The sequence below is a fragment of the Hyperolius riggenbachi genome, chromosome 10 (assembly GCF_040937935.1).
Source record: "Hyperolius riggenbachi isolate aHypRig1 chromosome 10, aHypRig1.pri, whole genome shotgun sequence".
NCBI classification, from domain to species: Eukaryota; Metazoa; Chordata; class Amphibia; order Anura; family Hyperoliidae; genus Hyperolius; species Hyperolius riggenbachi.
Genome location: NC_090655.1, coordinates 153,890,171 through 154,178,528, shown reverse-complemented (window position 1 = coordinate 154,178,528; position 288,358 = coordinate 153,890,171). Strand labels below are relative to the sequence as shown.

The 288,358-nt window shown below is 46.0% G+C and overlaps 2 long non-coding RNA genes across 2 annotated transcripts; one reads left to right on the top strand and one right to left on the bottom strand.

Annotated features, from left to right (window-relative positions):
- Positions 1-59,037: 59,037 nt before the first annotated feature.
- Positions 59,038-194,402, bottom strand: LOC137535845 (uncharacterized). Its single transcript, XR_011024476.1, has 4 exons — positions 194,250-194,402; positions 186,339-186,421; positions 157,484-157,566; positions 59,038-59,265 (listed from the first exon to the last, which is right to left on the bottom strand). It is a non-coding gene; the product is annotated as an uncharacterized lncRNA (long non-coding RNA).
- Positions 194,403-203,280: 8,878 nt separating this feature from the next.
- LOC137534231 (uncharacterized) lies at positions 203,281-287,347 on the top strand. Its single transcript, XR_011024331.1, has 2 exons — positions 203,281-203,412; positions 287,266-287,347. It is a non-coding gene; the product is annotated as an uncharacterized lncRNA (long non-coding RNA).
- Positions 287,348-288,358: the final 1,011 nt, after the last annotated feature.

Here is a 288,358-nt window from a genome sequence, read left to right as displayed (position 1 = left end):
CAGATGGTCTGCATTTTCTGTGGAGAGGCGGATACGCCGATCTGTGACGATGCCTCCGGCAGCACTGAAACAGCGTTCCGACATAACGCTGGCTGCCGGGCAAGCCAGCACCTCTATTGCGTACATTGCCAGTTCGTGCCAGGTGTCTAGCTTCGATACCCAATAGTTGAAGGGTGCAGATGGATTGTTCGACACAGCTACATCATCTGACATGTAGTCCTTGACCATCTTCTCCAGGCGATCGGTGTTGGAGGTGGATCTGCACGCTTGCTGTTCAGTGGGCTGCTGCTGCATGGGTGTCAGAAAATTTTCCCACTCCAAGGACACTGCCGATACCATTCCCTTTTGGGCACTAGTTGCGGCTTGCGTTGTTTGCTGCCCTCCTGGTCGTCCTGGGTTTGCGGAAGTCAGTCTGTCGGCGTACAACTGGCTAGAGGAGGGGGAGGATGTCAATCTCCTCTCTAAAGTCTCCACAAGGGCCTGCTGGTATTCTTCCATTTTGACCTGTCTGACTCTTTCTTCAAGCAGTTTTGGAACATTGTGTTTGTACCGTGGATCCAGAAGGGTATAAACCCAGTAATTGGTGTTGTCCAAAATGCGCACAATGCGTGGGTCACGTTCAATGCATTCTAGCATGAATTGAGCCATGTGTGCCAGAGTCCTACCAGAATCCTCATCATCCTCTTGTGAGCGTTGTGATAGTTGTTGTGATGCATCATAGTCGTCACCTTCCTCCTGGTCTGCTTCTGCTGACCATTCGCGCTGAATTGTGGAAGTCCAACGTGCACCGCTCTGGCCCTCGTCAGTGGTGGCATGAAATTCCTGCTCCAACTCCAGCTGTTCCTCCTCCTCTTCTTCGTCATAGCTGCTGGGGCCAGCGTTCCCTGAGGCGGATGGCCTGATGTTGGTACCATCACGCTGATCGTTTTCTCCTTCAGATTCCCCCAGTTGCATCATGACAGCTGTTTCCTTGATTTTCAACATTGACCTCTTCAGTAAACACAGCAGTGGTATGGTAATGCTGACTGAAGAGTTGTCACTGCTCACAAGCAACGTGGATTGCTCAAAATTTTGGAGGACTTGGCAGAGGTCCAACATGTTGGCCCAATCGGATCCACAGAAGCTTGGCAGCTGTCCGGATGCGCCTCGGTACTGCGCCGTCATGTACTGGACCACTGCACTCTTCTGCTCACAAAAGCGGGCTAGCATGTGCAGCGTAGAATTCCAGCGCGTAGGGACATCACACAGCAAGCGATGGTGGGGGAGATTGAAGCGCTCCTGCATCTTGGCGAGTGCCCCCGAAGCAGTACTGGAATTTCTACAATGTTTGGCCACTCGACGCACCTTCAACAGAAGATCGGCCACGCCTGGGTATGTCCTCAGGAACCGCTGAACTACTAGGTTCATCACGTGCGCCAGGCAAGGGATGTGTGTCAGCTTAGCCAACCTTAAAGCGCGAATGAGATTACTCCCATTATCACACACAACCATGCCCGGTTTCAGGTCCAGCGGTGCCAGCCACAAATCCGTCTGTTCCTTTATTCCCTTCCAAATTTCCTCCCCTGTGTGCTGCTTATCCCCAAGGCAGATCAGCTTCAGCAACGCTTGCTGACGCATGCCAACAGCTGTGCTGCACTGCTTCCACGATCCTACTGCTGCTGGGTTAGCGTTTTCGGATAAGGTACAGCTTTGAGATGCGTTGGAGGAGAAGGAGTCAGAGAGGTAGGTGCTGCTGTTGTTATCCAGTGGGAGGGACGGCGGTGCAGCTGTTTGCGGCGTGGGCAACACCCGCGCCGTAGCAGGTGAGGAATCGCTGCCAGGCTCCACAAGGTTCACCCAGTGCGCGGTAAGGGAGATGTATCGACCCTGGCCGAACGCACTCGTCCAGGTGTCAGTGGTGAGGTGAACCTTGCAGGCAACGGCATTCTTCAAGCTTCGGGTTATTTTGCTGACCACGTGCTCATGCAACTCAGGCACTGCAGAGCGCGCAAAGTGGTAGCGGCTGGGAACCACGTAACGTGGGATGGCCACTGACATCATGCCCTTGAAGCTGTTTGTCTCCACCACTCGATATGGCAGCATTTCGCAGGCCAGAAGCTTGGCTATGCTGGCTGTTACTGCCACGGCCCGGGGGTCATTTGCTGGCAATTTCCTCTTGCGCTCAAACATCTCCGACACAGACAACTGAACCGTAGCGCTGCACACGGAAGGGCTGTTGGTTGTTGTGTTTGATGAAGACTGGGAGACCTCAAGAGCACTACTCCGGAAAGTGACAGTGTCAGCGTCGTCTGATGTTTGTGAATGTTGTGAACCACGCAATGGCTGGGCTACCGCTGCTGCTGAGGCGGGTCTGGTGGTGAGTCTGGTGAACCCAAGGGAGGCAGTGTTGCTGGTACCCAGTCCTGCCGAGTTTGCCCACAGAGTGGGATGTTTGGATAGCATGTGGCGGCTCATGCTGGTGGTGGAGAGGTTGTTAATACTTTTCCCCCTGCTCAGGCGGGTCTTGCACACCTTGCAAATCGCCATGGTAACATCCTCAGTGCAGTCTTCAAAGAAAGCCCAGACTTTGGAGCACCTGCCTTGCTGGCGATTTCTGTTTGCTCCTCTTTTGCCTCTCACTTGAACTTCCACGCTTGTGGTGCCTGAAATTGCGCGCCGCCTACCTTGTGGCACAAGGCGAACTCGTGCAGCAGTGGGTTCTTCAACAGACTCATCTGTGCTGCTGCTACGACGGCGATGTTCTCGTTCACAAACAAAATCTGGGTCTCTGTCCACATTGTCCATACCCTCCTCTTCCATCTCCTCAAACTCGTCATATGTCATTGTGGGGGGCCGCCGCCGTGGAGTAGAGCTCCCCAGAACAACCTCTGCGCAGCTCACTCCAACGTCGTCTTCCAGATCTTGTCGGCCGACCTCCTGCAATTGCAACCCCTCCTGCCCAACTTGCTCTGGGATTTGGGTTTCCGAGTCCTCCTCGGACTCGCCTTGTATTTCAGTGCGCGGTGCATTTCCCACAGTTAATGGTTGTGAATCCGGGCACAACATTTCTGGCTGTTCCTCCATTGACCTTTGAAAGGTGGAAGTTTGTTGGGCTGGGAATAGCTCCTGCGAATACCCCATTGTGTCCTGAGGTAATTCATCGGACTGGTTATCTGGCAGTTGTGTGCGTGGTGTCGCTGCCGGTTGTGTCAGCTTTGTGCCCACTGGCTCCTTGTAACTGGCTGAGGACTCGGACCTCGTGCGTGATGTGCTGGTGCTGCTTAACCCACTGCTGGACGCTTGAGAGGTCATCCAAGTAATTATCTGGTCCTGTTCTTTTGGATTTGTGAGGGTTGTTGTCCTGGACAACATGGGCGGTATTGAGTGGGTTTTCTTGGGTGCTCCCCTGTGGCCTGTACGTGAACCGTCAGGGGAAACACCTCTTCCCTTGTCCCTCCCTCTTTCACCGGATTTCTTCCTCATTTCACTTATCCTTACAGTACACGCTGACTGGCAGCAGTACAGTGGCAGTACAGAAATGCTATACAGTACCACTATTCCCAGCAGCGACACAGAGCACAATGCTATACAGTGGCGGGTATGCGGTGTACCACTATTCCCAGCAGCGACACAGAGCACAATGCTATACAGTGGCGGGTGAGCGGTGTACTACTATTCCCAGAAGACACAGAGTGGCAGTAAACAGAATGCTATATAGTGTGGCTGAGCGAGGTACACAGAGTAGAGCAGTAGGAGAACAGAGGCGCCAGCAGGATAAAAGTGGATAAAAACTTTAAAATTTGCTGGGAGGAAGTGGTGGACTTACCTCCATAAAGCAGACACGAAAGACTGTCTGAATAGTAGTCACATTTATTAATTAGTACCCCAAAACAGTGCAACGCGTTTCGCAGGCCCAGCCCGCTTCATCAGGCAATAAAAATGGGGACAAGACAGAATTTCAGCAATAGCAGGTGTAGCGCCTCAGTGAGGCGCTACACCTGCTATTGCTGAAATTCTGAAATTCTGTCTTGTCCCCATTTTTATTGCCCGATGAAGCGGGCTGGGCCTGCGAAACGCGTTGCACTGTTTTGGGGTACTAATTAATAAATGTGACTACTATTCAGACAGTCTTTCGTGTCTGCTTTATGGAGGTAAGTCCACCACTTCCTCCCAGCAAATTTTAAAGTTTTTATCCACTTTTATCCTGCTGGCGCCTCTGTTCTCCTACTGCTATACCGTGTCCACCCCTGGTGGAGGGGTGATCTACCCCCTTTCGCATCTACAGAGAGCGACTTCTTATCCCTGAGTGAGGACAGGTCTAATCTCCTCACCTGCCTATACAGTGGTTGCCTGTGTGGTAACCCATGTTTGTGAGTATAATTTTCTCACGATAACCTTTACTTCATTTATGCTTAACATACTACACTATATTGGGCTCTCGGTTTCTCTACTCTTTATTGAGGTACACAGAGTGGCAGTAAACAGAATGCTATATAGTGTGGCTGAGCGAGCGGTGTACTACTATTCCCAGCAGACACAGAACAGTAAACAGAATGCTATATAGTGTGGCTGAGCGGTGTACCACTATTCCCAGCAGCGACACACAGCACAATGCTATACAGTGGCAGGTGAGCGGTGTACCACTATTCCCAGCAGCGACACAGAGCACAATGCTATACAATGGCGGGTGAGCGGTGTACCACTATTCCCAGCAGCGACACAGAGCACAATGCTATACAGTGGCGGGTGAGCGGTGTACCACTATTCCCAGCAGCGACACAGAGCACAATGCTATACAGTGGCGGGTGAGCGGTGTACTACTATTCCCAGAAGACACAGAGTGGCAGTAAACAGAATGCTATATAGTGTGGCTGAGCGAGGTACACAGAGTGGCAGTAAACAGAATGCTATATAGTGTGGCTGAGCGAGCGGTGTACTACTATTCCCAGCAGACACAGAACAGTAAACAGAATGCTATATAGTGTGGCTGAGCGGTGTACCACTATTCCCAGCAGCGACACAGAGCACAATGCTATACAGTGGCGGGTGAGCGGTGTACCACTATTCCCAGCAGCGACACAGAGCACAATGCTATACAGTGGCGGGTGAGCGGTGTACCACTATTCCCAGCAGCGACACAGAGCACAATGCTATACAGTGGCGGGTGAGCGGTGTACTACTATTCCCAGCAGACACAGAGTGGCAGTAAACAGAATGCTATATAGTGTGGCTGAGCGAGCGGTGTACTACTATTCCCAGCAGACACAGAACAGTAAACAGAATGCTATATAGTGTGGCTGAGCGAGCGGTGTACTACTATTCCCAGCAGACACAGAACAGTAAACAGAATGCTATATAGTGTGGCTGAGCGAGGTACACAGAGTGGCAGTAAACAGAATGCTATATAGTGTGGCTGAGCGAGCGGCGTACTACTATTCCCAGCAGACACAGAACAGTAAACAGAATGCTATATAGTGTGGCTGAGCGAGGTACACAGAGTGGCAGTAAACAGAATGCTGAGCGAGCGGTGGCCTACTATTCCCAGCAGCGACACAATGACTGGGGGGACCCTGGCTAGCGTGGCTGGAGCGCGAACTACCCTGCCAGCCTACCCAAAGCTAAACCCACAGACAAATGGCGGAAATATGACGTGGTTCGGGTATTTATTTACCCGAACCACGTGACAGTTCGGCCAATCAGAGCGCGTTCGGGTCCGAACCACGTGACCCGTTCGGCCAATCACAGCGCTAGCCGAACGTTCGGGGAACGTTCGGCCATGCGCTCTTAGTTCGGCCATGTGGCCGAACGTTTTGGCCGAACACCATCAGGTGTTCGGCCGAACTCGAACATCACCCGAACAGGGTGATGTTCTGCAGAACCCGAACAGTGGCGAACACTGTTCGCCCAACACTAATGACAACCAATACCCCCTAGCCAGAAACGAGGAGGGGGGCCGTGCGTCCACCAGCGACAGGTCTGACTGACTCCACACTATTGACAATATTGTTTTTATATATAAAAAAACAGGGTTTTTTTTAGGCACAGTTAAAACCAACAGATACCTGGGGTGAAACCTGCAGCAGGGCAAACCACAGAGCTGTTCTTAGCACAATGAGCTTTATTGAATAATTATACCAACTACTGATTCCAGCGGGATGGATGGATGGTAATTCTAACACCTAAGTAGGCATTGCTAATTGACATAATAAAGGAGGCCTAAACAGCATAACCACTATATTGCAGGTGCTAATAATGTCCTTATTACTCTTGTAACCTGTAAAGACCCATACAGGATGTTTATTTTCTAAATTGGATACACACCCCTCATAACACTAGAAAATGTTATTTGTGTTGTTTGTGGGTTCAGTGAGTATGGAGAGTAAGGTATATCTGGCATGGTAATAATTTGTAGTTGCTATTTTAAGAAACCAAATAATTTCCGTACATAACCTAACATTTTGTTAATGGTGCCCTCAGATATAATGTGTAGGCTATGATCTTTCCATTCTCATGATTAGGGGATGGGGATAAAGACTTGAGGTTCCTTGCCTGGGGGTACCAAAATGGCCAGAAACAGCCCTGAACAATAATAGAAGAATGTTCATTCAGAATTGAACTTTTATCTTAGATTTAATCTGACAGGTGAAATTCCTAGCCAAGAGGGACACTGATTATTTTAATTTTAGGAAAGAAAACCATTTACACACACAGAACCAGATTTATGCCCCATCCTAATTCTCCTGGCCAATTGTCTTGTGCTTCCCCCTCATGCACAGCTGCTTGCTGTCACATGCAGCAGTCCCTCTGCACTTTCTTTTAAACTCTTAAAAAATAAAAATGGTACTAGGCTAAGTTAACCACTTCCCGACCGCCGTATAGACAATTGGCGGCCGGGAAGTGGACCTCGCAAGGACCGCCGTATTAACAAATGGCGCCGGTCCTTTTACAGGCATGGGCGGCGCGATCGCGTCACTCGTGACGCGATCGGCCGCCGGGGACTGGCTCCGCCCACCTCGCGCTGTAACTAGAGATGTGAAGTTCGGATCTTTTCAATGATCCGGATGATTCGAATCGGATCATTGAAAAGATCCGGATCTTTGATCCGAATCTCGGATCATTTTACTACGGAAGCATTTCGGGGGTGAAATGACTAGCAGGACAGGAGAAGGGGAGGGGGTGGACACGCAGAGAAGGGGAGAAGATGAACAGAGGGCAGGGAGTGGACAGAGAAGGGAGGAGGGACGAGCAGAGAGCAGAAATGTTTGCACACAATACCCACATGCTGCAATCATATGCTTTACATATATTTCACTTATATGTTCATCTGTATACTCTGAATGCAAACGTCGCACAGTGAAAGAAAGCATTCCCCAAAGCATTCCCAGAAGATAAGTGCAGCTGTTTAGAGTGAGTGCAGGAGGATCATATTGCCCTGCAATCACAGTGCCTGCAAAGTTACTGAGCTGTGCTGAGCTGAGCCAAAAGCTTCCAATGTGTTCACTGCACAACTGCGGAACAGACAGCCTATAATGAGCAGCACAATTATAGCCAGTATGTGTGCTCTACACATATCTGGCAGTGGCACCCATGTCCCCTCTCTCTCAACTACCTGTCCCTGGCTCCCCTCCAACAGAGCGATCCATCTCTGCTCTGCTTCCAGGACCCCGCTGCCCGCTGAGAGGGGGGCGTGTCGCTCCTGGCCCCGCCCCTTTTGCGATCCGAATCACTCATTTTGATGATTCGGATGATTCGACTCACAAAATAGATTCGGATCAAAGATCCGAATCGTTCATGATCCGGACAACACTAGCTGTAACCCGCTGGCCGTTCGGAAGCGCCGGCGGGTTACTAGCACCCGGATCGCCACATACAAAGTGTATAATACACTTTGTAATGTTTACAAAGTGTATTTTACAGGCTGCCTCCTGCCATGGTGGTCCCAATGTCCGAGGGACCACCAGGGCAGGCTGCAGCCACCCTATGTCGCACCCAAGCACACTGATTTCCCCCCCCGTCCCAGATCGCCCACAGCACCCCTCAGACCCCCCCTGCCCACCCCCCAGACCCCTGTTTGCACCCAATCAGCCCCCTAATCACCCATCAATCACTCCCTGTCACTATCTGTCAACGCTATTTTTTTTTATCCCCCCCCCCTGCCCCCTGCTCCCTCCTGATCACCCCCCCACCCCTCAGATTCTCCCCAGACCCCCCTTCCCCCATGTACTGTATGCATCTATCCCCCTGATCACCTGTCAATCACCTGTTAATCACGGGCAATCTGATCACCCACCCACACCAATAGATCGCCCGCAGATCCGACGTCAGATCACCTCCCAAGTGCAGTGTTTACATCTGTTCTCTACCCTAAACACCCACTAATTACCCATCAATCACCCATCAATCACCCCCTATCACCAACTGTCACTGTTACCTATCAGATCAGACCCTAATCTGCCCCTTGCGGGCACCCAATCACCCGCCTACACGCTCAGATTGCCCTCAGACCCCCCCCCCTTATCAATTCGCCAGTGCAATATTTACATCTGTTCTTCCCTGTAATAACCCACTGATCACCTGTCAATCACCCATCAATCACCCCCTGTCACTGCCACGCATCAATCACCCCCTGTCACTGCCACCCATCAATCAGCCCCTAACCTGCCCCTTGAGGGCAATCTGATCACCCACCCACACCAATAGATCGCCCGCAGATCCGACGTCAGATCACCTCCCAAGTGCAGTGTTTACATCTGTTCTCTACCCTAAACACCCACTAATTACCCATCAATCACCCCCTGTCACTGCTACCTATCAGATTAGACCCCTATCTGCCCCTAGGGCACTTAATCACCCGCCCACACCCTCAGAACTCCCTCAGACCCCAGCCCTGATCACCTCGCCAGTGCATTGCTTGCATCTATTCCCCCCTCTAATCACACCTTGAGACACCCATCAATCACCTCCTGTCACCCCCTAGCACACCTACCCATCAGATCAGGCCCTAATTTGCCCCGCGTGGGCTCCTGATCATTCGGCCAAACCCTCAGATCCCCCTCAGATCCCCTTCCGATCACCTCCCCAGTGCATTGATTGCATCTATTTTCCCCTCTAACCACCCCCTGAGATACCCATCAATCACCTCCTGTCACCCCCCTAGCACTCCTATCCATCAGATCAGGCCCAATACAACCTGTCATCTAAAAGGCCACCCTGCTTATGACTGGTTCCACAAAATTCGTCCCCTCATAGACCACCTGTCATCAAAATTTGCAGATGCTTATACCCCTGAACAGTCATTTTGAGACATTTGGTTTCCAGACTACTCACGGTTTTGGGCCCGTAAAATGCCAGGGCGGTATAGGAACCCCACAAAGTGACCCCATTTTAGAAAAAAGACACCCCAATGTATTCTGTGAGGTGTATGACGAGTTCATAGAAGATTTTATTTTTTGTCAAAAGTTAGCGGAAATTGATTTGTATTGTTTTTTTTTTCACAAAGTGTCATTTTTCACTAACTTGTGACAAAAAATAAAATCTTCTATGAACTCGCCATACACCTAACGGAATACCTTGGGGTGTCTTCTTTCTAAAATGGGGTCACTTGTGGGGTTCCTATACTGCCCTGGCATTTTAGGGGCCCTAAAGTGTGAGGAGTAGTCTAGAAAACAAATGCCTTAAAATGACCTGTGAATAGGACGTTGGGCCTCTTAGCGCACCTAGGCTGCAAAAAAGTGTCACACATGTGGTATCGCCGTACTCAGAAGAAGTAGTATAATGTGTTTTGGGGTGTATTTTTACACATACCCGTGCTGAGTGGGAGAAATATCTCTGTAAATGGACAATTGTGTGTAAAAAAAAAAAGCACACAATTGTCATTTACAGAGATATTTCTCCCACCCAGCATGGGTATGTGTAAAAATACACCCCAAAACACATTATACTACTTCTCCTGAGTACGGCAATACCACATGTGTGGCACTTTTTTGCAGCCTAACTGCGCTAAGGGGCCCAAAGTCCAATGAGCACCTTTAGGCTTTACAGGGGTGCTTACAATTTAGCACCCCCCAAAATGTCAGGACAGTAAACACACCCCACAAATGACCCCATTTTGGAAAGAAGACACTTCAAAGTATTCAGAGAGGGGCATGGTGAGTCCGTGGCAGATTTCATTTTTTTTTGTCGCAAGTTAGAAGAAATGGAAACTTTTTTTTTTTTTGTCACAAAGTGTCATTTTCCGCTTACTTGTGACAAAAAATAATATCTTCTATGAACTCACTATGCCTCTCAGTGAATACTTTGGGATGTCTTCTTTCCAAAATGGGGTCATTTGGGGGGTATTTATACTATCCTGGAATTCTAGCCCCTCATGAAACATGTCAGGTGCTCAGAAAAGTCAGAGATGCTGGAAAATGGGAAAATTCACTTTTTGCACCATAGTTTGTAAACGCTATAACTTTTACCCAAACCAATAAATATAGGCTGAATGGGTTTTTTTTATCAAAAACATGTTTGTCCACATTTTTCGTGCTGCATGTATACAGAAATTTTACTTTATTTGAAAAATGTCAGCACAGAAATTTAAAAAAATCATTTTTTTTTGCCAAAATTCATGTCTTTTTTGATGAATATAATAAAAAGTAAAAATCGCAGCAGCAATCAAATAGCACCAAAAGAAAGATTTATTAGTGACAAGAAAAGGAGCCAAAATTCATTTAGGTGGTAGGTTGTATGAGCGAGCAATAAACCGTGAAAGCTGCAGTGGTCTGAATGGAAAAAAAGTGCCTGGTCCTTAAAGAGTAACTGTCAGGCTGCAGAAGCTAATTTAAACCTCTATTCTCCTGTGTTAAACAGTTTAGAAGGAAGCCCAAAAGCCATTAGTGAAGATAAAAATCTCAGTTACCTTTGATGTGTCTTTATCAGTAAGGCTGTTAAAACCCAAGAGGACGCAAGCCGCATACTATACTGCAAAGCATTCTGGGGCCCTCCCCTCGGCTGCTAATGAGACGTTACAGCAGCTTGTAATCAGTCCAGCGCGTAGCACTGATAAATCTCCGGGCAGAGTACACTGCAGGAGTCAGCTATTGTTCCTAGCCACATGGCGCATTAATATTCACTGCACACTGTGTTGTTCAAGTACGAGCTTATCTGTGATCAGGAAGCAGGCAGGACATGACGACACATTTGACAGAAAAACATGGAGCCTGCCATGAGCTGTCAGGAGCATCTATCTCTGCATATACTATATACAAATTCTGTGAAATCCAAACGTGGACAGTGAAATGCATATGTAATGTAAGTACAGCCAATCTTTAGCTACTGATATATGTGTTTATTTTCTCTGAGACCTTATACCTAACAGCTCCTCTTTAAGGGGGGTAAAGCCCACGGTCCTCAAGTGGTTAAAAAAAAATGTATCATTAACATTTTTTATTGAGAATTTTTGAAAATATAACAATCATTATAGAGTAGAGATGGGCCAAACCTCCAATTTTTGGTTCGCGAACTTCCGCGGAAGGTACGGTTCGCGCGAAGTTTCGCGAACTGCAATAGACTTCAATGGAGAGGCGAACTTTCAAAACTAGAAACACTTATGCTGGCCAGAAAAGTGATGAAAAAGATGTTTCAAGGGGTCTAACACCTGGAGGGGGGCATGGCGGAGTGGGATACATGCCAAAAGTCCCGGGGAAATATCTGGATTTGACGCAAAGCAGCATTTTAAGGGCAGAAATCACATTGAATGCTAAATTGCAGGCCTAAAGTGCTTTAAAACATCTTGCATGTGTATACATCAATCAGGTAGTGTAATTAGTGTACTGCTTCACACTGACAGACCAAACTCACTGTGTAACGCACCGCAAACAGCTGATTGTGTAGTGACGGCCGTGCTGGACTGGAGCGCAACATGTCGAGATTGCTCTTCCTCAGTGATATCAGGTAATGTCTGACTGCCTTATCAACTTTCAATGGTTCTTTTTCTACCATTTTTAAAGTTTAGCTTACATCTATTTTTTTTTAAATTACATTTTCTATTTGCTGTTCAGTACCTGCAACGAGAATCTGTTATGGAGGGCAAGTCTGCCATTGTCACCACGGGTAATGGCCGGGGAGACTCATGCTGCACCTGCCCTGACCATGCTTTGCAGACCAGGCATCTGTGGTCAGATGGACCCTTGACCCAGCGGAAGACAAACCAACTCGAAAGCATTTGCCAAGAATGTTTTATGGAAGGCAAGTCTTCCATTCATTCAACTGTGTGAACTTTTCGATGGTACTAGTTTCTCAGTACTATGGTGACTGACCACGGGTACTGGCTGGGGAATCCGGTTTCTATTCCGTTCCGGAGTTGGAGCCTAAGAAACGGCTACCACCACACATCCAGGCAAGGAAGGCAGCAGGCATTGCATGCCCGCCCCGAGGTAGTGACCAAAAATAACAATTAGGGAGGACTTTCGAGGCCCTGCTGTGTATGTGAAATGAATCAACTTTAAATCCTTTAATGAGAATCTGTTATGGAGGGCAAGTCTGATGGTGCCTTCACTGCGATTCACCAGGTTGGTCTCCTCCTCAAGGAGGCGAGAATCTTTTATGGAGGGCAAGTCTGCCATTGTGAGTGACCACAGGTATTGGCCGGGGAATCCTGGTTGTATTCCGGTCCGGAGTTGGAGCCTAAGAAACGGCTACCACCACACATCCAGGCAAGGAAGGCAGCAGGCATGGCATGTCCGCCCCGAGGTAGTGACCAAAAATAACAATACAGGAGGACTTTCGAGGCCCTGATGTAATGAATCAACTTTAAATCCTTTAACAAAAATCTGTTATGGAGGTCAATGATTCCATCATCACCCTCCTTTATGAGAATCTGTTCTGGAGGGCAAGTCTGCCATCCATTCAAGTGAAAGGTATGCACTGACTGCCAGGTATAATACAATGTGCAGTCACAGATGCAGTGAAAGGTATGCAGTGACTGCAAACAGCCATTTGTGTAGTGACGGCCGTGCTGGACTGGTGTGCACCATGACGAGAGTGCAGGTGATGGTGGCTTTACAGCCCAAATATATGATGTAGCTGAATGACAGAACAGTGACTGTCCAGCTGATCAAATTTGGTCTGACCACAATGAAGCAACGACCTTATTATCTTTGGTGTGCCAACTCCCGAGACTCATATAGCCGACGGTCATTGCTTCATTGTGCTATGCAAGCCCCTTCACCGCGGCAAGGTAATGATCACGAAGGGGGATGGGCACATGTACATGCTAGCAGCGGCCTAAAAAATTCAGGAATCCGCCTGGAGTCCTGGACCCTGTTGGTGGTGGCGGAGAAGGGAGTCAAGCGGCCGGTGGGCAGAGGTGCTGTGTGGGGAGCGACTTAGTCTTGGGGCAGGCAGCCAGTCACATGGCGTGCAGGCAGAGATGCTGTGTGTGGGGACTGACTTAGTCTTTGGGCAGGCAGTAGCCCTCCAGGATCCATGCCTCATTCATTTTGATAAAGGTGAGGTACTGAACACTTTTGTGACTTAGGCGACTTCTCTTCTCAGTGAGAATGCCTCCAGCTGCACCGAAGGTCCTTTCTGACAGGACACTTGAGGCAGGGCAAGACAGAAGTTGGATGGCAAATTGGGACAACTCTGGCCACAGGTCAAGCCTGCTCACCCAGTAGTTCAAGGGTTCATCATCGCTGCTCACAGTGTCTACATCCACACTTAAGGCCAGGTTGTCGGCTACCTGCCGGTCCAGGCGTTGGTGGAGGGTGGATCCCGAAGGGCTACAGCAAGGCGTTGGACTAATGAATGTCTGCATGTCCAACATCACCATGAGATCGCTGGAACGTCCTGTCCTTGTCCTTGCCTGCGTGGACATGGGAGGAGGATTACTGGCAGTGGTACCTTTATTGCGTTGTGCTGTGACATCACCCCTATATGCATTGTAAAGCATACTTGCCAGCTTGTTCTGCATGTGCTGCATCCTTTCTGCCTTCAGGTGACTTGGCAACATGTCCGCCACTTTGTGCTTGTACTGAGGGTCTAGTAGCGTGGCCGCCCAGTACAGCTCATTCCCCTTGAGTTTTTTTAATGGGGGTCCCTCAACAGGCTTGACAGCATGAAAGACACCATCTGCACAAAGTCGGATCCAGACGTACTATCCATCTCCTCTTGCTCTTCCTGAGTGACATTACGTAAGCCCTCTTCCTCCCCCCAGCCAAGAACAATACCACGGGAACGTGGAGCAGCACAAGCCCCTTGTGACGGCTGCTGCAGTTGTTCTTCTGCCGCCTCCTCTTCGTCCTCCACAGAAACACCTTCCTCATCATCCGAGTCTGACTCCTCTTCTTTCCCACATGACTCCTCTTCTTCCTCCTCCTCCCCCCTCTGTGCTGCCGCAGCTGTTGAGGAAACATCTGGTTCAGATGAAAATTGCTCCCATGACTCTTCCTGCCATAACTGTTCCTGTTCACGCTCCTCCACAGCTTGATCCACCACTCTATGCACAGCACGCCCCAGGAAGTAAGCGTAGGGTACCAAGTCACTGATGGTGCCTTCAGTGTGACTCACCAGGTTGGTCACCTCCTCAAACGGCCGCATGAGCCTGCTTGCATTTTGCATCAGTGTCCAGTTCGGTGGCCAGAACATCCCCATCTCCCCAGATTGTGTCCTCCTACTGTAATTGTACAGGTACTGGGTGACGGCTTTCTCCTGGTCTAGCAGGTTAGAGAACATGAGCAGGGTCGAATTCCAGCTAGTCGGGCTATCGCATATCAAGCGTCACTCCGCTGAATGTCCGCAAAGCGTGCCATGGACGTGTAAGACCGCCTGAAATGCCCACACAACTTCCTGGCCTGCTTCAGGACGCCCTCTAAGCCTGGGTACTTTGACACAAATCTTTGAATGACCAGATTCAACACATGTACCATGCAGGGTACATGTGTCAGCTTTCCCAAATTCAAAGCGGAAAGGAGATTGCTGCCGTTGTCACACTGCCGATCTCCGGCTGGTGCAGGGTCAGCCAGTGCTCCACGTGTTTGTTAAGAGCAGCCAGGAGAGCTGGTCCATTGTGACTTTCCGCTTTAAGGCAAGACATGTCTAAGATGGCGTGACACTGTCGTACCTGGCATGCAGCATAGGCTCTGGGGAGGTGGGGCTGTGTAGCGGGAGAGGAGATAGCAGCACCACTAGAGTTGAACTGCCACTCAGCCAAGGAGGAGGAGGATGACGACAGCGAAGAGGATGTAGCAGGAGGAGTAGGAGAGGAGGTGGCAAGAGGCCTGCCTGCAAGCCGTGGAGGTGTCACTAGTTGGTCCGCTGTGCAGCCACGTACTCCCTGCTTGCCATCATTCACCAGGTTGACCCAATGGGCTGTGTAAGTAATGTAGCTGCCCTGACCGTGCTTGGCAGACCAGGCATCCGTGGTCAGGTGGACCCTTGACCCAACGCTGTTTGCCAGAGATGACACTACTTGCCTCTGAACTTCACGGTACAGTTTGGGTATCGCCTTTCTAGAAAAATAAGTGCGGCCTGGTATCTTCCACTGCGGTGTCCCAATAGCCACAAGTTTACGGAAGGCCTCAGAGTCTACCAGCTTGTATGGTAATAGCTGGCGAGCTAATAGTTCCGCCACGCCAGCTGTCAGATGGCAGGCAAGGGGGTGTTTGGCAGAAATTGGCTTCTTCCGCTCAAAGATTTCCTTCACGGACACCTGGCTGCTGTGGGCAGAGCAGCAGGAACCGCTCAAGGGCAGATGCGGAGTGGAGGAGGGTGGCTGTGAAGGTGCAAGGGAGAAAGTGGCTGAAGATGCTGCACCTGAAGGAGGAAGAGGAGAAGGAGGGTGGATTTTCTTTTGTATGGTTTTGCTCAGGTGTTCTTCCTATTGCTGTTTGTGCCTCATCTCCAGGTGCCTTCGTAAGGCACTTCTCCCTATGTGAGTGTTGGCCTTTCCACGGCTCAATTTTTGGAGACAGAGAGAACAGATGGCTTTACTCCGATCTGAGGCAGACCCATGAAAAAATGTCCACACCGCTGAGCCACCCTGGGGTGATAGCACTATGAAGGCCTCAGAGTCAGCAGCTGACATTAAAGGGCATGTTGGCTGGCTGTCCATAGCTGGAGATACATGGTGCTGGACACTGCCACCAGCTGTTTCTGAGGACGAGCTCCCCCTGCCTCTTTAAGGAACTCATCTCCTCCTACTCCTCTCTGACTCCCCCTCCGAACTGTCTCCCTGTTCCTCTCTTCTGTTGGGAACATCCGTGGCATCCGTATAATCGTCATCATAATCATCCTGCCCAGCTTCGCTTTCCTCAGACACCTCCAAAACTGCACCAACAGCAGGTACTTCATCATCATCATCCTCCTCCATTACGTCCATATTGTCACCTTACTCACACATATGAGGTGGTGTAACTTGCTTAGCACCTTCATAATATTGTAGCAGTAGTGGCTGTGAATCAGTGATTTCACCACCAAATAACTCCTGGGAAGTGTCAAATGCAGCAAATGTGGTGCTTGTAGTAGCACTGGTGGCTGCTGGAGATGAGGTGTTCTGTGTTAAATAGTCAACCACGTCCTGACAATTTTGGGAGGTGATGGGACGTGCCTTCTTCTGAGCACTGTACTTTGGGCCAGGGCCGCACGAAATCACATCAACATGACCACGCACACACCTGCCAGGTGGCCTTCCTCTGGGTCTGCCGCTACCTCTTCCGCGACCTGGTTTGTTTTCCGTTTTGTCCATATCGGGGGGGAAGGGGGGATGAAGTGAAAAGTATGCACTGATTTCACTAATACAATGTGCAGTCACACAGGTGCAGCAGTTAACAGGTATGCATGGAGTGGTATATCACACTGTGTGCACTCACGTAGGTAGGTGGGTTCACTGAACCCAACAGCTAGGTAGGTATATGCAGTAATGGTTATTACAATGTGCAGCTGCCTATCACACACACAGGTACAGTAGTCACTGAATGTGCCGGGCCTGGGCTGGCAGTGGCACTGCACACAGTATGAATTACAAAAGCTGTCGACTCAACACAAGTGCAGTAATGGGTATTACACAATGTGCAGCCCACTGACACAGGTAGTCACTGACTGTCTGAATTTGCTGGGCCTGGCTGGCAGTGACACTGCACACAGTATGAATCACAAAAGCTGTCGCCGCAACACAAGTGCAGTAATAATGGGTATTACACAATGTGCATCTGATACAGTTAGTCACTGAATGTGCTGGGCCTGGCTGGCAGTGACACTGCACACAGTATGAATTACAAAAGCTGTCGCTGCAACACAAGTGCAGTAACAATGGATATTACACAATGTGCAGCTGACTGACACAGGTAGTCAGTGTCACTAGTCACTGACTCACTGACTGATTGTGCTGGGCCTGGGCTGGCACAAACACAGTATGAATTATCAAGGCTGTCTATAATGCAACACAAGTGTCAGTGACACACAGAGAAAAAAAATCACAAGAACAGGATTAGCTCTCAAAAGCGTTGTTGTCGGGTACTATTATAGCAATAAGAATCAGCCAGGAGCAAGCTAACAAGCCAAGAGCCTAACTAATCTTTCCCTAGGAGAAACAGTCTGCAGCACCTCGCTCTACCCTCACTATGGCAGGCACACGAGTGAGTGTAATGGCCGGCGGAACCTGCCTTATATGCAGGGGGGAGTGGCTCCAGGACTGAGTGTAGCCTGATTGACTACAATGTGCCTGCTGACTGTGATGTAGAGAATCAAAGTTGACCCTAATGGAGCATTATGGGGGCGAATCGAACTTCCGGGAAACCACCCAAAGTTCGCCTGGAACTGTTCGCCGGTGAACCGTTCGGCCCATCTCTATTATAGAGCTGGCAAATACCTAGTATTCATGGCATTCTATTTGGGAAAGCATACACAATAATATCATATGAAACAAGCTTTAAGTCCCAAATTATTTGTCTGGATATACCACTTGAGACATGAAGCAAGTTTAGTGTTGAGCCGCAATTTGCTTAATTTCGGGTTTCCATAATTACCGACGCAAATTTTGCCACTACGTTGCAAATTCATAATTTCGTAGTTGCCATAAAAACAGTAATTCGGAATTCCGTAACCGAAATTTCCGTCACGCAATTTTGCGCTTCGGTGCAAATTCGTGTTAAACGCAAAATTTCGTAATATCGTATTTTTGTCCATTTTAATTTACGAAAATGGACGTAATTTTGTTTTAAATAGTAATTATGTAAATTTAAGTAATTACCAAATTCAGGAAAGTTAATCATTGATTGCAATTACTGATTAGAGATGGCCAGAACAGTTCGCCGGCGAACGGTTCCCGGCGAACTTCCGGGGTTCATGAGAACCGCAAACTTTTCCGAAAGTTCGGTTCGCCCCCATAGTGCATCATGAGGGTCAACTTTGACCCTCTACATCACAGTCAGCAGGCACATTGTAGCCAATCAGGCTACACTGCCTCCTGGAGACACTCCCCTCTTATAAAAGGCAGGCAGCGTCAGGCTTTTCACTCACTCGTGTGCCTGCATTAGTTAGAGAAGGGAAAGCTGCTGTACATACTCACATAGGGAAAGCTTACTTAGGCTGTTGTATGCTTCTTAGTTTGCTCCTTGCTGATTCTTATTGTAATGATCTGCTCAGCTGCCTGTGCAGGCAGGCAGCTTTTTGACCATTGTTTGGGTTTGCATGCTGCAGGACTCTGGAAAGAAGAGCTTCTGTCAGCTTTGCAGCTTGTGCTTGCTGAGGAATTTGCATACGTTGTCATGCAAATTGCCTGGCTACATTCATTGGAGGCGTGTACTATAAGTACTATGTGTTTCCCACAATGCTTGGCTGGTCATAAGGATTCCTTCCTGTGAAACACTCCTGGAGGAGTGTCAGCCTTACTCTTTGTTTGAAGATCAGCTTAGAGTAATTTCTGAAACTGCGCTAGGCAGTTTTCTCTAGTGCAGTTAGGATTGCTTATCTGTTTTGTTTGTTCTGTTGCGATTGTCCTGTCCCAGCGGTGGTCGACAGGAAATCGTTCTGATCTCTGTTCTTGGAGTATAGCTGGTGCAGCGGTTGCTACCAGCTATCTCTTCTGATCTGTCTCACTTGGATCGCACTAGCATCTTGCGCTAGTGCTGTGGATCCTTCTGTTCTGTCTCCTTGGATCGCGCTAGCCACTTTCCGCTAGTGCTGTGGATCCTTCTGTTCTGCCTTTCTGGATCGCACTAGCATCCTGCGCTAGTGCTGTGGATCCTTCTGTTCTGCTACTCTGTCTGCCTGGATCGCACTCGCCTAGCGCTAGTGCTGTGGATCCTTCTGTTCTGCTACTCTGTACCTGGATTGCACTAGCATACTGCGCTAGTACTGTGGATCCTTCTGTTCTGTCTTCCTGGATCGCGCTAGCCACTTTCGCTAATGCTGTGGATCCTATCTCTTGCTTGTCCCTGTTTTCGTGTGTCTGTCTTGTCTGCTACGAACGCTTGCTGGAGGCTCGCTGAGGTAACCGTTAAGCAAGCGCTCGCGTCCTCTGTTACATGTTTGTCTGTCGATAGTTAGTTAGGCGTGCTTGTCTCTATTGTGCTTATCACATGGAGACTGCGCATGAACGCGTGCACTGTTGCGAATGAGTGCGGTGTTCGCGTTCAGTTAGCGTTTGTTATTTTCCGTATCTTCTCATTGTATGATTTGCTGTGCCTTTGCTATCCTCATATTCTGTTCTGATCTGCCTTGTGTCACTTTTGGCAATCGCCTTTCTTGCGGTTGCGTTTCTGTTTCGTATTTGCTGTTGTGTGTGCGCTGTCGCGGGGTGGCGACTAGATTGGCGCACACACATACTACCTATCCCTTTGCTCATTCTCATTCGCAATTGCTTCTCTTGCGATTGCGTTCTGCGCTTCGTACAATTCCTGTCTGGCATCTGTGGAGGTACAGAGGATTAGTTCCTCTGCACTCCTCAGCGCCATCTGTCGACAGGAATTTCCCTCTACGAGTGCGTAGCACCTTTTGCTGGGTTCCTGCAATTATACGCTTGTGGAGGATTTCCGCCGTATCAGCGCACGCGTTGTGCGCTGATCACGGAGGAAGTTTCACAACCGTTACACTTATTGCTAAAAAATAGCACCCCTCAACAGCTCTTTTGAGAGCTAATCTTGTTCGTGTGTGTGTGTGTGTGTGTGTGTGCGTGCGTGCGTGCGTGCGTGCCTGCGTGTCCCACTTACATTATACACAGCCCTGTCAGTCAGTCGCAGCTGGCCTTTGGCCCCTTGGTGATATAATTACTGCTGTGCCAGGTGCACATTACAATACAATACAATACCCATCACTGCATATACCTACTACCTTTTGTTTACTTCAGTGCACCAACCTACCTATGTGAGCGCACGCAGTGTCACTGTGCCCGTCCGGTACCTGTCTGTGAGTGTGACAGGTGCACATTGTAATACCCATCACTGCATATACCTACCTGTTGTGTTCAGTACACCCACCTACCTACGTGAGTGCACGCAGTGCGATATACCACTCCGTGCAAACCTGTTAACTGCACCTGTGTGACTGCACATTGTATTAGTCAAGTCAGTGCATACCTTTCACTTCATCCCCCCGATATGGACAAAACGGAGAAAACAGGTAGAGGCAGACCCAGAGGAAGGCCACCTGGCAGGTCTGTGTGAGGTTGTGCTGATGTGATTTCGTGCAGCCCTGGACCAAAGTACAGTGCTCAGAAGAAGGCATGTCCCATCAACTTCCAAGATTGTCACGACGTGGTTGACTATTTAACACAGAACACCTCATCTTCCACAGCCACCAGTGCTACTCCAAGTACCACATTCACTACATTTGACAGTTCGCAGGAGTTATTTGGTGGTGAAATCACTGATGCACAGCAATTATTGTTACAACCAGATGAAGGCGCAAAGCAAGTTACACCACCTCATATGTCTGAGTTAGGCGTCACTATGGACGTAACGTGTGAGGAGGAGGAGGATGAAGTACCTGCTGTTGGTGCAGTTTTGGAGGTGTCTGAGGCAAGCGAAGCTGGGCAGGATGATGATGATGATGATGATGATGATACGGATGCCACGTATGTTCCCAATAGAGTAGATGAACAGGGGGACAGTTCAGTGGGGGAGTCAGAGAGGAGTAGGAGGAGACAAGTTCCTGAAAGAAGCAGGGGGAGCTCGTCATCAGAAACAGCTGATGGCAGTGTCTAGCGCCATGTATCGCCAGCTATTGACAGCCAGCCAACATGCCCTTCAACGTCAGCTGCTGATGCCACCATAGTACCATCACCCCAGGGGGGCTCAGCGGTTTGGAAATTTTTTAATGTGTCTGCCTCAGATCAGAGCAGTTCCATCTGTTCTCTCTGCCTCCAAAAATTGAGCGGTGGAAAGGCCAACACCCACGTAGGGACAACTGCCTTACGAAGGCACATGGAGAAAAGGCACAAACTGAAATGGGAAGAGCACCAGAGGAAAAGCAGCACACAAAAGAAAAGCCACCCTCCTTCTCCTCTTCCTCCTTCAGGTGCAGCATCTTCAGCCGCTTTCTCCCTTGCACCTTCACAGCCACCCTCCTCCACTCCGCCTCTGACCTTGAGCGGTCCTCTGCCCACAGCAGCCAGGTGTCTGTGAAGGAAATCTTTGAGCAGAAGAAGCCAATTTCTGCCAGTCACCCCCTTGCCCGGCATCTGAAAGCTGGCTTGGCAGAATTGTTAGCTCGCCAGCTGTTACCATACCAGCTGGAAGACTCTGAGGCCTTCCGTAAATTTTTGGCCATTGGGACACCGTAGTGGAAGATGCCAGGCTGCAATTATTTCTCTAAAAAGGCGATACCCAAACTGTACCGTGAGGTTGAGAGGCAAGTGGTGTCATCTTTGGCACACAGCGTTTGGTCAAAGGTCCACCTGACCTCGGATGCCTGGTCTCCCAAGCATGGTCAGGGCAGCTACATTACTTACACAGCCTATTGGGTCAACCTGGTGAATGATGGCAAGCAGGGAGTACGTGGCTGTGCAGCTGACTAACTTATGACACCTCCACGGCTTGCAGGCAGGCCTCCTGTCACCTCCTCTCCTCCTGCTACATCCTCTTCGCTGTCGTCATCCTCCTCCTTTTTGGCTAAATGGCAGTTTAACTCTACTGATGCTGCAATCTCCTCTCCAGCTACACAGCCCCAGCTCCCCAGGGCCTATGCTGCATGCCAGGTACGACAGTGTCACGCCATCTTAGACATGTCTTGCCTTAAAGCGGAGAGTCACATTGGACCAGCTCTCCTGGCTGCTCTTAACAAACAGGTGGAGCACTGGCTGACCCCGCACCAGCTGGAGATTAGCAACGTGGTGTGTGACAATGGCAGCAATCTCATTTCCGCTTTCAATTTGGGAAAGTTGACACATGTACCCTGCATGGCACATGTGCTGAATCTAGTCATTCAAAGATTTGTGTCAAAGTACCCAGGCTTAGAGGACATCCTGAAGCAGGCCAGGAAGGTGTGTGGGCATTTCAGGCGGTCTTACATGGCCATGGCACGCTTTGCAGACATTCAGCGGAGAAACAAGTTGCCGGTGAGACGCCCGAGTTGCGATAGCCCGACTCGCTGGAATTTGACCCTCCTTAATGTTCTCTCACCTGCTAGAACAGGAGAAAGCTGTCACCCAGTACCTCTACAACTACAATAGAAGGACACAATCTGGGGAGATGGGGATGTTCTGGCCCAACAACTGGACACTGATGCGAAATGCATGCAGGCTCATGCGGCCATTTGAGGAGGTGACCAACCTGGTGAGTCGCAGTGAAGGCACCATCAGCTACTTGATCCCATACGCTTACTTCCTGGAGCGTGCCATGCGTAGAGTGGTGGATCAAGCTGTGGAGGAGCGTGAACAGGAACAGTTACGGGAGGAAGCGTTGTGGGATAAATGCTCATCAGAACCAGATGTTTCCTCAACACCTGTAGCAGCACAGAGGGGGGAGGAGGAAGAGTCGTATGGGGAAGAGGAGTCAGACTCGGATGATGAGGAAGGTGTTTCTTTGGAGGAGGAGGAGGAGGCGGCGGCAGAAGAACAACCGCAGCAGGCATCGCAGTGGGCTTGTGCTGCTCAATGTTCCCGTTGTTCGTGGCTGGGGGAGGAGGAGGACTTACCTGACGTCACTGAGGAAGAGCAAGAGGAGATGGATAATATGTCTGGATCCAACTTTGTGCAGATGGCGTCTTTCATGGTTTCCAGCCTGTTGAGGGACCCCCGTATAAAAAACTCAAGGGGAATGAGCTGTACTGGGTGGCCACGCTACTAGACCCACGGTATAGGCACAAAGTGCCAGACATGTTACCAACTCACCTGACGGCAGAAAGGATGCAGCACATGCAGAACAAGCTGGCAACTATGCTTTACAATGCATTTAAGGGTGATGTCACAGCACAACGCAATAAAGGTACCATTGCCAGTAATTCATCTCCCATGTCCACGCAGGCAAGGACAAGACGCTCCAGTGATCTCATGGTGATGTGGGACATGCGGACCTTCTTTAGTCCAATGTCTCACCTTAGCACTTCCGGATCCACCCTCCACCAATGCCTGGACCGGCAGGTAGCTGACCACCTGGCCTTAAGTGTGGATGTAGACACTGTGAGCAGCGATGATGAACCCTTGAACTACTGGGAGCGCAGACTTGACCTGTGGCCAAAGCTGTCCCAATTTGCCATCCAAGTTCTGTCTTGCCCTGCCTCAAGCGTCCTGTCAGAAACCACCTTCAGCGCAGCTGGAGGCATTGTCACTGAGAAGAGAAGTCGCCTAAGTTACAAAAGTGTTAAGTACCTCACCTTTATCAAAATGAATGAGGCATGGATCCCGGAGGGCTACTGCCTGCCCGAAGACTAAGTCAGTCCCCACACACAGCATCTCTGCCTGCACGCCGTGTGACTGCCTGCCCCAAGAATAAGTCACTCCCCACACAGCATCTCTGCCCGCAGGTCGCTTTACTGCCTTCTCCATCACCACCAACAGGGTCCAGAACTCCAGGCGGATTCTTGAATTTTTAAGGCCGCTGCTAGCAGCAGCCGCTATATTAATTTTTCTGGTGCGTGTACATGCCTGCCTAATTTTTCTGCCTGCAGTGCAGCTGCAACAACAAAACGAAAGGCATGCACATGTGCCAAATCATCTTCGTGATTCTTACCTTGCAGCGGTGAAGGGGCTTGCGTATTACAATGAAGCAATGACCGCCAGCTATATGAATGTCTCGGGGGGTGGCACACCAAAGATAATAAGGTCGTTGCTTCATTGTCGACAGACCAAATTTGATCAGCTGGACAGTCACTGTTGTTCTATCATTGAGCTACCACAGCCCGGCGACCATATGGGCTTAAAAAACGCCATGGCCTGCACTCTGGCCATGGTGCGCACCAGTCCAGCCGTCACTACACAAACAGCTGTTTGCGGAGCATTACACAGTGAGTTTGGTGTGTCAGTGTGAAGCAGCAGTGCTGTTCGGCTACCACTTTTCTCTATCTGGATCCGATTCGGATCCGGACACCCAGATATCCGATCCGGGTCGGATATCCGAGTTCAATATTTTCCAATCCGGACCTGAATCAGATATCTGACCTCAGTATCCGGGATATCTGGCCGAATTTGAATATCTGGATAGACAAACCTGGAAGTGCCCTTTAAAATGCTTTAAAAAGGGTTTTTAGGGTAAATGAGGCATGTATCATCATTATTTTGCAAAGGGGAACACTAATTGATGATGTGGGGACTTCAAATCCATAATAAAAAAAAAATGGCTGTCAATTAACCACTTGAGGATCGCAGTAGTAACCCTCCCTAACGACCAGGCCGTTTTATGCAGTGCTGGGCTGTGCAGGCTTTTCAGCCTCCTGCACAGCCCAGATTGGGAGCCCAGCGATCAGACTCACCTCCTTTTTTTGTCCCTAAGGGGACATGCCGCCGGAGGGGTCCGGTCGCTGCGGCAGTGTTTTTTTTTTTCTTTAGCCTCTACGAGGCTCTATCTCCCTTCCTCCCATTACCTCCTCCCCTTCGGTGTATGAATAGGAACAGGACAGCGATCTGTCCTGTTTCGCCTCTCATAGGCATCAGCCTATGAGAGGACGGCGCTCCCCGGCCAATTAGAGGCCGGGAAGCGCAGATCTCGTACAGCACTGCGGCCCCCGGCAGCGCTGTACGCATGTACACAAAGGGAATTTCTTTCCCCTTTCATTTACAAGCAGCCTGCTAGCCGCGATTGGTGGCTAGCAGGCCATTCACGGAACTCTGCTCCGTGAACGGGCAGGGAACGATCGCGCATGCGCACGGCCGTTCCCTGGGAAACTGCAGCCCCAGGACTTGACGCCAGTTGGCGTTAGGCAGTCCTGGGGCTGCCGCCGCGGTCACGCTCATTGGTGTGACGCCGTCGTAAAGTAGTTAACATTAGGCCTAGGTTCCAGACAGCGGTCGTGCAGCCCACATTGTGTCTAAAGTCCAACTGGGACATGACAGTTTTCAGCAAAGACACCTCCAAAAAATTACGCAGCAATTGTGTTTTGGGTTAAATATAGGTGGTATCAGTGGCCCGTGGCACCCTGGCCTGGCGGTGGGAGCTGCACAGACAGCAGGAGCAGGGCAATGCAGCAGCAGCAGGTGTAACGTGTGCCAGGAGCATGCCGGATGTGGCACTTGCCAAGTGTCACGTGTCACTTGCCAATTGTCACGTGGCATTTGGCACGTGTCATGTGGCACTTGCCAAATGTCACGTGGCACTTGCCAAGTGTCACGTGGCACTTTCCATGTGTCACATGGCACTTGGCACGTGGCACTTGCCAAGTGTCACTTGGCACGTGTCACGTGGCACTTGGCACGTGTCACGTGGCACTTGGCAAGTGCCATGAGGCAAGTGCCAAGTTACACATGACATGTGCCAAGTGCCGAGTGACAGTCAGACTGCAGAGGAGAAGACACTAGTGCACACTAACTGTCACATTGCCACTGCTCACAGCACAGCAGTTCTGTAGAAAGCTAACACAGTGGTACTACTACTCTAACAACTAGTAGCACTGACTGCTGTACTACAGTACTAACTACACAATAACACAGTAATCCTATTCCCTAACCTATACCTAAGTCTAATAGCTAGCCAGCAGGCAGCAGCTGGCCTGGTCTGTGCACAGCACACACACAGACACATAGCAGCTGCATGCAGCACACACTGTCACACAAATGACATCAAGCTAATTAATGATTTAACAATAGTGTAGTGATAGTGAAGGGGTTAATTACTAAACGGCTTTCGGTTTATCACTGTGTACAGCCCTTACTAGGCTAGCATAACTGGAGCACACACTCTAGCTGTCACACTATTACATCAATCAAGCGAATTAACATTTTAACAATTGTGTAGTGATAGTGAAGGGGTTAATCACTGAACAGCTTATCACTGTGCACAGCCCTTACTAGGCTAGCAGCACTGTAGCACACACTCTTAAGGTGGCCATACACTGGTCGATTTGCCATCAGATTCGACCAACAGACAGATCCCTATCTGATCGAATCTGATCAGAGAGGGATCGTATGGCTACCTTTACTGCAAACAGATTGTGAACCGATTTCAGCCTGAAACCGATCACAATCTGTTGTGGTGGTGGTGCTGCTGCCGCCCCTCCCCCCCGTCGCATACATTACCTGCTCCGCTGGCGCGACTCCCGGGTCTCTCTCCGCTCTTCTTCTCCGCTCTGGTCTCCGGCTCCAGCATGCTTCACTTCTTCCTGCCCGGCAGGAAGTTTAAACAGTAGAGCGCTCTCTACTGTTTAAACTTCCTGCCGGGCAGGAATAAGTGAAGGCATGCCGGAGACCAGAGCGGAGAAGAGCGGAGACGAGCGGGGGCAGTCGCGCCGGCGGAGCAGGTAATGTATGCGGGCTCTATTGCTTCGGTCGTCGGGCACTCGAACGCCGCTAGCGATGCGCTCTTTACCCGCGGGCAATCGACGGTAATTTTCCGCACGGCGCGATCGACGGGATCGGACGAAATGAATCGAAATTCGGCGTGTAGCGCGAACGATTGGCAGCAGATTCGATCCCAGTGATCGAATCTGCTGTCGAAACGGCGGTAAATCGGGCCAGTGTATGGCCAGCTTTACTGTCACACTGTGACATCAATCAAGCTAATTAACATTTTAACAATAGTGTAGTGATAGTGAAGGTGTTAATCACTGAACAGCGTATCACTGTGTACAGCCCTTACTAGGCTAGCAGCACTGGAGCACACACTCTAACTGTCACATTATGACATCAATCAAGCTTAAAAAAGTTCGGATATCCGGGTTACCTCTGGATGAGCAGCCCTGTGAAACAGTACTCTAATTACACTCCCTGATTCATGTATACACATGCAAGATGTTTTAAAGCACTTTAAGCCTGCAATTTAGCATTCAATGTGATTTCTGCCCTTAAAGGGAAGGTTCAGGGAGGGTGGGTAAAAAATAAAAATCAAATTCCACTTACCTGGGGCTTCCTCCAGCCCGTGGCAGGCAGGAGGTGCCCTCGCCGCCGCTCCGCAGGCTCCCGGTGGTCTCCGGTGGCCGACCCGACCTGGCCAGGCCGGCTGCCAGGTCGGGCTCTTCTGCGCTCCAAGGCCCGGAACTTCTGCGTCCCACGCCGGCGCTCTGACGTCATCAGACGTCCTCCGGGCTCTACTGCGCAAGCGCAGAAGTACTGCGCATGCGCAGTAGAGCCCGGAGGACGTCCGATGACGTCAGCGCGCCGGCGTGGGACGCAGAAGTTCCGGGCCTTGGAGCGCAGAAGAGCCCGACCTGGCAGCCGGCCTGTCCAGGTCGGGTCGGCCACCGGAGACCACCGGGAGCCTGCGGAGCGGTGGCGAGGGCACCTCCTGCCTGCCACGGGCTGGAGGAAGCCCCAGGTAAGTGGAATTTGATTTTTATCCCACCCTCCCTGAACCTTTCCTTTAAAATGCTGCTCTGCATCAAATCCAGATTTTTTTCCCGGGATTTGGCATCTATCCCACTCCGCCATGCCCCCCTCCAGGTGTTAGAACCCTTGAAACTTCTTTTCCATCACTTTTCTGGCCAGCATAAATTTTTCTAGTTTTTAAAGTTTGCCTCCCCATTGAAGTATTGCGGTTTGCGCGAACCGAACTTTCGCGGAAGTTCGCAATTCCGGTTCGCGAACTGAAAATCGGAAGTTCGGGCCATCTCTAGCAAGCACAAGTCCATGCCACGAGGGAGATTAAAAACTGCTCTGCTCCACCGGCTCTACTTTCTTTTGCTTCTGTGGGCTTCCCTAAGACTGATAGATGCCTGCCAGCACATTGTGGGTAGCGATCTGTGCCACCCACAGTGTGCCAACATGCATCCATCAGTCCCTGGAAAGCCCGCATGGAGGCGTCAGAGCAGTGTGGCGAAATTTCCCTCCTCCCTCGCTTCCAATCCTCCCTCCTTTCCAATCCTCCCTTTCTTCCCAACCCCTTTTCCTCCCTCCCTTACCAACCCCTTTTCCTCCCTTCCTCCCTCCTGATCACCCCTCCTGATTCCTCTGTGGTGCTGTGAAATGAGTATGGGGGTATTACTCATCAAGGCTCTTTCCAGTGGTTATGTCACATTCTCCTCTGCTGTACAGCTCTGGTCTACTCTTTACAGTATGGGGTTGCGGCTTAATGATGTCATCAAGCTGTATCCTCGTATTGTGAACAGCCCAGAGCTGTACGGTGGAGGAGGATGCACGATCATCACTGGAGAGAGTCTTGGTGAGTAATACCCCCCATATTCATCATACAGCACCACTGGAGGATTGGGAGGAAGGGTGGGAGCACTTCCAGTTTGCTAACTACGGTATACTGTAGCACCTATACCTGGTTTGCTTATACTGGGGACACTCATACCTGGCTAACCTATCATGGGATACCTAAAGCTGATTTACCTATACTGTGCCACCTATACCTGCCTAACCTATACTGGGGCAACTATAGCTGACTAACCTATACTGTGGCACCTATAGCTGGCTAACCTATACTTGAGCACCTATAGCTGGCTAACCAATACTATGGCACCTATAGCGGGCATATCTATACTATGGCACCTATAGCTGGCTTACCTGTACTGGGACAACTATAGATGGTTAACCTATACTGTGGTTTATATTCACCATTGGCATGCTGATCCCTTGTCGTTTACCTCCAATAGCTTCCCCAGTGTCTTCTTAGGTTTCCCTCTGTGGATTTGCTTCTCCCTCGGCGATTACATGTTCCCAGGCGATCAAGTGCTGATGACGCCAGGATCAAGCAACATCATTCACATCTGGCGGCAAACTTTTTCTTTTTTTTGTATTGAATTCAATACAATAAACTGTATTGAATTTAATATTTAAAAAAAAAGTAAGTACAGAAATAAATGCTTGACAGTTACTTGAAATTGATTGAACCACTGTTGCACAGGAATCCCAGAGAAATTGAATGCCAGGGAGGTTAAGCAGTATTGTTTCCATGGGGCTCTGGAAGAGAAGGGCAGAAAAGTCAGACTACCCATCTGGTTATACTCCACTTACCCCTCCTTATTTTTCTTGCTAATATAATAGGCGTTCATTCAGAATTTGCAGATTTCAAATGTGAATGGGCCCTTAGCCTTTGTTCACATCTAAAATCGAAATTGCTGACGCTAGAATTTTTTTTGATGTTTTTTGCACTGACCCCAGTGCCAGTATAGTGTCATTCCAGTCAGCATATTGGACACTGTTTATTATCATGTGTCATATTTCCATGAAGATGGCTGGGGAAGGGACCAGCTGCAAGCAGACATGTGGGTGTGGTCATCTAGATGGATAGCCAAGGGATAGGGCCAGCTGCATGGAGATTGGGGGGAGCTGTCTACATGGCTGTCCATAGATGGGGTGTGCAGTTAGCAGCCAATTCCACCCTTGCAGCCAGTTCCTGATCTCCTTGCAGCCAGCTTGTCCATTGGCATCTGGCATACATCCAGATGACCCCGCCTACATGTCTCCCTACATCTGGTCCCAGACTTTTTAGTGTTTGTGTCCCACTAAGCAATAATAGGTACATCATAATGCTCCTGAAGGAGAGAGAGAGTGTGTGTGTGTGTGTGTGTGTGTGTGCGTGCGTGCGTGCGCGCGTGCGTGCGTGTGTGTGTGTGTGTGTGTGTGTGTCTGTTATAAATGTTTTGGCCAAACTGTTTTTTCTCTCAACAAGATCCTTTTGTATTGTCAAAGCTGTTCAAAAAGGATCTTTGTTCCCTGAAGCTTTCCTAATCTCCAATGATGTTGCATTCCACTAACTTGTGTGATGTGTGTACTGTGATTATGTACTGTGCAAAATTACATAATTGTGCTTACCTGTGTCTTAAGCAAAAGGCAGAGGTAGCTATGCAAAGGTCCCTGCAGAAAAAAGGCTCAGAGATCAGTGCTTAAAGAGAATCTGTACTCTAAAATTCTTACAATAAAAAGCATACCATTCTATTCATTATGTTCTTCTGGGCCCCTCTGTGCTGTTCCTGCCACCCCCTGCTGCAATCCTGGCTTGTAATTGCCAGTTTTAGGCAGTGTTTACAAACAATAGACATGTCTGCTAACCAGCATGTGATAGGCTGAGAGAAGCTCAGTCTGTGACTCATACAGAGTCTGCAGGGGGCATGGAGAGGGTGTGTATAGTTTCTGCCTATCACAAGCAGAGCAGCACATTCCTGCCTGAGTGCCTGAGCCCGACAAAGCCGGAAAAGGAAAGAAGATTACATTATATAACAGAGATAATACAGCCACTGTGCAACTAGGAAAGCCCAAATTTCCTGCTTCCCTCTTTAATAACCACTTATTTGTCAGTGTGTGTTCTGGGGTCTAAATACTGAAAAGTCCCTCTGGATGGTACTTTTTCTGATTACCTTACCATCACTATAGTTTCTTCCCTCACTCCTCTTCCTATAATCCATGTTATTTGTGCTGATCAGTGCCTGTCTCCTAGATCTATATCCTTAGTTATAAGGTCTCTAACTAGATCCTGATGCCCTTCTATTTTCTTTCATCTATTGAACTGCAAGTCTCATTTTATTGTAAGCCACATGATTGATTATCACCTGTCACATAGCCCTACTGCATGATTCAGTGGCGTACCTACTGTAGATGCAACCCCATCGGCTGCAGGGGGGCCCTCTGGAAGCGCTGCCACCCCCAGATTGTGGGACCCCCCAGCCAGGTGTGGAACTGGCCGCAGCGTCTAATAGACGCCGGGCCAGTTCATTGCCCGCAGCCCGCAGTCTCCCGGGAGGCAGAGCAGGGCTACGGCAAGATGGCTGCCGAAGCCCTGCTCTGGAGACTATTTGTGTCTCCAGTACAGGGCTTCGGGCGCCATCTTGTCATAGCCCTGCACTCTGCCTGTCAGCGCGGGAGATGTGCTGCTGGAGGATCGTCGGGGAGCTGTGTGCCAGATGCCAGGGGAGGAGACTTCTGCCAGGTGAGTGAATTGTTTGTGAAATTTTTTCACAGGTGCAATTGTTTTTTCTGGTGCCTGCTGCCCACATTACGATTTTCTGGTAACTACTGCCCACATTGCGATTTTCTGGTGTCTGCTGCCCACATTGCGATTTTCTGGTGTCTGCTGCCTACATTGCGATTTTCTGGTTACTGCTGCCCACATTGCGATTTTCTGGTGCCTGCTGCCCACATTACTATTTTCTGGTAACTGCTGCCCACATTGCGATTTTCTGGTAACTGCTGCTCATATTGCGATTTTCTGGTAACTGCTGCCCACATTGCAATTTTCTGGTGCCTGCTGCCTACATTGCGATTTTCTGGTAACTGCTGCCCACATTGCGATTATTTTCTGATGACTGCTGCCCACATTACGATTAATTTCTGATGACTGCTGCCCACATTACGATTATATTATGGTGACTGCTGCCCACATTACGATTATTTTATGGTGACTGCTGCCCACTTTAAGATTATTTTATGGGGAAATGTTGCCCAATTTGCAATTCATTTCTGGTTAAATGCTGCCCAATTTACGATAAATTTCTGGTGAAATGCTGCCCAATTTATGATTAATTTCTGGTGAAATGCTGCCCACTTTACGATTATTTTATGGTGAAATGCTGCCTACTTTACGATAATTTTATGGTGAAATGCTGCCCATTTTACGATTCATTTCTGGTGAAATGCTGCCCAATTTACGATTCATTTCTGGTAAAACATTGCTGCATTAGGATTATTGTATAGTGAAATGCTGCCCCATTACGATTATTTGGATCCTATGAAAGGCCCCATCCTCATTTTCGTAGGAGGCCCCACTGATTTATAGTTACGCCCCTGGCATGAGTCCTCATTTTTGAGGTTATTACTCTTATGCATGCTATGGCTCCTTATCCTTGTATGGATATGTATTTTGTTATATTTATTTACATTGAATATTATTCAACAGTTAAAATATTAGCATTAGCATTTTCGCTCATCAATGGACAAGGTCTTGCAGTCTGGTATAGCTCAGGCTGCAGGGCCCCACATGGTCTAGGCTTTGGATTCTGGCTATACCAGCTTACATGGGTGACAACGGGTCTTGGGAGGGGGGTACCCACACTGTCTGTTCTTCAATAGTGTACTGCAGTAAAATGTCATTTTTTGGCATGTGAAACACATTTTTTTGTTTGAATTTCTGGAATCAATTTTCACAAAAATTTTATTGCCCTTTGGGTGATTTTAGCATGTATGCAGTAGGGATGGTCGAAAATGGCGATTTCCGATTCCACAGAAATTCCAATTTCCACCAATGCTGATTACCAATTCCACAGTTTTCTGATCGATTTCCTATTTCTGAGTTTGGATTTCCGAGTCGTGGCTTATTTTGGTAATTTTTTGTATTCTCTGATTGGCCAAATAGTTCAGAGTTGACTTTGCATTCTCTGATTGGTCCCATGCTTCCAAGTTCTGTGATTGAGCTAAAGTTACCAAATTGTGGTAATGCAGTATTTCCACAGAAATTCGATTTCTGAGTTTGGATTTCCGAGTAGTGTTTTTGGGTCATTTTTTGCATTCTCTGATTGGTCAAATTCTTCTGAGTTGTTTCTGGATTTTCTGATTGGTCCAATGCTTCCAAGTTCTGTGACTGGGCTAAAATTACAGAATTGTGATAATGCAGTATTTCCGCAGAAATCCGATTTCTGATCGGAAATTCGGAAAATGTAAATACCTCGAAATCCGAATGAGCATCCTTAGTATGCAGGCTTTGCTATTAACCACAAATGTTAGCTCCATTAACTTCAATGCAACTAGAATTCTGTTGTTTGGCAACCCAAAAATCTCAGCCTGTTTGATCCATTTGCCGGTGAACTGAGCACAGAACTATTCGACCAGCATTACTACTAATAAATGAGAAATGGCACAAATCCCTCTAGCACTAAATAATTTTTAAGCTGTTTAAATATAGGAATGTACCGTAAGGCTAGGTTCACAGTGGTCTGTTGCATAACACATGTGTGTGTGTACTGCAATGGAGATTGGACATAGACTTTAATTCAAAGCCTGCATGCAGCAAGTTCCTATAACGTAATCAGTGTATCAACTGTGAATGATTTGCATTACACTGACCATTCCTACAGAACAGCATCATTGCCAGCTACCTAGGCATTACATAGTGATTTCATCATTTGTTTTTACGTGTTATTATGAGACACAGAGAGAGCCTCTTTTCCATGGACGGCTGAACTGCTTGTTTGTAGAGAAGTTCAGCCACTTGGCTACCAGTAGAGATGGCCCGAACCTCCGATATTCGGTTCGCGAACCGCAAATGTGAACTTCCGCAAAAGTTCGATTCGCGTGAACTTCCGCAAAAGTTCGGTTCGCGCGAACTTCCGCGAACCGCAATAGACTTCAATGGGGAGGAGAATTTTGAAAACTAGAAACACTTATGCTGGCCAGAAAAGTGATGGAAAAGATGTTTCAAGGGGTCTAACATCTGAGTTTTTGCATGGATGAGTGGGATACACGCCAAAAGTCTCGGGGAAAAATCTGGATTTGAAGCAAAGTGGCGTTTTAAGGACAGAAATCACATTGAATGCTAAATTGCAGGCCTAAAGTGCTTTAAAACATCTTGCATGTGTATACATCATTCAGGGAGTGTAATTAGAGTACTGCTTCACACTGACACACCAGAGTGCAGGCCGTGGCGGTTTTCAAGCCCATATGGTCGCCAGGCTGTGGTAACTTAATGATAGAACAACAGTGACTGTCCAGCTGATCATATTTGGTCTGTCCACAATGAAGCAACGACCTTATTATCGTGGGTGTGGCCCCTCCCCCCGCCCCCCGAGACACTCATATATCCGTCGGTCATTGCTTCATTGTGATACGCAAGCCCCTTCACCGCAGCAAGGTAATGATCGAGAAGGGGAATTGGCACATGTACATTTCTTTTGTTTTGTTGTTGCAGCTGCAGAGCAGCCAGAAAAATTAGGCAGGCATGTACACGCACCAGAAAAAATTATTATAGCGGCCACTACCAGCAGCGGCCTTGAAAATTCAGGAATCCGCCTGGAGTCCTGGACCCTGTTGGTGGTGGGGGAGAAGGCAGTCAAGCGACCTGCAGGCAGAGATGCTGTATGGGAACTGGGAGGGACTTATTCTTGAGGCAGGCAGTCACATGGTGTGCAGGCAGAGATGTGTGTGAGGACTGACTTAGTCTTCGGGCAGGCCTGACCGTGCTTTGCAGACCACGTGGTCAGATGGACCCTTGACCCAACGCTGTGTGCCAGAGATGACACCACTTGCCTTTCACGGTACAGTTTGGGTATCGCCTTTTTAGAGAAATAATTGCATATCTTCCACTGCGGTGTGTGGCTTTGCTTTTGTGTGCTGCTTTCCCTCAGGTGGTCATCCCATTGCAGTTTGTGCTTTGTCATCATGTGCCTTTGCAAGGAAGTTGTCCCTACTCGGGTCTAGGTCTTTCCACGGCTCAATTTTTGGTGGCAGAGAGTACAGAGAGCATTGCTCTCATCTGAGGCAGACACACAAAAAAATTTCCACACCGCTGAGCCCTGGGATGATGGCACTTTGGTGGTGGCGGACGACTGAGTGTTAAGTGGGGTGCCAGAATCAGAGCAGGAAGAGGAAGATATATCACGCTTCCGTGCGGAAGCTGAGGAAGATGAGGTGTTCTGTGTTAAATAGTCAACTACATCCTGACAATCTTGGGAGTTGATGGCACGCACCTTCTGAACACTGTACTTTGGTCCAGGGCCGCACAAAATCACGACTGCATGCCCTCGAACAGACCTGCCGGGTGGCCTGCCTCTGGCTCTGCCTGTTTTGTCCATATTGGGGGGGATGAAGTGAAAGGTATGCACTGACTTAACTGATACAATGTGCAGTCACACAGGTGCAGTGAACAGGTATGCAGTGACTGGTATCAATACAATGTGCAGCTGTCACACACACACACAGACACACACACGTACCGTGTACAGGTACAGTGACTGGTGGTATTACATATCACACTGTGTGCGCTCACGTAGGTAGGTAGGTGCACTGAACACAACAGGTAAGTATATGCAGTGATGAGTATTACAAATTTGCACCTGTCTCACACACACGTACCGTGAACAGGTACAGTGACTGGTGATATTAAATATAACACTGCGTGCGCTTACGTAGGTAGGTGGGTGCACTGAACACAACAGGTAGGTATATGAAGTGATGGGTATTACAAATGTGCAGCTGTCACACACACACACACAGGTACCGCCATGAACAGGTACAGTGACTGGTGGTATTGAATATCCCACTGCGTGTACTCACGTAGGTAGGTGGGTGCACTGAACACAACAGGTAGGTATATGCAGTGATGGGTATTACAAATGTGCACCTGTCTCACACACACACACGTACCGGGAACAGGAACAGTGACTGGTGGTATTGAATATCACACTGCGTGCGCTCACATAGGTAGGTGGGTGCACTGAACACAACAGGTAGGTATATGCAGTGATGGGTATTACAAATGTGCACCTGTCTCTAGAGATGTCGCGAACCTCCGATTTTCAGTCGCGGAAGGTTCGGTTCGCGCAAAGTTTCGCGAACCGCAATAGACTTCAATGGGGCGGCAAACTTACATTACAAATGTGCACCTGTCTCACACATACGTACCGTGAACAGGTACAGTGACTGGTGGTATTAAATATAACACTGCGTGCGCTCACGTAGGTAGGTGGGTGCACTGAACACAACAGGTAGGTATATGAAGTGATGGGTATTACAAATGTGCAGCTGTCACACACACACACAGGTACCGCCATGAACAGGTACAGTGACTGGTGGTATTGAATATCCCACTGCGTGTACTCACGTAGGTAGGTGGGTGCACTGAACACAACAGGTAGGTATATGCAGTGATGGGTATTACAAATCTGAAGCTGCCTGTCACACACACAGGTAGTCATTGAATGTGCTGGGCCTGGCAGTGGCACAGTAGGAATTAAGGTGCCAAAGGCCAGCTGCGACTGACTGACAGGGCTGTATATAATGCAAATGGGCCACACAAAAAAAAAACTAGATCACAAGAACAACATTAGCTCTCAAGAGAGCATTTCGTAGACTATGCGTTAAAATACGCAATTATGCGTAGTGAGAAGCACAGTTTATGCGAATGCTTATGCCCTTATGCAGAAAATTTTACACATTAATTCCTCTTTAATTGCTTATACCGAGAAGCCTTCTATACGTACATTCCCCTTTCCAGTGCGTAAATTTGTAAGCATACAATCACACGCGGAAAATTAGATGCGAGTAACGCATTCGTAGTTCACTACGCAATACACTTGCTAACTACACATAGTGGGCGTAAGCTACGCGTATCGGTACTTTGCTACGCATAGATTCGTAAGCGTAGCATTGAAACATCACCTACGAACTATGATGCGTAGATGCGAACTACGATGCGTATTTGCACTGGCGTAGTTTCTGCTCATCCCTGGGCAGCAGGCATACTAATTACCCACTCCCGACTCGGGGAGGTAGTGACGAAAAATAACAATACAGGACTCTTTTGAGGCACTGTAATTGGAGTACACTTGAAATCCTTTAACGAGGATCTATTGGAATGGAGGGCAAGTCTACTCACTACATATGTGTAATGAACCTAGCAAAGCTCACCTGTCACCTCAGCACTGCCACTGACCATCTACAAATGTTGACTGTTAAATTGTTCCAATTTTTAATTATAACAAAGTAAAAAAGGAATACAAAATGTATAGAAAAAAAATGTTAAAGCTTACATTTATTTTTTTTAAATTATTTTTCTGCTCTGTCAGGGAACTTTCTTCATCATGAGCCGTGTTCTTCCCAGGCTCTTTTAGCTGGGTGCTCCACCCTGCTCGTGTTGGTGAGCAGTGAGCACCTGGCTGTTCCCCTACCATCTCATCTCAGGCAAGAATGTGGCACTGGTAAGTGGCATTCCCACTCACTGTATATATATGTATCATCTACAAAGGTGGAGTGTTAAATTGCTACATTTTTTTTTACTTATACTGTACTAATACAACATTTATAAAAAAAAATAAAAATTAAAGCTTAATTTTTCTGCTCTGCCTGTCTGGGCAGTTCCTTCACCATGAGAAGTGTTCTCCCCAGGCTCTTTTAGCCGGGTGCTCCACCCGACTCATTTTGGTGAGCAGTGAGCACCCGGTTGTTTTCTCACCGTCTCGGGCAAGGATGTGGCAAGTGGCATTTCCCACTCACTACATACAGTGGTGTGAAAAACTATTTGCCCCCTTCCTGATTTCTTATTCTTTTGCATGTTTGTCACACTTAAATGTTTCTGCTCATCAAAAAACGTTAACTATTAGTCAAACATAACAGAATTGAAATTAAAAATGCAGTTTTAAATGATGGTTTTTATTATTTAGTGAGACAAAAAACTCCCAATCTACATGGCCCTGTGTGAAAAAGTGATTGCTCCCCTTGTTAAAAAAATTACTTAACTGTAGTTTATCACACCTGAGTTCAATTTCTGTAGTCACCCCCAGGCCTGATTACTGCCACACCTGTTTCAATCAAGAAATCACTTAAATAGGAGATATCTGACACAGAGAAGTAGACCAAAAGCACCTCAAAAGCTAGACATCATGCCAAGATCCAAAGAAATTCAGGAACAAATGAGAACAAAAGTAATTGAGATCTATCAGTCTGGTAAAGGTTATAAAGCCATTTCTAAAGCTTTGGGACTCCAGCGAACCACAGTGAGAGCCATTATCCACAAACGGCAAAAACATGGAACAGTGATGAACCTTCCCAGGAGTGGCCGGCCGACCAAAATTACCCCAAGAGCGCAGAGAAAACTCATCCGAGAGGCCACAAAAGACCCCAGGACAACATCTAAAGAGCTGCAGGCCTCACTTGCCTCAATGAAGGTCAGTGTTCACGACTCCACCATAAGAAAGAGACTGGGCAAAAATGGCCTGCGTAGCTGATATCCAAGGCGCAAACCACTTTTAAGCAAAAAGAACATTAAGGCTCGTCTCAATTTTGCTAAAAAACATCTCAATGATTGCCAAGACTTTTGGGAAAATACCTTGTGGACCGACGAGACAAAAGTTGAACTTTTTGGAAGGTGCGTGTCCCGTTACATCTGGCGTAGAAGTAACACAGCATTTCAGCAAAAGAACATCATACCAACAGTAAAATATGGTGGTGGTAGTGTGATGGTCTGGGGTTGTTTTGCTGCTTCAGGACCTGGAAGGCTTGCTGTGATAGATGGAACCATGAATTCTACTGTCTACCAAAAAATCTTGAAGGAGAATGTCCGGCCATCTGTTTGTTAACTCAAGCTGAAGCGATCTTGGGTGCTGCAGCAGGACAATGACCCAAAACACACCAGCAAATCCACCTCTGAATGGCTGAAGAAAAACAAAATGAAGACTTTGGAGTGGCCTAGTCAAAGTCCTCACCTGAATCCTATTGAGATGTTGTGGCATGACCTTAAAAGGCAGTTTATGCTAGAAAACCCTGAAATAAAGCTGAATTACAACAATTCTGCAAAGATGAGTGGGCCAAAATTCCTCCAGAGCGCTGTAAAAGACTCGTTGCAAGTTATCGCAAACACTTGATTGCAGTTATTGCTGCTAAGGGTGGCCCAACCAGTTATTAGGTTCAGTGGGCAATTTCTTTTTCACACAGGGCCATGTAGGTTTTGAGTATTTTTTCTCACTAAATAATAAAAATCATCATTTAAAACTGCATTTTGTGTTCAATTATGTTATCTTTGACTAATAGTTAACGGTTTTTGATGAGCAGAAACATTTAAGTGTGACAAACATGCAAAAGAATAAGAAATCAGGAAGGGGGCAAATAGTTTTTCACACTACTGTATGTGTAATGAGCATAGCAAAGCTCACCTCAGCCCTGGCCATCTACAAAAGTTGACTGTTAAATTGCTACAATTTTTATATTTATATAAGTACTGTACTAAGAAATACAAAATGTATAAAAAAAAAAAAAAGTTAAAGCTTAAGTCTATTTTTTTATGGTAATTTTTCTGCTCTGTCTGGGCAGTTCCTTCACCATGAGCCTTCCATTCAGCTCATCTTTCTTTAAGTGTTGGCAACAATGGGCATCGTTTTTTGCCCATTGCCCACAAGATAATCTTGCTATGAACAGTTTATTTTATATTTGTGTTCTGCTTTTATTAATGTGTGCATACCATTGGTGTTTGTGTTTTGCGATCAGGTGCCTTCACAAAGCAGTTGCCCCTAGTTGGGTGTTGGGCTTCCCATGACTCAGTTTCTTTTGGCAGAGGTTGCAGATGGCATTGCTGGTATCAGAGGCACACAAACAAAAAAAAATGCCACACTGGTGATCTTTGGAATGTCAACATTAGGGTGGTGGCAACAGCAGGCCTTGAAGGACGTGTTTGCTGGATGACCCCAAGTGTATCACTAAATGCATTATGTGTGAATAAGTCCTCTGACACACCAAGTGGAGCAGCTGTGTTGCTAGTGGTACTGTTAAAGGGGAACTGAAGTAAGAGGTATACGGAGGCTGCCATATTTATTTCCTTTTAATCAATACCAGTTGCCTGGCAGCCCTGGTGGTCTATTTCTCTGCAGTAGTATCTGAATAACATCAGAAACAAGCATGCAGCTAGTCTTGTCAGATCTGACTTTAAAGTCAGAAACTCCTGATCTGCTGCATGCTTGTTCAGGGGCTATGGCTAATAGTATTAGAGGCAGAGGATCAGCAGGGCTGCCAGGCAACTGGTATTGCTTAAAAGGAAATAAACATGGCAGCCTCCATATACCTCTCTTCAGTTGTCCTTCAAAGCGGAACTGTATATAGAAAATAAACACATTGTTTCACTTACCTGGGGCTTCCCCAAGCCCCCAGCAGCTGTCCTGTCCCGCGCCGCTTCTTGACGAGCCTCCGTTCTCCTGCCGCCAGCTACTTTTGGTTTCGCCGCCGGGCCACTGTGCCTGCGCGGCTCTGGCCATGCATATCCTTTCTTTGCGTTCCCCGCTATTGCAGAGGGGAACGCGAAGAAAGGATACGCTTGGCAGGGCTGCGCTGGCCTCGACTTACAAGTCGAGGTACGTGACGGAGCGGTGGCGGGAGAACGGAGGCTCGGGCAGGACCGACGCGGGACAGGACAGCTGCTGGGGGCTTGGGGAAGCCCCAGGTAAGTGAAACAATGTGTTTATTTTCTATCTACAGTTCCACTTTAAGTTTTTGTGGGAAACCAGAAGCAGAGCAGGAGGAGGACGGTGCGTCAAGGAGGTTCTGTGCGGAAGCTGTAGAAGAAGTGGTGCGCTGTTTAAAGGGAACCAGAGATGTTGGGGGAAAGCTGTTATACATACCTGGGGCTTCCTCCAGCCCCATACGCACAGATCGCTCCCACGCTGCTGTCCTCTGCTGCCTGGATCCGCCGCTAACGGGTCCCGTCATTACCGCCAGTCGGACGGCAGACGCGGCCAATTGTCCGCATCACAGGGGACTCCCTCCATATAAGTACGCGTGAGGCTGCATACTGCGCAGCCTCATGTGTACAGGTATGGAGGGAGTCCCTGTGATGCGGACAATTGGCCGCATCCACCGGAAGTGACGGGACCCGGTACCGGCGATAGAGGAAGCGGAAGATGGTGGCGTGGGAGCAATCCAGGCTTATGGGGCTGGAAGAAGCCCCAGGTATGTATAAAAGCTTTTTGTATTTTTAATGAAGGTTCCTCTCTGGTTCCCTTTAAGACAGTCAACCACGTCCTCAAAATTTTGGGGGTTGAGGGTACGTGCCTTCTGAACACTTTACTTTGGTCGGGGGCCACATGAAATCACGCCAGCACGACCTTTAAAATACTTGCGGGCAGTGGTGCTCGGATACCACTTTTTAAAATCCGGGTAGGATCCGGATACCCAGATATCCGATCCAGGTCGGATATCCGAGTTTAAAATTTTCCAATCCAAATCAGATATCTGACCCAAGTATTTGGGATATCCGGATGGATTTGGATATCTGGATAGAAAAAACGGAAGTGCCCTTTAAATTGCTTTGAAAATGATTTTTAGGGTCAATGAGGCATGTATCATCATTATTTTGCAAAGAGGAACACTAATTGATGATGTGGGGACTTAAAATCCCCCCCTCCAAAAAAATGGCTGTCAATTAACATCAGGCCTAGGTTCCAGATAGCGGTCATGCAGCCCACATTGTGTCCAAAGTGCCATGTGCAAACACGTGCAAAGTGCCACGTGCAAAGTGCCACGTGCAAACACGTGCAAAGTGCCACATGCAAACATGTGCAAAGTTCAAACTGCCACGTGCAAATTGCCAAGTGCAAAGTGAAAAGTGCCACGTGCAAACACGTGAAAACAAGTGCCACGTGCAAAGTGCCACATGCAAAGTGCCACGTGCAAACACGTGCAAAGTGCCAACTTTGCATGTGTTTGCACGTGGCACTTTGCATTTTGCATGTGGCATTTTGCACGTGGCACTTTGCACGTGTTTGCACGTGGCACGTTGCACGTGGCACTTTGCACGTGTTTGCACATGTCACTTTGCACGTGTTTGCACATGGCACTTTGCACTTGGCACTTTTCACATGGCACTTTGCACGTCTTTGCACGTGGCACTTTGCACGTGTTTACACTTTGCATGTGTTTGCACTTTGCACGTGTTTGCACATGGCACTTTGCACGTGTGTGAACGTGGCACTTTGCACTTGGCACTTCGCACTTTGCACGTGTTTGCACATGGCACTTTGCACGTGGCACGTGTTTGCACGTGGCACTTTGCACGTGGCACTTTGCACGTGGCACTTTGCACTTTGCACATGTTTGCACATGGCACTTTGAACGTGTTTGCACATGACACTTTGAACTTGGCACTATGCACGTGGCACTTTGCATGTGGCATGTTGCATGTGGCACTTTGCACGTGTTTGCATGTGGCACTTTGCACGTGTTTACACGTGGCAGGCAGCAGCTGGCCTGGTGTGTGCACAGCACACACACAGACACATAGCAGCTGCAGCAGCACTGCAGCACACACTCTAAAAGTGCATACACACATTAGACTATAGTCTTTGGAAGATGAAAGATCACAGACCAATCTTACCACCCTTCATGTAGTATGAGAGCCATGCCTACACAGTCTTTTCTATGGAGCTGAACTCCACATCAGAAAAAAATCTTTGCAAGATGCTGCACACACAGATGCTGTACAGACACAAAAGATCAGTATCTGCAAAAGATCTGTTCCTGCCAAAAATCCATCCCTGCAAATTGCAATGATAGTCTATGAGATCTGCAGATCATCATACACACATGATTTAACTGACATTCATCTGCAGATCAAGCAATCATCCGCAGATCTGAAAATCCATCCTGGTGGATCTGATCTGCAGATGAATGTCAGTTAAATCATGTGTGTATGATGATCTGCAGATCTCATAGACTATCATTGCAATTTGCAGGAATGGATTTTGGCAGGAACAAATCTTTTGCAGCTACAGATCTTTTGAGTGTGTGCAGCATGTTTGTGTGCAGCATCTTGCAAAGATTTTTTTCTGATGGAGAGTTCAGCTCCATAGAATAGACTGTGTAGGCATGGCTCTCATACTACATGAAGGGTGGTAAGATTGGTCTGTGATCTTTCATTTTCCAACGACTTTAGTCTGAAGTGTGTATGAGCCTTAACTGTCACACTATGACATCAATCAAGCTAATTAACGATTTAACTATAGTGTAGTGATAGTGAAGGGGATAATCAGGGCCGCCATCAGGGGGGGACAATCAACACTACAAGCTCACAGGGGCCCCGGGCCCCCCTTCAACCTGCAGCACCTGTTGTATGTGTCCCCGGGTCCTGCTCTGGTCTCTCTCCCCGCTTCCCTGCTGTACTTAGAGCAGGCTACAAGAAAATGACTGCCGATGTCCACAAATGCAGACATCGGTAGCCATTTCCCTGTAGCTTTACTCTAACTACACTGGAGCACCGGCCGCCCATAGGCTTAGCTATAACATTTATTTATGCTCCAGCCTCGTGTCAGCAGCGGCAGCATGCTGCAGGGTGATGCTTCACATGAGTGCTACAATAAAATTAAAAACAATGGTGCATGAGCCAGCCTGGGGCCCCGGGAACTCTCACTGCCCGGGGCCCCAGAACCAGCATCTAACACCATATGTGAGCGCAGCCAAACCCTTGGAGCTGCCACCCCCAAGGCCTGTCTCCAACTGCTCTAAAACTTACCAAACACACAAATGGAGAAACTCACTCCCAAACAGTTCTCTGCTGCTTTATAAAGCCTGCAGGCTGCTTATAAGCCAATGAGAAGTGCACACATATGTTACACCTAGCTTGCAGTGATTAATCAAACAGAAGCTGAGCAAGTCAGCCGGTCGTTGGAGAGGGCTTCAGTTGCATATAGACAATGGCTATATGACCAGCAGGGGGCACCAGCGACGTGCAGGATATTCCCTCTCATCTGCCCCCCTCCTAACTAAACTGCATGGGATACTACAATAAAATTAAAAACAATGGTGCATGAGCCAGCCTGGGGCCCCGGGAACTCTCACTGCCCGGGGCCCCAGAACCAGCATCTAACACCATATGTGAGCGCAGCCAAACCCTTGGAGCTGCCACCCCCAAGGCCTGTCTCCAACTGCTCTAAAACTTACCAAACACACAAATGGAGAAACTCACTCCCAAACAGTTCTCTGCTGCTTTATAAAGCCTGCAGGCTGCTTATAAGCCAATGAGAAGTGCACACATATGTTACACCTAGCTTGCAGTGATTAATCAAACAGAAGCTGAGCAAGTCAGCCGGTCGTTGGAGAGGGCTTCAGTTGCATATTATTGTAGTATCCCATGCAGTTTAGTTAGGAGGGGGGCAGATGAGAGGGAATATCCAGCACGCTGGTGCCCCCTGCTGGTCATATAGCCATTGTCTATATGCAACTGAAGCCCTCTCCAACGACCGGCTGACTTGCTCAGCTTCTGTTTGATTAATCACTGCAAGCTAGGTGTAACATATGTGTGCACTTCTCATTGGCTTATAAGCAGCCTGCAGGCTTTATAAAGCAGCAGAGAACTGTTTGGGAGTGAGTTTCTCCATTTGTGTGTTTGGTAAGTTTTAGAGCAGTTGGAGACAGGCCTTGGGGGTGGCAGCTCCAAGGGTTTGGCTGCGCTCACATATGGTGTTAGACGCTGGTTCTGGGGCCCCGGGCAGTGAGCGTTCCCGGGCCCCAGGCTGGCTCATGCACCATTGTTTTTAATTTTATTGTAGTATCCCATGCAGTTTAGTTAGGAGGGGGGCAGATGAGAGGGAATACCCTGCACGCTGGTGTCCCCTGCTGGTCATATAGCCATTGTCTATATGCAACTGAAGCCCTCTCTAACGACCGACTGACTTGCTCAGCTTCTGTTTGATTAATCACTGCAAGCTAGGTGTAACATATGTGTGCACTTCTCATTGGCTTATAAGCAGCCTGCAGGCTTTATAAAGCAGCAGAGAACTGTTTGGGAGTGAGTTTCTCCATTTGTGTGTTTGGTAAGTTTTAGAGCAGTTGGAGACAGGCCTTGGGGGTGGCAGCTCCAAGGGTTTGGCTGCGCTCACATATGGTGTTAGATGCTGGTTCTGGGGCCCCGGGCAGTGAGAGTTCCCGGGGCCCCAGGCTGGCTCATGCACCATTGTTTTTAATTTTATTGTAGTATCCCATGCAGTTTAGTTAGGAGGGGGGCAGATGAGAGGGAATATCCTGCACGTCGCTGGTGCCCCCTGCTGGTCATATAGCCATTGTCTATATGCAACTGAAGCCCTCTCCAACGACCGGCTGACTTGCTCAGCTTCTGTTTGATTAATCACTGCAAGCTAGGTGTAACATATGTGTGCACTTCTCATTGGCTTATAGGCAGCCTGCAGGCTTTATAAAGCAGCAGAGAACTGTTTGGGAGTGAGTTTCTCCATTTGTGTGTTTGGTAAGTTTTAGAGCAGTTGGAGACAGGCCTTGGGGGTGGCAGCTCCAAGGGTTTGGCTGCGCTCACATATGGTGTTAGATGCTGGTTCTGGGGCCCCGGGCAGTGAGAGTTCCCGGGGCCCCAGGCTGGCTCATGCACCATTGTTTTTAATTTTATTGTAGTATCCCATGCAGTTTAGTTAGGAGGGGGGCAGATGAGAGGGAATATCCTGCACGCTGGTGCCCCCTGCTGGTCATATAGCCATTGTCTATATGCAACTGAAGCCCTCTCCAACGACCGGCTGACTTGCTCAGCTTCTGTTTGATTAATCACTGCAAGCTAGGTGTAACATATGTGTGCACTTCTCATTGGCTTATAAGCAGCCTGCAGGCTTTATAAAGCAGCAGAGAACTGTTTGGGAGTGAGTTTCTCCATTTGTGTGTTTGGTAAGTTTTAGAGCAGTTGGAGACAGGCCTTGGGGGTGGCAGCTCCAAGGGTTTGGCTGCGCTCACATATGGTGTTAGATGCTGGTTCTGGGGCCCCGGGCAGTGAGAGTTACCGGGGCCCCAGGCTGGCTCATGCACCATTGTTTTTAATTTTATTGTAGTATCCCATGCAGTTTAGTTAGGAGGGGGGCAGATAAGAGGGAATATCCTGCACGTCGCTGGTGCCCCCTGCTGGTCATATAGCCATTGTCTATATGCAACTGAAGCCCTCTCCAACGACCGGCTGACTTGCTCAGCTTCTGTTTGATTAATCACTGCAAGCTAGGTGTAACATATGTGTGCACTTCTCATTGGCTTATAAGCAGCCTGCAGGCTTTATAAAGCAGCAGAGAACTGTTTGGGAGTGAGTTTCTCCATTTGTGTGTTTGGTAAGTTTTAGAGCAGTTGGAGACAGGCCTTGGGGGTGGCAGCTCCAAGGGTTTGGCTGCGCTCACATATGGTGTTAGATGCTGGTTCTGGGGCCCCGGGCAGTGAGAGTTCCCGGGGCCCCAGGCTGGCTCATGCACCATTGTTTTTAATTTTATTGTAGTATCCCATGCAGTTTAGTTAGGAGGGGGGCAGATGAGAGGGAATATCCTGCACGTCGCTGGTGCCCCCTGCTGGTCATATAGCCATTGTCTATATGCAACTGAAGCCCTCTCCAACGACCGGCTGACTTGCTCAGCTTCTGTTTTATTAATCACTGCAAGCTAGGTGTAACATATGTGTGCACTTCTCATTGGCTTATAAGCAGCCTGCAGGCTTTATAAAGCAGCAGAGAACTGTTTGGGAGTGAGTTTCTCCATTTGTGTGTTTGGTAAGTTTTAGAGCAGTTGGAGACAGGCCTTGGGGGTGGCAGCTCCAAGGGTTTGGCTGCGCTCACATATGGTGTTAGATGCTGGTTCTGGGGCCCCGGGCAGTGAGAGTTACCGGGGCCCCAGGCTGGCTCATGCACCATTGTTTTTAATTTTATTGTAGTATCCCATGCAGTTTAGTTAGGAGGGGGGCAGATGAGAGGGAATATCCTGCACGTCGCTGGTGCCCCCTGCTGGTCATATAGCCATTGTCTATATGCAACTGAAGCCCTCTCCAACGACCGGCTGACTTGCTCAGCTTCTGTTTGATTAATCACTGCAAGCTAGGTGTAACATATGTGTGCACTTCTCATTGGCTTATAAGCAGCCTGCAGGCTTTATAAAGCAGCAGAGAACTGTTTGGGAGTGAGTTTCTCCATTTGTGTGTTTGGTAAGTTTTAGAGCAGTTGGAGACAGGCCTTGGGGGTGGCAGCTCCAAGGGTTTGGCTGCGCTCACATATGGTGTTAGATGCTGGTTCTGGGGCCCCGGGCAGTGAGAGTTCCCGGGGCCCCAGGCTGGCTCATGCACCATTGTTTTTAATTTTATTGTAGTATCCCATGCAGTTTAGTTAGGAGGGGGGCAGATGAGAGGGAATATCCTGCACGTCGCTGGTGCCCCCTGCTGGTCATATAGCCATTGTCTATATGCAACTGAAGCCCTCTCCAACGACCGGCTGACTTGCTCAGCTTCTGTTTGATTAATCACTGCAAGCTAGGTGTAACATATGTGTGCACTTCTCATTGGCTTATAAGCAGCCTGCAGGCTTTATAAAGCAGCAGAGAACTGTTTGGGAGTGAGTTTCTCCATTTGTGTGTTTGGTAAGTTTTAGAGCAGTTGGAGACAGGCCTTGGGGGTGGCAGCTCCAAGGGTTTGGCTGCGCTCACATATGGTGTTAGATGCTGGTTCTGGGGCCCGGGCAGTGAGAGTTCCTGGGGCCCCAGGCTGGCTCATGCACCTGCATTTAAAGGGGGCTTAGATGCTTTCCTTGCGTTGAAAGACATCCATGGCTACAATTACTAGGTTATGCCTAATGATGTTGATCCAGGGATTTTATCTGATTGCCATCTGGAGTCAGGAAGGAATTTTTCCCTTTTGGGGCTAATTGGACCATGCCTTGTGGGGTTTTTTTCGCCTTCCTCTGGATCAACAGGGGTATGTGGGGGACGGGCTGGAGTTGTACTTTGTACTGGTTGAACTCGATGGACGTATGTCTTTTTTCAACCAAAATAACGATGTAACTATGTAACCATTGTTTTTAATTTTATTGTAGTATCTCATGCAGTTTAGTTAGGAGGGGGGCAGATGAGAGGGAATATCCTGCACGCTGGTGCCCCCTGCTGTCCATATAGCCATTGTCTATATGCAACTGAAGCCCTCTCCAACGACCGGCTGACTTGCTCAGCTTCTGTTTGATTAATCACTGCAAGCTAGGTGTAACATATGTGTGCACTTCTCATTGGCTTATAAGCAGCCTGCAGGCTTTATAAAGCAGCAGAGAACTGTTTGGGAGTGAGTTTCTCCATTTGTGTGTTTGGTAAGCTTCACATGAGTGCAGCGTGCTAAAGCACTCACATCTCTCCCCTCGGCCCCTGGAGCTGGCCGGCCAATAGGCAGGAGGGAAAGCTCTACTCCACGCCTCTCCTTCTTTCTTCAGCCACAGAGGCAGTGTTTACTGCGTGTAGCCATGCCCCTAACCCCGCCCACTGCCAGTCATGCCTCAAGCCTGAAGTTACCACGTCTGGACAATGCTGCTGACCTCTGGCCCCTGACTTTAGAAGCTGGCCAGTCTGTGCCCCCCTGCGTCCCCCATAATGGACAGCAGACCAGGAGAAGATAAAGCCAGCTCCAGCCAGAGGGACAGGATGGAATGCAGGAGCACAGCAGACAGGTGACGTGAGCAGAGAGCTGTGTGAGGAGCCCCCTCTCCCCTCTGATGACAGGAGCAGAGACACAGTCACACTGAAGAAGGTAGCACTGTAAATACCTTTGTCTGACTGCCCTGTGTGATTGTCCTGCTAGTCTCTGCTCCCATATGCCCCATCTCCCTGTCTCCCTCCCTCCTCTTGTATTCCACCTCCCAGTGCTTTAGCATGCCCCTCTGCCTGTCTCTCCCACATGCACTCTGACTCTCCTCCATTTCCCAACATCTCTTCTTCCTATCTATCTGTTTTCTTCCCCACTCTCCTTCTGTACCTCCTCTCTTTTGTTACATTCTCCCACTTTCCTGGTCTGTCATCTTCTACTGTTCCTCTAATCTACCTGCCTTCTCTCTGCTATGTTTTTCCACTTTTCTCTGTCTTATTATTATGTATTTATATAGCGCTGAGTGCTTCTGCAGCGCTGTACAGAGTATATTGGCTTGTTACTTAACTGTCTCTCAGATTAACTCACAATCTAATCCCTACCATAGTCATATGGCTATGTATGGATTGTGTACTGTATTGTAGTCAAGGGACAATTTAGGAGGAAACCTGTTAACTTATCTGTATGTTTTTGGAATGTGGGAGGAAACCAGAGGGCTTGAAGGAAACCCACACAGACACAAGGAGAACACTCCATGCAGATAGTGCCCTGGCTGGGATTTGAACCAGGGACCCAGCGCTGTAAGGCAAGAATGCTATTGCCCTATAGTAAGATTATTATGTGTTTTTAACCTACTCCTAGGTATGTATCCTGTGGGCACCTGCACCTTGCTACCTATACTGAGGGCACCCACCTACACCTAGCTACCTTTCCTGAGTGCACCTATACCTGACTACCTACTTACAAGTACCTATACTGAATCTGAGGGTGTTTTATTTGGGGGGCGTGTATGATGTGTCACGGAGATCTGAGCATTTGGCGCGACATGGCACGACTTCAAAATTTGGGAACCACTGTTGTAAATGGTGGCGGCCACGGGAATGGGGTAGCTAGTAGGCGGGCACAGCAGCGAGTGGGTGGGCCTGGGGAGGGGGCCCATACCTGATGATGTGTGAGGGGCCCCAAAATTTCTGATGGTGGACCTGGGGTTAATCACTGAACAGCTTATCACTGTGTACAGCCCTTGGCCCAGCAGCACTGCAGCACACACTCTAACTGTCACACTATGAGACATCAATCAAGCTAATTAACGATTTAACAATAGAGTAGTGATAGTAGTAAAGGGGTTAATCACTGAACAGATAGTTTATAACTGTGTACAGCCCCCTTGCTAGGCCCCCACCAGCACTGGAGCATGTCTCTCTGTGAGCATTCAGCAAGCTAGGATGATCTGTCTCATCATGGCAGCCCTCATTATACAGGGGGGCTGGCCAGTGTTCCTTTCTGTGATTGGGTGCCAGGGCTTAGGCTGGGAGGCCTCTGATTGGCTCAATGAGGTCAGGTGGTGCTGGCCAGGGTTCCCCTCTGTGATTGGTTGCTAGGGCTTCTGCTGGGAGCCCTCTGATTGGCTCCAGGACGTCATCACCTTAGTTACAGTATTTCGGATCCGGATACCCGCAGATATCTGCAGATATCCAGATTATGCGCCGAACTATCCGCAGATAGCTATCCGGATTTGGGTCCAGCTATCTGGAATTCAAATCCGGTCGGATAGCCCCAAAAAGTTCAGATATCCGGGTTACCCGGAATCCGGATGAGCACCCCTGCTTGCGGGGTGGCCTGCCTCCGCCTGATATTTTTCCCACATTGGTGGTATGCAGTACTACTAACAATATTCAATAGTGGTAGACAGTGTGTATAATCACAAAGAGGCACACAGTGTCAAATACACAGCAGTTGTGTGTGTGTGTGTATCACTAGGCTGTGTACTTTAACACACACACAGAGGCGCCCAAGCTGGGCTTCAGCTCTCTCAAGCTGCTCCATATCTTGTCTCAGAAATTTGACTATTCAAATACTATTGTGCACGGACAGGATCCAAAATACAGAGGAATCCTGTTCATCACCTCTCTGGCAATAACTACAGCTCATCAGAAATTATGGATCACTTTGAATGGCTGAGATTTAAACTGGATTAAAATTGGACTTGGACTGAAAATGCCTAGCCTGCTAGGAGCTGACCTCAAACTTTGAAATTCTTCAACTTTCTTCAACCCTCAGCTCCTGATCCTTTCTGTAAGTAACGGACATGGCAAAAAACACCTTGTGAGCTTTATATGTTACATGACTATCTCTCTTTCTGCATTTATTCCAAACTTTTAAATTGAAACAAGGAACTGTTTTAAACTTTTTTAAACTGGAGCATCTCCCTTTTTTTCTGAGAAGTACAGCTTGCAAAGACCCCTTCCCTTTGATCTCAGCAGGATGTTTATCAGCTGTCCAAATGCCACCATTAAAATACTCAGCTTAGATGCTTTTCTATATTGCAACCTCTGTTCCCAAGATAGATTCTGCTTTGATTACCCCTCTAAAATCCCTTGGGATTCTCAAGAAAATAAGAAGAGGAAAGAGGGGAAGCCATGCAGGCACCCATAACTCAAAGCCAAAGCAATCCTCACATATCTGCAAATCAGCTGTGTCAGTAAAGGACCCAGATAACAGAGATAGCTGCCACACTACTGATTACAGCCCCCAGCCAGGAGCTAGGAACACAGGCCTCAAAGTTAAGGCAAACAACATTAAAGCAATACTCTGCAATGCCAGGTCCATAAACAACAAAACAGCAGTTATTCACAATCTAATAGAGGCTTCATATCTAGCTTTAAGCTGGCCATACACTGGCCTGATTTGCTGCCGTTTCGACAGCAGATTCGATCATTGGGATCAAATCTGCTGCCAATCATTCGCGCTACACGCCGAATTTTGATCCATTTCGTCCGTCGATCGCTCCGTGCGGAAAATTACCGTCGATCGCCCGCGGGTAGGGAGCGCGTCACTAGCGGCGTTCGATTGCCCGACGACCGACACAATAGAGCCGCATACATTACCTGCTCCGCCGGCGCGACTGCCCCCGGTCACCGCTGCTCCGTGTCCACGCTGGTCTCCGGCATGCTTCAGTTTCTCCTGCCCAGCAGGAAGTTTAAACAGTAGAGGGCGCTCTACTGTTTAAACTTCCTGCCGGCAGGAAGAACAAAGCATGTCGGACCTGGAGACCAGAGCGCAGACAGAGCAGCGGTGACCGGGAGGACTCACGCCGGCGGAGCAGGTAATGTATGCGGGGGGAGCGGCGGCAGCAGCACCACCACCACCACCACAACAGATTGTGAACGGTTTCAGGCTGAAATCGGTTCACAATCTGTTTGCAGTAAAGGTAGCCATCCGGTCCCTCTCTGATCATATTCGATCAGAGAGGGATCTATCTGTTGGTCGAATCTGATGGCAAATCGACCAGTGTATGGCTACCTTTAATCACAGAGACCTGGTTGGCTCAGAACTCAGGACCCACTCTCGTGGCTGCGGTACCAGACAATTACTCAAAACCGCAAGGGAGGAGGATTAGCTCTGTGCTTCAAATCCAGTTTGAATATTAAACCCCTCGCTGTAGCCCCCACCCACTCTTTTGAATGTCTGGCAGTCCAATTCTCAGCTGAGAAAAAAAATAAACATGCTGCTTGTCTACCGACCCCTGATGCTGGCTCAGCTTTTTTCAAGGAAATAGCAGAACTTGTATCTTGCATAACACTGAAACACCCTAGGTGGATAATTCTGGGAGACTTTAACGCATGGGTCGATACTCTTCCCAAATAGGAACTGTGCTACTTCTCTCAATGAATGAACTGGGCTTCTCTCAAGCCATCAACCTCCCTACCCACATAAAAAGACACACTTTGGACCTCATTTTCCATTCAGAACTTCTAATATCCAATGTGGAAATTGATCCAGTAGTTTGGTCAGACCACCACACTGTCTACTTCTCCTTTACAGCACCAGCTACAAAACACCAAGTGAAAGAGAACTAATAAAATATCGTTCCTTGAAAGGTTTGTCACCCCAACACCTTCAGAACAGCTTCAATCTAGGCGGACTAACAGATCACAACTTGGGCCTTGAATCCATGGTCCTTAAATATAACCATGATGTCTCAGCCACTTTTGACGCCATAGCTCCCTTAAAGATTAAAAGTTCCACAACATTAAATCACGATCGCTGGTTTAACAACTCTACAAAGGAACTAAAGAAGCAGGGACGCAGACTGGAACGACATTGGCGCAAACAACAGTCCCCTGATGACAAACTTTCCCTAATTGCTCATCTGAAAAAATATAAAATGATGATTAACAAAAAGAAGTCCTCATTCTTGTCTCACGAGATTGCAAATGCAGCCAACAGACCTGCCCAACTTTTCTGCATGGTTGACAATCTCTGCAATCCATCCTGCATGAAATCCAGCATCAGACCTTCACAGTCCCTGTGCAAGAAATTTACCCACTTCTTCTCAGACAAAGTCTCCTCCATATGATCTGCCATTCAATTCACAGCCCCGGAAACCCATGCAGAGTCATATATAACGGATGCAAAAATAGCCTACCACCATGGTCTTATTTTAAGATAATCACTAAAAAAGACATCTTGGATATCCTCTCAAACCTTTGCCAGACTACCTGCGATCTGGCCCCTGGCCCCACTAAGTTCATGTTGAAATGCCCTGAACTATTTACACCGGCATTCCACAAAATAGTCAACGGTTCCGTACAAGAAGGGTGGTTTCCTTCTTGTCTGAAAGAAGCAATCGTTGGGCCACTACTCAAGAAACCATCCTTAGACTCAGATGCTCTAAACAGCTACAGACATGTCTCAAACCTCCCCTTTCGGGGAAAAGTTATTGAAAAGGCTGTCTACCTCCAACTTGAAGCCAGGCTCTCCAGAAACAGCATCCTTGACCCTCTTCAATCTAGCTTCAGGAAATATGTGAAACAGGCAGCCCTCGCCCAGATTTACAATGATCTGCTCATGGCAAGAGACAAGGGTCAATGTTCCATCCTTATTTTGCTCGACCTCTCAGCGGCTTTTGACACAGTCGATCATGAAATATTGCTCAACAGGCTACAAGAGTACTGTGGCATAGATGGCATTGTTCTCCAGTGGTTCAACTCCTTCCTGGCTGGCAGAACGCAAAGGGTAGCCTTAGGGCCCTTGCTCTAAAACCCTGTACCACTAAAATATGGTGTACCTCAGGGCGCAATATTATCCCCTTTACTTTTCACCATATACATGCTGCCAATTGGAGAAATCATACAAAAACATGGCCTGACATATCATTGCTATGTTGATGACACCCAGCTATATTTGTTGTCATTCAAACCTGACGTCATAGACCCTACTCCACAAATAAACGCGTGTTTAGCTGAGCTTCAGGAGTGGATGAATAATAATTGGCTAAAACTTATTGCTGACAAAACTGAGGTTCTTGTTATCGAGGGTCAGGGCCCAACAGCAAAGCAGCCCCAGTCTCAACCAGCACCGCTAAGGATAGGGAGCTCAGACCTGAATAACTCAGACTTTGTGTGCAGCCTGGGAGTACTGATTGATAGGAAATTAAGCTTCAGGAATCAAATCTCAGCTGCTGTGAAACATTCCTTCTTTCACCTAAGGAATATTGCAAGGATTAAACACCTCATTCCTTCAGAGGATCTTCCAACCCTAGTTCATGCCCTCATCACATCAAGGTTGGACTACTGCAATGTCCTCTACACAGGCCTTCATAAGAAAGACCTATGCCGCCTGCAATTAGTACAGAATGCCGCCACAAGGCTGTTAACGAGCCAACCCCACCATTGCCACATAACACCAACCCTGTGCTCACTCCACTGGCTACCGATAAAATTGAGAATTTTGTTTAAGATTTGCTTACTGACATTCAAATCCTTGCAAAATCTGGGCCCTGGGTACCTGAAGGACTTGTTGCAACTGCATCACACCCCCCACAATCTTAGATCAAAAGGACGTAACAACTTGGTCACCCCCAGAGTCCACCTCAAATCCTTTGTAGACAGAGCCTTTTGTCATGCTGCCCCTACACTTTGGAACTCCCTGCCATACTCAATCAGGACAGCTCCATCCCTGGAAGCATTTAAGTCTAAACTGAAAACCCACCTCTTCAGTCTGGCATTCATGAACTCCTGACTATCTCCTCTGTAGCACAGCCCAGCCTGCAATCCTGTATTGATCTGAGACACAACTATGCGCTTTAAGTTCTAGGGAGAAAAGCGCTTTACAAATGTTATTGCATTGTATTGCATTGTATTGTATATCCTATCTAGTACTTTCAATCACAAATACAGTTGCAAGCTAAGCACTGCTTATGATGATAGACAGTGTGCTGGCTTGTAATAGATAGAAGACGATAGTAGTACTGCAAGACCCAGCAATGACTGTGGCCTGGCCTGTATGCAATGTCTGTCTTTCTCTCACACAGCAAGCTCATGGTGAACCAGAACTCATTGGAGTGTGTGAGGGGCTACAATGGTCCTAAAAGCCCCCTTACTAAAATACTAAGGAAACACCTCTTGGTGTTACAAGCCCTACTCCATAGAGCCAAATTAATCCATGCCATGCACTGATGAGGATCAAACAATCCGAAACAATCTGCATGCATGTTGGATTATTATGGCTCTGTACAAATTAACAAGCTGACACATCATTGCATTCCAGCCTTTCTGGAGGTGTGTTTAGCTTCTAAGGGCAACAATGGTTAATTTGCATATATTCAGCAGTGATGCACTGGGAGACATATCAAGCTCACTCCAACCTGAATTATCGCAAAATTCTTTCTATTTTAAAAGGGTTTTTCTAACTGTCCCTGTCTCTCTGTGGGCTGTATGTAGTGTCACCCACAAAGGGAGCTACTGTATGGTATAGTACGTTATATCACAGATACAGTGGAAAGGTATGCACTGGTATAATAGAGTGTGCTGTCACGAAGGTACAGTAGAAAGGTATGCACTGGTATAATAGAGTGTGCTGTCACACAGGTATAGAGGAAAGGTATGCAGTGGTATAATAGAGTGTTCTGCCAGTGGTGGGACTACAAATCCCAGCTAGTCTGGCTGGCAACTGTTTGTGAGCTCTAATAATTTCAAGTACTTGACCAGCGCTGCAGATATTCATGTCACTCCCACCACCAGCACCACGTGGAGAGCGACTCACCCTTTAAGATGGACCACAATTCACAATGGTCAGGAAACGCATCTGGGGCATTTAAGGCTCCCCTCACCTGCAGACGCTATCCCTCCCTTCTGTTGCAGTCACCAGAGTACAAAGGGTTCCAATAGATTCAGCTTTAAACGTTTCCTCGGATAAAATACATATCACTCATAGCGCAACATTGCATAAAAACAACAAGCCATTATTACAAATATGCACTCACAGGTTCCAGGAGTTTTTGTAGCGCTCAGAGTTTATCCCGCGGGCTCTCCCCCGCTCGGCCTCCCGGTATGGCCGAAGGTGTCCTCAATCCCTGTGTGTGCGGGGCCGCTCCTTCCTTCCTCCTATCTCCCGTGCATAGAGTACGCCGTTCGGGCGGAGCTACGAACGGCGTACTCTATGCACGGGAGATAGGAGGAAGGAAGGAGCGGACCCGCACACACAGGGATTGAGGACACCTTCGGCCATACCGGGAGGCCGAGCGGGGGAGAGCCCGCGGGATAAACTCTGAGCGCTACAAAAACTCCTGGAACCTGTGAGTGCATATTTGTAATAAAGGCTTGTTGTTTTTATGCAATGTTGCGCTATGAGTGATATGTATTTTATCCGAGGAAACGTTTAAAGCTGAATCTATTGGAACCCTTTGTACTCTGGTGACTGCAACAGAAGGGAGGGATAGCGTCTGCAGGTGAGGGGAGCCTTAAATGCCCCAGATGCGTTTCCTGACCATTGTGAATTGTGGTCCATCTTAAAGGGTGAGTCGCTCTCCACGTGGTGCTGGTGGTGGGAGTGACATGAATATCTGCAGCGCTGGTCAAGTACTTGAAATTATTACAGTTGAATAAGAAGGACATACTCGCCTATTGTTGATTTCAGCGAAGCTAAAGCTACTTGTCAAGGGACATTATAGCTATTTAAGTGAATTAGGACAGTACTGAGGACGTTTAACTGAACCTTTTTCTATGCATACAGAGTGGCTCTTAACCCAGGGGGAATCTTTTTGAGCCATAGGCACTTTTATGTGTAGTCGATTTTATTGTTTCTATTATTTTTTAAGCTTTTTTACCCTTTATATCCTATCACAATTGTCTGTTTACACCTTCCAGCCTTTGTAGTGAGCGCAGGGCTTTACCAGCCTTTGCTGGAATTGATAGATATGTTTGTGAGCTCTATCTATGCAGTGTCACCCAAAAAGACAGCTATGGTTTAGTAAGTTAAATCACAAATGCAGTGAAAAGATATGCAATTATTATTATTATTTATTGTATTTATAAAGCGCCAACATATTATGCAGCGCTGATGGTAATGGTAATACAGTGTGTGGCTACAAATCCCAGCTAGCCTGGCTGGCAACTGTCTGTGAGCTCTAGGTATATGCAGTGTCACCCACAAAGACCGCTATGCTTTAGTAAGTTAAATGGCAAATGGTAATGAAAAGATATGTAATGGTAATACAGAGTGTGGGCCTGGCACACTACAGCAATGCCCAGCTGTGACAGGGCTGTATATATGCCTGTCTGTGTGTCACAAACACACACATACAAAAAAAAAAAAAAAAAAAAAAACAGATCAGAAGAATATTAGCTCTCTAAAGAGCTTTTTGTGGGGTGCTTTCAGCAACAAGATTAAGCAAGGAGCAAGCTAACAACAGCTTAACTAATGTTTTCCCAATCTCCAAATGTCTCTCCCTTCCTCTCACTATAGCAAGATCAGCAGAGTGAGAACATGGCCACGCTGCAGCGTTTTTATAGGGGGGGGGGGCAGGGGTCCTGAAGGGAGTGCAGCCTTATTGGCTGCCATGTGTTTGCTGACTGTGATGTAGAGGGTAAAAGTTTATCCCAATGACGAGGTATAGGAGGCGGGTTGAACATGCCATGCGAGTGTGGGTAGCTGATATCCGAGCGGACTACCCGCTGGGTGAACCGTTCAGGCCTTCTCATAAGTTCATGAAAAAGGACCTGATTCATATGCTCGCGCGGGAATGTTCGAGGGCTACATTGAAACCAACCCCCATGCAATGATTAAAAAAAAAAGTATTTTCTTGACAACCAGTCTGCATATTACAGATTTATTTAGCATTTCGCATGTCCAATGGTCAGCTGCTGCGGGAACGGGTCACTTTAACCACTTCAGCCTTCGGTGTTGTTTCACCTTATGCATCCAAGCAACTTTTGCGTCTTATTTATTCGCCAATGACTTTATCACTACATTACCACATAGAAATGATCTATATCTTTTTTTTTTTCCCGCCACTATTTAGGCTTTCTTTGGATGGTACATTTTGCTAAGAATTATTTTATTGTAAATCCATCTTAACAGGAAGATTAAGAAAAAATGGAAAAGTCATTATTTCTCAGTTTTCGGCCATTATAGTTTTAAAATAATACATGCTATCGTAATTAAAACTCATGTATTTTATTTGCCCATTTGTCACGGTTATTACACTATTTAAATTATGTCCCTATCACAATGTATGGCGCTGATATTTTATTTGGAAATAAATGTGCAATTTTTCAGTTTTGTGTCCATCATTTATTACAAGCCCATAATTTTAAAAATGACAGTGATATACCTTACTACATACATATTAAAAAAGTTCAGTCCCTAAGGTAACTATTCATGTATTTTTTATTGTGAGTGTATATATATATATATATATATATATATATATATATATTTATTTTTTTACAAAAAAAATGTTGTGTAGCTGTTGGGGAGTGTGGGAGGTGAGGGACTAATTTTAAAATTAAAAACAATTTCATTATCTGGAAATTTTTATTTCCAGATGTAATTTTACTATTTGGCCACAAGATGCCCTCGCAGCTCACTTTTTCATTCGTAGTATTACTACACAAAGCTGAATAATGAGTGGATGGGATAGAAGGGGATTTGTGAAAGACGGAGCTGTCTCGTTGACAGCGTCGGTCTTTCATACGGGGACTTAGATCAATGAATGGGAATTGATTGATCTTCGAGCTAACGGAAGGTGGCAGGAGCACGCCCAATTGCTTGCCCGGCTCAGTGGCAGCACTGCAGGCTATCTGGGTGGAAATATCCATTTAGATAGAATGAAGTGGTTAAAAACTTTAATAGATTAGTGAAGATTAACATGCTAGAAGATATTTTGCTTTTCATCACTAACTGCCAGTTGTTCTGCTCTTTTTCACAAAAGCTTTTTCTTGTTGCCTTGAACATAAAAAGATATTCAGTCAGTCAAAATTAACAGCTTATTTATTCTATATGATCAGTTTAATTGTAAGTCGAAAAAATGACATCAATAACTTCTTGAGTTAGAAAGACGTGTGTTATGTTTTACCAATAACATCACGGAAAGAAGAACCTCATACCAACTGTGAAGCATGGAGGTATAAGTGTCATGGGGGTGCTTTGCTGCAGCTGGAGTTGGCAAGCTCACCATCACAGAATCCACAACAGGTTCTACCTTTTTAGGGTGTTTGAGGAGCATGTGAAACCATCTGTAAGAAGATTAAAGCTGAAGTGAAACTGGAGCTCACAACATGAAAATAAAAATAACTTCTCCTAACACTGGCTGAAAAGTGGCCTAGTCAAAGCTCGGATCTTATTCCCATTGAGATGCTGTGGGGTGCAAGTAAACCCTAAAACATCTCATGGCTGAAAGAATTCTTCATTGTGGAGCCTTGAAGACTTCACTAAAACCGATGTCTGAGACAGTTATATGGCTTCAAGAAGTGTCTTCCTGCCGTTAATTCAATCGAATGGGGTAACAGTCGCTGCAGTAGTAGGGTGCCCTCCTGCCAAAACTTTTTTCTCAGAACACACGTTTTATTTATATCTTTTGAGTAATACTAAATTCACAGTGGGCATTGTGTTGCGTTCCCTTTAATAGCAGTAACGCAACACAACAGGTAAACGGCGCCCCATGCTATCCGCTCATTTTTTTTATACAGTGAAGCATAAAGTCAATGGAAAGTGTGCTTCACTGTTACAAATTTTGCAGCAATGCACTGCATGCAGTGCATAAAATGCGGAATCATTTTTCATTACCACAAAATGATGCCAAGCACCGTCACTCCGCAACGCACCCACTACACTGTACAGTGCAGCAAGCCACATTACAAATCGGCCATTATGCTGCACCACAGTGTACCACTTTAAACATAGCCTCCGTTTTTGCTGTTTACCATCAAATTTATTTTAAAGATCTAAATCAATGATATATGAACATTTCTTAATTAAGTTCTGAATAATGGGGTGTAATATTTTTTCACATGACTGTATATTTTTAAATGTATATAGATATCAAAGTTCTTGGAAAAAATGCATAGTGCAAGGATCACATTTTGAATAATGGTTTTGGAAGAAATGATAAACCAGCATTGCTTTCACTACAACCCGTGTATATAAAATTGAAAAATTGACAACAAGAATTTTATAGGTCTCCAGTGCATCATTTCTATTGCAACACATATGTAGATTGCTTTAAACTCAATTTATGAGCCAAGTAAATTTGGTGGCATTTCTGTAATAATTTAATTTTAAAACAATATAAATTAGTTACAGTTTCTTATTGCACCAACATGAAAGTCCTGCCCATCTTGCACATCTAATTAGACTGGTAATAAAATCAGCTCTGTCAGCTAGTGCTTAAAAGACAAAGTTCCTACTGATATAGCATATATTGCTGGGATATTGTGTAACACTTTTCCAGAGAATGTTTTTATTCTATTTTCTTCATGATAATTTAAAATATCTTGTTCAATAATGCATGGACACTATGTACTTTTCATGTCTGCTAGCCCAGCAACGATATATTTTACAATCCTGCCTGTACAGTTTACGGAAATACATACTATGGTATGTCAAGACAGCAGCAGATTGTTTATGAGCTCTACTGCAGCATGTATCAAACCTGCTTTGTTTATGAACCCTCCTGCAATGCATGGCAAGCAAAGCAATATATCATTAACTTCACTGTACTGGGAATGATACGGTAAACAAATTCTGACATCTATATGCACTACATAAACATAATACAACATTTCAGCATTTGGAGCAGTAGCTACACCTGACATTTAGCATATAGTAAAATTATTTAAAATTAATTTCAGTTAGAATTTCTATTTTTTTTTCCTAAAGGGTGCAGTTAAATACTTGATTGTACAGGATTTTAAAGGATATACCAGAGTAGACCATTAAATTAAAAACAGACAATATATGTGTGTGTGTGTGTGTGGAGAGGTGTGCAAATTTTAACCCCACCTCCCGTGTGCCAGGGTCTCCCTCTGTTAAGTTGTAAACCCCCCGTTTGGTCAGTTGAGTTGTCGAGGTCGGCGTCCTTTGAACGGCAGAAACTTCTCTGCGCAGTATGTCAGTTCGGCAGCCTTTTGACCGCGCTTCCTGCTAGTCTATTTCGTGCGCACTCACAGGTGGAACCTGGTCACACAAGACACACTGTATCAATGTGTGTGAGAGTGGGGGGTTGGGGGCAATTGCCACCTCCTAGTCACTGTGGAACATGCTGCTCTCCATCCCTCAACACATCTGCTTCATAGCCAGAACAATTTAATGATGACTGTAATCTGCCAAATTATGCGTGAATCTTCACAATTACGCCTATATGTAATTACAAATTCATAATTCAAATGACTTTATATAATCATTCGTAATTACGCATGTATTTACACATAATTTATGCTTAATTTTTTGCTGACTTTGGTGGTGAATTGCAAAGCCGCCATACATGCTATTGCTACCAAAATTGCTATATATGTTAAGGAGAATTGCGAGTCCAAGTAAAAAAATTAAAAAAAAAAAATCACAAAGACCTTGTAGTGTTTGAAAAAATCGATTTTGAAAATGCAAAGAAAAATGTTTTTTTAAACCCAGAAAAATAGTTTTAAAACCTTTTTTTGTATTGATGGTAAAATTGATTTTCTCAAAAACTACAAGGTCTTTTTGAACAATTATTTTTGTAACTTGTACCCACTATTCCTCTTCTTAACAAATGTAGCAATTTTGATAGCAATAGCTCGTACAGTGCTGCCCATCAGCGGCGTCGCTAGGGCCTTTGATCCGGGGCACCACCCGTAAACTTGTTGCCATGGTGCCCCGGATCACACTGAGTGGCAGTAGGGGGCACTGGGCGGAGCAGAAGGAGAGCGGGCATAGCGTAGTTAAAAACTCACCTTCCAATCTCCGCAGACACAGCTTCCATCTTCTTCCAATTGCCTCCCCTGGCGTCCGTCGCCTTGGTTACAGCGCCCCCTGTGATGACATCTTCCTATCTAACCTACAGACCATCCTATCTAACCTACGCTAGGGGCATCTATCTATCGAACCTACACTAGAGGAATCTACCTATCTAACCTATATGCGAGACATCTATCTATCTAACCCATACGGGGGCCATCTATCTATCTAACGTATAGGGGGGCACCTACCTATCTAACTTCTACTGGGGACATCTATCTATCTTACCTATACTAATCAGTACCTACTTATCTAACCTATACTGGGGCATCTATCTATCTAACCTACACTGGGGGAACCTACCTATCTAACCTACACTTGGGGAACCTACCTATCTAACCTACACTGGAGTCCCCTACCTATCTAACCTATATTGGGGGAACCTACCTATCTAACGTATACGGGGGAAATCTACCTATCTAACCTATAATAGGGGCACCTACCTATCTAACCTATACTGGGGGCACCTACTGTACCTATATAACCTACACTGGGGGTACCTACCTGTCTAACCTATACCGGGGAAACCTACCTATCTAACCTATACTGGGGGAACCTACCTATCTAACCTATACTGGGGCACCTACCTATCTAACCTACACTGGAGTCACCTATAGAGATGGCCCGAACGGTTCGCTGGCGAACGGTTCCAGGCGAACTTCTGTGGTTCGCAATCACGTAGAACCGCAAACTTTTCCGGAAGTTTGGTTCGCCCCTATAGTGCATCATGAGGGTCAACTTTGACCCTCTACATCACAGTCAGCAGGCACATTGTAGCTAATTAGGCTACACTCCCTCCTGGAGCCCCACCCCCCGTATAAAAGGCAGGCAGTGTCAGGCAGTGGACTCACTCGTGTGCCTGCAGTAATTAATGCAGTAATAAAGTGATAGCTGCTGCAGACACTCATAGGGAAAGCTTAGTTAGGCTCTTGTAGGCTTGTTAGCTTGCTCCTGGCTGATTGTTATTGCTAAAAAAGCACCCCTCAACAGCCCTTTTGAGAGCTAATCTTGTTCTTGTGATCTATTGTGTGGCCCACTTGCATTATATGAAGCCCTGTCAGTCAGTCGCAGCTGGCCTTTGGGCCCTTGGTGGTATAATTACTACTGTGCCAGATGCACATTGTAATACCTATCACTGCATATACCTACTACCTGTTGTTCACTTCAGTGCACCCACCTACATGAGCGCACGCAGTGTCACTGTGCCTGTCCGGTACCTGTCTGGGTGTGACAGGTGCACAGTACCTGTGTGATCGCACGCTGTGTAATATACCACTCCGAGCATACCTGTGTGACAGCTGCACATTGCAAGCTGTCACAATTTGCCATCCAACTCCTGTCTTGCCTTTCCTCAAGCGTCCTGTCAGAAAGGACCTTCAGCGCAGCTGGAGGCATTGTCACTGAGAAGAGAAGTCACCTAGGTCACAAAAGTGTTCAGTACCTCACCTTTATCACAATGAATGAGGCATGGATCCCGGAAGGGCTACTGCCCGTCCAAAGACTAAGTCAGTCCCCGCACACAGCATCTCTGCCTGCACGCCGTGTGACTGCCTGCCCCATGACTAAGTCGCTCCCCACACAGCATCTCTGCCTGCGGGCCACTTGACTGCCTTCTCCACCACCACCAACAGGGTCCAGGACTCCAGCCGGATTCCTGAATTTTTAAGGCCGCTGTAATAATTTATCTGGTGCATGTATATGCCTGCCTAATTTTTCTGCCTGCACTGCAGCTGCAACAACAAAACAAAAGGCATGTACATGTGCCAATTCCCCTTTGTGATCATTACCTTGCCGCGATGAAGGGGCTTGCGTATCACAATGAAGCAATGACCGATGGCTATATGAGTGTCTCGGGGGGAACACACCCAAGATAATAAGGTCACTGCTTCATTGTGGACAGACCAAATTTGATCAGCTGGGCAGTCACTGTTGTTCTATCATTGAGCTACCACAGCCCGGCGACCATATGGGCTTAAAAAAACGACACGACCTGCACTCTCGCCATGGGTGCGCACCAGTCCAGCACGGCCGTCACTACACAAACAGCTGTTCGCGGTGCGTTACACAGTGAGTTTGGTGTGTCAGTGTGAAGCAGTACTCTAATTACACTCCCTGATTGATGTATACGCATGCAAGATGTTTTAAAGCACTTTAGGCCTGCAATTTAGCAATCAATGTGATTTCTGCCCTTAATATGCTGCTTTTCGTCAAATCCAGATTTTCCCCGGGACTTTTGGCGTCTATCCCACTCTGCCATGCCCCCCTCCAGGTGTTAGACCCCTTGAAACATCTTTTCCATCGCTTTTGTGGCCAGCATAAATGTTTCTATTTTTCAATGGTCGCCTCACCATTGAAGTCTATTGCAGTTCGCGAAAGATCGCGCAAACCAAACTTTTGCGGACGGTGTTCGCGAACCGAAAATCGGAGGTTCTGGCCATCTCTAGTCACCTACCTATCTGACCTATACTGGGGAACCTACCTATCTAACCTATACAGGGGTAACCTACTTATCTAACCTACACTGGAGGCACCTACCTATCTAACCTGTACTGGGGGCACCCACCTATCTAACCTATACTGGGGGCACCCACCTATCTAACCTATACAGGGGAGCACCTACCTATTTAACCTATACTGGGGAAACCTACCTATTTAACCTATACTGGGGAAACCTACCTATCTAACCTATACTGGAGGCACCTACCTATCTAACCTATACTGGGGGCACCTACCTATCTAACCTATACAGGGGGGCACCTACCTATTTAACCTATACTGGGGAAACCTACCTATCTAACCTATACTGGAGGCACCTACCTATCTAACCTATACTGGGGGCACCTATCTATTTACAGCCAAGCAAAAGCCCCAGGGCCCTAGTCCAGCAAAGCACAGCCCCCAGCAAAGCAAACCCCCCAGCCTAGCAAAGGCTCCTGGTCTCAGCCCAGCAAAGCGTACAGCCAAGCAAAGTCTAGTAAAGCCCTCAGCCCAGCCAAGCCCCCCAAAATGCCTCCAGCAAATTAGCCCAGCAAAGTCCCTAGCAAGTCACCTAGCAAAGCCAGGCCAGCTCAATATCACTGCCAGCCAAGCTGGCACAGCATCACCGTCAGCCAGGCCGGCACAGCATCACTGCCAGCAATGCCAACACAGCATCACCACCAGCCAGGCCAGCACAGCATAACATAACCACCAGCCAGGCAGCCCATCAGCATAAACGCCAGCTGAGAACCGCACACAGGCCAGCCAGCAAAATACAAGACAGAAGCCAGGTAGGTGGCTTATTTGTGTAAAATACAGCCTATTGAATATCTTTAACCACTTCCCTACCACAGGTTTTCCCCTTTAAAACCAGAGCATTTGTCACCTGTCAGCACTCCTCCCATTCATTCCCCAATAATTTTATCACTACTAATCACAAGTAACTGATCTATATCTTGTTTTTTTCGCCAACTAGGCTTTTGGTGGTAGTATTTGTTTTTAGTAATTACTTCATTTTCTATGCATTTTAAAGGAAAAAAGAGAAAAAAAAAAGAAAAAATACACTATTTCTCCATTTCCATCCAATATAGTTTTAAACTAAACAATGCTATCATGGGTAAAACCCACACATTTTATTTGCTAATTAGTCCTGGTTATCCCAACATTTAAATTTTGTTCCTAGTACAATGTATGGCGACAGTATATTATTTGGAAATAAAGGTGTATTTTTTATGAATGATTACTGCCATTGGCTTAGGCAGCAATCATTCACTATTTTGGGCACTCTGATTTGCTGGAGGGAACATAGTTCCCTCTCACCAATCAGAGCCTGGCGGGTGCCCATACGTGCGCGTGCATGCATGATCGCGCTCGTGCACGATCGCGTGCAATAAATGTACTTATTTATTATTTTTGATTGATCACAGCCATTGTCTTTGGCTGTGATCATCCTTTCCTGAAGGGGCCCTTCACTGGCTTTAGGGAACACAGTTCCCGTCCACCAGCGGCTTGCCGGAGTTGTGGCCACGCTTGAGCGCACATGTGCGCTCCCGATCGCGCCCGCGATCGCTACTAAACCTTTTTGTATTTATTTTTATGGATGATCGCTGCCGTTGTCATCGTTTACTGGGGGCACAAATAGACTTTTGGGAACAGAGTCCCCGTTTCCCAACAGATGACCGATGAGACGGCCCCTTGTGCACGCGCGCGATCGCCCGCACTGAAGCAAAACAGAGCGGTACGTATATACACGCCCCTGATCTGCATGTGAACTTTACAGGGGCGTGTATATACGTACCAGAAATCCGGAAGTGGTTAAGTTACGCCACTGCTATGTTCATGTACATTTGGCCCCACCTATGACCACACCCACTTTCTGTGGCATGGTCACGCCCATTTTTGCCGCACAGTCATTCCCTCTTGGTGCCCAGGGGTGCCCCTGATTTCCCAGGAACCTAGAAACGCCCCTGCTGCCCATAATTATTCATACCCCTGGCAAATTTTGACTTAAAGTTACTTTTATTCAACCAGCAAGTCATTTTTTGATGGGAAAGGGCATAGGTGTCTCCCAAAAGATAATAAGACGATGTACAAGAGGCATTATTGTGGAAAAGAAAATTCTCAGCTTTTATTTAAATCTGGGCAAAATGGGACAAATCCAAAATAATTCATATCCTTCTTAATAATCAATAAAGCCTGTAATGTTTATTACAGCAATCAAACGCTTCCTATAATTGCAGACCAGCATGTCTCTATAGGTATATTTGCTAGAGATGGCCTGAACGGTTCGCCAGCGAACTTCCGGTGGTTCGCGTTCCCCATCTAAGGCGAATTTTTCCGGAAGTTCGGTTCGCCCCCATAGTGCACCATTAGGGTCAACTTTGACCCTCTACATCACAGTCAGCAGGCACATTGTAGCCAATCAGGCTACACTGCCTCATGGAGCCACTCCCCAACTTATAAAAGGCAGGCACCGCCGCCCATTACACTCACTTGTGTGCCTGCACTAATTAGAGAAGGGACAGCTGCTGTATACTCTCTCATAGGGAAGATTAGTTAGGCTCTTGTAGGCTTGTTAGCTTGCTCCTGGCTGATTTCTTATTGCTAAAATAGCACCCCACAACAGCTCTTTTGAGAGCTAATCTTGTTCTTGTGATCTATTTTTTTTCTGTGTCCCCCACTGACACTTGTGTTGCAAAGACAGCCTTGCTAATTCATACTGTGTGTGTGCCACTGCCAGACAGGCCCAGCACATTCAGTGACTACCTGTGTGTGTGTGACAGGTGCACATTGTAATACCCAGTACTGCATATACCTACCTGTTGTTCAGTGCACCCACCTTATCATTGCATATACCTACCTGTTGTGTTGAGTGCACCCACCTACCTACGTGAGTGCACGCAGTGTGATATACACCTACCTACGTGAGTGCATGCAGTGTGATATACCACTCTGTGCATACCTGTTAACTGCACCTGTGTGACTGCACATTGTATTAGTCAAGTCAGTGCATACCTTTCACTTCATCCCCCCCGTTATGGACAAAAAAGGTAGAGGCAGAGCCAGAGGAAGGCCACCCGGCAGGTCTGTGCGAGGTCGTGTCGATGTGATTTTGTGCGGCCCTGGCCCAAAGTACAGTGCTCAGAAGAAGGCACGTGCAAACAACTCCCAAGATTGTCAGGACGTGGTTGACTGTTTAACACCTCATCTTCCGCAGCCACCAGCGCTACTTAAAGCACCACATCCGTTGCATTTGACACTTCGCAGGAGTTATTTGGTGGTGAAATCACTGATTCACAGCCACTACGGCAACAACAAGATGAAGGCGCTAAGCAAGTTACACCACCTCATGTGTAAGTAAGGCAATACTATGGACTATCGCAATGTGTGAGGAGGAGGATGATGAAGTACCTGCTGTTGGTGCAGTTTTGGAGGTGTCTGAGGCAAGCGAAGCTGGGCAGAATGATTATGATGATACGGATCCCACATGGGTTCCTAAGAGACAAGATGACCAAGGGGACAGTTCAGGGGGGGGAGTCAGAGAGGAGTAGGAGGAGACAAGTTCTTGAAAGAAGCAGGGGGAGCTTGTCCTCAGAAACAGCTGGTGGCAGTGTCCGGCGCCATGTATCACCAGTAGAGTTGAGCCGAAATTTTCGTAATTTCGCATTACTATAATTACGCATGTGAAATTTGCGATTACGATGCGAAATTACGGTAGCGTAATTGCCATTAAAATCGTAATTGAAAATACCGTAAGCGTAATTTTCAACGCGTAATTTCGCGTTTCGTTCATGCCGTAATTTCGCATTAAACGCTACCGTAATTTCGCGTTAAACCGTAGCGCTCCGTATAATGTAAAAAAGCCGCCGACTTTAAGGGTTAATAGCAAAGCCCCCTTAAATGCCAAGAGCCTCAAATTTGGAGAATATATTAAGGAGATCAGGAGGAATAAGAGGAAAATTTTTTTTTTCAAAAAGACCTTATAGTTTTTGAGAAAATCGATGTTAAAGTTTCAAAGTAAAAATGTATACATTTAAAAACCCGCCGACTTTAACGGTTAATAGCAAAGCCTGCTTAAAGTTTAGGAACACCAAATTCCCAGGGTATATTAAGGGGATCAGTGGGAATAAGAGGAAAACATTTTTTTTCAAAAAGACCTTATAGTTTTTGAGAAAATCAATTTTTAAGTTTCAAGGGCAAAAATGTCTTTTAAATGTGGAAAATGTCCGTTTTTTTTTGCACAGGTAACAATAGTGTATTATTTTCATAGATTCCCCCAAGTGGGAAGAGTTTTACCTACTTCGTTCTGAGTGTGGGAAATATAAAAAAAACGACGTGGGGTCCCCCCTCCCAGACCTCTTTAACCCCTTGTCCCCCATGCAGGCTGGGATAGCCAGAATGCGGAGCACCGGCCGCGTGGGGCTCCGCACCCTGACTATACCAGCCCGCATGGTCCATGGATTGGGGGGTCTCGGAAGGGGAGGGCCAGCCAAGCTTTCCCCTCCCCCTACGAGCCCTTGTCCAATCCAAGGACAAGGGGCTCTTCTCCACCTCCGATGGGCGGTGGAGGTGGAGGCCGCGATTTCCTGGGGGGGGGTTCATGGTGGAATCTGGGAGTCCCCTTTAAAAAGGGGTCACCCAGATGCCCACCCCCCCTCCCAGGAGAAATGAGTATAGAGGTACTTGTACCCCTTACCCATTTCCTTTAAGAGTTAAAGTAAATAAACACACAAACACTTAGAAAAAGTATTTTAATTGAACAAAAAACATAACCATGAAAAAAGTCCTTTAATATTCTTAATTAACCATTAATACTTACCTGTCCCTTTAAATAAATGATCCCTCGAAATAGCCTCGGAAATGTTCTATCAGTTACAATGTAACAAAGTTATTACAATGTAACAACTTTGTTACATTGTAACTACGACGCACCCGACGTCACTCGCCGCTCAGCCGCCGCATACGCGTCTGCGCTGCACAGACCCGACAGAGCTCTGAGCTATATAGCTCAGAGCTCTCTAAGCATCTTTGAATTTGGGCTCCAAGGAGCCCCATTGGTCCTTAGCAGACCAATGGGGTTCCTTCAAATCAGACATTTTCCGCATTTAAAAGACATTTTTGCCCTTGAAACTTAAAAATCGATTTTCTCAAAAACTATAAGGTCTTTTTGAAAAAAAATGTTTTCCTCTTATTCCCACTGATCCCCTTAATATACCCTAGGAATTTGGTGTTCCTAAACTTTAAGCAGGCTTTGCTATTAACCATTTAAGTCGGCGGGTTTTTAAATGTATACATTTTTACTTTGAAACTTTAACATCGATTTTTTTAAAAACTATAAGGTCTTTTTGAAAAAAAAAATTTCCTCTTATTTCTTCTGATCTCCTTGATATATTCTCCAACTTTGAGGCTCTTAGCATTTAAGGGGGCTTTGCTATTAACCCTTAAAGTCGGCGGCTTTTTTATATTATACGGAGCGTTACGGTTTAACGCGAAATTACGGTAGCGTTTAATGCGAAATTACGGCATGAACAAATACCCATTGTAATGCGAAAATTACGCGAAAATTACGCTTACGCGAAATTTCGCGAAATCCTTCTTCTTTACGATTATGTACTTACGGCCATAATCGTAATTACACTAATTATGCGAAATTTCACGAAATCGTAATTACGTCATTACGCTTATCTCTAATCACCACCTATGTACAGCCAGCTAACATGCCCTTCAATGTCAGCTGCTGATGCCACCATAGTGCCATCACCCCAGGGGAGCTCAGGGTTTGGAAATGCTTTAATGTGTCTGCTTCAGATCGGAGCAATGCCATCTGTTGTCTCTGCCTCCAAAAATTGAGCTTTGGAAAGGCCAACACTCATGTAGGGACAAGTGCCTTACGAAGGGCACATGGAGAAAAGGCACAAACTGCAATGGGAAGAGCACCTGAGCAAAAGCAGCACACAAAAGAAAAGCCACCCTCCTTCTCCTCTTCCTCCTTCAGGTGCAGCATCTTCAGCCGCTTTCTCCCATGCACCTTCACAGCCACCCTCCTCTACTCCGCCTCTGCCCTTGAGCGGTTCCTGCTCCTCTGCCCACAGCGGCCAGGTGTCCGTGAAGGAAATCTTTGAGTGGAAGAAGCTAATTTCTGCCAATCACCCCCTTGCCCGGCGTCTGACAGCTGGTGTGGCGGAACTGTTAGCTCGCCAGCCGTTACCATACAAGCTGGTGGACTCTGAGGCCTTCCGTAAATTTGTGGCCATTGGGACACCGCGGTGGAAGATGCCAGGCCGCAATTATTTCTCTAAAAAGGTGATACCCAAACTGCACCATGAAGTGGAGAGGCAAGTGGTGTCATCTCTGGCACACAAGGTTGGATCAAGGGTCCACCTGACCACGGATGCCTGGTCTGCCGAGCACGGTCAGGGCCGCTACATTACTTACACAGCCCATTGGGTCAACCTGGTGACTGCTGACAAGCAGGGAGTGCGTGCCTGTGCAGAGGACCAACTTATGACACCTCCACGGCTTGCAGGCAGGCCTCCTGCCACCTCCTCTCCGCCTGCTACATCCTCTTCTCTGTCATCATCTTCCTTCTCCTTGGCTGGTGCCGCGATCTCCTCTCCAGCTACACAGCACCATCTCCCCAGGGCATTGCTGCATGCCAGGTACGACGGTGTCACGCCATCTTAGACATGTCTTGCCTCAAAGTGGAGAGTCACACTGGAGCAGCTCTCTTGGCTGCTCTTAACAAACAGGTGGATCAGTGGCTGACCCTGCACCAGCTGGAGATCGGCAACATGGTGTGTGACAACGGCTGAAATCTCCTTTCCGCTTTGAATTTGGGAAAGCTGACACATTTACCCTACATGGCACATGTGCTCAATCTAGTCATTCAAAGATTAGTGTCAAAGTACCCAGGCTTAGAGGACGTCCTGAAACAGGCCAGGAAGTTGTGTGGGCATCTCAGGGGATCTTACACGGCCATGGCACACTTTGCGGACATTCAGCGGAGAAACAACTTGCCGGTGAAACGCTTGATATGTGATAGCCCGACTTGCTGGAATTCGACCCTGGTCATGTTCTCTTGCCTGCTAGAACAGGAGAACGCCATCACCCAGTACCTGTACAATTACAGTAAAAGGACACAATCTGGGGAGATGGGGATGTTGTGGCCCAACAACTGGACACTGATGCGAAATGCATGCAGGCTCATGTGGCCGTTTGAGGAGGTGACCAACCTGGTGAGTCGCAGTGAAGGCACCATCAGCGACTCAATCCCGTACGCTTACTTCCTGTAGAGTTCCGTGCGTAGAGTGGTGAATCAAGCTGTGGAGGAGCGTGAAGAGGAACAGTTATGGCAGGAACAGTTGTGGGAGCAATTTTCATCAGAACCAGATGTTTCCTCAACACCTGCGGCAACAAAGAGGGGGGAGGAGGAGGAGGAGGAAGAGTCGTGTGGGGAAGAGGAGACAGACTCGGATGATGAGGAAGGTGTTTCTGTGGAGCAGGAGGAGGCGGCGGCAGTAGAACAACCACAGCAGGCATCACAGGGGGGCTTGTGCTGCTCAACGTTCCCGTAGTATTGTTCGTGGCTGGAGGAAGGAGGAGGAGGACTTACCTGACGTCACTGAGGAAGAGCAAGAAGAGATGGATAGTATGTCTGGATCCAACTTTGTGCAGATGGCTTCTTTCATGCTGTCCAGCCTGTTGAGGGACCCCCGTATAAAAAAATTCAAGGGGAATGACCTGTACTGGGTGGCCACGCTACTAGACCCTCGGTATAGGCACAAAGTGGCGGACATGTTACCAACTCACCTGAAGGCAGTAAGGATGCAGCACATGCAGAACAAGCTGGCAATTATGATTTACAATGCATATAAGGGTGATGTCACAGCACAACGCAATAAAAGTACCACTGCCAGTAATCCTTCTCCCATGTCCACGCAGGCAAGGACAGGACGCTCCAGCGATCTCATGGTGATGTCGGACATGCGGACATTCTTTAGTCCAACGCCTCGCCTTAGCCCAACGCCTCGCCCCTTCCGGATCCACCCTCCACCAACGACTGGACCGGCAGGTAGCCGATTACCTGGCCTTAAGTGTGGATGTAGACATTGTGAGCAGCAATGAACCCTTGGACTACTGAGTGCGCAGGCTTGACCTGTGGCCAAAGCTGTCCCAATTTGCCACCCTTTCTCAAGCGTCCAGTCATAAAGGACCTTCAGCGCAGCTGGAGGCATTGTCACTGATAAGAGAAGTCGCCTGAGTCGCAAAAGTGTTCAGTACCTCACCTTTATCAAAATCAATGAGGCATGGATCCCGGAGGGCTACTGCCCGCTCGAAGACTAAGTCAGTCCCCACACACAGCATCTCTGCCTGCACGCCGTGTGACTGCCTGCCTGCCCAAAGACTAAGTCGCTCCCCACACAGCATCTCTGCCTGCAGGCTGCTTGCCTTCTCAGCCACCACCAACAGGGTCCAGGACTCCAGGTGGATTCCTGAATTGTTAAGGCGCAGCGGGCGCTATACTAATTTTTATGGTGCGTGTACATGCCTGCCTAATTTTTCTGGCTGCAGTGGAGCTGCAACAACAAAACAAAAGGCATGTACATGTGCCCATTCCCCTTTGTGATCATTACCTTGCCGCGGTGAAGGGGCTTGCGTACCACAATGAAGCAATGACCGCCAGCTATATGAGTGTCTCGGGGGGGGGGGGGGGGGGTGGCACACCAAAGATAAAAGGTTTTTTGCTTCATTGTGGACAGACTAAATTTGATCAGCTGGACAGTCACTGTTCTTCTATCATTGAGCTACCACAGCCCGGCGACCATATGGCCTCGAAAACCGCCACGGCCTGCACTCTCGCCATGGTGCACACCAGTCCAGCACGGCCGTCACTACGCAAACAGCTGTTTGTGGTGTGTTCCACTGTGAGTTCGGTGTGTCAGTGTGAAGCAGTACTCTAATTACACTCCCTGATTGAAGTCAGGAGTCTGGCTGGGCCACTCCAAAACGTTAATGTTGTTGTCTGTTAACCATTTCTTCACCACTTTTGCTGTGTGTTTTGGGTATTTTGTCATGCTGAAATGTCCACTTGTGCCAAGGCCAAGTTTCTCTGCAGACTGCCTGATGTTGTCATTGAGAATCCTCTGCCTGATGTTGTCATTGGCTAGAACAAACAATTCAATTTTTGTTCCCTCTAGGCATAACCATAAAATGTTGTCCATCAGGACCTGACTTATTGTACAAAAAAATTAGCAATATGGGAGGGCGTGGCCAGCCGGCAATGTGAGAGCAGTGAACTCACACAGCTCCTGCTCTGATCCTGATTAACTTGATCCTGTGGGTGAAGCGGACCCTTTTACCTGCATTTTCTGAGGCGTTCTGGCAGTGTGAAGACCCTGGGCTCGTCTTGATCTGGTTTCCTGCCTTCTCCTGTGTTAATAATGGGTCCCAGGAAAAATCGAGAGGAGAAAGGCCCGGGTGAGACTCCAAGGCAGCAAGATGGTGCCGATACCTTGAACACGCGCTCCCGGAAAACAGATGCACAGTTCTCTGATGTGGCGACCAGACTAGAGAAATTCGCTCACAAAGACAAAAGGTATGAAAGGGACGCATACAAGACAAACTCGGAGGGCCAGGCTGATGATTGGGGAGTGGAGGTGGAAGTTACAGCAGCGCTGGTGATTGATGACGCAGAACCAGCCTGGAAGGCCACGGTGGGCCAGGCTGAGCCTGCAGCTGAAATACCTACGCATACACAGGCCCCTGAATCTTCTGTACCAGATAAGAGTGGTGAGCCTTCCCTTAGTGAGATTCCCTCAGCAGTGCAATCCTGCAACCAAGCTATCAACTCGCTCTCACAGCAAACAGGGAGAATTAAGGAAGAATTGAGCCTTCTGAGACAGGACATTTCTAATATCAGAGGTAGAACTACCATTGTTGAGGGTAGAGTAAGTGATCTGGAGGACAAAATTAATTCTGTTATTAGAGAATTAAAAAGAGTAGTACATCATGCCACTTCAAACGCAGACAAAGCTGATGACATGGAAAATAGATAGACTCAGGCGAAATAATGTTCGCATTGTCGGCCTCCCTGAGAAAATCATAAAAGCTGATCCTACTGGCTTTGTGGAAAACCTGTTTCTTGAGGTGTGTGGCAAGGACTCCTTTTCTAATGTATACGCCATAGAGCGAGCTCATCGGGTGCCCTCTCGTCCCCTAAGCCTGGAACATCCCTTAGGCCCATGCTGGCCAGAGTACTGCACTACAGGGACAAAGAAACCATTTTGAGACCGGCAAGGCAAAAGAAAAGCATCCTCTTTGGGGATCACAAGCTATCTTTTTATCCTGATTTTTCAGCGGAGGTTCTAAAGCAAAGAGCTAAGTTTTATGATGTCAAGAAACGCCTGCAAAATTTGCAACTCCAATAAGCAATGAACAATGAAGCTCATTTTTTATGTCTCCAAAAGATGCAATGCTTTGGCTTGATCATAATGAACAACACCTTAAGGCCATACTTACTGTGGATGCTGAATGACGATTGCAAATCCCTCTATGACTGTTGTAATAGGCCAATACTACAACCTGGCTGCATATTACCACTTTGGGGTCTGAAGCTCTCTTCTGGACTTTAATTGATTTGCAGATATACTGTCTTCCATCCCTATCTATGGTCCCGATTCGCCTCACCCCTGGATCTCATATATATTCCTTGTGCTCATTTTTGGATCTAGTTCGGCAGGGGCGTATCTGGGTCATATAGAGCCTATGGCAAACACTTAAATTGCGCCCCCTCCCCCCCGGTCAGAGTACCCTTCCCCCCCCTAAAAACAACGTCCGTTCTCGCATACATGTGTTATGGTTGCCCTATGTTTTTTGGCTTGGGATTTTGATGAAATTACTTTTTTGAAAATATCTCTCTTCTTATTACAACTCTGTCCTGTTTTCTAACACTAAGCCAAGTGCGCCCTACATACATAAATTAAGTAGCCATGTTCCCCAAAGGTCTGAGTGATGTGGAGGCATGGAGCCGCCATGTGGGTGCAGCACAGGGGCAGGTATAGGGGTGCAGCACAGGGGCAGGCATGGGGGTGGAGCACAGGGGCAGGCATGGCGCCCATGGTATTGCATGTACTGCACCCCTCTAGATACGCCTCTGTAGTTAGGGGGCTGAGTGGATATACTCAGCTACTCAGAAGTTGATTTACCCTTCCACTAAAGTACTTCACTGTGCTAGGGGTGCTTTTTAGACTGCACTACACCGCTTAGTGCTTTGTGCTGTTCTGGTAGCACCTAACGTCTTCTAATAATTTTGATATTTCCTATCATACATATGCTTCTATTTCACTATTTTGTATGTTTACTTCTGATGGGGAATGTTCTGGTTTTGGTTTATTTTTGGGTTTCCTGATGTGCAATATCCTATTGGCATGTCTGCAGCAGTGTATTTTCCTCTTTTTTTTAAGAATACTTGTGACCAATCTTCTCTGTATCTTGCTCTTAGAAATTTACCATGGAGGATATGCGTGTTGTAAGCTGGAATGTGAGAGGTTTATCTGATCTCACTAAACGTATTTCAGTTTTAACTTTCCTACAAAAAAAAGGGCCCAGCAATTCTATGCCTGCAAGAAACTCATTTGACATCACAGACAACTCACTTGATTCGTAGGTGGATCTCACATGCGTTTCACTCTACCTATTCCTCTTACTCAAGGGGAGTGTCTATTTTAATTCACACTAAGATTCATTTTAGTCTTATAAAATCTTATGTCGACCCTGAAGGGTGATTTATTATTCTTCACGGTCTCTCTCCCTAGAGGGTATTATTGCAGCAATATATGCTCCTCCTCGTTTTTCACCCTCCAGCCTACAACCAGTAATAGGATGTATCAGTGATAAAATGCATATTCCAATGATTTGGATTGTTGATTATAATATGTATCTTAATCACAAACTGGACACATTTCACTCAAGAGCCCAAACAAATCAGTCATCTTCATTAGCTAAACTAATTACTGAACTTGGTTTGGTTGAGGCCTGGTAAAGTTTACACTGTGAAGAACTAGCTTACTCCTGTTTTAGTAAAACGTACTTGTCGCTTTCTAGAATTGATCTTGCTGTTTGCAATATTCCAATGTTGTCCTTAGTGTCACATGCTTGCTATTTAGCTAGATCATTGTCATACCATGCTCCATTAGCCGTAATTATCAGCAACCCCGGTATAAAAGTTAAGCAACGGTTACCTTGGAAACTTAACCCCCATTGGCTCTCTCTTAGGGCCCATTTCCATCAGCCCACTAGTGGCACTTCCTGCTCTGTGGGAAAGCTGACAAATCCCATGAGCCGTGCCATGCATGGCTATGGGATTCGCAGCATCCCGCGCGAAAACTGTGGGCAGTGTTCCTATGGGAGAGTTTCTCTGCACGATTTGCCTGCGGGGAAACTCTCCGAATTTTCCGCTCTAGTGGAAACGGGCCCTTATTGTTTCCCATGCGGAAATAATAAAAGATATTAGATAATTTTTTTTATTTGCAACGTGAAATCTGCTTCACAGCTGGTGGTGTGGGATGCATTTAAGGCATGTCTTAGGGGAATTTTTATCAGGGAAATAAATTAAAATCAGGTCTGCAACCAGGAGTCATGAGGAAATGTTACAAAAACAAGTTATTGATACTGAAGTGAGATTTATTGCTGATCAGATTCTAATAGATCCTCTTGGACTCAGGCTCAAGACCTGTTCAATCAATTCTTAATATCCAAAGCCAACCATAAAATATTTTTTCTCAAACAAGCATTCTTTGAACAAGGTGACCAAACTGGACATCTTCTTTCAGTAATAACTAAGGCCCAAGAACCTCATTGTTATATTAGTGCTCTTGCAACTCCCTCTGGGGACCTTGTGACTGATACTTCTGGTGTCCTGAGGGAGATGCAATGCTGCTATTCGGACCTCTATTCCTCTAAACCTCTAAAATACTACTCAGGCTTTGAAGCAGTATTTAAACTCTCTTCCTTTATTGCAACTGGGTGATTCAGATAGAGCCATATTGGATGCCCCAATCATGTTAGAGGAGTTAGAAATAGTAGTTTCTTCTTTCCCCAATGGCAAGGCCCCTGGTAGCGATGGCCTCCCTATGGAAATGTATAAAATATATTCAGATCTCCTTCTCCCTCAGTTACTTGAGGTCTTTAATGAAACTTTTGAATTGGGTTATTTACCTTCATCCATGTCAGAGGCCAATATTATCCTTATTCCCTAGCCAGGTAAAGATAAGCTTAAGGCCAGGGGCAGACACTACCCACCCACCAGGCTACCTACCTACCCACCCACCAGGCTACCTACCTACCCCCCCCCCACCAGGCGACCTACCTACCTACCCACCCACCCGACTACCTACCTACCTACCTACCCACCCACCAGGCTACCTACCTATCCACCAGGCTACCTACCTACCCATCCACCAGGCTACCTACCTACCCACCCACCAGGCTACCTACCTACCCAACCAACCATCAGGCTACCTACCCACCCACCCATGGGAGCTGCACGCCGGACGGAGGCTGGGACAGGAGGTCTGCTGCTGCTGGTGAGTAATTTTTTTTAATTTTATTTATATTAGCAGGTGTATGTTCTGGGCAGGTCTGCCACATGGTTGCATGTATTTTCTAGTCAAATCTGCCGACATGATTGAACGCATTTTCTGGTCAAATCTGCCACATGATTGAACGTATTTTTTGCTCAAATCTGCCGACATGATTAAATGTATTTTCTGGGCAAATCTGCTCACATTATGTGTATTTTCTTGAGAAAACCTGCACAATTATGTGAATTTTCTGGGGAAAGGGTCACCAAAACTTGGGCCCACTGTCTTTGTGTTGCACTTTTAAAGGGAACCTGAGGTGAGAATAATATTGAGGCTGCCATATTTATCTCCTTTTAAGCAATACCAGTTGCCTGGCTGCCGTGCTGGTCCTCTGCCTCATATTCTTTCAACCATAGACCCTGAACAAGCGTGCAGCAGGTCAGGGGTTTCTGACAATATTGTCAGAACTGAGAAGATTAGTTGCATGCTTGTGTCTAGTGTAATTCAGTTCATTACTGCAGCCAAATAGATCAGCAGGGCTGCCAGGCAACTAGTAGTGTTTAAAAGGAAATAAATATGGCAGCCTCCATATCACTCTCACCCCAGGTTCACTTTAAATTACAGTTAGCTCCACCCTCATCCAGTCATTGCCACGCCCATTTTTACCACGGCGTGCGAATGGGGGCCAGCAATTGGAATTTTACACAGGGGCCCGCTGCTGGCTGTGTCCGCCACTGCTTATGGCAGAATCCTACAGACCGTTATCACTATTAACATCTGATATTAAAATTCTTGCAAAGGTCTTGGCAAACTATCTGGCTAAGGTCATTACTGCTATTGTGAAACCTGACCAATCGGGATTTATCTTAAACAAGACCACCTAAAAGATAACTTTTATTTATTCGATTAAAACTTGGTTTTACTAATATTCATGACCAGATAACATACATTAACCTAGTTGGATAGTTTCCATGAGGAAATGTAGTTTAAGGAGGACCAAACAATTATTTTATTATATAGTCAATCCTTATCTATCCCAATGCTAGGCACTAAAGTTATATATGCTGAGTAACTTTCTAAATGGAGTTACTGACCTTGCTAGGGAGCACAGCTCCCGTTTTTTTGTTTTTCATGATTATGTATCTGTAAATAGCTGTGTATACTCTCTATTATGCACTTTGCACCCTGAGCACTTTATTCTTATAGCCCTGACGACGGCTCTCTTTTAAGGAGCCGAAACATGTCGGTTTTAGGTGGAGGGTTTTTTTCCATTTAGAAAGTTACTCAGCATATATAACTTTAGTGCCTAGCATTGGGATAGATAAGGATTGACTATATAATAAAATAATTGTTTGGTCCTCCTTAAACTACATTTCCTCATGGAAACTATCCAACTAGGTTAATGTATGTTATCTGGTCATGAATAATAGTAAAACCAAGTTTTAATCGAATAAATAAAAGTTATCTTTTAGGTGGTCTTGTTTAAGGTCGTACAAAGTGTGTGAATTTCAATAAATCAGATTTGTGTAATGGGCAATCAGGATTTATACCATCAAAATCCACTGAGATAAACATTTGTCGAGCTTTTCTTAACTTGCAACTGCCAGCTGATAATATCGGGGATAGAGTGATCCTTTCACTAGACATTGCCAAGGCCTTTGACAGTGTAGAATGGCAGTATTTGTATGCTGTCTTGGAAGCTATGCATTTTGGCCCCATTGGCTGAGGTGGTGAGATGTAACAAGCAAATAACCAGATTTAAGTATGGTACCCTGGAGGAAAAAATTACATTATATGCTGATGATACCCTGCTTTTCCTCCAGGATTCTCAGGAATCTTTAATTAAGGTTATGTCAGTTTTGGAAACATTTGGTTCATACTCTGGGCTAAATGTCAACTGGGACAAATCCTGCATTCTCCCTCTAGACGAACTGGACAATACTCTTTCACAGTCATGCATGGAAATCCAAAAGGTATCTTCTTTTAAATACCTGGGTTTTACTATTTCTCCAGATCTAAATTCCTTTGAATCCCTTAATATTACGCCCCTACTGTCTAAAATACAGCATAAGCACACAATCTGGTCTAAACTCCCCCTTTCTCCAGTTGCAATGATACATTTGCTCAAAATGGTTACAATGCATCAGCTTTTGTATATCCTACATAATGCTCCAATATGGCTTCATCTGAAAATATTCAAAATTATAGATTTTTAGGGATTTTATTTGGGATCAGGGTAGAGTTAAAATCAAACTTCAATATCTACAATATGCAAAAGATGAGAGTGGACCCTATGCATGGGCGTATTTCCTAGCTTCTCAATCTCAACATTTGGTGGGGTGGCAAGTAAGTGACTTGTTCGATTCAACTAGAGCTCTACTTAAAGAGACACTGGAGCGAAAAAAAAAAAATATGATATAATGAATTGGTTGTGTACTAGAAGATTAGCTGCAAAGAAAATATTCTCATACTTTTATTTTCAGGTATATAGTGTTTTTTCTAACATTGCATTATTCTATAATATGTGCAGATTACACAACACTCACCATTCAAAATGATTCTTTCAGAGCAGTCTGTGAAGTAATGACATCTACTCTGGCAGAGGAAAAGTAAATAGTCCAGGAACAGTTGAGATAATAAAAGTCAGATAACAGCCCTCTCCATCAGGGCCGGGCCGAGGCATAGGCTGAGAGGCTCCAGCCTCAGGGCGCAGTGTAGGAGGGGGCGCAGAATTCATTCAGCGGTCATTCCTAATTGTGTTTGAAGCAGAAAGAAATAAGAAAAGGGAATACATAGCAGTGACTGCAAGCCAGATAACTAGATATTAAGGTGTTGGGGAGGTTGTGGGCCCTGTGGCCCTCTTAGTCTAATAGCAATCAGTGTGTGACAGCTGGGGTGGGAGGGATGGAAGGGCGCACTTTGGTGTCTCAGCCTTGGGTGCTGGAGGACCTTGTCCCTGCTCTGCTCTCCATGACTAACTTAGTCGGAGAGCTTAATGGCTTGTTTGCATAGAGATAACAACTGGAGTTTCTCAACTCTTCCTGTACTGGAAACAATTAGACTGATGTATCTGATCTTAATGTTTTATTTCTTAGCTGTACTACACATACAAATCATAATATCATAATTTTTTTTTCGCTTTAGTGTCTCTTTAACCATGTCTTGAACATCTCCTCTATTTATGCGGCATTGGAGGCGTACACCCCTAAGGATCTCCAAAGAAGGGCTCCTATCATTTTACTGATGCAGAAAGTTTGGGATAGGATTAGAACGATGCAAAATGTGGTCTGTGGAAGGCATTACTGCTTATTCTCCTCTATATGGCAATCACCGACTCCCAAATTAATCGAGTTAGATTTTCTTAAATCCTGGTCCATGTGTTGGAACCTCCGTTCTTTGGAGTCTATTGCTGTCCAACTGGATATTGTCCCTACTCCTTTACTACATTATCAGTATACTCAATTTATGCATGCTGTTAAAAGAAAGCATAGTTCATTATCACTCCAAATAAACCCAGTCCCAGTCTTTACCTTAAAACGGAATATAACCCTGCATTTCAACTTTGCTCTAAAACATTATTTACAGTATATTATATGCAACCAGCATTTTTTTTTTGTACTAGACCAGCATTGGAAGGGTTACACAGGGCTTTAAAGTTCCTTTAGATTTCTGCAGACGCATCCGAAGCTGAAAAGAGATACATTTTGTTTACAGAAATGTATCTAAGTGTTGAATGACTCATCTCTCTGACTGAGAAGGAGCTTGGAGGACTGCCAAAGAGTGTGTAACTGTTTATCAATAGATACATAGAATGTAACAATCTGAACTTCTGCATATCTCTCCACGGAACTTGAAACGTCTGTGTTTAACCCTTCCAATGCTGGTCTAGTAAAAAAAAATGCTTTTTGCATATAATATGCTGTAAATAATATTTTAGAGCAAAGTTGAAATGCAGGGTTATATTCCGCTTTAATTAGCCAATCTAACAGCAAAAGTGGCTTCATTTCAGCTTGCTACTCTCTGCTTCTTAGTTTGTTTCTTAAAAAATCTCCTCTTAAAGAGAAACTCCGACCAAGAATTTAACTTTATCCCAATCAGTAGCTGATACCCCCTTTTACATAAGAAATATAATGATTTTCACAAACAGACCATCAGGGGGTGCTGTATGACTGATTTTGTGCTGAAACCCCTCCCACAAGAGGCTCTGGTACCGTACGGTACTCTGGGCAAACTGCCACAATGTAACAATGTTCACAGACAGGAAATGGCTGTTTACAACTGTCTGCAAGGCCAGAACAGCTAGAAACAGGTACATAACCTGCCCACAGTAAAAATGTCACCATGTAATACATGTCAGAATGTGAATCTGGGAGAGGAAAGATTTTACAATGAGCAAACACTGCCTAAATCATTTATACATAATTATGGTAAAAATGAAGCACTTTTTTATTACATTATTTTCATTGGAGTTCCTCTTTAAATCTTATGACAACTGAGTGTCAGATTTACAGTAGGTGAACTATCCCTAGAAGAATGGTCTGATATTCTTCAAACAGTTTCTTTAGTCTCCACAAATTCTTCCCAAAAAATGTCCCAGTTAAATATTTTGCATCGGACCCTTTTAACTCTGGTGCGTCTACATAGAATGTGTTGTAAAGATGATACTTTGTGTTTTCGTTGCTGTAGAGATCATGGTGATCTCTTGCACATGCTCTGGCGCTGTCCCAAGCTGCATCGATATTGGAGTGGTGTACTAGATATAATAGATAAAGTTCTTGTTCAAACAGTTCGGAGAACATTTCAATGTTGTGTCCTTAGCCTACTCTAAGGTACCACGATTACGGAGCATGCTCAATTATCCCTCCACAGGTTACCATTTCAAGCTAGAAATCTTATTCTAATGCATTGGAACAGGCCAGATCAACCCACATCTGAAATGTGGATTAGTCAGGTTAACTCTTATTTAAAAATTGAAAAGTTGATTTATGCAGATAGAGGGGCTGCACTTAAATCTGAAAAGAAATGGGCTGGTTTACCAGACCTGGAATTGATAAGAGATAGGTTACTTGGAGGTATTGTGTAAATAAAGTGGGATCTCTACTTTTCTTAAACTTGACAATTTTGTCTTAAGAATACCTGGAGTAAGATTAGGTCACTTTTGCCCAACGCTATCCATTATTATTTCTATCTTGTTTGCTGCACACTGCTGCTGCTTAATGTTTAATGTATAATGATCAATGTTTAAGGCTATTAAGCCAATTTCTGGTTCTATTGTACAATCCTGCTGTTTTTTCTTATTGTTAATAAAGGCTGTTTAAAAAATGAGCAATATAATACTAAGTCTGCTACCCGCGTCAGTACTGTTTCATGGCTCATAGGTTACCCGTGTGACATAAAACACACCACAATGCAAGTGGGAGGCCTTTGCTTATCCCCCCCACACATATGTCAGTTTCTTACTACCAGTGGTAAGGATGTGTGGGGTGTAGCTATTCCCAATGCAAAAACAGGTGTAAAATTGTGTGCTGAGGGCTGGTTCCACTCAGGCACAATTTGGACCAGAGCAACCAGCAACTAGTAGAGTGAGTGTGTATATAAAGTCAGTCGCAACGTTAGCCTAAATTGGCTGTTCAGCTGCTATACATCTCCTCTATGCTGGTCTAATAACAGTAATCAACCCTTCATAGTAGGGACGAGCATGCTGAGGTGTCTAAGGGTGAAAGCATTATAAGGAAGTCACCTGTGTTTGTTGATAATCCCGCCGAGCCCCACTAGGAATCCGCCACTTACGGGTATTGGCGCTTGTTCCCCGCTGATGACGCTCTCAATGGCTCACAGGCTGCACATTCTCATAGGCGGAGGGCGCGTTCCCAGTATGCCCTCCGCAAAGGTAAATAATAGTCAGCAGACTCCGATCAGCTGACTGAGCGGTGCCAGCTAACTTTACAGCTAACACCTAGGCAGGGCTTTGCTGTGTGATTGGATGTGCGGAGCGTGGCCGGCCACTGATTGGATGATGAATTGTATTTCAATCTGCAGAGTGCTCCCAGTCATCGTCCGTGATAAGCATAGCTTTGGCTAGTTGCTGGGTGCTCACTTAGTTGTTTAGATTGCTGGATATTGACCTTGGCTTGTATCTGACTATCCTTTGTCTGTTGTGATTAACCTCTGCTTGATTCCTGGATATCCTTGTCTACTGCCTGGACTGACTTACTGGACACCCTTGCTTGCCACCTGGACCGACCTCTACTAGTTACTGTATACCCCTTGTCTGCCACCTTGACTGACCTCTGCTAGTTACTTGGATACCCCTTGCTTGCCGCCTGGACCGACCTTTGCCTGTTACTGGATACTTCTTGCTCCTTGCTCCCACCCTCTCAGCAATCTCATATACATCACTGCATCCTTCCTTACTCAGCGTGTCTCGTCTCTGCTGAGGGTCGTGGCTTTACAGTGATGTGAGCATGCACGCATGATGTGTGCAAGATGGCTGAGGGGCTGGGAGTGAGGACATGGGTTGGACAGGGCTCTAGACTTGCACAGGCGCACTAGCGGTTATGGGAGCTTAATTTAAAGCGGTGATCCTTGTCTACATCAGATAAGGTGATCCTGGGGAGGTTTGCGGTCTGCTCTGGATACTGCAGAGAGATAATAAAGCTACTGAAAGTGAAAGGGAGGGTGCAGATCGTCTCACAGGAGGAGTGCAATTGAAAAGAGGTACTGAACTTTTTTTTTTTTGTTTCGCATCGTAAGTCATTTCAGTTGTTGATGTCGAAAACGGTATTTTTGGTAACAGTCACCACAGCCAGAAGGGTGAGTGATATTCAGGCCTTGTCTATGAAAAGCCCTTATTTTCAGTATTTTCAGGACAGATTGATGTTACAGACCGATCCAAAACTTTGTCCTAAGATTATGTTTACATTTCATAGATCACAAGACCTTATTCGATTGGATGTTAGGTGAGTTCTGGAATACTTAACCAGAACGTCAGATGTCAGGAAGACAGATAATTTGCTTTGTTCTCAGGGAAAAATGTAGGGCAAAGGGCCTCTAAATTTTCTATTGCTAATTGGATTAAGTTGTAGAAGCTTACAAAGTCATGGAGTTAGCTCCAGCATCATTTAAAGCAGTAGGATCAGCCATACTATTCCAGGGAAAAAAAACACATATATAAGTAGATAAATACTTGATCTACTTACATAACACATGTATTGTACTGTCCACGTTTTGATTTCAGTGAATGTTATATAGTAAATGATGAGAATTCTGTTCCTGGTGGGGGCCATGTCTTTTGCCCACAGTAAAGGCTAACTCGTGATGTCATTTCTGCCCTTTATTTTTTTTTCTTGTCTCCTCCAATCGCTGAGTCACCTCAGCCTTGCTTGTAAACACAAGTGATCAGGGGATTAGGTTTCAGATAAGCAGCAGACAGGGAAATAAAGGGAAGAGGAGGAATATATTATAGATAAAAAGAACCCCCAGCATGCAATTCTTTGGCACCGACTACTAAAGAGCCAGTGCTCCTAAGGTATATGATAACTCCAAATCATAACAGCAGAAAACGTTTTGAAAGTTTTGAATGCAGGATTAGCATCTTTATCACTAAATACACTCAGACCAGTTGCTGTTGAAATTAGATTTTTATGGTGACGATACCGCTAGCTCATTCTACTAGGGCTGTGACAGCTTCATGAGCTAATCATGTGGGGGCTTCACCAGAGCAAATTTGTAAAGCAGCAACATGATCAAGATTCTCTATATTTATTCCCCATTATCAAATTGATGCGATGTTTGCTCATGACCAGGCATTTGGAAGAAAGGTTCTCAAAGTGGTGGTCCCACCCTGAGGTTGTATTACTTGTTAATCGTCTCACCTCGCCCTGAAGGATTGTGGGGAAAAAACAGAGTTAGAACATGCTAACGATGTTTTGAACAATCCTTCAGGGCAACAATCCCATCCAGGTGTTTTTGTCTATGTCTGATAGTGGCACAGATGTGGGTTAGTTGGTAGTTCACCTGTGGGGTACTTGGTTCAACGCAGGGTGGACTAATCCTGGGGAAGTGCTGTATGTCCCTGCGTCTGGGAGGAGTGATGTCTCACCTTGCCCTGAAGGATTGTTAAAAACATTGTTAGCAGGTACTAACTCTGATTTTCAGATTTACATCATGGTTGTCCTCCCTGAGTCTAGTGGAGGTAGGAATGGAATGTTGTCTTGTAAGTAGATCTGTAAGATCTGTATAAATGACCTTCTCTATCATTGGAATCTGGTGGAAGGAGTGGATTCTGATTGTGGGGACATGGGCTGCAGGCTCCTGAAATATATCCAAGGGAACCTTCTAGTCAAAACAATTCAATAGCATGGGATGATGATGTAGTTCTTTAACCTTCTGGAGACCATGCAGCGTAAATCCTACGCCGCACTTGTGGCTGCCGAAATCTGATGCGGCATAGGATTTAAGCCACCTGCCATTTCTGCTCCCGCCACGATTTTGCACACCCGAGAGGGGAGATTAAGCTGTCATATGACAGCAGACATCTCCCCTCATTGATCAGGAGCCATCACGATTGTCTCCTGATAATGTGATCACTATGATCGCTGGCCGATCATAGTGATCACTATTGGCAGTGGCGGTCTGAGGGGAAGAAGAGGATGGGGACTCACCTTCCTGACGTTCCCCCAGCGATTTTCACTCCCCTCCACTCTGGCTGGCATCCCTGCTCGCTATGCCTTAAGTGTCAGGTCCAGACTTGATGAAATCATCAAGCTACCACATGGAACTTACCGGCAGTGCGAGAGGTGATGACGGCCTGGCCAGGGCGGAGTGGGCGAGAGTTGCTCATTGCTGGAGGTGTGGAAGGTGAGTAAAGGCTGCTGGCAATATGGGGGACACCTGGCTACACTGGGGACACCATGCCTATCAAGCAAAGTATACTGGAGATCTGGCTCCCTGACCCCCCCCCCCCCCGCATTTAAAATGGCCTGGTCCTTAAGGGGGGGTGGGTTAGGCAGCCGGTCCCCAGAAGGGTTAAGTTAGGACATCTACAAATCTTAAAACATTTATTTGTATGCTAAATGATGTCTGGTGAGGGGGGGCCTTAATAATTTGTAACTTTTCAGAAGGGCTTTAACCACTTTATCCACCACTACAGTATATCTATGTCCTCTGTGACTTCATCTAAGCCATGAGTCAGTAGATATACATCTTGTAGCAGAAGCAGTGCTGTGCAGGATTGGGCTTGCTCCTGTGCGCATTTTTAGCACTATCTAATGCTGCACTAATTGGTGAATGGGAATATATGTTTCCTGAGCTAATGAGATTGATTTTTACTATAAAAAATACTTTTATTTTCTCAGTTCATAGTGAAAAATACACTCTGTAGGATTATTTCAGAATCTAATATCTTCACCATATATTGTGACAGGAACATAATCTAAGTTTTGTGATAAGCGGTAAAAATAGCCGAATAAAATGTGTGTTTTTTTTTATCTACAGTAGCACATTTTTTATTTTTAAACTGGAATTGGTAAAACTGAGAAATAATGTGTTTTTTCTATTTTTTCCTTGTTTTCTCATTAAAATTCATAGAAAACAAAATTGAAAAAATGGCATACAATGAAAGCCTAGTTTGTCTTGGAAAAAAACAATATATATTTCATTTCTGTGTCATAAGTAGGGATAAATGTATTTCTTATTAAATAAGGACATAACTAAACTGTCAAAACTGCTGTGGTCCATAAGAGGAGAACAAGGTCTGGATGCAAAGTGGTTAATAATGTTACTATTTTAAAAGATCTACAGTTGATTTCGTCCTTAGTGCATAACTTATTTATAGTTATGTCTAAGGTAAGGTCAGGTAGATTTGAGGAGGAAAAATATAATTGTATCTGAAAGAACTACTGCCAGGTAACTTTAATATGTCTTTGTAAACATGACTAAAATGCATTTGAACTGATGGGAACTGTCTCTCCCAGGACTACCTTTTCCTTTGCCATGGCAACAGTTTTGAATATGATCTTTGTTGTAGAGCTCACAATAATATGCTTAATGTGACCTATTTGTGAGATTAAGAAACACTGTCGTATTGCAGTAACATTAAAATAAAATTGTAGATGAATGTGTATGCTATTATTTACATTTTTTTAAAAAACACATCACTAAAGTAACATTTTGCATTCCTTGTGCTGAGAAAATAAACATGTTGGTACAAAACCTTTATACTCGGTGCTTTCCTCCCCCCTTCCCCATGTGGCACTGGTATACACTGTAGTAATAGGTAAACATGGGTCAGTGAAAAATGGCGCCCAGCGCCGATAGATAAAAATGGCGCCCCATTCACTTACATTATAAAACGATATTTATCGTTTTAAAGGATTAAAAATGGCGCCGACCTTTTGAACGAAATGTATCATTTTAAAACTTGTTTTTTTTTTGTCCTGCCTGAACGATATTTATCGTTTTAAGCCCTGCTTTGCTGCCGTTTGGAAAATGTCTGCCCGCCGACTTTAATGTTTAATAGCAAAGCCCCCTTAAAGGCTAAAAACACCAAATTTGCAGGGAATGTTAAGAAGAGCAGTGGGAACAAGAAGAATTTTTTTTTTCAAAAAGACCTTATAGTTTTTGAGAAAATCGATTTTTAATTGTTCAAAGAGAAAAAGTATCTATTTAAATCGCGTAATGACATTTCTGCGGGAAACAATTCCCGCCGACTTTAACAGTTAATAGCAAAGTCCCCTTAAATCCTAGCAACACCAAATTTAACACATATAAACCCTGCGAGGAGAGGACTAAATTAAAACTTAACTTTTATTAGGGTAGTTCTAAAAGGGATCTAATTTGCTAAAAAGACATTGATGTGATAGATGGGTGGGAGATATCAGTCACGGTCCACTGAAGACCACCCTCCACTACCCCACTAGTAATCTATAAACCCCCCACACAACTCGACATGTTTCATTTCCTCTATGGGAAATTTCGTCAGGAGTGATAAGTGCTCAGTGCTAGAGTGCCATAGTGCTAAAAATAAATTACATTATATACATCACATAGCTAGTACAAGTTTAGCAAAGTAACAGAAAAACTGGCCGCAACCCTGCAGCCTGCTTTTTTTTTTTTTTTTTTTTTAGCAGGCTGCAGGGTTGCGGCCGGTTTTTCTGTTACTTTGCTAAACTTGTACTAGCTATGTGATGTATATAATGTAATTTATTTTTAGCACTATGGCACTCTAGCACTGAGCACTTATCACTCCTGACGAAATTTCCCATAGAGGAAATGAAACATGTCGAGTTGTGTGGGGGGTTTATAGATTACTAGTGGGGTAGTGGAGGGTGGTCTTCAGTGGACCGTGACTGATATCTCCCACCCATCTATCACATCAATGTCTTTTTAGCAAATTAGATCCCTTTTAGAACTACCCTAATAAAAGTTAAGTTTTAATTTAGTCCTCTCCTCGCAGGGTTTATATGTGTTATATTGATTGAATCAGGTGTGTTTGTTCAACACCAAATTTGCAGGATAAGTTAAAAAGATACTGGGAAACAATATTTAAAAAAAAATTAATAAAAAATTTAATTTAATGTTCTTAGTGTGGGAAATTTTTTGAAAAAAATGACGTGGGGTCCCCCCTCCCGAGCCTCTGTAACCCCTCATCTCCCATGCAGGCTGGGATAGCCAGAATGCGGAGCCCCAGCGGACTGGGGCTTCTCACCCTGAGCTATACCAGCCCGCATGGTCCATGGTATGGGGGGCTCCGGGGGGGAGGGGCGGCCAAGCCTTCCAACCCCCCCCCCCCGGGAGCCCTTGTCCAATCCATGCGACGACTCCCGGGGGGGGGGGGGGGGTCATGGTGAAATCTGAAGCAGGGGAACCCAGATGCCTGCCCCCCTCCCAGGAAAAATGAGTATAGGAGTGCAAAGTACCCCTTACCCATTTCCATAAAGGGTTAAATGATATAAAAACACAACAACGAGAAAAGTCCTTTAATGTTCTAAATTAACCAGAAATACTTACCTGTACCTTTAAGAAAAAATTCTCACGCCTTATAGGTCCCACAACAGTATTTCTGCAGATCGCAAGACAGAGGATACTGTCGTCGTGGGACATAACAGATTATAGCGCGGGACCTTTTCCAAGGATAATGGCGTGGGAATTTTTTCTTAAAGGTACAGGTAAGTATTTCTGAATATCGCAAGATAGAGGATACTGTTGTGGGACCTATAAGGCGTGGGAATTTTTTCTTAAAGGTACAGGTAAGTATTTCTGGTTAATTTAGAACATTAAAGGACTTTTCTCGTTGTTGCGTTTTTATTTCATTTAACCCTTTATGGAAATGGGTACTTTGCACCCCTATACTCATTTCTCCTGGGAGGGGGGCAGGCATCTGGGTTCCCCTTCTTATAGGGGACTCCCAGATGCCACCATGAACCCCCCCCCCAGGGAGTCATTGATTGGACAAGGGCTCCGGGGGAGGGGAAGGAGCCCCCCCATACCATGTACCATGCGGGCTGGTATAGCTCAGGGTGCGAAGCCCCAGTCGGCCGGGGCTCCGCATTCTGGCTATCCCAGCCTGCATGGGAGACGAGGGGTTACAGGGGCTTGGGAGGGGGGACCCCACATCATTTTTTTCAAACATAACATAAACATTTAAATAAACATTTGAATAAAAACATTTAATTTTTTTTTAAATATTGTTTCCCAGTATCTATGTAAAGAGAATCGGTATTTAAAAAATGCAGCATAAAAAAACATACCTATGTGTTCGGGGAAATCTCCTATTCCCCTCTGTCATAATTTCGTCCCTCCACGCCGCATTAAACATCATAAAAAACTGTTTTATAAAGTTTGTTTACAAACAAAAAAAATGGCCTTTGAAACCGGAAGTACGTCAGTCCGCTGGACATCTCAGCACTGCACGAGAGGAGCGCAGGTTAGAGCATGTGCTTTATGCCCTCTCGTGCTGCTGGACCATAATCAGCTGCCTTCTCTGAGCCGGCTGTTTATATTACACATCCTATGTTCTCTTAGCGTTCTGTGAGGTGGAGAAGGGAGGGTTGCTGCAGAGACAGAGGGTGAGTGTGACAGGCAGAGGCTGTGAAAGCCTGTGTAACGATCTGCAGGCTCCGATGAACTAGCCTGTCACGCTTCATTGGATCACAGCTGCAGGGGGACAGATACAAAGGTTATTCATTGTAACCTCACAAGTATTGCAGCAGGACGTATGGTGTGAAGTCAGTATTTACCTTCTGTCCCCCTGCCACTGTGATCTAATGAAGCGTGACAGGCTAGTTCATCGGAGCCTGCAGCTCATTACACAGGCTTTCCCAGCCTCTGCCTGTCACAGTCTGTCTCCGCAGCTCCCTCACTCATCTACCTCACAGAAACAAAAAGCTAAGAGAAAGGAGGATGTGCAATGTAAACACACCACACAGGGTGGCATGGAAGGGGCGTGCATAACATGTCCTCATTACTGAGGAGACAGCCCCTTCCAGAGAGAAGGCGACAAATCCGACAGCATGAAGATACATTGCGTTATTTCACAGAGGGGGCATGTAAAAAATGTTGCAGTAAGCCAGATCACATTAGAATATGTATAGGAACTTGTAGGATAGAAGAAAAAGAGATGAACATTTTGTTACAGAGTCTCTTTAACATATCCTGCAAATTTAGTGTTGCTAGGATTTAAGGGGATTTTGCTATTAACTGCTAAAGTCGGCGGGAATTGTTTCCCGCAGGAATGTCATTACGCGATTTTCTCAAAAACTAGAAGGTATTTTTGAAAAAATGTTTTTCCTCTTGTTCACAATTTTTTTCAGCCAAATAGATCAGCAGGGCTGCCAGGCAACTGGTATAGCTTAAAAGAAAATCAATATGGCAGCCTCCATATACCTCTCACTACAGTTCTCCTTTAAGCAACCTAATGGTTCTATTGCATTGAGCATAAATGTTAAATTTTAGGCTAGCTTCACTTACTTCTGTAGTGGTACAGTGCTTAGGGTGATGTGCCCACCACACAGTGAGATCTGGGTTCGATTCCCAGCTATGGTATGATCTGGTGTTTGACATTTTTGTAAGATCTGACAAGATTAGCTGCATGCTTGTTTCTGGTGTGATTCACACTACTGCAGCCAAATAGATCAGCAGGGCTGCCAGGCAACTGGTATAGCTTAAAAGAAAATCAATATGGCAGCCTCCATATACCTCTCACTACAGTTCTCCTTTAATCAACCTAATGGTTCTATTGCATTGAGCATAAATGTTAAATTTTAGGCTAGCTTCACTTACTTCTGTAGTGGTACAGTGCTTAGGGTGACGTGCCCACCACACAGTGAGATCTGGGTTCGATTCCCAGCTATGGTATGATCTGGTGTTTGACATTTTTGTAAGATCTGACAAGATTAGCTGCATGCTTGTTTCTGGTGTGATTCACACTACTGCAGCCAAATAGATCAGCAGGGCTGCCAGGCAACTGGTATAGCTTAAAAGGAAATCAATATGGCAGCCTCCATATACCTCTCACTACAGATCTCCTTTAAGCAACCTAATGGTTCTATTGCATTGAGCATAAATGTTAAATTTTAGGCTAGCTTCACTTACTTCTGTAGTGGTACAGTGCTTAGGGTGACGTGCCCACCACACAGTGAGATCTGGGTTCGATTCCCAGCTATGGTATGATGTATACTCATGTATGTATCCCCAGCTATGGTATGATGTATACTCATGTATGTATTCCCAGCTATGGTATGATGTATACTGGTTTTCAAAATAGTATAATTCCCTGGCAGAAGAGGGAGGAGGGCATGGGTAGAAGGGTAGAAGGGAGGAGGGAGGAGGCCAATTAAAATCTCCCTAGCAGTGTGTGTAGCAGCTGTCCCATAACTAATTAGTGTAGGCAGGCAAATGGTATAAAGGACCTTGCTTGGAGGAGGGAGGGTGGGCAGGTCCTCCAGCAGTGATGTGTATTTCACTCAATTAGGTGTGGCTCCAGGTATTAGAGCTTTTGAAACATGTTTTCTATCATTTTTCCAGTTGATAGAATTTTTTTAAACTTTCAAAGTTCGCCTCCCCATTGAAGTCTATTGCGGTTCGCAAACTTTTTCGCGAACCGAACCTTTCGCGGAAGTTCGCGAACAGGGTTCGCGAACCTAAAATCGGAGGTTCGGCCCAACTCTAATAGCAAGCCTATAACGTTTTACTGAGCCACATCAAGCCAAAATGCATACAGCCTGTTTTGGGCTTCTGGTCCTCATCGGTGCATGGCAGAGATTGATATGGCTCTCATGCTCGGATGTGCCTCATCCACGAATTCGGAAATCCGCGTGGTTGCAAAAAAAAATCCGCATTCGGCCCCGCCGCATGCGGATTTTCGTTCGTGTCCATGCAACCACGCGGATTTTCTGCCGTGAATGGCGTAATCACGCGTGGATTCCCGCCCGGAGGCGGATTTTCTTTTAACGTTAATAATAAAGCCCCCATACATGCTACAATCCCCCAAATTGCATGGATTATCGAGGTGATAAGGGGCACCATAACTTCAACATAAAAAATTCCCCCCAAATTTTTTTTTCTAGAGAAAATGGATTTTAAAGTGAAATCAACACTTTAAATGGGGCTATTAATTGGTAATAAGTGGTTTTAAAAAGGGATATACGCGTTAAGCAGTCAAAGAGGTGAAGGCGAGTTCCAATGGCACTTGGCGGCGAAGGTACCGCTGGAGGAGGATGAGTGGCTGACGCCAAAAAGGCCCCAGAGAGGTTTTTGTATTTTTTTTTGTTTTTTTTTTTGCAGCAATTAGCAATGACATCGCAGCAGAGTTGTCAGTGGACACGGGCAGTGTGAACGCAGAGTGCAGTGGTGGTAGCGACTTAGTCAGGAGAAGGACTATGCGGGCGGTCAGTTCAGCAGCACAGAAGGACCACGGCAACATACTGGTAGTAGTAGTAGCAGCACAGCGTCATAGTGCTGGCCAAAAAATTAAATGCACCCGGTGACCCAGGCAGTGTGAACGCAGACAGAGTACATTGGTGGAAGCGAGTGAGTCAGGAGGAGGAGGACAATGCCGGCGGTCAATTCAGCAGCACAGAAGGACCATGGCAACATACTGGTGCTAGTAGTAGCAGCACAGCGTCATAGTGCTGGCCAAAAAATTAAATGCACCCGGTGACCCGGGCAGTGTGAACGCAGACAGAGTACATTGGTGGAAGCGACTGAGTCAGGAGGAGGAGGAAAATGCGGGCGGTCAGATCAGCAGCAGCAGCACAGAAGGACCATGGCAACATACTGGTGGTAGTAGTAGTAGTAGCACAGTGTCATAGTGCTGGCCAAAAAATTAAATGCACCCGGGTGACTCGGGCCGTGATAACGCAGACAGAGTGCATTGGTGGTACCGTGGTAGCGACTGAGTCAGGAGGAGGAGGAGGACAAAGCGGGCATTCAGTTCAGCAGCAGCAGCAGCACAGAAGGACCATGGCAACATACTGGTGCTAGTAGTAGCAGCACAGCGTCATAGTGCTGGCCAAAAAATTAAATGCACCCGGTGACCCAGGCAGTGATAACGCAGACAGAGTACATTGGTGGTACCGTGGTAGCGACTGAGTCAGGAGGAGGAGGAGGACAAAGCGGGCGTTCAGTTCAGCAGCAGCAGCAGCAGCAGCAGCAGCACAGAAGGACCATGGCTACATACTGGTGGTAGTAGTAGCAGCACAGCGTCATAGTGCTGGCCAAAAAATTAAATGCACCCGGTGACCCGGGCAGTGTAAACGCAGACAGAGTACATTGGTGGTACCGTGGTAGCGACTGAGTCAGGAGGAGGAGGAGGACAAAGCGGGCGTTCAGTTCAGCAGCAGCAGCACAGGAGGACCATGGCAACATACTGGTGCTAGTAGTAGCAGCACAGCGTCATAGTGCTGGCCAAAAAATTAAATGCACCCTGTGACCCGGGCAGTGATAACGCAGACAGAGTACATTGGTGGTACCGTGGTAGCGACTGAGTCAGGAGGAGGAGGAGGACAAAGCGGGCGTTCAGTTCAGCAGCAGCACAGAAGGACCATGGCAACATACTGGTGGTAGTAGTAGCAGTAGCAGCACAGCGTCATAGTGCTGGCCAAAAAATTAAATGCACCCGGTGACCCAGGCAGTGATAACGCAGACAGAGTACATTGGTGGTACCGTGGTAGCGACTGAGTCAGGAGGAGGAGGAGGACAAAGCGGGCGTTCAGTTCAGCAGCAGCAGCAGCAGCAGCAGCAGCAGCACAGAAGGACCATGGCAACATACTGGTGCTAGTAGTAGCAGCACAGCGTCATAGTGCTGGCCAAAAAATTAAATGCACCCGGTGACCCGGGCAGTGATAACGCAGACAGAGTACATTGGTGGTACCGTGGTAGCGACTGAGTCAGGAGGAGGAGGAGGAGGAGGACAAAGCGGGCGTTCAGTTCAGCAGCAGCAGCAGCAGCACAGAAGGACCATGGCAACATACTGGTGCTAGTAGTAGCAGCACAGCGTCATAGTGCTGGCCAAAAAATTAAATGCACCCGGTGACCCGGGCAGTGTGAACGCAGAGTGCAGCAGCGGGAAGCGACTGAGTCAGGAGGAGGAGGACAATGCGGGTGGTCAGTTCAGCAGCAGCAGCACAGAAGGACCATGCCAACATACTGGTGGTAGTAGTAGCAGTAGCAGCACAGCGTCATAGTGCTGGCCAAAAAATTAAATGCAACCGGTGACCCAGGCAGTGATAACGCAGACAGAGTACATTGGTGGTACCGTGGTAGCGACTGAGTCAGGAGGAGGAGGAGGACAAAGCGGGCGTTCAGTTCAGAAGCAGCAGCACAGAAGGACCATGGCAACATACTGGTGCTAGTAGTAGCAGCACAGCGTCATAGTGCTGGCCAAAAAATTAAATGCACCCAGTGACCCGGGCAGTGTGAACGCAGAGTGTAGTAGCGACTGAGTCAGGAGGACAAAGCGGGCGGTCAGTTCAGCAGCTCAGAAGGAGGACCATGGCAACTTACTGGTAGTAGTACCATAACACCAAAAAATTAACCAAGGTAGGCACTAGGCAGGTAGTAACTGTCTTTATAAAGGCAGGCATAGTTAACAACAGCACATGCAGCAGCCACTTCATGTCCCCCTGTGTCCAACAATAGGGGCCAGGAACTCACCTTCCACCCAAGCCTGGTTGATTTTCAGGAAGGTGAGTTTGTCCACAGAGGCGTGGGAGAGCCGAGAGCGCTTCTCTGTGACCACGCCACCGGCCGCACTAAAGCATCTCTCTGAGAGGACACTGGAAGGAGGGCAGGATAGGAGTTCCAGGGCGTACTGGGAAAGCTCGCTCCAGATGTCCAGTCTCTTGACCCAGTACTCCAAGGGGTCCACGGGGCTGTCGGTGTCATTGAGCCCGCTGGATGACCCCATATAGTCAGACACCATGGTGGTCAGTCGTTGCTTGTGCTGGTTGGTGGTGAATGCTGTGGCGGGCACCTCTGTTCTGGGCTGCTGCACTGCATACAGGCTCTTGCTTAGGCTCTTCAGGTCTCCGTGGCGCCAGTTGCTGCTGCTGCTGCTGGTGGTTGTTTTTGTGCTGCTAGTGGCAATGGCAGGCACCTCTTGCTGGCTTGGGAAAGCAGTTACAGTGGGGGTGGAAGGCTGGGGGAATGCTTCCAGTAGTCTGCGCACAAGGGCCTCCTTCAACTCCCTTGTGCGTTGCTCGGTGGTGGATGGCGTCATTAAGTCTCCCAGCTTCCCTTTCAGACGGGGATCAAGCATCAAGGTGATCCAGATGTCCTCCCTTGAACGCATCTGGATCACCCGGGGGTCCCTGCGAAGGCAGCGCAACATGTGCACAGCCATGGGAAACAAGTGGGCCCTGCCAGCAAGATCTTCCTCGTCCTCGCCATTGTCCCATAACGCATGCCTGTCCTCTTCCTGTGCCATGTCGTTGTCCTCCTCAAACCACCATCCACGTACAACGCCTGCTGCACTCTGCTCCTCCTCCTCCTCCTCATTCAGGTTAGGGACCTCCAACTCTTCCACTACCTGCTGTGAGCCCTCCTCTGAGCTGGACTGTGCTGCCATCTGCTCCTGTTCTTCCAACTGCCTCAGGGCTTCATCCCCACGCTCAATTAAATTGTCCATTGTCTGCTCCAGTAGACAAACCAAGGGCACCCACTGGCACACAGAGGCCCGCTCCTCACTGACCATCTTGGTTGCCTCCAGGAAGGGACTCAGCACCAGGCATACTTGCTGCATCAGTGTCCACTGAGTGGCAGTAATCATGGGGACTTGCTGGTTGCTGGGGACACTTGGGTCTAGCATGTAGGCCCTAAGAGCCAGCCTGTGCTGACACAGCCGCTCCAACATGGCCAGAGTCGAATTCCAGCGAACTGGCATGTCGATGATCAGCCGGTGTTGTGGCCTTCCATACTGCTGCTGTAAGGTGGACAAGAGTGCAGAGGCAGTGGCTGACAGGCGAAAAAAGCGTACCACCGCCCGGGCATCCTGCAGCAGCTCGCTCATCCCCTGGTAGGTGCGCAAGAAGCGCTGCACCACAAGATTGAGCACGTGGGCCAAGCAGGGGATGTGCTGGAGGTTTCCCTGCTGCACTGCTGCCACCAGGTTTGCCCTGTTATCGGCTGCCACATACCCCACTTCCAGGCCTCTGGGGGTCAGCCACCTCCGCTCCTGCTTCCTGAGGGCGGCCAGGACGTTGGTGGCCATAAGCCTCTCCTTCCCCAGGGTCACCAATTTTAAAAGGGCTTGGCAGTGCCGAGGCTTGGCGCTGCTGCTGCCGAGGCGGGCTTGCTTTCTGGGTGCAGAGGGAGTGTCGTGACAGGACCCTTCTGCATCCCCCCTGATCCCGCGTGGTGGCACCACTAGCTGGGCTGATGCGCTCTTGTCCTCCCTCCCTTCCATCAGTGTCACCCAGTGGGCCGTAAAGGACAGGTAGCGACCTGTCCCAAATCTGCTACTCCACGAGTCCATGGTCACGTGGACCCGCTTGCCCACAGAGTAGTCCAGGGAACGGGCCACGTTTTCCACCGCAAACTTGTGTAGTGCTGGGATCGCGCTCCTGCTGAAATAGTGGCGACTGGGGACTTGCCACTCGGGGATGCCAAATTGGAGCAGCGTCCGCATGGCGCTCCCCTCCTGCACCAGGGAGTAGGGAAGCAGCTGTGATGCCATGGCCCGGGCCAGCAAGCCATTTAGTTTGCGGATCCGCCTGTGGCTTGGAGGCAGAGGCTTGGTCAGACCCTGAAAGGTGTCGCTCAGCAAGGTCTGACGACGCTGGGATGCAGGGGAGACAGAGGAGAGAGACGAACACTGGCTGCCAGCCTCAATGTCTGTGTCCTGAGTAGCCGAGGTGGAAGAGCGCTTGCGTGCTACTACTGCTGCTGCTGTGGGGGATTCACGACCCTGAGGGAGGGATGATGCTGCTGCGCTGGTGGGCCTTCTGCTCTCAGGAACCCCTGCCAGCAGTGCCTGCTTCCTCTTAAACTCCGCATACTCGCGGCAGTGGCGGCTTCTCAGGTGGCCCTGGAGGGATGAGGTACCCATCTTGCTCAGACTTTTCCCACGGCTCAATCTTTTGCTGCATAACCTGCACACCGCATACCTTTTGTCATCAGTACATTCCTCAAAGCAATCCCACACTGGTGACTTTAATTTACTGCGGCCCCCACTAGCAGAGGGTGCAGCGGAACAATGTGTGGTAGTAGTTGCCGGGGGTTGCATGGTGGTGGTGCCGGCTGAAGCAGTGTCCTGTCTACTTCCTCCACGCCCACTGCTGCCGATGCCCCTGCCCCTGCCTGACATATGGCGATATCCTTGCCTAGGCCGAGGTGACTCGTCATCCTGCTCGGCCTCTGACCATTCTTCCACGGACTCAGCAGGCTGCACATAGTTAGGGTCCACAACGTCGTCATCATCAGCAGCATCTTCATAATCCAGCTCTTCGTCTGACTCCACCGCCTCCTCTTCTGTCCCTACATCCCCAGACACAGACCCCTCTTCTTCATCACCAGAACTCAACAACGCTTGTGATTGTGGCCCGATCTCAATCTCTGCCACATCAGTCCCCAGTAAGTCCTGAGCTTCTTGCATCAGCAGGTTCCCAGAAGCCGGACTAAGGGACAGAACGCTGTCATCCTGGGAGGGCTGCTGACCTGTGGGTGCTGGGGTGGATGTCACAACAAGCGTGGGACGTTGGCTGCTGCTGCTGCTTGGAGTGGTGCTCACAGTAGAGGTCTGGGAGGAAGTCATGATGTCCATGAGTACGTCAGGTTCCATTTGCTCAACCACCACACGGGGACCAGAAACTTTAAAATATTTGGACAATGGCGTCCGCTGACTGGGCCCAGGCTTTGCTGCCCCCCTTTCTGCTGCATCACGACCACGTACAGCTGGGCGTCCTCTCCCTGGACGTGGAGCAGTCCCAGAAGTGGCTGAAGCAATTGAACTCCCTTTCCTCTCACCCCGCGAAACCCTGCCAGACATGTTGCTAGTAATGAATCACTGGATGCAGTGGGCACAGTACAAGGTCACTGAAGGATGCAGTGGGCACAGTACAAGGTCACTGAAGGATGCAGTGGGCACAGTACAAGGTCACTGAAGGATGCAGTGGGCACAGCAGTGGGCACTGGATATACAACTAGGTCACTGAAGGATGCAGTGGGCACAGTACAAGGTCACTGAAGGATGCAGTGGGCACAGCAGTGGGCACTGGATATACAACTAGGTCACTGAAGGATGCAGTGGGCACAGTACAAGGTCACTGAAGGATGCAGTGGGCACAGCAGTGGGCACTGGATATACAACTAGGTCACTAAGGGATGCAGTGGGCAAAGCACAAGGTCACTGAAGGATGCAGTGGGCAAAGCACAAGGTCACTGAAGGATGCAGTGGGCACAGCAGTGGGCACTGGATATACAACTAGGTCACTGAAGGATGCAGTGGGCACAGTACAAGGTCACTGAAGGATGCAGTGGGCACTGGATATACAACTAGGTCACTGAAGGATGCAGTGGGCACAGTACAAGGTCAGTGGAGGATGCAGTGGGCACAGCAGTGGGCACTGGATATACAACTAGGTCACTGAAGGATGCAGTGGGCACAGCACAAGGTCACTGAAGGATGCAGTGGGCACAGCAGTGGGCACTGGATATACAACTAGGTCACTGAAGGATGCAGTGGGCACAGTACAAGGTCACTGAAGGATGCAGTGGGCACAGCAGTGGGCACTGGATATACAACTAGGTCACTGAAGAATGCAGTGGGCACAGTACAAGGTCACTGAAGGATGCAGTGGGCACAGTACAAGGTCACTGAAGGATGCAGTGGGCACATCAGTGGGCACTGGATATACAACTAGGTCACTGAAGGATGCAGTGGGCACAGTACAAGGTCACTGAAGGATGCAGTGGGCACTGGATATACAACTAGGTCACTGAAGGATGCAGTGGGCACAGCACAAGGTCACTGAAGGATGCAGTGGGCACAGCAGTGGGCACTGGGTATACAACTAGGTCACTGAAGGATGCAGTGGGCACAGTACAAGGTCACTGAAGGATGCAGTGGGCACAGTACAAGGTCACTGAAGGATGCAGTGGGCACAGTACAAGGTCACTGAAGGATGCAGTGGGCACAGCAGTGGGCACTGTATATACAACTAGGTCACTGAAGGATGCAGTGGGCACACAAGGATGTCACACTGTGTAATGAGATGCTCATATGCCAGCGAGCGAGCAGTGGGCACTGGGCACGGCACAAGGTCACTGACAGAATGAATGAACAGCGCTGGCAGAGAGTGGCGGCGCCGGCGGTGTGACTGGCTGCCTGCAAATAGTACAAGTGTATAACTGTCACTGGAATATACAAGTGAACACTGCAGTTGCACTAACCTGCCTGCCTGCACTACACACAGATAATCCCCACTCCCACTACACTGACTACACTGCAGCACTGAACCTGCCTACACTACACACAGTTAAATAATCACTAGACTCCCACACTCCCACTACACTACACTGACTACAACTAACTACAGCAATCACTCACTGACTAGCTAACTGTGTACAGTATAAGAGCAGTGTTAGCAAAAAAAACGCTTTGTTTTTAACACAATAAATGCACTTGCTCAAACAACAATGGCCTGGAGATAATCCTCTCAGCACCACAGTCTAGCAAGGACAGAGCTTTTCCATCATGGCCGCCGCTTTATATTCAGGAGGGGAGGGCATAGCTCCCCTCCTGTGATTGGTTGCTAGGGCCTGGCTGGGGCACTCTGATTGGCCTGCAATGTGTCACTTCCGCATAGTTTGACGCATTTCCGCAAACCACGACTTCAGCGCCGGGTTTCACGAGCGTGAATGCGGATTTCTGTTCGCATTCACGCGAAGCCGAAGTAGATTTTCGTGGTTGAAAATCTATTCACGGATTTTCGTGTCCGAGGCGGAATGCGTCAAAATGGTCGTGAATCCACGCGTAAGCGTGATCACGACCTGGCGGTGAGCACCACTGATGGCTCTACAGGATAGGGCTTGGGCTAGAATTAGAGAATGCCCAGATAGCTCATAATGACCAAGATCCACTGAGAGCGCTGGTGAAATAGTACTGCCTTGCATGTGATGCACAGTAATCTCATGATTACTGTGGATTTAACCACTTGAGGACCACAGTGGTAAACCCCCCTAAAGACCAGGCTCTTTTTTTTGCTCCGCTCCGCCTTGTCTCCCAGTGGCGAGAGCCGCTTGGAGACTGTTAGACGGCAAAACCGCCGTCTAATAACTAAGTACATCTCTGCGATCTAAGGTAGCGCTGTACAGGGGACAGTTGTGTGACACAGCTGTCCCCTTGGGGGACACATGAGCGATTCGCTGTGATCGGCTGAATCCTATCACAGCCCATCGTTGTGATAGGCTGACTGGGGAGGGAAGGAGGGAAAATTATTTAAAAAATAAGAAAATTTATTAAAAAAAGAATAAAAATATTTACAAAAAAATATAAACACTGGGTGAGCAATCAGATCCCACCAACAGAAATCTCTGTTGGTGGGGAGAAAAGGGGGGGGGTCACTTGTGTGCTGACATGTGCAGCCCTGCAGTGAGGCCTTAAACCTGCAGTGGCCTATGTAGTAAAAAATGGCCTGGTCACTGGGGGGGTTTAACATCGCGGTCCTAAGTGGTTAAATACGCTTCCATGCATGCGTGCCGGGATGTCACGTCGGGAATTTTTTTCAAACTCCACGTCTCGCCATAGACTAACATGACTTCCAGGGTGATGCAGATCACCGTAAGTAGATGCAGCGCTCCTGCCCTGTAGTTCCTGTAGTTTCGGATCTGCATCGGGGATGCAGCAAAAATGTCACTTCCGTTGTGCCATATCATGAAAGTATAAAAGTCTCCATAGACTTTCATAGCATGGCGGTGGGGTGCTGTAAAAACCACCACCTTGGTGTGAAAGGGCCCGTAAGCGGAATACATACATGGGAAAATTGTCACCCTTCTGGGAATCAAGAAATAATCCTTCTGGTGACAATTTGGGGAATGATGCTGTACAGTCACATCCCTGGCCTTGGAGCTAGCTATATGTTCAGTTGCTATGGAAGGAGGCGGAGGGATGACGGAGCTGCTTCAATCAGTTGGCAGGGTTGAAAATAGCATGGTTACTGGTCATGCTCGGGCATTGGGGTCATTAAAAATGCAACAGGACAGATCCTTAATGATGCTCAAGCAATACTGATTGGCGGCCGCTGTACACGCATAATGATGTCTGCTGAAATGGGTGTCAGGGGCGTAGCACTAATCATAGCAGCCATAGCAGCTGCTACGGGGCCCTGCAGCTTAGGGGGCCCAGGTGTTCCTCCACCCAGCGGCGTGGTTAGCGCTGAAGATCCGAAGCACTCCGGATCCCTGCCCACTGTGCCCCGAACCTCAGGGCACGTAGTGACCATCGTGGTCCCCTAACCGAAGCAGCGGCGGCCGCTCTCTGCTTTCCCTGTATGCAGCTTGCGGCCAGGGTTGTCATAGTAACCTGCCGCTCTGCTCCTTCGCTCTGTCGCCTGCTACTGATGTGGCGCTGTAGCTCCGCCCCCAGAAGTGTTTGAATTGCCCGCGATGCAGCTAGTGTTGGGCGAACAGTGTTCGCCACTGTTCGGGTTCTGCAGAACATCACCCTGTTCGGGTGATGTTCGAGTTCGGCCGAACACCTGATGGTGTTCGGCCAAACCGTTCGGCCACATGGCCGAACTAAGAGCGCATGGCCGAACGTTCCCCGAACGTTCGGCTAGCGCTGTGATTGGCCGAACGGGTCACGTGGTTCGGACCCGAACGCACTCTGATTGGCCGAACTGTCACGTGGTTCGGGTAAATAAATACCCGAACCACGTCATATCTCCGCCATTTGTCTGTGGGTTTAGCTTTGGGTAGGCAGGCAGGGTAGTTCGCGCTCCAGCCATGCTAGCCAGGGTCCCCCCAGTCATTGTGTCGCTGCTGGGAATAGTAGTACACCGCTCGCTCAGCCACACTATATAGCATTGTGTTTACTGCCACTCTGTGTACCTCGCTCAGCCACACTATATAGCATTCTGTTTACTGCCACTCTGTGTCTGCTGGGAATAGTAGTACACCGCTCGCTCAGCCACACTATATAGCATTGTGTTTACTGCCACTCTGTGTACCTCGCTCAGCCACACTATATAGCATTGTGTTTACTGCCACTCTGTGTACCTCGCTCAGCCACACTATATAGCATTGTGTTTACTGCCACTCTGTGTCTGCAGGGAACAGTACTACACCGCTCACTCAGCCACACTATATAGCATTCTGTTTACTGCCACTCTGTGTCTGCTGGGAATAGTAGTACACCGCTCACTCAGCCACACTATATAGCATTGTGTTTACTGCCACTCTGTGTACCTCGCTCAGCCACACTATATAGCATTGTGTTTACTGCCACTCTGTGTCTGCTGGGAATAGTAGTACACCGCTCGCTCAGCCACACTATATAGCATTGTGTTTACTGCCACTCTGTGTCTGCTGGGAATAGTAGTACACCGCTCACTCAGCCACACTATATAGCATTGTGTTTACTGCCACTCTGTGTACCTCGCTCAGCCACACTATATAGCATTGTGTTTACTGCCACTCTGTGTCTGCTGGGAATAGTAGTACACCGCTCGCTCAGCCACACTATATAGCATTGTGTTTACTGCCACGTTGTGTCTGCTGGGAATAGTAGTACACCGCTCGCTCAGCCACACTATATAGCATTGTGTTTACTGCCCCTCTGTGTACCTCGCTCAGCCACACTATATAGCATTGAGTTTACTGCCACTCTGTGTACCTCGCTCAGCCACACTATATAGCATTGTGTTTACTGCCACTCTGTGTCTGCTGGGAACAGTAGTACACCGCTCGCTCAGCCACACTATATAGCATTGTGTTTACTGCCACTCTGTGTACCTCGCTCAGCCACACTATATAGCATTGTGTTTACTGCCACTCTGTGTCTGCTGGGAACAGTACTACACCGCTCGCTCAGCCACACTATATAGCATTGTGTTTACTGCCACTCTGTGTCTGCTGGGAACAGTAGTACACCGCTCACCCGCCACTGTATAGCATTGTGCTCTGTGTCGCTGCTGGGAATAGTAGTACACCGCTCACCCACCACTGTATAGCATTGTGCTCTGTGTCGCTGCTGGGAATAGTGGTACACCGCTCACCCACCACTGTATAGCATTTCTGTACTGCCACTGTACTGCTGCCAGTCAGCGTGTACTTTAAGGATAAGTGAAATGAGGAAGAAATCCAGTGAAAGAGGGAGGGGCAAGGGAAGAGGTGTTTCCCCTCACGGTTCACGTACAGGCCACAGGGGAGCACCCAAGAAAACCCACTCAATACCGCCCATGTTGTCCAGGACAACAACCCTCACAAATCCAAAAGAACAGGACCAGATAATTACTTGGATGACCTCTCAAGCGTCCAGCAGTGGGTTAAGCAGCACCAGCACATCACGCACGAGGTCCGAGTCCTCAGCCAGTTACAAGGAGCCAGTGGGCACAAAGCTGACACAACCGACAGCGACACCACGCATACAACTGCCAGATAACCAGTCCGATGAATTACCTCAGGACACAATGGGGTATTCGCAGGAGCTATTCCCAGCCCAACAAACTTCCACCTTTTAAAGGTCAATGGAGGAACAGCCAGAAATGTTGTGACCGGATTCACAACCATTAACTGTGGGAAATGCACCGCGCACTGAAATGCAAGGCGAGTCCGAGGACTTTGAAACCCAAATCCCAGAGCAAGTTGGGCAGGAGGGGTTGCAATTGCAGGAGGTCGGCCGACAAGATCTGGAAGAAGACGTTGGAGTGAGCTGCGCAGAGGTTGTTCTGGGGAGCTCTACTCCACGGCGGCGGCCCCCCACAATGACATATGACGAGTTTGAGGAGATGGAAGAGGAGGGTATGGACAATGTGGACATAGACCCAGATTTTGTTTGTGAACGAGAACATCGCCGTCGTAGCAGCAGCACAGATGAGTCTGTTGAAGAACCCACTGCTGCACGAGTTCGCCTTGTGCCACAAGGTAGGCGGCGCACAATTTCAGGCACCACAAGCGTGGAAGTTCAAGTAAGAGGCAAAAGAGGCGCAAACAGAAATCACCAGCAAGGCAGGTGCTCCAAAGTCTGGGCTTTCTTTGAAGACTGCACTGAGGATGGTACTATGGCGATTTGCAAGGTGTGCAAGACCCGCCTGAGCAGGGGGAAAAGTATTAACAACCTCTCCACCACCAGCATGAGCCGCCACATGCTATCCAAACATCCCACTCTGTGGGCAAACGCGGCAGGACAGGGTACCAGCAACACTGCCTCCCTTGGGGTCACCAGACTCACCACCAGACCCGCCTCAGCAGCAGCAGTAGCCCAGCCATTGCGTGGCTCACAACATTCACAAACATCAGACGCTGACACTGTCACTTTCCGGAGTAGTGCTCTTGAGGTCTCCCAGTGTTCATCAAACACAACAACCAACAGCCCTTCAGTGTGCAGCCCTACAATTCAGTTGTCTGTCTCGGAGATGTTTGATCGCAAGAGGAAATTGCCAGCAAATGACCCCCGGGCCATGGCAATAACAGCCAGCATAGCCAAGCTTCTGGCCTGCGAAATGCTGCCATATCGAGTGGTGGAGACAAACAGCTTCAAGGGCATGATGTCAGTGGCCATCCCACGTTACGTGGTTCCCAGCCGCTACCACTTTGCGCGCTCTGCAGTGCCTGAGTTGCATGAGCACGTGGTCAGCAAAATAACCCGAAGCTTGAAGAATGCCGTTGCCTGCAAGGTTCACCTCACCACTGACACCTGGACGAGTGCGTTCGGCCAGGGTCGATACATCTCCCTTACCGCGCACTGCGTGAACCTTGTGGAGCCTGGCAGCGATTCCTCACCTGCTACGGCGCGGGTGTTGTCCACGCTGCAAACAGCTGCACCGCCGTCCCTCCCACTGGATAACAACAGCAGCACCTACCTCTCTGACTCCTTCTCCTCCAACGCATCTCAAAGCTGTACCTCATCCGGAAACGCTAACCCAGCACCAGCAGCAGTAGGATCGTGGAAGCAGTGCAGCACAGCTGTTGGCATGCGTCAGCAAGCGTTGCTGAAGCTGATCTGCCTTGAGGATAAGCAGCAAATTTGGAGGGGAATAAAGGAACAGACGGATTTGTGGCTGGCACCGCTGGACCTGAAACCGGGCATGGTTGTGTGTGATAATGGGAGTAATCTCATTCGCGCTTTAAGGTTGGCAAAGCTGACACACATCCCTTGCCTGGCGCACGTGATGAACCTAGTAGTTCAGCGGTTCCTGAGGACATACCCAGGCGTGGCCGATCTTCTGTTGAAGGTGCGACGAGTGGCCAAACATTGTAGAAATTCCAGTACTGTTTCGGGGGCACTCGCCAAGATGCAGGAGCGCTTCAATCTCCCCCACCATCGCTTGCTGTGTGATGTCCCTACGTCCTGGAATTCTACCCTGCACATGCTAGCCCGTTTTTGCGAGCAGAAGAGTGCAGTGGTCCAGTACATGACGGCGCAGTACCGAGGCGCATCCGGACAGCTGCCAAGCTTCTGTGGATCCGATTGGTCCAACATGTCTGCCAAGTCCTCCAAACTTTTGAGCAGTCCACATTGCTTGTGAGCAGTGACAACTCTTCAGTCAGCATTACCATACCACTGCTGTGTTTACTTTAGAGGTCAATGTTGAAAATCAAGGAAACAGCTGTCATGATGCAACTGGGGGAATCTGAAGGGGAAAACGATCAGTGTGATGGTATCAACATCAGGCCATCCGCCTCAGGAAACGCTGGCCCCAGCAGCTATGACGGAGAAGAGGAGGAGGAACAGCTGGAGTTGGAGCAGGAATTTCCTGCCACCACTGACGAGGGCCAGAGCGGTGCACGTTGGACTTCCACAATTCAGCGCAAATGGTCAGCAGAAGCAGACCAGGAAGAAGGTGACGACTATGATGCATCACAACAACTATCACAACGCTCACAAGAGGATGATGAGGATTCTGGCAGGACTCTGGCACACATGGCTCAATTCATGCTAGACTGCATTGAACGGGACCCACACATTGTGCGCATTCTGGACAACACCAATTACTGGGTTTATACACTTCTGGATCCACGGTACAAACACAATGTTCCAAAACTGCTTGAAGAAAGAGTCAGACAGGTCAAAATGGAAGAATACCAGCAGGCCCTTGTGGAGACTTTAGAGAGGAGATTGACATCCTCCCCCTCCTCTAGCCAGTTGTACGCCGACAGACTGACTTCCGCAAACCCAGGACGACCAGGAGGGCAGCAAACAACACAAGCTGCAGCTAGTGCCCAAAAGGGAATGGTATCGGCAGTGTGTGGGAACATTTTCTGACACCCATGCAGCAGCAGCCCACAGAACAGCAAGCGTGCAGATCCACCTCCAACACCGATCGCCTGGAGAAGATGGTCAAGGACTACATGTCAGATGGCGTAGCTGTGTTAAACAATCCATCTGCACCCTTCAACTATTGTGTATCGAAGCTAGACACCTGGCACGAACTGGCAATGTACGTAATAGAGGTGCTGGCTTGCCCGGCAGCCAGCGTTATGTCGGAACGCTGTTTCAGTGCTGCCGGAGGCATCGTCACAGATCGGCGTATCCGCCTCTCCACAGAAAATGCAGACCGTCTGACTCAAATTAAAATGAATCAATCCTGGATTGGAAACGACTATGCAACACTCCCGGACCCAAACCAAGTAACATGAACAATGACCATCTGTGATGGGTTAGCGTTGCCGGTCCCTGTTTATGGAACCTCTCATCTTTATTACATTTATGACTGCATGGCGGTAAAAAGCATGCTATCCGCACGCTTCTTGTCCTCCTGCAAGGCCTGGGTTGTTGTGTCTCAAATCGTGGCCTTCTCCTCCTGCGCCTCCTCCTGTTCCATCACGTGTGCTGCTGCTGGGTTAGTGTTTCCGGTCCCTGTTTATGGAACCTCTTATCTTTATTACATTTATGACTGCATGGCGGTACAAAGCATGCTATCCGCACGCTTCTTGTCCTCATGCAAGGCCTGGGTTGTTGTGTCTCAAAGCGTGGCCTTCTCCTCCTGCGCCTCCTCCTGTTCCATCACGTGTGCTGCTGCTGCTGCTGCTGGGTTAGCGTTGCCGGTCCCTGTTTATGGAACCTCTCATCTGTATTACATTTATGACTGCATGGCGGTAAAAAGCATGCTATCCGCACGCTTCTTGTCCTCATGCAAGGCCTGGGTTGTTGTGTCTCAAAGTGTGGCCTTCTCCTCCTGCGCCTCCTCCTGTTCCATCACGTCTGCTGCTGCTGGGTTAGCGTTGCTGGTCCCTGTTTATGGAACCTCTTATCTTTATTACATTTATGACTGCATGGCGGTACAAAGCATGCTATCCGCACGCTTCTTGTCCTCATGCAAGGCCTGGGTTGTTGTGTCTCAAAAAGCGTGGCCTTCTCCTCCTGCGCCTCCTCCTCCTGTTCCATCACGTGTGCTGCTGCTGGTGCTGGGTTAGCGTTACCGGTCCCTTTTCCTGGAACCTCTTCTCTGTATTACATTTATGACTGCATGGCGACAAAAAGCATGTTACCTGTGCAAAGAAACATGACATTTTCCACATTTAAAAGACAGTTTTTCCTTTGAAACTTTACAATCAATTTTCTCAAAAACTATAAGCTCTTTTTCAAATATTTTTTTTCCTCTTGTACCCACTCCCAAGGTGCACATACCCTGCAAATTTGGGGTATGTAGTATGTAAGGAAGCTTTACAAAGCACGAAAGTTCGGGTCCCCATTGACTTCCATTATGTTCGGAGTTCGGCGCGAACACCCGAACATCGCGGCGATGTTCGGCGAAAGTTCGCGAACCCGAACATCTAGGTGTTCGCCCAACACTAGTATGCAGCTGGGGAGAGAAATGGGGCTGATGGGGAGAGAAATCAAGTGTGCTGCTGTGCAGAGCTGTATCGAGCAAGGAGGGAGGAGAACAGACTGACAGCGAGAGAGACAGCCAGGAAGCCATCACGGAGGATGCAGCTAATTAACCCAGAGGAATGCAGAGTCCAGACAAATGCCGGGGAGAAGGTAGTATTGTGTAGGTGTGTGTCTCCCTGCATTGCTCTTTCTCTGTGCCACTGCCTTAGTGTGTTTGTCTCCTGTTGCTGTTCTTTCTGCGTATCTCCCTCCCTTAGCTGTTCTTTCTGTGTGTGTGCCCCCCCCCCCTTTTTAGATATGCGTGTCTTTCCCTTAGTTGTTCTTTCTCTGTGCATGCGTACGTGTCTGTGTAGTGTGTAGTGTGGTGTGACTACATATACTGGGCACATATACCCCTGCCTACATATACTGGGGACATATACCCCCGACTACATATACCCCTGGCTACATATACTGGGGACATATACTCCTGACTACATATACTGGGCACATATCCCCCTGCCTACATATACTGAGCACATATCCCCCTGCCTACATATACCCCTGGCTACATATACTGGGCACATGTACCCCCGATTACATATACTGGGCACATATACCCCTGACTACATACACTGGGCACATATACCCCTGACTACATACACTGGGCACATATACCCCTGACTACATACACTGGGCACATATACCCCTGACTACATACACTGGGCACATATATCACTGACTACATATACTGGGCACATATACCTCTGACTACATACAATGGGGACATATACCCCTGGCTACATATACTGGGGACATATACCTCTGGTTACATATACTGGGCACATATACCCCTGACTACATATACTAGGCACATATACCCCTGACTACATATACTGGGCACATATACCTCTGGCTACATATACTGGGCACATGCCCCTGCCTACATATACTGGGCACATATACCCCTGCCTACATATACTGTGCACATATACCTCTGGCTACATGTACTGGGCACATATATCCCTGGCTACATATACTGGGCACATATACTGGGTACATATACCCCTGGCTACATATACCCCCGACTACATATGTTGGGCACATATACCCCTGACTACATATACTGGGCACATATACCCCTGACTACATACACTGGACACATATACCCCTGACTACATACACTGGGCACATACAGTGGAGGAAATAATTATTTGACCCCTCACTGATTTTGTAAGTTTGTCCAATGACAAAGAAATGAAAAGTCTCAGAACAGTATCATTTCAATGGTAGGTTTATTTTAACAGTGGCAGATAGCACTTTAAAAGGAAAATCGAAAAAATAACCTTAAATAAAAGATAGCAACTGATTTGCATTTCATTGAGTGAAATAAGTTTTTGAACCCCTACCAACCATTAAGAGTTCTGGCTCCCACAGAGTGGTTAGACACTTCTACTCAATTAGTCACCCTCATTAAGGACACCTGTCTTAACTAGTCACCTGTATAAAAGACACCTGTCCACAGAATCAATCAATCAAGCAGACTCCAAACTCTCCAACATGGGAAAGACCAAAGAGCTGTCCAAGGATGTCAGAGACAAAATTGTAGACCTGCACAAGGCTGGAATGGGCTACAAAACCATTAGCAAGAAGCTGGGAGAGAAGGTGACAACTGTTGGTGCGATTGTTCGAAAATGGAAGGAGCACAAAATGACCATCAATCGACCTCGCTCTGGGGCTCCACGCAAGATCTCACCTCGTGGGGTGTCAATGGTTCTGAGAAAGGTGAAAAAGCATCCTAGAACTACACGGGAGGAGTTAGTGAATGACCTCAAATTAGCAGGGACCACAGTCACCAAGAAAACCATTGGAAACACATTACACCGCAATGGATTAAAATCCTGCAGGGCTCGCAAGGTCCCCCTGCTCAAGAAGCACATGTGCAGGCCCGTCTGAAGTTTGCCAATGAACACCTGAATGATTCTGTGAGTGACTGGGAGAAGGTGCTGTGGTCTGATGAGACCAAAATAGAGCTCTTTGGCATTAACTCAACTCGCTGTGTTTGGAGGAAGAAAAATACTGCCTATGACCCCCAAAACACCGTCCCCACCGTCAAGCATGGGGTGTGGAAACATTTTGCTTTGGGGGTGTTTTTCTGCTAAGGGCACAGGACAACTTAATCGCATTAACAGGAAAATGGACGGAGCCATGTATCATGAAATCCTGAACGACAACCTCCTTCCCTCTGCCAGGAAACTGAAAATGGGTCGTGGATGGGTGTTCCAGCACGGCAATGACCCAAAACATACAGCAAAGGCAACAAAGGAGTGGCTCAAGAAGAAGCACATTAAGGTCATGGAGTGGCCTAGTCAGTCTCCGGACCTTAATCCAATAGAAAACCTATGGAGGGAGTTCAAGCTCAGAGTTGCACAGAGACAGCCTCGAAACCTTAGGGATTTAGAGATGATCTGCAAAGAGGAGTGGACCAACATTCCTCCTAAAATGTGTGCAAACTTGGTCATCAATTACAAGAAACGTTTGACCTCTGTGCTTGCAAACAAGGGTTTTTCCACTAAGTATTAAGTCTTTTATTGTTAGAGGGTTCAAAAACTTATTTCACTCAATGAAATGCAAATCAGTTGCTATCTTTTATTTAAGGTTATTTTTTTCGATTTTCCTTTTGATGTGTTATCTGCCACTGTTAAAATAAACCTACCATTGAAATGATACTGTTCTGAGACTTTTCATTTCTTTGTCATTGGACAAACTTACAAAATCAGTGAGGGGTCAAATAATTATTTCCTCCACTGTATACCCCTGACTATATACACTGGGCACATATACCCCTGACTACATACACTGGGCACATATACCCCTGACTACATACACTGGGCACATATACCCCTGACTACATACACTGGGCACATAAACCCCTGACTACATACACTGGGCACATATACCCCTGACTACATACACTGGGCACATATACCCCTGACTACATACACTGGGCACATATACCCCTGACTACATATACTGGGCACATATACCCCTGACTACATACACTGGGCACATATATCCCTGACTACATATACTGGGCACATATACCCCTGGCTACATATACTGGGCACATATACCTCTGGCTACATACACTGGGCAAATATATCCTTGACTATATATACTGGGCACATATACCCCTGGCTACATATACTGGGGACATATACCTCTGTCTACATATACTGGGGACATATACCTCTGGTTACATATACTGGGCACATATACCCCTGACTACATATACTGGGCACATATACCCCTGACTACATATACTGGGCACATATAACTCTGGCTATATATACTGGGCACATATACCCCTGCCTACATATACTGGGTACATATACCTCTGGCTACATATACTGGGCACATATACTGGGCACATATACCTCTGGCTACATATACTGGGCACATATATCCCTGGCTACATATACTGGGGATACTGGCTGTTTGTCATTATGTGCATTTACTGGTGAAAAACTGTCTCTTATGTGCATTTACTGGTGAAAAGCTGTCTCTTATTATATGCATTTACTGGTGAAAAGCTGTCTCTTATTATGTGCATTTACTGGTGAAAGGCTGTCTGTCATTATGTGCATTTACTGGGGAAACACTGTCTCTCATTGCATGCATTTACTGGGGAAACGCTGTCTGTCATTATGTGCATTTACTTCATATTTTTTTTATGTAACTACATTAGCTAGTATAACTACATTACAGTTAGCCCCACCCACATGACATCATGGCCACGCCCATTAAAAAAATCCTCGAACATGTTGCCCCCTACCCATTTTTGACTGCCCCCTCATATGTGCCAGTCTAGAACCGGCCCTGTACACATGCCTACATATACTGGGCACATATACCCCTGGCTACCTGTTTTGGGGACACCTATAGACCTGGCTACTTATACTGTACTTAGAGGGGTGTGGGAATGTTGGAGTGGAGGGTCCTGGAGGAATGTTTGGGTGGGAGGTCCGTGGGGGTGGAAGGTTGTGGGGGGGGGGGGGCATAACATTTTTTTGCTATGGGGCCCAGTCATTTCTAGCTATGCCCCTGATGGGTGTTATCGTCTATTTTGGCCAATGGTTATTGCATGTGTATGCATCTTTTAGAATGTTTGTTCTATATGTAGAAATATAAAATGCGTTTTGAAGTATTTGCTTATGTCTGTTACCAGGATGTTTATTTCTTCCACATAGGCATGAAGCTGGTTTAATTTAGCCATACTCAGTGGCCACAAATATACATTTGCTTATTTGTTACTTAATAGAAAAACATGTTCATGCTGCCACATATTTATGAATTTATATGACAAAGCAATTGTCCACTCCATGACTCAGATGACATTTATTATACTTGATATTTTGTTACCTCGGAAAGTCATTACTTAGTCCCTGATTTTAATAGGTGCTACTGAAATATTCATCTAGGATCAAGGCTAAGGGTAACTAGTGTGTATCAGGCAGACTAGAAAATCCAGTGAGTAATTTATCTGAGAGCCTAACTGTGTAGTAGCAAAGCCCAGCAGTTAGCATGATTAATGTTGACTGATATAAAAAAGCCAGTTAAATGTCTGGGTTTTTTTTGTAGCAAATAAAGAGTCTTGATGTGATGGATAGTTCACATTAACATAAGCACTTTTAGAGATAATGTATTTAGGTTACTAATTCTTCATCTCTAGCTTTGATTTTAGCCTTTTGTAAATAAATCTGAAGCAAGGTAACTCACTTAAATCTCATTTTAACTCTAACTTTTTTCATTATCAAGCTTTTTTTACTGCAACTAAAAAATGTATCATTGCATTTTGTAATATTGCATAATACATAAAACTCATAACCCATCATATACAATTAAAAGGTATATCATTATCAGATGACATGATTTAACCACTTAACAACCTCTGCCACGCTTATCTACGCCCCTTTAAAATTCACCTGAGTCACAGGGGCGTAGATAGGCAACTCCTGTTTATTTTCCTGCTGTGCGCGATCGCGTTCGCGTGCGTGCATACGCGTCGGGCACATGCTGGTCTGTGATTGGCTGATGTGAACATGTGTTCACAAAGCCAATGACAGTGCTTATTCATGCAGAATGTGTGTAAACATTGTATCAGTCACTATGCTGTTACAGTTACTGAGATCACTCGTGAGAGGATCTCAGATAACTAACACAGCATTAGTGACTGATCAGCATCAGTGAGGTTTTTTTTAAATAAATTATACCCCCATTAAGCCCATTAACCCTTGCCTCCCTTTAATGTGAAAATTGCTGTGGTTTTTAGGTGAAAAACCCCGTGGTAGAGAAGTGGTTAAGTTACCATTTCTTTATTATGTTTTGGCTTATTTCAGTTTATTGATGTTTGGTATGTTAATACACACATTTTATAGTCAATCTAGCTTTTAATTAAAACTAAATTTGCACTAGGGTTGAGCATTAGCATTTCTCCATTGTTTCCATCACTGGGTAAGGAAGGGAGTAGCCTCCCCGAAAAATATATTTAAAGAAAATAGTGTACATCAGACAGATACTGAAAAATTCAATTTAGTAATAGAGATAAACTAAAAGACAAAACATTTCATAGGCTGAAACCACTTCTATAAGTCAAATACAGTATCTGAAGAGTATGCTTCAGTGGCCAGAAACTGCTCTATAGAAAACTACTATGTAAAATGGATGCTGCACTAATGCTGAACTTAAAGAGGAACTCCAGTGAAAATGATGTAATAAAAAAAGTGCTTCATTTTTACAATAATTATGTATAAATGATTTAGTCATTGTTTGCCCATTGTAAAATCTTTTAAATCCCTGATTTACATTCTGACATGTATTACATGGTGACATGTTTACTGTTGGCAGATGATATAGCTGCTGAATGTGTTTTTGGCAGTTGGAAACAGCTGTAAACAGCTATTTCCCACAATGCAGCAACGTTTACAGACAGGAAACTGCCAAAGTACGTACTTTTCTTGTTTCTAGTGAGAGGGGTTTCACCACAATATCAGCCATACAGCGCCCCCTGATGGTCTGTGTGTGAAAAGGAATAGATTTCTCATGTAAAAGGGGGTATCAGCTACTGATTGGGATAAAGTTCAATTCTTGGTCGGAGTTTCTCTTTAAGTCAGAGTGGAATTCACAGCAGTGACTATTAGAGCTGAGACAAGGTCCTCAAGCACCAAGGCTGAGACACCAAAGTGCATTCCTCCATCCCTTCAACCTCTGATTGCTATTAGACTGAGGCGCCCCAGGGCCCCCAACCCCTTGATCTCTATGTGTGTGATGCACCCTGCCCTAAGAGAATACAACTCTTTCTTTGTAGGGCTGGATTTGTGGGCAGGCCACATAGGTCCATGCCTAGGGTTCTGGGAAGCCTTTGGGTGGTTGCTATCACCCTCCCGGTTGTTATCCTATCACCCTGTGGTTGCTATCATCCTTGCAGCCTCCCAGCGACCCACCCGCTGATCTGTGCTGGCCGCTCACTCGCACAAAGCAGACCAGGTGTCCCTCTGTATCACTGTCCCTCTATTTCCCTTGGATTATCTGGCTAAGTCTGGACATCAGTGGTGGTTTATCCGGTGAGGAGAGAGATGTGAGGTGACACGCCTTATACCGCAAATACAGGAAGCGAACAGTGATGCCACTTCTTGTATTTGAAGTGTATGGCATGTCACCTCACATCGCTTTCATCCATGCAGGCCGCCGCTAATCTGGAGGTCTGGCTTTCGTATGCTTGTGACCAGAGTAGCCATGGGAACTAGAGGGACAGTGATACAGAGGAAGACCCAGTCTTATTTGCACAAGTGAGCGGCCAGCACAGATCAGCAGATGGCCAACACAATGTATGGCAGTTAATTAAGGTATGTTGTGTGCAGCTTGTCATAATCATTAACTGCCCTGATGCTGTTAGTTAGGGGGCGGCTGGTGATAGTGGACCTTGGGAGGTAAAAGGTACAAATCCGGCCCTGTTTCTATGTCTAAGGATCAATTAAATTTAATGCATAGGCTTGTATTCAAAATCAGACAGGTATATCTATATTAAAATTCAACTATAACACATTTGCAGATAAAACTAAAGAGACTCTGTAACAAATTTTTCAGCCTTAGTTCTTCTATCCTATAAGTTCCTATAAGTTCCTATGCCTGTTCTAATCTGCTCTGGCTTACTGAAGTCTTTCCTAACTGCACTGTCTCTGTAATAAATCAATGTATCTTTCCTCTGTCCTGTTTGTCGGGCTAAGGATTGATTGTGTGGAATGTGCAGGGCTGCTTGTGATTGGTAGAAGCGATACACACCCTCTGCAGGCCCCCTGCATACTGTAAATGACTCACACACTATGCTTAGCTGAGCCTATTAGAAGCTGGTTAGTTTGTTTGTAAACACTGCCTAAAACTGTTAATTACAAGCCAGGATTGCAGCAGAGAGTGGCAGAAACAGCACAGAGGGGCACAGGAGAAAATAATGAATAGAATGGTATGCTTTTTATTGTAAGAATATTAGAGTACAGATTCTCTTTAAAATCAATTTGATTTATTGCATAGGTTGGCATTCAAAATAAAACCAATATATTATGTATTAACCCACTTAGGACATGCGTGTTGATTCATATGCCCTTAAACATCTTAGTCATGTGACAATGTTGACATGTTAGTTAACCAAAAAGAAAAAAAAACAGTGTGTATTCCTGAGAGAAACCAACGCAAGATGTCTGTGTGCAGTTTATCCTCTGTCAAAGATCTGCTGTAAATCAGAAGATGTGAATATGAGCTCTATACAAAAAAAAATAAAGAGGCATGTGCTCAAACCAGGTATCACCTGACTTATATACTGGCTGCCAGTTGTCTATTGACTAATTAAAATGGCACAAGAAATGCATATTACATAGGTTTGCCAGGATGGCCTGTGCCCTTAATTGAGCTGATTAGGCTAAGTTTGCAGGCAGATGAGTCAGGTTTAACTTGGTGATGCACATGTCCTCTTTTTGTTGCAGTGCTACATTTCTTTCCCTTTGGAGGGAGGTGGTGGATGGCTCTCCTTGGTGAGCCATCTGTGCCTGCCCCCCCCCCCCTCCCCCCAGGGTCTGATGCATGGGCTCTGTTCATTCTGCTCCACATTTCTTGGGGGCATGGGGAGTCTACTTGCAGTGCCCCTGTTAATGTGCATAATGTTTTGCATGGACTAACCACCCATAGGGCAACATTTTGTGGAATAGTTAGCTTTAGGGATGATCGGAACCAGCAAATTCCGTTCCGCTGGAAATCACGGATTCCGTCAGTGTTGAATTCCGTCGCTATGAAAATTCCGCCGGATTTGTACTGAATTCCGCGGAATTCCGGATTCCGTCGGAAATTTTAAAAAAAATCTTCCTCCTCCATCCATCATCTTGTAAGGAATTGCAGTTTTTCAAAAGCCAACTTACATACCATGGCTGGGAATTGAACCCAGGTCTCAGTGTGTGGTAGGTAGCTGACTTATCCGCTATACCACCAACAATACTATATACCGAAGGCAGCCTAGCATGTACCATTATGATCAATCCAAGAGAAAAAGTAGCATGCTTAAAGGGAAGGTTCGGGGAGGGTGGCTAAAAAATAAAAATCAATTTCCACTTACCTGGGGCTTCCTCCAGCCCGTGGCAGGCAGGAGGTGCCCTCGCCGCCGCTCCGCTGGCTCCCGGTGGTCTCCGGTGGCCGACCCGACCTGGCCAGGCTGGCTGCCAGGTCGGGCTCTTCTGCGCTCCAAGGCCCGGCACTTCTGCGCCCCACGCCGGCGCGCTGACGTCATCGGACGTCCTCCGGGCTGTACTGCGCAGGCCCGGGCTGTACTGCTACGGGCTGGAGGAAGCCCCAGGTAAGTGGAAAATTGATTTTTATTTTTTAGCCACCCTCCCTGAACCTTCCCTTTAAGGATTTGTGCATGTCAAAACCCAACTCACCATGGCTGGGAATTGAACCCAGGTCTCAGTGCATGGTAGGTAACTGACTTATCCGCTATACCACCAACAACACTACATACTGAAGGCAGCCTAGCATGTACCATTATGATCAATCCAAGAGAAAAGGTAGCGTGCTTAAGGATTTGTAGCCAGGCATGGCCTTGCCTTTTGTGTTCAACAGTTGTCCGAAGAGAACCCCAGAAAGCCAGGTAGATTCATCTCTCTCTCTCTCTCTCTCTCTCCCCCCTCCTCCAGTTCAATTCAGTTCAATGGCATCAAGTCCTAGAGAGAGAGAGAGCGCTCATTTTTCTCTTGGGTATATCACAATGGTACATGCTAGGCTGGCTTTAGCATGTAGTGTTGTTGGTGGTATAGCGGATAAGTCAGTTACCTACCACATACTGAGACCTGGGTTCAATACCCAGCCTGGGTTCAATTCCCAGCCATGGTGAGTTGGGTTTTGACATGCTACAAATCCTTAAGCATGCTACTTTTTCTGTTGGATTGATCATAATGGTACATGCTAGGCTGCCTTCGGTATGCAGTGTTGTTGGTGGTATAACGGATAAGTCAGCTACCTACCACGCACTGAGACCTGGGTTCAATTACCAACCATGGTATGTAAGCTGGCTTTTGAAATACTGCAATTCCCTACAAGAAGATGGATGATGCAAGAGGATGGAGGGAGGGAGTAGGAATTTTCGCTGAAAATTTAGCAGAAATAAAAAACTTTCCACGGAATTCCATTTGAGAGGTTAAGCAATTCCATTCCGACAACTGGAATCGGAATTGCCCTAATTCCGTCCGGAATTGCGGAATTAAGAATTCCGTGCAATCCAGCGAGCATCCCTAGTTAGCTTAAAGAGAAACTCCAACCAAGAATTGAACTTTTTCCCAATCAGTAGCTGATACCCCATTTTACATGAGAAAGACAATGATTTTCACAAACAGACCATCAGGGGGCGCTGTGTGACTGATTTTGTGCTGAAACCCCTCCCACAAGAGGCTCTGAATACCGCTTTACTGCTGGCAAACTGCCACAATGTAACAATGTTCAGAGACAGGAAATAGCTGTTATTAGCTGTCTGTAACAGACAGAGCAGCTAGAAACCGCTAAATAACCTGCCCACAGTAACAATGTCACCATGTAATAAATGTCAGAATGTGAATCTGGGAGAGGAAAGATTTTACAATGAGCAAACACTGACTAAATCATTTATACATAATTATGGTAAAAAATGAAGCACTTTTTTTACTACATTATTTTCACTGGAGTTCCTCTTTAAGACCCTGCGTATTCTGGCAAGTGAAAGCAAATGTGCACAAGCTGTGCCCTTAATGTGGCTGGATAGTGTACAGGTTAAGGGCTCTGCCTCTGGCACAGGAGATTTGAGTTCGAATCACATCTCTTCCTGTTCAGTAAGCCAGCACCTATTCAGTAGGAGACCTTGGGAAAGACTCCCTAACACTGCTACTGCCCATAGAGCGCATCCTAGTGGCTGCAGCTCTGGCACTTTGAGTACGTCAGGAGAAAAGCGCAATATGAATGTTATTTGTCTTGTCTAATTGAGCCGATCAGGCTATGTTTGCAGCCAGATAAGTTATGTTTAACGTGGTGATGCACACTAGCACTAGCCCATCTCTTAAATGAAAATGGCAACAGGTTATGGACCTAGGAAAGATGGAACAAAAGGCTGCTTTTCGACAGAGATGAGAAGAATAATAAGCTGTGGGAGACTAAATTCCTTGGCCAAGGCCATCTGCGCTTGATGAAGCTTAAATAGACCATCCTACATGAGCATTCAGATTAAACAGATCCAGTTGAAGACAGAAATAAGGAGGAGGCTCATGCTGAGTTAATTCAATTCCTGAATGACTAAACTCTCTCTCTTATAGAGAGGGGCAGCTGATGATTGAAGGAAAGCATTGAAAATCTTAACAGTTTATTATTATTATTACTAGAGATGGCACGAACGGTTCACCTGGCGAACGTCGGTGGTTCGAATGCAAACTTTATGGCAGTTCGATTTGCCTCCTATACTGCATCATTAGGGTCAACTTTGACCCTCTACATCACAGTCAGCAGGCACATTGTAACCAATCAGGCTATACTCCCTCCTGGAGGCCCTCCCCCCTTATAAAAGGCAGGCAGCGTCAGGCTTTTCACTCACTCGTGTGCCTGCAGTAATTAGAGAAGGGATAGCTGCTGTGCAGAGACCTAAAGGGAAAGCTTAGTTAGGCAGTTGTAGACTTGTTAGCTTGCTCCTTGCTGATTCTTATCCCTAAAAAAGCACCCCTCAACAGCACTTTTGAGAGCTAATCTTGTTCTTGTGATCTATTTTTTTTGTGTGTGTGTGTGGCCCACTTTCATTATATACAGGCTGTATATAATGCAAGTGGGCCACACAAAAAAAAAAAAAAGACAGTCGCAGCTGGCCTTTGGCCCCTTGGTGCTATAACTACTACTGTGCCAGGTGCACATTATAATACCCATCACTGCATATACCTACCTGTTGTTCACAGTGAACCCACCTACCCATGTGAGCGCACGCAGTGTCACTGTGCCTGTCCGGTACCTGTCTGTGTGTGACAGGTGCACATTGTAATACCCATCACTGCATATACCTACCTGTTGTTCACAGTGCACCCACCTACCTACGTGAGCACACACAGTGTGATATACCACTCCGTGCATACCTGTTAACTGCACCTGTGTGACTGACTGCACATTGTATTAGTCAAGTCAGTGCATACCTTTCACTTCACCCTCCTCCCCCCCCCCCAATATGGACAAAACAAAAGGCAGAGGCAGGGCACCTGGCAGGTCTGTTCGAGCTCGTGCTGCCGTGATTTTGTGCCGCCCTCGACCAAAGTACTGTGTTCAGAAGAAGGCACGTGCCATCAACCCCCAACATTGTCAGGACGTAGTTGACTATTTAACACAGAACACCTCATCTTTCTCAGCTTCCGCACGGAACTGTGACATATCTTCCTCCTCCTGCTCTGATTCTGGCACCCCACTTAACACTCAGTTGGCCGCCACCACCAAAGTGCCATCACCCCAGGGCTCAGCGGCGTGGAAATGTTTGTGTATGTCTGCTTCAGATGAGAGCAATGCCATCTGTACTCTCTGCCAATGAAAAATGAGCCATGGAAAGACCATGCGTAGGGACAACTACTTTACGAAGGCACATGATTACGAAGCACAAACTGCAATGGGATGACCACCTGAGGAAAAGCAGCACACAAAAGCAAAGCCATACACCGCAGTGGAAGATACCAGGCTGCAATTTTTTCTCACAAAAGGTGATACCTAAACTGTACCGTGATGTTGAAAGGCAAGTGGTGACATCTCTGGCACACAGCGTTGGGTCAAGGGTCCATCTGACCAGGGATGCCTGGTCTGCAAAGCACGCTCAGGCCTGCCCAAAGACTAAGTCAGTCCCCACACACAGCATCTCTGCCCGCAGGTGTAACACCTCCAGAATGCTTGAACTGTAAAGAAATCCTCCTGACACCAATCAAGTTCTTTTTAAGAAATATTTGTATTAAATCATAGTATAAAAAGTTCAGAGACAAAACACATTCATAAGCTTCTCTTTCAGCAGAATGAGTATAGGTAGGCCTATTATATCTCTTCAGCCTGCTAGGATCAGGCCTAGTTCAAGAAACAAATATGTGATACAGTTTATTAGCATTAACTTGCAAGAATTTTCCTCACACAACACTCTGCATTCTGCCACCTCTTCACCGCTGTCTTTTTAACGTTTCTTCACTACTGTCTCCTCTGTATCTTGTCTGCCAGCTGCTGTCACACAATCTCTCCAGACACTTCACTGCCGTCTTTACTCTTTCTCTGTAATCCTGTTTCTCTGTCTCACTCTTGTATACATTGCTGTCCCGCTGTCTGTGTCACTGTCGTGTCTCTGCTGTTTTCTATTACCTCACTTGGTTACAGGTAATTTTTACTTTCCTTGTCTTTTCCTTTTTATTCCTCACGCTTCTGGCTTATCTCTCCAGTATCGCTGCTCTTTACTGGCCTGTAGTTGTGAGTGGTCGCTCTCCTCTCCTGTAATGTCTGCAGCTCTTTTTCTCTTCCTTGCTTTAGTTTAAGTTGAGCTCTCTTATCTGTGGCTGTGCTCCCTTGTCTGTGGCTGTGCCTTGCTCAGTCTGTCTCACAGATTGCTGCCGTCTTTTTGTGCCTCTCCTCCATATCATCACACATCAAGCTCATTTCTTGCTGCATCATCAACTCAGTCCCAACAGCTTCCTAGGCTCCTCCACCTCGCTAGCCTTCAACTGCCAAAACAAAACTGCCATTTCCCCCTGCACATGTCCAGCTTCTCTCGCTTGTTTCCTGCTCATGGGCTCCCCCTGGCGGCACCTGCAGGCTCCCTTTTACAGCAGCACTTCACACAAAAAGTAATTGCATATTTAACCCTTGGTGTGAGTGTCCATTGCAGTGACACACATGCACAAGGTTACACAGGCCGGTTGACTGCCTTCTCCGCCACCACCAACAGGGTCCAGGACTCCAGGTGGATTCCTGAATTTTTAAGGCCGCTGCTAGCAGTGGCCGCTATACTACTTTTTCTGGTGCATGTACATGCCTGCCTAATTTTTCTGGCTGCACTGCAGCTGCAACAACAAAACAAAAGGCATGTACATGTGCACATTCCCCTTCGTGATCATTACCTTTTCACGGTGAAGGGGCTTGCGTATCACAATGAAGCAATGACCGATGGCTATATGGGTGTCTCGGGGGGGGGGAACCGCCACGGCTTGCACTCTCGCCATGGTGCGCACCAGTCCAGCACAGCCATCACAACACAAACAGCTGTTTGTGGTGCGTTACACAGGGAGTTTGGTGTATCAGTGTGAAGCAGTACTCTAATTACACTCCCTGATTGATGTATACACATGCAAGATGTTTTAAGCACTTTAGGCCTGCAATTTAGCATTCAATGTGATTTCTGCCCCTAAAACGCCGTTTTGCGTCAAATCCAGATTTTTCCCCGGGACTTTTGCCATCTATCACACTCATCCATGCAAAAACTCAGATGTTAGACCCCTTGAAACATCTTTTCCATCACTTTTGTGGCCAGCCCAGCATAAGTGTTTCTAGTTTTCAAAGTTCGCCTCCCCATTGTAGTCTTGCGGTTCGCGAAAATCGGAGGTTCAGGCCATCTCTAATTATTACTAGTTAACCTAAGCTCGTTTAAAACGGGCTCTAGGTCTTTTCATGCCGCCACCTGTCAGCTGTCTGTTTCTTAACTGTGAAAACAGACAGCCGAAATCTCTGAGACAGCTTTCTGTATTCTTCCCCTAAACCATGATGGTGAACAATCCTTATCTTCAGGTCATTTGAGAGTTGTTTTCAGACCCCCATGTTGCTACTCTGCAGATAAAATAAGAGGAGGGAAACTTACAATTGACCCCCTTAAATAATCTTTCTCATAATTGGATTCACCTGTGTATGTAGGTCAAGGGTCACTGAGCTTACCAAGCCAATTTGAGTTCCGATTATTAGTTCTAAAGGTTTTGGAACCAATAAATTGACAACAGTACCCACATTTATGCACCTGGTTAATTTTATTTAACCACTTAATGACAAGCAGACTATAAAAACGTCCTGCTAGAGCCTCTTAATGGCTCCAGGACATTTTTATAAGTTAAACAGAGCTGCTGCTGCTGTGCGCATGCACGCTCCCACGCGTGCAAGTGCGTTCCCGCGAGTTTGCACATGAGATTAGTGAAAAAAAAAACCTTTATTGAAAAAATACACCTTTATTTCCAAATAATATATTGTCACCATACTTTGTACTAGGGACATAATTAAAATCTTGTGACAACCAGGACAAATAGGCATATAAAATGTGTGGGTTTTAAGTACAGTAATAGTGTTTATATTAAAACTATAGTGGATGAAATTGGAGAAATTGTGTATTTTTTCATTTTTTCCTTGTTTTTCCCTTTAAAACACATAGAAAATAAAGTAATTACTGAAAACAAATATCAACCCCAAAAAGCCTAATTGGTGGTGAAAAAAACAAGATAGAGATCATTTCATTGTGATTAGTAGTGATTAAGCTATTGGCAAATGAAAGGTATGAGCACTGAAAGGGGAAAATCGCTCTTGTCCGATAGGGTAAAAACCGCTTTGGGGTGAAGTGGTTAAACAATTATTGCGCACTTTCTGTTAATCCAATAAACTTAATTTCACTTGTCAAATATCACTGTGTGTGTCTCATATATGATATATTTAACTGACATGTTTTATCTTAACAACCAACAATTTATACAGGAAAATCATGACGATTAACAAGGTTGCCCCAACTTTCGCATCCTACTGTATGTATGTATGTATTGTGTAGTGTATGTATCGTACTTTAGGGCCAATTTAGGCAGAAGCCAATTAACTTATCTGTATGTTTTTGGGATCCGGGAGGAAACTGAAGTGCCTGGTGGAAATCCACGCAGACGCTGTGAATGCATTTATCTGCTACAGTTGTAATCAGAAAGGTCACATAGCCGATGCAAGTCCAAGCAGAATGAATAACAGATGGACACAGTGGTGAAATCATTGCAAGAGCCCTACTCACAGAGAGCCATTGTGCAGACAGAAAGCACAAGACAATGTAAAGTGTGTGGATGATGATGCAGAACTAACATTTGCTTTTAAAATACCCGAAGACCAGTTGAACAATTCAAAAGCAAAAGTACTAATGGTAGATAAGGGAGCAATGTTGCATATTATCACAAACCGTAACAGATTTTAAAGATCTGACAACTCATTTAGGGCTCTTTCACACTAATTTGCATTTCATGCAGCGTTAAGGTCGCATAACGTGCCCCTAACGCAACGCATGTTAGTATTGAAGTTGGACATTATATAGAGCCACGTTATGCATCTCTTGATGCGTCCGTGATGCGTACTTTTTGACGCATACTATCGAACGAAAACGGCGCATGCGGCAAATAAAAAAATAAAACAGTACTGAGCATGTGCAAACATCCGAACGCAGGCAAATACGAGTATAACGCACAGCACACTGCACTTTCATTGAACGTGCAGCATTATACTCCAACGCAACGTGGGCACTGTGAACAGCCCATTGATTTTTCATTGCTGTGAGTTGGGCTGCGTTACAGGCTGCTCTAATGTGCGCCTGTAACGTCCCACTATGAAAGCAGCCTTAAGCCAGAGGAGCATTACATAGAGTTGACAGATGGAAAAAGGACTTCTATGGTAGCCCTCAAGAGGCGGTGCAGAAGTGTACCTGAGGGACAGTAAGTAGTAAGTGAAAACAAGTAAGGGCACTACAGAATTCATTATATATCCCCACATACCAACAGGTAATTCTTTCTCTTGAGGCAGCAACAAAAAATGGCGCATAAGTTGAATTCTGACAAGATGACACTGTTTTGGTTCGTAACTTTGTAACAATGGTACAAAATTATCAAGAAATACAACAGGCTTTGCTGCTTTAACACCTACAGTTGTTACGGTTGCTATGATATTCCAATATGGCATAAAACACTTGGTCATTACAATTACACCCCCCTCAGCAGCGTCCATCTACCTTACTTGCTCTGTCCCCATCCCCTCGCCAGCCCTATTGGCAGAACAATCTAGCTAGCGACCACGCCCACCCCCTCCAGTCACAGCCCCACAGACTATCCTACAACTTCATATCCAGCTATATAAAGGTCCTGAGCGGGCATACGAGCACAGAGGTGCCGTGCTTAATCTAGACCTAGAGCTGGTAAGTGTTATTTACCCGAATGTTATCGTTGTTATATGATCTATCTAAACACCTTATCCTCTGGCATATTTATACTAATCTGTTTATAACTATACAACAAAAGAACCCGTCTGTGCCTTCCTTTCCTTATCTTCCCTTCCCTCCCTCAGCCTAAATTATACCATATATACCCCTTGTCGTCCACAGTCTGGTCATCAATCAGAGATTAGTCCTAATACTTCTTCCTCTCCCCCCCATTCCCCCATCCTAATCTATCCCTGATCCAACTACCTTTTCCACACTCGGGCTACTAAAATACCAACAATCCACAGCCACCCTAACCTTCATCACCCCATACACTGAGCAATGAATTGTATATCACATGCCACCATATATTACTATGTTATGAATTTTCCCATGTGTACAAATATACGTATACAGCTCTCTGATACGGTCTCTATTTGTATCTCTGTCATTTATAGTGTGATACTCCTGTTGTTTAATGCCTGAAGAAGCGGGATTTTGCCTGTGAAACTCGTTGCAGTTTGTCTCGAAGTATGTGAATAAATTGTTTTTGGATTCAATCAACAGCATCGAGTCTGTTTTTAGGTCGGCTGGTCCACCACCTGAATATTTTAAACCTTTTAGTACGTTTTATCCTGTTGGCGCCTCTGTACATTGAGCTATTAAGATACTCACATGGTGTTCTCATGGCATATGGGCAATATACAAAGTCTTTGCCACTCAATTGCTCACCCACTTGTTTGCCCAGCTATTAGATCATATACGAGGTCTTGGATTCGTGGCAGAAGTCTACAGGCTCTTCCCCTATAATCTCGCTATACAATTATCCAGACTTGGATTGCATAATTTAATTAAATACGGCATGCTTGTAGCAAAGAAATCAATAGTAAAATATTGGAAAATGCCTAACTTACCCTCCATTACAGAATGGGTACGGGAGGTGTATACTGTAGTTTTCTAGAAGCCTAAGAAAGTATAGATACTAGAAATAGAGAGTTAGAAAAATGGGCTATCATTCTTAATACAAAAAAGGGAGGAGGAAGGATGAAGCTTAAGGGCTCTTTCATACCAGAGCTGATTTCAGGCATTCTGACGCAGGGTCGGAAGTCTGAGATAACAAAGGTAAGATAAAGGTCTATAGACTTTTAGCATTGCGTTTTGGCACATTGCGGTGTGACACGACTGGGAGCTCTTGGTTGTACTGAGTAGGCGTTATCCCGTCAGGAGAGTTGAAACTGTCACCGCTGATCAGCGTCGTGCTGCGGCATCCCGACGTTGCGAAGCACATTACAACGCTTGCAGGAGCTTGACTCTTGCGGGCATTGTGTAATGTGAAGGAGCCCTAAGAGGTTCTCTGGGAATATGGATGGGCATAAGTGTGAGTGAGTGTAGGTGGGATGTTTTTGTATTGTTTGCATTGACTCAATTTTGATATGCATTAAAGATTTTTTCGAACTATGATGCAAACATTTCCCAACACAAGAGGGCACCTATGAAGCCTGTTATCTTTAGCATGATACCCAACTAAGATATAAGTTTGAAAAAAAAGTCAGCAAGATTTGTGTCTCTAGTGGACATTGACCTTGTCTTGAAACTATAGGCAATACAATTTCAGGTTTAGTCAATGAGTTACAATTAAAAGCAAAACATCATAAAATAATGTTAATTTCAAATGTGTCAAACCTATCAGTGTTTTTTACTTTACTGTTACATCTTAGAAATGTGTTGTGTTCCTTAAAGGATACCCAAGGTGACATGTGACATGATGAGATAGACGTGTATCTACAGTGCCTAGCAAAGAAATAACTATGCTATGCTCCTTTTTTTCTTTCTCTACCTGAAAGAGTTAAACATCAGGTATGTAAGTAGCAGTTCCTGTCTGAGTCAGAACTAGGACTACAGTGTGACCCTCACTGATAAGAAATTACAACTATAACACACTTTCCTAGCAGAAAATGGCTTCTGAGAGCAGGAAAGAGATAAAAAGGGTTAATAGATTTATTATTATTTAGCTCTGGCATACTTCAGTGAATGTGTCATTGAGCAAAACAATAAAACGGTAAAAACTTAAAAAGTAGATTTAAATATAAAATAAACTGTGGAATATCTTAAAAAGTCATTTTTAGGAGAAAGAGGATAGATACAATTGTTTATTTCATTAGTTTATTTTAACCTCGGATGTCCTTTAAATAATTAATCCATGTATATTCTGTAAAATCAAGACTATACAAGGTTGTGTACTAGAATTTTATGGATGTCAGACCATTCCATTATATCATCAATCAATGACATCCATTATGCTGCTAAGAATAAATTAAGATTTGACACCTCATCAGGATTTCCTGTTCAATTGCTGCCAATCGAATATACTGATGCCCAGGTCAAATACTCTTATTTTTCATGACATGATAGCTTTTAGCTTCTTACAATGATGCATGCTCTTCCCAGACACCTCGCCGGTCTCTGGCATGTGTGGACAGATAAGTGACAAGGGCTCTCCAATATAAGGAAAACTAAGCTTTGCTTTTTTAGTAGGAGGGCTTTTTGGTTCCTTTTATCCCCCTATACATTCCTAGTAGTTTGGGTCACCCTGAGCTGCTTGGTTACTCCAATATAAGGAAAGAGTTCTTTCTTGTATCAAAAGATTAACAGACAAGTCAAACCCAACTTGTTTCCCAGTGGATTTAGGGATCAGATAGCTATGGTACCATGGGTTTTCACAAGTTTATTAACCTCCTTGGCGGTAATCCCGAGCTAGGGTCGGGGCTGAAAACCGCAGCCAAGAGTGGTAATCTCAACCTCTGCTCGAGGTAGCCGCTGGAGGCTGTGTGCAGAGTATTGCATGTAGCAGGCGTTTCTACATACCTCCCAGGGGATCCCAACATCAGCCACCATTCTTCTTTCTCTCCTCTGGGACTCTGCTTCCTGCAGGTGAGATTGCGGGCTGTTGTCATGATGACAGCTGGCAATTTCACTTTAGGAGTGCAGTGCCACCCGGAGGATGGAGGCATAACTGCAGCACTGAAGCCAGGGATGTGAGTGATTGTTAAACTGCTGAAGATCTCCCCGGCAGCATGATTTTTCCCAGGTTTTAGGGTCTAAAAGGGTGACAAAAAATTGCACCACTTTTAGACCCTAAAATCCAGAAAGAATCATACCACCAAGAGGGTTAATGTTTTGATACAATATCTTTCTTTATACTCTAGATCACTTCTCACTTATTGGTCAACTTAAAGAGGAACTCCAGCGAAAATCATGTAATAAAAAAGTGCTTCATTTTTACAATAATTATGTATAAATGATTTAGTCAGTGTTTGCCCATTGCAAAATCTTTTAAATCCCTGATTTACATTCAGACATTTATTACATGGTGACATATTTACTGTTGGCAGGTGATGTAGCTGCTGTATGCTTTTTTGGCAGTTGGAAACAGCTGTAAACAGCTATTTCCCACAATGCAACAAGGTTCACAGACAGGAAACATAGTTCCTTATCACCTTCTGAAAATAGACACACAGAAACCTGCAGACAAATGGATACTGCCTGATGCCTGATAGTGAATCCACTTGTAAGCCTTATTTGTTGATTAGCGTCTGTTTACACTGCAAGCAGATTCTGGATGCAGAAAAATTGACTCCAATGAATGCCTATGGGCCTGTTTACACTAAATGCTATTTTTTTATGCAGATTTCCCCATAGGCATTCATTGAAGTCAGTTTTTCTGCATCCAATCTGAGTGTAGTGGAAACAGGCCCTAAGTCTATATTGACTCTCTCAGCAGAGTTAAACATTCCCATACAATTGAACAGAAATGACTGCTTCTTTTTTTGTCTTTAGCTCCAGAATCACCCTTTTTGGTGGTGTTCAACATGTTTTTATCTTAACCACTTAACGACCGCCTAACGCCGGTAGGCGTCGGCAGGTTGAAGTGGTGTTTCCATGCATGTCAGTTCATGGAGGGTGTCTCCGTGAACAGCCTGCGAGCCTCCGATCGCGGATCGCAGGCTAAATGTAAACACGCGGGGAAGAAATCCCTGCTGTTTACATCATACGGCGCTGGTACGCAGCAGCGCCTTAAAGCAGATCGGCGATCCCGGCCTCTGATTGGCCGGGGATTGCCAGCATCTGATAGGCTGAAGCCTATTCTAGGCGGCGCAGGACGGATCACCGTCCTGTGCCGCCCACAGCGAGAGGGAGGGTGGAAATCGCTGCGGAGAGGGGCTTTGAGGAGCCCCTCCCCCCCCCCCCCCCCGCAAAACACAGATAGCCGGCAGTGATCAGACCCCCCCAGCAGGACATCCCCCTAGTGGGGAAAAAAGGGGAGGGAGTCTGGTCGCCCTGGCTGAAACCTGATCTGTGCTGTGTGCTGGAGAGCCCACGCAGTACAGATCAGTGCAGAATAGCCTGGTCGTTAAGTGGTTAAAGGAGTCATCAGGGGATATTTAAGAAAATGAGTGCTACTTACCGGGGGCTTCCTCCAGCTCCAAGCTCCCAGGACGTCCTTCGCCGCAGCTCTGCCTTCAGCCGATCGCCACAGGTTCGTCCCGGTCCCCGGCGATGACGTCAGAGCGACCTCCAGGTCCCTCTGTACTGTGCCTGCGCGAGCGGCACTGTCAATCACCGCCACGTGGGCCGGAGCAGACTGCGCAGGCGCAGTAGTTCTGGAGGTCGCTCTGACGTCATCGCCGGGGACCGGGACGGACCTGCGGCAGTCGGCTGAAGGCAGAGCTGCGGCGAGGGACGTCCTGGGAGCTTGGAGCTGGAGGAAGCCCCCGGTAAGTAGCACTCATTTTCTTAAATATCCCCTGATGACTCCTTTAAGTGATCAGTGTGATTGAAGGACGCTTCCTCTTAAGGGGCCCATACACATACCGATTTTCCCGCCGATATACAGCCGATTCGATCACTGTGATCAAATCGGCTGTGAAATCGTCATGCAAACGCTGACCGAGCGATCGATTTTGGTCCAAAATCAATAGTTCCCGACGATTCCCGTGGTTCTGTCCGTGTGGAAGATTGAATGCCTGACGACCGACGCTAGCGGCCTATACATTACCTGCTCCACCGGCGCGTGCCCCCTGGTCTCCGCTGTCTCTTCTCCGCTGGGTTCCAGGTTCCGGCAGGAGGTTTAAACAGTAGAGCACCCTCTACTGTTTAAACTTCCCCGGACAGGAAGTGAAGCCAGCCGTTCCGAAACCCGGAGCCCAGAGCGGAGAAGACAGTGGAAACCGGGGGACTCGCGCCGGCCGGATCAAGTAATGTATAGCTGGCTCTGGGGGGAAGGAGGGGGTAGGGGGAGTCGGCAGCTCCACAGATTTTGAACAGTTTCATGCTGAAATCGATTCACAGTCTGTTTGCAGTAGAGGCAGCCGCACAATCCCTCTCTGATCAGATTCGATCAGAGAGGGATCTATCTGTTGGTCGATCTGATGGCAAATCAACCAGGGTATGGCCACCTATAGACTTTAAGGGTCCCTCATTGTTTCATTGCGACTATTACCACCATCAACAGCCAGGATGGTGTAACCCTCTAGAAGAGAGTATTGTAATGTGGGAGTGTAATGTACATGTGTAATGTCAAATAAATGGGTTAAGTGAACTGTGCCTTTAAAAAGGGGTATTGAGAAGTAGGAATGTACCATATTTTTCGGAATATAAGACACACTTTTTCTCCTCCAAAAATAGGGAGAAAAAGTTCCCGCATCTTATATTCCAAAGGCAGGGAATGCTCGACTTCAGAACCGCCCGTCGATACGAACCGCTTATCCGTCGCATTGTCGGGCACTCCCTGCCTTGTCCCCCTGTGTGGTCCGCCTGCCCCCAGCATGTCTCCGCTTCCCCTTGGCAATGATGACAGCAGAGCAACTCACCTTCCTATGGATCCCAACGCTGTGTGGGCCTCCACCTCCAGCATGTCAGCACTACACCTGTAAAGGCCCCGTTTCCACTATTGCGAATTCGCATGCGCATGCCGCATGCGAATTCGCATGGGCAATACAAGTGGATGGGACTGTTTCCACTTGTCAGGATTTCTGAGCGTTTTTCGGTGCAGAAAAAATCTGCACGGCAAAGCCATCAGAATTTGCATACTGCATACCGCTATGCGAATCGCATACAATGTATTTAATAGGAAATTTGCATGCGGTTTTGGCATACAATTTCACATAGAAACAATGGAAAAGCACACAGGCACTGCCATGGTTAAATTCACATACATTGTCATCCATGCAAAATCGTATGCGAATTCGCATGAAAATTTGCATACACCCGCATGCGAAATTCGCATCCGCATGCAAATTTTTTCCTACAGCGATTCCCACCGCACAAGTGGAAACGGGCTCTTAAAGAAAGGTTAGCGGCAGAGAAGCTCACCTACTCAGCGGCTGCGATCTGCGGACATCTCGGTACCGGGCAGCTTCCCCTAGTGACGGCTCCTGCTAATGACTCATTGAGTCAGGGGAAATGACTCATTGAATCATTAACAGGAGCCTGTTAATGATTCAATGAGTCATTTCCCATGACTCAATGAATCATTAACAGGAGCCGTCACTAGGGGAAGCTGCGCGGCTCCCCCTAGTGACGGCTCCTGTTAATGATTCAATGAGTCATTCTCCATGGCTCAATGAGTCATTAGCAGGAGCCGTCACTAGGGGAAGCCGCCCGGGATGCGAGATGTCCGCAGATCGCAGCCGCTGAGTAGGTGAGCTCCTCTGCCGGTAACTTTTCTTTTACAGATGTAGGGCTGACTTGCTGGAGGCGGAGGACCACACAGCGCTGGAATCCATAGGAAGGTGAGTTGCTCTGCCGTCATTGTTGCTTAGGGGGAACTGAGACATGGAGGGGGGCATGGACAGAGGACAGCATGGGGACTGGGGTGGAGGACCATGGGGGGAGGGGGGGGCACACACATGGACATGCACATGAGGGACACACACACACAGGAGGACAGGAGGGGGCACAGAGACTGGAGGACCACACGGGGGGAGGGGTGGAGGGGGACACAGAAATACACACAAGGGAATCAGGAGGGGACACAGACACACACACACACAGGGGTAGAGGAGTGGACACAAGGGGACTGGAGGACCACACGGGGGGCTGGAGGACACACACACAGGACAGGAGAGGACACATGGGGCAGGAGGACCCGGTAACTTTTCTTTTACAGATGTAGGGCTAACTTGCTGGAGGCGGAGGACCACACAGCGCTGGAATCCATAGGAAGGTGAGTTGCTCTGCCGTCATTGTTGCTTAGGGGGAGCTGAGACATGGAGGGGGGCATGGACAGAGGACAGCATGTGGACTGGGGTGGAGGATAATGGGGGGGGGGGGGGCACACACATGGACATGCACATGAGGGACACACACACACAGGAGGACAGGAGGGGGCACAGAGATTGGAGGACCACACGGGGGGAGGGGTGGAGGGGGACACAGAAATACACACAAGGGAAACAGGAGGGGACACAGACACACACACACACAGGGGTAGAGGAGTGGACACAAGGGGACTGGAGGACCACACAGGGGGGGCTGGAGGACACACACACAGGACAGGAGAGGACACATGGGGCAGGAGGACCACACAGGGTGGCAGGAAGGGATGACACACACAGGAGGACAGAAAGGGACACATAGTGGACACAGGAGGACAATGGGGGAGAACATGTACAAGACGCTCCTGGAACATGGACGCACCAGGTTTAGTATATACTGTATACATTTTTCCCCTGATTTTTGCCCTCTAAACCTAGGTGTGTCTTATATTCCAGAGCGTCTTATATTCTGAAAAATACTGTAATTTGCCTTTATTCTGTGAAATGTGTACACTGTGCCTTTAACAGCAATATTATGGAATCAAAACGATGCACAGAGAAGAGACCAGGCGCTCAGATAGTCGCATAGACTGGATTGCTAGGCAACCCAGTAAACAGAGCGAGACACAGAGCAGAGGCAGAGGGGGCGTGGCAGAGCCTGATGGAACTGGTTGATACCAGTTCTACTCACAGATTTTCAGGAAGTTAGGAGGTGGCGGGGAGAGGGAAAGGAGGCTGGAGAGAGAGTGTCCGCAGCAGTCACCCCATGAGGCAAAGCGGGGACCCGGCAGCGACCTAAAGGCCTCCAGCAGAGAGAGGAGGGCAGCAGTGAAAGAGCCAGGCAGTGACCGGAGGCCAAGTGAAGTGATAGCAGGCAAGATCCGAGCTAGCACGGAAGGAGAGAAACCCTGTCAGGCCAGATGAGTATAGGCCTTGCGCCAGCTTCAAGCCACAGTGTGTGTTCAGAAAAGGGCAAGCGTTCAGTGGAGAGACAAATAGCACAGTATAAAAAATAAAAGGGAAGAAAAACGGATACTTAAAGTTCATGGAAATATGTCCTTTCTGGGAAACTCGTAAAGTTCCTTTGTTTCAGTTCAAGAGCAAAGTTCAGACAAGATGGCTGCTAACCACATGGTCCTCTGGCTAGCAGCATGCTCTCGTGAAGATGGGATTTGGAGGACTGAGGGAAGAGTCCCTGGCAAACACTTTTGACTGATCCCCATCTTTGGGTGGAGTCTCAGGTAACAGTAAAAAAGGGCGCAGGAGGCTAGTGGACAAATCGGGCGCCGCCATTCACTCCCATAATAAATATCGTTTAATGGGCGCCTGATAGGAAAAAAAGGGCGCCGGAGAAAAATAACGTTTTAAAAGCGGCGCCCGGAGACTTAATGTTTTATTACTGCTTCTCATGATTACACATTATTTAATGATTTATACATTTTTTAATATTATTTTTAAACGAAAAACAGTACAATATTTTTTTCAAACATAATTTTTAAACGAAAAACAGTACAATTTTTTTTACATTATTTTTAAACGAAAAAACTGCACAATATGTTTTTGAAACTTTATTAATGCTTATCACAGGGGGGTCTTAGGTTTAGGCACCAACAGGGGGGTCTTAGGTTTAGGCACCAACAGGGGGGTCTTAGGTTTAGGCACCAACAGGAGGGTCTTAGGTTTAGGCACCAACAGGGGGATGTTAGGTTTAGGCACCAACAGGGGGGTCTTAGGTTTAGGCACCAACAGGGGGTCTTAGGTTTAGGCACCAACAGGGGGTCTTAGGTTTAGGCACCAACAGGGGGTCTTAGGTTTAGGCACCAACAGGGGGGTCTTAGGTTTAGGCACCAACAGGGGGTCTTAGGTTTAGGCACCAACAGGGGGGTCTTAGGTTTAGGCACCAACAGGGGGGTCTTAGGTTTAGGCACCAACAGGGGGGTCTTAGGTTTAGGCACCAACAGGGGGGTCTTAGGTTTAGGCACTAACAGGGGGGTCTAGGGGTTAGGAGTAGGTACAGGGAGGGTTACTTAGGCACCAACAGGGGGGGGTCTTAGGTTTAGGCATCAACAGGGGGGTCTAGGGGTTAGGGGTAGGTACAGGGAGGGTTACTTAGTAATTATTTTTTTAAACGTTATTATACGTTTCACTATTTAAACGAAAGATTAACGTTTTTACAATTGCCGATTTAATGCACATTATTTAATGATTTATAACTTTATAAAACATTTTAAACGAAATACAGTACAATATATTTTTAAACGTTATCCATGCTTATCGTTTAAAACCCTGCGCCCTTTTTTCCCAGCGCCCCTTTTTAACGTACGCGGAGTCTCAGGTCCAGCCCAGGGGCTTGACAGGGTGCGGTTAATCCCCTGGGTGGGTTCCTGGTGGCCACCAAATATTACATTTTTTAACCTCCCTGGCGGTGCATTTGTGTCTGTAATTATGAGTCAAAAGCGGAATTTTTTTTTTTAGAATTTTCGGCCTCCAATTCTTAAAGGGAAGGTGCAAGCAAAAAAAAAAAAATGAGTTTTACTTACCTGGGGCTTCTACCAGCCCCATGTAGCCATCCTGTGCCCTTGTAGTCACTCTCTGCTGCTCCAGTCCCCCGCTGGCAGCTTTCTGACCTCGGAGGTCAGGGCCACATTGCATACATTTTTACGCATTCCAGCTAGTGCAGGAACAAAAATGTACTCGTTGCACCACTAACGCGTAAAAATGTATGCGTTAATGTTCCTGCACTAGCGGGAATGTGTAAAAATGTACGCAATTCGGCCCTGACCTCCGGGGTCAGAAAGCTGCCAGCGGGGGACTGGAGCAGCAGTGAGTGACTACGAGGGCACAGGATGGCTGCATGGGGCTGGTAGAAGCCCCAGGTAAGTGAAACTCATTTTTTTTTTTGCTTGGACCTTCCCTTTAAGTCATAATTTTCCAAAATATGACAGAATAAAAGCCTGGTAGACATTCTGCATTTAAATAATAGACTAGAACACAAATTTTGTGAATTAAATTTATGAAGACACTTAAAAATTTTGAAACTGTACAAATAAGAGAGTAGTCAAAATCAGGGCAGAGGTCGATGCAGGCGGCAGGCGGCAGGCAGAAAGTAGTCAAAATCAGGGCAAAAATCGGTAACAGTATGGCAGAAGCACTTAGCTCAGAAGCAGTTGGGAACCAAATGGCTATAGTGTTACTATCCTGTGCTTTCAAATAAGCTTTTCTGCCATCTCTGCCATGGCAGTCAGGTGACACAGGGGAGAGATCAAATTACAACTTGGGATTAAAGACAAATGAGGCTAAACTCTCTCTACATATACACATGTACATACAAACATGTACATACAAACATACATACACGTACATACATGCATGCATGCATGCGCATGTCCAAGCACGTGTGTGTGTGTGTGTGTGTGTGTGTGTGTGTGTGTGTGTGTGTGTGTGTGTGTGTGTGTGTGTGTGTGTATATATATATATATATATATATATATATATATATATATATATATATATATATATACACACACTTCTCGCTGTATACCAACCAAGAAATATCTATCCAATTGACAAATCAACAATACTTCTATTTAAGTCTGTTGAAATCTTCAGAAAGACAAAAAGAGGATCCAGAGGACGCGGGAAAAGACGTTCTTCACTGCAGAACCAAAATAACTCTGTGACAAAATCTACAGAGTACACCCAGGCAACAACCCTAATAGCTCCAGCACAATCCAGCAGAGATGACAGCCACACATCGGGAGACTGTTCTGTCCTGGAGTCATCAATCTCAGACCCTAGCTCCTAGGGTAGCCCCATCAAGGCTGTCCTCTGCAACGTCATATCAATAAACAACAAAACAGCAATCATACATGATCTAATAGAGTCTTCTGATCTGGCCTGCCTGACTAAAACCTGGCTTTCTGAACCAGTTGGCTCCACTTTGGAGGCCGCCGTGCCAACAAACTATTCCGTGATATACTGCAACAGGAAAGAACGCAGGGGTGGAGGAGTTGCACTTTGCTTTAGATCAGCTTTGAAAATCAGACCACTTACTGTAGGACCTACCAACTTGTTTGAATGCTTTGGGGTGCAACTTTCAGCTGAGAAAATATTAACATATTGCTGATCTAACGCCCACCAGAAAAATACTCAGACTTCCTTAAGGAACTTGTAGATCTCCTATGCAGCCTAACACTGGAACACCCCAGATGGATTGTTCTTGGAGATTTCAATACATGGGTGGATGACTCCTCTTCACAATTTAGAATAGAACTACCTCGTGCCTTACATGAACTGGGTTACTTCCAATCAATCAGCTCTGCTACTCACAGGAAAGGTCACACTCTGGACCTTATATTCCATACTGGGCTGTCAATAGCCAATGTGGAAATTAATCCTGTTGCCTGGTCAGACCATCACACTATCCACTTCTCCCTCTCATTACCAGCTGTCAAACACCAGGTCAAGAATCAAATAAAATAAAAGGGCTAACACCTCAACATCAAAAAAGATCACAGAGATGATGCGCTCCACCCACTCCTTTAACTCTTCCACCTAATTGCTACCGGTTCGCCACACCAAATGAAGTCACGAATATATAAGTTCAGGGGTGTAAGCGCCTCCACGGTATCCCGGGGTGATGTTTCACACTACTCTCTCTCCTAAGTGATATTCCACAGGTTCTGGAGTGTGCGTGCAGCCCTCAGGTTAAGTTGCATCCAAGTAGAGACATAAACATGGGAAAAAGAAAGAAACACTATATAGGGTAATAACGTCAGGTAAAAATTGTGGTCTTTACCAGACCCACATCACACTGGTGTAGCACACACAAACTGATTCCAAGTTGCGCTCACCAAATGACGTGGCTGTTCAGTCACAAACAGCAATAAGAGCCTGCCACTTATAGCCAATCGATCAAATCACTTCTTATTCCAGCTGTAGTCGTCTCCGATTCTGCTACCACCTCCGCTCTTACATATGTCAAGAAAAGAGACACAACATAGTGCAGTATTTTGTCACTTCTTTTTAGCACCTCCACCTCAGCACCCTGTGCAGAAATGCGCTCACCAGATGGGGTGGCTGCTCAGCGACAAACAGCAATCACAGCCTGAAATATATAGCCCCTGGTTTAACGGTCCTTGCCCTCAGCTGCAGTAGCTTCTGACCATGCAGGTTTCTCCAACTTGTCACTCAAAAAAAAACCATATGCACAACATATATGGCCTCAATTCACTAAGCTTTATCAAACACTTTATCAAACGTTTGATAATTTACTTCATGGGTAAAATCTAATTTTAAATTCACTAAGGTGTTTAGATTTATTGAACATTTTAGAGCTAAAACATTCGATAAAAATATAACATCTTAGTTAATTTAAAATTAGATTTAACCCATGAGGTAAATTATCAAACGTTTGATAATGTGTTTGATAAAGCTTAGTGAATTGAGGCCATAGTGTAGTAACTTTGTTACAGGTGCACCTCCACCTTTACCCTTCTGTGGACACAGCACTCGTGCACCCCACCAAAAGTGCAGAAGTCAGATAAACTTATACGCTCACCAGATCCTCATGCTGTCTAATCATAAACAGCCAGAAAGCGTTTATAGCACAACCTCATTTCCAGTCTTCATAATATGGCTCCTTTAAAAACTAAGCAGACATTTCCATTGCGCAGTACTACTTTAATATTCAATAAAAGATACAAAATTGCACTCACATATTCCACAAAGATAAAAAGTGTAATCAGATTAAAATCCAGCGTCCTGGATGTAAAACAGCATGCTCTCCTTCGTGTGCCGACCACTAGCGGGGCGGGGCTAGTGGTCGGCACACGAAGGAGAGCATGCTGTTTTACATCCAGGACGCTGGATTTTAATCTGATTACGCTTTTTATCTTTGTGGAATATGTGAGTGCAATTTTGTATCTTTTATTGAATATTAAAGTAGTACTGCGCAATGGAAATGTCTGCTTAGTTTTTAAAGGAGCCATATTATGAAGACTGGAAATGAGGTTGTGCTATAAACGCTTTCTGGCTGTTTGTGATTAGACAGCATGAGGATCTGGTGAGCGTATAAGTTTATCTGACTTCTGTACTTTTGGTGGGGTGCACGAGTGCTGTGTCCACAGAAGTGTAAAGGTGGAGGTGCACCTGTAACAAAGTTACTACACTATATGTTGTGCATATGTTTTTTTTTTTTGAGTGACAAGTTGGAGAAACCTGCATGGTCAGAAGCTACTGCAGCTGAGGGCAAGGACCGTTAAACCAGGGGCTATATATTTCAGGCTGTGATTGCTGTTTGTCGCTGAGCAGCCACCCCATCTGGTGAGCGCATTTCTGCACAGGGTGCTGAGGTGGAGGTGCTAAAAAGAAGTGACAAAATACTGCACTATGTTGTGTCTCTTTTCTTGACATATGTAAGAGCGGAGGTGGTAGCAGAATCGGAGACGACTACAGCTGGAATAAGAAGTGATTTGATCGATTGGCTATAAGTGGCAGGCTCTTATTGCTGTTTGTGACTGAACAGCCAAGTCATCTGGTGAGCGCAACTTGGAATCAGTTTGTGTGTGCTACACCAGTGTGATGTGGGTCTGGTAAAGACCACAATATTTACCTGACGTTATTACCCTATATAGTGTTTCTTTCTTTTTCCCATGTTTATGTCTCTACTTGGATGCAACTTAACCTGAGGGCTGCACGCACACTCCAGAACCTGTGGAATATCACTTAGGAGAGAGTAGTGTGAAACATCACCCCGGGATACCGTGGAGGCGCTTACACCCCTGAACTTATATAACACCTCAACATATCCGAAATAACCTTAGCTTTGATGAAATGACTGACTCCAGCTTGGACCCTGATACTCTGGTGTTTAAATACAACAAATGTGTGTCCTCCACCTTTGAGACCATTGCTCCTCTGTGCACCAAATATCTTACTCCACACCATCATGCACAGTGGTTTGATAACGCCATAAAAGAGCTGAAAAGACAAGGCCGAAAACATGAGAGACTGTGGCGCAAATCTCAGTCCCCAGAAGACAAACATGCCTTAATCCTCCACTTGAAGAGCTACCAAAAGGTAATCACGGGGAAAAAAATCATCCTTTCTATCACAAGAGATTGCAAATGCAGTTAACAAACCAGCCCAACTGTTCCGCACAGTGGACAAACTCTGCAACCCGGCATGTCAAAAACGTAATATCGAGTCTTCAAAGGACCGCTGTGACCAATTTGCCCATTTCCTCACAGATAAAGTCTCCGCTATAAGGTCCGCCATCCAATCCAACTTACAGCATCTGAGCCTAATATAGCGCCGAAGACCATTAGCAGAGACAACGTAACACCTTAGTCAAACTTCAAAGAAATTGATGAAGAAGTCACATCAAGCATCCTCCTTCCCCTCCGCCTAACTACCTGTGACCTGGATCCTGGCCCAACACAGTTCATGTTGAACTGCCCCGACCTGTTCATACTGGTATTCCTCAAAATTGTTAACTGTTCCTTACAAGCAGGGATATTTACTGCTTTACTGAAGGAAGCAATCATCAGGCCTCTCCTCAAAAAACCCTCCCTGGACCCAGATGCAATGACCAGCTACAGACCTGTCTCTAACCTCCCCTTTCTGGGCAAGCTAATTGAAAAAGCTGTTTACCTCCAGCTAGAAGCCAAAATCCTACAAAACAACAGTTATGACCCATTCCAGTCTGGCTTCAGGAAACACCACAGCACTGAAACTGCCCTCATCCAAATATGCAACCACCTGCTCATGGCAAGAGACAGAGGAGAGTGCTCCATCCTCATACTGCTAGACCTTTCTGCAGCCTTTGATACAGTTGACATCTTGATAAACAGGCTACAGGAATACTGCGGCATTGATGGCATAGTTCTTCAGTGGTTCCAATCCTTCTTGAGTGGCAGAACCCAAAAAGTGTCTATGGGGCCCTTCCTGTCCACCCCTGTATCACTTAAGTATGGGGTGCCCCAGGGCTTAATCTTCTCTCCCCTGCTTTTCACAATTTACATGTTACCGCTTGGAAAACTAATCCAAAAACATGGCCTGACATACCACTGCTATGCAGACGACACCCAACTATATATTTCCTTCAAGCCTGGTGTGACAGACCCAACTCTAACTATAAACGCCTGCTTACGTGAACTACAGCAATGGATGAATGACAACTGGCTGAAACTAAATGCAGACAAAACTGAAGTCCTTCTGATTGGAGGGCAGAGCATGATAACAAAACAACTTAACTTGCAGTCTTCACCACTGGGTATTGGAGGCACCGATCTACGCAGCTCTGACCACGTGCGTAGCCTGGGAGTTCTAATTGATGGAGAGTTAAACTTCAGAACTCAAATCTCCGTTGTGGTTAAATAATCCTATTTTCACCTGAAGAACATTCCAGAAATCAAGCACCTCATCCCCCCAGAAGATCTGCCAACCTTAGTCCATGCCTTCATCACATCCTGACTGGACTACTGTAATGCTCTCTACACTGGCCTTCCAAAAAAGGTCTTGCACCGCCTACAGCTGATACAGAATACTGCTGCCAGACTGCTAACCAACCAACCCTGTCACTGCCAAATAACGCCAGTCCTGCATTCCCTTCACTGGCTACCTATAGAATGGAGGGTCCTATTCAAGATCATAGCAAAGAAATGAACAGCGCTACTTAAAAACAGATAAGTGCCTACCTGCAAGAGAGTGCAAGCCCCACTTGTGGGATAAAATACACACCTAGCATACACATAACCTGTCTACCACTGGAGGATGTTGGTTTCCTGTAACAGCTTGCATGCAACTTGTTAAGTACTTGTCCCTCCCACTGCGGAGAAGTCATCCCCCTATGGGAGGGTACCTAACACTAACTAAATTCTAACCTATGCATATGCATAGCCTGGGTGCGCTACCAAGTAAAATCGAAAATTGAAAATTGCGTAACAGGTGGATCAGCGCATCACCAGGCCGCCTTCGAATGGCCTACAATCAGAGGTGCGCTGAGCCCACCCCCAGAAACTGCAAACGCAACTTGAACCCAAACAGAAGCTCTGCATATACACCAAAAGCAAGACTGCTAAGTGGGAGCAGCTGACCAAAAATGAATTAAATTAGTACATAGCAAAGAAATGAACAGCGCTATTTAAAAACAGATAAGTGCCTACCTGCAAGAGAGTGCAAGCCCCACTTGTGGGATAAAATACACACCTAGCATACACATAACCTGTCTACCACTGGAGGATGTTGGTTTCCTGTAACAGCTTGCATACCAATACTATTCAAGATCGGCCTACTGACATTTAAATCCCTGAATAATCTAGGCCCTGGATACATGAAAGATATGCTGCAGCTATGTAGCAATCCCCACATTCTCAGATCCACAGGTTCTAATAATCTAGTCATACCCAGAGTCCACTTGGAATCTTTTGGTCCCAGAGCCTTCTGTCATGCTGGCCCTACGTTTTGAAACTCCTTACCTCAACAGATCAGGACAGCTCCATCCCTAGACGTGTTTAAATCCAGACTGAAAACCTACCTGTTCAGTTTGGCATTTGCAGAAATATAACTTTTGTTGTGTGAATACTTCATCCTACTACCAATTACTGAATCTGAGAGAGCCTAAGCACTTTGAGTCCTATGGGAGAAAACGTGTACACGTGAGCAGTGGAACGAAAATCATACATGATTCCAAACATTTTTTTTTTACAAATAACTGCAAAGTGGTGTGTGCATAATTATTCGGCCCCCTTTGATCTGAGTGCAGTCAGTTGCCTATAGACATTGCCTGATGAGTGCTAATGACTAAATAGAGTGCACCTGTGTGTAATCTAATGTCAGTACAAATACAGCTGCTCTGTGAGGGCCTCAGAGGTTGTCTAAGAGAATATTGGGAGCAACAACACCGTGAAGTCCAAAGAACACACAAGGCAGGTCAGGGATCAAGTTAATGAGAAATTTAAAGCAGGCTTAGGCTACAAAAAGATTTCCAAAGCCTTGAACATCCCATGGAGCACTGTTCAAGCGATCATTCAGAAATGGAAGGAGTATGGCACAACTGTAAACCTACCAAGACAAGGCCATCCACCTAAACTCACAGGCCGAACAAGGAGAGCGCTGATCAGAAATGCAGTCAAGAGGCCCATGGTGACTCTGGACAAGCTGCAGAGATCTACAGCTTAGGTGGGAGACTCTGTCCATAGGACAACTATTAGTCATGCACTGTACAAAGTTGGCCTTTATGAAAGAGTGGCAAGAAAGCATTGCTGACAGAAAGCATAAGAAGTCCCGTTTGCAGTTTGCCACAAGCCATGTGGGGGACACAGCAACTGTGTGGAAAAAGGTGCTCTGGTCAGATGAGACCAAAATGGAACTTTTTGGCCAAAATGCAAAACGCTATGTGTGGCGGAAAACTAACACTGCACATCACTCTGAACACACCATCCCCACTGTCGAATATGGTGGTGGCAGCATCATGCTTTAGCAGGGACAAGGAAGCTGGTCAGAGTTGATGGGAAGATGGATGGAGCCAAATACAGGGCAAACTTGGAAGAAAACCATTTGGAGACTGCAAAAGACTTCAGACTGGGGCCAAGGTTCACCTTCCAGCAGGACAATGACCCTAAACATAAAGCCAGGGCAACAATGGAATGGTTTAAAACTAAACATATCTATGCGTTAGAATGGCCCAGTCAAAGTCCAGATCTAAATCCAATCGAGAATATGTGGCAAGATCTGAAAACTGCTGTTCACAAATGCTGTCCATCTAATCTGACTGAGCTGGAGCTGTTTTGCAAAGAAGAATGGGCAAGGATTTTAGTCTCTAGATGTGCAAAGCTGGTAGAGACATACCCTAAAAGACTGGCAGCTGTAATTGCAGCAAAAGGTGGTTCTACAAAGTATTGACGCAGGGGGCCGAATAATTACGCACACACCACTTTGCAGTTATTTATTTGCAAAAAAATGTTTGGAATGATGTATGATTTTCAATCCACTTCTCACATGTACACCACTTTGTATTGGTCTTTCACGTGGAATTCCAATAAAATTGATGCATGTTTGTGGCAGTAATGTGACAAAATGTGGAAAACTTCAAGGGGGCCGAATACTTTTGCAACCCACTGTATGTATATATATATATATATATATACACATATATATACATATATATACATATACACATACAGTGTATGTATGTGTGTGTATATATATATATATATATATATATATATATATATATATATATATATATATTTACATACTTACAGACACGGGGTGACTTTCCTTTACTTACGGACCTGGACATATTCAGGTCCACTTTAAAATTTAACCCTGCCCCGTCGCATGACGTCATGACGCCCCGCCCCCACTGCGCACTGACTGGCCACCGGGTCCGCGGAAGAATAGAGGGGACTTGGGGATCCTGGCGGCTGAAAAACGTATAAAAAAGGTTAGAGGGGAGAAACCTGGGTCCCGCTGGCAGCGCTCATCGCGCGAGGGACCCAGGTAAACACAGCACGTGGCAGATTCTTCACAGCCCGACCCGAGCACGGGCTTACCGCTGTGCACATAGAAATCACAGCCCGTTCACAGGTCAGGCTTACCGTCAGGGAGGTTAACGGCCACAAATTCATGTTCCTTTAGAATTAGACAATTCATATGACATCAAGCTTAGGTGCTTTTGCATGCCCGGTTACGAAATAGCAGAATACCTCGGGTTCTGGGTATGTCAGTGGCCTCAATTTAATATTAAAATATTCACCAGACCCGGACCAGCAGAATGAGATAACTTTCATACTTCTCATTTGAACGGTATTTCCTTAAACATGCTAAAAATCATATACAGCATTCACTTTCTCTCTGCTGCTGACAGTGCCAGGCAGTCTGGAGCTTTCACACCTGGTGTCACTGGCCAGGAAAGGGACTCTTTGTGCTCAATTAGCATCTGAGTGAGATCAGCTAGGACAACCTTTGAAGTTTCACACCTCTGGCTAATTAAAAGGTCACTGGCCAGGAAGGGGACTCTTTGATCAAGTTAAAAAAATAGAAAATGTCATTTTCTGATCGCTGCAAAGACTGAGCAAATCGAACCTGGGGCGATCAGAAAATCGACTGTGCGAATCTTCCCGATTCGCCTGCGTTTCTCACGGATGTTCCGTGACATTTTTTTTTTACTAGACCAGCATTCGAAGGGTTACACACAGAGCTTGAAAGTTGAGTGCAGTGAATTGCAGGCACATCCGAACTTTAGATAATGTTATCTTTAGAGATGAGCGTAATGACGTAATTACGATTTCGCGAAATTTCGCGTAATTAGTATAATTACGATTATGGCCCTAAGTACATAATCGTAAAGAAGAAGGATTTCGCGAAATTTCGCGTAAGCGTAATTTTTGCGTAATTTTCGCATTACAGTGGGTATTACGAAATTAATGCGTATGGCCATGCTCCCAAGCGGAAAAGTTGACGCATGTATCAATGTTAGGTAGCCGCCGACTTTAAGGGTTAATAGCAAAGCCCCCTTAAATGCTAAGAGCCTCAAATTTGGAGAATATATTAAGGAGATCAGGAGGAATAAGAGGAAAATTTTTTTTTTCAAAAAGACCTTATAGTTTTTGAGAAAATCGATGTTAAAGTTTCAAAGTAAAAATGTATACATTTAAAAACCCGCCGACTTTAACGGTTAATAGCAAAGCCTGCATAAAGTTTAGGAACACCAAATTCCCAGGGTATATTAAGGGGATCAGTGGGAATAAGAGGAAAACATTTTTTTTCAAAAAGACCTTATAGTTTTTGAGAAAATCGATTTTTAAGTTTCAAGGGCAAAAATGTCTTTTAAATGCGAAAAATGTCAGTTTTTTTTGCACAGGTAACAATAGTGTATTATTTTCATAGATTCCCCCAAGTGGGAAGAGTTTTACTTACTTCGTTCTGAGTGTGGGAAATATTAAAAAAAAAACGACGTGGGTTCCCCCCTCCCAGACCTCTTTAACCCCTTGTCCCCCATGCAGGCTGGGATAGCCAGAATGCGGAGCACCGGCCGCGTGGGGCTCCGCACCCTGACTATACCAGCCCGCATGGTCCATGGATTGGGGGGTCTCGGAAGGGAAGGGGCAGCCAAGCTTTCCCCTCCCCCTCCGAGCCCTTGTCCAATCCAAGGACAAGGGGCTCTTCTCCACCTCCGATGGGCGGTGGAGGTGGAGGCCGCGATTTCCTGGTAATTCCTATAGTAATTTTCTCAAAAACTATAAGGTCTTTTTGAAAAAAAAAAAGTTTCCTCTTATTCCTCCTGATCTCCTTAATATATTCTCCAAATTTGAGGCTCTTAGCATTTAAGGGGGCTTTGCTATTAACCCTTAAAGTCGGCAGCTTTTTTATATTATACGGAGCGTTACGGTTTAACGCGAAATTACGGTAGCGTTTAATGCGAAATTACGGCATGAACGAAACGCGAAATTACGCATTGAAAATTACGCTTACGGTATTTTCAATTACGATTTTAATGGCAATTACGCTACCGCAATTTTGCATCGTAATCGCAAATTTCGCATGCGTAATTATAGTAATGCGAAATTACGAAAATTTCCGCTCAACTCTAGTTATCTTGTGTTTACTTAAATGTATCAAGTGAGGAATGTGACACATTCTCTGACTGTGCAGGAGCTGTTGGAGACAGAGAGACACTGAAAGCATGTCTGCCTGCAAAACAGCAACAAATAAATCCAGTTATTAACCACTTGCCGACCGCACGCTTATACCGTGCATCGGCAAAGTGGCAGCTGCAGGACGCCGGCTGCAGGCTAATTAATCAGGAAGCAGCCGCTTGCACGAGGGGCTGCTTCCTGTCAATTCACGGCGGGGGGCTCCGTGAATAGCCTGCGGGCCGCCGATCGCGGCTCGCAGGCTAAATGTAAACACAAGCGGAAATAATCTGCTTTGTTTACATTGTACGGCGCTGCTGCGCAGCAGCGCCGTAAGGCAGATCGGCGATCCCCGGCCAATCAGCGGCCGGGGATCGCCGCCATGTGACAGGGGACAGCCCGTCACTGGCTGCACAGGACGGATAGCGTCCTGTGCAGCCCCGATCACCGGGGATGAGCAGGTAGGAGAGGGAGGGGGGAATTTCGCCACGGAGGGGGGCTTTGAGGTGCCCCCCCCCGCAACAAGCCTGCCCACCAGAGCGATCAGACCCCCCCTGCACACCATCCCCATAGAGGGGAAAAAAGGGGGGCGATCTGATCGCTCTGCATGAAACATGATCTGTGCTGGGGGCTGCAGAGCCCACCCAGCACAGATCACAAAAAATAACGCTGGTCCTTAAGGGGGGGTAAAGGGTGGGTCCTCAAGTGGTTAATAAAATGCAAAGTCAGCTCACAAAGCAAAAAACTGTACTTTTGGAAACCTCTAACTTCTAAATGAATAATAATACTTATGCACAAATGCAAATATGATAACCGTATGGCATATAAAAAGTAGGTAAACATGTTTTTATTGAATATTATGTCAGGGTTTTAAACCGCTTTAAGTGTGAGTGCCTTTTTGCCATCAGAAAAGTGATCAGCCTCTATTAAGCCCCCCAGAATTAATACAGCTCAGCCGTTTGCAGTAATCCTGATTCACAGGCATTGTTCCTGTCAATCTGCTCAGTTCATAGTTCATCAGTTGATGTGTTCTGTAGTGTTTACTGAAAGCCTGGTTTGAGAAGTGAACCAAAGTGTGATTTATGTGTTACCTAAGTGCATGGCCTAAGACAGAGAAAGAGAGCAGGGCCATGGAGATAAAGAGGACCTGTCAGTGAGAGATAACTAAATCTGTTAACCTGTCAGCATTAAAGAAGAAGAGTGGAGAGGGAGTTTCACTGCATCTTGTGTTACTAAAGTGAACTACAGTGAGAAGCGGAGTGACATCTGACAGAGATAAAGAGTCAACAAAGTTGGAGTTACTACTTTTGCAACATAACAAAATTAGAGCTTATTCAGCATAAAGTTCAAATAGCATAAGAAAATAGTTATATTGAAGGAGTGTGGTATTGATGGTATAGCTGAGTGCATTGGTCAATTTTGTGATTTTATTTTATTTATCTTTATTTCTCTAACCCCTGTTTCATTGTTTGATTCTTTCTTTATTTTGTTTATTATTTTGGGAAGTCCTAACCAAACAAGTGGTGCCTAAGAGATACAATAGTTTAAGTATTACAGTATAAAGAGCAAAAGTCTGAGAGACCTTCTGAGTAGAGTGGACATTCTTTTGGATGCCAAATTGCCAACCAACGAACAGTGGAAATTGCTTTAGTACCATAGTAAAGAGAGTCACGAGTCCCCTAAGGTTTTGCTGAGCAATATAGCTTGGGGTTGGCTACAAGGGACTGAGACTGTATAGGAGCTGAATTTCTCAGTAGACCTGTCCCTACCCAAGCCCCTATACCTCACTGAATGGTACGGTGTTCAAAGGTGTTGTACTGTAAAGTGGTTGATGATTATACAAGATCTGTTGTAGCTCAATATATATAAAATGTTCTGTGTAACTTAACCTTTTTATCTCGCAGTTTTTACCGGTGCATCGGCTGTGAGGAGAAGAAGATTGTATTTTGACCTGTGATGTGTAAGGAAAGTTGTAACGATCGGTGTCAGCACACAGAGAGAATCTGATTATTGGTGATCCTGCAGTATCACCAAGAATACAGATATATACCTGATTATAGAAGATCTGCAGAATCACCAATAATACAACTATAACTAACCTCTGGACACCTGATAAAGTGTAAGTGTTTGGTGCAACAGTATATGAGCCTGGACTACCTGAGGAGCAGGTGACCCTAGACCGTATAACAAGTATCTCCTAGTCAGGGTTAGAGATAACCAGAGAGCCATTGATTCCCTGAACTGCTGGGAGTCAGACTCTACTGCAGTCAAAGGACTCCTATGAGATAGAGTCCCTGACTGGATTGCAGAGAGGTCCCTCTGAGGGACAGGGAGTCCCTGCAGCTACTGGACACCCCATCGGGGGGTGTCACAGGTAGAAGGGTCGGCCAGGCCGGGTCGGCAACACACGAGCAGATAAGGTACAGAGACAGAAGGCTGATTCGGTAACCATGGACAGGCAGGGTTGGCAACAGGTAATCAGATATGCGTAGGTACCGAATCAGAGAGCAGGAGAAGGGTCAAGAGAGCAATAGGTCATAACAGATGAGGCCTAGTCTAGAGTGTGAGGTCCGTGGTCTCAACACCCAGGAACTGGTCTAAAGAATAACACAGCAATGACACAGTATCCCTAATCTTGGGTGTGAGGTCCGTGGTCTCAACTCTTTGGAGCTGGTCTAAAGTATAACACAGTATCCCTAAGCTTGGGTGTGAGGTCCGTGGTCTCAACACCCTGGAACTGGTCTAAAGTATAACACAGTAATAACACAGTAATCTGGCTAAGTGTGAATTCCCAGGTCCACCTGGTTCTAACACACTATGAGATCTGACTATGGTCTGAGTGCTAACACATAAGCATTAGCAACGGCAGACAACCAGCAACTGACAGGCAAGATGTATATATAGCAGAGCGCTCCTCAGCGCCGCCCAGCCCCATTCAGCCAATCACCTACTGCTCTGGGATCAGCTGATCGTCCTGATCAGCTGATCCCTCTCTTACTGGCATAAAGGGCCTGCCTGTTAGTGCGCGCGCGTAGCTCTCCATCTGTGTAATCTGTGTGCACTACTAGGCTCAGACAAACCAGATGCATGCTGCTGCGGAGAAACCGCCGGTCTGAACGCGGAACCAGCCGCCTCGCTGTCAGACCGCGCGGCGGTGTCTCCGCAATCCATTACAGTACCCCTTTTCCTGAGGAGTGGACTCCGGACACTTCCCCCCAGGCTTCCCAGGATGTAAGTCATGAAACTCCTATTTTAATTCCTCCGCATGCATGCGACAATCTGGCACCCAAGATCTTTCCTCTATGCCATATCCTTTCCAGTGGACCAGATACTGCACGGAATTCTGCACTAAGCGAGAGTCCAGGATCTTTTCAATTTCATACTCTGGTTGGTCATCCACCAACACAGGGGGGGGGGGGGGGGGGGGGAATCCACGTGTACTGCTGGCTTCAAAAGAGACACATGGAATGATCTCACACCTCTCATACTGGCTGGGAGATCAATCGCGTAAGTGACATTATTGATTTTCTTGGACACTGGAAATGGTCCTATAAATCTAGGGCCTAATTTGGGTGACAGTTGCTTCAAGGCCAAATGTCGAGTGGATACCCACACCAAATCCCCTGGAGAGAACTTCCACTCTACAGACCGTCCTTTATCTGCCTGTCTTTTCTGGGTTTGGAAAGCCTTCCCCAGATTCCTCTTAACCATTCCCCAAATCTCCTTTAGAGCCCTCTGCCAGTCTTCCAGAGCTGGGAACGGTGTAGATGCGACCGGCAAAGGAGCAAACTTAGTTGATCTTCCTGACACTACCTGGAATGGGGAAAACCCCGGAAAAGGAGCTTTTCAGGTTGTTGTGCGCAAATTCCGCAAACGGCAAACATTTTACCCAATCGGATTGCGCATCTGCAACATAACACCTGAGGAACTGTTCCAGGGATTGGTTAACTCTCTCGGTCTGGCCGTTGGTCTGTGGGTGGTAGCCTGATGAAAATGCAAGATCCATGTCTAACTGATGGCAGAAGGCTTTCCAAAACTTTGAAACAAATTGGACTCCTCAATCTGACACTACATTCTCCGGAATGCCATGCAGCCGGAAAATGTGCTGGATGAAGAGATCCGCCAATTCCTGTGCCGAGGGGAGTCCTTTCAAAGGGACAAAATGAGCCATCTTACTGAATCTGTCCACTACCACCCAAATGACCGTCTTGCCCTCAGACCGAGGGAGCTCACCCACAAAATACATGGAGACATGGGTCCATGGTTCACTTGGAACTGGCAAGGGCTGTAAGGTGCCAACAGGGGCCTGACGAGAGGGTTTACTCCTTGCACACACTGCACACTCTCTTACAAACGCCTTACAATCTGTTGCCAATGTAGGCCACCACGCACATCTGGCCAGTAAATCCTGGGTTCTGGTGGCCCCGGGATGACCAGCATTCTTGTGAGAATGAAACAGTTGCAAGAATTGTAAACGGAAAGGCAGTGGTACAAACATGACCCCATCAGGCTTCCCCTCTGGAACATCCTGTTGGTAAGGACTCAGAGTGACTGTCCAATCCCTCCAGGTCTCAGTGGCTGCCAGAACTACCTTCTGAGGTAGAATGGTCTCAGGGGCTGAGGGCTGTACTGTCTCAGGTTCAAAACACCTGGATAAGGCATCGGCTTTGTATGTTTTTACTACCAGGGGTATACGTAATTACAAATCTGAATCTTGCAAAGAACAGGGACCACCGGGCCTGGCGGGGGCTAAGTCTCTTAGCACCCTCTATGTACTCCAGATTCTTATGATCTCTATAAACTGTGATAGTGTGTTCTGCACCTTCTAGCCAGTGTCGCCATTCCTCAAAAGCTAACTTGATGGCCAAAAGCTCCCGGTTGCCTATGTCGTAGTTTTTCTCTGCGGTTGAAAATCTACGAGAAAAGTAGGCACATGGGTGGAGTTTGCCCTGTAAGCCTGACCTCTGAGACAATACAGCTCCCACCCCCACCTCTGAAGCATCAACCTCCACAATAAAGGGAAAGGTGACATCGACATGTCTCAATGTAGGTGCGGAACAGAACAGTTTTTTTAGTGTGGAAAAAGCCGCATGAGCCTCTGTTGACCAGTGATGAGTATCGGCCCCTTTTTTGGTGAGACTAGTGAGGGGCGAGATGATGGTAGAGTACCCCTTTATGAACCTTCTGTAGTAGTTGGCAAAGCCCAGAAATCTCTGGAGCGCCTTCAGTCCAACAGGCTGAGGCCACTCCAGGACAGCGGAAACCTTCCCTGGATCCATTGAGAGGCCAGAGGTGGAGATAATGTACCCCAAGAAGGCAACCGAGGTTACTTCGAAGAGACATTTCTCCAGTTTGGCATAAAGCAAATGCTGTCTTAACTTTTCTAGCACAAACTTAACATGCCTGCGGTGTTCAGAAAGATTGGACGAAAAGATCAGTATATCGTCCAGATAGACTAGGACGAACTTCCCCAACACCTCCCTGAATACCTCGTTAATTAACTCCTGGAAGACAGCCGGAGCGTTACACAAACCGAAGGGCATCACTAGGTACTCGTAATGCCCGTCGGGCGTGTTAAAGGCTGTCTTTCATTTATCACCATCTCTAATACGCACCAGATTGTATGCCCCTCTCAGATCTAGCTTTGAGAAAATATTGGCGTTGGTCACCTGAGTAAACAAATTGTCAATTAAAGGTAAAGGGTAGCGATTTTTCCCTGTGATCTTATTTAGGCCTCTATAATCAATGCAAGGACGAAGGCCTCCATCTTTTTTCTTTACAAAAAAGAATCCTGCCCCTGCTGGTGAACGGGAGGGACGGATGAACCCTTTAGCCAAGTTTTCTCTGATGTATTCCTGCATAGCTAGTTTCTCAGGCCCAGACAGATTATATAGGTGACCCCTGGGAGGCATACAACCAGATCTCAAAGTCACCGTCTCGCGCGGGCGCGTGCACAGACGGGACCTTTATGCTGGGAGGAGGCCGGTCAGCTGACCTGCTGGTCAGCTGATCGCAGAGGAGACTCACGGCGCCCAGGATTGGCTGTGCGCAAGGGGGGCGTGCCAGTGAGGTCTCCTCTGCTTCTTAAGCCTCCGGGCTTCAGTCTGGCGCTGTCTACTGTCGTGAATACTTCTTGTGTTAGCGCTCAGACCTTAGACTAGATCCCAGGTGTTGATGCCAAGGACTTCACACCTAGACTAGGAATTATTGATATTGTATTGATTATCTGTGTATGACTCTTGGCTAAACTCTGACTCTGATCTCGTTTTCTGATTCTGTACTTCCGCCTTTCTGCCTTAAAGTTGCTGAACCTCTGCCTGATTACCGATTACTCTCCTGCCTCACGATTCTGTACCGATACTTACCTCTCTGTTGCTGAACCTCTGCCTGATTACCGATTACTCTCCTGCCTCACGATTCTGTACCGATACGTACCTCTCTGTTGCCAAACCTTGCCTGTCAGACCATTCTACTCACCAGTGGGCCCTCGCCACTGGTGAGGTGCTAGCTTCACCAGCTCCTCTGGTGAAGTTATTCTTTAGTGCAGTACTGTTTGCGTTTTCTGCTCCTAGGCTGCAGTACAGTCTGAAACACCTGCTTCTCAGGCGATCATTAGTGCAGTACTGTTAGTATCTCCTGCTCCTAGGCTACAGTACAGTCTGAGTCACCCGCTCCTCGGGTGATCACTCAGCTGCAGTACACTCTGAATCACCCGCTCCTCGGGAGATTCGGTCTCTTTAGTATTGTATCTCCAGCTTGCTGGAGCTCGAACCCTATAACACGGTCAGTGTACCGGTAGTACCTCACCAGCCCCTCTGGTGAGGTCTCATAAAACTATTAAAGTTACGGTGGCACCAAACACTACACACTCCGCTCCTTGTGTTGCTATACTGGTATTATGGGTGATTGTGCAGATCACACATAATCAGGTATAGCGTCTGCATTTTTGGTGATTCTGCAGATCACCAAATAATCAGACATCTGAGTTGCGACACCCAACCGTTACAGCTACGGGAAGGTGGCGCCCGAAGCCCTGTACTGGAGACTATTTGTGTCTCCAGTACAGGGCTTTGTGCTCCATCTTCCCGTAGCCCTGCACTCTGCCTGTCAGCGCGGGAGGCTCCAAGAGCATCGACCGGGGAACTGCACACCAGAGGCCGCCGGGAGAGGAGAGTTCTGTCAGGTGAAATGCTGCCATCATTGCGTTTATTTTCAGGTGAAAAACTGCACTCACTGTTTATTTTCTGGTGAAAAGCTGCCCTCATTGTGTTTATTTTCTGGTGAAATGCTGCCATCATTGTGTTTATTTTCTGGTGAAAAGCTGCACTCACTGTGTTTATTTTCTGGTGAAAAGCTGCACTCATTCCGTTTATTTTCTAGTGAAATGCTCCCATCATTGCATTTACTTTCTGGTGAAAAGTGGCCCACTGCGTTTATTTTCTGCTGAAATGTGGCCCATTGCATTATTTTCTGCTGAAATGTTGCCCACTGCGTTTATTTTCTGCTGAAATGTTGCCCACTGTGCTTATTTTCTGCTGAAATGTTGCCCACATTGTGTTATTTTCTGCTGAAATGCTGCCCACTGCGTTTATTTTCTTCTGAAATGTTGCCCAAAAAATAAAACACTAATGAGCATGTATGTCCAACAAACCCATTGTGTGGTCACTTTATTAGTGCATTAGAAAAAGTTAACGTGCATACTCAGACAAACATCTTGTAAAATATCTGACAGATCTTTCAATATATTAAAAACAGTATGGACGGCCAACGTTGTAATGCCATTCACACACCACCTACAACTACCTGCCAGAAATGGTCCGCTGGACTACACCTACTAGCTATGAGCAACATTTCAGAGAGCAGGTATCTCTGGTCACAATCTCCAGATATTTATTTGAATGTTAATAGCATCAAGCACAATTCATGATGGAAAAGCAATAATGCTTGGCACCTTAAAGCTGATGCTCTCATTCCTCAAACAATTGCTAACGCAATAATTCCGGCAGTGTCCACAAAATTCCAGCAGAGTGTCCAGATCACAACTCAATCGTAGTTATTGAATCAGTTAGCACTCTTGAGTATGGAATATGCCACCATGAAGCGTGTACAAAAGCAAGCGATGCAGCATGTGTAAGCACAAGACATTGTGGCCCAGAGACAAACGAAGTTACTCTTGTAAAGCAGAAGTCTCTATTCCATCCATTGGACAACCACTTCCTATCTGGTCTCAAGATGCTGCTAAGTCCATAACACAGGGCTTCAGCTCAGAGCCGCGCTCCACTGAGCGCTGGGTGGATGACACACGGTGGACCTCCGTATGCAGCTACACGCTGATGCAGGTGGCATGGGGGGCATTGTTATGTGGTACCAGGAAGGAAACGCTTCTGTATAGGTAGCCAGGATTAGATGCCTCTGTAGAAGTAGTCAGGATTAGATGCCTCTGTATAGGTAGTCAGGATTAGATGCTTCTGTATAGATAGTCAGGATTAGATGCCTCTGTAAAGGTATCCAGGATTAGATGCCTATGTATAGGTAGCCAGGATAAGATGCCTCTGTATAGGTAGCCAGGAATAGGAACCTCAGTATAGATAGTCAGGATTAGATGCCTCTTTATAGGTAGCCAGGATTAGATAGCTCTGTATAGGTAGCTAGGATTAGATGCCTCTATATAGGTAGCCAGGATTAGATGCTTCTGTATAGGTAGTCAGGATTAGATGCCTCTGTATAGGTAGCCAGGATGAGATGCTTCTGTATAGTCAGAATTAGATGCCTCTGTATAGGTAGCCAGGATTAGATGCTTCTGTATAGGTAGTCAGGATTAGATGCCTCTGTATAGATAGTAAGTATTAGATGGCTCTGTATAGGTAGTCAGGATTAGATGCCTCTGTATAGTCAGGATTAGATGCCTCTGTATAGGTAGTCAAGATTAGATGCCTCTGTATAGGTAGTCAAGATTAGATGCCTCTGTATAGATAGTCAGTATTAGATGGCTGTGTATAGGTAGTCAGTATTAGATGGCTGTGTATAGGTAGTCAGTATTAGATGCCTCTGTATAGTTAGGATTAGATGCCTCTGTATAGGTAGTGAAGATTAGATGCCTCTGTATAGAAAGTCAGGATTAGATGCCTCTGTATAGATAGTCAGTATTAGATGGCTGTGTATAGGTAGTCAGGATTAGATGTCTCTGTATAGGTAGTCAGGATTAGATGCCTCTGTATAGGTAGTCAGGATTAGATGCCTCTGTATAGATAGTCAGTATTAGATGGCTGTGTAGAAGTAGTCAGGATTAGATGCCTCTGTATAGTCAGGATTAGATGCCTCTGTATAGGTAGTCAGGATTAGATGCCTCTGTTTAGATAATCAGTATTAGATGCCTCTGTGTATATAGTCAGGATTAGATGACTCTGTATAGGTAGTCAGGATTAGATGCCTCTGTATAGCCAGGATTAGATGCTTCTTTATAGGTAGCCAGTATTAGATGCCTCTATATAGGTAGCCAGGCGGAGGGGGGGACGCAGCAGCAGTGGCTCAGCTGTCATCGGATAGTCACTTCGGCCAAGATCCACGCTCTGCAGCTACAAACTTCTTCCTCTCCTATGTTCCAGCTCACAGCAAAAGCGCCCCCTAGGGAGCACTCTTAATGTGAGATGGAACACAAGAACAGGAAGAAGTTTGTAGCTGCAGCGCGTGGATCGTACCGAAGTGAGTATCTGATGACTACCTCAGCGGCACCACTGTGGTGGGAACAAGCGGGCCCCTCAGGGGCCCGGTCGCACAGGCAACTGCTGCGACCTTGGCCCCTATGCCCTGATCCTCCTCCTAATTTTTTTTTGTTTTTTTAAATATCCCAGTTTTATTTTATATTTAAATCTACTTTTTCAGTTTTTACTGTTTCATTGTCTCTGCGAAATAGCCCTTTATTGAAGTATGCCAGAGCTACAATCTATGAACTGTTGACCCTTTTTAATCTATTTTCTGCTCTCAGAAGCCATTTTCTGTATTATAGCTGGAATTCCTTATCAGCGAGGGTTACGCTGTGGTCCCAACCAGTCCCAAGCCAGTCACTTGCATGACTGATGTTTAACTCTTTCAGGCAGGGAAAGAAAAAAAGGAACACAGCATAGTAATTTGTATGCTTGGCGCTGTACATACACATGTCTATGTCATCATGTCACCTCGTGCATCCTTTCAAGGGTACCTGAAGCGAAAAAAATAATAATTGAATACTTACCTCAGTAGTGGGAAGCCTCTGGAGAGTTCAGAGTCTTCTTAATCCTCCTTGATCCCACCGATCCAGAACGTATTCGACAAGGGCTTGAGGAGGTTATGGAAACAGAACATTTAATTTATTAATACTGTTATAAACGTTGATTAATATTATTAAAATATGAATTACTCCATTCACATAAAAACATTAGTTCAAGGTGGTAATTTAGGAATGATCTCTGTATAGACATGCTAGCGGGCTATCTGCTGAGTAGCCTGTTCTGTTGTACGGAAAGGGGAGGGGAAAAGGGGTGAGCTGGAGGTGTAGGAAAAACAATAGAAGATAACTGTCAGACAATGCTGACCTAAAGTGAGCAATGGCTGAAGGGAATGCCAGGAACATTGGGGGCACCTGGACACACACTTCAGACTACTTGAACAATTTATTTGAGCAGCAAGATTCTAATATACTGTATATGCTTTATAAGTGTTGTGCAGTTACGTTCAGGACACTCAAGCAGTCCCCACAATATCTATACCAACATATAATGTTCCAAGTGTTTGTGTATGGCAAAGGCCAAAGGACACACTTTTCACCAGAGGTGTAACCACAGAGAGCAGCCCCAGTGACTGCAGGGGGCTCCAGAGCTGTGGGGGCACAGCTTCTAACCCCCCCCCCCTCCAATACAGGGGCCCATCTCACATATAATAAAATGCAGCACATTAGCCAGTATAGAAAATGTAGTGCATACATGTGAAATCGGCGCCGGTAGACTTGGGCGCAGGACACAGCAGGTATATGGCTGATCCTGCGCATCCTGCGCATTAGCAGCGAGCGGCGGCGAGTGGCCACAACACGCAGCAAGCAAAGTGCTGTTTAAAAAAAATTATGAAGATCGGCCCAGCGGGCCTGAGCGGTGCCCTCCGGCGGTCATGAACGAGCTGAGCTCGTCTATACCGCCAAGGAGGTTAATAAAATGAAGCATGTTAGCCCATATAGAAAATAAGCAGGTTAATCCATATAGAAACAGCAGCCTATATATGAATTGCAGCACATTAGCCCATACAGAAAATGAAGCACATTAGCCCATATAGAAGTTAAAAAGATAAGGCCACACATAAAATGAGCATATTAGCCCATACAGAAAATGCAGTCCATATATAAAATGCAGCATATCCTACTAATATTATAAAAGGGGAAGTTCGGATGTTTGTTACTCGATCACGCAAAAATGGCTGAAGGAATTTGAATGAAATTTGGCACACACATAGTACATTACCTGAAATAACATATAGGATACTTTTTAACCACCCACCTACCCGGCTACCTACTTACCGGGCTAGTTACCAACCCACCCATCAGGCTACCTACCCACCCGGCTACCCACCCACCAGGCTACCTACCTACCCACCCACCCACCCACCAGGCTACCTACCCTCCTACCGGGCTAGTTACCAACCCACCCACCTGGCTACCTACCCACCAGGCTACCCATACACCAGGCTACCTACCCACCCAGCTACCTAACCACCCACCCACCCGGCTACCTACCCACCCACCAGGCTACCTACCCACCCACCAGGCTACCTACCCACCCAGCTACCCAGCCACCCACCCGGCTACCTACCCACCCACCCACCAGGCTACCTACCTACCCACCCACCAGGCTACCCACCCACCCGGCTAAGGGCTACCTACCTACCCACCCACCAGGCTACCTACCCACCCACCAGGCTACCTACCCACCCACCAGGCTACCTACCCACCCGGCTACCCACCCACCAGGCTACCTACCTACCCACCCACCCACCAGGCTACCTACCCTCCTACCGGGCTAGTTACCAACCCACCCACCTGGCTACCTACCCACCAGGCTACCCATACACCAGGCTACCTACCCACCCAGCTACCTAACCACCCACCCACCCGGCTACCTACCCACCCACCAGGCTACCTACCCACCCACCAGGCTACCTACCCACCCAGCTACCCAGCCACCCACCCGGCTACCTACCCACCCACCCACCAGGCTACCTACCTACCCACCCACCAGGCTACCCACCCACCCGGCTAAGGGCTACCTACCTACCCACCCACCAGGCTACCTACCCACCCACCAGGCTACCTACCCACCCACCAGGCTACCTACCCACCCGGCTACCCACCAGGCTACCTACCCACCCAGCTAACCAGCCACCCACCCGGGTACCTACCCACCCACCAACCCACCAGGCTACCTACCCACCCGGCTAAGGGCTACCTACCTACCCACCCACCCGGCTACCTACCTACCTACCCACCCACCAGGCTACCTACCCACCCACCAGGCTACCTACCCACCCGGCTACCCACCCACCAGGCTACCTACCCACCCAGCTAATCAGCCACCCACCCGGGTACCTACCTACCCACCCACCCACCAGGTTACCTACCCACCCGGCTAAAGGCTACCTACCTACCCACCCACCAGGCTGCCTACCTACCTACCCACCCACCAGGCTACCTACCCACCCACCCACCAGGCTACCTATCCACCCAACCACCCATGGGAGCTGCGCGCCGGATGGAGGCTGGGACAGGAGGTCTGCTGCTGCAGGTGAGTAAATGTTTTTGTTTTTTTATTTATATTAGCAGGTGTATGTTCTGTGCAGGTCTGCCACATGATTGCATGTATTTTCTGCGCAAATCTGCCGACATGATTGCACGTATTTTCAGGGCATATCTGCCGACATGATTGCACGTATTTTCTGGGCATATCTGCCGACATGATGTGTATTTTCTTGAGAAAACCTGCACAATTATGTGAATTTTCTGGGGAAAGGGTCACCAAAACTTGGGCCCACTGTCTTTGCATTGCACTTTTCAAGGGAACCTGAGGTGAGAATAATCTTGAGGCTACCACATTTCTCTCCTTTTAAGCAATACCAGTTGCCTCTTATTCTTTCAACCATAGACCCTGAACAAGCATGCAGCAGGTCAGGGGTTTCTGACAATATTGTCTGAACTGAGAAGATTAGCTGCATGCTTGTTGCTGGTGTAATTCAGTTTATTACTGCAGCCAAATAGATCAGCAGGTCCGCCAGGCAACTAGTATTGTTTAAAAGGAAATAAACCCTCACCCCGGGTTCGCTTTAAATTACAGTTAGCTCCGCCCTCATCCGGTCATTGCCATGCCCATTTTTCTGTCTAGACCTATTTTTTGCAGGCTGTAGCCACACCCATTTTTTGCCTTGCAGGTCATAGGGGCCCGCAGTTGCAATTTTGCACAGGGGCCCACTGCTGGCTGTGTCCGCCACTGTCAGGATTATATGCCTCAGTATAGATAGTCAGGATTAGATGCCTCTGTATAGATAGTCAAGAATAGGTACCTTAGTATAGTCAGGATTAGATGCCTCTTTATAGATAGCCAGGATTAGATGCCTCAGTATAGATAGTCAGGATTAGATGCCTCTGTATAGACAGTCAGGGATAGGTACCTCAGTATAGAATTAGATGCCTCTGTATAGTCAGCAATAGGTACCTCAGTATATATAGCCAGGAATAGATACCTCTGTATAGATAGTCAGGATTAGATGCCTCTTTATAGGTAGTCAGGAATGGGTACCTCAGTATACATAGCCAGGATTAGCTGCCTCTATATAGTCAGGAATAGGTACCTCAGTATAGATAGCCAGGATTCAGTGGCGTAGCTACAAACCTCTGGGCCCCGATGCGGAATCTGGATGTGGCCCCCCCCCACGGCAACAACAGCCCCCCCTCCCCCGGCAACACCCGACGCACACACATATCCGAATCCCTATAGCCAGCTATAGGTCCCCCCAGTATAGGTAGCCAGGCATAGGTACGCCAGTATAGTTGCCCCCGGTATAGGTTAGCCAGGTAGGTGCCTCCAGCATAGGTAGCCAGTATAGTTGCCCCCAGTATAGGTTAGATAGGCAGGCGCCGCCAGTACAGGTTAGCTAGGTGGGTGCCTCTAATATAGGTAGCCAGTATAGTTGCCCCCAGCATAGGTTAGATAGGTAGGTGCCCCCAGTATAGGTTAGTTAGGTAGGTGCCTCCAATATAGGTAGCCAGTATAGTTGCCACCTGTATAGGCTAGCTAGGTGCCCCGAATACAGGTTAGACAATTAAGTGCCCCCAGGTTAGATAGGTAGGTGCCCCCCAGTATAGGTTAGATTAGGTAGCTGCCCCCCAGTATAGGTTAGATGAGGTAGGTGCCCCCCAGGATAGGTTAGGTAGCTGCCCCCCAGGATAGATTAGGTAGCTTTCCCCCAGGATAGAGTAGGTAGCTGCCCCCCAGGATAGGTTAGAGTAGGTAGCTGCCCCCCAGGATAGGTTAGAGTAGGTAGCTGCCCCCCAGGATAGGTTAGGTAGGTAGCTGGCCCCCCAGGATAGGTTAGGTAGGTAGCTGGCCCCCCAGGATAGGTTAGGTAGGTAGCTGGCCCCCCAGGATAGGTTAGAGTAGGTAGCTGCCCACCAGGATAGGTTAGGTAGGTAGCTGGCCCCCCAGGATAGGTTAGGTAGGTAGCTGGCCCCCCAGGATAGGTTAGGTAGGTAGCTGGCCCCCCAGGATAGGTTAGGTAGGTAGCTGGCCCCCCAGGATAGGTTAGGTAGGTAGCTGGCCCCCCAGGATAGGTTAAGTAGGTAGCTGCCCCCCCAGGATAGGTTAGGTAGCTGCCCCCCCAGGATAGGTTAGGTAGGTAGCTGGCCCCCCAGGATAGGTTAGGTAGGTAGCTGGCCCCCCAGGATAGGTTAGGTAGGTAGCTGGCCCCCCAGGATAGGTTAGGTAGGTAGCTGGCCCCCCAGGATAGGTTAGGTAGGTAGCTGGCCCCCCCAGGATAGGTTAGGTAGGTAGCTGGCCCCCCAGGATAGGTTAGGTAGGTAGCTGGCCCCCCAGGATAGGTTAGGTAGGTAGCTGGCCCCCCAGGATAGGTTAGGTAGGTAGCTGCCCCCCCCAGGATAGGTTAGGTAGGTAGCTGCCCCCCCCAGGATAGGTTAGGTAGGTAGCTGCCCCCCCCAGGAAAGGTTAGGTAGGTAGGTCGCTAGCTGCCCTCTCCCTCCCCTTCCTCTCCCCCTCAGATGCAGAGTGTGCGGCGCACGGAAGCGCTGTAGGCGGAACTCACCTCCGTCCCTGCGCCGCTGGTCTCCTCCCGCTCTGTTTAGATGTTGTTACACACTGCTTCCTGTTTAGCCGGAAGCAGTGTGTAACAGCATCTATGCAGAGCGGGAGGAGACCAGCGGCGCTTGGAACGCAGGCAGGTGAGTTCTGCCTACAGCGCTTCCGTGCGCCGCTCACTCTGCATCTGAGGGGGGGGCCCGGGGAGAGGAAGGGAGGGAGAGGTCGGGCTGCCCTCCCCACGGCTGCAGCTCCCCCCTCCCAATAACGCACGCACGGATCTCCGAGACGAGTCCAAACGGACATGGGCCCCCGGGCCCCTCCCCCGCCTCTTCAGGAGCCGGGCCCGGTCGCCGAGGCGACCGTTGCGACCACAGGCCCTACGCCCCTGCCAGGATTAGATGCTTCTGTACAGATAGCCAGGAATAGGTACCTCAGTATAGATAGTCAGGATTACATGCCTCTATATAGATAGTCAGAATTAGATGCCTCTTTATAGATAGTCAGGATTAGATGCCTCTTTATAGGTAGTCAGGAATAGGTACCTCTGTACACATAGCCAGGATTAGATGCCTCTGTATAGATAGTCAGGAATAGGTACCTCAGTATAGGTAGCCAGGATTAGATGCCTCTGTATAGTCAGGATTAGATGCCTCTGTATAGGTAAGGGGACAAAATAACACACTAATGAGCGTGTATGTCCAACAAACCCATTGTGTGGTCACTTTATTAGTGCATTAGAAAAAAATGAACGTGCATACTCAGACGAACATCTAGTAAAATATCTGACAGATCTGTCAAAATATTAAAAACAATATGGCCAGCCCATGCTGTAATGCCATTCACACACCACCTACAACAACCTGCCAGGAATGGTCCGCTGGACTACACCTACTAGCTATGAGCAACAGTTCAGAGAGCAGGAATCCCTGGTCGCAATCCCCAGATATTCATTTGAATGTTAATAGCATCAAGCACAATTTATGATGGAAAAGCAACAATGCTTGGCACCTTAATCTGATACTTTTATTCCTCAAACAATTGCCAACGCAATAATTCCGGCAGTGTCCACACCATTCCAGCAGAGCGTCCAGATTACAACTCAATCGCAGTTATTTAATCAGTTAGAACTCTTGAGTATGGAATATGCCACCATAAAGCGTGTACAAAAGCAAGCAATGCAGCATACGTAAGCATGCTGCATTGCGGCCCAGAGACAAACGGAGCTACTGTTGTAAAGCAGAAGTCTCTCACACATCTGCTGGACAACTGCTTCCTATCTGGTCTCAAGATGCTGCTAAATCCATAACACAGGGCTTCAGCTCAGAGCCGCGCTTCACTGAGCGCTGGGTGGAAGACACACGGTGGACCTCCGCATGCAGCTACACGCTCATGCAGGTGGCATGGACGGCATTGTCACATGGTACCCAGAAGGAAACGCCTCTGTATAGGTAGCCAGGATTAGATGCCTCTGTATAGGTATCCAGGATTAGATGCCTCTGTATAGATAGTCAGGAACAGGTACCTCAGTATAGGTAGCCAGGATTAGATGCCTCTCTATAGTAAGGAATAGGTACCTCAGTATAGATAGCCAGGATTACATGCCTCTGTATAGATAGTCAGGAACAGGTAAATCAGTATAGGTAGCCAGGATTAGCTGCCTCTGTATAGAAAGTCAGGAACAGATATCTCAGTATAGGTAGCCAGGATTAGATGCCTCTGTATAGATAGTCCAGAATAGGTACCTCATTATACATAGCCAGGATTAGATTCCTCTGTACAGATAGTCAAAAAATAGGTACCTCAGTATAGATAGCCAGGATTAGATGCCTCTGTCTAGATAGTCAGGAATAGGTACATCAGTATAGATTAGTCAGGATTAGATGCCTCTTTATAGGTAGCCAGGATTAGATACCTCAGTATAGATAGCAAGGATTAGATACCTCAGTCTAGATAGTCAGGAATAGGTACCTCAGTATAGATAGTCAGGATTAGATGCCTCTTTATAGGTAGCCAGGATTAGATGCCTTAGTATAGATAGCCAAGATTAGATGCCTCTGTATAGATAGTCAGGAACAGGTACCTCAGTATACATAGCCAGGATTAGATGCCTCTGTATAGTCCGGAATAGGTACCTCAGTATACATATCCAAAGGTAGAAAATAACCTGCGCTGCCCTGATACTGGGATGGGTTGCAGGTGCTGCTCCTTTAGCTGGGTGGCGCCAGCAATCCTGAGTGAAAAGATAGAAGAGACAACGGAGCGCTCCTTGGTGTATTAACTTTTTAATATCGGTAGACACGCAACATAGATACACTTACAGAATGTTGGTAGAATAAGCGCTTGACAGGCCTGCTGGCAGTCCTCTCCACGCTCCTGTGCCTGGCCGGGGCTACGGGAGCGATGTTGTCAGTGGGAGTGACACGCGGTGTGCGGAGCCTGGTGCGCTGGAGCCGTATAATGTCACGTCGCATTTCGGCGTAACCACGCCTTCGTCAGGTGATGCTACGGCAACTACGGCTCGCTTTTAAGCTTCCCAGAGTGGGAGTGCTTGAGATAAATGGGCTATAGGACTCCATCTATTGGCGTGTCCTTTTTAAAATACTAGTATATTTAAAACAAAAACTTTATTAGTTAAAAGACAAATGAATTAAAAATTACGAATTAAGAATTCATCTTGATAAAACTACCGGGCAAATGGTAGAAATGATGTGCATAATACACATACTGAGGTCACTGCCGGGCTTTGGAAAAAAAAAACATGTCGTGACGTCATACGGCTCCAGCGCATCAGGCTCTGCCCACCGCGCGTCACTCCCGCTGACAACATCGCTCCCGTAGCCCCGGCCAGACACAGGAGCGTGGAGAGGACCGCCAGCAGGCCTGACAAGCGCTTATTCTACCAACACACTGTAAGTGTATCTATGTTGCGTGTCTACCGATATTAATAAGTTAATACACCAAGGATCGCTCCGTTGTCTCTTCTATCTTTTTACCTCAGTATACATAGCCAGGATTAGATGCCTCTGTATAGATATCCAGGAATAGGTACCTCAGTATACATAGCCAGGATTAGATGCCTCTGTATTGATAGTCAGTAACAAGTACATCAGTATAGATAGCCAGGATTAGATGCCTTTCTATAGATAGTCAGGAATAGGTACCTTAAGGTAGCCATACACTGGTCGATTTGCCATCAGATTCGACCAACAGATAGATCCCTCTCTGATCGAATCTAATCAGAGAGGGATCGTATGGCTGCCTTTACTGCAAACAGATTGTGAACCGATTTCAGCCTGACACCGTTCACAATCTGTGGTGATGGTGCTGCCGCCGCTCCCGCCACCCCGCATACATTACCTGCTCCGCCGGCGCGACTCCCCCCGTCTCTGCTGTCTTCTTCTCTGCTCTGGTCTGGTCTCCAGGTCCGGCAGGCTTCACTTCTTCCTGTCTGGGAGAAGTTTAAACAGTAGAGCGCCCTCTACTGTTCCTGCCGGGACAGGAAGTTCAGTGAAGCCAGCCGGAGACCAGATCAGAGCGGAGAAGAAGACAGCGGAGACCTGTGGAGTCGCACCAGCGGAGCAGGTAATGTATTGCAGCTGTATTGCGTCAGACGTCGGTTACTCAAACGCCGCTAGCGACGCGCTCCCTACCCGCGGGCGATCGACGGTAATTTCCCGCACGGAGCAATTGACGGGACCGATCTATTTCGGGACGAAATAGATCGAAATTTTGCGTTAACATTAACGATTTGACAGCAGATTCGATCCCCCGGCGGGGAATCGGCCTAGTGTATGGCCAGCTTTAGTGTAGATAGCCAGGATTAGATGCCTCTGTATAGTCAGGAACAGGTAAATCAGTATAGGTAGCCAGGAGTAGATGCCTCTGTATAGATAGCCATGAACAGGTACCTCAGTATAGGTAGCCAGGATTAGATGCCTCTGTATAGATAGTCAGGAATAGGTACCTCAGTATACATAGCCAGTATTAGATGCCTCTGTATAGTCCGGAATAGGTACTTCAGTATACATAGTCAGGATAAGATGCCTCTGTGTAGTCAGGAATAGGTATCTCAGTATACATAGCCAGGATTAGATGCCTCTGTATAGATAGTCAGGAATTGGTACCTCAGTATACATAGCCAGGATTAGATGCCTTTGAATTAGGGATGGGACGAATCCACAATTTTTTCGAATCCGAATCCGAAAAGGTTCTCGAATATCTCGAACCTTTCGAATCCCGAATCTAACGAATCCTGCACATAAGAATTGTGCGATCCGTGGTATAGTTGCCCCCAGTATAGATAGCCAGGCATAGGTGCCCCCAGTACAGGTAGCCAGGCATAGGTGCCCCCAGTACAGATAGCCAGGCATAGGTGCCCCCAGTACAGGTAGCCAGGCATAGGTGCCCCCAGTACAGGTAGCCAGGCATAGGTGCCCCCAGTACAGGTAGCCAGGCATAGGTGCCCCCAGTACAGGTAGCCAGGCATAGGTACCCCCAGTACAGGTAGCCAGGCATAGGTGCCCCCAGTACAGGTAGCCAGGCATAGGTCCCCCCCAGTATAGGTAGCCAGGCATAGGTGCCCCTAGTATAGGTAGCCAGGCATAGGTGCCCTCAGTATAGATAGCCAGGCATAGGTGCCCCCAGTATAGGTAGCTTATGGTTCAGGTGCCCAAAGTTTAGCTAGCGTAGCCAGGCATAGGTAGTCAGGTACAGTACATTGTGCCCCTCAAAGACAAACAGAATGCGAGTATAGTACTTTTCTTACTGTAGCAAGATGTCTGTGGTGGTCGTTGTCTTTGGCGGCAGCTTGTGTGAGGCTCAGGCGGCAGCTTGTGTGAGGCTCAGGCAACAGCGAGTATCTGGCTTGTGTGGGGCTTGGACTGCAGGCATTCATAAAGGGAGAAGGGTAGGAAAGGCTCATATGAGTTCAACCAAACCTTTTCTCAAAGAACAAGCACATGATAATCAAAATGACAGTATAGGTAGCTTCTGGTAAAGGTGCCCCAGTATAGATAGCCAGGCATAGGTGCCCCCAGTATAGGTAGCCAGGCATCGGTCCCCCCCAGTGTAGGTAGCCAGGCATAGGTCCCCCCCAGTATAGGTAGCCAGGCATAGGTCCCCCCCAGTATAGGTAGCCAGAAATAGATCCCCCAGTATAGGTAGCCAGGCATAGGTCCCCCCAGGACAGGTAGCCAGGCATAGGTCCTCCCAGTATAGGTAGCCAGGCATAGGTCCCCCCAGTATAGGTAGCCAGGCATAGGTCACCCCAGTATAGGTAGCCAGGCATAGGTCACCCCAGTATAGGTAGCCAGGCATAGGTCCCCCCAGTAGGCATAGGTCCCCCCAGTATAGGTAGCCAGGCATAGGTCCCCCCCAGTGTAGGTAGCCAGGCATAGGTCCCCCCCAGTGTAGGTAGCCAGGCATAGGTCCCACCAGTATAGGTAGCCAGGCATAGGTCCCCCAGTACAGGTAGCCAGGCATAGGTCCCTCCAGTATAGTTAGCCAGGCATAGGTCCCCCCAGTATAGGTAGCCAGGCATAGGTCCCCCCAGTATAGGTAGCCAGGCATAGGTCCCCCCAGTATAGGTAGCCAGGCATAGGTCCCCCCAGTGTAGGTAACCAGGCATAGGTCCCACCAGTATAGGTAGCCAGGCATAGGTCCCCCCAGTATAGGTAGCCAGGCATAGGTCCCCCCAGTGTACGTAGCCAGGCATAGGTCCCCCCAGTGTAGGTAGCCAGGCATAGGTCCCCCCAGTAGGCATAGGTCCCCCAGTATAGGTAGCCAGGCATAGCCCCCCCCCCAGTGTAGGTAGCCAGGCATAGGTCCCCCCCAGTGTAGGTAGCCAGGCATAGGTCCCACCAGTATAGGTAGCCAGGCATAGGTCCCCCCAGTATAGGTAGCCAGGCATAGGTCCCCCCCCAGTGTAGGTAGCCAGGCATAGGTCCCCCCCAGTGTAGGTAGCCAGGCATAGGTCCCCCCAGTATAGGTAGCCAGGCATAGGTCCCCCCCAGTGTAGGTAGCCAGGCATAGGTCCCATCAGTATAGGTAGCCAGGCATAGGTCCCCCCAGTATAGGTAGCCAGGCATAGGTCCCCCCCAGTGTAGGTAGCCAGGCATAGGTCCCCCCCCAGTGTAGGTAGCCAGGCATAGGTCCCACCAGTATAGGTAGCCAGGCATAGGTCCCCCCAGTATAGGTAGCCAGGCATAGGTCCCCCCCAGTGTAGGTAGCCAGGCATAGGTCCCCCCCAGTGTAGGTAGCCAGGCATAGGTCCCCCCAGTATAGGTAGCCAGGCATAGGTCCCCCCCAGTGTACGTAGCCAGGCATAGGTCCCACCAGTATAGGTAGCCAGGCATAGGTCCCCCCAGTATAAGTAGCCAGGCAGGCATAGGTCCCCTCCCCCACAAAAAATAAGTAGGCCGCCCGACCTCACGTAGGCCCGCACCCGACCGGCAAGCAAGGTCTTCTAGGGCCCCCGGGCACCCCCCCGACATACTGTACCTGACCTGTAGCTTCTTCTTTCGCCCGTCCGTCCACGCCTTCAGCTCTTGCGACGTCCACGCCGGGTCTTCTCCGCGAGAGCGACGTCTTCAAGGGGCAGCGTCAACGTCATCACGTGGCGAGCAGGAGTGACGCGCGGATGGAACGCGAGGTCGGAGGTGGTCGCGATGACGTCACAAGCGGCGCAGGTAATACAAAGCGTCGTGTGCGACGAAATGATGCGGCGGGTTGTGCGCATTCGTCGGATTCGAATGCGCGCAAATGGCATGGGGATTTGAATCCACGAATCTCGAATCTTTCTTAAGATTCGATGGATTCGTGGATTCGCCGGATTCGAAGTCCCATCCCTACTTTGAATAGTCCGGAATAGGTACCTCAGTATACATAGCCAGGATTAGATGCCTCTGTATAGTAAGGAACAGGTACCTCAGTGTAGGTAGCCAGGATTAGATGCCTCTGTATAGATCGTCAGGAATAGGTACCTCGGTATAGATAGCCAGGATTAGATGCCTCTGTATAGATAGTCAGGAATAGGTACCTCAGTATAGATAGCCAGGATTAAATGCCTCTGTATAGATAGTCAGGAACAGGTACCTCAGTACGGAGCAGTGCTTTTCAGCGCTGCTAGATTTGGGCGCAGCCAACGTCGCCATAGACTACAATAGGAATCAGTCTATAGCGGCGCTCAGTGAGTAACGTCGTCGCCGTCAGAAGACGGAGCCGAGGTTGCTTAACAATCACAATAATTCAGCCTCCAGCAATAGCTGGAAGCCGAAATATTTCATTACCTACCATCCATGGCGGCCTGGAGGGGAAATATTAATTAACACGGCGCGGACTTGTGCAGAAGCAGGATCAGCCATATACCGGCTGTATTCTGCACCCAAGTCTACCGGCGCCGATTTCAAATGTACTCACCTCAGTATAGGTAGCCAGGATTAGATGCCTCTGTCCAGATAGTCAGGAATAGGTATCTCAGTATACATAGCCAGGATTAGATGCCTCTGTATAGATAGTCAGGAACAGGTACCTCAGTATAGGTAGCCAGGATTAGATGCCTCTGTATAGATAGTCAGAAACAGGTATCTCAGTATACATAGCCAGGATTAGATGCCTCTGAATAGTCCGGAATAGGTACCTTAGAATACATAGCCAGGATTAGATGCCTCTGTATAGATAGTCAGGAATAGGTACCTCAGTATACATAGCCAGGATTAGATGCCTCTGTATTGTCCGGAATAGGTACCTCAGTATACATAGCCAGGATTAGATGCCTCTGTCCAGATAGTCAGGAACTAATACCTCAGTATAGGTAGCCAGGATTAGATGCCTCTGTATAGATAGTCAGGAATAGGTACCTCAGTATACATAGCCAGGATTAGATGTCTCTGTCCAGATAGTCAGGAATAGGTACCTCAGTATAGATAGTCAGGATTAGATGCCTCTTTATAGGTAGCCAGGATTAGATGCCTCAGTATAGATAGCCAAGATTAGATGTCTCTATATAGATAGTCAGGAACCGGTACCTCAGTATAGGTAGCCAGGATTAGATGCCTCTGTATAGTCCAGAATAGGTACCTCAGTATACATAGCCAGGATTAGATGCCTCTGTATAGATACTCAGGAACAGGTACCTCAGTATAGGTAGCCAGGATTAGATGCCTCTGTATAGGTCGTCAGTAATAGGTACCTCAGTTTACATAGCCAGGATTAGATGCCTCTGTACAGTCCTGAATAGGTACCTGAGTATAGATAGCCAGGATTAGATGCCTCTGTATAGATAGTCAGGAGGGTCCATCTGAAAATGGCGCCTGCGAATAATGGCGCACGGTGTTGCCGCTAATCCGTTTGACGCTTATCGCTATTTAACGATAAAGCCTTATTGTTATTTAGCGTTAACACACAGAACCCTCTCTGTACCTATCCCTAACCCTAAGACCTTCCTGGTGGTGCCTAACCCTAACCACCCCCCTGATGGTGCCTAACCACCCCCTGGTGGTGCCCAACCCTAACCACCCGGTGGTGCCTAACCCTAACCACCCCCCTGGTGGTGCCTAACCTTAACCACTGCCCTGGTGGTGCCTAACCCTAACCACCCCCTTGGAGGTGCCTAACCTTAGCCACTCCCCTGGTGGTGCCTAACCTTAACCACTCCCCTGGTGGTGCCTAACCCTAAGCACCCCCCTGGTGGTGCCTAACCCTAAGACCTCCATGGTGGTGCCTAACCCTAAATCTCCCCTGGTGGTGCCTAACCTTGACAGTGTTACATTAAATCCATTCACTGTTTTGCAGTTAAATAACTTCTGCAATTTGGCTTATGTAGGGCGCTATTGAAAAATAACGTTACTGTGCAAAATAACGTCTGCTGTTTGGCATATGAACAGCACTATTGATAAATAACGTTACTGTGTGCTGTTTTTCTTCTTTTTTCCCTCTGCGCCATTATTATGCAGTACTAACGATAAATAGCGATAAGCGTATCTTTTTAATGCGGCGCCATTTTTATGCATAGGCGCTGTGTGCCATTATCTACTGATACCGAGTCAGGAATAGGTACCTCAGTATACATAGCCAGGATTAGAGGCCACTGTATAGATATCCAGGAATAGGTACCTCAGTATACATAGCCAGGATTAAATGCCTCTGTATAGATAGTCAGGATGAGATGCCTCTTTATAGATAGTCAGGAATAGGTACCTCAATATAATTAGATGCCTCTGTATAGATATCCAGGAATAGGTACCTCAGTATACATAGCCAGGATTAGATGCCTCTGTATAGATAGTCAGTAATAGGTACCTCCGTATATATAGCCAGATCGTCAGGAATAGGTACCACAGTATAGGTAGCCAGTATTAGATGCCTCTGTATAGGTAATTGAAAAAGGTAAGGGGACAAAATAACACACTAATGAGCGTGTATGTCCAACAAACCCACTGTGTGGTCACTTTATTAGTGCATTAGAAAAAGTTAAAGTGCATACTCAGACGAATATCTAGTAAAATATCTGACAGATCTGTCAAAATATTAAAAACAATATGGCCAGCCCATGCTGTAATGCCATCCACACACCACCTACAACTACCTGCCAGGAATGGTCCGCTGGACTACACCTACTAGCTATGAGCAACAGTTCAGAGAGCAGGTATCCCTGGTCGCAATCCCCAGATATTCATTTATTAATAGCATCAAGCACAATTCATGATGAAAAAGCAATGATGCTTGGCGCCTAACCTTCCTGGCGTTATGGACGAGCTCAGCTTGTCCATTGCCGCCGAGTGTGAAATCTCTGGCCGTGTTGGGCCGATTTCCACCAAACTGTGCCACACGCAGCTAGCACTTTTCTAGGTGCGTGTGGTCTTCTAACGCCGCTGCTCAGTGGCGATCCGCTGCATGCAGCGGCGGAAGAGGTCCCGAGCCCTGCGCTGCCTGGCCCGAACACTTTCGGGCAGCGCAAAGGGCTGGATCGGAGTGGTCTGACGTCAGGACGTCGGCTGTCGTCCATGACGTCATCCCGATCGTCGCCATGGCGACGGGGTAAGCCTAACAAGAAATCCCTCTCTCCGCGGGATTTCTTGTTACTTGTGATCGCCGAAAGCGATCGGAAGAGCACCATGTGCGCCCTCTAGTGAGCTTTTATGGTGCCAACTTTTAGTTGGCAGCATGAAAATAAAAAAAATGACGACAAAAAAACCCTGCCGCCTCCACCCTGGCAATTTAAATAGAATGCCAGGGTGGTTATTAAGCTGATGCTGTCATTCCTCAAACAATTGCCAATTAGAGATGGCCCGAACGGTTCCAGGCGAACTTTGGGTGGTTCGCTTTCGCCGGCGAACTTTCCCGGAAGTTCGATTCGCCCCATAATGCTCCATTAGTGTCAACTTTGACACTCTACATCACAGTCAGCAGGCACATTGTAGCCAATCAGGCTACACTCAGTTCTGGAGCCACTCCCCCCTTATATACGGCAGGCTCCGGCTCCGCCGGCCATTACACTCACTCGTGTGCCCGCAATAGTGAGAGTAGGGCGAGCTGCTTCAGACTGTTTCTCCTAGGGAAAGATTAGTTAGGCTCTTGGCTTGTTAGCTTGCTCCTGGCTGATTGTTATTGCTAAAATAGTACCCCTCAACAGCTCTTTTGAGAGCTAATGTTCTCCTGATGTGTTTTTTTTTGTGTTGCTCACTGACACTGACATTATACAGCTCTATCTGTTGCAGCTGGACCTTGGTAATTGTTATTACTGTGCCAGCCAGGCCCTGCCTAACTATCTATACTGGGACACCTGCCTATGCCTACTTAACTACTGGGGCACCTACTTACCTATACGGGGACACCTACCTATGCCTACCTACCTACCTATACTAGGGGACCTACCTATGCCTACTTACCTATACTGAGACGCCTACCTATGCCTACCTACCTATACTGGGACACCTACCTATGCCTACCTACTTATACTGGGTCTCCTACCTATGCCTAGCTAACTACTGAGGCGCCTACCTATGCCTTTCTACCTATACTGGGACACCTACCTATGCCTACCTACCTATACTGGGACTCCTACCTATGCCTACCTACCTATACTGGGGCACCTACCTATGCCTACCTACCTATACTGGGGCACCTACCTATGCCTAGCTAACTACTGAGGCATCTACCTATGGCTATCTACCTATACTGGGTCACCTACCTATGCCTACCTACCTATACTGGGACTCCTACCTATGCCTAGCTAACTACTGGGGCACCTACCTACAGTGATGTGAAAAACTATTTGCCCCCTTCCTGATTTCTTATTCTTTTGCATGTTTGTCACACTTAAATGTTTCTGCTCATCAAAAACCATTAACTATTAGTCAAAGATAACATAATTGAACACAAAATGCAGTTTTAAATGATGGTTTTTATTATTTAGTGAGAAAAAAAACCTCAAAACCTACATGGCCCTGTGTGAAAAAGAAATTGCCCCCTGAACCTAATAACTGGTTGGGCCACCCTTAGCAGCAATAACTGGAATCAAGTGTTTGCGATAACTTGCAACGAGTCTTTTACAGCGCTCTGGAGGAGTTTTGGCCCACTCATCTTTGCAGAATTGTTGTAATTCAGCTTTATTTGAGGGTTTTCTAGCATGAACCACCTTTTTAAGGTCATGCCACATCTCAATAGGATTCAGGTCAGGACTTTGACTAGGCCACTCCAAAGTCTTCATTTTGTTTTTCTTCAGCCATTCAGAGGTGGATTTGCTAATGTGTTTTGGGTCATTGTCCTGCTGCAGCACCCAGGATCGCTTCAGCTTGAGTTGACGAACAGATGGCCGGACATTCTCCTTCAGGATTTTTTAGTAGACAGTAGAATTCATGGTTCCATCTATCACAGCAAGCCTTCCAGGTCCTGAAGCAGCAAAACAACCCCAGACCATCACACTACCACCACCATATTTTACTGTTGGTATGATGTTCTTTTGCTGAAATGCTGTGTTACTTCTACGCCAGATGTAACGGGAAAAGTTCAACTTTTGTCTCGTTGGTCCACAAGGTATTTTCCCAAAAGTCTTGGCAATCATTGAGATGTTTTTTTAGCAAAATTGAGACGAGCCTTAATGTTCTTTTTGCTTAAAAGTGGTTTGCGCCTTGGATATCTGCCATGCAGGCCGTTTTTGCCCAGTCTCTTTCTTATGGTGGAGTCGTGAACACTGACCTTAATTGAGGCAAGTGAGGCCTGCAGTTCTTTAGATGTTGTCCTGGGGTCTTTTGTGGCCTCTCGGATGAGTTTTCTCTGCGCTCTTGGGGTAATTTTGGTCGGCCGGCCACTCCTGGGAAGGTTCATCACTGTTCCATGTTTTTGCCATTTGTGGATAATGGCTCTCACTGTGGTTCGCTGGAGTCCCAAAGCTTTAGAAATGGCTTTACAACCTTTACAAGACTGATAGATCTCAATTACGTTTGTTCTCATTTGTTCCTGAATTTCTTTGGATCTTGGCATGTCTAGCTTGTGAGGTGCTTTTGGTCTACTTCTCTGTGTCAGATAGCTCCTATTTAAGTGATTTCTTGATTGAAACAGGTGTGGCAGTAATCAGGCCTGGGGGTGACTACAGAAATTGAACTCAGGTGTGATAAACCACAGTAAAGTTATCTTTTAAGGGGGGGGGGGCAATCACTTTTGCACAAAGGGCCATGCAGATTTGGAGTTTTTTTTCTCACTAAATAATAAAAACCATAATTTAAAACTGCATTTTGTGTTCAATAATGTTATCTTTGACTAATAGTTAATGGTTTTTGATGAGCAGAAACATTTAAGTGTGACAAACATGCAAAAGAATAAGAAATCAGGAAGGGGGCAAATAGTTTTTCACATCACTGTATGCCTACCTATCTATACTGGGTCTCCTACTTATGCCTAGCTAACTACTGAGGCACTAATTGTTGACTTCAGAAGGTCTGCTTCCACCCCACCCCCACATCGATGGTACGGAGGTGGCAAGAGTACCCTGCGCTCGCCTCCTGGGCACCACAATCTCCAGTGACCTCACCTGGAGGCCCAATATCATTGCAATACAGAGAAAAGCCCAGCAGAGACTGTACTTCCTCCGCCAGCTGAGGAAGTTTGGCATGGCCCAAGAGATTCTGACCAATTTCTACTCCGCTACCATTGAGTCGATCCTCTGCTCATCCATTCTGGTCTGGTACGCTGGCGCAACCGCCAGCGACAGGCACTTCAGAGGGTCATCAGGGCGGCGGAGAGGGTCATTGGGAGACCTCTCCCCTTACTTGCCCTCCTACACAACAAAAGACTGAGATCGAGGGCCCTGAAGATCGCTAACGACCCCTCTCACCCGGGCCACTGCTACTTTAGTCCGATGCCATTGGGACGGAGGCTTCGGGCCATCTACACAAAGATGGCTAGACACAGTAATTCCTTCTTCCCCTCAGCTGTCAGCCTCCTGAACTCCCTCCACATACTCCCATCAGGGCACCCCCACGACATATAGAACTGTCACAAACAGAGCCAACTGCTGCTCTAGTATGTAAACTGGAAATGCAAATGTAAAGTAAAATGTAAATGTTATTGTAATGCAAATGTAACCGTCTGCTACTGACATGTGTAACTGTAAATTTATGCTCCTGTTGCTTATCTATGTTATCGATTGATGTCTCTTCTGAGCCAAATGTACTGTGCCAAACCCAATTCCGGGCATGACCTAGTCATGCTTGGCGAAATAAACTATTCCTGATTCCTACCTATGCCTATCTACCTATACTAGGACACCTACCTACCTATACTGGGACTCCTACCTATGCCTAGCTAACTACTGGGGCACCTACCTATGCCTACCTACCTATGCTGGGAATCCTACCTATGCCTAGCTAACTACTGGAGCACCTACCTATGGCTACCTATACTGGGACTCCTACCTATGCCTAGCTAACTACTGGGACACCTACCTATGCCTACCTACCTATACTGGGACTCCTACCTATGCCTACCTACATACAAGAAGATAATAAGGTAGTTGCTTCATTGTTATCTCTGTCTAGATAGTCAGGAATAGGTACCTCAGTATACCTAGCCAAGATTAGATGCCTCTGTATAGTCAGGAATAGGTACCTCAGTATAGGTACCATAGGTGCCTCTGTATACATAGACAGGAATAGGTACCTCAGTATACTGTAGATAGCCAGGATTAGATACCTCTGTATAGATAGCCAGGAATAGGTACCTCAGTATAGATAGTCAGGATTAGATGCCTCTTTATAGGTAGCCAGGATTAGATGCCTCAGTATATATAGCCAGGATTAGATGCCTCTGTATAGTCAGGAATAGGTACCTCAGTATACATAGCCAGGATTAGATGCCTCTGTCTAGATAGTCAGGAATAGGTACCTCAGTATAGATAGTCAGGATTAGATGCCTCTTTATAGGTGGCCAGGAATAGGTACCTCAGTCAGGATTATGCCACCATGAAGCGTGTACAAAAGCAAGCGATGCAGCATGTGTAAAAACACAAGGCATTGCGGCCCAGAGACAAACAAAGCTACCGTTGTAAAGCAGAAGTCTCTCACCCATGCGCTGGACAACCACTTCCTATCTGGTCTCAAGATACTGATAAATCCATAACACAGGGCTTCAGCTCCACTGAGCGCTGGGTGGATGACACACGGCGGACCTCCGTATGCAGCTACACGCTGATGCAGGTGGCATGGACTGTGTTGCAACGTGGTACCTGGCAGGAAACGCCTCTGTATAGGTAGCCAGGATTAGATGCCTCTGTCTAGATAGTCAGGATTAGATGCCTCAGTATAGATAGTCAGGATTAGATGCCTCTGTATAGATAGTCAGGAATAGGTACCTCAGTATACAGTGTTCTCCCCAGGCTCTTTTAGCCGGGTGCTCCACCCGGCTAGATTTGGTGACCACCCGGCTGTCATCGGCTAACCTCCTCATCTCCTCCTATGCTGTAAGCAGAGTTGCCCTGCATTTTCATCTCGCCCCACCCGGCTGCTTTTTCATGCCACCTGGCTACTATTTCATTCAAACCGGCTGGAAAAAAATTCTGGGGAGAACGCTGGTATAGATAGTCAGGATTAGATGCCTCTGTATAGATAGTCAGGAATAGGTACCTCAGTATAGATAGCCAGGATTAGATGCCTCTGTATAGTCAGGATTAGATGCCTCTGTATAGTCAGGATTAGATGCCTCAGTATAGATAGCCAGGATTAGATGTCTCTGTATAGATAGTCAGTCAGGATTAGATGCCTCTTTATAGGTAGTCAGGAATAGGTACCTCAGTATAGATAGCCAGGATTAGATGCCTTTGTATAGATAGTCAGGAATAGGTACCTTAGTATAGTCAGGATTAGATGCCTCTTTATAGTAGCCAGGATTAGATGCCTCTGTATAGAAAGTCAGGGATAGGTACCTCAGTATAGACAGAATTAGATGCCTCTGTATAGTCAGGAATAGGTACCTCAGTATACATAGCCAGGAATAGATACCTCTGTATAGATAGTCAGGATTAGATGCCTCTGTATAGATAGTCAGGATTAGATGCCTCTTTATAGGTAGTCAGGAATGGGTACCTCAGTATACATAGCCAGGCTTAGCTGCCTCTGTATAGATAGTCAGGATTAGATGCCTCAGTATAGATAGTCAAGATTAGATGCCTCTGTATAGGTAATTGAAAAAGGTAATGGGACAAAATAACACACTAATAAGCGTGTCCAACAAACCCACTGTGTGGTCACTTTATTAGTGCATTAGAAAAAGTTAAAGTGCATACTCAGACGAACATCTAGTAAAATATCTGACAGATCTGTCAAAATATTAAAAACAATATGGTTGGTGCATGCTGTAATGCCATTCATACACCACCTACAACTACCTGCCAGGAATGGTCCGCTGGACTACACCTACTAGCTATGAGCAACCTCTCAGAGAGCAGGTTTCCCTGGTCGCAGTCCCCAGATATTCATTTATTAATAGCATCAAGCACAATTCATGATGAAAAAGCAATGATGCTTGGCACCTTAAGCTGATGCTGTCATTCCTCAAACAATTGCCAATTAGAGATGGCCTGAACGGTTCGCCGGCAAACGGTTCCAGGCGAACTTTGGGTGGTTCGCCTTCACCGGCGAACTTTCCCGGAAGTTCGATTCACCCCATAATGCTCCATTAAGGTCAACTTTGACCCTCTACATCACAGTCAGCAGGCACATTGTAGCCAATCAGGCTACACTCAGTCCTGGAGCCACTCCCCCCCCCCCCTTATACAGTGGGTTGCAAAAGTATTCGGCCCCCTTGAAGTTTTCCACATTTTGTCACATTACTGCCACAAACATGCATCAATTTTATTGGAATTCCACGTGAAAGACCAATACAAAGTGGTGTACACGTGAGAGGTGGAACGAAACTCATACATAATTTCAAACATTTTTTACAAATAAATAACTGCAAAGTGAGGTGTGCGTAATTATTAGGCCCCCTGAGTCAATACTTTGTAGAACCACCTTTTGCTGCAATTACAGCTGCCAGTCTTTTAGGGTATGTCTCTACCAGCTTTGCACATCTAGAGACTAAACTCCTTGCCCATTCTTCTTTGCAAAACAACTCCAGCTCAGTCAGATTAGATGGACAGCTTTTGTGAACAGCAGTTTTCAGATCTTGCCACAGATTCCTGATTGGATTTAGATCTGGACTTTGATTGGGCCACTCTAACACATAGATATGTTTTGTTTTAAATCATTCTATTGTTGCCCTGGCTTTATGTTTAGGGTCATTGTCCTGCTGGAAGGTGAACCTCCGCCGCAGTCTCAAGTCTTTTGCAGTCTCCAAGAGGTTTTCTTCTAAGTTTGCCCTGTATTTGACTCCAACCAATCTTCCCATCACCTCTGACCAGCTTCCCTGTCCCTACTGAAGAGATGCACCCCCCGAGCATGATGCTGCCACCACCATATTTGAAAGTGGGGATGGTGTGTTCAGAGTGATGTGCAGTGTTAGTTTTCTGCCACACATAGCATTTTGCATTTTGGCCAAAAAGTTCAATTTTGGTCTCATCTGACCAGAGCACCTTCTTCCACATGGTTGCTGTGTCCCCCACATGGCTTGTGGCAAACTGCAAACGGGACTTCTTATGCTTTCTGTTAACAATGCCTTTATTCTTGTCACTCTTCCATAAAGGCCAACTTTGTACAGTGCACGACTAATAGTTGTTTTATGGACAGAGTCTCCCACCTGAGCTGTAGATCTCTGCAGCTTGTCCAGAGTCACCATGGGCCTCTTGACTGCATTTCTGATCAGCGCTCTCCTTGTTCGGCCTGTGAGTTTAGGTGGATGGGCTTGTCTTGGTAGGTTTACAGTTGTGCCATACTCCTTCAATTTCTGAATGAACGCTTGAAAAGTGCTCCGTGGGATGTTCAAGGCTTTGGAAATCTTTTTGTAGCCTAAAACTGCTTTAAATATCTCAATAACTTGATCCCTGACCTGTCTTGTGTGTTCTTTGGACTTCACGGTGTTGTTGCTCCCAATATTCTCTTAGACAACCTCTTAGGCCCTCACAGAGCAGCTGTATTTGTACTGACATTAGATTACACACAGGTGCACTCTATTTAGTCATTAGCACTCTATTTAGTCATTAGCACTCATCAGGCAATGTCTATAGGCAACTGACTGCACTCAGATCAAAGGGGGCAGAATGATTATGCACACACCACTTTGCAGTTATTTGTTTGTAAAAAATGTTTGGAATCATGTATGATTTTCGTTCCACTTCTCATGTGTACACCACTTTGTATTGGTCTTTCATGTGGAATTCCAATAAAATTGATTCATGTTTGTGGCAGTAATATGACAAATGTGGAGAACTTCAAGGGGGCCGAATACTTTTGCAACCCACTGTATAAGGCAGGCTCCGCCGGCCATTACACTCATTCGTGTGCCTGCAATAGTGAGAGTAGGGCGAGCTGCTGAAGACTGTTTCTCCTAGGGAAAGATTAGTTAGGCTCTTGGCTTGTTAGCTTGCTCCTAGCTGATTGTTATTGCTAAAATAGTACCCTTCAACAGCTCTTTTGAGAGCTAATGTTCTCCTGATGTGTTTTTTTTTTGAGTTGCTCACTGACACTGACATTATACAGCCCTATCTGTTGCAGCTGGACCTTGGTAATTGTTATTACTGTGCCAGCCAGGCCCTGCCTAACTATCTATACTGGGACACCTACCTATGCCTACTTAACTACTGGGGCAACCCAGAAAAGGGTACTTGAACTAGAGGCCTGCGCGGGTCCACTTTTTCATACCCGCACCCGACCCGCGACCCGCTACCCGCACCCGACCCGCTTTCTGGTGAATTTGATACCCGCAACCCAACCCGCACCCGCAGAACCGCTACCCGCACGCGACCCGCAGGCCCGCTACCCGACCCGCTACCCGCTTTTTTACATTTTCTTCTAAAGTGCACATTTAAAGTAACATTGGGGAGCTGTAAAGTTAATAAAACCTATTTTTATACACAAACCAAAGCTAAAGAAGGTTTTTAGCTTTCTTTCACTACCCGCGACCCGCACCCGCAGACCGCTACCCGCAACCCTACCCACACCCGCAACTCGCTACCCGCACCCGACCCGCACCCGCAGCTTAAATCAATTCGGGTACCCAAACCAGATCCGCATTTCGATTTACCCGCGGGTAGCCGCGGGTACCCGACCCGCTGCAGGTTTCTAACTTGAGCTGCTGATGGATTCTCAGCATCCGCCTATCGTTGCGCCGAGGAGATCCAGTGATTGGGCAGAAGCAGTGCATATTTATGATCGTTAATGAGCCGGGCAGCGGGGGGCGGATCCACTCGAGCGAGTGGCACACAGCTTCACCAATTGCTGGATAGCGATGGAATGACGGCAGCGGTAGGCGGAGCTGTACAAAGCGTCATTCCATCGCTAACCAGCAATTGGTGAAGCTGTGTGCCGCTCGCTCGAGTGGATCCGCCCCCCGCTGCCCGGCTTATTAAAACTAATAAATATTCACTGCTTCTGCCCAATCGGCGCAGCGGTAGGTGGGCCAAGCGCACAGACAGCGGGCAGCTGTGTGAAAACCGAGGAAAAACCAGATCGTCTTCACACGAACTGCGGTTTCGGTTTAATACCGAAAAACCGTGCAGCCCTAATAGCCAGGATTAGATTCCTCTGTATAGATATTCAGGAATAGGTACCTCCGTATACGTAGCCAGGATTAGATGCCTCTGTATAGATAGTCAGTAATAGGTACCTCAGTATAGATAGCCAGGATTAGATGCCTCTGTCTAGATCAGGGGTCCCCAAATGTTTTGGGTCGAGGCCCGGGTCAACATACTTCAGACTGCTGGGGGGCCGGAGTATATATAAAATGATGTAGAAGTCTGCGGGCCAGACAGTAAAGCATACCCAGGTAACAACCTGCAGTCCAATTGGACAGCAGTGTCATCTGATGTGGAATTTAATTAGAAACCAGCAAATTACTGCTTTCTGGCTTCCATGTGGATAGGTGGTGCCAGTACTGCTATTTTATATGCGGACCACCAATATTTAAAGATGTAGCTGATCCCAACTTTAAGTAATACATTTTGTGTGTGGAGGGCCGGTAAAAATGCCTCTGGGACATTCGGCCCGCAAGCCTTAGTTTGAGGACCACTGGTCTAGATAGTCAGGAATAGGTACCTCAATATAGATAGCCAGGATTAGATGCCTCTTTATAGGTAGCCAGGATTAGATGCCTCTGTATAGACAGTCAGGAACAGGTACTTCAGTATAGGTAGCCAGGATTAGATGCCTCTGTATAGATAGTCAGGAATATACAACGTCTGTATAGTCTGAAATAGGTACCTCAGTATACATAGCCAGGATTAGATGTCTCTGTATAGATATCCAGGAATAGGTACCTCAGTATACATAGCCAGGATTAAATGCCTCTGTATAGATAGTCAGGAATAGGTACCTCAGTATAGATAGCCAGGATTAGATGCCTCTGTATAGATAGTCAGGAACAGGTACCTCAGTATAGGTAGCCAGGATTAGATGCCTCTCTATAGACTATAGAGAGGCATCTAATCCTGGCTACCTATACTGAGGTACCTGTTCCTGACTATCTATACAGAGGCATCTAATCCTGGCTATCTATACTGAGGTACCTATTCCTGACTATAGACTATAGTCAGGAATAGGTACCTCAGTATAGGTAGCCAGGATTGGATGCCTCAGTATAGATAGTCAGGATTAAGGTGGCCATACATGGTACAATTTTTCAATTAGATAATTTAGTTCGATTATTCCGTTAGATCGAATATAAAGATTTTTCCAGCATGTCCGATCATTTTTCCCGAAAAAACATAATAATCTAATTTCTTGATCGGAAAAAAAAATATTTTCAACTTTCATTAAATTCGATCATTTAGATCGAATAAACTGGAAAATCGAACGTTTTTATTGTATCGTGTATGGGCACCATTAGATGCCTCTGTATACATAGTCAGGAATAGGTACCTCAGTATAGATAGCCAGGATTAGATGCCTCTGTATAGTCAGGATTAGATGCCTCAGTATAAATAGCCAAGATTAAATGCCTCAGTATAGATAGTCAGCAATAGTTACCTCAGTATACATAGCCAGGATTATATGCCTCTGTATAGATAGTCAGGAATAAGTACCTCAGAATAGATAGTCAGGATTAGATGCCTCTTTATAGGTAGTCAGGAATAGGTACCTTAGTATAGATCAGCTATGGCACGCGTGCTAGACCCGGCACGCGTAGCCTCATCTGCAGACACGCAGCATGGGCGTGCTAAACAGCATGTGAAGTGCCGTTCGTGGACTTTTGCGCGTGCAAAGTGCCGCGATTTGCGCGATCGCGGACTTGTGCGCATGCAAATTGCCACAATTTGCGCACGCAAAAGTCCGCGGTCGCGCAAATCGCGGCACTTTGCACGCGCAAAAGTCCGCGAACCGCACTTCACATGCTTACTGTTTAGCACGCCCGTGGTAAACAGTTAGCACGGCTTAGTGAATCAAGCCCACTGTGTTTATTTTCTGGTGAAAAGCTGCCCTCACTTTGTTTATTTTCTGGTGAAATGCTGCCATCATTGCATTTATTTTCGGGTGAAAAGTGGCCCACTGCGTTTATTTTCTGCTGAAATGTTGCCCACTGCTTTATTTTCTGCTGAAATGTTGCCCACTGCATTTATTTTCTTCTGAAATGTTGCCCAAAAAATAAAACACTAATGAGCGTGTATGTCCAACAAACCCACTGTGTGGTCACTTTATTAGTGCATTAGAAAACGTTAAAGTGCATACTCAGACGAACATCTAGTAAAATATCTGACAGATCTGTCAAAATATTAAAAACAGTATGGCCGGCCAACGTTGTAATGCCATTCACACACCACCTACAACTACCTGCCAGAAATGGTCCGCTGGACTACACCTACTAGCTATGAGCAACATTTCAGAGAGCAGGTATCTCTGGTCGCAATCCCCAGATATTTATTTGAATGTTAATAGCATCAAGCACAATTCATGATGAAAAAGCAATGATGCTTGGCACTTTAAAGGGAACCTTAACTGAACGGGGGTTAAAGAGGAACTGTAACGACAAAACGGCCCCTGGGGGGTACTCACCTCGGGTGGGGGAAGCCTCAGGATCCTAATGAGGCTTCCCACGCCGTCCTGCGTCCCTCGGGGGTCTCGCTGTAGCCCTCCGTACAGCGGTGACGCAATATTTACCTTCCTGGCTCCTGCGCAGGCGCTCTGATGGCTGTCGGCGCCGAAGTAGGCGGAAATACCCGATCGCCGTCGGGTCTGCTCTACTGCGCAGGCGCAAGTTTCCGGCGCCTGCGCAGTAGAGCGGACCCGACGGAGATCGGGTATTTCCGTCTATTTCCGTGCCGAAAGTCGCCACAGCGCCCCCGCTGGAGCCAGCAAAGGTAAATATTGAACTGACAGTCGGCACAGTCGCCGGCTGTTCGGAGGGCTGCGGGACAGAGGACGGCGTGGGAAGCCTCATTAGGATCCCGAGGCTTCCCCCACCCGAGGTGAGTACCCCCCAGGGGATGTTTTTCATGTTACAGAGTCTCTTTAAAGAGTTTCAATTACCTGGGGCTATTACCAGCCCCCTGCAGCAGTCCTGTGCCCTCGGAGCCGCTCTGGAATCCTCCGGTCCCCCGCTGTCACTTAGTTTTTTAGTTTTATTTTTGACGACTCACCAGTCGGCTGGCCGCCATGCATATTATTGGACGCATTCCCTTCCTTTAATTAGCGCTGTTGCGGAGCACAACGCGTACAAAAATATCTACGCATGCGGAATGCGGCAATGCATATTTTTGTACACGTTGCGGTCCGCAACAGCGCTAATTGCAGTAGGGAATGCGTCCAATAATACGCATGGCGGCCGGCCGACTGGTGAGTTGTCAAAAATTAAACTAAGTGACAGCGGGGGACCGGAGGATTCCAGAGCGGCTCCAAGGGCACAGGACTGCTGCAGGGGGCTGGTAATAGCCCCAGGTAAGTGAAACTCTTTACCCCCCGTTTAGTTTAGGTTCCCTTTAAGCTGATGCTCTCATTCCTCAAACAATTGCCAACGCAATAATTCCGGCAATGTCCACACTATTCCAGCAGAGTGTCCAGATCACAACTCAATCATAGTTATTGAATCAGTTAGCACTCTTGAGTATGGAATATGCCACTATGAAGCGTGTACAAAAGCAAGCGATGCAGCATGTGTAAGCACGAGACATTGTGGCCCAGAGACAAACGAAGCTACCATTGTAAAGCAGAAGTTCTCTATTCCATCCATTGGACAACCGCTTCCTATCTGGTCTCAAGATGCTGCTAAGTCCATAACACAGGGCTTCAGCTCAGAGCCGCGCTCCACTGAGCGCTGGGTGGATGACACACAGTGGACCTCCGTATGCAGCTACACGCTGATGCAGGGGGCATGGGCGGCGTTGTTACGTGGTACCCGGAAGGAAACGCTTCTTTATAGGTAGCCAGTATTAGATGCCTCTACATAGGTAGCCAGGCGGAGGGGGGACGCAGCAGCAGTGGCTCAGCTGTCATCGGATAGTCACTTCGCCAAGATCCACGCTCTGCACCTACAAACTTCTTCCTGTCCTATGTTCCAGCTCACAGCAAGAGCGCCTCCTAGGGAGCACTTTTAATGTGAGATGGAACACAAGAACAGGAAGAAGTTTGTAGCTGCAGCGCGTGGATCGTGGCAAAGTGAGTATCTGATGACTCCCTCAGCGGCACCACTGTGGTGGGAACAAGCAGGCCCCTCAGGGGCCCGGACGCACAGGCAACTGCTGCGACCTTGGCCCCTATGCTCTGATCCTGCTCCTAAAAATGTGTTGTTGTTTTTTAGATACCCCAGTTTTATTTTATATTTAAATCTACTTTTTAAGTTTTTACTGTTTCATTGTCTCTGCTCAATAGCCCTTTATTGAAGGATGCCAGAGCTACAATCTATGAACTGTTGACCCTTTTTAATCTATTTTCTGCTCTCAGAAGCCATTTTCTGTATTATAGCTGGAATTCCTTATCAGTGAGGGTTACGCTGTGGTCCCACCCAGTCCCAAGCCAGTCACTTGTATGCCTGATGTTTAACTCTTTCAGGCAGGGAAAGAAAAAAAAAAACACAGCATAGTTATTTGTATGCTTGGCGCTGTACATACACATGTCTATGTCATCATGTCACCTCGTGCATTCTTTCAAGGGTACCTGAAGCGGAAAAAAATAATTGAATACTCACCTCAGTAGTGGGAAGCCTCTGGAGAGTTCAGAGTCTTCTCAATCCTCCTTGATCCCACCGATCCAGAACGTATTCGACAAGGGCTTGAGGACGTTATGGAAACAGAACATTTAAATTATTAATACTGTTATAAACGTTGACTAATATCATTAAAATATGAATTACTCCATTCACATAAAAACATTAGTTCAAGGTGGTAATTTAGGAATGATCTCTGTATAGACATGCTAGCGGGCTATCTGCTGAGTAGCCTGTTCTGTTGTACGGAAAGGGGAGGGGAAAAGGGGTGAGCTGGAGGTGTAGGAAAAACAATAGAAGATAACTGTCAGACAATGCTGACCTAAAGTGAGCAATGGCTGAAGGGAATGCCAGGAACATTGGGGGCACCTGGACACACATTTCAGACTACTTGAACAATTTGTTTGAGCAGCAAGATTCTAATATACTGTATATGCTTTACAAGTGTTGTGCAGTTACGTTCAGGACACTCAAGCAGTCCCCACAATATCTATACCAACATATAATGTTTATATAAAATATAAAGTGTTTGTTTATGGCAAAGGCCAAAGGACACACTTTTCACCAGAGGTGTAACCACAGCGAGCAGCCCCAGTGACTGCAGGGGGTTCCAGAGCTGTGGGGGCACAGCTTCTAAACCCCCCTCCTCCAATACAGGGGCCCATCTCACATATCATAAAATGCAGCACATTAGCCAGTATAGAAAATGTAGTGCATACATGTGAAATCGGCGCCGGTAGACTTGGGCGCAGGATACAGTGGTATATATCTGATCCTGCTTCTGTACAAGTCCAGGCCGTGTTAATTACTATTCCCCCTCCAGGCTGCCATGGATAGTGGGGGAATGATATAATTTGGCTTCCAGCAATATCTGGAGGCCGATTTATTGTGTTTTTTAAGCAACTTCGGCTGCGACTTCTGACGGCCCCAACGTTACTCACTGAGCGCTGTGTGATGTGATTCCTATAATAGTCTATGCTGGCGCCGGCTGCGCCCAAATCTAGCAGCGCTGAAAAGCACTGCTCCGAATGCAGCCCATATATACAATGCATCACATTGGCCCATATGGAAAATGCAGCACTTTAGCCCATATGGAAAATGCAGCACGTTAGCCCATATGGAAAATGCAGCACATTAGCCCATATGGAAAATGCAGCACGTTAGCCCATATGGAAAATGCAGCACTTTAGCCCATATGGAAAATGCAGCACTTTAGCCCATATGGAAAATGCAGCATGTTAGCTCATTTAGAAAATGCAGTCCATATATAAAAAGCAGCACATTAGCCCATAAACAAAATGCAGTCCATTAACCACCCTGGCGTTCTATTTATTGCGTCAGGTGGCGGCGCAACAGGTTTTTTTATATATATTTTTTTACGCGGCGGGTAGCGGCACATCGGCAGCGGGCGGCCACAACACGCAGCAAGCAAAGTGCTTGCTTCGTGTTTAAAAAAAAATTTATGAAAATCGGCCCAGCGGGGCCTGAGCGGTGCCCTCCGGCGGTCATGAACGAGCTGAGCTCGTCCATACCGCCAAGGAGGTTAATAAAAATGAAGCATGCTAGCCCATATAGAAAATAAGCAGGTTAAACCATATAGAAACAGTAGCCTGTATATGAATTGCAGCGCATTAGCCCATACAGAAAATGAAGCACATTAGCCCATATGGAAGTTAAAAAGATTAGGCCACACATAAAATGAGCATATTAGCCCATACAGAAAATGCAGTCCATATATAAAATGCAGCATATCCTACTAATATTATAAAAGGGGAAGTTCGGATGTTTGTTACTCGATCACGCAAAAATGGCTGAAGGAATTTGAATGAAATTTGGCACACACATAGTACATTACCTGAAATAACATATAGGATACTTTTTATCCCCATAACCAAAAAGTGGGCCGAGACAAATACAAATTTCACTGGGAAAATGTAAACTGCAGCCATTCTTACACTGTTTATAACAGGGTTCTAAAACTTTGCGCAGTTGGTCACTGGATGACTGGGATTAATATTCAGAAAAGTGGGTGGAGCCTACAAAAAGCCAATCAAAATTCACCTATTGATTTTCACAGGGTATATTTAATTGCTGCCATTCTTGCACTGTGATTGTTGCACTGTTAAACTTGTATAAGCAGGCACAGAGGGCAGAGGTGACACAGAGGGGGACAATGGAGGCACAGGGGGGCAAAGAGGAGGTACAGGGGACAGAAATGGCACAATTTTCCGACTTAAGAACAGATTCAGGTTAAAAACAAACCTACAGTCCCTATCTCGTTCGTTAACCCGGGACTACCTGTATTTTATTGCTGCCATTTTTGCACTGTCACAAGCCATAAACCTGGTACAGTCAGAGCAGTCCTTTTCAGCGCAGGAAGATTTGGGCGCAGCCGGCGCCACCATAGACTATAAATGGGATTACTTCTGTAGCGCACTCAGTGAGTAACGTCGGCTCCCTCAGAAGACGGAGCCGAAGTTGCTTAAAAAAAAACACAATAATTCAGCCTTCAGCAATCGCTGGAAGCCGAATTATCTCATTCCCCCACTATCCATGGCGGCCTGGAGGGGGAATAGTAATTAACACGGCCCGGTCTACCAGCACCGATTTCACATGTATGTGGTACAGTTGGTCATTGGGTGACTGGGGTTCAAATTCAGAAAAGGGGTGGAGCCACAGCCAATCAGATTAGTTTCATTTCAATGCAAATTATTGATGCCAAAGACCACAAAGCTCACAAACGAGGTCATTGAGCAATTGAGTAATTGTGTGTTAGGGTTAGAAAAAGTGGGCAGAGCCAACACCAGCCAAATACATACCCGGACAACACGGGTCATCAGCATGTAAGCCCTTATATAAAATGCAGCATGTTAGCTCATATATAAAATGCAGCATGTTAGCCCATATAGAGAAAGTAGCATGTAAGCCCATATATAAAATGCAGTCCATTTATAAAATGCAGCATGGTAGCCCATACGGAAAATGCAGCACATTTGCCTATATAGAAAATAAGTTGGCTAGCCCAAAAATAAAATGAGCACGTTAGCCCATATAGAAAATGCAGTCCATATACAAACAGAAGCATGTTAGCCCACATATAAAATGCAGCATCTTTAACCATATATTGCCTAATCTCCATGCTCTCCACCTAACTTGCCTAATCTCCATGCTCTCCTCCAGTGACTGACTAAGCATTACCTGGTACTCATACTGTGCTGTGTGATCTGGTTTTCTTATATTCCTGTATTGTCATTTTGCTGTATGTCACCCCTAAATATTGTCTGTAACCTAAATTAATGTACAGCGCTGCGTAATATGTTGGCGCTTTATAAATACAATAAATAAATAAATATATAAAATGCAGCATGTTAGCCCATACAGAAAATGCAGCATGTTAGCCAGGGCCGTTTCTACTGCCGTGCGGCCCGTGCCGCCGCACTGAGCGCTGCTGGGAGGGGGGCGCTGTGATGGAGGGGGGAGTCCAGTCTCATCTCTCCATACACGCTGATACACGCTGCTTCCTGTTTAGCCGGAAGCAGTGTGTGTGTGTATCAGCGTCTATGGAGAGATGAGACTGGCGGCGAGAGAGCAGCGCTTCGAGCCAGCGAGGTGAGTAGTTATGCACAGCGCTTCCCTGCTGCATTACTCTGCAGTCCGAGGGGAGATCGCATGGAGGGCGGCCCGGGGAGAGGGAGGAAGAGGTCGGGCTGCCCTCCCCGCGGCTGCGGCTCCCCCCTCCATCATGGGGAGCACCTACCTATCTAACCTATACTGGGGGGCAGCTACCTATCTAACCTATACTGGGGGGCACCTACCTAACCTATACTGGGGCAGCTACCTATCTAACCTATCCTGGGGGGCACCTACCTATCTAACCTATCCTGGGGGGCAGCTACCTATCTAACCTATGCTGGGGGGCACCTACCTAACCTATATTGGGTAAGCTACCTATCTAACCTATCCTGGGGGGCACCTACCTATCTAACCTATACTGGGGGGCAGCTACCTATCTAACCTATCCTGGGGCGCACCTACCTATCTAACCTATACTGGGGGGCAGCTACCTATCTAACCTATCCTGGGGGGCACCTACCTATCTAACCTATACTGGGGGGCAGCTACCTATCTAACCTGGGGGGCAGCTACCTAATCTAACCTATACTGAGGAAGCAGCTACCTAATCTAACCTATACAGGGGGGCACCTACCTATCTAACCTATACTGGGGGGCAGATACCTATCTAACCTATAGTGGGAGCATTAACTTATCCAACCTGTATTGGGGGCACCTACCTACCTAGCTAGCCTATACAGGTAACAACTATACTGGCTACCTATATTGGAGGCACCTACCTAACTAACCTATACTGGGGGCATCTACCTATCTAACCTATGCTGGGGGCAACTATTCTGGCTACCTATATTAGAGGCACCCACCTAGCTAACCTGTACTGGGGGCACCTACTACCTATCTAATTTATACCGGGGACGCCTGCCTATCTAACCTATACTGGTTACCTATACTGGAGGCACCTACCTGGCTAACCTATACCGGAGGCAACTATACTGGCTCATCTATGCCTGGCTACCTATACTGGGGGGACCTCTATAGCTGGCTACCTATATTGGGGTACCTATTCTGGGGGAATCTGTACTGAGTGCAACTAGATCTGGCTAACCTATACTGCGGGCACCCATACCTTGCTGGGGGGGGGGGGTGCAATTTTTACACCCTCGCCCTGGGTGCATTTTAGCCTAGAAACTGCACTGATGTTAGTTCATAAACAAAACACAGGACGTTAGCCCGTATACAAAATGCAGCACGTTAGCCCATATACAAAATACAGCACGTTAGCCCATATACAAAATGCAGCAGGTTAGCCCATATACAAAATGCAGGACGTTAGCCTATATACAAAATGCAGGACGTTAGCCCATATACAAAATGCAGCACGTTAGCCCATATACAAAATGCAGCACGTTAGCCCATATACAAAACGCAGCACATTAGCCCATATACAAAATGCAGCACGTTAGCCCATATACAAAACACAGCATGTTAGCCCATTTACAAAACGCAGCACACTAGCCCATACATAAAATTAGCCCTGATATAAAATGCAGCATCTTAGCCACTATACAAAATGCAGCATCTTAGCCAATATATAAAATGGAGCATATTGGTCCATATATAAAATGCAGCACATTAGCCCATATACAAAACACAGCATGTTAGCCCATATATAAAACACAGCACGTTAGCCCATATACAAAATGGAGCACGTTAGCCCATATACAAAATGGAGCACGTTAGCCCATATACAAAATGCAGCACATTAGCCCATACATAAAATTAGCCCTGATATAAAATGCAGCATCTTAGCCACTATACAAAATGCAACATCTTAGCCAGTATACAAAATGGAGCTTATTGGTCCATATAAAAATATACAAAATGCAGCACATTGCATATGGAAAAGCAGGATTTTAGACCATATACAAAATGCAACAATGTTAGCCCTGAAATAAAATGCAGCATCTTAGCCCATAAACAAAATGCAGCATATTGACCCATATATAAAATGCAGCATATTAACCCATATATAAAATGCAGCATGTTAGTCCATATATAAAATGCAGCATATTAGCCCATATATAAAATGCAGCACGTTAGGCCATATACATAATGCAGCACATTAGCCAATATATAAAATGCAGCACGTTAGCCAATATTTAAAATGCAGCACATTAGACCATATGGAAAATGCAGCACTTTAGCCCATAGGGAAAATACAGCACTTTAGCCCATAGGGAAAATGCAGCAATGTTACATGTGGCACTTGCGCCACGGTTTCCAGATTGAAAGTTCCAGGACGGAGGGGCGGAGCACAGCACCACAGCAGCAAATAGCAGGAGCATGACACCAGCATCACATCCCTGGCACCCAACACAGAAAGCAGCAAGGAGACATGACAGCCAGGTGGACTGGTACAGAGGTGGGGGCGAAGCTAATCGAGTGGTCGCGGTGTTACAGCTGTATTTTCTATTGCATCAGTGCAGCCGGCCCAGGGTGAAATGTCCCCCCCTTGTTAGCTGTACACTTCAGGAGGACCGCCATGGGTCTCCAAAAGGCTCGCAGCAGACCCCTCTATCGCCGGAAAAGAGAATAGGGCCCTTGGCTAAGGCCGCCATAGCAGCCACTATGGCTCCTATGGTGATTCATATGCCACTTGTGCTGGAGGAGGGAGAACTCGGTGTAGGTGCTGGGAGAAGGGAGAGGTCAGGATGGGTGCTGGGCGGGGGACCCGGGGGTCAGTGTGGGTGTCGGGGGAGGGACAGGTCAGTGTGGTTGTTGGGGAAAGGAGAAGTTAGTGTGGGTTCTGGGGGGTGGGAGAGGTTAGTGTAGGGGGTGGGGGAAGGGAGAGGTCAGTGTGGTTGTCGGGTAAGGGAGAGGTCAGTGTGGGTTCTGGGGGGTGGGAGAGGTTAGTGTGAGTGGTGGGGGAAGGGAGAGGTCAGTGTGGTTGTCAGGGAAGGGGAGAGGTTAGTGTGGATTGTGGGGGGTGAGAGAGGTTAGTTTGAGGGGTGGGGGAGGGAGAAGTCAGTGTGGGTGCTGGTGGGAGGGAAAGGTCAGTGTGGGTGATGGAGAGGTTAGTGTGTGTGGGGAGGGGGGGAAGTTACTGTGGGTTCTGGGGGGGTGATGTGTAAGTGTAAGGGGGGGGGGGGGTGAGGGATCAGCGTGGGTTGATTGGTGGAGGGAGAGGTCAGTGTGGGGTGGATGAGGGAGAAATTACTGTGGGTTCTGGGGGGGGGGGATGAGGGATTAGTGTGGGTGATTGGTGGAGGGAGAGGTCAATGTGGGTGTGTGAGGGAAAAGTTACTGTGGGTGCTGGGGGGAAGGGGTCAGTGTGGGTGTGTGGATGAGGGAGAGGTTACTGTGGATGCTGGGGCGGGGGAGGGGGAAGGTTAGTGTGTGTGTGTGGGGGGAGGGGGTGGATGAGGGAGAAATTACTGTGGGTGGTGGTGGGGGGAGGGGTCAGTGTGGGTGTATGGATGAGGGAGAGGTTACTGTGGGTGCTGGGGGGAGGGGTCAGTGGTGGGTGATTGGGGGAGGGAGAGGTCAGTGTGGGGGGGGGGGAAGTTGCTGGAGGGGAGGGGTCAGTGTGGATGAGGGAGAAGTTACCACGGGTGCTGGGGGGGGGGGAGGAGGGTTAGTGTGTGTGCGGGGGGGGGGTGAGGGAGAAATTACTGTGGGTGCTGGGGGGGAGGGGTCAGTGGTGGGTGATTGGGGGAGGGAGAGGTCAGAGTGTGTGTGTGTGTGGGGGGGGGGGGGGTGGATGAGGGAGAAATTACTGTGGGTACCGGGGGGGGTCAGTGTGGGTGATTGGGGAAAAAGTGAATGTGGGTGTTGGGGGGGGGGGGGTTGGATGAGGGAGAAATTACTGTGGGTGCTGGTGGGGGAAGGGGTCAGTGTGGGTGTATGGATGAGGGAGAAGTTACTGTGGGTGCTGGGGGGAGGGGTCAGTGGTGGGTGATTGGGGGAGGGAGAGGTCAGTGTGTGGGTGTGTGTGGGGGGGGGGAGGGAGGGTGAGGGAGAAGTTACTGTGGGTGCTGGGGGGGAGGCTTAGTGTGTGTGTGTGTGTGTGTGGGGGGGGGGGGGGTGAGGGAGAAATCACTGTGGGTGCTGGGGGGGAGGGGTCAGTGGTGTGTGTGTGTGTGTGTGTGTGTGTGTGGTGGATGAGGAAGAAATTACTGTGGGTACTACCGGGTGGAGGGGAGGGGGTTCAGTGTGGGGGTTGGATGAGGGTGAAGTTGCTGGGGAGGAGGGGTCAGTGTGGGTGATTGGGGGGGGGGGGAGATCAGTGTGGGTGCTGTTATCCGGGATGCATATTCTCACCTGCTTCCAAATTCCTGTCAGGGCTGCCTCTCCAAAGTGTCTTGGATTGGGGGCGGGGCTTATCGCGGCCGGGGGCGGAGCTTCTTGCAGATACCTTTGTTGTAGTAAAAAAAGGCATGTGGGGTAGGGGGGATGTGCCAGAGCCCTTCCCCTCTGCACGTGACCCTCTACGGTGACAGCGCCACATCTGAGCTTCCAGTGCCGACAGCTCTGGGGTCACGTGACAGGCTATGTGCTTTTCCAATCACACTAAACTGCTCATAGCTCCCCATCACTACCCCCTGGAGGCCCCAAATAGCATTACACCTGTCTACCAGAGAGCCCTCCTCCACCCCCAGCAGCATTCTCCCCTCTCTGCCTCCTCTCACCCCCGCAATCTGCCCCCGAACAGCCGTCTCCCCGCCGCTAGCGCTGTGACCGCCAGGGGGCGTCCATGGATCGGGGGATTTCCACATGAAAGCGGCAGCATTCCTCCGGGATTCATGTTTGGGTCTTCCGGGGGGAGTACGGAGATGGAGACATGCGGGTGGTCCCGGGTTGGAGGGTCGCCGATCGCCTGAAAACCCCGCAAAGAGGCGGGAGAAGAAGCACAAGTGTGGCGCAGCGGCACGCGGAGGCTGTGTCTGTTCTCAACATGGTCCGCTCTGTGTGATAAGGAATCTCCGCTACGGGAGCGAGGCATTCGCCTGGAGACCGCCGAGCCGAGCGGGGCGCCTCTGCCGCTGATCGTAGCTCCGATGCCGTGATGGGAGGAAGGAATGTTTTAGTAACTATTCTTTTTTAATATTTAAATAACAATCATACAGTCACATAAGGATTACAATACAGCAATCTGGTAATGAAAGCGGTGTGTGTATATATATATATATATATATATATATATATATATATATATATATATATAGTAGCCAGAGAAAAAGTAATGTAAGCAGATATGCCAAATGATATCAGAAATGATGGCTATAAATACCTGTCAAATAGCTAAAAAGAAAAAAGCTCATAGAGTTATAGATATATTTGTATTTTTTGTTTTAACGGTTTATTGAAAAGGTAAGCAAAGTCATTATATACAAAACAGACAACAAACCTCACTCAGGAAGCATTACATCAGTGTGAAATATGGAAAGAAGTAAATATAATCAAATCCCCAGTGCAGAATACTATCAATTACATGCAAACAGTCCTGACATGCTGTAAATTGTCTTTCCAGATGAAAACTTGACTGATCAGTTACAGCTGTTTTTTTTCCACCTGATGACCTCACAATACTCAGCTGGGTATAAAGGATGCTACGATTACCTGATGACCTCACAATACTCAGATGGGCAAAGAGGATGCTGGGATTACCTGATGACCGCACAATACTCAACTGGGTATAGAGGATGCTGGGATTACCTGATGACCTCACAATACTCGGCTGGGTATAGAGGATGCTACGATTACCCGATGACCTCACAATACTCAGCTGGATATAGAGGATGCTGGGATTATCTGATGACCTCACAATACTCGGCTGGGTATAGAGGATGCTACGATTACCCGATGACCTCACTATACTCAGCTGGATATAGAGGATGCTGGGATTACCTGATGACCTCACAATACTCGGCTGAGTATAGAGGATGCTGGGATTATCTGATGATCTCACAGTACTCAGCTGGTTATACATAGAGGATGCTGGGATTACCTGATGACCTCACAATACTCAGATGGGCATAGAGGATGCTAGGATTACCTGCTGACCTCACAATACTCAGCTGGGTATAGAGGATGCTGGGATTACCTGATGACCTCACAATACTCATCTGGGTATAGAGGATGCTGGGATTACCTGATGACCTCACAATACTCAGATGGATATAAAGGATGCTGGGATTACCTGATGACCTCACAATACTCAGATGGGTTTAGAGGATGCTGGGATTACCTGATGACCTCACAATACTCAGCTGGGTATAGAGGATGCTGGGATTACCTGATGACCTCACAATACTCAGCTGGGTATAGAGGATGCTAGGATTACCTGATGACCTCACAATACTCAGCTGGATATAGAGGATGCTGGGATTACCTGATGACCTCACAATACTCAGCTGGGTATAGAGGATGCTGGGATTACCTGATGACATACAATACTCAGATGGGCATAGAGGATGCTGGTATTACCTGATGACCTCACAATACTCCGATGGATATAGAGGATGCTGGGATTACCTGCTGACCTCACAATACTCAGCTGGGTTTAGAGGATGCTGGGATTACCTGATGACCTCACAATACTCAGCTGGGCATAGAGGATGCTGAGATTAGTAATGCTCGGATAGTACTTTTTAAAATCCGAATTGACCCCAATCCGGATACCTAGATATCCAGATCCGGCTCGGATATCCGAATCCGGCCTTTTAGATATCCGCGTGAACGCGGATATCCGGTCGCATTATCCGCGGATATCTGGCCTATTCGGTAATCTGGATAGAAAAACCGGAAGTGCCCTTTAAATATCTTTAAAAGGGGTTTTGAGGGTAAATGAGGCATGTATCATCATTATTTTGCAAAGGGAAACACTAATTGATGATGTGGGGACTTCGAATCCCCCCCCCCCCCCCCAAAAAAAAATGACTGTCAATTAACATTAGGCCTAGATTCCAGACAGTGGTCGTGCAGCCCACATTGTGTCTCCAAAGTCCAACCGCACAACTGGGACATGACAGTTTTCAGTCAAGACACCTCCAAAAATTGATGCTGCAATTTTGTTTTGGGTTAAATATAGGTGGTATCAGTGGCCTGTGGCACCCTGTCCTGGCGGTGGGAGCTGCACAGGCAGCAGGAGCAGGGCAATGCAGCAGCAGCAGGTGTAACATGTGCCAGCCAGGAGCATGACGGACGTGGTACGTGGCACTTGCTCATAGAGTTATAGATATATTTGTATTTTTTGTTTTAACGGTTTATTGAAAAGGTAAGCAAAGTCATTATATACAAAAAAGACAACAAACCTCACTCAGGAAGCATTACATCAGTGTGAAATATGGAAAGAAGTAAATATAATCAACAGTGGCGTAGCTAAGGAGCTGTGGGCCCCGATGCAAGTTTTACAATGGGGCCCCCCCAAGCACTCTATACAGAACAATTAATACGGCGCACCAAAACCTGCCAATGGCAACTACAGTGTCAGAGGTGCTAGAATGGGATGGGGAACAGTTTGTTAATGATTACCAATATACAAAGTATCTTTAGAAGTGATTTTTATGAGCACAGGACCAATAGAGAGCTAATACTGTAGTTGAGAGAGGGCCCTTCAGGGCCCCTCTGGCCCAAGGGCCCCGATGCGATCGCTACCTCTGCACCCCCTATTGCTACGCCCCTGATAATCAAATCCCCAGTGCAGAATACTATCAATTACATGCAAACAGTCCTGACATGCTGTAAATTGTCTTTCCAGATGAAAACTTGACTGATCAGTTACAGCTGTTTTTTTCCCACCTGATGACCTCACAATACTCAGCTGGGTATAAAGGATGCTACGATTACCTGATGACCTCACAATACTCAGATGGGCATAGAGGATGCTGGGATTACCTGATGACCTCACAATATTCAGCTGGGTATAGTGGATGCTGGGATTACTTGATGACCTCACAGTACTCAGCTGGTTATACATAGAGGATGCTGGGATTACCTGATGACCTCACAATACTCAGCTGGGTATAGAGGATGCTGGGATTACCTGATGACCTCACAATACTCGGCTGGGTATAGAGGATGCTAGGATTACCTGATGACCTCACAATACTCAGCTGGATATAGAGGATGCTGGGATTACTTGATGACCTCACAATACTCAGCTGGGCATAGAGGATGCTGAGATTACCTGTAGAGTTGGGCCGAACGGTTCGCCTGCGAACGGTTCCATGCGAACTTCAGTGGTTCGCGTTCGGGTCCCGCAGGTGAACTTTTGCGGAAGTTCGGTTCGCCCCATAATGCACCATGAGGGTCAACTTTGACCCTCTACATGACAGTCAGCAGGCCCAGTGTATCCAATTAGGCTACACTAGCCCCTGGAGCCACCCCACCCCCCCCTAATAAAAGGCAGGCAGCGGCGGCCATTACGCTCACTCGTGTGCCTGCGTTAGTGAGAGTAGGGCGAGCTGCTGCAGACTGTCTCTCATAGGGAAAGATTAGTTAGGCTTAGCTTGTTCCTGGCTGCATACCTGTTCTGTTCAGTGAGCCCACCATACCTGTTCTGTTCAGTGAGCCCACCATACCTGTTCTGTTCAGTGAGCCCACTGGATACCTGCATACCTGTTCAGTGAACCTGCCACTGCATACCTGTTCTGTGAACCCACCACTGCATACCTGTACTGTGAACCCACCACTGCATACCTGTACTGTGAACCCACCACTGCATACCTGTTCAGTGAACCCACCACTGCATACCTGTTCAGTGAACCCGCCACTGCATACCTGTACTGTGAACCCACCACTGCATACCTGTACTGTGAACCCACCACTGCATACCTGTTCAGTGAACCCACCACTGCATACCTGTTCAGTGAACCCACCATTGCATACCTGTTCAGTGAACCTGCCACTGCATACCTGTTCTGTGAACCCACCACTGCATACCTGTTGTGTTCAGTGAACCCGCCACTGTATACCTGTTCAGTGAACCCACCACTGCATACCTGTTCTGTGAACCCGCCACTGTATACCTGTTTTGTTCAGTGAACCCGCCACTGCGTACCTGTTCTGTTCAGTGAACCCGCCACTGTATACCTGTTCAGTGAACCCGCCACTGCATACCTGTTGTGTTCAGTAAACCCGCCACTGTATACCTGTTCTGTTCAGTGAACCTGCCACTGCATACCTGTTCTGTGAACCCACCACTGCATACCTGTTCAGTGAACCCACCACTGCATACCTGTTCAGTGAACCCGCCACTGTATACCTGTTCAGTGAACCTGCCACTGCATACCTGTTCTGTGAACCCGCCACTGTATACCTGTTCTGTTCAGTGAACCCGCCACTGCATACCTGTTCTGTTCAGTGAACCCGCCACTGTATTCCTGTTCAGTGAACCCGCCACTGCACTCTCGCCATGGTGCGCACCAGTCCAGCACGGCCGTCACTACACAAACAGCTGTTTGCGGTGCGTTACACGGTGAGTTTGGTGTGTCAGTGTGCAGCAGTACCTTAATTACACTACCTGATTTGATGTATACACATGCAAGATGTTTTAAAGCACTTTAGGCCTGTCATTTAGCATTCAATGTGATTTCTGCCCTTAAAACGCTGCTTTGCGTCAAATCCAGATTTTTTCCGGGGACTTTTGGCATGTATCCCACTCCTCCACCTGGGGGTCCAGGTGTTAGACCCCTTGAAACATCTTTTCCATCACTTTTGTGGCCAGCATAATTTTTTTTTTTTCAAAGTTCGCATCCCCATTGAAGTCTATTGCGGTTCGCGAACTTTTACGCGAACCGAACCTTACGCGGAAGTTCGCGAACCCGGTTCGCGAACCTAAAATCGGAGGTTCGGCCCCACTCTAATTACCTGATGACCTCACAATACTCAGCTGAGTATAGAGGATGCTACGATTACCTGATGACCTCACAATACTCAGCTGCATATAGAGGATGCTGGAATTACCTGATGACCTCACAATACTCAGCTGGGTATAGAGGATGCTGGGATTACCTGATAACCTCACAATACTCAGCTGGATATAGAGAATGCTGGGATTACCTGATGACCTCACAGTACTCAGCTGGTTATACATAGAGGATGCATATAGGAAGAATAAGTATATGGAATAGAGAACATACAGGCTAGGTGCACACTTAGCAGAAACGCTAACATTGCAGAACGGAAGTCAATGTGCCGCAGGAAAAAATGCATATAAAACGCATATGCATTTTAAAACATGCATATTATGCAAGGTTTTGTTGCATAATATTCAAAAACGCATATAATGAAAGTCAATGGGAACTCAATGGTATGCGTTTTTATGTTTGCGTTTTTATTTGCGGTTTTATTTTTTTAAAAATTGTTTTCTGATGTATTTCCGCTTCCTGTTGTCTTCCTAGGGATTAGCATAAAACGCAATTGAAAAGCGCATACAAAACGCATATGGGTTTTTTAAATGCGAAACACAAATGCATAGAAACGCACACAAATGCTTGAAAAACGCATCTGCAAGGAAAAAACGCAAACGTACTAAAACACACACACACAAAAACCCCACACATGACAGAGAACGCAACCTTTCACGCTCTGTTATGTGTGCATCCAGCCTCAGTCAGTTTTAAGCACTGAGTATGAGCTGAGTGTAAAGGTGGCCATACACTTATAGATTTGCAGCAGATTTGACCGTCAGATAGCTATTTGGCAGATGCCTGTCAAGTCCAATCTGACAGGAATCTATATGATGTGCCACACACTAGGAACAGATTTCCAATACAATTCAAAATGAAATCTATTGGAAATCGATCTAAAGGTGGCCATACACTTATAGATTTGCAGCAGATTTGACCGTCAGATAGCTTTCTGGCAGATGCCTGTCAAGCCCAATCTGACAGGAATCTATCTGATGTGTGCCACACAATAGGAACAGATTTCCAATAGATTTCAGAATGGAATCTATTGAAAATCGATATAAATGCATTATTGGACCATTAAATCCAATGCAACTCTATGGGCCATCGATCTGCTGCCAGCAGCAGATCAACCTAGATTTTCCATCCTGTAAGATCAAATCGATCAAAATCGGCTGCAAATCGATCGAATGATGAATTTGATAGAATTGATTTCTGATCAATCGGTTCTATAGAATCGATCGATCGATGGCTGAAATCGACCAGTGTATGGGCCCCTTAAATGCATTATTGGACCATTAGAGCCAATGCAACTCTATGGGCCATCGATCAGAAATCGATTCTATCAAATTCCCCATTCGATCGATTTGTGGCCGATTTCGATCAATTTGATCTATCTGACAGGACAGAAAATTTAGGTCGATCTGCTGCAGAAATCGGCCGCAAATCGATCGAATGGGGAATTTGTTAGAATCAATTTCTGATCGATCGATTCTATAGAATCGATCGCTGAAATCGACCAGTTTATGGGCCCCTTAAGCGCATTAGTAACCATAACTGTGGATTCATGATTGACCAGCTTGGTGTTAGTAGTTTTCAGATCATCAAATCATATTTGTGATCAGTACACAGAAACTATGGTAATTAGTAGCCAAATAGAAAATTATATAAATGGATCACAAATATAATGATTTGATGATCTGAAAACTATACCCGTCCGCCGACACCGGTCACCTCTCACATGCCCAGGCCGCGTCTGAGTGAGTCACAATCGTGACGAAACGCGTAGGGCAGAGCTTGGAGGACGCACGCAAACTGAATACTGAACCAGACGCGGCCTGGGTATGTGAGAGGTGACCGGTGTCGGCGGACGGGTATTGTGATATGCAAACATACAAGAGTATTTTATGTGCAGCCGGAATGAAATGTTTGATGTGTAATTATTGAAAGAAGCCATCCGGTGAGCGGGGATTGAGAGGGGGGTGTGTGATCCCCTGCCTTTTGGTGATAGCTATTACCCTCACGCAGTGTGTGTTGGCACTAGGGTGTACTGTATTGAGGAAATACTCACTATGAGGAGACCCGCTTGTCTGTGAGACCTTAAAAATAAAAACACAATCTGAATTGGGCATGTGTGGACCATTGGCGTGACTAATTGATTGGATTTGTTTCACTGGGACTTGTCTCTGTGCATAGTCAGCAGCCACACAGGAGCTTGAGGACTGAGCGCAACATCACGGTGAAATTGAAAATGTAGAGAGCAACTCACCTGCCTGAGTTTCAATCGCCGGTCACTAGCCGCTGGTCTCCTCCTCTGCATAGCCGCTTATACACACTATACTTCCTGTTTGGGGGTACCGGTTTAGCAGGAAGTATAGTGTGTATAAGCGGCTATGCAGAGGAGGAGACCAGCGGCTAGTGACCGGCGATTGGAACGCAGGCAGGTGAGTTGCTCTAACCTATACTGCGGGCAGATGCCTATCTAACCTATACTGTAAGTACCTACCTATCTAACCTATACTGTGGGCAGCTACCTATGTAACCTATATTGCTGGTACCTACCTATCTAACCTATACTGTGGGCAGCTACCTATGTAACCTATATTGCTGGTACCTACCTATCTAACCTATACTGGGGGCAGCTACCTATCTAACCTATATTGCAGGTACCTACCTATCTAACCTATACTGGGGGCACCTACCTATCTAACCTATACAGGGTGAACCTACCTATCTACCTAATACAGGGGGTATCTACCTATCTAACCAATACAGGGGGTACCTTCCTATCTAACCTATACAGGGTACCTACCTATCTAACCTATACAGGGGGTACCTACCTATCTAACCTATACTGTGGGCAGCTACCTATGTAACCTATATTGCTGGTACCTACCTCTCTAACCTATACTGGGGGCACCTACCTATCTAACCTATACAGGGTGAACCTACCTATCTAACCTATACAGGGGATACCTACCTATCTAACCTATACTGGGGGCACCTACCTATCTAGCCTATACTGGGGGTACCTACCTATCTAACCTATGCTGGGGCACCTACTTATCTAGCCTATACTGGGGGGCACATACCTATCTAGCCTATACTGGGGGGCACCTACCTATCTAACCTATACTGGGGGGCACCTATCTATCTAACCTATACTGGGGGCACCTACCTATCTAACCTATACTGGGAGTACCTACCTATCTTACCCATACTGGGGGCAGCTACCTATCTAACCTATATTGCTGGTACCTACCTATCTAACCTATACTGGGGCAGCTACCTATCTAACCTATATTGCAGGTACCTACCTTTCTGAAGAAATCCGACGCCGGGTGAAACGCGTCACGTGAGGCTGCGGTCATGTGACGGATCTCGGTGTACGGCCTCGCTCTCTCCTCCCAGCATCCTGGTTCCTGCTTCAAAACGCCTGAACAGCAGAAGTAGCCGGTGCACATAAACGGACGGTGGCAGATGAGTGGCACGCAAGGGAACCTGGCATATGGACGTTGCTCATGCCGGAAGTACCCGCCATTATAGCGTAATACGCTTATACAAAAGGACAGGTGAGTCCATGCGAGTGCCGGTCTGCTTAGAAAAATTGCTGGGTATGTTCTGCATATAAAAAGGGAAGCTAAAGTAAGAGGCTGAAGTCTATTCATCATATGCTTTCCATGACATATGGCACATGACCCGGATACCTATAGAGAACATCACAAGGATTAATAGCATCCTGAGTTTACATAAAGGGGGTCCCGAAGAAATACGCTATTGGTAACTGTTGCTTATGCTTGAATAATAGGAGTGCACTCCAAATTCATCTAGCGGTAGGCCTACCATCCTCTATGGGAACTGCAACCATTTTTATGGTTTTAAATGGGGGGGGGGGGGGGGGGTTATTCACACTATGTTTTTCGAATAAAAAAAAAGTTTGATATGTTGTATATGAGGCTCCCGACTAACTTTTTTGTCATATCTACCTATATAACCTATACAGGGGGCAACTACCTATCTATCCTGTACTGGGGGTTCCTACCTATCTAACCTATACTGGAGGCACCTACCTATCTAGCCTATACTGGAGGCACCTACCTATCTAGCCTATACTGGGGGCACCTACCTATCTAACCTGTACTGGGGGCACCTACCCATCTAGCCTTTACTGGGGGCAGCTACCTATCTAACCTATATTGGGGGCATCTACCTATCTAACCTATACATGGGGCACCTACCTATCTAGCCTATACTGCGGGCACCTACCTAGCTAGCCTATACTGGGGGCACCTACCTAGCTAGCCTATACTCTGGGCAACTATTCTGGCTACCTATATTGGAGACATCCACCTAGCTAACATGTACTGGGGGCACCTACCTATCTAACCTATAGCGGCGACACCTGCCTATCTAACCTATGCCGGGACAACTATATTGCATACCTATACTGGAGGCACCTACCTGGCTAACCTATACTGTGGGGACCTACAGCTGGCTACCGATACTGGGGCACTTATGCCTGGCTACCTATACTGGGGAGACTTATAGTTGGCTACCTATACTGAGTGCAACTAGACCTTGCTAACCTATACTGCGGGCCCCTATACCTGGCTTCACGTGGAGGGGGGGTGCACTTTTCATACCCTCGTCCTGGGTGTATTTTTGCCTAAAAACTGCCCTGGTCAGGATTACCTGATGACCTCCCAATACTCAGCTGGGTATAGATAGAGGATGCTGGGAGCCTCTGGCACACGCCCTCTCAGGTGGTGCTTTTCACTGCTGTTCTAGTATGGATGCACATTGGGGAAGAGGATAGAAAGGAAAGCAGATCCTGGTCACTCTGCAGTACTGGAGGCCAGGTGCCGGATTCTGCAGAGAATACATCCTGTAAGACAGTCCTGCAGCTCTACAAATGGGAGAGGTACCCAAAAGTCATTTCTCACCACCATTTACAACTGACTGACAGAGCGTGACTGTATACTGCCCTGAAACATGGTCACACTTGATAGTAATCTGGTGTTACAATTTATAGGATGACAGGGTGGCAACAATTCTCCAGTTATTTCATGCAACAGCTATGAATTGCTGCTATGAATTATTACTCTGTGCTAGTATATGGTCCTGAAGTAGCATCACACTTGATAGATAGATAGATTTTCCAACAAGCATACACACTCCAACTTACGCCACTCCCACATCAGCCTCTGGCCAAGTTGTGCTCCTCACTAGCAAACCTAAAAACACATCACCTCTTGGTATACATGTTGTTTACTACCCCATCCCCTGAATTCCCATAGATAGTAAACTCACAAGGACAAGGCTCTCTCAACATGTTGTGTCTTGAAATGTGTTATACATTTTATTCATCATGTAACATTTGTCACTGTAATTACTTTGTCTACCAAGTCTGAATTTTGAGCCAGTGTGTTTATATTTAGTATATATGTTATGGCCAGAACCCGAAGTTTGGCCACTTCGCGTTCTGGCTGGCCAATGTGCGAAGTGGCCGCTGCGCTGCGGCCAGTGTTAAAAAAGGAAATGATTCCTGAAAGAGGAATGTATTTTCTGGCCGTCTCGCTGCGGGCGAATGTATGAAAAGTTGGTTAATGTTAATGAAATTAAGCCGGCGGCATTGTAGCAAATGAAGCCTCCGACCTCCGCTCTGCGTCTCTCTCCTCCCCCCTGCCTCTCTCTCTCTATGTTACTGGCAGCCGGGGGGGACACGCGTGTCCCTGAGAGTCGTTCGTCGCGCCAGGGGAGCAGAGCGGGGAAGACTGCAGACATTGCTTCTGCCAGCACCCGCTCTGCAAGAACGGCAGGATTACCTGCCGCAACGAACGACTCTCGGGGACACGCGTGTCCCCCCCGGCTGCCAGTAGGAGAGAGAGAGAGAGGCAGGGGGGATGAGAGAGACGCAGAGCGGAAGTCGGCGGCTTCATTTGCTATAATGCCGCCGGCTTAATTTCATTAAATTAATTAACTTTTCATACATTCGGCCGCAGCGAGACGGCCAGAAAATACATTCATCTTTCAGGAATCGTTTCATTTCTAACACTGGCCGCAGTGCAGCGGCCACTTCGCACATTGGCCGGCCAGAACCTGAAGTGGCCAGCCAGACCGCGAAGAGGCCAAACTTCGGGTACTGGCCGGAACATATAGATTTTTCTATATTACAGTACACCCCATATTGTTACTTACTTTGTACCGTGCACAGTAATTTTTTGGTGTTTGGAGTGCTTTTGGTGGGGAGTGTTTCTGCTGTTTGCTGATAGCCGGTATTCAGCAAAGCACTGTGGTAAATTCTTGCAGTGCCTGCGGTGTGCATATGTCGCAAAGGTGCACTGCATGCAACATTTCAGTGGCAGTTAGAATGCCATTATTATTCTCTGGAATGAGGCTCAAAAAACGCAATCACTGCAACATGGAGCCACATTTGCTTGGTAAAAATACAATCACACTCCATAGGCGATTGTGATTTGCCTTTTGCAATCCCAATGTTGAACCAGGCCTAAGGGGGACCAACTTGATCCCAATTATTTATCAGGTGGTCATCGTGTTTCCAGACTTTACACTTGAGGGTGTAAGAGTGGTACCCATGATGACCACCTATCCCCCTTATCCCTCTTCAAAACTGCCATCCCCTATACCTCACTCACTCTCTTCCCCCCAACCTGCCCTAAGAGTCTACCTTGTCATGGTGGGCCGGCTTACAATCCTATTGGCCAAAATGTCATTTACTTTTAGCCAATTGGATTAGCCAAAGTACTCTGCCAAAAAAGAATATAATAAACTATCTTAGAGGGAGATCAACTAATTAGGGCCCTTTTGTATTAGGCACGTTTCAATTCAAAAATTGTATCCTGCCCATTTTGCCAATAGCAACAGCACGGCGATGAACATGTAAATTGCATTGCCGGGTTTTTGCTAGTGCAATTGGTATTTCCCAGAATTACGATTGTCGGCCTGCATCTTTTTTGTTTTGTTTGCGCTTCTATGCTTTGTAACTTTTTGGTGAGGATTGGTATGGCTGTGGGGAGGAGGAGTCCATAAGTAGAACTTGGAGGTATATTTAAATCATTTTAAATATGCCCCTGAGTTCTACACTGCAGGTTGCAACAATTTGTAATCACCAATCAAATTCTCTCCAGGACCAGTTCACACTTGGTGTGCTTTTGGTGGGGAGCGTTTCTGCTCTTTTGCTGATAGCCGGTATTCAGCAAAGCATTGTGGTAAATCCTTGCAGTGCCTGCGGTGTGCATATCTCGCACAGGTGCACTGCGTGCAACATTTCGGTGGCAGTTGGAATGCCAATCTCATTCTTTGGGATGAGACTCGAAAAATGCCATCACTGCAACATGGAGCCACATTTGCTTCGTAAAAATGCAATCACACTCTATAGACGATTGTGATTTACCTTTTGCGATCCCAATGTTGAACCAGGCCTAAGGGGGACCAACTGGATCCAAATTATTTATCAGGTGGTGGTAGTGTTTCCAGACTTTACACTTGAGGGTGTAAGAGTGGTACCCATGATGACCATCTATCCCCCTTATCCCTCTTCAAAACTGCCATCCCCTATACCTAACTCACTCCCTTCCCCCAACCTGGCCTAAGAGTCTACCTTGCCATGGTGGGCCTGCTTACAATCCTATTGGCCAAAATGTGATTTACTTTTAGCCAATAGGATTACTTGAGGGTGTAAGAGTGGTACCCATGATGACCATCTATCCCCCTTATCCATCTTCAAAACTGCCATCCCCTATACCTCACTCACTCCCTTCCCCCAACCTGGCCTAAGAGTCTACCTTGCCATGGTGGGCCTGCTTACAATCCTATTGGCCAAAATGTGATTTACTTTAGCCAATTGGATTAGTCAAAGTACTCTGCCAAAAAAGAATAAAATAAACCATCTGAGAGGGAGATCAACTAATTAGAGCCCTTTTGTATTAGGCACGTTACGATTCAAAAATGGTATCGTGCCCATTTTGCCAACAGCAACAGCATGACGATGAACATGTAAATTGCATTGCCTGGTTTTTGCGAGTGCAATTGGTATTTTTCAGAATTACAATTGTCGGCCAGCATCCTTTTTGTTTTGTTTGTGCTTCTATGCTTTGTAACTTTTTGGTGAAGATTGGTATGGCTTTGGGGGGGAGGAGGCCATAAGTAGAACTTGGAGGTATATTTAAATCATTTTAAATATGCCCCTGAGTTCTACACTGCAGGTTGCAACAATTTGTAATCACCAATCAAATTCTCTCCAGGGCCAGTTCACACTTGGTGTGCTTTTGGTGGTGAGCGTTTCTGCTCTTTGCTGATAGCCGGTATTCAGCAAAGCATTGTGGTAAAACCTTGCAGTGCCTGCGGTGTGCATATGTCGCACAGGTGCACTGCGTGCAACATTTTGGTGGCAGTTAGAATGCCATTCTCATTCTTTGGAATGAGACTCTAAAAACGCAATCACTGCAACATGGAGCCACAATTGCTTGGTAAAAATGCAATCACACTCCATAGGCGATAGTGATTTGCCTTTTGCGATCCCAATGTTGAACCAGGCCTAAGGGGGACCAACTGGATCCCAATTATTTATCAGGTGGTGGTAGTGTTTCCAGACTTTACACTTGAGGGTGTAAGAGTGGTACCCATGATGACCATCTATCCCCCTTATCCATCTTCAAAACTGCCATCCCCTATACCTCACTCACTCCCTTCCCCCAACCTGGCCTAAGAGTCTACTTTGCCATGGTGGGCCTGCTTACAATCCTATTGGCCAAAATGTGATTTACTTTTAGCCAATTGGATTAGCCAAAGTACTCTGCCAAAGAAGAATAAAATAAACCATCTGAGAGGGAGATCAACTAATTAGAGCCCTTTTGTATTAGGCACGTTACGATTCAAAAATGGTATCGTGCCCATTTTGCCAATAGCAACAGCATGACGATGAACATGTAAATTGCATTGACTGGTTTTTGCTAGTGCAATTGGTATTTTCCAGAATTACAATTGTCGGCCTGCATCCTTTTTGTTTTGTTTGTGCTTCTATGCTTTGTAACTTTTTGGTGAGGATTGGTATGGCTGTGGGGAGGAGGAGGCCATAAGTAGAACTTGGAGGTATATTTAAATCATTTTAAATATGCCCCTGAGTTCTACACTGCAGGTTGCAACAATTTGTAATCACCAATCAAATTCTCTCCAGGACCAGTTCACACTTGGTGTGCTTTTGGTGGTGAGCGTTTCTGCTTTTTGCTGATAGCCGGTATTCAGCAAAGCATTGTGGTAAAACCTTGCAGTGCCTGCGGTGTGCATATGTCGCACAGGTGCACTGCGTGCAACATTTTGGTGGCAGTTAGAATGCCATTCTCATTCTTTGGAATGAGACTCTAAAAACGCAATCACTGCAACATGGAGCCACAATTGCTTGGTAAAAATGCAATCACACTCCATAGGCGATTGTGATTTGCCTTTTGCGATCCCAATGTTGAACCAGGCCTAAGGGGGACCAGCTGGATCCCAATTATTTATCAGGTGTTGGTAGTTTTTCCAGACTTTACACTTGAGGGTGTAAGAGTGGTACCCATGATGACCATCTATCCCCCTTATCCATCTTCAAAACTGCCATCCCCTATACCTCACTCACTCCCTTCCCCCAACCTGCCTAAGAGTCTACCTTGCCATGGTGGGCCTGCTTACAATCCTATTGGCCAAAATGTGATTTACTTTTAGCCATTTGGATTAGCCAAAGTACTCTGCCAAAGAAGAATAAAATAAACCATCTGAGAGGGAGATCAACTAATTAGAGCCCTTTTGTATTAGGCACGTTACGATTAAAAAATGGTATCGTGCCCATTTTGCCAATAGCAACAGCACGACGATGAACATGTAAATTGCATTGACAGGTTTTTGCTAGTGCAATTGGTATTTTCCAGAATTACAATTGTCGGCCTGCATCCTTTTTGTTTTGTTTGTGCTTCTATGCTTTGTAACTTTTTGGTGAGGATTGGTATGGCTGTGGGAAGGAGGAGGCCATAAGTAGAACTTGGAAGTATATTTAAATCATTTTAAATATGCCCCTGAGTTTTACACTGCAGGTTGCAACAATTTGTAATCACCAATCAAATTCTCTCCAGGACCAGTTCACACTTGGTGTGCTTTTGGTGGGGAGCGTTTCTGCTCTTTGCTGATAGCCGGTATTCAGCAAAGCATTGTGGTAAAACCTTGCAGTGCCTGCGGTGTGCATATGTCGCACAGGTGCACTGCGTGCAACATTTCGGTGGCAGTTGGAATGCCAATCTCATTCTTTGGAATGAGACTCTAAAAACGCAATCACTGCAACATGGAGCCACAATTGCTTGGTAAAAATGCAATCACACTCCATAGGCGATTGTGATTTGCCTTTTGCGATCCCAATGTTGAACCAGGCCTAAGGGGGACCAGCTGGATCCCAATTATTTATCAGGTGTTGGTAGTTTTTCCAGACTTTACACTTGAGGGTGTAAGAGTGGTACCCATGATGACCATCTATCCCCCTTATCCATCTTCAAAACTGCCATCCCCTATACCTCACTCACTCCCTTCCCCCAACCTGCCTAAGAGTCTACCTTGCCATGGTGGGCCTGCTTACAATCCTATTGGCCAAAATGTGATTTACTTTTAGCCATTTGGATTAGCCAAAGTACTCTGCCAAAGAAGAATAAAATAAACCATCTGAGAGGGAGATCAACTAATTAGAGCCCTTTTGTATTAGGCACGTTACGATTCAAAAATGGTATCGTGCCCATTTTGCCAATAGCAACAGCACGACGATGAACATGTAAATTGCATTGACAGGTTTTTGCTAGTGCAATTGGTATTTTCCAGAATTACAATTGTCGGCCTGCATCCTTTTTGTTTTGTTTGTGCTTCTATGCTTTGTAACTTTTTGGTGAGGATTGGTATGGCTGTGGGAAGGAGGAGGCCATAAGTAGAACTTGGAAGTATATTTAAATCATTTTAAATATGCCCCTGAGTTTTACACTGCAGGTTGCAACAATTTGTAATCACCAATCAAATTCTCTCCAGGACCAGTTCACACTTGGTGTGCTTTTGGTGGGGAGCGTTTCTGCTCTTTGCTGATAGCCGGTATTCAGCAAAGCATTGTGGTAAAACCTTGCAGTGCCTGCGGTGTGCATATGTCGCACAGGTGCACTGCGTGCAACATTTCGGTGGCAGTTGGAATGCCAATCTCATTCTTTGGAATGAGACTCTAAAAACGCAATCACTGCAACATGGAGCCACAATTGCTTGGTAAAAATGCAATCACACTCCATAGGCGATTGTGATTTGCCTTTTGCGATCCCAATGTTGAACCAGGCCTAAGGGGGACCAACTGGATCCCAATTATTTATCAGGTGGTGGTAGAGTTTCCAGACTTTACACTTGAGGGTGTAAGAGTGGTACCCATGATGACCATCTATCCCCCTTATCCATCTTCAAAACTGCCATCCCCTATACCTAACTCACTCCCTTCCCCCAACCTGGCTAAGAGTCTACCTTGCCATGGTGGGCCTGCTTACAATCCTATTGGCCAAAATGTTATTTACTTTTAGCCAATAGGATTACTTGAGGGTGTAAGAGTGGTACCCATGATGACCATCTATCCCCCTTATCCATCTTCAAAACTGCCATCCCCTATACCTCACTCACTCCCTTCCCCCAACCTGGCCTAAGAAACTACCTTGCCATGGTGGGCCTGCTTACAATCCTATTGGCCAAAATGTGATTTACTTTAGCCAATTGGATTAGTCAAAGTACTCTGCCAAAAAAGAATAAAATAAACCATCTGAGAGGGAGATCAACTAATTAGAGCCCTTTTGTATTAGGCACGTTACGATTCAAAAATGGTATCGTGCCCATTTTGCCAGCAGCAACAGCATGACGATGAACATGTAAATTGCATTGACTGGTTTTTGCTAGTGCAATTGGTATTTTCCAGAATTACAATTGTCGGCCTGCATCCTTTTTGTTTTGTTTGTACTTTTATGCTTTGTAACTTTTTGGTGAGGATTGGTATGGCTGTGGGAAGGAGGAGGCTATAAGTAGAACTTGGAAGTATATTTAAATCATTTTAAATATGCCCCTGAGTTTTACACTGCAGGTTGCAACAATTTGTAATCACCAATCAAATTCTCTCCAGGACCAGTTCACACTTGGTGTGCTTTTGGTGGGGAGCGTTTCTGCTCTTTGCTGATAGCCGGTATTCAGCAAAGCATTGTGGTAAAACCTTGCAGTGCCTGCGGTGTGCATATGTCGCACAGGTGCACTGCGTGCAACATTTCGGTGGCAGTTGGAATGCCAATCTCATTCTTTGGGATGAGACTCGAAAAATGCCATCACTGCAACATGGAGCCACATTTGCTTCGTAAAAATGCACTCCATAGGCGATTGTGATTTGCCTTTTGCGATCCCAATGTTGAACCAGGCCTAAGGGGGACCAACTGGATCCCAATTATTTATCAGGTGGTGGTAGTGTTTCCAGACTTTACACTTGAGGGTGTAAGAGTGGTACCCATGATGACCATCTATCCCCCTTATCCATCTTCAAAACTGCCATCCCCTATACCTCACTCACTCCCTTCCCCCAACCTGGCCTAAGAGTCTACCTTGCCATGGTGGGCCTGCTTACAATCCTATTGGCCAAAATGTGATTTACTTTTAGCCAATAGGATTAGCCAAAATACTCTGCCAAAAAAGAATAAAATAAACCACCTGAGAGGGAGATCAACTAATTAGACCACTTTTGTATTAGGCACGTTACGATTCAAAAATTGTGTCGTGCTCATTTTGCCAATAGCAGCAGCACGGCGATGAACATGTAAATTGCATTGCCTGGTTTTTGCGAGTGCAATTGGTATTTTCCAGAATTACAATTGTCGGCCAGCATCCTTTTTGTTTTGTTTGTGCTTCTATGCTTTGTAACTTTTTGGTGAAGATTGGTATGGCTTTGGGGAGGAGGAGGCCATAAGTAGAACTTGAAGGTATATTTAAATCATTTTAAATATGCCCCTGAGTTCTACACTGCAGGTTGCAACAATTTGTAATCACCAATCAAATTCTCTCCAGGGCCAGTTCACACTTGGTGTGCTTTTGGTGGTGAGCGTTTCTGCTCTTTGCTGATAGCCGGTATTCAGCAAAGCATTGTGGTAAAACCTTGCAGTGCCTGCGGTGTGCATATGTCGCACAGGTGCACTGCGTGCAACATTTTGTGGCAGTTAGAATGCCATTCTCATTCTTTGGAATGAGACTCTAAAAACGCAATCACTGCAACATGGAGCCACAATTGCTTGGTAAAAATGCAATCACACTCCATAGGCGATTGTGATTTGCCTTTTGCGATCCCAATGTTGAACCAGGCCTAAGGGGGACCAACTGGATCCCAATTATTTATCAGGTGGTGGTAGTTTTTCCAGACTTTACACTTGAGGGTGTAAGAGTGGTACCCATGATGACCATCTATCCCCCTTATCCATCTTCAAAACTGCCATCCCCTATACCTCACTCACTCCCTTCCCCCAACCTGGCCTAAGAGTCTACTTTGCCATGGTGGGCCTGCTTACAATCCTATTGGCCAAAATGTGATTTACTTTTAGCCAATTGGATTAGCCAAAGTACTCTGCCAAAGAAGAATAAAATAAACCATCTGAGAGGGAGATCAACTAATTAGAGCCCTTTTGTATTAGGCACGTTACGATTCAAAAATGGTATCGTGCCCATTTTGCCAATAGCAACAGCATGACGATGAACATGTAAATTGCATTGACTGGTTTTTGCTAGTGCAATTGGTATTTTCCAGAATTACAATTGTCGGCCTGCATCCTTTTTGTTTTGTTTGTGCTTCTATGCTTTGTAACTTTTTGGTGAGGATTGGTATGGCTGTGGGGAGGAGGAGGCCATAAGTAGAACTTGGAGGTATATTTAAATCATTTTAAATATGCCCCTGAGTTCTACACTGCAGGTTGCAACAATTTGTAATCACCAATCAAATTCTCTCCAGGGCCAGTTCACACTTGGTGTGCTTTTGGTGGTGAGCGTTTCTGCTTTTTGCTGATAGCCGGTATTCAGCAAAGCATTGTGGTAAAACCTTGCAGTGCCTGCGGTGTGCATATGTCGCACAGGTGCACTGCGTGCAACATTTTGGTGGCAGTTAGAATGCCATTCTCATTCTTTGGAATGAGACTCTAAAAACGCAATCACTGCAACATGGAGCCACAATTGCTTGGTAAAAATGCAATCACACTCCATAGGCGATTGTGATTTGCCTTTTGCGATCCCAATGTTGAACCAGGCCTAAGGGGGACCAGCTGGATCCCAATTATTTATCAGGTGTTGGTAGTTTTTCCAGACTTTACACTTGAGGGTGTAAGAGTGGTACCCATGATGACCATCTATCCCCCTTATCCATCTTCAAAACTGCCATCCCCTATACCTCACTCACTCCCTTCCCCCAACCTGCCTAAGAGTCTACCTTGCCATGGTGGGCCTGCTTACAATCCTATTGGCCAAAATGTGATTTACTTTTAGCCATTTGGATTAGCCAAAGTACTCTGCCACAGAAGAATAAAATAAACCATCTGAGAGGGAGATCAACTAATTAGAGCCCTTTTGTATTAGGCACGTTACGATTCAAAAATGGTATCGTGCCCATTTTGCCAATAGCAACAGCACGACGATGAACATGTAAATTGCATTGACTGGTTTTTGCTAGTGCAATTGGTATTTTCCAGAATTACAATTGTCGGCCTGCATCCTTTTTGTTTTGTTTGTGCTTCTATGCTTTGTAACTTTTTGGTGAGGATTGGTATGGCTGTGGGAAGGAGGAGGCCATAAGTAGAACTTGGAAGTATATTTAAATCATTTTAAATATGCCCCTGAGTTTTACACTGCAGGTTGCAACAATTTGTAATCACCAATCAAATTCTCTCCAGGACCAGTTCACACTTGGTGTGCTTTTGGTGGGGAGCGTTTCTGCTCTTTGCTGATAGCCGGTATTCAGCAAAGCATTGTGGTAAAACCTTGCAGTGCCTGCGGTGTGCATATGTCGCACAGGTGCACTGCGTGCAACATTTCGGTGGCAGTTAGAATGCCATTCTCATTCTTTGGAATGAGACTCTAAAAACGCAATCACTGCAACATGGAGCCACAATTGCTTGGTAAAAATGCAATCACACTCCATAGGCGATTGTGATTTGCCTTTTGCGATCCCAATGTTGAACCAGGCCTAAGGGGGACCAGCTGGATCCCAATTATTTATCAGGTGTTGGTAGTTTTTCCAGACTTCACACTTGAGGGTGTAAGAGTGGTACCCATGATGACCATCTATCCCCCTTATCCATCTTCAAAACTGCCATCCCCTATACCTCACTCACTCCCTTCCCCCAACCTGCCTAAGAGTCTACCTTGCCATGGTGGGCCTGCTTACAATCCTATTGGCCAAAATGTGATTTACTTTTAGCCATTTGGATTAGCCAAAGTACTCTGCCAAAGAAGAATAAAATAAACCATCTGAGAGGGAGATCAACTAATTAGAGCCCTTTTGTATTAGGCACGTTACGATTCAAAAATGGTATCGTGCCCATTTTGCCAATAGCAACAGCATGACGATGAACATGTAAATTGCATTGCCTGGTTTTTGCGAGTGCAATTGGTATTTTCCAGAATTACAATTGTCGGCCAGCATCCTTTTTGTTTTGTTTGTGCTTCTATGCTTTGTAACTTTTTGGTGAAGATTGGTATGGCTGTGGGAAGGAGGAGGCCATAAGTAGAACTTGGAAGTATATTTAAATCATTTTAAATATGCCCCTGAGTTTTACACTGCAGGTTGCAACAATTTGTAATTACAAATCAAATTCTCTCCAGGGCCAGTTTACACTTTGTGTGCTTTTGGTGGTGAGTGTTTCTGCTCTTTGCTGATAGCTGGTATTCAGCAAAGCATTGTGGTAAAACCTTGCAGTGCCTGCGGTGTGCATATGTCGCACAGGTGCACTGCGTGCAACATTTCGGTGGCAGTTAGAATGCCAATCTCATTCTTTGGAATGAGACTCGAAAAACGCAATCAGTGCAACATGGAGCCACATTTGCTTCGTAAAAATGCACTCCATAGGCGATTGTGATTTGCCTTTTGCGATCCCAATGTTGAACCAGGCCTAAGGGGGACCAACTGGATCCCAATTATTTATTAGGTGGTGGTAGTTTTTCCAGATTTTACACTTGAGGGAGTAAGAGTGGTACCCATGATGACCATCTATCCCCCTTATCCCTCTTCAAAACTGCCATCCCCTATACCTAACTCACTCCCTTCCCCCAACCTGGCCTAAGAGTTTACCTTGCCATGGTGGGCCTGCTTACAATCCTATTGGCCAAAATGTGATTTACTTTTAGCCAATAGGATTAGCCAAAGTACTCTGCCAAAAAAGAATAAAATAAACCACCTGAGAGGGAGATCAACTAATTAGAGCCCTTTTGTATTAGGTATGTTACGATTCAAAAATGGTATCATGCCCATTTTGCCAATAGCAACAGCACGGCGATGAACATGTAAATTGCATTGCCTAGTTTTTGCGACTGCAATTGGTATTTTCCAGAATTACAATTGTCGGCCTGCATCCTTTTTGTTTTGTTTGTGTTTCTATGCTTTGCAACTTTTTGGTGAGGATCGGTATGGCTGTGGGGAGGAGGAGGCCATAAGTAGAACTTGGAAGTATATTTAAATCATTTTAAATATGCCCCTGAGTTCTACACTGCAGGTTGCAACAATTTGTAATCACCAATCAAATTCTCTCCAGGGCCAATTCACACTTGGTGTGCTTTTGGTGGGGAGCGTTTCTGCTCTTTGCTGATAGCCGGTATTCAGCAAAGCATTGTGGTAAAACCTTGCAGTGCCTGCGGTGTGCATATGTCGCACAGGTGCACTGCGTGCAACATTTTGGTGGCAGTTAGAATGCCATTCTCATTCTTTGGAATAAGACTCTAAAAACGCAATCACTGCAACATGGAGCCACAATTGCTTGGTAAAAATGCAATCACACTCCATAGGCGATTGTGATTTGGCTTTTGCGATCCCAATGTTGAACCAGGCCTAAGGGGGACCAACTGGATCCCAATTATTTATCAGGTGGTGGTAGTGTTTCCAGACTTTACTCTTGAGGGTGTAAGAGTGGTACCCATGATGACCATCTATCCCCCTTATCCCTCTTCAAAACTGCCATCCCCTATACCTAACTCACTCCCTTCCCCCAACCTGCCCTAAGAGTCTACCTTGCCATGGTGGGCCTGCTTACAATCCAATTGGCCAAAATGTGATTTACTTTTAGCCAATTGGATTAGCCAAAGTACTATGCCAAAAAAGAATATAATAAACCATCTGAGAGGGAGATCAACTAATTAGAGACCTTTTGTATTAGGCACGTTATGATTCAAAAATGGTATCATGCCCATTTTGCCAATAGCAACAGCACGACGATGAACATGTAAATTGCATTGACTGGTTTTTGCTAGTGCAATTGGTATTTTCCAGAATTGCGATTGTCGGCCTGCATCCTTTTTGTTTTGTTTGTGCTTCTATGCTTTGTAACTTTTTTGGTGAGGATTGGTATGGCTGTGGGGAGGAGGAGGCCATAAGTAGAACATGGAGGTATATTTAAATCATTTTAAATATGCCCCTGAGTTCTACACTGCAGGTTGCAACAATTTGTAATCACCAATCAAATTCTCTCCTGGACCAGTTCACACTTGGTGTGCTTTTGGTGGGGAGCGTTTCTGCTCTTTGCTGATAGCCGTTATTCAGCAAAGCACTGTGGTAAATCCTTGCAGTGCCTGCGGTGTGCATATGTTGCACAGGTGCACTGCGTGCAACATTTCGGTGGCAGTAAGAATGCCATTCTCATTCTTTGGAATGAGACTCTAAAAACGCAATCACTGCAACATGGAGCCACAATTGCTTGGTAAAAATGCAATCACACTCCATAGGCGATTGTGATTTGCCTTTTGCGATCCCAATGTAGAACCAGGCCTAAGGGGGACCAACTGGATCCCAATTATTTATCAGGTGGTGGTAGTGTTTCCAGACGTTGCACTTGAGGGTGTAAGAGTGGTACCCATGATGACCATCTATCCCCCTTATCCCTCTTCAAAACTGCCATCCCCTATACCTAACTCACTCCCTTCCCCCAACCTGCCCTAAGAGTCTACCTTGCCATGGTGGGCCTGCTTACAATCCTATTGGCCAAAATGTGATTTACTTTTAGCCAATTGGATTAGCCAAAGTACTCTGCCAAAAAAGAATATAATAAACCATCTGAGAGGGAGATCAACTAATTAGAGACCTTTTGTATTAGGCACGTTATGATTCAAAAATGGTATCATGCCCATTTTGCCAATAGCAACAGCATGACGATAAACATGTAAATTGCATTGACTGGTTTTTGCGAGTGCAATTGGTATTTTCCAGAATTACAATTGTCGGCCTGCATCCTTTTTGTTTTGTTTGTGCTTCTATGCTTTGTAACTTTTTGGTGAGGATTGGTATGGCTTTGGGGAGGAGGAGGCCATAAGTAGAACTTGGAGGTATATTTAAATCATTTTAAATATGCCCCTGAGTTCTACACTGCAGGTTGCAACAATTTGTAATCACCAATTAAATTCTCTCCAGGGCCAGTTCACACTTGGTGTGCTTTTGGTGGTGAGCGTTTCTGCTCTTTGCTGATAGCCGGTATTCAGCAAAGCATTGTGGTAAAACCTTGCAGTGCCTGCGGTGTGCATATGTCGCACAGGTGCACTGCGTGCAACATTTCGGTGGCAGTTGGAATGCCAATCTCATTCTTTGGGATGAGACTCGAAAAATGCCATCACTGCAACATGGAGCCACATTTGCTTCGTAAAAATGCAATCACACTCCGTAGGCGATTGTGATTTGCCTTTTGCGATCCCAATGTTGAACCAGGCCTAAGGGGGACCAACTGGATCCCAATTATTTATCAGGTGGTGGTAGTGTTTCCAGAATTTACGCTTGAGGGTGTAAGAGTGGTACCCATGATGACCATCTATCCCCCTTATCCCTCTTCAAAACTGCCATCCCCTATACCTCACTCACCCCCTTCCCCCAACCTGCCCTAAGAGTCTACCTTGCCATGGTGGGCCTGCTTACAATCCTATTGGCCAAAATGTGATTTACTTTTAGCCAATTGGATTAGCCAAAGTACTCTGCCAAAGAAGAATAAAATAAACCATCTGAGAGGGAGATCAACTAATTAGAGCCCTTTTGTATTAGGCACGTTACGATTCAAAAATGGTATCGTGCCCATTTTGCCAATAGCAACAGCACGACGATGAACATGTAAATTGCATTGACTGTTTTTTGCTAGTGCAATTGGTATTTTCCAGAATTGCGATTGTCGGCCTGCATCCTTTTTGTTTTGTTTGTGCTTCTATGCTTTGTAACTTTTTGGTGAGGATTGGTATGGCTGTGGGAAGGAGGAGGCCATAAGTAGAACTTGGAAGTATATTTAAATCATTTTAAATATGCCCCTGAGTTTTACACTGCAGGTTGCAACAATTTGTAATTACAAATCAAATTCTCTCCAGGGCCAGTTTACACTTTTGTGTGCTTTTTGGTGGTGAGCGTTTCTGCTCTTTGCTGATAGCTGGTATTCAGCAAAGCATTGTGGTAAAACCTTGCAGTGCCTGCGGTGTGCATATGTCGCACAGGTGCACTGCGTGCAACATTTCGGTGGCAGTTAAAATGCCAATCTCATTCTTTGGAATAAGACTCGAAAAACGCAATCAGTGCAACATGGAGCCACATTTGCTTCGTAAAAATGCACTCCATAGGCAATTGTGATATGCCTTTTGCGATCCCAATGTTGAACCAGGCCTAAGGGGGACCAACTGGATCCCAATTATTTATTAGGTGGTGGTAGTTTTTCCAGATTTTACACTTGAGGGAGTAAGAGTGGTACCCATGATGACCATCTATCCCCCTTATCCCTCTTCAAAACTGCCATCCCCTATACCTAACTCACTCCCTTCCCCCAACCTGGCCTAAGAGTTTACCTTGCCATGGTGGGCCTGCTTACAATCCTATTGGCCAAAATGTGATTTACTTTTAGCCAATAGGATTAGCCAAAGTACTCTGCCAAAAAAGAATAAAATAAACCACCTGAGAGGGAGATCAACTAATTAGAGCCCTTTTGTATTAGGCACGTTACGATTCAAAAATGGTATCATGCCCATTTTGCCAATAGCAACAGCACGGCGATGAACATGTAAATTGCATTGCCTGGTTTTTGCGACTGCAATTGGTATTTTCCAGAATTACAATTGTCGGCCTGCATCCTTTTTGTTTTGTTTGTGTTTCTATGCTTTGCAACTTTTTGGTGAGGATCAGTATGGCTGTGGGGAGGAGGAGGCCATAAGTAGAACTTGGAAGTATATTTAAATCATTTTAAATATGCCCCTGAGTTCTACACTGCAGGTTGCAACAATTTGTAATCACCAATCAAATTCTCTCCAGGGCCAATTCACACTTGGTGTGCTTTTGGTGGGGAGCGTTTCTGCTCTTTGCTGATAGCCGGTATTCAGCAAAGCATTGTGGTAAAACCTTGCAGTGCCTGCGGTGTGCATATGTCGCACAGGTGCACTGAGTGCAACATTTTGGTGGCAGTTAGAATGCCATTCTCATTCTTTGGAATAAGACTCTAAAAACGCAATCACTGCAACATGGAGCCACAATTGCTTGGTAAAAATGCAATCACACTCCATAGGCGATTGTGATTTGACTTTTGCGATCCCAATGTTGAACCAGGCCTAAGGGGGACCAACTGGATCCCAATTAATTATCAGGTGGTGGTAGTGTTTCCAGACTTTACTCTTGAGGGTGTAAGAGTGGTACCCATGATGACCATCTATCCCCCTTATCCCTCTTCAAAACTGCCATCCCCTATACCTAACTCACTCCCTTCCCCCAACCTGCCCTAAGAGTCTACCTTGCCATGGTGGGCCTGCTTACAATCCTATTGGCCAAAATGTGATTTACTTTTAGCCAATTGGATTAGCCAAAGTACTCTGCCAAAAAGAATATAATAAACCATCTGAGAGGGAGATCAACTAATTAGAGACCTTTTGTATTAGGCACGTTATGATTCAAAAATGGTATCATGCCCATGTTGCCAATAGCAACAGCACGACGATGAACATGTAAATTGCATTGACTGGTTTTTGCTAGTGCAATTGGTATTTTCCAGAATTGCGATTGTCGGCCTGCATCCTTTTTGTTTTGTTTGTGCTTCTATGCTTTGTAACTTTTTGGTGAGGATTGGTATGGCTTTGGGGAGGAGGAGGCCATAAGTAGAACTTGGAGGTATATTTAAATCATTTTAAATATGCCCCTGAGTTCTACACTGCAGGTTGCAACAATTTGTAATCACCAATCAAATTCTCTCCAGGACCAGTTCACACTTGGTGTGCTTTTGGTGGGGAGCGTTTCTGCTCTTTGCTGATAGCCGGTATTCAGCAAAGCATTGTGGTAAAACCTTGCAGTGCCTGCGGTGTGCATATGTCGCACAGGTGCACTGCGTGCAACATTTCGGTGGCAGTTGGAATGCCAATCTCATTCTTTGGGATGAGACTCGAAAAATGCCATCACTGCAACATGGAGCCACATTTGCTTCGTAAAAATGCACTCCATAGGCGATTGTGATTTGCCTTTTGCGATCCCAATGTTGAACCAGGCCTAAGGGGGACCAACTGGATCCCAATTATTTATCAGGTGGTGGTAGTGTTTCCAGACTTTACACTTGAGGGTGTAAGAGTGGTACCCATGATGACCATCTATCCCCCTTATCCATCTTCAAAACTGCCATCCCCTATACCTCACTCACTCCCTTCCCCCAACCTGGCCTAAGAGTCTACCTTGCCATGGTGGGCCTGCTTACAATCCTATTGGCCAAAATGTGATTTACTTTTAGCCAATTGGATTAGCCAAAGTACTCTGCCAAAGAAGAATAAAATAAACCATCTGAGAGGGAGATCAACTAATTAGAGGCCTTTTGTATTAGGCACGTTACAATTCAAAAATGGTATTGTGCCCATTTTGCCAATAGCAACAGCACGACGATGAACATGTAAATTGCATTGACTGGTTTTTGCTAGTGCAATTGGTATTTTCCAGAATTACAATTGTTGGCCTGCATCCTTTTTGTTTTGTTTGTGCTTCTATGCTTTGTAACTTTTTGGTGAGGATTGGTATGGCTGTGGGGAGGAGGAGGCCATGAGTAGAACTTGGAGGTATATTTAAATTATTTTAAGTATGCCCCTGAGTTCTACACTGCTGGTTGTAATAATTTGTAATCGCCAATCAAATTCTCTCAAGGTCCAGTTCACACTTGGTGTGCTTTTGGTGGTGAGCGTTTCTGCTCTTTGCTGATAGCCGGTATTCAGCAAAGCATTGTGGTAAAACCTTGCAGTGCCTGCGGTGTGTATATGTAGCACAGGTGCACTGCGTGCAACATTTTGGTGGCAGTTAGAATGCCATTCTCATTCTTTGGAATGAGACTCTAAAAACGCAATCACTGCAACATGGAGCCACAATTGCTTGGTAAAAATGCAATCACACTCCATAGGCGATTGTGATTTGCCTTTTGCGATCCCAATGTTGAACCAGGCCTAAGGGGGATCAACTGGATCCCAATTATTTATCAGGTGGTGGTAGTGTTTCCAGAATTTACGCTTGAGGGTGTAAGAGTGGTACCCATGATGACCATCTATCCCCCTTATCCCTCTTCAAAACTGCCATCCCCTATACCTCACTCACCCCCTTCCCCCAACCTGCCCTAAGAGTCTACCTTGCCATGGTGGGCCTGCTTACAATCCTATTGGCCAAAATGTGATTTACTTTTAGCCAATAGGATTAGCCAAAGTACTCTGCCAAAAAAGAATAAAATAAACCACCTGAGAGGGAGATCAACTAATTAGAGCACTTTTGTATTAGGCACGTTACGATTCAAAAATTGTGTCGTGCTCATTTTGCCAATAGCAACAGCACGGCGATGAACATGTAAATTGCATTGCCTGGTTTTTGCGAGTGCAATTGGTATTTTCCAGAATTACAATTGTCGGCCAGCATCCTTTTTGTTTTGTTTGTGCTTCTATGCTTTGTAACTTTTTGGTGAAGATTGGTATGGCTTTGGGGAGGAGGAGGCCATAAGTAGAACTTGGAGGTATATTTAAATCATTTTAAATATGCCCCTGAGTTCTACACTGCAGGTTGCAAAAATTTGTAATCACTAATCAAATTCTCTCCAGGGCCAGTTCACACTTGGTGTGCTTTTGGTGGTGAGCGTTTCTGCTCTGTGCTGATAGCCGGTATTCAGCAAAGCATTGTGGTAAAACCTTGCAGTGCCTGCGGTGTGCATATCTCGCACAGGTGCACTGCGTGCAACATTTCGGTGGCAGTTAGAATGCCATTCTCATTCTTTGGAATAAGACTCTAAAAACGCAATCACTGCAACATGGAGCCACAATAGCTTGGTAAAAATGCAATCACACTCCATAGACGATTGTGATTTACCTTTTGCGATCCCAATGTTGAACCAGGCCTAAGGGGGACCAACTGGATCCAAATTATTTATCAGGTGGTGGTAGTGTTTCCAGACTTTACACTTGAGGGTGTAAGAGTGGTACCCATGATGACCATCTATCCCCCTTATCCCTCTTCAAAACTGCCATCCCTTATACCTAACTCACTCCCTTCCCCCAACCTGGCCTAAGAGTCTACCTTGCCATGGTGGGCCTGCTTACAATCCTATTGGCCAAAATGTGATTTACTTTTAGCCAATTGGATTAGCCAAAGTACTCTGCCAAAGAAGAATAAAATAAACCATCTGAGAGGGAGATCAACTAATTAGAGCCCTTTTGTATTAGGCACATTACGATTCAAAAATGGTATTGTGCCCATTTTGCCAATAGCAACAGCACGACGATGAACATGTAAATTGAATTGACTGGTTTTTGCTAGTGCATTTGGTATTTTCCAGAATTGCGATTGTCGGCCTGCATCCTTTTTGTTTTGTTTGTGCTTCTATGCTTTGTAACTTTTTGGTGAGGAGTGGTATGGCTGTGGGAAGGAGGAGGCCATAAGTAGAACTTGGAAGTATATTTAAATCATTTTAAATATGCCCCTGAGTTTTACACTGCAGGTTGCAATAACACTGCAGGTTGCAACAATTTGTAATCACCAATCAAATTCTCTCCAGGACCAGTTCACACTTGGTGTGCTTTTGGTGGGGAGCGTTTCTGCTCTTTGCTGATAGCTGGTATTCAGCAAAGCATTGTGGTAAAACCTTGCAGTGCCTGCGGTGTGCATATGTCGCACAGGTGCACTGCGTGCAACATTTCGGTGGCAGTTAGAATGCCAATCTCATTCTTTGGAATGAGACTCGAAAAACGCAATCAGTGCAACATGGAGCCACATTTGCTTCGTAAAAATGCACTCCATAGGCGATTGTGATTTGCCTTTTGCGATCCCAATGTTGAACCAGGCCTAAGGGGGACCAACTGGATCCCAATTATTTATTAGGTGGTGGTAGTTTTTCCAGACTTTACACTTGAGGGAGTAAGAGTGGTACCCATGATGACCATCTATCCCTCTTCAAAACTGCCATCCCCTATACCTAACTCACTCCCTTCCCCCAACCTGGCCTAAGAGTTTACCTTGCCATGGTGGGCCTGCTTACAATCCTATTGGCCAAAATGTGATTTACTTTTAGCCAATAGGATTAGCCAAAGTACTCTGCCAAAAAAGAATAAAATAAACCACCTGAGAGGGAGATCAACTAATTAGAGCCCTTTTGTATTAGGCACGTTACGATTCAAAAATGGTATCATGCCCATTTTGCCAATAGCAACAGCACGGCGATGGACATGTAAATTGCATTGCCTGGTTTTTGCGACTGCAATTGGTATTTTCCAGAATTACAATTGTCGGCCTACATCCTTTTTGTTTTGTTTGTGTTTCTATGCTTTGCAACTTTTTGGTGAGGATCGGTATGGCTTTGGGGAGGAGGAGGCCATAAGTAGAACTTGGAGGTATATTTAAATCATTTTAAATATGCCCCTGAGTTCTACACTGCAGGTTGCAACAATTTGTAATCACCAATCAAATTCTCTCCAGGGCCAATTCACACTTGGTGTGCTTTTGGTGGGGAGCGTTTCTGCTCTTTGCTGATAGCCGGTATTCAGCAAAGCATTGTGGTAAAACCTTGCAGTGCCTGCGGTGTGCATATGTTGCACAGGTGCACTGCGTGCAACATTTCGGTGGCAGTAAGAATGCCTTTCTCATTCTTTGGAATGAGACTCTAAAAACGCAATCACTGCAACATGGAGCCACAATTGCTTGGTAAAAATGCAATCACACTCCATAGGCGATTGTGATTTGCCTTTTGCGATCCCAATGTAGAACCAGGCCTAAGGGGGACCAACTGGATCCCAATTATTTTTCAGGTGGTGGTAGTGTTTCCAGACGTTACACTTGAGGGTGTAAGAGTGGTACCCATGATGACCATCTATCCCCCTTATCCCTCTTCAAAACTGTCATCCCCTATACCTAACTCACTCCCTTCCCCCAACCTGCCCTAAGAGTCTACCTTGTCATGGTGGGCATTCTTACAATCCTATTGGCCAAAATGTGATTTACTTTTAGCCAATTGGATTAGCCAAAGTACTCTGCCAAAAAAGAATATAATAAACCATCTGAGAGGGAGATCAACTAATTAGAGACCTTTTGTATTAGGCACGTTATGATTCAAAAATGGTATCATGCCCATTTTGCCAATAGCAACAGCATGACGATGAACATGTAAATTGCATTGACTGGTTTTTGCGAGTGCAATTGGTATTTTCCAGAATTACAATTGTCGGCCTGCATCCTTTTTGTTTTGTTTGTGCTTCTATGCTTTGTAACTTTTTGGTGAGGATTGGTATGGCTTTGGGGAGGAGGAGGCCATAAGTAGAACTTGGAGGTATATTTAAATCATTTTAAGTATGCCCCTGAGTTCTACACTGCTGGTTGTAATAATTTGTAATCGCCAATCAAATTCTCTCAAGGGCCAGTTCACACTTGGTGTGCTTTTGGTGGGGAGCGTTTCTGCTCTTTGCTGATAGCCGGTATTCAGCAAAGAACTGTGGTAAATCCTTGCAGTGCCTGCGGTGTGCATATGTTGCACAGGTGCACTGCGTGCAACATTTCGGTGGCAGTAAGAATGCCATTCTCATTCTTTGGAATGAGACTCTAAAAACGCAATCACTGCAACATGGAGCCACAATTGCTTGGTAAAAATGCAATCACACTCCATAGGCGATTGTGATTTGCCTTTTGCGATCCCAATGTTAAACCAGGCCTAAGGGGGACCAACTGGATCCCAATTATTTATCAGGTGGTGGTAGTGTTTCCAGAATTTACACTTGAGGGTGTAAGAGTGGTACCCATGATGACCATCTATCCCCCTTATCCATCTTCAAAACTGCCATCCCCTATACCTCACTCACTCCCTTCCCCCAACCTGCCTAAGAGTCTACCTTGCCATGGTGGGCCTGCTTACAATCCTATTGGCCAAAATGTGATTTACTTTTAGCCAATAGGATTAGCCAAAGTACTCTGCCAAAAAAGAATAAAATAAACCACCTGAGAGGGAGATCAACTAATTAGACCACTTTTGTATTAGGCACGTTACGATTCAAAAATTGTGTCGTGCTCATTTTGCCAATAGCAACAGCACGGCGATGAACATGTAAATTGCATTGCCTGGTTTTTGCGAGTGCAATTGGTATTTTCCAGAATTACAATTGTCGGCCAGCATCCTTTTTGTTTTGTTTGTGCTTCTATGCTTTGTAACTTTTTGGTGAAGATTGGTATGGCTTTGGGGAGGAGGAGGCCATAAGTAGAACTTGGAGGTATATTTAAATCATTTTAAATATGCCCCTGAGTTCTACACTGCAGGTTGCAAAAATTTGTAATCGCCAATCAAATTCTCTCAAGGGCCAGTTCACACTTGGTGTGCTTTTGGTGGGGAGCGTTTCTGCTCTTTGCTGATAGCCGGTATTCAGCAAAGCATTGTGGTAAAACCTTGCAGTGCCTGCGGTGTGCATATGTCGCACAGGTGCACTGCGTGCAACATTTCGGTGGCAGTTAGAATGCCAATCTCATTCTTTGGAATGAGACTCGAAAAACGCAATCACTGCAACATGGAGCCACAATTGCTTCGTAAAAATGCACTCCATAGGCGATTGTGATTTGCCTTTTGCGATCCCAATGTTGAACCAGGCCTAAGGGGGACCAACTGGATCCCAATTATTTATTAGGTGGTGGTTGTTTTTCCAGACTTTACACTTGAGGGAGTAAGAGTGGTACCCATGATGACCATCTATCCCCCTTATCCCTCTTCAAAACTGCCATCCCCTATACCTAACTCACTCCCTTCCCCCAACCTGGCCTAAGAGTTTACCTTGCCATGGTGGGCCTGCTTACAATCCTATTGGCCAAAATGTGATTTACTTTTAGCCAATAGGATTAGCCAAAGTACTCTGCCAAAAAAGAATAAAATAAACCACCTGAGAGGGAGATCAACTAATTAGAGCCCTTTTGTATTAGGCACGTTACGATTCAAAAATGGTATCATGCCCATTTTGCCAATAGCAACAGCACGGCGATGAACATGTAAATTGCATTGCCTGGTTTTTGCGACTGCAATTGGTATTTTCCAGAATTACAATTGTCGGCCTGCATCCTTTTTGTTTTGTTTGTGTTTCTATGCTTTGCAACTTTTTGGTGAGGATTGGTATGGCTGTGGGGAGGAGGAGGCCATAAGTAGAACTTGGAGGTATATTTAAATCATTTTAAATATGCCCCTGAGTTCTACACTGCAGGTTGCAACAATTTGTAATCACCAATCAAATTCTCTCCAGGGCCAATTCACACTTGGTGTGCTTTTGGTGGGGAGCGTTTCTGCTCTTTGCTGATAGCCGGTATTCAGCAAAGCATTGTGGTAAAACCTTGCAGTGCCTGCAGTGTGCATATGTCGCACAGGTGCACTGCGTGCAACATTTTGGTGGTAGTTAGAATGTCATTCTCATTCTTTGGAATAAGACTCTAAAAACGCAATCACTGCAACATGGAGCCACAATTGCTTGGTAAAAATGCAATCACACTCCATAGGCGATTGTGATTTGCCTTTTGCGATCCCAATGTTGAACCAGGCCTAAGGGGGACCAACTGGATCCCAATTATTTATCAGGTGGTGGTAGTGTTTCCAGACTTTACACTTGAGGGTGTAAGAGTGGTACCCATGATGACCATCTATCCCCCTTATCCATCTTCAAAACTGCCATCCCCTATACCTCACTCACTCCCTTCCCCCAACCTGGCCTAAGAGTCTACCTTGCCATGGTGGGCCTGCTTACAATCCTATTGGCCAAAATGTGATTTACTTTTAGCCAATTGGATTAGCCAAAGTACTCTGCCAAAGAAGAATAAAATAAACCATCTGAGAGGGAGATCAACTAATTAGAGCCCTTTTGTATTAGGCACGTTACGATTCAAAAATGGTATCGTGCCCATTTTGCCAATAGCAACAGCATGACGATGAACATGTAAATTGCATTGACTGGTTTTTGCTAGTGCAATTGGTATTTTCCAGAATTACAATTGTCGGCCTGCATCCTTTTTGTTTTGTTTGTGCTTCTATGCTTTGTAACTTTTTGGTGAGGATTGGTATGGCTGTGGGGAGGAGGAGGCCATAAGTAGAACTTGGAGGTATATTTAAATCATTTTAAATATCCCCCTGAGTTCTACACTGCAGGTTGCAACAATTTGTAATCACCATTTAAATTCTCTCCAGGGCCAGTTCACACTTGGTGTGCTTTTGGTGGGGAGCGTTTCTGCTCTTTGCTGATAGCCGGTATTCAGCAAAGCATTGTGGTAAAACCTTGCAGTGCCTGCGGTGTGCATATGTCGCACAGGTGCACTGCGTGCAACATTTCGGTGGCAGTTAGAATGCCAATCTCATTCTTTGGAATGAGACTCGAAAAACGCAATCAGTGCAACATGGAGCCACATTTGCTTCGTAAAAATGCACTCCATAGGCGATTGTGATTTGCCTTTTGCGATCCCAATGTTGAACCAGGCCTATGGGGGGGGACCAACTGGATCCCAATTATTTATTAGGTGGTGGTAGTTTTTCCAGACTTTACACTTGAGGGAGTAAGAGTGGTACCCATGATGACCATCTATCCCCCTTATCCCTCTTCAAAACTGCAATCCCCTACACCTAACTCACTCCCTTCCCCCAACCTGGCCTAAGAGTTTACCTTGCCATGGTGGGCCTGCTTACAATCCTATTGGCCAAAATGTGATTTACTTTTAGCCAATAGGATTAGCCAAAGTACTCTGCCAAAAAAGAATAAAATAAACCACCTGAGAGGGAGATCAACTAATTAGAGCCCTTTTGTATTAGGCACGTTACGATTCAAAAATGGTATCATGCCCATTTTGCCAATAGCAACAGCACGGCGATGAACATGTAAATTGCATTGCCTGGTTTTTGCGACTGCAATTGGTATTTTCCAGAATTACAATTGTCAGCCTGCATCCTTTTTGTTTTGTTTGTGTTTCTATGCTTTGCAACTTTTTGGTGAGGATCGGTATGGCTGTGGGGAGGAGGAGGCCATAAGTAGAACTTGGAGGTATATTTAAATCATTTTAAATATGCCCCTGAGTTCTACACTGCAGGTTGCAACAATTTGTAATCACCAATCAAATTCTCTCCTGGACCAGTTCACACTTGGTGTGCTTTTGGTGGGGAGCGTTTCTGCTCTTTGCTGATAGCCGTTATTCAGCAAAGCACTGTGGTAAATCCTTGCAGTGCCTGCGGTGTGCATATGTCACACAGGTGCACTGCGTGCAACATTTCGGTGGCAGTAAGAATGCCATTCTCATTCTTTGGAATGAGACTCTAAAAACGCAATCACTGCAACATGGAGCCACAATTGCTTGGTAAAAATGCAATCACACTCCATAGGCGATTGTGATTTGCCTTTTGCGGTCCCAATGTAGAACCAGGCCTAAGGGGGACCAACTGGATCCCAATTATTTATCAGGTGGTGGTAGTGTTTCCAGAATTTACACTTGAGGGTGTAAGAGTGGTACCCATGATGACCATCTATCCCCCTTATCCCTCTTCAAAACTGCCATCCCCTATACCTAACTCACTCCCTTCCCCCAACCTGCCCTAAGAGTCTACCTTGCCATGGTGGGCCTGCTTACAATCCTATTGGCCAAAATGTGATTTACTTTTAGCCAATTGGATTAGCCAAAGTACTCTGCCAAAAAAGAATATAATAAACCATCTGAGAGGGAGATCAACTAATTAGAGACCTTTTGTATTAGGCACGTTATGATTCAAAAATGGTATCATGTCCATTTTGCCAATAGCAACAGCATGACGATGAACATGTAAATTGCATTGACTGGTTTTTGCGAGTGCAATTGGTATTTTCCAGAATTACAATTGTCGACCTGCATCCTTTTTGTTTTGTTTGTGCTTCTATGCTTTGTAACTTTTTGGTGAGGATTGGTATGGCTTTGGGGAGGAGGAGGCCATAAGTAGGACTTGGAGGTATATTTAAATCATTTTAAATATGCCCCTGAGTTCTACACTGCAGGTTGCAACAATTTGTAATCACCAATCAAATTCTCTCCAGGGCCAATTCACACTTGGTGTGCTTTTGGTGGGGAGCGTTTCTGCTCTTTGCTGATAGCCGGTATTCAGCAAAGCATTGTGGTAAAACCTTGCAGTGCCTGCGGTGTGCATATGTCGCACAGGTGCACTGCGTGCAACATTTTGGTGGCAGTTAGAATGCCATTCTCATTCTTTGGAATAAGACTCTAAAAACGCAATCACTGCAACATGGAGCCACAATTGCTTGGTAAAAATGCAATCACACTCCATAGGCGATTGTGATTTGGCTTTTGCGATCCCAATGTTGAACCAGGCCTAAGGGGGACCAACTGGATCCCAATTATTTATCAGGTGGTGGTAGTGTTTCCAGACTTTACTCTTGAGGGTGTAAGAGTGGTACCCATGATGACCATCTATCCCCCTTATCCCTCTTCAAAACTGCCATCCCCTATACCTAACTCACTCCCTTCCCCCAACCTGCCCTAAGAGTCTACCTTGCCATGGTGGGCCTGCTTACAATCCTATTGGCCAAAATGTGATTTACTTTTAGCCAATTGGATTAGCCAAAGTACTATGCCAAAAAAAGAATATAATAAACCATCTGAGAGGGAGATCAACTAATTAGAGACCTTTTGTATTAGGCACGTTATGATTCAAAAATGGTATCATGCCCATTTTGCCAATAGCAACAGCACGACGATGAACATGTAAATTGCATTGACTGGTTTTTGCTAGTGCAATTGGTATTTTCCAGAATTGTGATTGTCGGCCTGCATCCTTTTTGTTTTGTTTGTGCTTCTATGCTTTGTAACTTTTTGGTGAGGATTGGTGTGGCTGTGGCATGGAGGAGGCCATAAGTAGAACTTGGAGGTATATTTAAATCATTTTAAGTATGCCCCTGAGTTCTACACTGCTGGTTGTAATAATTTGTAATCGCCAATCAAATTCTCTCAAGGGCCAGTTCACGCTTGGTGTGCTTTTGGTGGTGAGCGTTTCTGCTCTTTGCTGATAGCCGGTATTCAGCAAAGCATTGTGGTAAAACCTTGCAGTGCCTGCGGTGTGTATATGTAGCACAGGTACACTGCGTGCAACATTTTGGTGGCAGTTAGAATGCCATTCTCATTCTTTGGAATGAGACTCTAAAAACGCAATCACTGCAACATGGAGCCACAATTGCTTGGTAAAAATGCAATCACACTCCATAGGCGATTGTGATTTGCCTTTTGCGATCCCAATGTTGAACCAGGCCTAAGGGGGACCAACTGGATCCCAATTATTTATCAGGTGGTGGTAGTGTTTCCAGACTTTTCTCTTGATGGTGTAAGAGTGGTACCCATGATGACCATCTATCCCCCTTATCCCTCTTCAAAACTGCCATCCCCTATACCTAACTCACTCCCTTCCCCCAACCTGCCCTAAGAGTCTACCTTGCCATGGTGGGCCTTCTTACAATCCTATTGGCCAAAATGTGATTTACTTTTAGCCAATAGGATTAGCCAAAGTACTCTGCCAAAAAATAATAAAATAAACCACCTGAGAGGGAGATCAACTAATTAGAGCCCTTTTGTATTAGGCACGTTACGATTCAAAAATTGTGTCGTGCCCATTTTGCCAATAGCAACAGCATGGCGATGAACATGTAAATTGCATTGACTGGTTTTTGCTAGTGCAATTCGTATTTTCCAGAATTACGATTGTCGGCCTGCATCCTTTTTGTTTTGTTTGTGCTTCTATGCTTTGTAACTTTTTTGGTGAGGATTGGTATGGCTCTGGGGAGGAGGAGGCCATAAGTAGAACTTGGAGGTATATTTAAATCATTTTAAATATGCCCCTGAGTTCTGCACTGCAGGTTGCAACAATTTGTAATCACCAATCAAATTCTCTCCAGGACCAGTTCACACTTGGTGTGCTTTTGGTGGGGAGCGTTTCTGCTCTTTGCTGATAGCCGGTGTTCAGCAAAGCATTGTGGTAAATCCTTGCAGTGCCTGCGGTGTGCATATGTCGCACAGGTGCACTGCGTGCAACATTTTGGTGGCAGTAAGAATGCCATTCTCATTCTTTGGAATTAGACTCTAAAAACACAATCACTGCAACATGGAGCCACAGTTGCTTGGTAAAAATGTAATCACACTCCATAGGCGATTGTGATTTGCCTTTTGCGATCCCAATGTTGAACCAGGCCTAAGGGGGACCAACTGGATCCCAATTATTTATCAGGCGGTGGTAGTTTTTCCAGACTTTACACTTGAGGGAGTAAGAGTGGTACCCATGATGACCATCTATCCCCCTTATCCCTCTTCAAAACTGCCATCCCCTATACCTAACTCACTCCCTTCCCCCAACCTGGCCTAAGAGTCTACCTTGCCATGGTGGGCCTTCTTACAATCCTATTGGCCAAAATGTGATTTACTTTTAGCCAATTGGATTAGCCAAAGTACTCTGCCAAAAAAGAATAAAATAAACCACCTGAGAGGGAGATCAACTAATTAGACCACTTTTGTATTAGGCACTTTACGATTCAAAAATTGTGTCGTGCTCATTTTGCCAATAGCAACAGCACGGCGATGAACATGTAAATTGCATTGCCTGGTTTTTGCGAGTGCAATTGGTATTTTCCAGAATTACAATTGTCGGCCAGCATCCTTTTTGTTTTGTTTGTGCTTCTATGCTTTGTAACTTTTTGGTGAAGATTGGTATGGCTTTGGGGAGGAGGAGGCCATAAGTAGAACTTGGAGGTATATTTAAATCATTTTAAATATGCCCCTGAGTTCTACACTGCAGGTTGCAACAATTTGTAATCACCAATCAAATTCTCTCCAGGGCCAGTTCACACTTGGTGTGCTTTTGGTGGGGAGCGTTTCTGCTCTTTGCTGATAGCCGGTATTCAGCAAAGCATTGTGGTAAAACCTTGCAGTGCCTGCGGTGTGCATATGTCGCACAGGTGCACTGCGTGCAACATTTTGGTGGCAGTTAGAATGCCATTCTCATTCTTTGGAATGAGACTCTAAAAACGCAATCACTGCAACATGGAGCCACAATTGCTTGGTAAAAATGCAATCACACTCCATAGGCGATTGTGATTTGCCTTTTGCGATCCCAATGTTGAACCAGGCCTAAGGGGGACCAACTGGATCCCAATTATTTATCAGGTGGTGGTAGTGTTTCCAGACTTTACTCTTGAGGGTGTAAGAGTGGTACCCATGATGACCATCTCTCCCCCTTATCCATCTTCAAAACTGCCATCCCCTATACCTCACTCACTCCCTTCCCCCAACCTGGCCTAAGAGTCTACCTTGCCATGGTGGGCCTGCTTACAATCCTATTGGCCAAAATGTGATTTACTTTTAGCCAATTGGATTAGCCAAAGTACTCTGCCAAAGAAGAATAAAATAAACCATCTGAGAGGGAGATCAACTAATTAGAGCCCTTTTGTATTAGGCACGTTACGATTCAAAAATGGTATCGTGCCCATTTTGCCAATAGCAACAGCATGACGATGAACATGTAAATTGCATTGACTGGTTTTTGCTAGTGCAATTGGTATTTTCCAGAATTACAATTGTCGGCCTGCATCCTTTTTGTTTTGTTTGTGCTTCTATGCTTTGTAACTTTTTGGTGAGGATTGGTATGGCTGTGGGAAGGAGGAGGCCATAAGTAGAACTTGGAAGTATATTTAAATCATTTTAAATATGCCCCTGAGTTTTACACTGCAGGTTGCAACAATTTGTAATTACAAATCAAATTCTCTCAAGGGCCAGTTTACACTTTGTGTGCTTTTGGTGGTGAGCGTTTCTGCTCTTTGCTGATAGCTGGTATTCAGCAAAGCATTGTGGTAAAACCTTGCAGTGCCTGCGGTGTGCATATGTCGCACAGGTGCACTGCGTGCAACATTTCGGTGGCAGTTAGAATGCCAATCTCATTCTTTGGAATGAGACTCGAAAAACGCAATCAGTGCAACATGGAGCCACATTTGCTTCGTAAAAATGCACTCCATAGGCGATTGTGATTTGCCTTTTGCGATCCCAATGTTGAACCAGGCCTATGGGGGGGGACCAACTGGATCCCAATTATTTATTAGGTGGTGGTAGTTTTTCCAGACTTTACACTTGAGGGAGTAAGAGTGGTACCCATGATGACCATCTATCCCCCTTATCCCTCTTCAAAACTGCAATCCCCTATACCTAACTCACTCCCTTCCCCCAACCTGGCCTAAGAGTTTACCTTGCCATGGTGGGCCTGCTTACAATCCTATTGGCCAAAATGTGATTTACTTTTAGCCAATAGGATTAGCCAAAGTACTCTGCCAAAAAAGAATAAAATAAACCACCTGAGAGGGAGTTCAACTAATTAGAGCCCTTTTGTATTAGGCACGCTACGATTCAAAAATGGTATCATGCCCATTTTGCCAATAGCAACAGCACGGCGATGAACATGTAAATTGCATTGCCTGGTTTTTGCGACTGCATCTGGTATTTTCCAGAATTACAATTGTCGGCCTGCATCCTTTTTGTTTTGTTTGTGTTTCTGTGCTTTGCAACTTTTTGGTGAGGATCGGTATGGCTGTGGGGAGGAGGAGGCCATAAGTAGAACTTGGAGGTATATTTAAATCATTTTAAATATGCCCCTGAGTTCTACACTGCAGGTTGCAACAATTTGTAATCACCAATCAAATTCTCTCCAGGGCCAATTCACACTTGGTGTGCTTTTGGTGGGGAGCGTTTCTGCTCTTTGCTGATAGCCGGTATTCAGCAAAGCATTGTGGTAAAACCTTGCAGTGCCTGCGGTGTGCATATGTCGCATAGGTGCACTGCGTGCAACATTTTGGTGGCAGTTAGAATGCCATTCTCATTCTTTGGAATAAGACTCTAAAAACGCAATCACTGCAACATGGAGCCACAATTGCTTGGTAAAAATGCAATCACACTCCATAGGCGATTGTGATTTGGCTTTTGCGATCCCAATGTTGAACCAGGCCTAAGGGGGACCAACTGGATCCCAATTATTTATCAGGTGGTGGTAGTGTTTCCAGACTTTACTCTTGAGGGTGTAAGAGTGGTACCCATGATGACCATCTATCCCCCTTATCCCTCTTCAAAACTGCCATCCCCTATACCTAACTCACTCCCTTCCCCCAACCTGCCCTAAGAGTCTACCTTGCCATGGTGGGCCTGCTTACAATCCTATTGGCCAAAATGTGATTTACTTTTAGCCAATTGGATTAGCCAAAGTACTCTGCCAAAAAAGAATATAATAAACCATCTGAGAGGGAGATCAACTAATTAGAGACCTTTTGTATTAGGCACGTTATGATTCAAAAATGGTATCATGCCCATTTTGCCAATAGCAACAGCACGACGATGAACATGTAAATTGCATTGACTGGTTTTTGCTAGTGCAATTGGTATTTTCCAGAATTGCAATTGTCGGCCTGCATCCTTTTTGTTTTGTTTGTGCTTCTATGCTTTGTAACTTTTTGGTGAGGATTGGTGTGGCTGTGGCGGGGAGGAGGCCATAAGTAGAACTTGGAGGTATATTTAAATCATTTTAAGTATGCCCCTGAGTTCTACACTGCAGGTTGCAACAATTTGTAATCACCATTTAAATTCTCTCCAGGGCCAGTTCACACTTGGTGTGCTTTTGGTGGGGAGCGTTTCTGCTCTTTGCTGATAGCCGGTATTCAGCAAAGCATTGTGGTAAAACCTTGCAGTGCCTGCGGTGTGCATATGTCGCACAGGTGCACTGCGTGCAACATTTCGGTGGCAGTTAGAATGCCAATCTCATTCTTTGGAATGAGACTCGAAAAACGCAATCAGTGCAACATGGAGCCACATTTGCTTCGTAAAGATGCACTCCATAGGCGATTGTGATTTGCCTTTTGCGATCCCAATGTTGAACCAGGCCTAAGGGGGACCAACTGGATCCCAATTATTTATTAGGTGGTGGTAGTTTTTCCAGACTTTACACTTGAGGGAGTAAGAGTGGTACCCATGATGACCATCTATCCCCCTTATCCCTCTTCAAAACTGCAATCCCCTACACCTAACTCACTCCCTTCCCCCAACCTGGCCTAAGAGTTTACCTTGCCATGGTGGGCCTGCTTACAATCCTATTGGCCAAAATGTGATTTACTTTTAGCCAATAGGATTAGCCAAAGTACTCTGCCAAAAAAGAATAAAATAAACCACCTGAGAGGGAGATCAACTAATTAGAGCCCTTTTGTATTAGGCACGTTACGATTCAAAAATTGTGTCGTGCCCATTTTGCCAATAGCAACAGCACGGCGATGAACATGTAAATTGCATTGACTGGTTTTTGCTAGTGCAATTCGTATTTTCCAGAATTACGATTGTCGGCCTGCATCCTTTTTGTTTTGTTTGTGCTTCTATGCTTTGTAACTTTTTTGGTGAGGATTGGTATGGCTCTGGGGAGGTGGAGGCCATAAGTAGAACTTGGAGGTATATTTAAATCATTTTAAATATGCCCCTGAGTTCTGCACTGCAGGTTGCAACAATTTGTAATCACCAATCAAATTCTCTCCAGGACCAGTTCACACTTGGTGTGCTTTTGGTGGGGAGCGTTTCTGCTCTTTGCTGATAGCCGGTGTTCAGCAAAGCATTGTGGTAAATCCTTGCAGTGCCTGCGGTGTGCATATGTCGCACAGGTGCACTGCGTGCAACATTTTGGTGGCAGTAAGAATGCCATTCTCATTCTTTGGAATTAGACTCTAAAAACACAATCACTGCAACATGGAGCCACAGTTGCTTGGTAAAAATGTAATCACACTCCATAGGCGATTGTGATTTGCCTTTTGCGATCCCAATGTTGAACCAGGCCTAAGGGGGACCAACTGGATCCCAATTATTTATCAGGCGGTGGTAGTTTTTCCAGACTTTACACTTGAGGGAGTAAGAGTGGTACCCATGATGACCATCTATCCCCCTTATCCCTCTTCAAAACTGCCATCCCCTATACCTAACTCACTCCCTTCCCCCAACCTGGCCTAAGAGTCTACCTTGCCATGGTGGGCCTTCTTACAATCCTATTGGCCAAAATGTGATTTACTTTTAGCCAATAGGATTAGCCAAAGTACTCTGCCAAAAAAGAATAAAATAAACCACCTGAGAGGGAGATCAACTAATTAGACCACTTTTGTATTAGGCACTTTACGATTCAAAAATTGTGTCGTGCTCATTTTGCCAATAGCAACAGCACGGCGATGAACATGTAAATTGCATTGCCTGGTTTTTGCGAGTGCAATTGGTATTTTCCAGAATTACAATTGTCGGCCAGCATCCTTTTTGTTTTGTTTGTGCTTCTATGCTTTGTAACTTTTTGGTGAAGATTGGTATGGCTTTGGGGAGGAGGAGGCCATAAGTAGAACTTGGAGGTATATTTAAATCATTTTAAATATGCCCCTGAGTTCTACACTGCAGGTTGCAACAATTTGTAATCACCAATCAAATTCTCTCCAGGGCCAGTTCACACTTGGTGTGCTTTTGGTGGTGAGCGTTTCTGCTCTTTGCTGATAGCCGGTATTCAGCAAAGCATTGTGGTAAAACCTTGCAGTGCCTGCGGTGTGCATATGTCGCACAGGTGCACTGCGTGCAACATTTTGGTGGCAGTTAGAATGCCATTCTCATTCTTTGGAATGAGACTCTAAAAACGCAATCACTGCAACATGGAGCCACAATTGCTTGGTAAAAATGCAATCACACTCCATAGGCGATTGTGATTTGCCTTTTGCGATCCCAATGTTGAACCAGGCCTAAGGGGGACCAACTGGATCCCAATTATTTATCAGGTGGTGGTAGTGTTTCCAGACAGTGCCTGCGGTGTGCATATGTCGCACAGGTGCACTGCGTGCAACATTTTGGTGGCAGTTAGAATGCCAATCTCATTCTATGGAATGAGACTCGAAAAACGCAATCACTGCAACATAGCGCCACATTTGCTTCGTAAAAATGCACTCCATAGGCGATTGTGATTTGCCTTTTGCGATCCCAATGTTGAACCAGGCCTAAGGGGGACCAACTGGATCCCAATTATTTATCAGATGGTGGTAGTGTTTCCAGAATTTACACTTGAGGGTGTAAGAGTGGTACCCATGATGACCATCTATCCCCCTTATCCATCTTCAAAACTGCCATCCCCTATACCTCACTCACTCCCTTCCCCCAACCTGGCCTAAGAGTCTACCTTGCCATGGTGGGCCTGCTTACAATCCTATTGGCCAAAATGTGATTTACTTTTAGCCAATTGGACTAGCCAAAATACTCTGCCAAAGAAGAATAAAATAAACAATCTGAGAGGGAGATCAACTAATTAGAGCCCTTTTGTATTAGGCACGTTACGATTCAAAAATGGTATCGTGCCCATTTTGCCAATAGCAACAGCACGATGATGAACATGTAAATTGCATTGACTGGTTTTTGCTAGTGCAATTGGTATTTTCCAGAATTTTGATTGTCGGCCTGCATCCTTTTTGTTTTGTTTGTGCTTCTATGCTTTGTAACTTTTTTGGTGAGGATTGGTATGGCTCTGGGGAGGAGGAGGCCATAAGTAGAACTTGGAGGTATATTTAAATCATTTTAAATATGCCCCTGAGTTCTGCACTGCAGGTTGCAACAATTTGTAATCACCAATCAAATTCTCTCCAGGACCAGTTCACACTTGGTGTGCTTTTGGTGGGGAGCGTTTCTGCTCTTTGCTGATAGCCGGTGTTCAGCAAAGCATTGTGGTAAATCCTTGCAGTGCCTGCGGTGTGCATATGTCGCACAGGTGCACTGCGTGCAACATTTCGGTGGCAGTAAGAATGCCATTCTCATTCTTTGGAATTAGACTCTAAAAACACAATCACTGCAACATGGAGCCACAGTTGCTTGGTAAAAATGTAATCACACTCCATAGGCGATTGTGATTTGCCTTTTGCGATCCCAATGTTGAACCAGGCCTAAGGGGGACCAACTGGATCCCAATTATTTATCAGGCGGTGGTAGTTTTTCCAGACTTTACACTTGAGGGAGTAAGAGTGGTACCCATGATGACCATCTATCCCCCTTATCCCTCTTCAAAACTGCCATCCCCTATACCTAACTCACTCCCTTCCCCCAACCTGGCCTAAGAGTCTACCTTGCCATGGTGGGCCTTCTTACAATCCTATTGGCCAAAATGTGATTTACTTTTAGCCAATAGGATTAGCCAAAGTACTCTGCCAAAAAAGAATAAAATAAACCACCTGAGAGGGAGATCAACTAATTAGACCACTTTTGTATTAGGCACTTTACGATTCAAAAATTGTGTCGTGCTCATTTTGCCAATAGCAACAGCACGGCGATGAACATGTAAATTGCATTGCCTGGTTTTTGCGAGTGCAATTGGTATTTTCCAGAATTACAATTGTCGGCCAGCATCCTTTTTGTTTTGTTTGTGCTTCTATGCTTTGTAACTTTTTGGTGAAGATTGGTATGGCTTTGGGGAGGAGGAGGCCATAAGTAGAACTTGGAGGTATATTTAAATCATTTTAAATATGCCCCTGAGTTCTACACTGCAGGTTGCAACAATTTGTAATCACCAATCAAATTCTCTCCAGGGCCAGTTCACACTTGGTGTGCTTTTGGTGGTGAGCGTTTCTGCTCTTTGCTGATAGCCGGTATTCAGCAAAGCATTGTGGTAAAACCTTGCAGTGCCTGCGGTGTGCATATGTCGCACAGGTGCACTGCGTGCAACATTTTGGTGGCAGTTAGAATGCCATTCTCATTCTTTGGAATGAGACTCTAAAAACGCAATCACTGCAACATGGAGCCACAATTGCTTGGTAAAAATGCAATCACACTCCATAGGCGATTGTGATTTGCCTTTTGCGATCCCAATGTTGAACCAGGCCTAAGGGGGACCAACTGGATCCCAATTATTTATCAGGTGGTGGTAGTGTTTCCAGACTTTACTCTTGAGGGTGTAAGAGTGGTACCCATGATGACCATCTCTCCCCCTTATCCATCTTCAAAACTGCCATCCCCTATACCTCACTCACTCCCTTCCCCCAACCTGGCCTAAGAGTCTACCTTGCCATGGTGGGCCTGCTTACAATCCTATTGGCCAAAATGTGATTTACTTTTAGCCAATTGGATTAGCCAAAGTACTCTGCCAAAGAAGAATAAAATAAACCATCTGAGAGGGAGATCAACTAATTAGAGCCCTTTTGTATTAGGCACGTTACGATTCAAAAATGGTATCGTGCCCATTTTGCCAATAGCAACAGCATGACGATGAACATGTAAATTGCATTGACTGGTTTTTGCTAGTGCAATTGGTATTTTCCAGAATTACAATTGTCGGCCTGCATCCTTTTTGTTTTGTTTGTGCTTCTATGCTTTGTAACTTTTTGGTGAGGATTGGTATGGCTGTGGGAAGGAGGAGGCCATAAGTAGAACTTGGAAGTATATTTAAATCATTTTAAATATGCCCCTGAGTTCTACACTGCAGGTTGCAACAATTTGTAATTACAAATCAAATTCTCTCCAGGGCCAGTTTACACTTTGTGTGCTTTTGGTGGTGAGCGTTTCTGCTCTTTGCTGATAGCTGGTATTCAGCAAAGCATTGTGGTAAAACCTTGCAGTGCCTGCGGTGTGCATATGTCGCACAGGTGCACTGCGTGCAACATTTCGGTGGCAGTTAGAATGCCAATCTCATTCTTTGGAATGAGACTCGAAAAACGCAATCAGTGCAACATGGAGCCACATTTGCTTCGTAAAAATGCACTCCATAGGCGATTGTGATTTGCCTTTTGCGATCCCAATGTTGAACCAGGCCTATGGGGGGGGACCAACTGGATCCCAATTATTTATTAGGTGGTGGTAGTTTTTCCAGACTTTACACTTGAGGGAGTAAGAGTGGTACCCATGATGACCATCTATCCCCCTTATCCCTCTTCAAAACTGCAATCCCCTATACCTAACTCACTCCCTTCCCCCAACCTGGCCTAAGAGTTTACCTTGCCATGGTGGGCCTGCTTACAATCCTATTGGCCAAAATGTGATTTACTTTTAGCCAATAGGATTAGCCAAAGTACTCTGCCAAAAAAGAATAAAATAAACCACCTGAGAGGGAGTTCAACTAATTAGAGCCCTTTTGTATTAGGCACGCTACGATTCAAAAATGGTATCATGCCCATTTTGCCAATAGCAACAGCACGGCGATGAATATGTAAATTGCATTGCCTGGTTTTTGCGACTGCAATTGGTATTTTCCAGAATTACAATTGTCGGCCTGCATCCTTTTTGTTTTGTTTGTGTTTCTGTGCTTTGCAACTTTTTGGTGAGGATCGGTATGGCTGTGGGGAGGAGGAGGCCATAAGTAGAACTTGGAGGTATATTTAAATCATTTTAAATATGCCCCTGAGTTCTACACTGCAGGTTGCAACAATTTGCAATCACCAATCAAATTCTCTCCAGGGCCAATTCACACTTGGTGTGCTTTTGGTGGGGAGCGTTTCTGCTCTTTGCTGATAGCCGGTATTCAGCAAAGCATTGTGGTAAAACCTTGCAGTGCCTGCGGTGTGCATATGTCGCATAGGTGCACTGCGTGCAACATTTTGGTGGCAGTTAGAATGCCATTCTCATTCTTTGGAATAAGACTCTAAAAACGCAATCACTGCAACATGGAGCCACAATTGCTTGGTAAAAATGCAATCACACTCCATAGGCGATTGTGATTTGGCTTTTGCGATCCCAATGTTGAACCAGGCCTAAGGGGGACCAACTGGATCCCAATTATTTATCAGGTGGTGGTAGTGTTTCCAGACTTTACTCTTGAGGGTGTAAGAGTGGTACCCATGATGACCATCTATCCCCCTTATCCCTCTTCAAAACTGCCATCCCCTATACCTAACTCACTCCCTTCCCCCAACCTGCCCTAAGAGTCTACCTTGCCATGGTGGGCCTGCTTACAATCCTATTGGCCAAAATGTGATTTACTTTTAGCCAATTGGATTAGCCAAAGTACTCTGCCAAAAAAGAATATAATAAACCATCTGAGAGGGAGATCAACTAATTAGAGACCTTTTGTATTAGGCACGTTATGATTCAAAAATGGTATCATGCCCATTTTGCCAATAGCAACAGCACGACGATGAACATGTAAATTGCATTGACTGGTTTTTGCTAGTGCAATTGGTATTTTCCAGAATTGCGATTGTCGGCCTGCATCCTTTTTGTTTTGTTTGTGCTTCTATGCTTTGTAACTTTTTGGTGAGGATTGGTGTGGCTGTGGCGGGGAGGAGGCCATAAGTAGAACTTGGAGGTATATTTAAATCATTTTAAGTATGCCCCTGAGTTCTACACTGCTGGTTGTAATAATTTGTAATCGCCAATCAAATTCTCTCAAGGGCCAGTTCACGCTTGGTGTGCTTTTGGTGGTGAGCGTTTCTGCTCTTTGCTGATAGCCGGTATTCAGCAAAGCATTGTGGTAAAACCTTGCAGTGCCTGCGGTGTGTATATGTAGCACAGGTACACTGCGTGCAACATTTTGGTGGCAGTTAGAATGCCATTCTCATTCTTTGGAATGAGACTCTAAAAACGCAATCACTGCAACATGGAGCCACAATTGCTTGGTAAAAATGCAATCACACTCCATAGGCGATTGTGATTTGCCTTTTGCGATCCCAATGTTGAAACAGGCCTAAGGGGGACCAACTGGATCCAAATTATTTATCAGGTGGTGGTAGTGTTTCCAGACTTTACACTTGAGGGTGTAAGAGTGGTACCCATGATGACCATCTATCCCCTTTATCCCTCTTCAAAACTGCCATCCCCTATACCTCACTCACTCCCTTCCCCCAACCTGCCCTAAGAGTCTACCTTGCCATGGTGGGCCTGCTTACAATCCTATTGGCCAAAATGTGATTTACTTTTAGCCAATTGGATTAATCAAAGTACTCTGCCAAAGAAGAATATAATAAACCATCTGAGAGGGAGATCAACTAATTAGAGCCCTTTTGTATTACGCATGTTACGATTCAAAAATTGTATCATGCCCATTTTGCCAATAGGAACAGCACGGCGATGAACATGTAACGTGCATTGACTGGTTTTTGCTAGTGCAATTGGTATTTTCCAGAATTACGATTGTCGGCCTGCATCCTTTTTGTTTTGTTTGCGCTTCTAATCCTTTGTAACTTTTTGGTGAGGATTGGTATGGCTGTGGGGAGGAGGAGGCCATAAGTAGAACTTGGAGGTATATTTAAATCATTTTAAATATGCCCCTGAGTTCTACACTGCAGGTTGCAACAATTTGTAATCACCAATCAAATTCTCTCAAGGGCCAGTTCACACTTGGTGTGCTTTTGGTGGGGAGCGTTTCTGCTCTTTCCTGATAGTCTGTATTCAGAAAAGCATTGTTGTAAAACCTTGCAGTGCCTGCGGTGTGCATATGTCGCACAGGTGCACTGCGTGCAACATTTCGGTGGCAGTTAGAATGCCAATCTCATTCTTTGGAATGAGACTCGAAAAACACAATCACTGCAACATGGAGCCACAATTGCTTGGTAAAAATGCAATCACACTCCATAGGCGATTGTGATTTGCCTTTTGCGATCCCAATGTTGAACCAGGCCTAAGGGGGACCAACTGGATCCCAATTATTTATCTGGTGGTGGTAGTTTTTCCAGACTTTACACTTGAGGGTGTAAGAGTGGTACCCATGATGACCATCTATCCCCCTTATCCCTCTTCAAAACTGCCATCCCCTATACCTAACTCACTCCCTTCCCCCAACCTGCCCTAAGAGTCTACCTTGCCATGGTGGGCCTGCTTACAATCCTATTGGCCAAAATGTGATTTACTTTTAGCCAATTGGATTAGCCAAAGTACTCTGCCAAAAAAGAATATAATAAACCATCTGAGAGGGAGATCAACTAATTAGAGACCTTTTGTATTAGGCACGTTATGATTCAAAAATGGTATCATGCCCATTTTGCCAATATCAACAGCACGACGATGAACATGTAAATTGCATTGACTGGTTTTTGCTAGTGCAATTGGTATTTTCCAGAATTGCGATTGTCGGCCTGCATCCTTTTTGTTTTGTTTGTGCTTCTATGCTTTGTAACTTTTTGGTGAGGATTGGTGTGGCTGTGGCGGGGAGGAGGCCATAAGTAGAACTTGGAGGTATATTTAAATCATTTTAAGTATGCCCCTGAGTTCTACACTGCTGGTTGTAATAATTTGTAATCGCCAATCAAATTCTCTCAAGGGCCAGTTCACGCTTGGTGTGCTTTTGGTGGTGAGCGTTTCTGCTCTTTGCTGATAGCCGGTATTCAGCAAAGCATTGTGGTAAAACCTTGCAGTGCCTGCGGTGTGTATATGTAGCACAGGTACACTGCGTGCAACATTTTGGTGGCAGTTAGAATGCCATTCTCATTCTTTGGAATGAGACTCTAAAAACGCAATCACTGCAACATGGAGCCACAATTGCTTGGTAAAAATGCAATCACACTCCATAGGCGATTGTGATTTGCCTTTTGCGATCCCAATGTTGAAACAGGCCTAAGGGGGACCAACTGGATCCAAATTATTTATCAGGTGGTGGTAGTGTTTCCAGACTTTACACTTGAGGGTGTAAGAGTGGTACCCATGATGACCATCTATCCCCTTTATCCCTCTTCAAAACTGCCATCCCCTATACCTCACTCACTCCCTTCCCCCAACCTGCCCTAAGAGTCTACCTTGCCATGGTGGGCCTGCTTACAATCCTATTGGCCAAAATGTGATTTACTTTTAGCCAATTGGATTAATCAAAGTACTCTGCCAAAGAAGAATATAATAAACCATCTGAGAGGGAGATCAACTAATTAGAGCCCTTTTGTATTACGCATGTTACGATTCAAAAATTGTATCATGCCCATTTTGCCAATAGGAACAGCACGGCGATGAACATGTAACGTGCATTGACTGGTTTTTGCTAGTGCAATTGGTATTTTCCAGAATTACGATTGTCGGCCTGCATCCTTTTTGTTTTGTTTGCGCTTCTAATCCTTTGTAACTTTTTGGTGAGGATTGGTATGGCTGTGGGGAGGAGGAGGCCATAAGTAGAACTTGGAGGTATATTTAAATCATTTTAAATATGCCCCTGAGTTCTACACTGCAGGTTGCAACAATTTGTAATCACCAATCAAATTCTCTCAAGGGCCAGTTCACACTTGGTGTGCTTTTGGTGGGGAGCGTTTCTGCTCTTTCCTGATAGTCTGTATTCAGAAAAGCATTGTTGTAAAACCTTGCAGTGCCTGCGGTGTGCATATGTCGCACAGGTGCACTGCGTGCAACATTTCGGTGGCAGTTAGAATGCCAATCTCATTCTTTGGAATGAGACTCGAAAAACACAATCACTGCAACATGGAGCCACAATTGCTTGGTAAAAATGCAATCACACTCCATAGGCGATTGTGATTTGCCTTTTGCGATCCCAATGTTGAACCAGGCCTAAGGGGGACCAACTGGATCCCAATTATTTATCTGGTGGTGGTAGTTTTTCCAGACTTTACACTTGAGGGTGTAAGAGTGGTACCCATGATGACCATCTATCCCCCTTATCCCTCTTCAAAACTGCCATCCCCTATACCTAACTCACTCCCTTCCCCCAACCTGCCCTAAGAGTCTACCTTGCCATGGTGGGCCTGCTTACAATCCTATCGGCCAAAATGTGATTTACTTTTAGCCAATTGGATTAGCCAAAGTACTCTGCCAAAAAAGAATATAATAAACCATCTGACAGGGAGATCAACTAATTAGAGCCCTTTTGTATTAGGCACATTATGATTCAAAAATGGTATCGTGCCCATTTTGCCAATAGCAACAGCACGACGATGAACATGTAAATTGCATTGACTGGTTTTTGCTAGTGCAATTGGTATTTTCCAGAATTACGATTGTCGGCCTGCATCCTTTTTGTTTTGTTTGTGCTTCTATGCTTTGTAACTTTTTGGTGAGGATTGGTATGGCTGTGGGGAGGAGGAGGCCATAAGTAGAACTTGGAGGTATATTTAAATCATTTTAAATATGCCCCTGAGTTCTACACTGCAGGTTGCAACAATTTGTAATCACCAATCAAATTCTCTCCAGGGCCAGTTTACACTTGGTGTGCTTTTGGTGGTGAGTGTTTCTGCTCTTTGCTGATAGCCGGTATTCAGCAAAGCATTGTGGTAAAACCTTGCAGTGCCTGCGGTGTGCATATGTCGCACAGGTGCACTGTGTGCAACATTTTGGTGGCAGTTAGAATGCCATTCTCATTCTTTGGAATGAGACTCTAAAAACGCAATCACTGCAACATGGAGCCACAATTGCTTGGTAAAAATGCAATCACACTCCATAGGCGATTGTGATTTGCCTTTTGCGATCCCAATGTTGAACCAGGCCTAAGGGGGACCAACTGGATCCCAATTATTTATCAGGTGGTGGTAGTTTTTCCAGACTTTACACTTGAGGGAGTAAGAGTGGTACCCATGATGACCATCTATCCCCCTTATCCCTCTTCAAAACTGCCATCCCCTATACCTAACTCACTCCCTTCCCCCAACCTGGCCTAAGAGTCTACCTTGCCATGGTGGGCCTGCTTACAATCCTATTGGCCAAAATGTGATTTACTTTTAGCCAATAGGATTAGCCAAAGTACTCTGCCAAAAAAGAATAAAATAAACCACCTGAGAGGGAGATCAACTAATTAGAGCCCTTTTGTATTAGGCACGTTACGATTCAAAAATTGTGTCGTGCCCATTTTGCCAATAGCAACAGCACGGCGATGAACATGTAAATTGCATTGCCTGGTTTTTGCGACTGCAATTGGTATTTTCCAGAATTATAATTGTCGGCCTGCATCCTTTTTGTTTTGTTTGTGCTTCTATGCTTTGTAACTTTTTGGTGAGGATTGGTATGGCTGTGGGGAGGAGGAGGCCATAAGTATAACTTGGAGGGATATTTAAATCATTTTAAATATGCCCCTGAGTTCTACACTGCAGGTTGCAACATTTTGTAATCACCGATCAAATTATCTCCAGGGCCAGTTCACACTTGGTGTGCTTTTGGTGGGGAGCGTTTCTGCTCTTTGCTGATAGCCGGTATTCAGCAAAGCATTGTGGTAAAACCTTGCAGTGCCTGCGGTGTGAATATGTCACACAGGTGCACTGCGTGCAACATTTCGGTGGCAGTTAGAATGCAATTCTCATTCTCTGGAATGAGACTTGAAAAACGCCATCACTGCAACATGGAGCCACATTTGCTTCATAAAAATGAACTCCATAGGCGATTGTGATTTGCCTTTTGCGATCCCAATTTTGAACCAGTCCTAAGGGGGACCAACTGGATCCCAATTACCGTATTTTTCGCCTTATAAGACGCTCCGGCATGTAAGACGCACCCAGATTTAGAGGGCAAAAATCAGGAAAAAAAGAAAAAACTAAACCTAGGTGTGTCTATGATGCAGGGGTGTCTTAAAGAGAATCTGTACTCTGAAATTCTTACAATAAAAAGCATACCATTCTATTCATTATGTGCTCCTGGTCCCCTCTGTGCTGTTTCTGCCATTCTCTGCTGCAAACCTGGCTTGTAATTGCCAGTTTTAGGCAGTGTTTACAAACAAACTAACCAGCTTCTAATAGGCTCAGCTAAGCAGAGTGTGTTAGTCACACAGAGCCTGCAGGGGGTGTGTACAGCTTCTAGCTAATCACAAGCAGCCCTGCACATTCCAGTCTGACTGCCTCAGCCTGACTGTGCCGACTATAGAGAGAAGATTAGATCATATAACAGAGATAACACAGCTACTGTGCAATTAGGAAAAGCTGCAGTAAGCCAGACCACATTAGAAAAGGCATAGGAACTTATAGCATAGAAGAAATAAAGATAAACAATTTGTTACAGAGTCTCTTTAAGGACTTTTTACCTCCCCCTTTCCAGTTACATTACATACTATTACACCACATATGGGGACAGTGTTATGTGCTGTGTCCCCCTGTGCCTGCTGTGTCCTCCTGTGCCTGCTGTGTCCCCCTGTTCTGCCTGCTGTGTCCCCCTGTGCCTGCTGTGTCCCCCTGTTCTTCCTGCCGTGTCCCCCTGTTCTGCCTGCAGCCCCCTGTGCCAGTGTCCCCCGTCCCCCTGTTGTGGCAGTGTCCCCCTGTTGTGGCAGTGTCCCCCTGTTGTGGCAGTGTCCCCTATTGTGCCAGTGTCCCCTGTGGCAGTGTCCCCTATTGTGCCAGTGTCCCCTGTGGCAGTGTCCCCCTGTTGTGGCAGTGTCCCCCTGTTGTGCCAGTGTCCCCCTGTTGTGGCAGTGTCCCCCTGTTGTAGCAGTGTCCCCTGTGGTAGCGTCCCCTGTGCCTGTGGCCCCGTTGTCCGTGTGTCCTCCAGTGCCGGTGTCCCCCTGTGCAGGTAGTGTGAGTACACATACATTACCTGCTCCTGCCGCCGCGCTCCTGGCTCCCCGATCCTCTTCTTCCATCTACCGCTGCCCGCTGCTGCCCCCGCCGAACATCGCTGGCCGGTCTTAGCCGCATGGATACGCTATCAGCACACCACGTGCCGGGGTCACGCATGCCGCCGAACAACGCTGGCCAGTCCTAATTATCCGCGCAGGGATACGCTATCAGCGTGCGCCGGGTCACACATGCGTATGCGTGACCCCGGGGCACGTGGTGTGCTGATAGTGTATCCCTGCGCGGCTAATAAGGACCGGCCAGCGTTTGGCGGCATGCGTGACCCCGGCACGTGGTGTGCTGATAGCGTATCCCTGCGGCTAATTAAGACCGGCCAGCGATGTTCGGCGGGGCAGCAGCGGGCAGCGGTAGATGGAAGAAGAGGATCGGGGAGCCAGGAGCGCTGCGTGCAGCTGCAGGTAATGTATATAGTGCTTCCCTGCGCACCTCTGCATCCCGAAATCCGTACCTTCGCCGCATAACACGCTCCCACTTTTCCCCCAACATTTTGGGGAAGAAAAAGTGCGTCTTATACGGCGAAAAATACGGTATTTATCAGGTGGTGGTAGTGTTTCCAGACTTTACTCTTGAGGGTGTAAGAGTGGTACCCATGATGACCATCTATCCCCCTTATCCATCTTCAAAACTGCCATCCCCTATACCTCACTCACTCCCTTCCCCTAACCTGGCCTAAGAGTCTACCTTGCCATGGTGGGCCTGCTTACAATCCTATTGGCCAAAATGACATTTAATTTTAGCCAATTGGATTAGCCAAAGTACTCTGCCAAAGAAGAAGAATAAAATAAACCATCTGAGAGGGAGATCAACTAATTAGAGCCCTTTTGTATTAGGCATGTTACGATTCAAAAATGGTATCGTGCCCATTTTGCCAATAGCAACAGCACGACGATGAACATGTAAATTGCATTGACTGGTTTTTGCTAGTGCAATTGGTATTTTCCAGAATTACGATTGTCGGCCTGCATCCTTTTTGTTTTGTTTGTGCTTCTATGCTTTGTAACTTTTTGGTGAGGATTGGTATGGCTGTGGGAAGGAGGAGGCCATAAGTAGAACTTGGAGGTATATTTAAATCATTTTAAGTATGCCCCTGAGTTCTACACTGCTGGTTGTAAGAATTTGTAATCACCAATCAAATTCTCTCCAGGACCAGTTTACACTTTGTGTGCTTTTGGTGGGGAGCGTTTCTGCTCTTTGCTGATAGCCGGAAGTAAGCAAAGCATTGTGGTAAATCCTTGCAGTGCCTGCGGTGTGCATATGTCGCACAGGTGCACTGCGTGCAACATTTCGGTGACAGTAAGAATGCCATTCTCATTCTTTGGAATGAGACTCTAAAAACGCAATCACTGCAACATGGAGCCACAATTGCTTGGTAAAAATGCAATCACACTCTATAGGCAATTGTAATTTGCCTTTTGCGATACCAATGTTGAACCAGGCCTAAGGGGGACCAACTGGATCCCAATTATTTATCAGGTGGTGGTAGTTTTTCCAGACTTTACACTTGAGGGTGTAAGAGTGGTACCCATGATGACCATCTATCCCCCTTATCCCTCTTCAAAACTGCCATCCCCTATACCTAACTCACTCCCTTCCCCCAACCTGGCCTAAGAGTCTACCTTGCCATGGTGGGCCTGCTTACAATCCTATTGGCCAAAATGTGATTTACTTTTAGCCAATAGGATTAGCCAAAGTACTCTGCCCAAAAAGAATAAAATAAACCACCTGAGAGGGAGATCAACTAATTAGAGCCCTTTTGTATTAGGCACGTAACGATTCAAAAATTGTGTCGTGCCCATTTTGCCAATAGCAACAGCACGGCGATGAACATGTAAATTGCATTGCCTGGTTTTTGCGACTGCAATTGGTATTTTCCAGAATTACAATTGTCGGCCTGCATCCTTTTTGTTTTGTTTGTGCTTCTATGCTTTGTAACTTTTTGGTGAGGATTGGTATGGCTGTGGGGAGGAGGAGGCCATAAGTAGAACTTGGATGTATATTTAAATCATTTTAAATATGCCCCTGAGTTCTACACTGCAGGTTGCAACAATTTGTAATCACCGATCAAATTCTCTCCAGGGCCAGTTCACACTTGGTGTGCTTTTGGTGGGGAGCGTTTCTGCTCTTTGCTGATAGCCGGTATTCAGCAAAGCATTGTGGTAAAACCTTGCAGTGCCTGCGGTGTGCATATGTCGCACAGGTGCACTGCGTGCAGCATTTCGGTGGCAGTTAGAATGCAATTCTCATTCTCTGGAATGAGACTTGAAAAACGCCATCACTGCAACATGGAGCCACATTTGCTTCATAAAAATGCACTCCATAGGTAATTGTGATTTGCCTTTTGCGATCCCAATTTTGAACCAGTCCTAAGGGGGACCAACTGGATCCCAATTATTTATCAGGTGGTGGTAGTGTTTCCAGACTTTACTCTTGAGGGTGTAAGAGTGGTACCCATGATGACCATCTATCCCCCTTATCCATCTTCAAAACTGCCATCCCCTATACCTCACTCACTCCCTTCCCCTAACCTGGCCTAAGAGTCTACCTTGCCATGGTGGGCCTGCTTACAATCCTATTGGCCAAAATGTGATTTACTTTTAGCCAATTGGATTAGCCAAAGTACTCTGCCAAAGAAGAATAAAATAAACCATCTGAGAGGGAGATCAACTAATTAGAGCCCTTTTGTATTAGGCACGTTACGATTCAAAAATGGTATCGTGCCCATTTTGCCAATAGCAACAGTACGACGATGAACATGTAAATTGCATTCACTGGTTTTTGCTAGTGCAATTGGTATTTTCCAGAATTACGATTGTCGGCCTGCATCCTTTTTGTTTTGTTTGTGCTTCTATGCTTTGTAACTTTTTGGTGAGGATTGGTATGGCTGTGGGAAGGAGGAGGCCGTAAGTAGAACTTGGAGGTATATTTAAATCATTTTAAATATGCCCCTTTGTTCTTCATTGCAGGTTGCAACAATTTGTAATCACCAATCAAATTCTCTCCAGGACCAGTTTACACTTGGTGTGCTTTTGGTGGGGAGCGTTTCTGCTCTTTGCTGATAGCCGGTATTCAGCAAAGCATTGTGGTAAATCCTTGCAGTGCCTGCGGTGTGCATATGTCGCACAGGTGCACTGCGTGCAACATTTCGGTGACAGTAAGAATGCCATTCTCATTCTTTGGAATGAGACTCTAAAAAGGCAATCACTGCAACATGGAGCCACAATTGCTTGGTAAAAATGCAATCACACTCCATAGGCGATTGTGATTTGCCTTTTGCGATCCCAATGTTGAACCAGGCCTAAGGGGGACCAACTGGATCCCAATTATTTATCAGGTGGTGGTAGATTTTCCAGACTTTACACTTGAGGGTGTAAGAGTGGTACCCATGATGACCATCTATCCCCCTTATCCCTCTTCAAAACTGCCATCCCCTATACCTAACTCACTCCCTTCCCCCAGCCTGCCCTAAGAGTCTACCTTGCCATGGTGGGCCTGCTTACAATCCTATCGGCCAAAATGTGATTTACTTTTAGCCAATTGGATTAGCCAAAGTACTCTGCCAAAAAGAATATAATAAACAATCTGACAGGGGGATCAACTAATTAGAGCCCTTTTGTATTAGGCACGTTACGATTCAAAAATGGTATCGTGCCCATTTTGCCAATAGCAACAGCATGACGATGAACATGTAAATTGCATTGATTGGTTTTTGGTAGTGCAATTGGTATTTTCCAGAATTACGATTGTCGGCCTGTATCCTTTTTGTTTTGTTTGTGCTTCTATGCTTTGTAACTTTTTGGTGAGGATTGGTATGGCTGTGGGAAGGAGGAGGCCGTAAGTAGAACTTGGAGGTATATTTAAATCATTTTAAATATGCCCCTTTGTTCTTCATTGCAGGTTGCAACAATTTGTAATCACCAATCAAATTCTCTCCAGGACCAGTTTACACTTGGTGTGCTTTTGGTGGGGAGCGTTTCTGCTCTTTGCTGATAGCCGGTATTCAGCAAAGCATTGTGGTAAATCCGTGCAGTGCCTGCGGTGTGCATATGTCGCACAGGTGCACTGCGTGCAACATTTCGGTGACAGTAAGAATGCCATTCTCATTCTTTGGAATGAGACTCTAAAAACGCCATCACTGCAACATGGAGCCACAATTGCTTGGTAAAAATGCAATCACACTCCATAGGCAATTGTGATTTGCCTTTTGCGATACCAATGTTGAACCAGGCCTAAGGGGGACCAACTGGATCCCAATTATTTATCAGGTGGTGGTAGTTTTTCCAGACTTTACACTTGAGGGTGTAAGAGTGGTACCCATGATGACCATCTATCCCCCTTATCCCTCTTCAAAACTGCCATCCCCTATACCTAACTCACTCCCTTCCCCCAACCTGGCCTAAGAGTCTACCTTTGAGAGGGAGATCAACTAATTAGAGACCTTTTGTATTAGGCACGTTACGATTCAAAAATGGTATCATGCCCATTTGCCAATAGCAACAGCACGACGATGAACATGTAAATTGCATTGACTGGTTTTTACTAGTGCAATTGGTATTTTCCAGAATTGCGATTGTCGGCCTGCATCCTTTTTGTTTTGTTTGTGCTTCTATGCTTTGTAACTTTTTGGTGAGGATTGGTATGGCTGTGGGAAGGAGGAGGCCATAAGTAGAACTTGGAAGTATATTTAAATCATTTTAAATATGCCCCTGAGTTTTACACTGCAGGTTGCAACAATTTGTAATTACCAATCAAATTCTCTCCAGGGCCAGTTTACACTTTGTGTGCTTTTGGTGGTGAGCGTTTCTGCTCTTTGCTGATAGCTGGTATTCAGCAAAGCATTGTGGTAAAACCTTGCAGTGTCTGCGGTGTGCATATGTCGCAGAGGTGCACTGCATGCAACATTTTGGTGGCAGTTAGAATGCCAATCTCATTCTTTGGAATGAGACTCTAAAAACGCCATCACTGCAACATGGAGCCACAATTGCTTGGTAAAAATGCAATCACACTCCATAGGCAATTGTGATTTGCCTTTTGTGATACCAATGTTGAACCAGGCCTAAGGGGGACCAACTGGATCCCAATTATTTATCAGGTGGTGGTAGTTTTTCCAGACTTTACACTTGAGGGTGTAAGAGTGGTACCCATGATGACCATCTATCCCCCTTATCCCTCTTCAAAACTGCCATCCCCTATACCTAACTCACTCCCTTCCCCCAACCTGGCCTAAGAGTCTACCTTGCCATGGTGGGCCTGCTTACAATCCTATTGGCCAAAATGTGATTTACTTTTAGCCAATAGGATTACTTGAGGGTGTAAGAGTGGTACCCATGATGACCATCTATCCCCCTTATCCATCTTCAAAGTACTCTGCCAAAAAAGAATAAAATAAACCACCTGAGAGGGAGATCAACTAATTAGAGGCCTTTTGTATTAGGCACGTTACGATTCAAAAATTGTGTCGTGCCCATTTTGCCAATGGCAACAGCACGGCGATGAACATGTAAATTGCATTGCCTGGTTTTTGCAACTGCAATTGGTATTTTCCAGAATTACAATTGTCGGCCTGCATCCTTTTTGTTTTGTTTGTGCTTCTATGCTTTGTAACTTTTTGGCGAGGATTGGTATGGCTGTGGGGAGTAGGAGGCCATAAGTAGAACTTGGAGGTATATTTAAATCATTTTAAATATGCCCCTGAGTTCTACACTGCAGGTTGCAACAATTTGTAATCACCAATCAAATTCTCTCCAGGGCCAGTTCACACTTGGTGTGCTTTTGGTGGGGAGCAATTCTGCTCTTTGCTGATAGCCGGTATTCAGCAAAGCATTGTGGTAAAACCTTGCAGTGCCTGCGGTGTGCATATGTCGCACAGGTGCACTGCGTGCAACATTTCGGTGGCAGTTAGAATGCCAATCTCATTCTTTGGAATGAGACTCGAAAAACGCAATCACTGCAACATGGAGCCACAATTGCTTGGTAAAAATGCAATCACACTCCATAGGCGATTGTGATTTGCCTTTTGCGATCCCAATGTTGAACCAGGCCTAAGGGGGACCAACTGGATCCCAATTATTTATCTGGTGGTGGTAGTTTTTCCAGACTTTACACTTGAGGGTGTAAGAGTGGTACCTATGATGACCATTTATCCCCCTTATCCATCTTCAAAACTGCCATCCCCTATACCTCACTCACTCCCTTCCCCCAACCTGGCCTAAGAGTCTACCTTGCCATGGTGGGCCTGCTTACAATCCTATTGGCCAAAATGTGATTTACTTTTAGCCAATTGGATTAGCCAAAGTACTCTGCCAAAGAAGAATAAAATAAACCATCTGAGAGGGAGATCAACTAATTAGAGCCCTTTTGTATTAGGCACGTTACGATTCAAAAATGGTATCGTGCCCATTTTGCCAATAGCAACAGCATGACGATGAACATGTAAATTGCATTCACTGGTTTTTGCTAGTGCAATTGGTATTTTCCAGAATTACGATTGTCGGCCTGCATCCTTTTTGTTTTGTTTGTGCTTCTATGCTTTGTAACTTTTTGGTGAGGATTGGTATGGCTGTAAGGAGGAGGAGGCCATAAGTAGAACTTGGAGGTATATTTAAATCATTTTAAGTATGCCCCTGAGTTCTACACTGCAGGTTGCAACAATTTGTAAGCACCAATCAAATATTCTCCAGGACCAGTTCACACTTGGTGTGCTTTTGGTGGTGAGCGTTTCTGCTCTTTGCTGATAGCCGGTATTCAGCAAAGCATTGTGGTAAATCCTTGCAGTGCCTGCGGTGTGCATATGTCGCACAGGTGCACTGCGTGCAACATTTCGGTGACAGTAAGAATGCCATTCTCATTCTTTCGAATGAGACTCTAAAAACGCAATCACTGCAACATGGAGCCACAATTGCTTGGTAAAAATGCAATCACACTCCATAGGTGATTGTGATTTGCCTTTTGCGATCCCAATGTTGAACCAGGCCTAAGCGGGACCAACTGGATCCCAATTATTTATCAGTTGGTGGTAGTTTTTCCAGACTTTACACTTGAGGGTGTAAGAGTGGTACCCATGATGACCATCTATCCCCCTTATCCCTCTTCAAAACTGCCATCCCCTATACCTAACTCACTCCCTTCCCCCAGCCTGCCCTAAGAGTCTACCTTGCCATGGTGGGCCTGCTTACAATCCTATTGGCCAAAATGTGATTTACTTTTAGCCAGTTGGATTAGCCAAAGTACTCTGCCAAAAAAGAATATAATAAACCATCTGAGAGGGAGATCAACTAATTAGAGACCTTTTGTATCAGGCAGGTTATGATTCAAAAATGGTATCGTGCCCATTTTGCCAATAGCAACAGCATGACGATAAACATGTAAATTGCATTGACTGGTTTTTGCTAGTGCATTTGGTATTTTCTAGAGTTGCGATTGTCGGCCTGCATCCTTTTTGTTTTGTTTTGTTTGTGCTTCTATGCTTTGTAACTTTTTGGTGAGGATTGGTATGGCTGTGGGGAGGAGGAGGCCATAAGTAGAACTTGGAGGGATATTTAAATCATTTTAAATATGCCCCTGAGTTCTACACTGCAGGTTGCAACAATTTGTAATCACCGATCAAATTCTCTCCAGGGCCAGTTCACACTTGGTGTGCTTTTGGTGGGGAGCGTTTCTGCTCTTTGCTGATAGCCGGTATTCTGCAAAGCATTGTGGTAAAACCTTGCAGTGCCTGCGGTGTGCATGTGTCGCACAGGTGCACTGCGTGCAACATTTCGGTGGCAGTTAGAATGCAATTCTCATTCTCTGGAATGAGACTTGAAAAACGCCATCACTGCAACATGGAGCAACATTTGCTTGGTAAAAATGCAATCATACTCCATAGGCGATTGTGATTTGCCTTTTGCGATCCCAATGTTGAACCAGGCCTAAGGGGGACCAACTGGATCCCAATTATTTATCAGGTGGTGGTAGTGTTTCCAGACTTTACACTTGAGGGTGTAAGAGTGGTACCGATGATGACCATCTATCCCCTTTATCCCTCTTCAAAACTGCCATCCCCTATACCTAACTCACTCCCTTCCCCCAACCTGGCCTAAGAGTCTACCTTGCCATGGTGGGCCTGCTTACAATCCTATTGGCCAAAATGTGATTTACTTTTAGCCAATAGGATTACTTGAGGGTGTAAGAGTGGTACCCATGATGACCATCTATCCCCCTTATCCATCTTCAAAGTACTCTGCCAAAAAAGAATAAAATAAACCACCTGAGAGGGAGATCAACTAATTAGAGCCCTTTTGTATTAGGCACGTTACGATTCAAAAATTGTGTTGTGCCCATTTTGCCAATGGCAACAGCACGGCGATGAACATGTAAATTGCATTGCCTGGTTTTTGCGACTGCAATTGGTATTTTCCAGAATTACAATTGTTGGCCTGCATCCTTTTTGTTTTTTTTTTGTGCTTCTATGCTTTGTAACTTTTTGATGAGGATTGGCATGGCTGTGGGGAGGAGGAGGAGGCCATAAGTAGAACTTGGAGGTATATTTAAATCATTTTAAGTATGCCCCTGAGTTCTACACTGCAGGTTGTAACAATTTGTAATCACCAATCAAATTCTCTCCAGGGCCAGTTCACACTTGGTGTGCTTTTGGTGGGGAGCGTTTCTGCTCTTTGCTGATAGCCGGTATTCAGCAAAGCATTGTGGTAAAACCTTGCAGTGCCTGCGGTGTGCATATGTCGCACAGGTGCACTGCGTGCAACATTTTGGTGGCAGTTAGAATGCCATTCTCATTCTTTGGAATGAGACTCTAAAAACGCAATCACTGCAACATGGAGCCACAATTGCTTGGTAAAAATGCAATCACACTCCATAGGCGATTGTGATTTGCCTTTTGCGATCCCAATGTTGAACCAGGCCTAAGGGGGACCAACTGGATCCCAATTATTTATCAGGTGGTGGTAGTGTTTCCAGACTTTACTCTTGAGGGTGTAAGAGTGGTACCCATGATGACCATCTATCCCCCTTATCCCTCTTCAAAACTGCCATCCCCTATACCTAACTCACTCCCTTCCCCCAACCTGGCCTAAGAGTCTACCTTGCCATGGTGGGCCTGCTTACAATCCTATTGGCCAAAATGTGATTTACTTTTAGCCAATTGGATTAGCCAAAGTACTCTGCCAAAAAAGAATAAAATCAACCATCTGAGAGGGAGATCAACTAATTAGAGCCCTTTTGTATTAGGCATGTTACGATTCAAAAATGGTATCGTGCCCATTTTGCCAATAGCAACAGCACGACGATGAACATGTAAATTGCATTCACTGGTTTTTGCTAGTGCAATTGGTATTTTCCAGAATTACGATTGTCGGCCTGCATCCTTTTTGTTTTGTTTGTGCTTCTATGCTTTGTAACTTTTTGGTGAGGATTGGTATGGCTGTGGGGAGGAGGAGGCCATAGGTAGAACTTGGAGGTATATTTAAATCATTTTAAGTATGCCCCTGAGTTCTACACTGCTGGTTGTAACAATTTGTAATCGCCAATCATATTCTCTCAAGGGCCAGTTCACACTTGGTGTGCTTTTGTTGGTGAGCGTTTCTGCTCTTTGCTGATAGCCGGTATTCAGCAAAGCATTGTTGTAAAACCTTGCAGTGCCTGCGGTGTGCAAATGTCGCACAGGTGCACTGCGTGCAACATTTTGGTGGCAGTTAGAATGCCATTCTCATTCTTTGGAATGAGACTCTAAAAACGCAATCACTGCAACATGGAGCCACAATTGCTTGGTAAAAATGCAATCACACTCCATAGGCGATTGTGATTTGCCTTTTGCGATCCCAATGTTGAACCAGGCCTAAGGGGGACCAACTGGATCCCAATTATTTATCAGGTGGTGGTAGTGTTTCCAGACTTTACTCTTGAGGGTGTAAGAGTGGTACCCATGATGACCATCTATCCCCCTTATCCCTCCTCAAAACTGCCATCCCCTATACCTAACTCACTCCCTTCCCCCAACCTGGCCTAAGAGTCTACCTTGCCATGGTGGGCCTGCTTACAATCCTATTGGCCAAAATGTGATTTACTTTTAGCCAATAGGATTAGCCAAAGTACTCTGCCAAAAAAGAATAAAATAAACCACCTGAGAGGGAGATCAACTAATTAGAGCCCTTTTGTATTAGGCACGTTACGATTCAAAAATTGTGTCGTGCCCATTTTGCCAATAGCAACAGCACGGCGATGAACATGTAAATTGCATTGCCTGGTTTTTGCGACTGCAATTGGTATTTTCCAGAATTACGATTGTCGGCCTGCATCCTTTTTGTTTTGTTTGTGCTTCTATGCTTTAACTTTTTGGTGAGGATTGGTATGGCTGTGGGGAGGAGGAGGCCATAAGTAGAACTTGGAGGTATATTTAAATCATTTTAAATATGCCCCTGGGTTTTACACTGCAGGTTGCAACAATTTGTAATCACCAATCAAATTCTCTCCAGGGCCAGTTCACACTTGGTGTGCTTTTGGTGGGGAGCGTTTCTGCTCTTTGCTGATAGCCGGTATTCAGCAAAGCATTGTGGTAAAACCTTGCAGTGCCTGCGGTGTGCATATGTCGCACAGGTGCACTGCGTGCAACATTTCGGTGGCAGTTAGAATGCCATTCTCATTCTCTGGAATTAGACTCGAAAAACGCCATCACTGCAACATGGAGCCACATTTGCTTCATAAAAATGCACTCCATAGGCGATTGTGATTTGCCTTTTGCGATCCCAATGTTGAACCAGGCCTAAGGGGGACCAACTGGATCCCAATTATTTATCAGGTGGTGGTAGTGTTTCCAGACTTTACACTTGAGGGTGTAAGAGTGGTACCCATGATGACCATCTATCCCCCTTATCCATCTTCAAAACTGCCATCCCCTGTACCTCACTCACTCCCTTCCCCCAACCTGGCCTAAGAGTCTACCTTGCCATGGTGGGCCTGCTTACAATCCTATTGGCCAAAATGTGATTTACTTTTAGCCAATTGGATTAGCCAAAGTACTCTGCCAAAGAATAATAAAATCAACCATCTGAGAGGGAGATCAACTAATTAGAGCCCTTTTGTATTAGGCATGTTACGATTCAAAAATGGTATCGTGCCCATTTTGCTAATAGCAACAGCACGACGATGAACATGTAAATTGCATTCACTGGTTTTTGCTAGTGCAATTGGTATTTTCCAGAATTACGATTGTCGGCCTGCATCCTTTTTGTTTTGTTTGTGCTTCTATGCTTTGTAACTTTTTGGTGAGGATTGGTATGGCTGTGGGGAGGAGGAGGCCATAGGTAGAACTTGGAGGTATATTTAAATTATTTTAAGTATGCCCCTGAGTTCTACACTGCTGGTTGTAACAATTTGTAATCGCCAATCATATTCTCTCAAGGGCCAGTTCACACTTGGTGTGCTTTTGTTGGTGAGCGTTTCTGCTCTTTGCTGATAGCCGGTATTCAGCAAAGCATTGTTGTAAAACCTTGCAGTGCCTGCGGTGTGCAAATGTCGCACAGGTGCACTGCGTGCAACATTTTGGTGGCAGTTAGAATGCCATTCTCATTCTTTGGAATGAGACTCGAAAAACGCAATCACTGCAACATGGAGCCACAATTGCTTGGTAAAAATGCAATCACACTCCATAGGCGATTGTGATTTGCCTTTTGCGATCCCAATGTTGAACCAGGCCTAAGGGGGACCAACTGGATCCCAATTATTTATCAGGTGGTGGTAGTGTTTCCAGACTTTACTCTTGAGGGTGTAAGAGTGGTACCCATGATGACCATCTATCCCCCTTATCCCTCTTCAAAACTGCCATCCCCTATACCTAACTCACTCCCTTCCCCCAACCTGCCCTAAGAGTCTACCTTGCCATGGTGGGCCGGCTTACAATCCTATTTTCCAAAATGTGATTTACTTTTAGCCAATTGGATTAGCCAAAGTACTCTGCCAAAAAAGAATATAATAAACCATCTGAGAGGGAGATCAACTAATTAGAGACCTTTTGTATTAGGCACGTTATGATTCAAAAATGGTATCGTGCCTATTTTGCCAATAGCAACAGCACGACGATGAACATGTAAATTGCATTGACTGGTTTTTGCTAGTGCAATTGGTATTTTCCAGAATTGCGATTGTCGGCCTGCATCCTTTTTGTTTTGTTTGTGCTTCTATGCTTTGTATCTTTTTGGTGAGGATTGGTATGGCTGTGGGGAGGAGGAGGCCATAAGTAGAACTTGGAGGTATATTTAAATCATTTTAAATATGCCCCTGAGTTCTACACTGCAGGTTGCAACAATTTGTAATCACCAATCAAATTCTCTCCAGGGCCAGTTGGTGTGCTTTTGGTGGGGAGCGTTTCTGCTCTTTGCTGATAGCCGGTATTCAGCAAAGCATTGTGGTAAAACCTTGCAGTGCCTGCAGTGTGCATATGTCGCACAGGTGCACTGTGTGCAACAGTTCGGTGGCAGTTAGAATGCCATTCTCATTCTTTGGAATGAGACTTGAAAAACGCAATCACTGCAACATGGAGCCACAATTGCTTGGTAAAAATGCAATCACACTCCATAGGCGATTGTGATTTGCCTTTTGCGATTAGCAACTAGTCAGATAGGCAGAAGTACAGAGACGTTAAGCAATAGCAAAGTCAGAGGTTTAGCCAGAATCATACACAGGTAATCAATAACAATAACAATTCCTAGTCTGGTGAGAAGTCCTTGGTTTCAACTCCTGGATACTAGTCTAAGGTCTAAGTGCTAACACTAAGTATTCACAACAACAGACAGTGAGCAAATGAATACCGGAGGATTAAGAAACGGAGGCACGCTTCCAGCCACTCCCACCTTGGATTCCGCCAATCCGAGCAGTGAGAGACATCGGTGACGTCAGCCGACCGGCAGGTCAGCTGACGCGCCTTCTGCCCGCATAAAGGTCCTGTCTCCGCGCGTGACCGTAACCCTGTGAGCTGGAGACAAGAGCTTTCCCGGCGTACTAGACGCCGAAGGAACGGAAGACCCCTGAGAACCAGGGAGGGAGACTGCTGCAGACACCTCCCGCATGTCAGCAGCCGCCAAGCCATCACTTGTTACACATATTTAAAAATAACAATCAATATAATTGAATTGGCCTATATCATCACAAGGGAGTTTCCCTGAAGTGTAAAATGTTTTTTTTTGTTTTTGTAAATAGTGGTGTTCCATATCTACCCTTCCATGTTTTTACATGTACATGTCACCATTGATTCTCTGCATTGTTGTACTTCATATAATAAGGGCTGATAATTAAAACATCTAGATCACCCCCTCCTGTACTGCAGTTTTTTGTTTTCTGTTTTTGTTATAGGAAGAAATAACGGTGTTGAAAATTCTGTTGTGAGTTGGTAAACACTCATCAGGAAATGCATTTTCTACACGTAAGCCATCAGGAACTAATAGCCTGTAGAGAGTGGTCTCACTTTGTCTTCTCCCTCCAACTTTTTAACCTTGCAATGCATCCCACACTTTAAGCTGACTGTGTCTGGATTTATAATAGCACAATATCCACAATACACATCTAAACACAACAAACAGTACTCAGAGGATGCCAAACAGATGGTTTCTGCAAACCTCAGACATAATGGAAATTCATAGCAGAGTCATGTAGCGTTTATTAATCTTTGACATGGCACAATCACTTCTGACACCAAATATACTGTGGATTCACAAAACCGTGACATGACCAACAAAATAATTGCTTGAATTGAAGAGTTTTAGCAGATTTTTTTTTTATTTTTTATTATAGAAAGATGTTTAAATAGAAGTTACAGAAAATACCAACTGATATAGGCTTACTCTAAAAAAAAAGATGTCAAAAGAAATGTACTAACTCTTAAGCTTGCGTTGCAGCTTTGGTAGCCATTTTTATTGCAGATGTCCATCAGCAGCATCTGGCTCCAGTAATTACTGTAGCATTGCTTAACTATCTTAACCTGTGAAGGATCTTATGTTGGAGGGCAAAGATAGGAGAGAAAGTTTATATCCTCTCACAACATCCAGAAAAAGTCTGCTTGGCTAAGAGATAAAATCACAATAATTGTTGAAGACAAGCACATACTGAACCTGTTAGAATATAAATCCCATAATATGGCATTTCACTTATCCAGAAGTGAGAAATATATAGGGGGTTTAAAGCATTATGGTGGACTAGAGAGGGTATATATATATATATATATATATATAATGTGTGTGTGTGTGTATATGTATATGTATATATATATGTATATATATATTTACAGTGGTGTGAAAAACTATTTGCCCCCCTTCCTGATTTCTTATTCTTTTGCATGTTTGTCACACTTAAATGTTTCTGCTCATCAAAAACCGTCAACTATTAGTCAAAGATAACATAATCGAACACAAAATGCAGTTTTAAATGATGGTTTTTATTATTTAGTGAGAAAAAAAACACAAAACCTACATGGAGCTGTGTGAAAAAGAAATTGCCCCCTAAACCTAATAACTGGTTGGACCACCTTAGCAGCAATAACTGCAATCAAGCATTTGCAATAACTTGCAATGAGTCTTTTACAGCGCTCTGGAGGAATTTTGGCCCACTAATTTTTGCAGAATTGTTGTAATTCAGCTTTATTTGAGGGTTTTCTAGCATGAACCGCCTGTTTAAGGTCATGCCACAACATCTCAATGGGATTCAGGTCAGGACTTTGACTAGGCCACTCCAAAGTCTTCATTTTGTTTTTCTTCAGCCATTCAGAGGTGGATTTGCTGGTGTGTTTTGGGTCATTGTCCTGCTGCAGCACCCAAGATCGCTTCAGCTTGAGTTGACGAACAGATGGCCGGACATTCTCTTTCAGGATTTTTTTGGTAGACAGTAGAATTCATGGTTCCATCTATCACAGCAAGCTTTTCAGGTCCTGAAGCAGCAAAACAACCCCAGACCATCACACTACCACCACCATATTTTACTGTTGGCATGATGTTCTTTTGCTGAAATGCTGTGTTACTTATACGCCAGACGTAACGGGACACGCACCTTCCAAAAAGTTCAACTTTTGTCTTGTCGGTCCACAAGGTATTTTTCCAAAAGTCTTGACAATCATTGAGATGTTTTTTTAGCTAAATTGAGACGAGCCTTAATGTTCTTTTTGCTTAAAAGTGGTTTGCGCCTTGGATATCTGTCATGCAGGCCGTTTTTTGCCCAGTCTCTTTTTTTATGGTGGAGTCGTGAACACTAACCTTAATTGAGGCAAATGAGGCCTGCAGTTCTTTAGATGTTGTCCTGGGGTCTTTTGTGCCCTCTCGGATGAGTTTTCTCTGCGCTCTTGGGGTAATATTGGTCGGCCGGCCACTCCTGGGAAGGTTTATCACTGTTCAATGTTTTTGCCATTTGTGGATAATGGCTCTCACTGTGGTTCGCTGGAGTCCCAAAGCTTTAGAAATGGCTTTATAACCTTTACCAGACTGATAAGATCTCAATTACAGTACTTTTGTTCTCATTTGTTCCTGAATTTCTTTGGATCTTGGCATCATGTCTAGCTTTTGAGGTGCTTTTGGTCTACTTCTCTGTGTCAGATAGCTACTATTTAAGTGATTTCTTGATTGAAAAAGGTGTGGCAGTAATCAGGCCTGGGGGTGACTACAGAAACTGAACTCAGGTGTGATAAACCACAGTTAAGTTATTTTTTAACAAGGGGGGCAATCACTTTTTCACACAGGGCCCATTTAGATTTGGAGTTTTTTTTCTCACTAAATAATAAAAACCATCATTTAAAACTGCATTTTGTGTTCAGTTATGTTATCTTTGACTAATAGTTAACGGTTTTTGATGAGCAGAAACATTTAAGTGTGACAAACATGCAAAAGAATAAGAAATCAGGAAGGGGGCAAATAGTTTTTCACACCACTGTATATATATATATATATATATATATATATATATATATATATGTATGTGTGTGTGTGTGTGTGTGTGTGTGTGTGTGTGTGTGTGTGTGTGTGTGTATATATATATATATATATATATATATATATATATATATATATATATATATATATATATTGCGATGCGAAAGTTTAGGCAACCTTGTTAATTGACATGATTTTCCTGTATACAATAAATCGTTGGTTGTTATTATCATAAAAAAATGTCAGTTAAATATATCATATAGGAGACACACACAGTGATATTTTTTAGGTGGAATGAACTTTGTTGAATTTACAGAAAGTGCACAATAATTGTTTAAATAAAATTAGGCAGGTGCATAAATTTGGTCCTGGTTAAAAGGATGGATAGCAGGCTGGCACTACAGTGTTAATCTAGGACTGAGCTAGTGTAGCATGGTGGTACAGTCAGTACTCCTTCCCTTTTTCCTAGTCAATGCGAAGCTTGCTCTGGTATGCAGTTATGAATAGCGTTGTAGGTAGGCAAAAAGTAGAGAAACCGGCATTGCTTCTTAGGCTTGTTTATTCAATTAGGTAGAAAAGTTAGGAACATCTTGCATACATGCATATTAGCATACAAAAGTTAAAACACATACCCTTTGAGGGAAGGTGGCGTGAATACATGGTTGGTGAGCGGTGGGTGCTCTGGTGCTGTTGCCTTACGGCCGTTTCACGCTATCATGCGCTTCTATGGTCCGAAATGTATTATCTATTAATACAACAGGCTTTACTACTTGAACACTTGCAAGGGAAGTGAAAACAGATGTTATGGTTGTTATGATATTAAAATATGGCATGAAATCATTGATCATTGTAATTTTGAAATCTTAAAACTACAGAATCTAGTAGATGGAATGAATATCAAAGGTAAAGTTGATAAGTCCAACCTGAATTGTGAGATTTGTACCCAAGGGACATTTATTCAGAGTAGAAACAAAGAGCCTGCCATTTGTGAAATACACCCTCAGCCAGTTGCAAAAGATGAATTTAGATACCTCATAGCATTCACTGAGGATTATTGGAGGTGCATTGTTCGTGTACTTTCTGAAAAACTAGAGTGCCACAGGGCTAGTTACGGAGAGATGTATGGCTGATACTTCCCCCTATGGGACCATCAAGAGAAAAAGGTCAGACAGTGGTACTGAATTTACATCAAATTATTTCCAGGCTAGTGCCAGGAAGAGGAGCATGAGACTTCAGCACCTTACCGCGTCAAAATGGAACTGCTGAAAGAAAATGGAGGACACTGATTGAAATGGCCAGATATATGCTGATAGAGCGTAAAATACCAAAACCGTTATGTGCAGTATTGACAGCAGCTATGATTCAAAGCTAATGCTTTAATAGTCATTTCAGGCAAGCGTCATACAACTTATTCGGAGGGAAGATGCCCAACTTCTCAGAAATTAACAATTTTGGATCAGAATGTTTTTCATACAAGCATGATAGGTCAAAGCCAGATTCAGAATGCAAAAAGAGAATTTTTGTAGGATTAAAAAAAAAAGTCCCTCAGTCATACCTGGTGTAATACCCAGACACCAGCAAAGTCTTCAAGCACAGACTATTGAAGTTTGTTGAAAAGGGTTTTGAATGATAGAGAAACTCAGACTGATCTGTTTAACAGTGATTAATCATTTACGGAGAAAGGTGTGTATTTCCCATACTGAGTTCAAAAGCAAAAGAGACCCCAGATTCTCTAGCCGAGACTACAGAGGGAAACGATGATGACCATAAGAGATGGCCCGAACGGTCCGCCGGCGAACGGTTCCAGGTGAACTTTGGGTGGTTCGCGTTCGCATGCGACCGTGAACTTTTCCGGAAGTTCGGTTCGCCCCCGTAGTGCACCATTAGGGTCAACTTTGACCCTCTACATCACAGTCAGCAGGCCCGTTGTAGCCAATCAGGCTACACTATCTACTGGAGCCACCCCTTATATAAGGCAGGCAGCGCCGGCCATTATAGTCGTTCGTGTCCCTGTAATAATTAATGAAGGGCAAGGTGCTTGCAGTCTGTCATAGGAAAAGATTAGTCAGGCTCTTAAGCTTGTTAACTTGCTCCCGGCTGATTGTTATTCCTATAATAGCACCCCACAACAACTCTTTTGATGGGCTAATCTTGTTCTTATGCTTTTTTTTTTTTACCTCCCCTCCTCCCTTCTCTCTCTGATTTTGTCTTCCAGGGATTTGTAGGCTGTCAAAAGCAAGCTCACATACATTGGCCAGGAATCAAACCCAGGTCAACTGCTTGGAAGGCAGCTATGCTCACCACTATACCACCATTGGCCGGGAATCAAACCCAGGTCAGCTAACATTACAGGCTGAAGCCAGCCATTTCACTCATCTCTTCAACTACAAGAAAGGCCTAGGAGTAGTCTTAGCTACCGTAATATCTATGTTACGGCAGGGCCCTTATTACACTTTCTCTTACAGGGCTATGGAAACCGTTTTGCCCATATGATAAAGCGAGGTGCAAAAATGAAATCATGCCTAGCAGAGGATGGTTTCAATCCATCAACCTCTGGGTTATGGGCCCAGCACACTTCCGCTGCACCACTCTGCTGCCACACAGTGAATGCTTCGTTGTAGGAAAAAGTGGTGTTAAACTTCTTGGACCAGACTTACTTCCTCCCTCCTAAAGACACACATACATCCCCATAAAATCATTTAGCAGCAACTGCTAACTGTGAGGCAACCAGTTAGCACATTCAGCTGTTAACCGAAAGGTTGATGGTTCAAACCCACCCAGGGATGGCCTTGCCTTTTGTGTTCAACAATTGTCCAAAGAGAACCCCAGATAGCCATTTAGCAGCAACTACATACACACAGTCTCTGTGGCACAATTGGCTAGCGCATTTCGCTGTTAACCGAAAGGTTCGTGGTTCAAGCCCACCCAGGGCTGTAATGTTAGTTGACCTGGGTTCGATTCCTGGCCAATGGTGGTATAGTGGTGAGCATAGCTGCCTTCCAAGCAGTTGACCTGGGTTTGATTCCTGGCCAATGTATGTGAGCTTGCTTTTGACAGCCTATAAATCCCTGGAAGACAAAATCAGAGAGAGAGAGGGAGGTGGATTACACTCCCTGATTGATGTATACACATGCAAGAGTCGCGAAAGCACTTTAGGCCTGCAACTTAGCATTCAATGTGATTTCTGCCCTTAAAACGCTGCTTTGCATCAAATCCAGATTTTTTTCCAGGTCTTTTGGCATGTATTCCACTCCGCCATGTCCCCCTCCAGGTGTTAGACCCTTTAAAACATCTTTTCCATCACTTTTGTGGCCAGCATAATTTTTTTTAGTTTTTCAAGTTCGCCTCCCCATTGAAGTCTATTGTGGTTCGCGAAAGTTCGTGCGAACCGAACTTTTGCGGAAGTTCGCGAACCAAAAATCGGAGGTTCGGGCTATCTCCAATGACCATGGTACAAGTTACCCAACAAGAAATAGACTCCTTAGTATCTGAATGACTATGGCCATAATTTACTAAGATTACCTACTGTCCTTAACCTCCTTGCCGGTCTAATTCCCCCGGCAAGGAGGCAGTGCAGCACTTTTTTTTTATTTTTTATTGTTTTAAATCATGTAGCGAGCCCAGGGCTCGCTACATGATAGCCGCTGAGCAGCGGCAGCTCTGCAGCCACTCCGATCGCTTCCGGCGATCGGAGTAAGCAGGAAATCCCGTTCAGAACTGGATTTCCTGCTGGGCTTCCCCCGGTCGCCATGGCGACGGGGCGGGATGACGTCACCGACGTCATCGACGTCGGGACGTCATAGGGAATCCCGATCCACCCCTCAGCGCTGCCTGGCCCTGATTGGCCAGGCTGCGCAGGGGTCTGGGGGGGGAGGCGGCTCGGCGCGACAGATTGCGGCGAATTGGCGGTGAGCGGCGGTGATCGGAAGTTACAAGCAGCTAGCAAAGTGCTAGCTGCTTGTAACAAAAGAAAATTATGCAAATCGGCCCAGCGGGGCCTGAGAAATTCTCCTGCGCAGGTTACCCCGAGCTGAGCTCGGGATAACCGGCAAGGAGGTTAATAATGATTCTATGCTGTTTTCAGCATTATCAACATGGTGATAAAGCATGTAATATTCACCTAGCAATTTACCTCAGGCAAACCCTAAAATAAGGTTTCTGTGTTTGAGTTAAAGGGGAACTGAAGAGAGAGGTATATGGAGGCTGTCATGTTTATTTCCTTTTAATCAATACCAGTTGCCTGGCAGCCCTGCTGGTCTATTTCTCTGCAGTAGTATCTGATTAAAACCAGAAACAAGCATGCAGCTAGTCTTGTCAGATCAGACTTATAAGTCTGAACCACTGAAACACCTGATCTGCTGCATGCTTGTTCAGGGGCTATGGCTAATAGTATGAGAGAGAGAGAGAGAGAGAGAGAGAGAGAGAGAGAGAGAGAGAGAAGAGAGAGAGAGAGAGAGAAAGAGAGAGAGAGAGAGAGAGAGAGAGAGAGAGAGAGAGAGAGAGAGAGAGAGAGAGAGAGAGAGAGAGAGAGAGAGAGAGACCTACTTTATGACAGCTCAGGCCAGGTGATAACTTCTCACACTTGTTAGGGCCCATTCACACTTGAGCATTTTGCCGGTGATTTCGGAAAAACGCTCAAACGCTAGAGCTTTTCAAAGCGCTAGGGTAATAAAAGTCTATGAGCCTGTTCTCATTTGGGCGATTTGCGCTAATCGCCGCAAATCACCCAAAAACGCTAAACGCAAATGCGTAGCCTGCACCATTTTCAGCCGATTTCCCGGCGATCTCGTTTTAGTGCTATAGAAGCGCAAAACGCGATCACTAAAAAATCACCAGGTGTGAATGGTGATTTTTTTTTTGGCATTAATCGCCAAAAAACACCAGAGCAAAACGCTAGCAAAATCGCTAGCATTTTGCGATCAGCAAGTGTGAATGGGCCCTTACACTTGCATTCCTCTCTGTGAATTAACAGCCTGTCTTTAACGTTAGAAACCTGTTGTTATTTTAAGGATTGGAACCTTAACTTAAGAATTCTGCCTTTAAGTTAAGGAGAGATTTCTAAACTTTACTGAATGCTGCATGCTTAACACCATGGTGATAACCGTAAAACAGCTCAGAAACATTATTAAAGACAGGAGGTGAGTTTGATGAATTTTGGCCATAGTTTCAGCCTGATGGAAAATTACCCCCTGATTGCTTTGAAGTCAAAGAAAAAGCCAACAACTGCACAATCTTCCTGTAAAGCTTAATATATTAGCCGCTACCACACAGGAGAGTCTATATCTAACACAATTGCTTAAGGAATTGGACAGTGAATGTCAATATGAGCCAGTAAAGATTCTTGAAGACAATCAAAAATTTTTACATTCAGGCTCGGACTGACCCACCAAACTGCCGATGTTTCCATCGGCGGGCCCCGCCTCCTGGCTCCTGGGGGCTCCAGAGCGGGCACAGTGCAGGAAGGGGGGAAATTGGGCACAAAGCGGCGGGGAGGGGAAGCTTTCCCCCCTTCCCTCACCTAGGGCCCCCCCCCTCCGCACTCCCCCTTCTGCGCTCCCTCTCCCTCCAAAATTGCAGCCAGCGGCAGCCAGCGGGGAATAGCTTTACCGACATGACATGAGATCCATAGCTCTGCGTGCCGCTGGCTGGTCTCCGTCTCCTGCAATGCACTGTCTAATCACCCTCTCACAGTACTTCCTATGAGAGCGTGATTAGACAGTGCATTGCAGGAGACGGAGACCAGCCAGCGGCACGCAGAGCTATGGATCTCATGTCATGCCAGTAAGCTATTCCCCGCTTGCTGCCGCTGGCTGCAATTTTGGAGGGAGGGGGAGCGTGGAAGGGGGGGCCTCTAGGTCGGGGGAAGCTTTTCTCCTCCCCGCCGCTCTGTGTGCCCACTGCCCCCCCTACCAAGCTGGGGGGGGGGGACTTAGACCTGCCTACCTAACTGGGGACACCTGTGATCTGCCTACCTAAATTGGGGAGGGGGGGGCTCCAGGTGAGGGGGGGAGGCTTCCCCGCTCCCCGCCGCTCTGTGCCCACTGCACCCCTTCCAGCATGGGGGCCCCCACTAACTGGGGATTTGCCTTTGTGGGGATATCTGCCGCCAATCTAATTGTATTTTGTGGGGATATCTGCTGCCAAACTAATTGCATTTTGTGGGTATATCTGCCGCCAATCTAATTGCATTTTGTGGGGATATCTGCCACCAATCTGTTTGTATTTTGTAGGGAAATCTGCCGCCAATTTGATTGCATTTTGTGGGGATATCTGCCGCCAATCTATTTGCATTTTGTGGGGATATCTGCTGCCAATTTGATTGCATTTTGTGGGGATATCTGCCGCCAATCTAATTGCATTTTGTGGGGATATCTGCCACAAATCTGATTGTATTTTGTTGGGAAATCTGACACCAATTTGATTGCATTTTGTGGGGATATCTGCCGCCAATCTATTTGCATTTTGTGGGGATATCTGCTGCCAATTTGATTGCATTTTGTGGGGAATCTGCCGCCAATCTGATTGCATTTTGTCAGAAAATCTGCTGCCATTTGACTACTTGATGAATTATCATGAGGCATGTAACTACTTGATTGTTTTATCTAAAATGTATCTGGTCAGACCTAATTTCTGTGAATAACACCACTACTTATTTTGTGTTTTTTTGTTTTTTTAAAGTCTGCCCATGACCCATCATGACAACGCCCATGTTCCAGTGTATGGTGACACTCATTTATTTTTGCTGCAGGTGGACATATATACCTATTGGAGACTGTCCTCAGAAGTGCTTACAATCTATTCCCTACCATAACATCATGCAACATTTCTAGAGTACATGTGTATGTGAGCCCAAAATGGGGGGGAGGGGTCAGGCCCTAGGCTGAAACTTCCTTGGTGGGCCCTTAGTGTCTCAGTCCAACCCTGTTCAAATTTAATGTAATTTCCTTAGATCTGTTCTAAGTGAGGGCAAGATAGATCTTGAGTATTGTCTTATAAACAAAATAGTAACTGATGTTATTACTAAACCAATGTCAGTGTTTAAGGTGGATAGATTTGTAAGTTACATTTTTTTTACTGTAAGCAGTTTATGATGCAACTGTACTAAATTATTCAGTTTTAGAAGAAGGTATCGGCTCTTAGATAGTGATGAGCTCCAGATCAAATCTGGATCAAATCCGAATGGGTTTCATTCGGATTTCATCCGGATAATTAGTGCACCTGAGTGAGCGTATGTGTCAGGTGGGGAAGTTTAAACTTACCCAGAAGTTGTCTTCTTTAACCCGTCCTACGGCGCGTCCCAGGCTGCATTCCAAGCCACGTCATGTGGCTACTATGCTTCCTCCTTCAAACCAGAAAGAGGAAGTGTTTGTAGTCATGTGATGCCATGGGCCGGGTTAAAGAAGACGGCTTCTGGGTAAGTTTAACAACCCCACACACACACGCTCAGGTGCACTAATTATCTGGATGGAATCCGAATGAAGCCCAATCGGATTTCATCCAGTGCTCATCACTGCTCCTAGACAAATTTGGTGCCGCCCTTGATTTTCATTGAAAATATTGACAAACCCCACGTCAAATGGCAATTTGGGTGCCAGGCAGTGCCCAATAAATATTGTTTTTTGTAGCAGAGTTCAGGCACCTTGCAGCACGTGATTCAGCCCCTGATAATTATTGTTATTTGCATGGGTTAGTCATCAGGAAGGATGTTTGAGCGAGGGGGGGGATGGGCAGGATTTGATGTCAGTAAAGGTGTTTGTGCAGGGGGGAGGGTGGTTAGGGTAAGGCCACATACACACATCAGACAATAGTCTTTGGAAAATGAAAGATCACAGACCAATCTTACCCACTTCCATGTAGTATGAGAGCCATACCTGCACAGTCTATTCTATGGAGCTGAACTCCCCATCAGAAAAAAATCTTTGCAAGATGCTGCACACAAAGATGCTGCACACACTCAAAAGATTTGTAGCAGCAAAAGATCTGTTCCTGCCAAAAATCCATTCCTGCAAATTGCAATGATAGTCTATGAGATCTGCAGATCATCATACACACATGATTTAACTGACATTCATCTGCAGATCAGATCCACCAGGCTGGATTTTCAGATCTGCGGAGGATTGTCTGATCTGCAGATGAATGTCAGTTAAATCATGTGTGTATGATGATCTGCAGATCTCATAGACTATCATTGCAATTTGCAGGAATGGATTTTTGGCAGGAACAGATCTTTTGCAGATACTGATCTTTTGTGTCTGTACAGCATCTGTGTGTGCAGCATCTTGCAAAGAGTTTTTTCTGATGTGGAGTTAAGCTCCATTGAAAAGACTGTGTAGAGTATGGCTCTCATACTACATGAAGGGTGGTAAGATTGGTCTGTGATCTTTCATTTTCCAAAGACTATAGTCTGGTGTGTGTATGAGCCTTTAGGCATTAGGTAAAAAGGAAGGGTGGATGTGTGGGGCATGGGGGGTAGGGTTAGGTGTCAGCAAGGGTGTTTGGAGGCAGTTAGTGTTAGGTGTCAAGGATGAGGATTCTGTGTGAGAGTAGGGTTAGATTTAGCTATAGCAAAATATCTGTTCGATTTACCAATGTTTTTGCTATTGAAATTTTAACACTTTAAATAGTAGAATATCAGTAAATGTACTGATATTCTACTATCTGCAGTTTCCATGCACCTATCATCCTGTCTTTCATGTCTGTTTATAAGAGCAAGTGGGGGTGTTAAGATTAGTGATGGTTTAATTATATGCTCTTATACAGCTTATCCACTGATCTAGATGCATGTGACAATGTTGTCTGTTTGTTAACCAGAAAGTATTAAATACAGTTTTTATTCAGCAAGCATAAAAAAGAAAGAAACAAGAACAATGTGTGTTCCTGAGAGAAACCAAAGCATGTGCAGGTTATCCTCCCTAAGAGATCTGCTGTAACTCACAAAATAAGATTAGATCATCAGGTCAATTATTCCATCTCTTCAATCAAAATGGCAACATAGATAACTTATTAAAAGTTCTTTGGCTTCTGTTCTGTACCCTAATGGACAAGCAATTTTCACCTGTCAGCACTCTTCCCTTTTATTCACCAATAACTTTATTACTACTAATCACAACAACATGATTTTTACCTTGTTATTTTTTTGTCACCAGTTAAGCTTTCTTTGGGTAGTACATTTTGCTAAGAATTATGTTATTCTAAATGCATTTTATGGGGAAGAATACAAAACAAAAAAAAATGGAAGAAAATCCTTATTCTCCGTTTTCAGCCATTATAGTTTTACAATAAAATATGCTGTCATAGTTAAAACTCACATATTTTATTTGCCCCTTTGTCCCGGTTACTACAACATTTGAATTATGTCCCTATCACAATGTATGGCGACAGTAAATTAAGTGGAAATATATATTTTTTTTGTGTTTGGCCGGCTTATAATTACAAGTCTCTATGTAGAAAAATAACAGTAGCATACCCTCATAAAGTACATATTAAAAAAGTCCCTAAGGCAACTATTTATGTATTTTTTAAAGGTTTTTTTGTGTTGGCGGGGAAGGGGGCTTTGAAAGTAGAAGGGACTAAATTTTATTAATTTTAATTTTAAATTTATATGAATGTATATGTGTGTGCAATTTTACTTTGGCATCACTAGATGTCATTGCAAACACTAGTCTGGTTTACAGGAAGTGTTCACTATTTTTTTACACCTTACTACATGCTTTTACTACTTCCTGTATTATGAATGGACATGGTCCCTGATCGGGGTCATTTCCATTCACTCCAGTCATTGTGATTGGTTAGGGAAATGTTTGTTCCCCTTCTCCAATCGCGAATCTCCGTGACCCAATGGGTGAGAGCTGTGGGGGACAGGAGGGAGAGCGAGCGCGAACGTGCACATTGGCGGCGGGGGCGAGCAACGCATGTAAAGGACCTGGAGCCATTAAGAGGCTCCAACAGGACGTTTTAATGTGGCAGCGTGGCAGGAAGTGGTCAAGTTTATATGTCTGGAACTTTGGTAAATTATTATTCTAAAGAAAAATCATAGGAGCCATCAGCTTCCTGTCAGAAGGTGGAGCAATATAGAAGCTTATATAAACATGCTGTAACAATTGTGTAACTATTTCCGTGGTCAGCGCACAGGATGCGCGCCAACACTGCAGAAATCCTCCACAAGCGTATAATCGGAGAGAACCCAGCAATGGTGCTATGCACCAGTAGAGGGGAATTTCTGCCGGCAGATGGAGCTGTGGAGTACAGAGGAACAGATCCTCTGCACAGCCACAGATGCCAGATAATGATTGTACGTAATGGGGCAGCAAAGCAGGCCAAGATAGCCCTTAAGAGAGAGAGCACAGAGACAGACCAAATGTGTGTTCCCCAATCTAGTCGCCACCCGGCGACGGTGAACACACATCCGCATAAAAAAAAGCGGGAATGCATTCACAGGAGAGAGGCGATTGCCAGAAGTGACACGAGGCAGAACAGAACAGAACACAAGAGTAGCAAAGGCACAGCAAACAACAATCAGAAGGTGAAGAAAATAACAAACGCTTGCTAAGCGTGAACACCGCACTCATTCGCAACAGCGAACGCGTTTACGGCGCGGTCTCCGCACGATAAGCACAACAGAGACAAGCACGCCACCCTGACTAACCAATGACAGACAAATGAACAAATAACAAACGCTTGCTAAACGGTTTACCACAGGCAACCGCAAGCGTTTGCTCCAGACAGACAGACGAACGATCAACAGGAATAGGTCAAATAAGATCCACCGCTCTTCCGCCAGAGTGAGTGCGATCCGGGTTCAGGGATAGGACAGAAAGGATCCACTGCTCTTTCCGCCAGAGCGAGTGTGATCCATGTAGAGAAACAGAGCTAGCAGGATCCACTGCTCTTTACCACCAGAACAAGTGTGATCCACGTAGAGAAACAGAGCTAGCAGGATCCACTGCTCTTTTCCACCAGAGCAAGTGTGATCCAAGTACAGCAACAGAGTTAGCAGGATCCACTGCTCTTTTCCACCAGAGCAAGTGTGATCCAAGTACAGCAACAGAGTTAGCAGGATTCACTGCTCTTTTCCACCAGAGTGAGTGTGATCCAAATACAGGAATAGGCCTAGCAGGATCCACTGCTCTTACCGCCAGAGCGAGTGCGATCCACACGGCAAGACAGACAGAAGGAGTAACCAGTAGCAACCACAGCTACGGTAAAACTCCAAGACATAGACTAGAGAGACTCACTGCCACTAACGCTAGGGCAAGTGCGATCCAGGTACTGGACCAAACGATTCACCATCGCCAACCACTGGCGACAGTGCAATCGCAAAGACAAGACAGGCAATACAGATAATACAACCAGGCTGCACTAGAGGGATTGCCTAGTGCAGTCCCCAGGAATTACTCTAAGATAATCTTTAGCAAACAATAGCAAGGCTGACACTCCAGCAGTGTATTAACAAACCATCATGACCAGCCAAGGATTGTGGGATCAGATGGTATTTATGCTGCAAGCCTTCAAAGGAGGCGGCTAGATAATTTGCATGACAAATGTATGCAAATTCCTCAGCAGCAGAGCAGGTCTGAAATTTGCAAAGTGAAGACAGGTCTCTCTTCCAGAGACCTGCAGCCCACAGACTTGAGGAATGGTCAAACAGCTGTCTGCCTGTGCAGCCAGCTGAGCGGATTACACATGCATTCAAAGTTCTGATTATACCCTTTAAAGTGAATGGGAACCGCATTTAAAAAAAAAATGAAGCAAATACTTACCTAAGGAGAGGGAAAGCTCTGGGTCATATAGAGCCTTCCGTCTCCTCTCTCGGTGCTCTCTATCCTGTGCTGGCTCCCCCCCGTTTCAATCCCCCGCTGAAAGGGTATTTGAAAGTCTTCGGGAGCCGTGTCGAAGACGTGCAGCTCCATACTGCACAGGCGTGAGCGTGCAAGAGAGCGTGCTAGCGCAGACGCAGTACAGGGCCGCCCTTCTTCAGGATCACTATACAATAATACAATACAATAACATTTCTATAGCGCTTTTCTCCCATAGGACTCAAAGCGCTTAGGCTCTCTCAGATTCAGTAGTTAGTAGGATGAAGTATTCACACAACAAAAGTTATATTTCTGCAAATGCCAGACTGAACAGGTGGGTTTTCAGCCTGGATTTAAACACATCCAGGGATGGGGCTGTCCTGATCTGTTGAGGTAAGGAGTTCCAAAACATAGGGGCAGCATGACAGAAGGCTCTGGGACCAAAAGTTTCCAAGTGGACTCTGGGTATGACTAGATTATTAGAACCTGTGGATCTGAGAATGCGGGGATTGCTACGCAGCTGTAACATATCTTTCAAGTATCCAGGGCCTAGATTATTCAGGGATTTAAATGTCAGTAGGCCGATCTTGAATAGGACCCTCCATTCTATAGGTAGCCAGTGAAGGGAATGCAGGACTGGCATTATGTGGCAGTGACGGGGTTGGTTGGTTAGCAGTCTGGCAGCAGTATTCTGTATCAGCTGTAGGCGGTACAAGACCTTTTTTGGAAGGCCAGTGTAGAGAGCATTGCAGTAGTCCAGTCGGGATGTGATGAAGGCGTGGACTAAGGTTGGCAGATCTTCTGGGGGTATGAGGTGCTTGATTTTTGCAATGTTCTTCAGGTGAAAATAGGATGATTTCACCACCGCAGAGATTTGAGTTCTGAAGTTTAAATCCCCATCAATTAGAACTCCCAGGCTACGCACATGATCAGAGCTGCGTAGATCCGTGCCTCCTATTCCCAGTGGTGAAGACTGCAAGTTAAGTTGTTTTGTTATCATGCTCTGCCCTCCAATCAGAAGGACTTCAGTTTTGTCTGCATTTAGTTTCAGCCAGTTGTCATTCATCCATTGCTGTAGTTCACGTAAGCAGGCGTTTATAGTTAGAGTTGGGTCTGTCACACCAGGCTTGAAGGAAAGATATAGTTGGGTGTCGTCTGCGTAGCAGTGGTATGTCAGGCCATGTTTTTGGATTAGTTTTCCCAACGGTAGCATGTAAATCGTGAAAAGCAGGGGAGAGAGGATTGAGCCCTGGGGCACCCCATACTTAAGTGTTACAGGGGTGGACAGGAAGGGCCCCATAGACACTTTGTGGGTTCTGCCACTCAAGAAGGATTGGAACCACTGAAGTACTATGCCATCAATGCCGCAGTATTCCTGTAGCCTGCTTATCAAGATGTCATGGTCAACTGTGTCAAAGGCTGCAGAAAGGTCTAGCAGTATGAGGATCGAGCACTCTCCTCTGTCTCTTGGGCTCCCTGAAGACGTCTGAAGCCTCCTTCGGTCGGGTAAAGCAGTATTTGACTAATTTAGTCAAATACTGCTACCGGGCGAGCCAGCACTGGAACAGGGGGACCAGTAGAGGAGCGGAAAGGCTCTATAGGACCCAGAGCCTTCCCTCTCCTTGGGTAAGTATCTGTCTCATTTTTTTAAATGCGGTTCCCATTCACTTTAAAAAGCACAGAGGCTGAAAGCTAGGTAGGTTGGGTATTTTAATATATTATGTTAAGACTCTTCATTGCAAGTATAGACAGTAAGGCATTGTTCACATTATTAATCATCAGCGCTATCACAAGCGCTGAACGATTTGCTGAGCTTTTTTAAAGCGCTTTTCTAAGCACAGCAATGCTCAGTGATGATTTTTTTCACTTCCTGATGTTAGTCAGTAAGTGAACTCTTTAACCCGGAAATGAATAAATACAATGTATCTATTCATATAAGCACTTGAGAAATCGCTATACAAAGGTTTTTTTCAAGCGTTTTGCGAATTCACTATACCTTCCATTGAGCCAAAGCACTCAGAAAATGTTACATGTAGCACATTTGCGATTTCAAGAAAATCGAAACACATGTAAACACTGGTTTTTTTTTTTTGCCCAATTGCTTTTATTACAACCCTCATGTGGCATTAATAGTACTTCACTTGCAGTTTAAGGAGGGTAGTATCGTCCTACCTACCTAAGATAGGTGAGGAGATGCAAGCCTTCTATGATCTTTTAAAATGACAAGAGTGCTAAGACACACCAGCAGTAGTGGGTTGTATAAACGCAAACCTCTACTGTTAATTTCTGGGAGTCCCCCAATCAGAAAGAGGAACATTTTTTGGTACAACATAGGCAAAGTCTTTTTTTTATTTTTATTTTTGTCACAGGACAAAGTAGTGGGTTTTTTTTTGTGACTGCGTTTTGTGGTTAGTTGCAGAATTTTGTGTGGAGCAGATGTTGTTACATTGTATTTTTGCACTTTATTGCACATTGTTCCATTTATGCTTCAAATATCTACTTGTGGTCTAGATAAAAGTTTTTTATTGTGTGTGTGTGTTTTTATGAACCGATTTACAGTGACTTTATGTTAGAAGTATATTTTATAGCCAAAAAATGTAAAGATCTTATTTTAAAACTCTTACTTGATTAAAAGTGTATTATTGCACCTAAAACCAAAAATCTTGGATGCCTACCTTTTTGCAAGCACAGCAGTTTTGTGTTTCGCATCTATCAACAATATTTGCAGTTGTTGTTGTTCTCATCTTGACATATTCAGTGCTGACAGCTCACTCTGAAGAGTATTTATGGGTCCCAGTTCTCACCTCCCTTAGCAGCTGTTTGGAGGCTTGATGGCTTATGCCTTACGCTTGTTGTCTTTCTGTATATTAAAATGTTTGGTAGGCTCTAGTACAAGGCTAAAAATGTTGTTTACTTTGAACAAACAATTAAATAGTCAGCTGCAGTCTTGATGCTATAAATAGGATGTAAACAAAATTATATCATCTTTTTTTTAAATAATCGTAATCTCTTTATCTGAAAAATATGGTGTTCTTTATAGTCTTCTGGCTGTTGCAGTGTGTGCATATGTTTCAGATGTAGATTATGGGCCCGTTTTCATTAGAAACGGTGTAATGCAGCTACATAGCCACATTGCATCGCGGGTGTCCTGAGCCCAATGCACGCCAATGGAACAGTTTCCGCTGCGTGCATTGTGTGCGGAGCGATACGAAGATCTGCAGCATGCTGCAGATTCTCGCACAGCTGCATCCCCCTGCCGCCCCCTCCACACACTTCCTCATCGGGAGATGCGGAAGTGACATGGATGCCAGCGAAAGTGATGCGTAGCTGCATCACATCACTTTCGCTAATGGACAAGAGCCCTTAGCCTTTGCATGACACCAGTACGAAATTACTTTGCTCTCCCCACCGAAAATAACCAATTCAAGTAATCTTTGGGAGAAATGTTAGCAGCCACATATGTTGCAGTCTGCATTAACATGATGCACTGCAGTGAAAAGCCTACACAGAACTTTTTGAAAAGGTCTTTACCAGGGGTGCTCAGATAGTACTTTTTAAAATCCGAATTGATCCGGATATCCAGATATCTGGATCCGGTTCGGATATCCAAATCTGACCTTTTAGATATCCGTGTGAACGCGGATATCCGGACGCATTATCCGCAGATATCTGACCTATTCGGATATCTGGATAGAAAAACCGGTTGGGCCCTTTAAATTGCTACCAAAACATTTTGGAAGGTGAAAAACACCTCCTCCACCCTCCTCCTCCCTGTTCATGGATCTTGTCTTCCAGGGATTTGTAGGATGTCAAAAGCAAGCTCACATACATTGGCCAGGAATCGAACCAAGGTCAACTGCTTGGAAGGCAGCTATGCTCACCACTATACTGCCACACAGTGAATGCTTTGCTGTAGGAAAAAGTGGTGTTAAACTTCTTGGAGCAGACTTACTTCCTCCCTCCAAAAGACACACATACATCCTCATAAAATCATTTAGCATCAACTAAGTGCACAGTCTCTGGGGCGCAATTGGCTGGCGCATTCGGCTGTTAACCGAAAGGTTGGTGGTTCAAGCCCACCCAGGGACGGCCTTGCCTTTTGTGTTCAACTGTTGTCCGAAGAGAACCCCAGATAGCCACTTAGCAGCAACTAAGTGCACAGTCTCTATGGTGCAATTGGTTAGTGCATTCGGCTGTTAACAGAAAGGTTGGTGGTTCAAGCCCACCCAGGGATGGCTTTGCCCATTTGTGTTCAACAGTTGTCCGAAGAGAACCCCAGATAGCCATGTAGATTCATCTCTCTCTAGTAGGGATGGCCACCGCTTTCCGCGGAAAATACATTCCAGGCGGAAATTGGTCATTCTGTTCTGTTTGGTCAGAACGGAATTGCTTTTTCAATCAGGCGGAATTTGGAGGGAGGAGGGAGGAAGGTGGAGGGATATCCGGTTTCCGATCCAGATATCTGCAATATCCGTGGATATCCGGATTATGCGTCCAAATATCCGTAGATAGCTAACCGGATTTTTTTAAAAATCCGCAATCCGAAACGGATAGCGTAAAAAAGTTCGGATATCCGGGTTACCCGAATATCCGGAATCGGATGAGCATCCCTGGTCTTTACAAATGGTGCAATACAGACCTTGTTTTAGAAATGCACTGGTGCATTCATAGGATTGGCAAAAAACAAAACAAAACATATTTTTGCCACTTTTGTATAAACATACCTTTAAATATATCATTGTGTTTGTAATGTACAAATTCCTGTCAACTCTAAGAAAGAAACTCTATGCGGGTGCAAGTAAAATAAATATATATATATATATATATATATATAGAGAGAGAGAGAGAGAGAGAGAGAGAGAGAGAGAGAGAGAGAGAGAGAGAGAATTATGGTTAATGTTAGGTTTATCAAATATGCACCTGCTATATTGCTCCTGTTCCAGTACAAAGCAGGAATTTTGGTGCCATGCACATTGGTGGTAACAGGATGCTGGTATAGACTGCAATGCAAGGTAATAGCTATGTGGTGCTGAGTGGGTGATTTGTGTGACTGCTACAGATTATACAGCATTTTTTAACTTTATAGGAATTTGATACCAGATTTATAGTTCAGTTATTAGTGGAGCTCTGGATTGGGTTATTTTGCTGATGGAGATTACGTAACTGCTTTGAAGAATTGCCATCCAGCAATCAGGTTAGGGCTCTGGAGTTTGGCTACTGTTATCCAATATCCAGATAGCAGATAAGTTTAAATGCAAGCAATTGTGAGCAGTTCCAGAGTTATGCCATTAGGGAGTTATTATATAGAGTTTGTTTTGGCATCAGTGATCGGGGAATGACCCTGAAGTTTGGCTATTGGTAGCTGAGCTCCGTATATCATGTTCGACAAACAGAGGAGAGGATAGTGTCAATCATAGCTACTGGAGTATTGACTGGATTCTTTAACCACTGATAAAATGTATATGCACGTACATTTAACTAGTGTTTACAAAAAGAATGTAAAGCACATTTGCATGCATTTTACATTGTTTGCTTTTTGCCAATTGCATAGTTTAGGCAAACACAGGGGAAATGTACATGCCCTGTGCAGACAGAGACAGAGAGGTGGGGAGAAAAGTAGGAAGGGTGTGTGTGTGTGTGGGGTGGGGGGGGGTTGGGGGGTTGATGGGGGGGGGGCGGAATCGCTAGCTTGCTGTGTTGTGCGGCTCTGCAGCTTGGCCTTAAAGCTGCAGTGGCCAATTTAATAAAAAAATAGCCTGGTCTTTAGGGGGGTTTAGCACTATGGTCCTGAAGTGGCTAATAAAAAGTCCCACATTTACATTTACAATTAAATCTTTCCCTCTCACACTCTCCCATGGTACCCAGCTTTGTTATTTTTTTTTTATTTTTTTTTGTATTAAAGAAACACTATTAAAAATTAACATAAAAAAGCAAATGGTTACCTTAGGGACTGAATGTTTTTAATATGTATAGTATGTCAAGAGGTTATATTGCTGATATTTTTTTAAATCATAAGCTTGTAAATAGTGATGGATGCAAAATTGAAAATAATGCACCTTTATTTCCAAATAAAATATTAGCGCCATACATTGTTGTAGGAAAATATTTTAAACGTTGCAATAATTGGGACAAATGGGCAAATAAAATGTGTGGGTTTTAATTACGGTAGCATGTATTATTTTAAAACAATAATGGCCGAAAACTGAAAAATGATTGATTTCCATTTTTTTTCTTATTATTCCCATTAAAATGCAGTTAGCATAAAATAATTCTTAGCAAAAAAAAGTACCACCCAAAGAAAGCCTAATTGGTGATGAAAAAAAACAAGATATAGATTGTTTCATTGTGATAAGTAGTAATAAAGTTATTGGTGATTGAATGGAAGGAGTGCTATTGCTCTGGTGTTTAACAGGAAAAACCCTTGGAGGTGAAGTGTATATAACACATGTTATACAAGCAGCGTATGCATTGTGTGTAGAATTCCAGTTATGCAAATTATACAATACTAGACCTTAGGCCCATTACGCCCCTCACAACCCCCTCCCCCCGTCGCCTCCGCCAACGCAACATCACCTGCATAGTCAGCGTGCATGTGCACGGCCACTACACGCTACGCATACGCGCCCACACAACACAATAGCCGTGACGTGCACGCCTGTCCCCTGCACCTGTCCATCTGTGCTGTCTTAAAGAGAAACCGTAGAATTGAACTTCATCCCAATCAGTAGCTGATACCCCCTTTACCACAAGAAATTTTTACCTTCTCACAAATAGATCATCAGGGGCTCTGTATGGCTGATATTGTGGTAAAATCCCTCGCACCGTGTGATGTCAGGACCATGGTTATGACATTACACTGTGGGAGCCTTGTTGCATTGTGGGAAATAACAGCTGTTTACAGCTGTTTCCAACTGCCAAAAAAGCAAGCAGCATCTCTTTCCACTGACACCACCTGCCAGCAGTAAAAATGTCACCATGTGATAAATTTCACAATGTAAAGCAGGGAGAGGAAAGATGTAACAGACGAGGCAGCTGGGGCGAACAGCACCGCCGCCGCAGCTGCCTCCATGCCGCCATCCATTCTCCCGGCGTCTAGGACGCTGAGGACGGAACGTTCATGTACTCAAGGGGTCGCCGTCTCACGCGGGCGCGCACACAGACGGGACCTTTATGCGGGGAGGAAGCCCGTCAGCTGACCTGCTGGTCGGCTGATGTCAGAGGAGTCCCACGGCGCCCAGGATTGGCTGATTCTGAGGGGCGTGCCAGTGGGGTCTCCTCTGCTTCTTAAGCCTCCGGGCTTCATTCAGAGGTTGTCTGTTGTCGTGAATACCTCGTGTGTTAGCGCTCAGACCTTAGACTAGATCCCAGGTGTTGAAATCAAGGACTTCACACCCAGACTAGGATATTGTTTATATTGTACTGATTTCCTGTGTATGACTCTTGGCTAAACTCTGACTCTGATCTCGCTTTCTGATTCTGTACTTCCGCCTTTCTGCCTTAAAGTTGCTGAACCTCTGCCTGATTACCGACTCCTCTCCTGCCTCACGATTCTGTACCGATACTTACCTCTCTGTTGCTGAACCTCTGCTTGATTACCGACTCCTCTCCTGCCTCACGATTCTGTACCGATACTTACCTCTCTGTTGCTGAACCTCTGCCTGATTACCGATTACTCTCCTGCCTCACGATTCTGTACCGATACTTACCTCTCTGTTGCCGAACCTTGCCTGTCAGACCATTCTACTCACCAGTGGGCCCTCGCCCCTGGTGAGGTGTTAGCTTCACCAGCTCCTCCGGTGAAGTTATTCTTTAGTGCAGTACTGTTTGCGTTTTAGTCTCCTAGGCTGCAGTACAGTCTGAATCACCTGCTTCTCAGGCGATCATTAGTGCAGTACTGTTTGTATCTCCTGCTCCTAGGCTGCAGTACAGTCTGAGTCACCCGCTCCTCGGGTGATCACTCGGCTGCAGTACACTCTGAATCACCCGCTCCTCGGGAGATTCGGTCTCTTCAGTATTGTATCTCCAGCTTGCTGGAGCTTGAACCCTATTACACGGTCAGTGTACTGATAGTACCTCACCAGCCCCTCTGGTGAGGTCTCATAAAACTATTAAAGTTACGGTTGCACCACACACTCAGCTCTTTGTTTTGCTATACTGGTATTATTGGTGATTCTGCAGATCACACATAATCAGGTATAGCGTCTGCATTATTGGTGATTCTGCAGATCACCAAATAATCAGACATCTGAGTTGCGACACCCAACCGTTACAAAAAAATTTTCATTGGGCAAACACTAACAAAATGATTTATACATACTTATTGTAAAAATTAAGCACTTTTTTATTACATAATTTTCACTGGAGTTCATCTTTAAGTCCGCCCATGTGCCGCGCATATATGGCCTAAACACACGGACACAGGGACACAGAAGGATGCAGGGGCACAGGCAGATTATTATATAGGATGCCTCACATAGTTTGCATAGTGTATTGTCTGTGCATGGAAAGTTCACCAACCTTTGAATGTAGCCCATTGTCTGTTTTCCATGCACTTTTCTATGCTCAGCTATTAATTTTTTCAGCTCACTTACTATATACTATACATTATATAGTGATATTGTTCCTTGTGCTTTTCTTACTCACTGAGGTATTAATACAGGATTATTGCACTTTACTGAACCCAGGTTCTCCCACCTCGGGGCGCAGTGATTGAGCTCCCAGTGCTGGCTATATATTAGTTATTATTGTGTGCAGATATTTTGCATTTGCCATACTGCTGGCAGTGAGTTTTATGTGATCAGGTTTTCAATGTTTTTAATTTGTTGAATTGTCATGAAGTGCAATCTTTTGTCTAATTATGACTGATCATAGATAATGCAGATCATATGTATATATGTTTTTTTCAAAACTACCAAGTGAGTTTTTCTAATTCAAGGTGCGGTAGAATGCAATGCTCATTGGATCAGGATAACCTTTGCTAAGTGTTATTTTATTTAATTTATTTTATTTTATTTTTCTTGATTCTCCTGTGCATTGCTTAATCTACACACCAATAGGGGCAAGAAAGTACACAGGTGGCCCCAATGTATGTTTATTCCAAAAGAAACAGGGACATCTATATAGCCACAGGAACGCACTATCTAGTAGCTGTAGAGATACAGCCAAATATAACACTTAAATCTACCTTGAGTCACCCCCATGGGTAGGAATACGGAATTCCCTATACACGTGTCCCTACCTAATACTTCTGAATTGGGGGTTGTGCATATGCTTGCAGATCTGTTCGTGTCAACTGTGATACACTGAGTCATTTTTGTATATATGCACATCTCAAATACATCCCAATGTGGGGTTTGTATATATGTTTGCATTTATACTTGTGATAACTGTGATACACCGAGCATAACATTTGCTGCAACACACTAAGTCTGCTGATCTAATGTTATTGGAAATTTTGTGTTATGTTTACCCACTCTAGGTCTCCTCATATATGGGCCACTCTATCCTGATCCAAAACACCGGAAATACTAAGCTCTTACAAGGAAAATATATGTATATACAAATGGATTTAATATTCCTTCTTTATATGTATGCACTTGGCCGCTGAGCCGACGGGCTTCGAGAAAATGGCCGACACAGTTACAGGAGATAGCCGCCCCCCCGTTGCCTAGGGGACACGGCAACAATAAAACATTACGTGCAGCGAACTCTCGCTGAAAGCGAGAGAGCATCACTGGCCACGCCTCCTCCCCCTTGAGAGGTGAGGACACGCATAGTAGTTACGTCCGTTTTGTACGCAAGAGGCGCGGTGACGCAGATCACCACGCCTCCCCTTGCCCGTCCACGAATGCGGAAATGCTCTCTCATTTAAAGTATGAGTGGGGATGGCGGCGCACAAAGGCGCCCAAGCTCAGAGGTGTGTTCGCTAAAGGTAAGCCGCCTACGAATGCTCCCATGCTCCAATTGGGACCCATCAGAAGGGGGATTACTCTCCTAGCAATACCTACAACTTTATTTGAGTACACTTTACACCACTCCCTCTTTGAAACACTCCTACACCATTAGACTTGACTACAATAGGTATATGCAATACCTCCCTTAACATACCCATATTTGGCCACATTCATATATTTCGTTCCCCAGTTCCCTCATTCCTTTCTCCCCCCCCCCCCCCCCCCCCCGCCTTGATGCTTTCCATAGCATTTAGACTACTGGTATTTACATTTTGTCTGATGCTGGCCGATGTATTAGGTTACACCACAAGGTGGAATATGCGGAATACTGGTGTTTTTACTCTGATAGATGCATTATATTAATGTTACACTGCAATGTGAAACCTATTGGTGCATACATTTGGATTGATGCATGTTTTTAAGATTTTATCATAAAATTATTGTTAAAGAATGTTCTTACTGGTTACGAATTTCGTAATCATTTTAATGCTAATAGTATATTATGTGATGTTCCTCTGTCTTAGTGCCTTGTCTCCTCCTTTTTTTCCAAGGCACAACATACGACCTGATGAAGCGGTTTCAGCCGCGAAACGCGTTGTCATTTTAAGTGCTACAATAAATTCTAAAATTTTACACTAATGGATTTGACTACTTTCTAAGGTAGGATCATTCCAATTTCTCGTATCAAATAATTGTCTAATATCAATACGCACATTACCCAAAAACAATATATAGATTCTCACGAATATTGGTGTGTTTCCTTTTACACACAACAATCCGTATAATCATTGGTAAACCCCAGTGTAAGCCTGATCACTAGTACCTCCAAGGGCGCCTCCTACTTTCTCGTACCTTTGCTAAGTGTAGCAATCTCCAGACAATTACACTTACTGATCCTATGAGCATCCGTTTTATAGCACAAATGGTAGCTCTAGGCTAGAAAAACCATTTCTTGTTGAAATGCTTTTAAAGGGAAGGTTCAGGGTGGCTCTTAAAAAAATAAAAATGCCCATCCACTTACCTGGGGCTTCCTCCAGCCGTGGGCAGCCAGGACGTGCCCTCGGCGCCGCTCCGCAGGCTCCCGGTCCCCTCCGGTGGCCGACCCGACCTGACCAGGCCGGCTGCCATTTTGCGTTTCAAAATGCGCCTCACGGGGGCGCGCTGATGTTATCGGACGTCCTCCGGGCTGTACTGCGCAGGCCCCTCCTCCTGAGTTTCCTGTTTGCATGATAAGTAGTAGCAGATTTGCATATGATTTGCATCTGAATTGAATGCGAAGTGTATAGAAAGTCTATATAGGTTCTACACACTGAGCTGGTGGTCATTTCAGATGCAGCCTTAGTGGTATGCGCTGGCGTTCTCTTCGCTGTTTTACCAAATGTAAGTTACACAATTTTTTCTGCTTAGCTGCTCCCGAGGTTTTAAATTTAGGTTAAGTCACTTGCCCGGAGGTCTGCCTCACAGTGGCGCAAGTGTCTAGTATAATATACTTTGCATGCAAACCATATTGGAAACTAAAGTACCTCCTAGTGTAATAAATGTTAGCACTTGTCTTGGATGCAGGGCATGCATTTTTCAGTCTGGCAGAGGCGGTGCATGCCTGTGCGATTAACCATTCAATTGCAGCATGCGTTTAGGGATGCG